The sequence below is a fragment of the Thamnophis sirtalis genome, unplaced genomic scaffold, assembly GCF_051295495.1.
Source record: "Thamnophis sirtalis isolate CommonGarterSnake01/CBP01778 unplaced genomic scaffold, rThaSir2_p1.2 scaffold_1, whole genome shotgun sequence".
In the NCBI taxonomy this organism is placed as follows: Eukaryota; Metazoa; Chordata; class Lepidosauria; order Squamata; family Natricidae; genus Thamnophis; species Thamnophis sirtalis.
Window position 1 is genome coordinate 53,992,800 of NW_028261381.1, and position 288,358 is coordinate 54,281,157.

Sequence of the window (288,358 nt, forward strand, 5' to 3'; positions counted from 1 at the left end):
TAATAATAATAATAATAATAATAATAATAATAATAATAATAATAATAATAATAATAATAATAATAGTATGACAAAAACAGTCCGAATATTTAGCAACGATATTTCAATGCAGTTTGGCATTGAAAAATCCACCACTGTATCCATAAAAAGGGACAAAATCACTACATGTGAGGGAATTGAAATGCCCAATGGCCAACTAATTAAAAGCAATGAAAATGAAGCCTACAAATACTTAGGCATTCTGCAGTTGGATAACATCAAACATGGAGAAGTAAAAACTATTGTCAAGAGAGAGTACACCAAAAGAGTTAGGAAAATTTTGAAATCTAAATTGAATGGTGGAAATACAATCAAGGCCATTAATACCTGGGCAATACCAGTTATAAGATACACAGCTAGTATAGTTAACTGGACACAAGCTGATTTTGACATTTTGGACCGAAAAACCAGGAAACTAATGACAATGCACTACAGTTTACATCCACGTGGTGACACTGATAGACTGTACCTGCCCCAAAAATCAGGTGGCAGAGGATTATTACAAGTGAAGCAAACAGTTGAAGAAGAAAAACATGCACTGGCTGATTATTTAAAAGAAAGTCAAGAACATCTATTAATCGAAGTAAAGAACAAAAATCTATTGAAGGTCCAACAGACGAAACAAGAATACAGAAAAGATGTGATAAAATCAAGAATGGAGAGTTGGCAGAAAAAAGCATTGTATGGCCAATTTCTGGAAAAAAATAAAAGATAAAGTGGACAGTGAAAAAACTTGGTTATGGTTAACAGCAGGTACATTAAAGAAAGAAACAGAGTCACTAATCCTGGCTGCGCAAGAACAAGCTATCCGCACAAATGCCATTAAGGCCAAAATCGAAAAATCCTCTGATGATGCCAAATGCAGACTTTGCAAAGAAGCTGATGAAACTGTTGATCGCATACTTAGCTGCTCTAAAAAAATCACATGGACTAATTATAAATTGCGGCAGAATTCAGAAAATCAGATGGTCAAGATCTTGTGGGATTTCCGTATACAAATGGACAAAATACTGGCGCATAATACACCAGACATCACACTGGTTGAGAAAAACAAGGTTACAATCATAGATATTGCAATACCAGGTGATAGCAGGGTCGCCGAGAAGGAACATGAAAAAATCGCAAGATACCAGGACTTAAAAATCGAAATTCAACGATTATGGCACAAACCAGCAGTGGTAATTCCAGTGGTAATCGGCACACTGATTGCTATTCCAAAAGCTCTGGAATTACATTTAAAACAGTTAATAATTGACAAAATCCCCATCAGTCAAATGCAAAAAGCCGCACTGTTTGGATCTGCACGCATAAAATACGTTACAATTCGTTACGATGTGCTAGGCCCCTGGGTGGGGCCCGAATAGTAATCAATGCCAAATCCGGCGAAACAACTGGCCGCTGTGATACAATTCTGTTGTTGCGATAAAATAATAATAATAATAATAATAATGCTGTAAGCCACCCAGGGTCACTTAAAAGTGAGATGGGTGGCATATAAATTTAATAAATAAATTTAATAAACTTATAATAAGCATTTTAAGCTTTGATTAATTCTTTAAAGTATGAATTGCCCAGAGTGCTTACATCACCCAGGGTGTCAATAAAAAGAATAAACCACTGGGAAGGTCAGTTGCAAAAGACACAGTCTCGCAAAGAGGCTAGCCTTGATAGTGCTGTCTGCAATATCTGCAAAGACAAATGGGTTTTAAAATGCCAAGCTGTCAGAACAATTTCCAAACAGCCTCGGTTAATCCCATGGTTCATTTGCAAATTTGTACAGAGGAAATAAGTGTCCTTTCAATTCTTATAAGCAGAGATACTTTGGCACTTTGCTGAAGTTTCTCACCTCTACTGTGAAATTGCATTTATGATAGAAATAAATGCTCAGGTGTTGCAGCAAAAAGGAGGGTTGCATATTTTAGGGCTTGCCTGTTTGGCAATTTCATTTCCTAATGAATACTCTCTTAATTTCCCTCTCCCCCCACATCTTATAAAAGTTTTCCTTCTTAATTCAATGCAGTTGATATAGCTTTTTAGGTGTCATTCCTCCTGGCAAACTTCCTACAGAGGAGTGAAAAGACTGGCAGACAAGATGAACTAAGTAAAAACAATGGGATGTCTCTAATGCTTTACTTTAATCAGCGGAATGGATTTCTTTCCTTTTCAAAGACGTGAGATGTGTTCAAGGAATCAGAAAGGAAAGAATAGAAGTGTCTCACATTCTGCACCTGCGTAAATTACCAGTTGTGTGAATCAGTGCATTCTATGGTGGAATGGATGGAAAAGGCTGTCTTGGCAAGCTGTCATAGCTCTAAGGTAAAGGTAAAGGTTCCCCTCACACATATGTGCTAGTTGTTCCTGACTCTAGGGGGCAGCGCTCATCTCCATTTCAAAGCTGAAGAGCCAGTGCTGTCCAAAGACTCCTCTGTGGTCATATGCAGAGGTGGTATTCAGCAGGCTCTGACCAGTTCTGGAGAACTGGTAGCAGAAATTTTGAGTTTGGAGAACCGGTAAATACCACCTCTGACTGGCTCTGCCCCCGTCTATTCTCTGCCTCCTGAGTCTCAGCTGATAGGGAGGAAATGAGGATTTTGCAGTAACCTTCCCCTGGAGTGGGGAGTAAATGGAGATTTTCAGTATCCTTCCCCTACCACGCCTACCAAGCCATCCCCACAGAACCAGTAGTAAAAAAAATTGAATGCCACCACTGGTCATGTGACTGGCATGACTAAATGCCAAAGATGCACAGAGTGCTGTTACCTTACCACCAAAGGTGGTTCTTATTTACATGATTTCAAACTGCTAGGTTGGCAGAAGCTGAGACAAGTAATGGGAGCTCACTCCATTAGGGGGGGAGGCACTAGGGATTCAAACCAGCAAACTGCTGACCTTTCTGATTGACAAGCTCAGCAGTTTAGCCACTGAGCAACCGTGTCATAAGTCTAGTTCCCCCCAAAGAATATAGATCCATAATAGAAGTCTAACCAGGACATTTAAGGGGGAAGGACTCCAATATATATTGCATATCATATTGCATGGTAAATTTAGATGCTTGGAACATGGTATGAGACCAATGAGATAGAATAACTTAAACAGATGTTATCAATAGCACTGAATTACTTTATATATATTGCTCCATAATGCTTTACAGCTTTCTCTAAATGGTTTTACAGAGTAAGTACATTGCCCCCAACAATCTGGGTTCACATTTTTCCAACCTCAGAAGGATGGAAGGCTGAGTTAACCTTGAGCCAGTCAGGAGCAAGCTCCTTGTAGTGGGTAAAGTTAGCCTGCAATACTGCATTCTAACCACTGTGTCACCACAGCTCAATGTTAGCAATTACTCTCAGTGTTCAATATAAAGTATGAGTGTCTGGGCTAGAGATTGGGAAATAAATGGAAAGGAAGAAGAAAAGCATCACTGAAGAAGTATTTCTATAATACTCTGTAGTTGGGGGTGTATTTTTTTTTTGTATTTTTGCCTTTCTAAAATCTATTTAATTTTTTTAAAAGAAAAATATATATACTTTCTTTATACTTTATACTTCTGAATCAGGTAAAGGTAATCTGCTCATCTCCATTTCTTAGCTGAGGGAACCAGCATTGTCCGAAGACATTTCCGTGTTCATGTGGCCAGCATGACAATTCACTGTGGTGCCTGGAATGCTATTACCTTCCCACTGAAGTGGTACAGACTTATCTGTTATAGACACTACTTCCTCTATCGTATTGGGGCAGCGGTGGGATTCCAAATCCTACCAGTTCTATGAGAGTGTGCTTTGTGAATGCATGCGTGCTTTGTGCACATGTGTGCCTAACACACGCTTCATGTGCATGCAGGACTCAAAACCACCATTGGTGTCAGCGCTGGTGAGCTGAGCTGTTGTTTAGCTCAGCTGAGATGCAACAATCCTCTCTCCCACGTGAATCAGCTGAGCTAAAAAACAAAGGAATACAAGACAGGGAATGGCAGGGGTGGGAAGACAGGGCCAACTACTGGTGGTTTTTGCTGGTTCTCTGCTCAAAATTTCTGCTACCAGTTCACCATAACTGGCCCAAACAAGCTGAATACCACCCCTGTATTGGGGTAGTGGTGAATCATAGAAATCCATGTTTTTCTCTCATAAAAGCAACATGAATACATACAGAGAATAACACTAGCCAGCTTCTTTTAGAGACAGCATTTTCACAAACTAGTGGATATGGGATTTATTGGGACTTCTGATCTTTCTTGAGTTGCACTGCTACTGCAGGCATCCTAGGACAATCATCTCCCTCCCATTTTATCCCTCTCTAATTACTAAGGGACGTGATGAAACATGTGGCAAGAGAGCTTTTAAGGTTTGGTCAAGTAATATTGCTGGTAGTAGCTTCCTTGGATACATTTTTTCTAATATTTCCATATGTTTTGATATTAGGATTCCATGCCCCAAAAGCCATTTCAGATATGTGGTGCCCCTTTTGGTGGTTTATGATTTCTGCTTTATTCTAGTCCCAGTGCATTTTGTTCAGTTATTAGAAAGTGGTAGAGTAAATGTTTCAGCAGAATCAGAAGAGGGAGTCAATGTACCTGCTTATTCCATATAGGTCTTGCAGCTTGAAGTAGAAGATACAGGGCACATCAGTTTAGATAACTGTCTTGTCTTGAATCATTTGCTGGCCTCTCAGGGAGGTATATGCAAACTTGTGAACACTTTGTGTTGTCTCTGGGTGAATGAACAGAGCTGTGTAGTAACTGATATTGATATTATTCATCAAAAGTTCATCTCCTGCATACCCTGCGGTAATTAGTGAAGCAGAGAGCTTTCTTATTGTCTCCAGTCACTCTTGCCTCATTTCTCATGGTTCTCATTATTCCCTTGCTTTTGTTCACCTTCTATTAATCTGGATCATTTAATTATATTTTTATTTATTCATTTATTTAATTTGAAAAGATTTGTATGGCTGTCCATCTTGAACAGCTCTGGGCAGTAACTATAAAACATAGACATAAATCAGTAAACCCATCAAACAAAACCCAAAATCCTGCACCTTAATCGCTTTAATAATTAATTGCATTCTTATCAAAACTCTTTCCACAATGAAATACAGGGTCAGCCTCTTCTACTTAAAATTAAAATTGATACTCTTCTATGCGAAAATAGCAATTTCGTATTTCAGAAGGTAAGACTCTAGTATCTCCTTTCCTTTCAAATGAATTTTCAAGTGAATGAAATTTCAAATGAATGCCTCGCCTTCAGAAGTCGTGGTGCTCCAGTGCTGGAGGGTTTTAAGAAGAGCCTGGAGAGCTATTGTCTGAAATGGTGTAGGGCAGGGGTATCAAACTCAAGCCCTGTGGGCCAGATGCAGCCCATGGGGTGTTTAGATCTGGCCTGTGGGGCCACCCTGCAAACAGTGAAGGACCGGCCCATGGTGCCTCTGCCAGTGAAAATGAACTCTGCTTTCGCTGGTAGAGGGTTGCAGGAGGCTGTCACTGTCAAAAATGGAGCTTGTAAGCCCGTTTTCACTGGCAGAGTGCTCGGGCTACCACAGGCGCCCCTGACATGAGTGACATTGAGCTGGCCACACCTACCCTGGCCCCCTGAGGTCAAACACAACCCTGATGTGGCCCTCAATGAAATTGAGTTTGACATTTTTCTGCTTGAGCAGAGGTTGGATTATAAGATCTTCAAGGTCCCTTCCAACTCTTGTTATTCTACGTTCTATGTTCTAAATGAGTCCCTTATGTAACAACTATAGCCATGGCTCCTCTGAGCACAAGAGACTGGTGACGCTCTCTAATCTGCTATTTTAAGTGATTGTTGGATCCTCTCCAGTTGCTGCCAATTCTTGGATGGGTTTTCTACCACATTACTCAATTGCCCAATAAAAAAAGGCAATGAATATTTTAGACCTTCAGAACAGATAACTGCCTTCCTTAATCACAAGGAAGCTTTTAAAGTGGCATTTAATTCCCCCCCCCCTGCAATTCCTGGTTTGTTTTGTTTTGTTTTTAAATGTTGCAGACAAGTGAGCCATTATTCATCAAGAAATCCCAAAAGTTCGTTCCTTGCTGCTTCAGTTTTACAGTTCATTAACCATGAGATTATGAGGCATAATTCATTAAAATTTTCTTCTGCTGGCTGCATTTGTAAACACCTCCTGAGACGACTCTCAACCTTTCCACAGAATACAGCTTTTCTTCAGTGGATATATGTCTCTTCTGCTGGATGCTGATATAAGGGAATCTGGGGAGAAGTTATGGTTAAAGAATCTTATCTTTTCACTGCAATGGGAATATAAAGAATTGTATTGGCCGTGAAGCATAACAGATATAAATTAGGACTTGCCGTACAAAATCCTTAAAAATGGTGTATTTGTTACGGTCCATATTATATTAATTTGGTAGGCTGGGTTTTTCTTTAGCAGAAATACTATCCATCTTGTGATGAATATGCAAAGCAGAATTATGCAGCCGTCATTAGTCTTCATTTGGAAAATTAGAACATGCGTGGGCCTTCTTCAGAGACAATGAAGTCAATATATATGGGATTAAACCTGTGGAACTGTCCAAATTTTGGCACCTTTTTTTCATGGTGGAGTGCTCTTCTACTATGATTGGCTCCCAAAATAATTGGTGGCACAAAATAACACAACACAAAATATTAAATGAATGGGAAACCCCTTCAAAATCAGTTGGTGAATATATGGCTGATCCATCAAACTCAACGTGAAACAAAAATAATCATATATTTGCCTTTGATTACAAAGGGTAGCCCATGCTATTTTTCCTCTCTAATTTGATGTTTTTGGTGGCTGTGGAAGGAATTACCAAGTGACTCACATGGGTAGCATGGGTCATTACTTATAATTATATTTTGAAGCTTATAAAATTGCCATCAGGGGTCACTGTAGCAAGCCGTGATTTGTCAAAATTATTTTGTAATGTAATAGTGCAAACTTTTGGTGCACCCCTTATGGACTTGCAGGTGACATCACAACCCAAGTACAAAAACAGCAGATATTCTGCCTTGATGTATGTTTTGTCATTGACCTTCCCTTGCTTTCCATCCCAGACAGTCAGACCCATATGATTACCACATAATTAGTAACAAGCTATGATTTGCAGTTTCTTGTTTTTATTTACTGAACTCAGATGGAATTTGTCCTTCCATAGTTTTACTTCTATCTCAGTGGTGGGTTGCAGGCGGTACGCTCCGGTACAGGCGTATTGGAGCCAGCCATAAGCATTGGATACCATTCCAGTACGGTGCTCCAGAGGGCCCACCTGCCCGCCTGAGCTCCTTACTGGTCTTTTAAGGCTTCTGCACTTCCATGCATGTGCACTGCACCTACAGCACCTGCACGATGCTCTGCTGAGCATCTGGAGCATCGCGGAGGCTCGTGGAGGCACTAAGATGCATGCATGCACTGCACGTGTGGTATGCACTGCATGTGTGGTACTGCACATGTGGTACGCCGGGACCGTTCCATCCATACTGGGATCTGGAACCCACCACTGTTCTATCTGTTGATTGCAGAAGAACTTAAGCAAAATAGCACTATCACTAGCAATAGCATTAGACTTATATACCACTTTACAGTGCTTTACAGCCCTCTCTAAGTGGTTTACAGAGTCAGCACATTGCCCCCAACAATCTGGGACCTAATTTTACTGACTTCAGAAGAATCGAAGGCTGAGTCAACCTTGAGCCTGGTGAGATTCGAACTGCCAAATTGCAGGCAGCCGGCAGTCAGCAGAAGTAGCCTTCAGTATTGCACTCTAACCACTGTGCCAACGTGGCTCATGAGAAATGTTTTGATAATTTGATAATTCCATCATCTTCTGTGACCTTGCCTCCTTTGGTTGCCATTGTTGCACATTTGTCAATTCCAAACCGCATACCAATGTCTTCGCTAAATTCTTTTGTGCTTTCAATTAATAAATTTAGTTCAATTTTTGTTTTACCAAACAGCTTCAAATCATCCATGTACACCAAGTGCGAAATTTTCAGTCCTTTCTTTGCAAGTTCGTATCCATAGTTCATCTTCTTCAAAATGATTGTCAGTGGTAGAATTGAGAGTATAAAAAGTAGGGGTGAAAGGGAATCGCCCTGGAAAATGCCTCATTTAATTTGAACTTCCCCCAGTACTTCTTCATTAGCTATAAGCTTCGTTTTCTAGAGGTTCATTGAATTTTCCATGAATTTTTGTATGTTGCTGCTGATGTCAAAGATTTTCAGGTGTTTCTTGATCCAGGTATGGGGCACTGAATCAAATGCTTTCTTATAGTCTATCCAAGCCATGAACAGGTTGGTTCGTCTTTTCTTTGAATTCTTTAGGATTAGTTTGTTGGTCCTTTGTTCCTCTTGAATTTTTGCAGCATACTTTCTGTTCTACAGGAAGCAAGTTATTTCTTTCCAAATATTAATAACTTTGGTTTGCAATGATGCCAGTAAGGAGCTTGTATGTTGTTGGCAAACAGGTGATAGGCCTATAGTTTCCAGGATCCTTTCCTTTTTCTTTATCTTTTTGGATCAAAAATGTCCTTCCAGTTGTCATCCATTCATCATTTTTAGGTGTTTTTAAGATCTGGTTCATTTGGGCTGCCAATCTTTTGTGCACACTTGTAAGTGCATTTAACCAGAAGTCATGTAACTCATCTGGTCCAGGTGCACTCCAGTTCTTTACTTTTCTTGACTGTCTTTGCACCATTTCTTTTGTTATTTTCACATCTTCCATTTTATGCACTTTAATAGGATCTTCAATCTGTTTGATCCATTTTGCATTTCTGTTGTGGTTCTTGTTGTTTTCCCACAAATTCTTCCAGAATTTCATAGCTTTCTCTTTATCAGTCTTTTTATTTGTTGTTCCTCCATCTCCACTTTCTAAGCTCTTATAAAACTGGTGCTGATTTGCTCTGAACTGTGAGTTTTCCTTGAATTGAGTAACCCAGTTTTCATATCTTTTAATTTTTTCAGCAACGGTAACAACCCTCTGCTTCAGCTCTTAAATTACTATCGCAATCTCTTTATTCTCCAAATCGTATCTTGCTTCCAGGCTGATTTCGACCTGATTGTTCTTTAGCTGACCTTGCCTTAGGTTCTTCAAGTTGCTCAAGTCTCCATGAATTTTTTTTATCTTCAATTCCAACCGAATTTTCCACTTAGGCTTCCTCTTCTTGACTCTTTGGTTCTTTTGTATTTTCAAACCCAATTCTTTGGTGGTTATGAAGGTTTGTTTCAGCTAATGTAGTGGTTTGAATGGTTTGCACAGCCGCATTGACCTTTTTTAGTACCTTTCTCAATTCTTTCTGGTTCACTTGGTTCAGCTTTGGCAAAAGTGTTCTTTCGGCATCTTCCATTTGATGCTTTATTTTCTCAGCTAATTGAGCAATATCTGTTGGTGTTTGTTCTTTAGTGTTTCCTTGTTCTTTATCTTCATCCATTTCAGCATCCTCTTCCTCCCTTTCTTCCTCAGTTTGCTTTTGAGTTTGCAGATCATTCTTTATGTTACTCTTCTTTATTGGTATACTCAGACCATTAGTTGCTTTCTCTTCGAGTCCTATTAATTCTGCTGTAGTGAAAAATTCATGGCTTAGAATTACACGTCGTTGATCCATTAGCCTTTGTTCACACTCCGTGTGGTTCACCGTTCAAATCTGATACATTCATTTTTGAAATCCACGTTTTGCTGGCTCAGACTGATAGTAAGCTTTCATAATAGAGATGTTTTCTTCCCTAGTCCAGATTTTTCTCTTTCTCACTTTTTCTTCCAGTAGCTTGTCAGCTCCATGCCCTGGTTGCCTAGCAGAGGGAGCTGAGCCCTGTAGCTCATTTTGCACAGAATGCCCAGGTTTAGGTTTAGGTTTAGGTTTCATTTTATTTATATGCCGCCCTATTCCCAGCGGGACTCAGGGCGGCGCACAAACCCAAGGAGGGAAAGGGAAACACAAGAACTACAAATACAAGGCATTTAAAAATAACCAACAGCCACACGAATCGAGAGGGGGAGGGAACTCATCAACCCCAGGCCTGCCGACACAGCCAGGTTTTAACTGCTTTCCGGAAGGCCTGGAGAGAGGTGAGGGTCCGAATCTTTGTGGGGAGTTCATTCCAAAGGGCCGGAGCTGCCACAGAGAAGGCCCTCCCCCAGGTAGTAGCCAGATGACATTGGCTAGTAGATGGAACCCGGAGGAGGCCTTACCTGTGCGATCTAATGGGTCTTTGGGAGGTAATTGGCAGCAGGCGGTCTCTCAAGTACCCAGGTCCAATACCATGAAGGGCTTTATAAGTGACGACTAGCACCTTGAAGCGGATCCGGAGACTAATGGGTAGCCAGTGCAGCTCGTGGAGGATAGGTGTAATGTGCGTGTACCGAGGTGCACCCACGATTGCTCGCGCGGCTGCATTCTGGATGAGCTGAAGTCTCTGAATGCTCTTCAAGGGCTGCCCCATGTAGAGCGCATTGCAGTAGTTCAGTCTTGAGGTCACGAGGGCGTGAGTGACTGTTGCGAGTGCCTCCCGGTTCAGGTAGGGACGCAATTGGTGCACCAGGCGAACCTGGGCAAATGCCCCCCTGGTCACAGCCAACAAATGATGTTCCAAGGTCAGCTGTGGGTCCAGGAGGACTCCCAAATTGCGAACCCTGTCTGAGGGGCGTAAAATTTCACCTCCCAGCCTGAGTGATGGAATACTAACCAAATTTTTGGGAGGGAAACACAACAGCCACTCGGTCTTTTCTGGATTGAGCGCAAGCTTGTTAACCCCCATCCAGACCCTGAAAGCCTCCAGGCACTGGCACATCACGTCAACTGCTTCACTGAGTTGGCACAGGGCGGACAGATACAACTGGATATGATCCGTGTACTGATGGTATTTTATCCCGTGCCGCCGAATGATCTCACCCAACGGCTTCATGTAGATGTTAAACAGGAGGGGGGATAGGACCGAACCCTGTGGGATCCCATATTTCAGGGGCCTAGGGGTCGACCTCTGCCCCCCGACCAACACCGACTGCGACCTGTCCGAGAGGTAGGAGGAGAACCACCGAATAATGGTGCCTCCCACCCCCACCTCTCGCAACCGTCGCAGAAGGATACCATGGTCAATGGTATCGAAGGCAGCTGAGAGGTCAAGGAGCACAAGGATAGAGGGGTGACCCCTATCCCTGACTCGCCAGAGATCATCGATCAGCGCGACCAAAGCAGTTTCCGTGCTGTAACCAGGCCTGAAACCCGACTGAAAGGGATCCGAGGTGGCGCAGTGGTTAAATGCAGCACTGCAGGCTACTTCAGCTGACTGCAGTTCTGCAGTTCGGCTGTTCAAATCTCACTGGCTCAGGGTTGACTCAGCCTTCCATCCTTCCGAGGTGGGTAAAATGAGGACCCGGATTGTTGTTGGGGGCAATATGCTGATTCTGTAAACTGCTTAGAGAGGGCTGAAAGCTCTATGAAGCGGTATATAAGTCTAACTGCTATTGCTATTGCTATTGCTATCCAGATAATCGGTTTCATCCAAGGACCATCGGAGTTGAGAGGCCACCAGTTGTTAAACTGAATCACTGCAGTTGTTAAGATTTTGATTCGCATGTGCGAGGCAAATGGCCTCTAACTTCTTCTCTCCGGTCTGGGTGAGCGGAAAAACACCCAAAATATACCAACGACACGGCTTGAGACTATGCAGGAGGGAGCCCCAGCGGGAGAGCGACATTTGGGGTACTCGAACCATCGTCTATTTGGAGAGTTGTCGCGACTGGGCAGCCCCCGGGCCAGGAAATCACCCGCAGCATTTCCGACGACGTTCGGCGGCATAAACCAAGATCATGGCGGCGGCGCGCTGATGGCGCCGTCCTCGGTGGCTTCTTTTCGCAATTTTAGCCCCGTTTCCTCCGTCGACCATGAGGAGCCTTGGAAGGTGTTTGGCGGCTGTGATTCTAATTCTGGGGAGGCGGTAGGTGATCTGAAGCGGCGCTGGATGAAGCTGGGCAGTCGGTTTGCTTGCTGCGACCGCTGCCTCTTTAAGCGCCCCCCCCTGTTCCATCGGCTCTGCTGGCTTGCGAAACGCAGCGCCCTCGGCTACTTTTGACAATCTTTGTTTGCGCTCTTATGCTGTACGAACTTTAGACTATCCCAGAGAAGGGGCTGGCCTGGCAGAGCACTGGACGAGATTGGGTAGTTGTCTTTGCTGCCTCTGTGGCCCTTTTGGATGCCCCCCCCTCCGCCCCATTTGAACTGGCCTTCTCTTTGGTGTGGCCTGTCCTGTGTGATTTTTCCACGGCTACGGGGCCTCTCTGCCACCTGGCCCCCTTTATTTACAGTAGCTGGATGCCTGGACTTACAACCTGGCCACCTAGTGTGTCTATTATCATCTATGGAGGCCCAGAGATGTCATCTCAGCCCTTTCAAAGGAAACTCTTCCAGCCTAGGGCACAGTTTTTGGGACGTGGAGGAAGGGAGAGGGACGGAACACCCCTCTCTGGACTGCTCCCCCCATTGAACTCACTGAACTCTTGCCAGAACTCTCACCAGATTTGTAGAAGAGAAGACTAAAACAATTAAGACCTTATATAAGCCTCATATGCTCTTTGCACGCTGCGCAATTTTTAATTTTTAAATTTTAAATTTTTATTTTAAATTGGTATGATGAGTGTATGAGATTGCATGTGACTGAGTGAATGCTCCCACTTTTATTATCCTATATTGTTGTATCTGTGTGTTTTTAATTATCACGTGGGGACTGTCTGAGTGAACGAATGAGTGTGTCTGATTCGGAGGGCCTGTCCGGGAATGCGGGAGCTATAGGTGTGGTTGAGGGGACCACAGACACGGGAGTGGGCCGGAGCATTACGGTCGTAACGGGGAGGGGCAGATATGGTGGGGACTTTAGGGCTGGCCATTACCGGGGAAGGAGGGTTCGCTATGTCACAGCGATCCCTCCTTCCAGCCCTATGAGTCCCACTCCGAGGCCAGATGGCGCGAGGAATCAGGACCCTGGTCTCCGGCTGTTGTCACTAAATGCCAGGTCTGTTGTTCACAAGGCTCCCCTCGTCCGGGACTTAATTTTAGACGAGGGGGCAGACCTGGCATGTATTACTGAAACCTGGCTGGGCCCTGAGGGAGGAGTCCCCCTCGTAGAGATGTGCCCAGAAGGATTTCAGGTGCTTCATCAGCCGAGAGCTCAGGGAAGGGGTGGGGGTGTGGCTATTGTTATTCGGGAGTCTTTGGCACCTCGTAGGATCCCTGCTCCGGAGCTTGTTGGGTGTGAGTCCCTGCTGGTGAAGCTGGACCTCAAGGGTCAAGTGGGCCTGCTGCTAACGTACCTGCCTCCCAACAGCGTTGCAGCAGCCCTCCCCTCGCTCCTCGAGTCGGTAGCCGAGCTGGCAATTGAGTTCCCCAGGCTTATGGTCCTGGGGGATTTCAATTTGCCTACGCTCGGTGAACACTCTGATGGGGCGCAGGAGTTCATGGCTTCCATGACAGCCATGGGCTTGACCCAGATAATTTGGGGCCCAACTCACTCTGCGGGTCACACGCTCGACCTCGTATTCCTCTCGGAGCAGTGGACTTGTGATCTTGGTCTGAGGGGTAATGAGATCATACCCCTGTCGTGGTCAGACCACTGCCTACTGAGGCTTGACTTCCGAAGACCAAACCCCCACTGTAGGGAGGAGGAACCGACCAAGTGGTTCCGCCCCAGGCGACTTATGGAGCCTTTGAGGTTCCAGACGGAGCTTGGGGTAATTCCTGATACTCTCGCCCACAGTCCGGTAGAGACTCTGGTTGCTGCCTGGCATTCGGCAGCATCGGAGACCCTCGACCGGATTGTGCCCTACGGCCCCTCCGAGGCGGCGGATCCTGGAGGCCTCCTTGGTTTACCGAGGAGCTCCGGAAGAGGAAGCGCCGGAGGAGATGCCTAGAGCACCTGTGGAGGTCCGATAAATCCGAACCGAACCGAGCACTTTTAACAACCTGCACCAAGGATTACATCAGGGCACTCAGGGCAGCAAAGAGATCTTATATTGCCACCTTGGTTGCATCCGCCGAGTCTCGTCCAGCCGCCCTGTTTAGGATAACCCGTTCCCTCTTAAATAAGAGGGATACGGGGGACCCCTTGCAGGGTAGGGCTGAAGATTATGCCCAATTCTTGACGGACAAAGTTGCTCGGTTTCGGTCGGATTTGGACTCCACCTTTGCAGAGCCAGCCGAGGCACGAGAGGACGATTTGGTTGACCATCGCTGGGTTGAGTTTCAGGATGTTACCCCCGGGGACGTGGACAAGGCCATGAGGGCTGTGAGTGCCTCCACCTGTGTACTGGACCCGTGTCCCTCCTGGCTGGTTGCTAACAGCAGGGAGGTGACACGGGGCTGGATCCAAGCGGTTATTACCGCCTCGCTTCGGGAGGGGCACTTCCCCGCCGCACTTAAAACGGCGGTGGTGAGACCCCTCCTGAAGAAACCATCTTTGGATCCAGCCGTACTTAACAACTATCGTCCAGTCTCCAACCTCCCCTTTATTGGGAAGGTTGTTGAGAAGGTGGTGGCCTACCAGCTCCAGCAGTCCTTGGAGGAAGCCGATTACCTGGACCCCTTCCAGTCCGGCTTCAGACCTGGTTACAGCACAGAAACCGCTTTGGTCGCATTGACCGATGATCTCTGGAGAGCCAGGGATGGAGGCCATTCCTCCATCTTGGTTCTTCTCGACCTCTCGGCGGCTTTCGATACCATCGACCATGGTATCCTTCTGCGGGAGGTGGGGGTGGGAGGCACTGTTTTGCAGTGTTCTCCTCCTACCTCTCGGACAGGTCGCAGTCGGTGTTGGTCAGGGGACAGAGATCGACCACGAGGCCCCTAACATATGGGGTGCCGCAGGGGTCGGTCCTGTCCCCCGTACTATTTAACATCTACATGAAACCGCTGGGCGAGATCATTCGGAGGCACGGGATAAGATACCACCAATATGCGGATGATACGCAGCTGTATCTGTCCGCCCCGTGCCAACTCAATGAAGCGGTGGACGTGATGAACCAGGGTGTTGAGGCCGTTAGGGACTGGATGAGGGCTAACAAGCTTGTACTCAACCCAGAAAAGACCGAGTGGCTGTTGTGTTTCCCTCCCAAAAATTTGGTTAGTGTTCCAACGCTCAGGCTGGGGAGCCAAAATTTACACCCCTCAGACAGGATTCGCAACTTGGGAGTCCTCCTGGATCCACAGCTGACCTTTGATCACCATCTGTCGGCTGTGACCAGGGGGGCATTTGCCCAGGTTCGCCTGGTGCGCCAGTTGCGACCCTACCTGAATCGGGAGGCTCTCACAACAGTCACTCGGGCCCTCGTGACCTCTAGGCTGGAATACTGCAATGTGCTCTACATGGGGCTACCCTTGAAGAGCATCCGGCGGCTTCAGCTAGTCCAGAATGCGGCCGCGCGAGTGATTGTGGGTGCACCTCGGTTCACCCACATAACACCTATCCTCCGCGAGCTGCACTGGCTACCTGTTGATCTTCTTACTACCTACAAAGCCCTTCATGGTAGTGGATCTGCGTACTTGGGAGACCGCCTCCTGCCAGTCACCTCCTCTCGACCCATAAGATCCCACAGATTAGGCCTCCTCCGAGTGCCATCTGCCAGCCAGTGTCGGCTGGCAACTACGTGGAGGAGAGCCTTTTCTGTAGCTGCTCCGACCCTTTGGAACGATCTCCCCATGGGGATTCGTACCCTCACCACCCTTCAGACCTTCCGCACAGCCCTCAAGATCTGGCTATCCCGCAAGGCCTGGGGGTAAAGACTATAATTTGCCCCCACCCGAATGTTGAATGAATGTTGCTTGATCTTAATTATATATTGTGCTTTATGTTATTGTATGTCTTCCCTTCCCATGTAAGTTGTTAGCCGCCCTGAGTCCCCTCAGGGAAAAGGGCGGCCTATAAATAAACGCAACTATAACTATAACTAACTATAGTAGCATGGTTGTTAAATGAATCTGGCTTCCTCATTGATTTGGCTTGTCAGAAGGTTGCAAAGGTTGATCACATGATTCCAGGACATTGCAACCATCATAAATATGAATCAGTTGCCAAGTGTTGGAATTTTGATCACATGTTCATGGGGATGCTGCAACAGTCGTTTGTGGAAAAACAGCCAGAAGTCACTTTTTTCAGTGCTGTTGTAATTTCAAAGAGTCACTAAATGAATTGTTATAAGTCGAGGACTACTCATATAGAGCAGACTGTCCCTGTAGAGCAGGTGTATCAAACTCAAGGCCCGGGGGCTGAATCCAGCCTACAGGGTTCTTAGATCAGGCCCACCTGTTTGGTGACAAAAATTGTGTGAGGGAGAAGCATCTATACAAGCAGTATACATCCTTCTGGGAAAAGAAAATCTCCATAGCTGTCTAAATTTCAGTGCATCAGATCATTCTTCCCATAATTCTACAGTCCTGAGGTGTTTTTTTTTGAATTATGGAAGCTGAAATGCAATGTGTACCAAGTCAAAGAACTCATTACACTGAACTAGCTGGCATTTGATGGCAAAGAAGTGAGGTCCTGCCCATCTTTTTTTTTGTTCCTGCCAATATTTAAATTGCCCTGCAAATTAGGTACCTTTGTGATCTCTTAGCAACCTTCTTTATAATGTGGGATGGATGTTAGATTGACAGGAGCCAGCCAGAACAATCTTCTACTGTAAATTACCTCGGAAACAACCCATTCAAAAATATAATTGTGCTTATTAATGGTGTGAAGAATATCAGAAGCCATTTCTTTATATCTTTTTTCTTTCTATTTTATTTTTCTTTTATTTTTCTCTTATGTTTTCCCCCTTTTTTCTTTTTGTTTCTTACTTTCTATTACTTTGTTTAATTTTCTTTTTTAAAAGATTTGATAAAAGTCATATGCATAAAAAAAGGAAACAGCCTATTGAAACGACATGCATCAAAGATGCCTATCAGCCAAAGAGAGAGAAATGGACAAGGAAAACTGCAACCTTAAGCTGCTTTGCATCCCAGGTCTCCAATTAGAGATGGCCAAATGGATGCTGGGTACTTGAGAGACCGCCTACTGCCAATTACCTCCACTAGACCAATAAGATCCCACAGACTAGGCCTCCTCCGAATTCCATCAGCCAGCCAGTGTCGACTGGTGACTACCCGGAGGAGAGCCTTCTCTGTGGCTGCTCCGACCCTCTGGAACGAACTCCCCATGGAGATTCGTACCCTCACCACCCTCCAGGCCTTCTGCATAGCCCTTAAAACCTGGCTGTTCCGACAGGCCTGGGGCTAAAGACTTCAGCCCCACTTCGAATGGTATGATTGTTGTGCTTTTTAATTGTGTATGGTTTTTATGTTTTGTAACTTGTCTGTTTTTCCCCTCCCTTGAGTTGTGAGCCGCCCTGAGTCCCTTTCAGGGAAAAGGGCGGCATACAAATAAAGCAAAATGAAAAAAAAAATGAAAATGAAATGCTGTTCAGAAGCAATGGGGATGGAGAGAGAGAGAGAGAGAGAGAGAGAGAGGCTGCTGCTGCTGTTGTTGTTGTTTAATGTGCTGATAGCCATAACTATTGTTACCTCAATCGCCTAATGCAGATAGAAGAATGTACTTTCTTTGTTTGGCTAATAGGATATAACACCCAGCACATGGGGGGGGGGAATTGTACGATGATGGAGACTTCTGATCTTGTAATTTTCACAGTGCACAGAGCAGACTGAAAAAGAGCACAGAAAATGTTGGGGTGGGATGGGGAGAATATTGAGCCTGTAGGATGTACGTCAAAAATAAAATTTGCCTATTATGGTAATTAGGGGGAGAGGTGTTTAAAATGACACCCTTTTAGGCAGAACATAAAAGCAACACTTAAACAATTGAAAAGAATGCGTGATTCATGGGGAATGGAGATGTACATTTGTATTGAACTTGGTTCATATAATCCCATTTGCCACTTTCTGAAAAAAAAATTATGGTTGATTTTAAAGATCTTCTACCTAGATGGAAATATTGCATTAAAGATCTTATACAATGGAATATAATACAATACAACCCAAGAAATATACTACTTTAATTGTTTTCTTTTAAGTTCTTGATATTCTCATATGCAAGCATTCTTTAGATTTTTCCCCCAATTGTGAAACTTTCCTTTCCCTGGTTGTTTAAAGAGACTGTGTGAAGTCTAAAAGGGCCCCTCTGAAGTGTGATTGAGGCATCCTCGGAGGCTATTCTGTAGAGTACTGCTCCAATTCTAACAGCATTTCCCTTGGTTTGCTAAAAGTACTTTTAATACTTTTCATAAAGTCAGATAGATGGCTGCGGGCTGAGATGGATTGGCCTAATTTTGATACATACAACCAACAAGTCAATTTTGAATGCCCTGGTTTATTTATTTACTCATAGAATTTATACATTATAACTGCCCACATCTAACTTGGGACTCACGATACGTGAAACAGGAAAACGTAGGATAGCAGAATGACTTTACAATGAAGCTCATATTCCATTGAGGTCAAGCATGCCCACTTAAATTTGTAATTTAATTTTCTTTGTCTGATCTGCTGAATCTCCTCCTTGCAGTTTTCTTGAGTCAAGTGAAGGATTAGAGGTCTCATCCTGTTTCCTCCTTTTTCTCTCTCTTTTGTTTTTCCCTTTTTTCTTTTCAGCTGAAAATCAATTCTAGTTTCCCATATATCAACAGTATGCCACAGGAACATACAGTTACCAACCCAATTACTGCAAATCATAATTCCTTCTCTTGGCCACATAATAGCTGCCATATTGAGCTGGTTAAGGAATCACATATCCTACAATTTCTCAAAATGCTTTGACTGATGCTTACTATTGAGAAATGGGCTCTGAATTAGTCTAGAGGTGCAGCTATTGGCGCTGGAACTTAAATATCTTGATTGGCTGTCATAGACAGGCTCCTTTCCTCTGATTAGGAAACTGGACAAGTTTTAAGATTTTAATATAAGTAAGTAAAAGGAGTAAAAGGCAATTTGATCTGCTCCCAGCTTTTCTCTTCTTAAGGAAAGCTAGAATGAAACTTTTTTCCAAGGAAAATTGAAATATTGGAGGATCTATAGCCTTATAGGTCAAAGGTATTAGTTTAGTCATCCAATTACAAATAAATATGCACAACTATAAAAGTAATTTAGGTTGATGATAGATAGATGATAGATAGATGATAGATAGATGATAGATAGATAGATAGATAGATAGATAGATAGATAGATAGATAGATAGATAGATAGACAGACAGACAGACAGACAGACAGACTGACTGACTGACTGACTGACTGACTGACTGACTGACTGACTGACTGACTGACTGACTCACTCAATTTTAATTTTTGGACATTAAAAGATGTATATAGACAGACAGATACCACCCTAATGATATTTTTCTATACTTGGATATTGTATTAATAATTCAGAAACCTCATAAAAGTATCCTTAATTCTTGCAGTAAATCAGCCAGGAACCTCTTGAGTAGGCATTGGCAACCTGGATAAGGTTTGTATGTTGTACAAGTGGGTGACTTTGATTTTGATCAGCAAAGCAGAAAGTTGACCATGGTGGTAGTGCTGATCATAGTTTACTAATGTCAGTGAAGATGAGCAAGGAAATAGTGGACTTCCTGTCAGACTTGATCAAAGAAAGAAATTGAGAGATTATCTCAGAAAATTCAGAGGAGGTTTAAAAGTTGACAAATTTGGTCCAGTTGAACTTCATCACAGCAAGTTCACTGATATGAACACTACTTTATGTCCATGGGCATATCTTCCAATTTCACTCTACTGCAAGCTCTAGCTCATATTCCATAGAGGTCAACCATGCCCACTCAGATTAGTAATTTAATTTTCTTTGTCTGACATGCTGCATTTCTTCCTTGCAGTTTTCTTGGATCAAGTGAATGATTAGAGGTTTGGCCTATTGTCTTTGATTATTGGGTTACTGATGCTTCATCAAAGGATCTGCTGTTCTTATTGCATTTCCTGGGCAGAAGCACACCTTGTCTATGTCATTTAGCTAGACATCTCCCTTGACTGTTATTAATGAGTGATACAATTCTAAAACAAGTTGACAGTCCAGATTTTTTTTCCATTCTCTCAACTGGTTCATCTGTCAGAAGATCCCACAGGGATCTGCTCAGTAGTTCAAAAAAGGAAAGGGTGCTCTGAAATTAATTAGTTACACTTTAACCCCAGACAAGTTCAGTTTTTTTTAAATAAAAAGTTTGGATAACTATGTCTTCAATTGATAGTGTTCTCTGTTAGACGGTAAGCACCTGCAAAGTTAGAATTCATTGTGGTCACCAACTTCTTGATTTTGGTTTTTTTTTCTCAGCATGTTTTTTGGACATGTTGCTTATTCTGTTGCTGTGCTCTTTGACATTTTAAACTAAAAAACAACAGATAAAACATAAGAACTAATGGGCCCATATTCCTCTCTGCTGAAAATTATACAGACAGTTTGAAAGAGGCAAAATGGAGATGAATTAACTAAAATATTGGAAAGCTTTCCTAATGTACTTATTAACCAACTAGAGGTTTGCGGTTGTCATTTTCATATGCATCAATACTATTGTCAATAATTTTCTCATATATTTATAATTACAAAAAGTGTTTTGATTTTAATGTTTCATTGTTTACTCTTTGATCAATCCAACCAATAAATCATTTTTTTTTATTTTGACCTTGCTGTTCCTACTGGAAATATAATGAAAAGTAGTAAATAGCTACAAAAACCCCTGCACTCTTATTTGCACCTTTTTTTTTACCAGATGCTGCTTCCCATATGGAAGATGCTCATGGAAATGCCCACTATTCACCTACAGTTTGATATCTGTTGTTTAGCATCTTACAACCAACCTTCCCACAGGAAACTACAATATATTTAATGTGGCACAGCAGCAGCAGGCAGTGTTAACTTTACTGAAGGACATTCTGTGACAGGTCTGTGCTGATGAAAAATATTTAACCATCTTTCTGAATAATTGGGGCATCTTTTCTCATTAAAAAGGATGAAAGGAAAACACAGCAGTGTGTTAGTGTATATCAGTGGCAATATCTATTATTTAGAAAATGCTGTGGAGAATGAAAGCTTTGTCTTTTTGTTACTGATTTGCCTTTGTACTTATCGTTATCACTGGGAAGATCTGAATAATTTGCATTGGAGGTACACTCATCTTTGGTTTGACGTCAACCAGTAGACTGGAAGACTGGTCTTAAGGAGCTCGAAATTATGGAACTCTCAGATTTCTTATTATGACTGGGCAAAGTAGTAGCATCAAGTCATTTAGATGAAGGCTGGTCTACTCTGACTGGTTGCAGGATTCAGGATTTCCAGGACAAACATTCTTATCACCTGACACCTGTTCTTTTTTTTTGTTGGAGACATCAGGGGTTGAACCTGGGATTTGTACATGCAAGTCCAATGAATCCATTCTACCACTAAATCATAACATCATCTGCAATGTCCCAGGGAAAAAACAGGAGTACTATGAAACTTTGTGGAACGTATCTTTAGACTTAGGAGTTGAGGAAGCAACTCAACATTGAATTCATCATTCTTCATTTATTTTTCAAAAATATACAGTAAAAATGTCTTATTATTAATTAACCAACTGGGCTAAATAATTTTTATTTAACCACAAAGCTCTGGAGATAAAATGTAATTTCATGCTTGTTCTGCTTATTGGTTTACGACAGCAGTGTCAATGAAAGTATTTAAAAGAGAAACAGCCCCTAGGGGATATTAAAAAAAATCTTTAGATGTTTTCATCTAAATCAAATGGTAGCCCCATGAAACGAAAAGATAAAGTCACATTATTAAACAGGTTGTAATGAGAGTATTGATTCTTTTTGCCTGAGTGAAAAACAAAGAAGTATTAATTAATGATTAATATCATCTGGGATTAGGCAGAGCTGATATTAAATCTTGGTGTTTTGATTAATTCTGTGCACTCTGTAGATTGCCAATTAGAAATCTAAAGGTAGAACAAGAAATGTGTGCTGATGAGTAAGCGTTGGAGCTGAAAGAAAAGAAGAAAATGGAAACAGAATAATGAAAATTAAATTTATGCTTCCCTTTGGAATATTTGTTTTCCTGGACTGAGAATTCAGGCTGTGTTTTCCATTTCAAGTTGACTTTTCAAGGTTTCATTGATAATTTGATGAACAGCAATAGCAGGAATAACAATGAAGACAAAGTTGTTCTCAAATAACATCCAGTGACACTAGAGTATGAACCCTGGTTCATAAAGTCTTATGTTTACTTGAGCTTGAGTTCCACATGAATTGCCACGATCTCATTCATTATATAAAACTTCATTACTCTAAATTCTAAGCTTGTATGCTTGTGTGTGCACATTTGAGGACACAACTCATACATCAGGTGAAGGAGAGATGGGCAATCATGATTGTTTTTTGCAGACTGTTGCCATGGTATCATATAGGTTGACTATGAACTGTTGACTCTAATAGTCATAAGGTTAATACATTTTCCAATAGCCTGAAATTATTTGTAGCAATCTATCTGTTGTAAGAACCAGTATTATAGTAGGCATTGCTTGTTGTGTATATAGGAGAGACACAGAACATTAAAGATCAATCTTAACTGAAATCCTACTTAATATTGCCTGAAGTTTGAATTTTGCTTGCCTTTGTAATAAAGCTATATATTTTAAATCTTTGCTGATGTATGGATGCATGGATCTCTTTCTCTCGCACTCTGTCTCCCTGAATTATTGGACATTTAATACACTGTGACTCAAAAAATTAGGTTTAAATTTTAAAGGTACCCTAACCAGGGCTTCAGCTGGAGGATTAAGTTTCCATTTTGAAGATTTGAGCTTTAATCTGAGGAAATGGTATCCTTTTGTGGCCCTAGAAGAGGAGATGACCAGGCTGAGCCCGAGGGAGGGGTCAAACGCATCATAAGTCCCAAGTCCCTGAGTGGTTGCAGGAGATCTAAGTCCAACCCACCTTGAATGCCTCTCTTATCTTCTCCTCATTTCCCTTGATCATTAGTTGGTCAAATTCTTGTAGAGAGTTTAAGCTTACAATAAATCTTTATACTAATTTGAACTGATTTCCCCACCACTTGACACTAATAACACAATTCATTAAGTGCATAATCATACTCACAAATATGGAAGATAATGGTGGAACCTCAAAAGAGGATAATATTTATTTATTTGTATCCCACCTTTATTTTTTTTTTACAAATAACTCAAGACAGCAAACTTAATCAACACCTTCTTCCCCCTATTTTCCACCCACAACAACAACAACCCTGTGAAGTGGATTGGACTGAGAGAGAGTGTGACTGGCCCAAAGTCACCAGCTGGCTTTCATGGCTAAAGCAGGATTATTTGAACTCACAGTCTCCTGGTTTCTAGCTGGGCGCCTTAACTGCTAGACAAAACTGGTTTTCACTATATATCACTCCCCCTCCCTCTAAAATCCTTTGAAATGCCACCAGACTACAACCAAGAGACAACCAATGCAATGTCTGTTACATATAAAAGTGGGGGAAAGCTCTGTGGTTCTGATATTTTTGACATTTTCTGAAAAGTTCAGAGCAGATCAAAAGAGGCCATGCAGCTGATGAATGAAGGAACAAGAGGAGAAGATAACAAAGATTTTATCATTCTTTGTCAGAAAAGAATTCCAATACCTGAACTTTTATCCAGAAATTCAGATATAATAGGATGGAAAGGGTATGGTGCAGGGCAGGTACCTTGAGAGTACCATGAAGGAATAATCTTCATGGATATCTTTGCATTCATATTCAGGCTTATGATTGTCAAGCTACTTGGATACAATAGTTCTCCTGTGTTAGTATTTGAATATATGCTGCATTGGGATTTGTTTATGACAAATGCATCTTATTCTTCTCCTTTGGCATGTGAGACAATGTAATGAGGATATGAGGGAAAGATTATTCCATTATAGCCTCATGGGGTATTTGAATTTAAACTAAAATCCTCTATGGGAAAAGCTTAACAACAGGTGGAAAAGGGCTAGTGGTGAAGAAAGAAGATACTTTATTTAAAGCCATATTGAACAAAAAGAAAAAAAGGGAAGCAATGCTTTGCTTTCTTCTTCTTCTTCTTCTTCTTCTTCTTCTTCTTCTTCTTCTTCTTCTTCTTCTTCTTCTTCTTCTTCTTCTTCTTCTTCTTCTTCTCATGCTTTTTTGTCTCCTGTAGAAGAAAAATATTCCTCCCTATATGCCCCTGATACATACCAGAACAATAGGCCTGGATAATTACATTATTCATTGCAATTTTGGAATCTCTGATTGCTTTCTCAAATGTTGCCCCGTTGCACTGAAAGCACAATTGATTCAGCACTTCTGAAGGACATCTTGACCTGTCTAAGTTTTGAGGTTTCGGATGCCATTTCCAATAAAGTGGGGAAGCGACAGTACTTACTCACTATTTGCCTGCTGTTTCTCACTGCAGCTGAGAACGTCAATGGATTCCATAATAAAGAACAACACACCTGGAGGGAATGCAAGCAATTCACATATCTCAAGCCAATGAAAAGGAAGCATTATTTTGGAAATCTGAGAGCAGCTTATTTTACGGAAGTGAATGACAGTTGCACTTAAAAATGGGAATATTATTTATTATTCATTCAAATGAGCCAAGGGTTCTTCACAAAAGGGAGCTCTCCATTGGCAGAGCATATTTTTAAATGAAGGGACCAATGTGACCCGCATTATTCATAAGGTGACCAGATTTTCAGATTGGTAAAGAGGGACTCCTTTGACGGGGGGGGGGAGGGCTTGATTAAAAATTTTATACGGAGCAACAAAAATTTTCATACAACGCAAAAATAGTATTGTAAATTTTTTTTATTTCAACATAACTACAATTTACAAATATAAATTGTAACTGTTGCCAAACATCAAAATTTTGATCACGTGACCATGATCCTCATGGTCACACGATCAAAATTTTGATGTTTGGCAACAGATTCGTATTTATGATGGTTTCAGTGTCCTGGGGTCATATAATCATCTTTTGACAAAGTCAAATGGGGAAACCAGATTCACTTATGTTACTAACTTATCAGCTGCAGTTATTCACTTAAGAACTGTGGCAAGAGGCTTCCGGGGCAGGACCTTGCTGATGGCGGCAGCTTAACGAGCTGCCCCCAGGTTTCTGGTGGCGTTATCTGCCTAAATACCTGGTAGATACCTCATTCTTCAGGCAAAGAAGAGTGAGAGAGAGATCCAGCTGGTAAGAGCTTTTCTTTGAAGTTTGCAGCTTTTTTTTGCTGCGAATGGAAGGGGGGGGGGCAACCAAAGGCTGAATCACATCTCCGTGCCAGAAACCCCGGCTGTAATTATTACGGCGCAAAGTAAGGATCCCCCCACTTAGGACAACTTTTGATATATTTATTTGAGATTAATACAAGCAGAGTCCGTACCTGAGAACCTTATCTGCCTTTTTTTTAAAAAAAAATCCTAGCTTCATTTTTACAAGAGCTTCCTTCGTGCACGGGGTTTTTTTTCTTAAAAAATAAGCTCCTAAAATGGCGATTGTGCCACATTCCTAACTATCCGACGAAGAACAGTGATAAAAAAGATCAAAGGAACAGCCAGCCAGCACTCTCTTACTAATTAGCTTTATTTCTCTGAAGAGCTTACAAGACTTTTTTCTTATCAACTTTTAAAAGTTTTAAAAGACTCCTTGTTAATATAGAGACATTCCAAACAGAGATGAATATGCTGAACTGTTTCGTTACAATGCTAATCTTTTGAAACCTGCTTTGTTCCAATGCTCTTTTCTGAAACCTTTTGAAAAACCTCTAAGAACAAATAAAGGGGGGACTTAATACTTTTTTTCCTCGTAAGCTACACAGCGGGCCAGTAGAGTTTGAATAATTGTTGAATAATTGTTTGAAGAAAAGATATAATGGCATCAAAATTAAATCCGGGGAGACCTCTTCTAAGGAGTACATCTCACACACTTGGCACAAAGTCGCAGCTTCCACCCTCTATGCCCCCTACTGGAGATTTGCTAACAAAAGAACTTTTTTTTTGAAACTTTTAGAGAATTTAGAGAGCAGAATTCAAAAGCTTTCAGAGAATTCAGAGAGGAGATAAAGAAACTTAAAGCAGACTTATATGATAAGCTTGATACTAAGATTGCCAAAACAAATGATGATATGCTGGGACTTTTAACTGTATTGACAGAATATGTTTCTGGAATGGAAGATAAGCTAGAGGTTCTTGATGAAGCCAACACTAATTTGACTTCCAAAACTGAAGTGGTGCAACAAAGAGTTGAAACGCTGAAAAACAAATTGTTATGATGCAGTGCACACAGATGGAGCTTGCATTAAGAGTCAGGGGGCTGCGCGAAGACAAACAGGAGAACTTGAAGCAGATTTTTTCAGAGGCTTTTAACCGTCTGGTGGAAAGACCGGGGTCCAACTTTGACTGGCAGATCGAAAAAATTTATCGCGCTAACTCTTGGGTGGCAAAACAGAAGCAACTCCACCGAGATGTAATTATATACTTTGCTACAAGAGAGTTCAGAAACATGATACTACAAGAGTCTTATAATACCAGGCTTCAAATTGGCGGACAGGACTTGATTGTCTTGAAAGAAATACCACCCCAAATGCTAAGAGCCAGGAGAGATTATGCTTTTCTAGTGGAAGAACTCAGAAACCGTCAGATACAGTATAGATGGGATGTGCCATTTGGTATTATAATTACATTTGATAAGCAAAAATATCATCTCAACTCTGTATGGGAAGCCCGAGATTTCTATCACAAGATCCTGAAGGTGGGACACCCTGAATCATCTGGATCTGGAGAAAGACCACGAGAAGGACAAGATAAACAGCAAATCACACAACTACCAGACAAAAAGCACCATCTCCTCCTTCCGGAAGGGCAAGGGGTCAGGGAACAAAGATCTAGCCGTATGACTACCAGATGAATGGGAAAACAAGGTACATTGCAACAACCTCAATAATCACTGGCCATTGACCAAGGAGTTGTGGTCTGAACTTTTTACAGAAGAGAAAGAAAATATTTCACTATCTCAAACAGTTCAAGAACAATATAATTTGCCTGCAAGAAATTCATATCAAATCAACTGATCAAAAATATTTGTTCAACCCTGAACTTGGTCAATATTTTGTGACCTCTGCTACGGAAAAGAAAAATGGTATAGTTGTATACTTAAAAAAAGACATTAAGGCTGAACTAATTGAAGCAGATCCCTTTGGAAGATATATCGCATTAGACCTAATTCTAGAAGGGAAAAAGACTTGATGGACGACTTCGAATTGAGAAATGTTTGGCAAGAAAGAAACGCAGAGGCATATGACTTCACCCTTTTTTCTGATGGACATCAATCCCTTTCAAGGATTGATTTTATACAAATCACTAATAATTTATTTTCTAGGGTGAAGAAGACAAAGATTGCGGCGAGGGTCCTTTCGGATCATAACCCAGTCTGGACGGAATTGGGAAGGGTAGTGCAGGCAAGAAGGTCTTGGAGGTCGAATGAGAGTTTATTTAGATATGAAAAGTATATTAATGATTGTAAAAAATTGCTATCTGAATACTTTGTTCTGAATACGAATAAGGGTACATTCATGGAATTTGTAGGGGATGCAAGTAAAGCGTATATGAGAGGAGTACTGATGAATATAAACAAAATACATAGACATAAACAAGGGCAAAAACGAAAAGAATTGGAAGAGGAAATTAAAATAAAAATTTGAAATGTATCCAAATTGTGTTATAGAGGGAAGGAGGTGTTTCAACAGGAGGCGATTTAAAAGGCATTCCGGGATTTTTTTTTTTTTTTACAGAATTGTACAAAGGGGACAAAATTAAGGGTTTAGATATAGACAGATACTTAGATAAAGAGATAATACCCCTAGTTAGAGAAGAGTACAGGCAAAAGTTGAACCAACAAATAACCTCTGGGGAAACCCTGCAGGTAATCAAACAACTAAGATTAGGAATAATGTAAACTGCTTAAAGTTTGTGTAACGGCAAGAAGCTGAGTTCAACGCAGAGATTTTACTGACTTTTTTTCTTTTTTCTTTTTTTTAAAATTTCCTTGGTTTTAATATATTTTAGACTGTGTTTGATAAAAAGCTATACCGTGTACGGGCTCTGGGAAGTCGCGGGGGGAGGGAGGTGGGGTCCTAGGGGGGAGGGGGGAAATATAGTATGTGTTAGATTTTAAAGTAACATGATTGCACTAAGGAAAAAAAAAAGAACTGTGGCAAGAAAGGTGGTATAGTGACCAAAGTTACAATGGCATTGAAAAAAGTGACATGACCATTTTTCACATTCTTTGGTACTCAGCCTTCCTTCTGGTCCACACTTCACAGCCATCCATTGCAAATGGGAAAACCACAGCCTTGACTAGATGCACTTTTGTTGGCAGAGTGATGTCTCTGCTTTTTAGGATGCTGTCTAGATTTGCCATAGCTTTCCTCCCCAGGAGCAAGCGTCTTTTAATTCCTTTGAATTGGGTATGTCTAGTTTAATGAAAAGAAGGACCGAGGTATTGTATTGTGGTTGCTGCAATTAATATACTTAATAACTCCATTTTTATTCTTTATTTTTTAATAATAATTTTCATAACAGTTGCTCCTGTTTTTGTAATTACTGTTTTATATTATTATTTTAGTGGATTGTTGTACACCCCTGAGAGTCATTTCTATTGAGATGTACACATTTGAACAATGTATTTATTTTCATATTTAAGGAAAGGCATTATCTATAAACTAAGCAAAGGTGTAGCTTCCAAGATGTGCCCTTGGGATCTTGAAGTTGGTGGGAATCTACTCAGAGATTAATTGAGGAAAGCTTAATAACAGGGAGTTCTTAACTTAAATCCACGCTGAATAATACTATTTTTAAAAATCCTATGCAGAATAGGGCTTCGGAGGGAGGAGCTGCCGCCGTCGGGAGCTCAACAAAGCTCCTGCCAGGACTCTGGTTCGTATATCTTATAAGATCTATAGATATCTCCCCTTTCTGGCAGAAAGGGGCAGGGAGAAGGTCAGTCGTTAGGATCTCTTTGTAATTCATAGCTTTTCTTTTTGCTGTGAATGGAGAAGAGGTTCAACATTAGCTGAGCCTTTACTCCGGCCAGTTTTCCGCGCTGCCTTTTTTGCAGCCTAGGCAGATTGCCTCCCCCCCCAGGACAAAGCTAAGCTATTTAAAAGCCAATCCGGGCGGGGACCATTCCCGAGGAATTTCTTCTATTACTATTTAAAATACCAGCTTCAATTTCGCAAAAGGCTCCCTTTCTTTTTTAGCTGCGTCACAAGATGGCGATCTCGTAGCTTTTGTGTTTGATCTGACGTACCTAGCTGACCCTACCCTCCTGAAGGCTTCTCCGTACTAATTGCTAAAAGATTAATTGAGGGGAGCAGAGACTTTGATTTTTGGCTCGCTTGATTGCTTGTCTTTTATTTTTATTCTGGAATGGCTCCCAAACCTAAACAGAAGCGCTTCCTTAATAACATATCTCCAAAAACTGCTATGAAGCCGCTACCCTTGTCTCCTACACCCTCCACGGGAGATTTGCTAACACAAGAATTCCTTCTCAAAACGCTTAATGATTTCAGACAGGAGATTAATCAACTGATATCGGATTTATGTGATCAATTTGATGCTAAAATTGCTCAGGCAAAGCAGGATATGATCGGAGTAATGACAGTCATGACAGATTATATTGCTGAAACGGAGGACAAATTGGAACTTTTGGAAGAAACTAACCTTAACCTGATATCAAAAATTCAAACGTTACAACAGGAAATTGAAACCGCTCAAAGAGAACTTGTCATGATAAATTTTAATAAGACTGCCTTTGCTATCAGAGTTAGAGGACTGCGTGAAAACCAACAGGAGAATTTGAAACAGACCTTCTTTGAGGCTTTCAGCCGCTTGGTGGGAAGTCCGGGACTTAACTTTGATTGGCAGATTCAAAGAATTTATCGCCAGAATTCCTGGGTAGCAAAACAGCGACAGCTTCCGAGGGACATAATAATATACTTTACTACAAGGGAATCCAGAAATGAGATAATACAGAGGCTTTACGGAAAGAGGTTGAGAATTGATGGGGAGGACTTGATTGTTTTCAAAGAATTACCATTTCAAATATTAAGAACAAGGAGAGAGTACGCTTTCTTAACCGAAGAACTCAGAAATTCTCAGATTCCATACAAATGGGAAGTCCCAGCTGGTATTACAGTTACATTTGGTAACCAAAAACACCGCATTAATTCTGTCTGTGAAGCCCGAAAATTTTACTACGAGACCCTGAAGGCGGGACTTCCTGATTCATCCGGACCTGGGGAGAGACAAGGAGAAGGAGAAGACAAACAGCGGGACACGTGGCTACAAGGCGGAGGGTGTTGCTTTTCTCTTCCGGAAGGGCAGAAGACTAAAGAATAAAGACTAAGCGATGTTTTTAAAGCTTTATGATTTCCGTCTGGGATAAAATGGAAAAGTGGCATATCGATGATGAGACATGGAGACTGAAAGAAGCGTTGCTGATTGTGGACATATATTGTACATAAGTTTTGTCTGAACTCTAACTCAAATTGTGCATGAACTATTTTCTTAGGTGAGGAGAGCGGAAATTGTGATCTTTTTGAGTTGTGGTTTGGGACGAACGGAGTTGGGAGGTGCGTGGGAGAGGGAAGGGTAGCGAAAGCTTAATTAGATTACCTGGGGCTAGAACGCAAGCTGATGTTTGTTTGAGTTGCTATCTCAATATAAGGTTAAGAAAGATTGGTCGGAGAATCTTCAGGAAAGTGGAGTAAACATGGGAGGAGCAATGAATGTGGATAAAATATATATGTGGATATGGATAAAGGCAGGGTGGAAGGTTAAAAATTTATATGTGGAGGTGGGTAAGGATAGAAAGGGAGGTGTTGGAAATGAAAAATGAAAGAAGTATTTGAGTTTAATGGTGTTATAGAAAGGTTTGGATATTTGGATAAAAAAGAGATAAATTAAAGGTCTGAATAGATAGACAAAGCAAGGAGACTTTTAGTTGGGGAATTCTAATTGATCAACTTACCTGGCTCTAATACAGTTTGAAACCCTGCAAGTAGCAAAATAATCGAAATTTGGAATGAGTTACATTGTTTAAGATTTACAGATAATGGGAAGCTGTGTTAACGTAGTGGGTTTATTGACCCTTTTTGTTTCTTTCCTCTTTTTGTGTGTGAGTGTGTGTTTTTTTTTTTTTTTTTAATTTCTTATTTTCTACTATTTTTCCTTTTTCTTTTTGGCTTTACTTTTATCTTATTTTTTTAATTTTAAAGTTAGCTGGCCTTATTATACTCAAATGCTTGTTAAAGAATTATGCCGGGTATGGGACCTGCGAAGCCGTAAGGGGGTTAGGGAGGGGGGATTATAGGGGGGAGGGGGGAGGGTGGAATTACAGTTTCAATCCTTAGAACAATTAGAACTCACTTGTATACTGCGGCTCGTTTTTCTTTTTTTTCTTTTTTTCTTTTTCTACTTTTATTTTAAAAAACAAACTGAATTGTATGGATACACCAAAGTGAGGAGAAGAGGGAAAGAGAAGGGAGAAGTAAAGAGGGAGTGAGAGGGAATGTAAGGAGGGTGAAATGGAGGGAGGGGGAGATGTCTGAGGGGGTAGGGAAGTAGAAGAGGGGAATGCTGGAGGGGTGAAAGGAAAGTTGGAGGGGGAGAAGAGAGGGTGTATGGGGGAATGAAGTGTTATGTTGGGTTTTTTTTTTCCTTTTTTCTTTTTTTTATGCACAGTATATAAGTGATTGTATAAAATGAAAATGAAAATGAAATAAATAAAATGTATTGTATGAGGCCATGATTTTCCAATGAATTAGATTATCACCCACCACCATCAATTAATTAGCTTACAAATACAAATAAAGTGAACTGAACTGAAAAAAAAAATCCTATGCAGAATAAATAAAATATTATTTTAAAATACATTAAAAAAATAAAAGAAAAAAGCCAGGTCACTTACCAGCAGGCAGACATTCCAAGTCAACCCAGAATGATATAGATGTTAATACAAAGAACTGAGCAAATTAAAATGGTGAAATAGTCCCAGGGAAATATTTCTCAAAGAAAAATAGAAAACACCATTTTTCCCCACACGAGCAGCCCTCCAAACTCCGTGCCCCTCCCATCCGGGAAATCCAGGAAGGAACAGTTGCTACTACTCTAGGCAGCTCTGTTTCCTGCAGCTCTATGGTGCTTGGTCATTTTTTCTTAGAAAGTGAGTAAAAAGGGGCGTGGGGGGGTCCGTTTTTTTGCTTTAACGTTTTAATATCTTCAATGAAAGTACTGAGACAGAGAGAGGGATTAGACAGAGTGTCTTTTGTCTTGCCCCGGTTAGGATTTCTTAAGCAAATCCACTGGGCTTTCAATATGAAGCCAGAAAATTGGGACTTTTTAAAAACGCAGCGGGAAACGGGAAAAATTGTTATAAAGTGTGATTGTCACGCTGAAATCGGGATGCCCAATCCCGTAGGACTCCAGGCGGCTTACAGAAAAAGTTAATATCAGGAGATTAAAATAAGAAAACAATTTAAAAAGAAACAATTTAAAAACAAGGCACCATACACTCAGTCTAAGTGGGGCTGGACCTCATTCCTGGAGTCAACAGCCCCAGGCCTGCCAGAACAGCCAGGTTTTAGTGGCTTTTCGGAAGAATGAGAGAGTGGGGAGGGTCCGGATCTCTACGGGTAGGTTGTTCCACAGGGTCGGAACAGCTACAGAGAAGGCCCTCCTCCGAGGAGCCACCAGCCGGCATTGTCCGATCGATGGCACCCGGAGAAGGCCCAGTCTGTGAGTTCTTATTGGACGTTGGGAGGTATGTGGCAGGAGGCGGTCCCTCAGATATCCAGGTCCTACGCCATGTAGGGCTTTAAAGGTGATGACCAGCACCTTGAAGTGTGTGCGGAGACCAATCGGAAGCCAGTGCAGCTCGCGGAGGACAGGTGTAATATGGGTGTATCTAGGTACACCCATAATCGCTCGTGCGGCATCGTTCTGGACTAACTGTAGTCTCCGAACACTTTTCAAGGGCAGCCCCATGTAAAGTGCATTACAGTAATCGAGCTTAGAGGTGACGAAGGCATGAGTGACCATTCGAAGTGCCTCCCGGTCCAGGTAGGGCCGCAACTGGTGCACCAGGCAAACCTGGGCAAAAGCCCCCCTGGTCACAGCCGACAAATGATGTTCTAACGACAGCTGCGAATCCAGGAGGACACCCAAGTTGCAGACCCTCTCTGAGGGGTGTAGAATTTCACCCACCAGGCAAAGGGATGGAATATCTGGACCATCCTTGGGAGGCAACATCAATAGCCACTCGGTCTTGTCTGGATTGAGTGCAAGCTTGTTCACTCCCATCCAGACCCTTACAGCCTCCAGGCACTGGCACATCACTTCCACTGTTTCGCTGAGTTGGCATGGGGCGGACAGATACAATTGAGTATCGTCTGCATACTGATGGTATTTGATCACGTGCTGGCGTATGATCTCACCCAGCGGCTTCATGTAGATGTTAAATAGGAGGGGGGACAGGACCGAGCCCTGTGGCAGCCCATATTTAATGGGCCTCTGTCCTCCAACCAACACTGACTGCGACCTGTCCGAGAGGTAGGAGGAGAACCACCGCAAAACGGTGCCTCACATTCCCACCTCCCGCAACCGCCACAGAAGGATACCATGGTCGATGGTATCGAAGGCTGAGAGGTCAAGAAGCACCAGGATAGAGGAATGTCCTCTATCCCTGGCCTATCCCTGGCCATCGATCAGCGCGACCAAAGCAGTTTCGGTGTCGTAAACAGGCCTGAAACCCGACTGAAAAGGGTCTAGATAATCTGTTTCATCCAAGGACCATCGGAGTTGAAAGGCCACCACCTTCTCAACAACCTTCCCTACAAAAGGGAGGTTGGAGACTGGATGATATTTGTTAAGGATAGCTGGGTCCAGAGAAGGCTTCTTAAGGAGGGGGTCTCACCACCACATCCTTCAGTGGGTGCGGGAAAGATCCCTCCGGTAGAGAGGCATTAACAATCATCTGGAGCCAGCCTTGTGTTACCTCCCTGGTGGTCGAGACCAGCCAGGAGGGACACAGGTCCAGTAGGCAGGTGGAGGCACTCACTGCTCCCATGGCCTTGTCCACTTCCTCAGGAGTGACAAGCTGAAACTCGCTCCACAAAGTCTGATCAAGGCCCTCCCCAGGCATCTCCGCAGGAACTGTCCAAGTGGAGTCCAGGTCCATCTGAGTGACTTTGTCTGACAGAAACTAAACAAATTCCTCGGCTCTACCCTGTAGAGGCTCATCTGCATCCCTCCAGTTCAAGAGGGAGCAGGCTATCCTAAACAGGGCAGCCGGGCGCAATTCTGCGGATGCAATAAGAGTGGAAAAATGTGGACATTTTGCCGCCCGTATCACCACTAAATGAGTCCTAATGAAGGCTCTTAATTGTGTTTGGTCGGATTCAGAGTTACTAGCCCTCCAGCATCGCTCTAGGCATCTCTTTTGGCGCTTCATCTCCCGGAGTTCCTCGGTAAACCAAGGAGCCCTCCTGGATCCACTGCTGCGGAGAAGCCACAAAGGAGCAATCTAGTCCAGTGCCTCAGCTGCCGCTATATTCCAAGCTGTGACCAAGGACTCTGCCGGGTTGTGTGCAAGGGAGTCAGGTATCTCTCCAAGTGCCAAAGGGTCCATCAGGCGCCTGGGGCGGAATCACTTAATCAGTTCCCCCTCCCTGCAGTGGGGGAGTAGCTTCCGAAAGTCAAGCCTCAGTAGGAAGTGATCTGACCATGACAAGGGCGAGATCTCTATGCCCTTCAGTTCCAGATCACGTCTCCACTGCCCCGAGAGAAACACGAGGTCGAGCGTGTGCCCTGCTGTATGAGTTGGACCCTGAATTACCTGGGTCACGTCCATGGTTGTCATGGAAGCCATGAACTCCTGCGCTCCGTCTGAGCGTTCACCAACAGATGGCAGGTTGAAATCCCCCAGTACTATCAGTCTGGGGAACTCAACCACCAGTCCAGCTACTGACTCAAGGAGCGCAGGCAGGGCTGTTGTAACGCAGCTGGGAGGTAGGTACTTTAGAAGCAAGCCCACTTGACCCCCTAGGTCCAACTTCACCAGAAGGGACTCACACCCGACAGTCTCCGGAGCAGGGATCCCACGAGGAACTAATGACTCTTGGATGATGGCTGCCACCCCCCACCCCTTTTTTGATGTCGTGGTTGGTGGAGCACCTGAAACCCTTCTGGGCACATTTCTGAGAGGGGGAACTCCTCCCTCGTAGCCCAGCCAGGTTTCAGTAATACATGCCAGGTCTGCCCCCTCATCTAATATTAAGTCCCGGACAAGGGGAGCTTTATGAATCACAGACCCGGCAGACCTGAGACCAGGGCCCTGACATCTCTTGCCACCTGGTTCTAGAGTTGAGCTATCAGGGCCGGAAGAAGGGATTGCTGTGACGTAGCGAACCCTCCTTCCCCGGTAATAGCTACCCCTGTAACTCCCGTCATACCTGCCTCTCCCAAATGTAACCGGAATGCTCCGGCCCGTCCCCGCCACCGTAGACCCCTCATCCCATCCCATGGCCCCCGTTCTCCCCGGCAGGCCATTCATAGCATTCACTCTGGGACGAGAGGCGGATCCGGGCCCCCATCCACTTCTGCTTCTGCACTCAGTGGAGGGGGCTCCAGGCCGCACTCTCAATCCCCCCCATACATACCGGCCAGGCATTCTCCACATGCATACCCCACTTTTAGTACATCCAAGGGTTTTAATTGTAGTACACCTCTTTCTACGGTAAGAAGCTGTCTGTAAGTAGTTACATCCTGTTTTTATACTATGTTCATATTTTCTATTGCGTGTCTGGGAATAGCCCACATGGGTATCTTATCATTTAGTTTCTATTGATATTTTTTCCAAACCCGCAGTAGAGCATTCCTTAAAATATGACTTTTGAAATTCTTGCCCACCTTTTTGTTATATAGCAGATAAGCATGCCAACCATATACCAAATCGTGCCCTTCAATATTAAGTATTCTATCATCTGTTAAGTTAATCCAGTCACTAATTACAGATAAAACTACTGCTTCATAGTATAGTTTTAAATTGGGTAATTTCAAGCCTCCTCTTTCACGCACATCTTGCATTATTTTTAGTTTTACTCTCGGCTTCTTCCCTGCCCATACAAATTTATTAATACCCTTCTGCCATTCTAGCAGGCTCGCATCTTTTTTGAGTATTGGTAATGTTTGAAAAAGAAATAAAAATTTAGGTAGAATATTCATTTTCACTGCTGCTATTCTTCCCAGCAAAGATAACTGTAGTTTCTCCCATTTTTTCATCCCTGTCTGTATACTATGCCATAGTGATTCGTAATTGTATAACTTCCCATTTGAGGTTGAACTATAAACTCCTAAATATTTAATTTTTTTAAATTATTTCACATCCTGTCATTCCTTCTAGTTCATCCCTTTGTTTAGTGTTCATATTTGTAACTAATATCTTTCTTTTCCCTAAGTTTATTTTAAATCCTGACATTTGGCCATATTGATTAATCATATTCATTAAAACCTTGCTAGATTCCTGTGGTTGGATTAATGTTATAACCAAATCATCCGCAAATGCCCGTACTCGATATTCTTGCTGCCTAATCCTAATTTTTTGTAAGTCCTCTGAACCCCGTATTTTATTCAACAATAGTTCCAAATTTATGATAAACAATAATGGGGATAAGGGACAATCCTGCCTTGTACCTTTCTCAATTTTAAATGAACCTGTTAGACTCCCATTAACTATGATTTGAGCTGTTTGTTCCTGATATATTGCTTTAATTGATTGTAAAAAGTGCTCTCCTATTTGCATTTTTTGCAATATTTTCAGCAGGAATTGCCAATTCACTCGATCAAAGGCTTTCTCAGCATCTAAAAATATAAGTGTAGCAGGGATTTGGTTATTCTTTCCCAGGTATTCTAATGTATTGAGAATTAGTCTTACGTTACTTCTCATTTGTCTCCCTTGAATAAAACCTGTTTGATCATTATGAATCAATTGCTGAATAGCCAACATTAACCTATTCGGTAGTATTTTAGTGAAAATTTTATAATCTATATTGAGTAATGATATGGGTCTATAATTTTTTGGTTGAGTAAGATCTTGATCTTCTTTGGGTATCAAAGATACAAAGGCTGTCTTCCAAGATGGGGGTACCTTCCCTTCCACTTGGATCTTATTAAATAATTCCTTAAGCGGTTCTACCATTTCTAATTGTAAATTTTTGTAATAAGCCGCCGTCAAGCCATCTGTACCCGGTGCTTTCCCTGCTTTTAGCTCTTTAATTACCTGGAGAATTTCCCCCGAGGTTATTGGTTGATTCAGTCTTTCCATCGGCTCATCTTTAACTATGGGTATTTTTTCTTTATCCAGGTATCTATCTATATCTAAGCTTTGGATTTTATCATTCATGTACAATCCTATAAAGAATTCACGAAAGACCCTTTGAATCTCCTCCTGTTGGTAGACTTCCTTCCCTTTAAAATGTAATTTTGATATATTACAAGACTTCTGTTTTTTCCTAATCAAATATGCTAACCATCTACCAGATTTATTTGCATTACAGAAAGTGTTGTGTTTTGCATATAGCAAATTAGTAGCCACCTGGTCTGACATCAGCATGTTAAATTGCTCTTTTAATAATGTTATTGTTTCTTTAATCTTTTTGTCTCCTGGTTTTAAGATTAACTCCTACTCTCTCTTCCTAATTTCATTTTCAAGTTCAATTCTCTTTTCCCCCTGTTTGTGTCTATGTAATCTATTCAGATTTATCAAAACTCCTCTCATATACGCTTTACTTGCATCCCATACCATTTCCATAGATGTACCCTTATTCATGTTAAAAACAAAATATTCTTTTAACAACTTTTTACATTCATTAATGTTTTTCTCATATCTAAATAAATTTTCATTCAGTCTCCAAGACCTTCTTGCTCGGATCCCAACTCCCAACTCCATCCAAACCAGATTGTGATCTGATAAGGCTCTGGAACATATCTTTGTCTTCTTTACCCTAGAAAGCAAATCATTGGTTGTTAGTATAAAGTCAATCCTAGAAAAGGATTGATGTCTATCAGAAAAAAAGGTAAAGTCATATTCTTCTGCATTCCTTTCTCGCCAGATATCTCTCAATTCAAAATCCTCTATCATATCATTAGGTATTTTGGTGGAGAGCCTTCTTATCTTTCTTGGTATCCATAATGCCATTCCAATCACCCAATAATATGCAGGATCTATAGTCCCAATGTACTAACTTAGCGTGAAGCATTTTATAAAATTTGTCTTGTTGTTGATTGGGAGCATATATTCCCAATAGCAGTGTCTTTTTCCCTTCTAATACCAGATCTATTGCAATATATCTTCCATGGGAATCTGCTTCAATTAATTCAGCTTTCAAATCCTTCCTTAAATAAATGACTATACCATTTTTCTTGTCTGTGGCAGAAGCTATAAAGTGTTGTCCAATTCTTGTATTAATCAAGTATTTTTGATCAGTTGATCTAATATGAGTCTCTTGCAAGCAAATTATATCATTCTTGAATTGTTTAAGATAGTGGTTTATTTTCTTCCTTTTCTGTGGGGAATTTAAGCCATTGACGTTCCAAGTTAGGAACTTATTTGCCATCTTTAGTTCCCTGAAGCTTTTTAAGAGCCATCTGAACATCCTGGAATTTAACTTCAGCCTGGCTCCTCCCACTGCTTCTAGACTAACACCTGTAGGTTCTTGAACGGTGGCATGTGTTTGTTGCTTTTTTAATTCTTCTTCCATTCGCCTGGTAATCATGCGGGTTTGTCTTTGTTCCTTAGCTTCTTGTATTTCTGAGAGAGGAAGTTGATCCACCCTTGTTGATGCTTGAGTGATTTGCTGTCTATCCTGTCCTTCTTGTTCTCTTTCTCTGGGTCCAGGAAGGGGGGGGATGTCCAGCCTTCAATATGTTACTGTAGAAATCTTCGGCCTTCCATACTGAATCTGGCTCTTGTTGTACTTACTATATTCAGGTGTAGGCAGTTCAGCTGCTTTTTTTTCTGTCCCAGATGATAGGCATTGTTCCTTCAATACTTTATTTTCTTTGAAATGTACTTTTTCCCATTTAAAGGGCTGCAATTTTATTTTATCTTTCCAATTATGAATCTTATTAAATGGAAAAAGTTACAACAAGATGATACAAATAAAAATAAATTGGCCAACATCCAATTATGTTGCATTAAAAAAGCTTGAAAAGAAGCCATTGTTTGTTTTGCATTACTTCAAACTTATGTTGTTGCATGGCCAATGTTTATATTTTAAGGGACATCAACTAAGCTGGAGGAAAAACATTTAAGACAGGAAATTTTCTCTGATGTGTCCTGTTAGAAAGCCAGGAAAGAAGAAACTGAAATTAGGATCTGATATAAGACTGCCCTTTCTAGATCAGAGTTAGATTTTTCTTATTTCATATTCCTGCAAATCCCACCCACCCCCCTTTCCCAAACTTACAATTTATGATTAGGACTCGCAGTTTCTTAGCTAAATAAGACCAAAGATATTGGGGGGGGGGGAATAACGGACTAGTTGATTTAAAACCAACATACAGAAATAAAATATCAGAATTACCTGTAGCTTTCACTGAATGATGAAATGTATATAGCAATAATAATTTCTATAATTCTGGTACTTCCTTTCCCTCCTTTCAAAAAAAGAATTAGGATCCCAGAGACCTCCTTGGTTTACCGAGGAACTCCGGGAGAAGAAGCGCCGGAGGAGACGCCTAGAGCACCTGTGGAGGTCCGATAAGTCCGAGGCGAACCGAGCACTTCTGACCACCTGCACCAAAGACTACATCCGGGCATTAAGAGATGCCAAAAGAACGCATATCTCTGTCTTGGTTGCGTCCGCTGAGTCACGCCCAGCCGCCCTGTTTAGGATCACCCGTTCCCTCCTTAATAGGAGGGATCTGGGAGATCCCTTGCAGGGTAGGGCTGAGGACTATGCCCAGTTCTTGGCAGACAAAGTTGCTCGGTTTCGGTTGGACTTGGACTCCACCACAGTAGATCCAGCCGAGACACAGGGGGATTACTTGGCAAGCCATCTCTGGGTTGAGTTCCAGGATGTTGCCTCCGGGGATGTGGACAAGGCCATTCGAGCTGTAAGTGCCTCCACCTGTATTATGGACCCATGTCCCTCCTGGCTGGTTGCCAACAGCAGGGAGGTGACACATGGCTGGATCCAGGCGGTCGTGACCGCCTCCCTTCGGGAGGGGCACTTCCCCGCCGCACTTAAAGCGGCGGTGGTGAGACCCCTCCTGAAGAAACCATCTTTGGATCCAGCCATTTTAAACAACTATCGTCCTGTCTCCAACCTCCCCTTTATTGGGAAGGTTGTTGAGAAGGTGGTGGCCTTTCAGCTTCAACGGGCCTTGGAGGAAGCTAGTTATCTTGACCCCTTCCAGTCCGGCTTCAGACCTGGTTACAGCACAGAAACCGCTTTGGTCGCATTGACCGATGATCTCTGGAGGGCCAGAGATGGAGGCCACGCGTCCATCCTGGTTCTCCTTGACCTCTCAGCGGCTTTCGATACCATCAACCATGGTATCCTTCTGCGACGACTGCGGGAGGTGGGGGTGGGAGGCACTGTTTTGCAGTGGTTCTCCTCTTACCTCTCGGACAGGTCGCAGTCGGTGTTGGTCGGGGGGCAGAGATCATCCCTGAGGCCCCTAACATGTGGGGTGCCGCAGGGTTCGGTCTTATCCCCCCTACTTTTTAACATATACATGAAACCGCTGGGCGAGATCATTCGGAGGCACGGGATAAAATACCACCAATATGCGGACGATACACAATTGTATCTGTCCGCCCCGTGCCAACTCAATGAAGCGGTGGACGTGATGAGCCAGGGTCTTGAGGCCGTTAAGAACTGGATGAGCGCTAACAAACTGGTACTCAACCCGGACAAGACCGAGTGGCTGTTGTGCTTCCCTCCCAATAATTTGGCTGACATTCCAACACTCAGGCTGGGGGGGTCAAATTTTACACCCCTCAGACAGGGTCCGTAACTTAGGAGTCCTCCTGGATTCACAGCTGACTTTCGACCATCAGCTGTCGGCTGTGACCAGGGGGGCATTTGCCCAGGTTCGCCTGGTCCGCCAGTTACGGCCCTACCTGAACCGGGAGGCTCTCGCAACAGTCACTCGAGCCCTTGTGATCTCTAGGCTGGAATACTGCAATGGGCTCTACATGGGGTTGCCCTTGAAGAGCATCTGGCGACTGCAGTTAGTCCAGAATGCAGCCGCGCGAGTGATAGTGGGCGCACCGCGGTTCGCCCACATTACACCCATCCTCCGCGAGCTGCACTGGCTACCTGTCGGTCTCTGGGTGCGCTTCAGGGTATTGATGACCACCTTTAAAGCACTCCATGGTAGTGGATCTGGATATTTGAGAGACCGCCTTCTGCCGATCACCTCCCTCCGACCGATTAGATCACACAGGCTGGGCCTCCTCCGAATTCCATCCGCCAGTCAATGTCGACTGGCGACTACACGGAGGAGAGCCTTTTCTGTTGCAGCTCTGACCCTGTGGAATGAGCTCCCCATTGAGATTCGTACCCTCACCACCATCCAGACCTTCCGCACAGCCCTCAAGACCTGGCTCTCCCAGCAGGCCTGGGGATAGGTTTCCAATTTACCCGCCCGAGTGTTGACTGTTGAATGCATGTTGTGGTTTACCATTTTATTTTGTTCACTATTGTTTGTCTCTCGGCACTGCACCCCCTCCCCTTGTGATTGTAAGCCGCCCTGAGTCCCCTCAGGGAGAAGGGCGGCCTATAAATCTCAATAAAATGCTAAAAAAAAAATGCTAGGAGTATATGAAACAGTAGAGTAATCTGCCCAAAGATAGATTTCACCCTGTTGGTTTTCAGATGGAGACCAGATAAATCCATAGTATTATGGATTTCTAAACTGAGCAAATTGTCCATGGATGATCTATAAGGTTTCCTCCATTTTATATTTTTACAATCTATTATTTTAGAGAGCCACAAACATCATATCTACCATCTAGATTGGTAGATTTTGTGATATATCTTGCAATATAAATCACACAAAAAATTATAATGCCTTCTGAGACAAGGTTAGGGATTCTAGATCAATTCACCTTAATAACAAAAAGAGTTTTGTGGCTTCACAATTGTGGTTTTCCTTGCCTAAATGTAGAACTTTACTTTTTCACCCTAGAATTTCATTTTGTTACATAGGGCTCAATGTTCAAGTCTGTCAATATCCTTCTGTTTCTTAAGTCTGTCTTCTGGAGTGTTGGCTATTCCTGCCAGCTTCATACTATGCTTAAGACAGAGCCTTGGGGTACTCCACTGCATACTTCCCTCTATGTAGATGAAGTTCTAATAACGTAGAAATCCATCTGGTGGCGATGCTGACTAACCCACATTTTCTATCTTATCAAGTAGTAAGTTGTGGTTTACTTTATCAAATGCCTTACTGAAGTCCAAGTAAATTATATCTACTGTGTTTCTCTGGCCCACTAATTTTGTTACTTTCTCAAAGAATGCAATAAGATTTGTCTGGCATGATCTGCTTTTGACAAATCCATGTTGGCTTTTGGTTATGACTTTGATTGCCTCTAGGTAGTGGTAGATTTGTCACTTGATTATCTTTTTCAGAATCTTCCAAGGTATTAATGCCAGGCTGATAGCAGGGGTGGGTTTCAACCGGTACGGCCGTACCAGATGGTGAAATTTAGCATGCCTTCCCATATCCATTGGTCAGGAGCCCCCGTACTGGAATGCTCCCTCCCCTCCAGCCCACCCATCCACACCATGCTGCCAAAAAGTTCTCAGAAGAAGAACCAGAAAAAGAAAGAACTGGTGAGTGGCTGGGGTGGGGGAGAGGATGTTGGGGAAGAGGGAAGAGGCAGAGGGGCTGGAAGTGTGTGTGCTGTGCACAGGCTGTGAGTTTTTAAACCTTCAAGTGAATCAAGGGAGAGGGAAGAGGCAGAGGGGCTGGAAGAATGTGTGCTGTGCACAGGCTGTCAGTTTTAAAAACGTCTGAGTGAATCCAGGAAGAGAGAAGAGGCAGAGGGGCTGGAAGTGTGTGTGTAATGTTGAAGACCACTAAGGATAGCCATATTTCCTCTGTAAGTAGCTGTTTTATTGTTTTGTGTACTTATTTTATTTTTATTTAAGTAGTAAGTGCACAAAATAATAAATTTCCTTTTTTTATATCTTCTTTTTGTAGGTCATTCTTTGGGGCAAAGAATTCAGTGACATCGGCTTGGCCACTCCCACCCAGTCACATGACTGCCAAGCTACTCCCACCCGGTCACATGATCACCAAGCCATTCCCACTCAGTCACATGACCACCAAGCCACTCCGACAAAACAGGCCACACCTACAGAATAGGTTCTAAAAAAGTTTCAAGCCCATCACTGGTCTGTAGTTTCCTGAATCCATTTTTTCAAGATGGGAACTACATCAGCTCTTTTCCAGTCCTCTGGTAGTTTACTAGTGTTCTAGGATGTTTAAAAGATATGGTTTAGTGGTTCTGAGATCAGGTCTGCCATTTGTGATAATTATGTCTCACTGCACCAGTTAGAATGTCTCAAGAGTAAGTTCTACACTTTTTCTAGTTGAAATGTCATTTAATCCAATGTCATTTAATCCATCCATAATCCATCCAATGTGAGGACTCTCAGAGGTCCATAGGAAATAGAACTTTTAAGAGAACTCTAGAAATTGTCCATCTGATGTTAATGACAGCAGAAGCAAGGACAAATGATGAAAATCATTAGAACTATGCCTTCATTTTCATTCTTTATATGTTTGCCAGTTGATAATTAATCTTTTCTGCATCCATTTCTTTTTTTTAATGGATTGCTCATGTGGGCTTGTGGTACCTGATCTGCAGCTATTACTTGGCAAATATGAAGGCATGATAATGAAGAAGAAGAAGATGTAGTATTGGTTTGTTAGGCAGCTAAACATCACCTAGTCAAATGCAGAAGCACTAATGTATGTGTGTGTGTGTGTGTGTGTGTGTGTGTGTGTTAGTTAGGAGCTTCTTCTGTGCCAATCAAACAAGTTAGTAATTAAACTTTTTTTAAAAAAAATAGATATGATAAATAAGTCAACTGAATGAAGAACATTGGCCTCCCCTGCATGATTGTTTTGAAAGACTCTTTAGACAACAGATACTGTTCCAAATAGTAATTGAATATTAACTGATTGATACCCCAATTTATAAAATGACCAGTGGGAGAAATTCAATTCTGAAGGGAACAGGACTTTTACATCACTACTTTGGAACTAGATTAATCCAAGGACTCTACATTTCATGCATGAGCACTTCTCCAGAATTCTCCTTTGAAAGAAATGCCAAAAGCAAGTTTATTTTCATCGAACTGAATTGAAATTGACTGGGGGAAAAACAGATCGCACCAGTCCTCATAGTACATCCACTATAGTCAATTCAGCGCTTTTGGCTCTTCTAATTTGTAACATCTGGACCCCACACCTGTTGACAGATTGCTATGGACCATTTTTGTTCTCCTCTGCTCCTGGTGCTCCTCACATCAACCTTCTGTGGCACATTGGCTGTCCCTTTAGAGCAGATTTGAGGTTTCCTGAAGGGGATTACAGGGGTGGAGGGTAAGAAGAAAATTTATTTTGTAAAATGGACATTATCTATTGCAGTAAAGCCTATTCACTGCAAATCCTCTGCCCACTCAACCCCCAATATTCAAAGTCACCCAAATTCTGATATCATTTACATAATATCTGCAGAAATCTATGGAGAATAATATCCCAAACACTAAATAATTCAAGGAATCTCTTCCTTTCTTTCCTCACAATGCTTTTGCAGGTGCACAAATTAAATGTAATAAGGTGCTGGTACCACATTTTGAATGTGAAAGTGTTAACCATGTTTGAATTGCTGCTTCCATGGCAACCTCTGTGATAGTATAATTTGTTCCTAGAGACATATTTTTCTAAAGTATTGATTGTGTACCACATTTGGGAATTGCATTATTGTGATCAGAGGATTAAATTTAAAGGATTAAAAGAAAAACAGGGTGAGTGATAAGAGGAGGATTATTCCAGCAAAGTAAATGCATAATAGTCAGAATTCTTGAAAACTTATGATTATGATTCAAAACCAATGATTAGATGCTTAAAGAACAGAGACAAAAATAAGGATTTGATATTGTGTCTACACTCTATTTATCAAATTTCACCTAGGTTTTCTGTTTTCCCTAATTAGGTTCAACTGATTTTGCTTGACTGCTGGGTTACTGAAGATGCTGAGATGGTGAAATAACTGCCCCTAATTACAAGTATTACTTAAGCAGTTACTGGTTCCATAAAATCTGAAATGTTTCTATTACCAGCAAATTGTTACACTGATTTATAAGAATATATGATAGCTAAATATCAAGAGAATACACATGAGCCATGGTGGCACAGTGGTTAGAGTGCAGAACTGCAGGCTACTTCTGCTGACTGCCGGCTGACTTCAATTTGGCAGTTCAAATCTCACCAGGCTCAAGGTTGACTCAGTCTTCCATCCTTCTGAGGTGGGTAAAATGAGGACCCAAATTGTTGGGGACCATATGTTGACTCTGTAAATTGCTTAGAGGGGGCCGTAAAGCACTGTAAAGTGGTATATAAGTCTATGTGCACGCACACACACACAAAGGAATGCATGTACATATACATCTTCGTCTCCTCATCCATCATCATCATCATCATCATCATCATCATCATCATCATCATCATCATTATCATTTTAGGCATTGTCTGTCCACTGTAGGATGAAGGCCTCTTCCGCATGTTTCCAACCAATACAGTCCTGAGTTTCCTTTTGCCAATTGGGCATGCAATATTTGCTGGTGTCAATGATCCATCTTGTTTTAGGACTTTTTTTTAATCAAGTGGGATCCATTCTATGACTGCCTTGGTCCACCTGCCATCAGTTCTTCTTGCATGTGACCAGCCCATTTCCATTTCAGTTCTTTCACATGTGTGTACACACACACACACACACACACACACACACACACACACACACACAGACTTTCTGCAATTTCCCTGATCACTGAATATAACATTTTATAAAGTAATAGAAAAACTTATTTGAAGATGAGTAAGATTTTCTTTTGGTGAGTGCATTGCCAGATATTTTAGTGAGTGCACTGCTGAGACATTGGACGTTGTTTAGCAGTGGTTTTTTTCTAAATTCTTATGTTAGTGCAAAATGTCAGATGGTGATATTCTTTGTGGTGGAAACTGAAATTGATCATTCCACAGAATTACATCTTATTTTTCATACTGTTTATAGATTTTAAAAACTTTTTAGTAGCGACATCTGATGTTTTGGAATATGAAACCACCTATTCTATATGTTAAATAAACTCCAGTTTATTTATTCTATCTCATAATGGAAAAGATAGCAATTTTCTTGACTCTGATTTTAAAAACAGATTGGATGACAGTAAACTCATGGGTATTATACTTACATAAGAGAACACCCCAAGCAGTTAAAAATATAAACAAATAACAATATTGCTTTAATGAAATCTATTTAGTAATACCTACCAAAGTGAATCAATGTATGGGGTTAATAGAGGCTGGACAAAAATCCACCCAGTTAACCCTTGCCTGTTGTCACTAAATGAAACTTGAAGGTTGATAATACAATGCATGAAGATTGTTACTTGCTTGAAGTATTTTATTGCTAAACTGTTTATGATAAGTTCAGTTTAATTCTGCTTTAACCTTGGACTTATATTTGGGGAAATGTAATCAGTATTAAGAACCTTTCTTGTTTCTTGTAGGTTTTAAAATATATATATTGGTTATTAAAGCACAATTCTTTTTCACAAGCAAAATATAACTTGCTTTTTGCTACAACTGATATTTAGTCTGTTATAGAAAGAATTCTCATTATTTAATAAGCACCATAGATAAAAACAGACAGTAGAAGTATTAGGGAAGCATATTCCTGAAAAGAGAGAGAAAAAAACCCTGAGAATTGTTTAATGACTCAGCAGTACTCCAGGACTCAAAGCTATAATTTTATGTCCCTTATAACCTGCCAAATCGCAAAACTGAAAGTGCTAATTAAAACTTTATTAGATAGAAATAAATCTGTATCTACAAGAATGCCTCTTTTAATACCTAGGGAGAAGTTTATTTAAAATTCTAGTGCTTCTGTGAAACAGGACATTATCTTCTCTTTTGAATTTAAGAAAATAAGAAATTAAAAAACCCTTAAATCCAATCATTTCATTTTTTATTAACAATTAATAATAAGCAACTCTGAGCTTTTTGTAACAAAGGAAATTTCCTCTTTAGCACTTGACATTTTACAAGTAGCTAAGCTGTGCACAAAGGGCCACTGCATTCTTTAATTTAATTTGTTTGTATTGGTAACATAAATTCAAAGGATAATCACATGCCCGTTTTATATAAAGTACAAATGATAATTGCAGCCACAATTTAAAAGATAATAATAGAGAAAGATCTGATGTGATTATTTTATCTGTAAGTTCAGTTCCAATAGTGAATGGGCATGCCAGTTATTAGTAAAACAGTCATTTGTTTATTTCTTTCTCTTGTTTTATTTATTTGTGGTGGAAACTATTTAATTTTTTGCTAGTTATGTGCCCCACTCAGTCTTTGCTTATAAGTGAAATTGTTAATTTATGAAGCTAGCAAGCATTCCACATACTTGTTTCTTAAAACAATATCCAACTATACTCATATAATTACTAAACAATCTTTGTATAGATATCCCATTATCATTTTAATTATCCACTTTTCTTTTTATTTTCTTGAGTATTTTATTGCCCTTGTTGGGAAGCCAATAAAGCAGGCCCCTGGCTCTCTGTTTAAGACTGCCTTCCTTTGTCTGCATAGTCTTCAGTGCCCTTGGCCATCCATTGTCCCAGAAGTGCTTTTTCCAAAAGGCAACTGGACTTTCTTGGTTTTTTTCTTTGAAAACACTTCGCTTGTCAACTAAGAAGCATCTTTAGCACTGAATGAGAAAACATTTTCAAAGATGGATGAATGTGGGAGGTTTAGATGTTAAACAGATGTTGCAAGAAAATTGGAGATGGGGCTTATGTGTATGTGATCTGTTCTTCATTTTTATTTCTCATATGATTATGCTTTAGCTACTCCAAACAGCACTGATTCATGTGAACTCTGGATACTTGAAATAGGTTGATATTTATGTAAAGATGACACAGAGAGAAAAAGGGTAATATTGACCAGGAACAAGAATTTGTGTTACAGCTTTTATAATCTGCAGCTTTCATATTCTCTAGCTACTGCTTTTAAATTGTTTGGGGTACTGTCAATGTTTAAGCATTTGTTTTCACTTGCATTATTTTTAATTACTTTATGGAATGATTTGCTATCAGGCTTTGTTATTTTTTGTTTAAAATTTGTAGGTAGCTGCAAAATCACTTTTAAAAAGGTAAAGGTTCCCCTCGCACATATGTGCTAGTCATTCCCGACTCTAGGGAGTGGTGCTCATCTCCATTTCAAAGCCAAAGAGCCAGCGCTTGTCCAAAGACATCTCTGTGGTCATGTGGCCAGCATGACTAAAAACAGAAGGCACACGGAACACTGTTAAAATAACTTCTAGAGCACCCTAAAATATGCAAACCAACATTTGAGCTAAGGAATTCACCAAAGTACTCAAATACCTCTTAAAAGTGAATGAATATTCCATCAATTTACTACCACAGTGCCACAAGAAAATCAAAATCCAACCAATACTCAAAATAACACAGCAATAACCCAATAGACTTTGTCAGTTGGCCTGGGGACCAGATGGGGGAATTGCATACTGGAGGTGGCTGCTGGATTGATGGTAGAACTCCTCCTCCCCGTCTCACTCTCTGCTCTCCACCTGTCCATATGTTTATTATCATAATAATGCACTCTTGTATTCTTTTTCATTGTTTATTTTATTGTTCTATTATTTTACTTCTGTTCTGTTTATGCTCTTTTCCTTTCTTCATTTATTTACAACATTGTTGTAAATCCCACAGAGAAATAAGCAGCAAATAAATTTAACAAATAAATAGATGAAATAAATCTTCATTAAAAAGCATCGATTCATGCAACTAACCACAGGACAGACATAACCTATGAAAAGAGTAGCTCTTCCATACATTAAAAACATGTCAGAATCATCAACGGATTACCAGGGAACCCACAAACCAACAAAATCAATTCAAGATGTCCTAAGCAATTGCAAATACTCATTGGCTAAATAAGACAAGGAGGAGTCATTTACAACACACAATGTGTGAAAAATACTTATGTAGGACAAAAAGGTGAAATATTGTCAGAATGCAGCCACAAATATCACTTAGGAGTGTTTATGTCAGAAAACTCAATGAAAATGTATTACTTTCACAGCACACAGGCAAGTTAAACCACAGTTTCAACTATGATGCTATATAGACATTTTAGACTAAGCCAGTTCTAAGAATGATAGAGAATTCCTGGAGAAACTCAGAAAAACACCAAGAACCCAACAAAGCCTAATATTTTCGCTGAATTACTTTATGCCCAAATGTCCCTTGTTTTGTACACATTTTATTTGGGTAATGATTCCCTAGGTTCTTTCCTCACTGTTTAATTTAAATGTTCTTCATTCATCCTTGAGTCAACTGGAAACTCTACTGTCATAAAATTATTGATCCCTAACCCATCAGTATTGCCTGTGTTCCACTCATTGCCATTCATGCAACTTCTGTACAAGGTCAGATAGCCTAAGAGACTTTACATGCCTTGAGGCTATTCTTAGACACTATTGGAAGAAAGGAGAAAAACAATTCTGTAACACCAGTGCAGCTAAGAATGACTTAAACCATCTCACTCATGAACTGGAGGTAAGATTAAGGTCAAGGCATTAAAATAATGCTTTCAGGGTATGTTTGCTTTCTGATGAAATGAACGTGGAGAAATGCCCTAAGAGTAAATATTACCTCATTGTAAGCTTTTGGGACAGGACAAGGACTGCATATATTGAGGCCTCCATCCAGAAATGTTGAAATCATTCATATATTAGGATTACATTTTGATTTGATGGTATATCAGTTCATAAGGTTGGCCAATTTAAGTTGAGAGTATATTTGCAACATTTAAGAAAAACCACATCTGTACCTAATCAGAGGGTTAGGTTTTTTAATTACAATCTTTGACCAGGTCTTTCAAATAAAAGAGTACAGTGAAAGAAGAAATAGTTTAATACAGCAATTATTTATTAGGGAAAATAATAATAAGACAATAAAGCAACATAAATTCATAAATTGGAGCTTTTACTGTCAGGTGCAAGGAAACAGAACCATTTGTGAAGAGTCTCAAAAATAAGTTTTATTGTTAGTCATCTATATTGCAAGAATCTCACCAGGCTCACTGCATTCCTTTGGGAACAATCAGCTAAGGCTTCTGTGGGAGGTCAGGCCATTGCCACCTCCTGTAGTGCAAGGACTCTAAGCTTAGCCCCTTCTTAACACCTTTCTCCAGTCTAGCTGGACATTCCACCACAATTACTAAAACTTTCTCAGACCACAACATAGTGACTTTAACCTTTATAAGGAAAATTGGCTCTTTCAGCTGGGAATTGAATGATTTGTCTTTGTTAACGGAAACAGTTGTGGAGGATTGCAAAAAGAAAGTTAATATAATTTTTTTGAGAATACTCGTTATAAAAGCACAGAAATTGGGGATGCAAGTAAAGGTTTCATAGAGGGATATTTTATACAATGTAACAATGAATTTGAAAAGAAAATGCAAGTGATTTGGATGTTAAAAAAAAGTGTTTAAAAAGTCTCCTGGGTGGACAACTATTACCCATCAAATGAAGCTTCCACAGAGGCAATTATCTATGATAACAAGGAGTGAGATGGAAATAATAATGAATTATACAAAACAAAGAAAATTTGAATCTGCAAATAAACTGGGGAAATGGTTGCATATAACTTACAAGAAGAAAAGACCACAATAACAGATAATGCAAACCCACACTGATACAAAGGATTTTAAAAGTTTAATATTCAGTTGAAGCGAGAACTTTTCCTTTTAAGACTAATAGATGCATAGTTCATAAAGAGTCCTGGAAGATTATTTCAGTATATTATTACTGCAGTGAGATTATTCTATCTACAAAGATAGAAAGATCTGGCACGATGGAGGAATGAATGTGTCAGGCCTGCATCTAGTTCCTTCTGGGATCTTTGACCTGCTACATTTCTATTCTACTATGCTGTTTCATTAGTAGGGAATTGGGGGGAGGGGGAATAGTAAGGAGTAGAATGTGAAGTTGCCAAAATCAAATTCCTTTCTAGAATCCCAGGTCCTCCTTTGTCTTCGCACTTCTGCACCTGACCGGAACTGGACGGGTGGAACTGCCAGCATGGCAGTGGAAGATTGGACCATGTGATGGACTTGTGGATGTGAGGGCAAGATCTTGAACTTTCAACTGTGTGGGAAAAACCGAGAAACTTTCAGATTCGGGTTTTCCCAGATGTTCCAACATAACTCTCTTAATAAATTGGAACTTTGAGCAATACTTTGCGTTGGACTCTGATTTAATTTTGGATGTTATTTGGAACCCTGACAGAATGGTTGGTGAAACTTGCTGAGATGGCCAAACTCACTTCTTTGATAAGAGAAAGATCATTATTGATATTCATTAATGATTGGAGGTTGTTATGAACTTTTTGAATAAAAAAGAAAATGATTGTATGGTTTATGGTTTTGATGATTGGACAGAAATAGCTTACAGAAAGGAATTAGAATGCAATGGGAGAGAGAGGGGGGGGAGGATGAAAGGGAGGGAGGGAGAGAGAGAGTGAGTGAGTGAGTGAATGAGTGAGTGAGTGAGTGAGTGAGTATTGGTTAGAATTGCATGTATAACTACCAAGAGGAAGACTATATGTCTATTCATATTATCTGCTTTTTCTTGTTTGTTTCTCCTTTCCTTCTTGTTGCTTGTTTGTTTCTCCTTTCCTTCTTGTTGCTTTCACCTCTACTTTTCAATTTGGGCAACTTTGGAATGTACATATATAATAACTTTGGTTGGGTAGACAGTATAGAAACAATGATATCAATTACAAAGTTATGGAAAGCAATGTCTAATAAAAAAAGATTTGTTTCTTTTTCCCTTGCCAAATTTATTTTAAAAATTGGGAGAAAAATGGTGAAATGGAAAAATGAGATGGAAATGGGGATATTCACTTTGGATCAACTGGCAGATAATGAAGATGAATTTTTAACATATTCTGTGTTAAGGGATAAATATAATCTATTAGATATAACCCAAGGCCAATATTTACAGTTACATTTGCTAACAATATTGTTTGTACCAGCAGCATTTTCAGCTTCTGAGATGCTAGAATAACTAGTATCCTTTACTTTAGTTTAGTTATGAATCGTTTAAACGTTTAAAAACCCTACTATTATTTTTTTTGTATCTTTGTTAGCTATAAATCAATTTTTTAGATATTTTTTTAAAACTCATCTTTATTATTTTTAATAAATAACTCAATATGGCAAACATACTCAGTACTCCTTCCTCCTTCTATTTTCCACACCACAATCATATGAGTTCAGTTCAGAGGCTCCTGGTATTAAGAAGTGAATCCAATGAAGAATTAGGTAAAGGTAAAGGTTCCCCTCATGCATATGTGCCCTGACTCTATGGGGTTCAAACTCAAGCAGACTCAAACCCACACTGATGATGAAGCATGACCAAGGACCAGAAGCCAGACCGCAACTGTACCATTAGCCACTTTAAACCCCTCCAATCCTTACATGAAGCACAAACCCCTAACCAACACACCTCCACCCAATCAGAACACAGCCAAGCTCCCACCCAATCAGCTCAAACCCCCACTGGCAGTTAAAAGGAAGAAACAGCTGAGATCTCACATTGCTTCTGGAAGCACGAAGCCGAGCAAACAAGCCTGAAAATGACGAATGAGACTTCGTCGAAACGTCGCCAAGACACTTCCAATTTTATGAGGGAGAAAACCCGAATAACCAAAGACAGACAGACAGACAGACAGTCAGACAGACATATATATACACACACTGTGTATATATATGAGTAATATTTGCCTCAGACAAGTACTGTATATATAGAATTGTAGCTGTACTGTTATAATGTTTTTCTTCTTTGTTGTCTTTATTTTTTGTTAAAGCAATGTTATATAAATGTAGTTCTTGACTTACAACAGTTTGTTCAGTGACCGTTCAAAGTTACAATGGCACTGAAAAATGGGACTTATGTCCGTTTTTCATAGTTACGACGTTTGCAGCATCCCTATGATCACGTGATCAAAATTCAGATGTTTGGCAACTAGTTTATACTTATGACCATTGCTGTGTCCCAAGGTCATGTGATCACCGTTTACGATCTTCTCACAAGCAAAATCAATGGGAGGAGCCAAGTTCACTTAACAATCAGGTTACTAACTTATCAACTGCAGTGATTCACTTAACAGCTGTGGCAAGAAAGGTTGTAAAATGTGGCAAAACTCACCTAACAAATGTCTCACTTAACAACATAAATTTTGGGCTCAATTTTCTCTTCTCTTTGATAGTGTATGCATCTCCATCATTATCTCCTTAATGTTTTGTTCTTTCTCTCTCTTTTTGCTATCAATTAAAAAGCAATAAAAATAATGTAAAAAGTATGGTTTGCTACCCAAATTATGATCATAATGTTGGAAACATTCTTCAGAATGATCACATAAAATATTATGGATTTTCTGAATTCAGATAGACTGACCACTGGAATGCCATGCTATGAATATTATAGTAGCTGGGGGAAAAACATTTTGCTGATAGGAGTGGCAATACTAAATGAAACCAAAGTAGCTCAAAAGGAACAAGAAGAGATTGTAAAAAATGAGACTTAACAACTGAAATACAGAGATTATACAGTAGAATAAAATGGCAGAAGGTTTTCTCATAGGAGCATTAGGAATTATAACAACAGAATTATTTGAATTCACAAAAATCAGTTTTGCTTAGAACCACATATATATGATGATGATATTTGGACATTTCTTAGGTTTGTATAAAACTGTATAAAACTAGAAGTGACTCCGAAACTATATTTGCTGAATATTCTTCAGAAGATATATAAAAGAACTATCACAATATTAGACCAATTGCAGAATTTCCCAAGTCTTCAAGTTCTTAACCAACAATTTAATAATGCATGCAAATAAATTCTGCTTAACATATCATTAGGCAATGTGTGGTCACTGCATAGAAACTAAGACCTGTTGCTGTCCTGATTATTTTTCTTCCCTTCCAACCCTCCCAGTTCCTGAGTTGGCTTACTAATTTTTTTTATTTGAAAGGTATTTTTATATTTTTAAACTTAGCACTGATGTGGGGAAAATACTTTTGATACAGCCACCATTAGAACAGTACCTTTCAAGTCTCAGGCTGCAGGGATTGATGTGAGTTGTTTGCTGTTAGTCTATGGCAATGATGTTCCTTCAGAAATCCAGCACACTTGCTGTTGAGCAACATTTCTGTGAATTCAGCAGTAAACAGAGGGCTTATTCTCACATCTCAAAAATAAAAAATAGACCTGAAACGATGAGGGAATGGCTGTAAGCTAATAACAGTGCAGAAATATGACTTCTGCTATACACAGTTTTCTCCTTCTGTTCAACTATTCTTTTGTTTGTCTACCTTACTCTTAAATCCTGCTTTCAAATCCACACATACACAGTAGTGGGATTCAAATAATTTAACAACTAATTCCCTGCCCTAATGACCAGCTGGGAGGTGTGGCTGGGTGGTCATGTGACTGGGTAGGTATGGCCAACGTGATGTCATTCATGTCAAGGGGTCTTCACCTTGTCCAGCCTCTCGTGACTGTTGGGATGCCCCAATGGTTGTAAGTGTGAAAAACAGTCATAAGTCACTTTTTCAGTGCCATTGTAACTTTGAATGGTCACTAAATGAACTTTTGTAAGTCAAGGATTACCTGTACAAAAATACAAAAAGCTTCTTTGCTTGCAAAAAGCTGCCCTAAATGCCAATCATTAGATTAGAAATGTGGGAATACACATAGAAGATCTATGACAGTCACAGCCATCATGAAAATCTAAACCATTCTGTCTGAATATCTTCCTTTTCCTCAGCAATACCTGCAACCTGGAGTTACAAATCAGGCATGGTGCCAGAGCACTTTGAGGAATTAAAATAGTTAATACAATTATAACTATCAATGACCAACTCTTGCTCATAAAATGAAACCCTTTAGCAGAGAGGTCATTTAAGTTCTCCAGAAAGTGGTCGGTCTACAAAATGCAAGCTAAAAAGACAAATTAACGAAGTATACAGGGGATCTCTGCCCTCCCAAACTTGTCAGGATCACAATAAAATTAGCACATGCCACAGATATCTAAATAAGTCTGGTTGGTGCCATGTTACTAAGACTTATTATCATGAGAGAAAACTAAAACAAATTGAAGATCCACACTCCTACCTCTTTTTAAAAAAAATATATCTTACTATCAGTGAGCAATCATGTGCCTTAGCCACTCCAAAGCAATGTAAGAGACTCCTGTCCCAAAGGTGCTTTTTAAAGAGGCAACTGGACCAAAGGTGGGTTCCGGCTTCTTTCACTGCCAGTTCGCTCAGGGATGTGCTTTGGATGCACTTGCTTTTTGCATGCACACACATGCACAGTAGTAAAAATTAATACTACTATTTACTACTAATGCCTATGGCGCAGCCAATAGAACTGGTTCGGGTGCATGGGTGGCCGAGTTACTACTTACTCTCCAAACCAGTAGGAAACCACCTTTGAACTGGACTTTCTGGATACCAAGACAGTCCAGTTGCCTCTTGAAAAAAGCATGTTTGGGACCACCATGGGTCTCTGAAGAATCCCCTAGACAAGAGACTCCTGTGCTCAGTGAATTGATAAAGCACCCTTTCCCACCCAGGAGAAGCAATCCTTAGATCCATTTGCACCACTTAAAGATACCAGCTGATCTCACTCACCTCACAATATATCCTAAGAAAATCATTCAGATTTAAGGAAAAATCATAGGCCCCCAGAAAGGCAATAAAAAATCAGAGTGCCAAGCTTGCATCCTACCTCTTGTAAGTAACCCCAAAAGGACAGTGCCAGGGACCACTAAAGCAGTATAAAAAGCTTTAAAAAAGTCAATCCCCCAATAAAAGTACCAGCCAAGGAGGAAAAAAAAACTCCAGAAAAACAGCTCCGGCTAGTCTGGATGTACTGCCAAGAACCATTAACTGCTGTTACAATGTAGCAAGGCTTAACCCAGAGACAGTTTCTGAAAACACTTAAGCAGGGCAATAAAGATAAGGATTAGGTTAGAAACAATAGAGAGGCACACCAGAATGTTTCCTTCCTGCCTTCCTGACAGGAAGTGGGGAAAACAAAAGACTGTTGGAAGGAGATTTCTTCCAAAAGCCAGTTCGCCGAACTGCTCAGAAAGTTAACAAATGGTTCTCCTGAATCAGTGCTAATCAGCTGAATCCCACCATTGCATACACCCCTACATAGAACAATACATTTTTCTTTTCATCACTGCTTCAAAAATACATTTTGCTCTTCTTCATTAGTATTTGCAATCTTAGGGATATCTTTTAAAAATGGCAGCTTGATGCACCTAATTCATGCAAAAACTCCCTTCCTTCCTTCCTTCCTTCCTTCCTTCCTTCCTTCCTTCCTTCCCTCCTTTCCTCCCCCGCTCCTTCCTTCCCTCCCATAGTTCCATAGCTATGAAATATAAAAGCAGATCTTTTCCCTTGCCCAGCTCCAACCATAATTTTTGTATGCAGTTCTCAACGGAGCAATCTAAAACTTGTATCTCCTACAAAGATGGAACCATTCCCCAGTTGATAGAAGCTGTAAGGAAAACATTTTTATGCACACCCCCCCCACCAACTAGTGGTTTGAAAATGTGTGCAATCAATGACATTTCACACTTAAATGGAGCTGGAAAGAAAAAAACACTGCTTTTAATGCATTGAAAGGGATTTAAAAGTGTAAATGGATTACTGCATAGGAGGATATCAACCTAGCACATTTTATTTTGTTTTCTCAAAAAACTATCAGTATCGACTGGGATTGCTGCAAAACTTCCAAGAAATTTATCAAGTATTTATATAATTTACCTTTTAAATTTAAAAACAAACCAACAAATTTATAAGAAATTAATTATTTATATTTTCATTTAAGAAAATTTTTATGGTGTCCCAATTCACTCTCAGTCTCTGGATGGTGAATTAACTTCATTATTAATAATGAAATGCAACCTTCCTTCCAATAGCTGTAAAAGCAACAAGGAATAAAATATGTTCCAAACATCTATTTATCACCCTGAAGTTAGGAAGATTAAAAAGGATATTTAGGTTTAACAACCTGTGGCTGTTGCTCCTTGTCTACCTAACCTTTGTTAACTTTAACATAAAATTAATCGTGAAACATATTTCTAGGAAGTTAATGCGGCTTCTATACTCCAAGACTGTGGAGAACTTTGTGGGATGTTTCATTTCTGAAGCATAAGCCACATGAAAGTGCTTTGGGAAAAATCCCAGCCCTATCAAACTGCAAAACCACCACATTTTAAAACTATTGCTATCAATAAAGCTAAAAAGACTTGTATTTTTCTAAACCAGAGTTTCTCAACCTTAAGATGGGTGGACTAAAAGACCTCCAGGTTCCCTTCCAACTCTCTTACTCTTTTATTCAACTCCCGGATTTCCCCAGTTAGCATGGCCAATATTTTAAAATTGCTAACTCTGAGAAGCACTGCCCTAAACTAAAGAAGAGCTGTTTGTGAGGTTCAGGTTTCTAATACAAATTACTCAAAGGAATGATTTCACCAAGAGATTCCTACACATGTGAGAAATGGATAGGTCTCATTCAGGCAGTTGGCTGAGGTTTGGATATTGAGGAAAGGAATATGGCCAGCATGTCCATTCTTTACTCAGTTTCATATCATCTGCGATTTTAGTTGAAATAGTGATGTCACATGAGCTCAATCAAACCTGATATCAAATATTTCACTTCTCTTGTACAATTGAAGAGAAAGAAAAAGAGAGGAAACAATAACAACATCCACAAAAACCCCTAATAACAAATTCTCAGGTTTAATGTAGATACAATCCAACTGCATAGTTCCTATTTTACAAGAATATATGCCATTTTATGCATATGTTTCAATATTTTTTTCCACTTATGCATTTAACATTATGCAGAGTTGATTGTGTGCCAAAGAAACTGCTTAGTGAGACTCTACTCTCTTAAAACGAGAAAGACAGAAAAAGGAAAAACAAACTGCCATTTGTTACATATAATTTAATCTAGTACATAATTGAGGAATAGGGATGGATGTTGAGTCAGGATTATGATTACTTATGTTTATTCTATCTATCTATCTATCTATCTATCTATCTATCTATCTATCTATCTATCTATCTATCTATCTATCTATCTATCATATATCTTTCAAGAATAAGACCATGTTGTCTATGCAATATCAAACTTGCTAGCTTTAGGACAACCTGGAAGATGCAGTTTGATGCAAAAATATTACACTTGTTGAATTTAGGTTGAGTAAATTGTGTATAACCAAAAGGCTAATGACTAGGATTATTAAACACTTGGCTAAGTTCTTCAACCTTTGAGTCAGGTAAGCAATGCCCTGAGCATAATTGTCATCTTTAATGATCCATTTAATGGGAAAAAAAGAATCTGTTGATTAAAAATTAATAACAAGCATAATAAGGTATAATAAAATGGATTGTCCAATTTTTCCATTAAAGAATGGAAAAAGTAAATATTAGTAATAGAAAGACCTATTAGTGCTTTGGAACAGTAGACCATGATTTTTTTTGGAATAATGGATACTGTGTGATAGTATTTACTGATATAATGAATTAGAACTAACAGATTAAAGTAGTTTGGAAAAACAGGATGTTGAGACAAAAGGAATGACAAAAGAAATGAAATCTAAATTATTATGGTCAAGCATGAATGAAAAGCTAAATCAAACAATAAAATGGCTTCAAACACTTGGAGATGTCAAGTTTAGACAGATGTCCCCTATTTTAAAAGGCATTCTTCATTTCAAGCCTTTATATAGATATAATGTAAGGGATTGTACTTCTTCCAGGATTATATATTTAGCTACTTGGAAAACTAAAGCATTTCTCAGATTTATTTCCTTTCATGCAAGCAGAATAAAAATGATTATCATTTTATCAATCTATAAACTTCATGTGCAAAAGATAAACTGGAGAGATAAAATTTGTTTTTAGTTGGAGGATAACCTAATTTTATTATCTGGCTTTAAGTACAGAAGCTCAAACCATCATTTAGGCACAATGAGAAATTACTGCTTGTTATTATAAGAAGAAACCATATTGACTCTCAGGCTTTGCTTCAGTTTCTATATGAAGAAAAATAAGCCAGAAGCTCCTACTTCACATTTGCAAGAAACAATACTTCGCTTTTTCATGTGAATGTTATCCACTTTGGATTAAACAAGGATCTAGCCATAGCAGTAGAGGAAGATCACTTTGTATTTTTAAAGATAGGATCAAAGTAATATCATAATCTAAAGTGTGGCATGAAAATGGCTCTTCTTCTTGATAATTGTAGTAATCATGATTTTTCTTGTGTCAATAGAATATTATCCTTTGATGTCCCGGCATTCTGCTGTATGAGAAAGTATGAAACAATGACAGCAGATAGACAGCTTAAATCTTTTCAGATGAGACCAAATAGATGTTATTGGCATGCTATTTAAGAGCAGCAGTGGTGCAATGGTTAGAATGCAGTATTGCAGGATACTTCTGCTGACTGCCGGCTGCCTGCAATTTGGCAGATCGAATCTCACCAGGCTCAAGGTTGACTCAGCCTTCCATCCTTCCAAGGTTGGTAAAATGAGGACCCAGATTGTTGGGGGCAATATGCTGACTCAGTAAACTGCTTAGAGAGGGTTGTAAAAGCGCTGTGAAGTGATATATAAGTCTAAGTGCTACTGCTATTGCTATTAAGCCAGTGTTTCTCAACCTTAGCAACTTTAAGATTTGTGGATTTCAAGTCCCAAAATTCCTTACTCTGGTTGAGGAACAATGGAAGTTGAAGTCCACATGTTTTAAAATGGCCAAGGTTGAAAAACATTGCAATAAACAATCTAGTTCCAAGAATGTTTAATAGGACACCAGCAGAATACTCTCAGCACAATAACTTAAACTCTCTCAATCATTCTTAGTAACCAGGATGAAATGGATTTGATTCCCATGGCAGAATTTCTTTGGTAGAAGACAGAATTCTCACATAATGATTTTGTGGATGTGTGGAGTCCTTGGTGCTCTCTGAGCATGGTTGTTTGCTTGCAGATGTTAGTTTCCCTAACCAGGTAAAATCATTTGTCCTAGTGAGTATGGGGTTTGCTCTCTGTTTTTATAAGTAGCTTGCCCTGCCAGTGAGATGAGGCTTTGGTGTTCTTTTTTGCTGAAGTTTGTTATGGTGTTGGCCATGTGACATTGATATATAGAATGAAACATGATGTAGTAGAGAAGCATGGAGAGGGAAGCAAGGATACTTCAAGAATTTGCTATTCTAATACCCAACAAGGCAAATAGAACTATATATGACTTGAGAGACCGCCTGCTGCCAATTACCTCCCAAAGACACATTAGATCACACAGGGTTGGCCTCCTCCGGGTTCCGTCTACCAGCCAATGCCACCTGGCTACTACCCGGGGGAGGGCCTTCTCTGTGGCAGCTCTGGCCCTCTGGAACGAACTCCCCACAGGGATTCGGACCCTCACCTCTCTCCAGGCCTTCCGAAAAGCCGTCAAAACCTGGCTTTGCCAGCAGGCCTGGGGTTGATGAGTTCCCCTCCCCTCTCGACTTGTATGGTTGTGTGATTCTTGGTTATTTTAATGACTTGTATTCTGTTTTATGTTCCCCTTTTCCCCTTTTGAGTTGTTCGCTGCCCTGAGTCCCTCCCGGAGAAGGGCGGCATACAAATAATAAAATTCAATTCAATTCAATGACCCTACAAAAAAAGGGCCAGACTTTGAAGTACCATATTTGCAATGGACAATCCTGAATAGGAATTGCATCTCGCTTGGCATCTGTCAAGACTCTTTATATACAGTAAGTGGGGAAGTGTATTCTTCTCTCAGTATGACTTCAAGGTCCTACATCACTGGTAAAATCAGTGATGGTGATAGGAGATGGAGGGAATAAATCTGAATGTCAGGCCTGCAGCCGGTTCCTTTTGGGATCTTTGGCCTGCCACACTAATATTCTCTTCTACTATGCTGTTTCATTAGTGGGGAATTGGGAGGGGGAATAGTAAGGAATACAATTTGATGTTGTCAAAATAAAATTCTGTTCTAGAATCCAAGGTCATATTTTGTCTCTGCACCTGACCGGAACTGGATGGGTGGAACTGCCAGCATGGCAGTGGAAGATTGGACTATGTAATGGACTTGTGGGTATGGGGGCAAGATCATGAACTCTCAACTGGGTGGGGAAAACCCAGGAAGCCTTCAGATTCAGGTTGTCCCAGATGTGCCAACATGACTCTCTTAATAAATTGGAACTTTGAGCAATACTCTGATTTAATTCTGGATGTTATCTGGAACCCTGACATTGAATCTAGTTCTACCCAGTGACGTGCGGTCAGCTTTAGCCCCGGTGAGGCTGTTTTTAGACTTGTGGACTTCAACTCCCAGAATTCCACAGAATTCCACAGAATTCCGCATGCTCAGTTCCGATTTAAAGCGACAGCATTTTTCCCCCTTGCAAAATAAGTTTTCCCGTTCTTTTTCTTCTCCCTCCCCCTCCTTCCTCCCTCTCTCAAACAGACAGACGCAGACAGAGAACTTCGATCCTTCTCTCATTCACTCACTCTCAAACACAAACACAGAAGTTGGATTGGATATATTTTCCAAAGGCTTGAAAGCAGCTCCTCTGCCATACCCCCCCTTTCCCTGTTGCCTTCCGATCAAACTTTTTGAATTCCTCCCCACACACGCACCCTTTCCAGCTGTTTCAGAGATGATTTCAACTCTGCTTTTCCCTGCCCCGCCCTTTCCTCTTGAAAAGCCAGAGCTCTGAAGTCAGACTGAGCTAGTTGCTCCCAGAGAAGTCTAAAAAGCCTCTAAAAATGCCCTCTACATGAGGCGAGAGAATACGTGCCTCATTTGCATAAGAAATTCTTCGCTTGTTAACCCTTGCTTAACTCTTAAAAGGTGAAAAAATCCTTATGCAAAAGAGGCCCTTAGTTCTCTGGCCTCCTCCTAGTTAATACTGAGAGCAGACACCAAGCCACTGTGACTTGAAATCTGGTAGCAACTACCCTGGCTTTAATTATTTTAAGAAAATTATTTAAAATCCTTTCCTTTCCCTGAGGAGACTGGTGAGGCCCCGCCTCCCTTGCCTCTAGTGACTGCACGTCCCTGGTTCTACCTATATACATGATAATGTATTAAATTATAAGATTAGTATTAATGATAATTCATATGTTTTACAAACTCATATTACCAAAGTGCTGAAAAGATTGTAGCAAAATAACATAAACAATAAACACATAACAAGCATAAAAGGAAACAGTAACATTAAGCAAAGTCTTTTAAATGTAAAACTACTTTGGTTTTAAAAGTGAAATAGACCTGTAATGCTTAACTCAAAATTAACTATGCAAAATTTTTGAGGACATGACAAATTACATTCCTACTGTTACCTTCTAAACATACCATTTGGCCACAATTTTAGGAATGCTCCTAAAGGAAGAGCCATTAGACTCCAGATGTCGATAAATTCAGTTAGTGCCAAAGTCTTTGGCAATGAAAGTGTTTGGCAATGAAAATTTATTAAATAAACTTATATCTATAGGGCAAACAAATATCTATTTATCTTGACAGACCATGAACATTGCTACAATCTTGTCCCATGGTTTACCTTGGAATAATTTAATATTTGCTTCTGTGTAATCCCAACTCTTTTTTCTTGCTCTTATTTATTGTGATATATTTTTATTACATTTTCAATAAGTTTCCACATTTTTGTCTTTCATTCATATTATTTGAAAATTAACTCTGTTAGAAGTCTTGGTTGTCATCCTCCTCCTTCTGCTCCACATAAAAATAATTATGAATTCCTGATACATACAAGAATGTTTTCTCTGTTTCTGTTTTCCTATATTTCTTGGCTTCTAGATAGTGTAGGTGAATCTTCCCTTATAGGGAGAGGAACTGATATATTGGGACAGGATTGACTGTTCTCGAGTACATTTACAATTCTTTGATTTTCTGGTGAGATCTGCAAACAGATAATTTATTTAGGTTGACAAATGGTTCCTACAGGAAAAAAAATAGTCGAAAAAAGCATTTACAACCTTACTGTCACATTTTTCATTTTGGTAAAATATATGTCATTTCTGGAGTTTAATATCTAATTTCCTCAATTCATATTTTGCTATGCAGATGGCCTAGATACATTTGCTATGTATGTCTCTATGTACCTTGAGAAACTGAGAACAATTCCTCATATTTCAGGTTAAGATGAAAGGATGATAAATGCAATATAAATAATAGGACTGACTTCAAAGGTAAATAGGCAGTTGCTTTCTCTTTGTTCAGCTGAAACATTCTAGCAAAATAAGGGGAGTATGAGATATAAGCAAGGAATTTGCTTTTACTTGCAGTTATTTATTCTGACAAATACTGTATAATGGAACATGTTTTAATGAAATCTAATGAAAAAGCTAGAGAATTGTAGAAGATTGAAAATTTAAACCTTTTACACATTGAATCACCTACCGCAGTTACAATCTATATGCAAAGTGCAATTTGTGCATGTTAGCAAAAGGAAAAATGCTTAGAGATTACGATTTCAACTCTTAAGTTTCATAAAATAGCTTATTGCAGTCAGAGGCAGTGCAAACTTCTAATGAAATTTATTTTGAACTCTAACCTTCCTGCTTAATTGGCTATCTTAATGGAAGAGCAGAAGCCACCGATAGTGCCAAAATAAAATAATGGGTTTAGTGTAGGCACAAATTAAAATTAATCAAAGCAAAATTCTGAATTTGTCATTTGCAAGTGGAAGAATAGGCACCTCTCCTCCCCTTGGGGATCAAATCCTTGAGGAAAATTGATCAAGGGCAAGCTCTGAAGCATTAAAATAAAGTTGGTAAGGTCCTGGAAGCAAAACATGCACAGAGAAGATGGTTTTGACAAGAGTGCCTTATTTGAGACATACTCAAAAAGAGAAATAAGATATCATTCTATTTACAGCAACAGAGTGGTCAATGCCTAGAATGGACTACCCTGACTCTGTGGTTTCATCCCCAAACCCCCATAACTTTAACCTTAAACTATCTACTGTCGACCTCACCCCATTCCTAAGTGGTCCATAAAGAAGCATGCATAAGCGCACCAACGTACCTACCATCCCTGTCCTACTGTCCCCACTTATTCGGACCCATTTCTTGTATTCATAATCATGTTTATAGTTATATCTGTTATCTTATACATGCTTGACAAAACAAACAAACAAACAAACATGTCTGTATATGGATTCTTTGATTCTTTCTTCTAAATGCAGACTGTTTGGTGCCAGACAGTCTACATATTTTTGTGCAATTTATTCCTTGATAAAAATTAGGCCAGTGTGAAGTGGATGGAGCCCACATCAAATCAATGCTTTGTGTCATGGAGGAAACAGGCTCCACCTCATTGCCTTCCCCAAAGGTGAAGGAAGTATTGGTTAGCCTCAACCTCCCAGCTTGCTTCTAGCATGTAGGTCTTTGTTACACAAGCCACCCATTCTCAAAGAAAGTGACACAACCCTTCTGTGATGTAGAAATACTGGGCTATATATGCCACTTGACTTCTCCCTGGTGAAGCACTTGAAGCGTTAGTTTGATAAAGCCTTCAGTGAAGCGAAACATTCATTTGAAGTACAAGTGCAGTCCTAACAAACAACATTTGTTCCTTCTATGTTTTTGGTTGACGCCATTAGTGTGGCTTTTAGCAGTAGAAAAATAACCACAATAGAGGGAACTGAAAATAATACATATATTAAAAGGAAATAGTGCACTTTATAAACCACTTAGAAAAGCAGAGGTGCATCTCTATGCTGATCTAGAAATCCTCTCAGTCAAAAGAATATCATTATACAATTGTATACAAGAATACAATTACCCATCACATTTTGGAGGTGTTGCGACTGCAGCTGAGAGATACGATCCTGTCTTGTCACTCATGCCAGTGATGACTTGACTACATAGGCTAGAACAGTGATGGCAAAACTTTTTGGCACTGAGTGCCAAAAAGGGAGTACTTCATGTACACGCACATGCTCATCTGGGCCACAACCAGGAAGAGGAGCTGGTTCCCATTGGGAATTCTGGATGCATCCTGGAGGCTCTTTCAAATATCTCTTTGAATGGAAAAGCAATTTTGCTAAAATTCTGAGTAACCTTTGAAACCATTCCAGAGGTACATTCAGATTTATATTTCCACTATCACTAACAATTTTCCTGCCTTGGTGTATTATAGAATAGGAGGCTAACACAGAAAAAAGGAATCGATGGAAAATCAGAAAAACTTAAAGCAGCTATTAACCTGGTCCAGATAACATAGTAAGCTGTGGTTTACTTAACCAAAGCTACTTGATTAAAGGACAATTTTTAAATCCCTTGAAATCCTAGGCCATGGAGGAGGGAGGGAAATTTTAGGCCCTGTTTGGGCAATTTAATAGCACTCTAAGGGCCATTAAATAAATAAATAAAATTAATTAATTAAAATAACTAAATAAATAAAGTGATGCTGTGGCTCAGTGGCTACGATGCTGAGCTTGTCAATTAGAAAGATTGGCAGTTTGGCGGTTCAAATCCCTAGCACCACATACTTGTCCTAGTTTCTGCCAACCTAGCAGTTCGAAAGCAAGTAGAAAAATAGGAACCACCTTTTGTGGGAAGATAACAGAGTTCTGTGCACTTTCGGTGTTTAGTCATGCCAATCACATGACCACAGAGATATCTTCGGACAGCACTGGCTCTTCGGCCAGATGAGCACTACCCCCTAGAGTCAAGAACAACTAGCATATATGTGTGACGGGAACCTTTACCTTTAAGGGCCATCTGTAGGTCACAGATTTCCTACTTTTGATATAAAACATGATTTACAGGTTGTCCTCACTTCGCAACCTCTTGTTCAGTAACAGTTTCAATCTTATAATGGCACTGATCCAATGGGACTTGCAGTCATCCTTGTAGTCATATGATTGGCACTTGGGAGCTTCACTTTTAGCTTCCAGTAAGTAAACTCAGTGGGGAAACCATAAGGGAAGTCACAAATTGTGATCATGTGACTAGTGGATACTGTTAAGTATTCATAAGTTCATGAATATGTATGAGCCATGCAAATGGCCTCACTGTTCTTGTATTTCAGCACCATTGTGCTGGCCAGCAACAGCCTCCTGCGTCTGGATTGGATAGGACGCGAGGGAGGCTGTTGCCGGCTGAATGTTTGTTTCTGATTGGTTGAAGCCCGTGTATATAAGGTTTTGGCGGGCTGGTTATGAGTTGAATCGCTGTTATACTTAGCTTGGAATAAAGCCTGTTCTGTTGTTCACCCTGTGGTCGCGTCCCTCATTCCGAACCTCAAAACTGGCGACGAGGGTGGGATCAGCGATTCCGCGACACTAGGTGAAAAGAGAGAGACAGACAGTTAGCTGCCGTTCCAGACCGGCAACGAACGCTGCCTGAAGAGGAAAAAATTTTTTTTTTTGTGGCCTCTTGATATCTCTCCCTCAGGATGACATCTGCTTTGCCTCCATTCGCCCCTTTTGGTTCCGCCGGGGAATCATGGGAGGGGTTTATGGAAAGGTTCGAATGTTACCTGATCGCTTCCAAAAATCAGGCTCAAACAGAAGAGGAAAAATGCAGTTTTTTCCTCTCATGCTGCGAGCCATCTATGTTCGCCTCAGCAAGAGCCTTGGCAGCCCCACGGCCAGCATACAAGCTTGGGTGGGACGAACTCATGGCCAGATTGAAGAACCACTATGCACCCACCCCGTCAATCATCGCCCGCCGTTTCGCCTTCCGCAGACGAGTCCAAAAACAGAATGAATCAATCAGCCAATTTTTGGAGGCTCTGCGGACGGTGGCTGCCCAGTGCGAGTTCTCCAACCTTGAAGAAAATTTGGTGGAACAATTTGTGTGCGGGGTCCGCGATATCAACCTGCGGAGCCGCATGTTCCGAAATCACCGAATTACACTACTGCAGGCCGTGGAGACTGCCCGAGCCGCTGAACTGTCGGAGCAGTCCACGGCCGACATTGAACGATTGCAGATTGCCACACCGGACGCATCTCCACAAGCCCACATGGTCGAGGACGACATAGGTTATGAGGATCAAGAAGAAGAAGTGGTGGCCCAAATGAGGACTGTGCCTAAGAGAAAGCCAAAGCCGCAACCTGCAGCCCAACCGGCGTCCGCAGCGCCCTGCCGGGGTTGCGGAGGCCGTCATAAGCGCCAGGCTTGCCCATTCTTAAATGCCATCTGTAACCGGTGCAAGGGCGAAGGCCATCTGGCCAAGGTCTGCAGGGCCCTATTGCCGGCACCTTCGTTTCTTCAATCGCCCAGCCGTCCCCAGGCGCAACCGCGCCGCCAGCAGCAGCGGCCACCGAAGAGAGCGGAAGATTGCTACCAGTCCACCAGCCAACCAGCTAATTTTGACAGTTCGGCGAGCCACGCCGTTGCAGGGGCCCGGAAGGTCTCGACCTCCGTCCAGCTGGAAGGTCAGCCGTGCCGGATGGAGGTGGACTCTGGCTCTTCCCGGTCCCTCCTGCCCTGGTCACTTTTTGCCAAGCTATGCCCTAAAGTGCCCCAGAAATGCCTAAAGCAATCTGAGGTCTCCCTAAGGGATTACCAGGGGAGGTTGATCCCTACGCTAGGATCCTTCCCTATCTCTGTATCTTATGGCCACTTCCAGGGGAAGCTACCCATCCTCATAGTCAGGGATGACCTGCCGGCCCTCCTGGGCCTGGACTGGTTCCCAGCCCTGGGATTATCCATTGGGGGGGTCCACCGGGTGGTTCCTAGCACACTCGAGGACACGTTAAGGGAATTTTCGGACGTTTTCGACGGCCAGCTGGGCTGTTATAAGGGGACCCCCATATCTTTAAGTTTAGACCCTCAGGTTGCTCCCATTAGGCTGAAAGCCCGCAGGGTGCCTTTTGCCTTAAGGGCCAAGGTTGACGCCGAACTTGACAAGTTGTTGGCGCAGGGAGTCATCGAGCCCGTTGACCACTCCCCTTGGGAGACCCCCATTGTTCTCCCAATCAAACCTGACGGGTCGGTGAGGATCTGCGCCGACTACAAGTCGACGATCAACTTGGCCCTTCAGGCAAACCCCTATCCAGTCCCTGTAGTGCAACACCTGCTCCATTCCCTGGGGCAGGGTTGCACATTTGCCAAACTGGATATGGCGCAGGCCTATCAACAGCTCCCGGTGGATGACGATGCGGCGGCTGCCCAGACCATCGTCACCCATCGTGGGGCTTTCCGTTGTCGCCGCCTGCAATTTGGCGTTTCCGTGGCCCCGGGGATCTTCCAAAGCCTGATGGAGCGGCTGCTCCACGGGCTGCCGGGCGTAGTTCCGTATTTCGATGACGTCCTGATCGCTGCTTCCAGCCGCTCAGAACTCATCGAAGTACTGCGGAAGGTCCTCAGTCGTTTCAGGGGCGCGGGCTTAAAACTGAAGCGCAGCAAATGTTCATTTGCTGTTCCGAGGGTGGAATTCTTGGGCTTCATGATTGACGCCCAAGGCATCCACCCCACACCTTCTAAAGTCGCTGCCATTAGGAACGCCCCTGCACCCACCTCCAAGGCGGAGCTGCAGGCGTTCCTAGGGCTCCTGAATTTTTACGCCCCTTTTATTCCGCACAAGGCGTCACTAGCCGAGCCTCTGCATCGGTTGCTCGACCGATCAGCGGCCTGGCGCTGGGGGAGCCGCGAAGCGCATGCGTTCGCGGCTGTCAAAGAAGCTCTGACGTCAGCGGCAGTCCTGGTCCAGTACAATGACAGGATGCCACTGACGTTAGCTTGTGACGCCTCCCCCTATGGAGTCGGGGCCGTTCTAAGCCATGTCCTCCCAAATGGCTTAGAGGCCCCTGTGGCCTATTACTCCCGGACACTCTCCTCGGCGGAGCGTAATTACAGCCAGATAGACAAGGAGGCTCTGGCTGCAGTGTCCGGGATTAAGAGGTTCCACGACTACCTCTATGGTCGGCCTTTCACCCTTGTCACTGACCACAAGCCTCTCCTTGGGCTTCTGGCAGGTGACAAGCCGACCCCCCCCATCCTCTCCCCCCGAATGACTAGATGGACGGAGTTCCTGGCTGCGTATTCTTATACGCTACAGTACCGTCCAGGCAAGCAGCTGGGGCATGCCGATGCCTTAAGCCGCTGCCCGTTACCGGAGACCGACACCGCCCTAGTGCCCTGTCTCTCAGTCCTGTCTATCGCGTCTTCCGGTTTCCCGATTTCGGCCGCGGATGTCGCGGCCTGCACCAAGGCCGATCCGATCCTCTCCCAGGTCGCTTCCTGGGTCTCGAGGGGATGGCCAATGGACAAAGTGGCAGAGGGCTTCAAGCCCTTTAAAACCCGGCAGGCGGAGCTCTCCCTCCACGGGGGGTGCCTTATTTGGGGGGATCGGGTGGTGATCCCCACCGCGCTGCGGCCACAAGTCCTGTCCCTGCTCCATAAGGATCATCCGGGCATAGCACGAATGAAGGCATTAGCCCGTAGCTATGTTTGGTGGCCCTTACTGGACTCAGAGATAGCGGCCCATGTGGGCCGCTGCCACCCCTGTCAGCAATCTAGGCCCAATCCCCCAGCCGGGCCGGCTCGTGAGTGGGAGGCTCCGAGAGGCCCATGGTCGCGCCTCCACCTAGATTTTGCCGGTCCCTTTCACGGCCAGAACTTCTTGGTCGTGGTGGACGCTTACTCCCGCTGGGTGGAGCTGGTCCTCATGGGCTCCACCACAGCTGAGAGTACGGTCCGGGCCTTGAGAAGGCTGTTCGCGACCCATGGGTTGCCGGACCTGATTGTTTCTGATAATGGGCCCCAATTTATGTCCACCACGTTCCAGGAGTTCCTGGCCATGCAAGGGATTCGACATGCGCCCATAGCCCCGTACCACCCGGCCAGCAATGGCCGGGCGGAGCGGGCGGTCCGCTCAGCAAAGGAGGCACTGGGCCGCATGGACCGGGGCGACTGGCAGGAGAAAGTGGCGGCTTACCTGCTAAGCCAACATTCCACTCCCTGCCCAACGACCAACCGAAGCCCCGCGGAGCTCTTGATGGGCAGGCGCCTGCGGACTCCCCTGGACCGGCTACATCCGTTGTATGCAGGGGATCAGCCGAGCAACCTGGGGGTTATCCCTTCCCGTTCATTTAAATTAGGGGACGCGGTATGGGCCCGGGCATTTTCGGGGCCTACGAGATGGGTGCCAGCCACTGTGACCGCCCTGACTGGCCCGTGTTCTTTTAGAGTCGGACTGGCTGACGGATCCCAATGGAGGCGTCACCTGGATCAATTGAGGAGACGCCTCCCACCGCCAGCCGGCAGCCCAGGCCCAACCGAAGCCGGCACCGACTGCCCGGAATCCCAGCGTGAGGCCTTCGCCGCTCCAGGCCTCTCCTGCCAACAACCGAGAGCTCAAGCCGGAGAGAACACACCACGGGCCTTCGCCACACCAGGCCCAACCTGCCCGAGCGCCCCGTGCCGGGAACGCCCACAATCAGCTCAAGCCGCCGCAGAACAATTCTCACCTAGGCCTCGGTTCCTCCCTCCCGACACGCCTCCTAAACACAACACTATCACAGTGGACACGCCACCTCGCCCCTACTCACCAGGACAGTTGAGCCCTCCTTCTGGGCCATCCCAAGAAGGCGTGCCTTGGAGCTACACCCCCTTCCGGGAGGAGCTACCACAAGGAGGTCCTCCTCCGCCGACGACTAGTGGAGAACTGCGTAGATCAGGGCGGGTCCGGCACCGCCCCGCCTACCTGCAAGACTACGCATGCTCCACCCGCGGAGCATGCGCAGAACTGGGGGGAAGGGGTGTTAAGTATTCATAAGTTCATGAATATGTATGAGCCATGCAAATGGCCTCACTGTTCTTGTATTTCAGCACCATTGTGCTGGCCAGCAACAGCCTCCTGCGTCTGGATTGGATAGGACGCGAGGGAGGCTGTTGCCGGCTGAATGTTTGTTTCTGATTGGTTGAAGCCCGTGTATATAAGGTTTTGGCGGGCTGGTTATGAGTTGAATCGCTGTTATACTTAGCTTGGAATAAAGCCTGTTCTGTTGTTCACCCTGTGGTCGCGTCCCTCATTCCGAACCTCAAAAGATACCAGCAGCTGAGTCCAAATTATGTCCCACCTGCTATGCTGCCCAGTCAAGCTAGTTTCTTTCTTTAACAATATCTATTTCCCACTTCCAGTCAGGTTGGTGTGCTGCATTGTGTCATTTTCCTTGTAGCAGCACAGCTGTAACTTTCCTCTCTCTTCCTGCTTTCTTGAATTAAGAACAACTCAGAGGCAAAGTACAATTGGAGCAATGCAACAGCCTGGGTTTCTAGGAGCCTTGGTAGTGCAGTGTAGCCTGAAGTTCAATTCTGATGGATTCAAGGTTGACTCAGCCATCCATCCTTCCGAAGTTGATAAAATGAGGATCCAGGGGCAATATGTTTATATTTTAAACCACTTGGAGAGTGCTGTGAAGTACTATGGAACAGTATATAAGTCTAAGTGCTATTGCTACTGATCCCACTCAACTCCTTAAGTCTTGCACTAGGCTTCCCAAAAGCCATGCCAGAACTTTCTAGATTGCCAGAGTGACAGAACAGCAGGCTTACTCCTCTTCTTTATCTTCTACTGCATCATTTCTGTTGCTGCTGCATCCCCAGTCTACTCAATATTATTAACTTGGAGATTTGCAGAGAATGCCTCCTGGCTCCTTGGCCCAGGACAGTCAATATTAGCTCCTTCCCCTTGTTCTTTCCCCTCTGCCTCCATCTCTCCAATTCTCTGCCAGCACCAGATGTGCTTTGGCCAGGGCTCAACATTTAAGCTGGGTTCTGCCCTCCCACAACATCTCCTCTTCTTCTTTCAACTGAGGTTTAACTCAGTGCACCATCTCAACAAGATAGTGTGATCAGTGGCAAAGAGGGATACAGTAGTAGGTGGTCCAGAGTCTTGGTGAAACAGAGATTAAAGTGCAGTATTGCAGGCAAACTCTGCACAAACACCAGGAGTACGATCCTGACCAGCTCAAAGTTGTCTCAGCCTTTCATCCTTCCAAGGTCAGTAAAATGAGGACCCATAATGTTGTGGGCAATATGCTGACATTTGCAAATTGCCCAGTGAGTGCTGTAAGTACTGTGGGTCTGTATATAAGTCTAAGTGCTATTGCTAAATCTTTACTATGGTCCTAAACTAGCATAAGATGGACCATTTCCTAAATATTTTTGGGGGGATCCTGGGGAGAGGATTGTGAACAAGTGAGTGGTAAGAGTCACACTTAACAATGGCATGTGATTCACTTAACGATGGCAATCAGAAATGCCACAATTGCCACTGCTAAGTAGCATGGTCATGTGATTTGCAGATTTTGACCAAATGTTATAGTAATGGAAATGCTGGTCCCAGTTACTGTCTTTAACTGAGAACTACTTATACAAATCTAAAGGACTGAGTTCCTTCAGAACACTAAGTCAAAAACACAGATACACATTACAGCTTTGTGTAGCGTATGAACCAAAGGTGAAACTTATTTAAAGAGATTAAATATTAAAACAGTTACTGTCAGTTTTGCCTACTGTGAAAAGAACGGCAGTTGAGTCATACTAAATGATAGTCTTTTAATCTGAATGAGCCACTTAAACCTAGTCTAACCTTGATTAATATGGTAACATCTACAACATCAATGATGAAAAAGATAGAGAGTCCTGTGATTTAAGCTGCAGCAGAAGCAATCTTTTCTCTTTTTGTAATAATTTGATATGTATCAGCTCTTTTGCCCTATTCATTAACCACAGTGATGTGTGTAGCCAGAGAAGGGGAAGAAGGCAGAATAACAAAATAACAGAGTTATGGGAAGGAAGACCATCGGGGTTTTCTAGTCCAACCCCCTGCTCAAGCAGGAGACCCTATACCAATTCAGACAGGTGGCTGTCCAGTCTCTTTTAAAAAAAAAAAAACTTCTAAGCATAAGCTATCTGGAGTTTCTTAGTCCCATATTTACTTTTTATGTAATCAATCCACTTTTTCCAGTCTCGTTTATATCTCTCGTTTGAATGTTCTTTGAGATATGCTGAGATTTTGGCCATTTCAGCTAAGTTCATAACTTTCAAAGTCCATTCTTGAATTGTAGGTAAATCTTTCTTCTTCCAATACTGCGCCACCAAGAGTCTTGCTGCCGTTATTAAATACAGAATCAAATTAGTCTCTGCTACTGTAAAATCAATACATATACCCAGTAAAAACAACTGGGGGGTAAATTTTATCCTTCTTTTAAAGATGTTTTGCAGGATCCACCATATTTTTATCCAAAATGCCTTAACATTACGACATGTCCACCATATATGAAAATATGTAGCATCACAAGAACCACATCTCCAACATTTAGGTTGAACATTTGGATACATAGAGGCAAGCTTTTTAGGATCTAGGTGCCATCTATAAAACATCTTATAAAAATTTTCTCTCAAGTTTTGTGCTTGTGTAAATTTCACATTTCTTACCCAGATTCTTTCCCATGTTTCAAGCATTATTGGTTCCTCGATATTCTGAGCCCATTTTATCATACAATCCTTAATCAGTTCCGTTTCAGAATCCATCTGTACTAATACATTATATATCCTCTTTATATGCATTGAGCTTTGATCTCTTATTTGTTTAAACAAATTATCCTCAACTTTTACAAAGCCAATTTTTTGATCTGTTTTCCACCTAGCCTGTAGTTGACCATACTGAAACCACGTTTGAACTACCTTCTCTTCTTTAAGTACCTCTAAAGATTTTAGTTCCATCACCCCTCTTTCTGAGATAAGTAGTTGTCTATAGGTGGTTCTATCGTGTTTTTGTTCTACATTCATATTTTCAATTGCATGTCTAGGAATTGCCCACATGGGCACTTTATCATTTAGTTTATGTTGATATTTTTTCCAAACCCGCAATAAAGCATTTCTTAAGATGTGATTTTTAAATTTCTTATCCGTTTTTTTGTTAAATAACAGGTAAGCATGCCAACCATATAACAAGTCATATCCCTCGATATTCAAAATTCTGTCATTAGTTAGATGAATCCAATCACTAATTGCAGATAATGCCACTGCATCATAGTATAATTTTAAGTTAGGTAATTTCAATCCTCCTCTTTCACGTGCATCTTGCATTATTTTCATCTTTACCCTCGGCTTCTTTCCTGCCCACACAAATTTGTTGATACCCTTCTGCCATTCTAAAAGATTCGCATCTCTTTTAAGTATTGGTAACATTTGAAAAAGAAATAAAAATTTTGGTAAAATGTTCATTTTTACTGCCGCTATTCTACCCAGCAAGGACAAATGCAGTTTTTCCCACCTTTTCAACTCCAACTGTGTACTATGCCAAAGTGATTCATAATTATACTTGTATAATTTCCCATTTGAGATTAAAATATTAACTCCAAGATATTTAACTTTTTTAACTACCTCACATCTTAGCATCGCCCCCAGTTCTTCCTTCTGTTTGGTAGTCATATTTATAGCTATTATTTTGGTTTTTCCTAGATTTATTTTAAATCCTGAGACTTGACCATATTGATTGATCGTATTCAATAATACCCTACTAGTTTCCTGCGGTTGTTCCAATATTATAACCAGATCATCCGCAAATGCACGGACTCTATATTCTTGCTGTCTAATTTTAATCCCTTTTAGACCGCCCAGGCCCCGTATCTTATTCAACAATATTTCCAAAGTTATAATAAACAATAATGGGGACAGAGGACAGCCCTGTCTTGTACCTTTTTCAATTTGAAAGGAGTCTGTCAGATTTCCATTGACAATGATCTGGGCTGTTTGCTGCTGATATATTGCACCAATTGACCGTAAAAAGCCATCTCCTATCTGCATTTTTTGCAATGTCTTCAGCAGGAATTGCCAATTAACTCGATCAAAGGCTTTCTCCGCATCCAAAAATATGAATGCGGCCGGGATTTGATTGTTCTTTCCCAGGTATTCTAAAGCGTTGATAATTAATCTAACGTTGTCCTTCATCTGTCTGCCCTGTATAAAACCAGTTTGATCGGTATGTATCAGTTGCTGAATTACCCCCATTAGCCTATTTGCTAATATTTTAGTAAAAATTTTATAATCTACATTGAGTAATGAAATAGGTCTGTGATTTTTTGGTTGGGTAAGGTCTTGATCTTCTTTGGGTATCAACGATATGAACGCAGTCTTCCACGAAGGAGGCACTTTCCCTCCCGATTGAATTTTATTGAATAGTTCTCTGAGGGGTTCTACCATTTCTAACTGTAGATTTTTATAATAAACAGCTGTTAAACCATCTGTGCCTGGTGCTTTCCCTAACTTTAATTGTTTAATTGCCTGCAAAATTTCCCCAGAGGTTATAGGTTGATTCAGCTTATGCCTATGTTCTTCTCTAACTAGGGGGATTTTCTCTTTATCTAGGAATTTGTCTATATCTCCGTCCTTAATTTTATCCCCTTTATACAACTCTGTAAAAAATTCCCGAAATACCTTTTGAATCTCTTCCTGTTGAAACACTTCCTTCCCTCTGTAACACAATTTGGATACATTTCGAGCTTTCCTTTTTTTTCTAATCTGATAAGCCAACCACCTACCGGGTTTATTTGCATTGCAGAAAGTATTATGTTTAGCATATAATAAACTAGTAGCTACCTGGTCAGAGATCAGCATATCAAACTGAGATTTTAATATAGCAATTGTTTCCCTAATCTTTGTATCTCCTGGATTCAATGTTAACTCTGACTCTTTCCCTTTAATTTCCTCTTACAATTCTTTTCGTTTTTGCCCTTGTTTGTGTCTATGTATTTTGTTTATATTCATTAATACTCCTCTCATATACGCTTTGCTTGCATCCCATACATATTCCAAAGATGTACCCTTGTTCATATTGAGAACAAAATATTCCGATAGCAATTTTTTACAATCATTAACATACTTTTTATATCTAAATAAGTTTTCATTCAACCTCCAGGACCTTCTTGGCTGGGCTACCCTTCCCAATTCCATCCAGACTGGATTATGGTCTGAAAGAACTCTCGCCATAATCTTTGTCTTCTTCACCCTACAAAGTAAATCATTTGTAATTAGTATAAAATCAATCCTTGAAAGAGATTGATGTCTATTGGAAAAAAAGGTAAAGTCATGTTCTTCTGCATGCCTCTCGCGCCAAGCGTCTCGCAATTCAAAGTCGTCCAGCATGTCAAAAAAGGCTTTGGGTAACTTAGCTCGAAATTTGGTGTTCGGGCGAGCTGTCTTCTTATCTCTTTTGGTGTCGATCACGCCATTCCAGTCACCCAATAATATACAAGACTCAAAGTCCCACTGTACTAATTTAGCGTGGAGATTTCTATAAAATCCATCTTGTTGTTGATTAGGAGCATAAATTCCCAAAAGTAACGTCTTTTTCCCTTCTAAGATTAAATCTAATGCAATATATCTTCCAAAGGGATCTGCTTCAATTAGCTCAGCTTTAATATCTTTTCTTAAATATACTACTATGCCATTTTTCTTTTCCATGGCTGAGGTCGCAAAATGTTGGCCCAGTTTGGGGTTAAACAAATATTTTTGATCGGTTGATTTGATATGAGTTTCTTGCAAGCAAATTATGTCATTCTTAAACTGTTTGAGATAATGAAATATTTTCTTTCTTTTCTGTGGAGAGTTCAGTCCGTTAACATTCCATGTCAAAATCTTAGTTGTCATTTTTGGTTGCCTGAAGCTTTTTTAGAGCCTCCCGCAAGGCCTGTCTCACCTTTGATTTAGCTCCTCCCACAGCTTCTGAGCTTGTTGCAGTAGCTCCTTGATCAGTGGCCAACGATTGTTGAGATTGTTGCATAGTAGCTTGTTTATCCGTTTGTCTGGTGGTCTTACGGTTGGATCTTTTTTCCTTGACTCCTTGCCCTTCCGGAAGAGGGAGATGATACATTTTATCTGATGGTTGTGTGGTTTGCTGTTTATCTTGTTCGTCTCGTGGTTTTTCACCATATCCCGAAGGTTCAGGGTATCCCATCTTCAGAATCTTATGATAGAAATCACGAGCTTTCCATACAGAGCTGAGACGATATCTTTGTTTGTCCATTGTAACTATAATACCGAATGGGGCATCCCATCTGTACTGTATCTGACGCTTTCTGAGCTCTTCCACCAGAAAAGCATAATCTCTTCTGGCTCTTAGCATCTGAGGTGGTATTTCTTTCAAAACAATCAGGTCCTGTCCACCAATTTGAAGCTTAGTATTGTAAGACTCTTGTAGTATCATATTTCTTAGTATCAGTAATAATTTAAATTGTTTAAAATTTGGGTAACAGTAAGAAGCTGAGTTCAATGTAGAGATATTTTAGACTGTGATTGTTCAAAAATTATACCACGTATGGTCTTTGGGAAGTCGGGGGGAGGGAAGGGAGGTGGGGATTTAGGGGGAGGGGGGAGGGGGGAAATACAATATGTGTTAAATTCCATGATTGTATTTGTATACTGTGGCTTTTCAATGTTAGTGCGAAAATAGAACAAACCGAATATACTGGAAGGTAATAGATACCGAAGGAAAGAGTCGAGTGAAAGAAGAAGGAGGGTGGAGAGGGTGAGAGAGAGGAGGAGGAGAAGGGAGGGAGGGAATGGAGAGGGAGTGATAGGGTTAAGGTTAGAAAGAAGGGGAGGGGAAGTAGGCGTAGAGGGGTGTGTGAGAAGGAAGAATGAAAGTTGGAGGGGGTTGAAAGAGGGTGTATGGCAGGCTAAGGTGGTATACTGGGTTTGTATTGTAGAGGGCATTTTCTATATAAGTGAGGGCCGTGTTTATTATTCAATGTTATATGCCCTGATTAAGCACAGTGAATATGTGATTGTATAGAATGAAAACATAATAAAATATATATTAAAAAAAAAAAACTTCCAGCAATGGGGCACCCACAAATTCTGGAGACAAGTCATCCCACTGATTTTTTGATCTAACTGTCAGGAAAATTCTCCTTAGTTCTACAGTAGGTTCTTCTCTAGGTTCTTGATTAGTTTCCATCCATTGATTCTTGTTCTACCTTCTGGTGCTTTGGAGAATAGGTTGACTCCCCTTTTGTGATAGTCCTTCAAATATTGGAACACTGCCATCTTGTCACACCTGGTCATACTTTTCACTAAACTAAAGGTAAAGAAGGTTTCCCTCGTACATATGTGCTACTCGTTCCTGACTCTAGGAGGCGGTGCTCATCTCCTTTTCAAAGCGAAAGAGCCAGCACTGTCTGAAGATGTCTCCATGGTTATGTGGCCATGCTGTCGAAGAGCCAGCATTGTCTGAAGATGTCTCCATGGTCATGACTCAATGCCAAAGGTGCATAGAACGCTGTCATAGATGGTTTCTATTTTTCTACTTGCATTTTTACATGCTTTCAAACTGCTAGGTTTGGCAGAAGCTGGGACAAGGTTTAAGGTTTAAGGTTTATTAAAATTTGTATGCCGCCCTCTCCCATCGGGACTCTGTGTGGCTCACAGCAAGACAGAAACAGTTTAAATTTAAAAATAGAAAAGTACAATATTAAAAAGTCACATCATCCATTACATCTAAGCAGGGGCTGGATATCCATCAACAGCCCCAGGCCTGCTGGAACAATCAGGTCTTAACGGCTTTATGGAAGGCCGGGAGAGTGGTAACGGTCCGGATTTCTGCGGGTAGATCGTTCCACAGGGCCGGCACAGCAACAGAGAAGGCCCTCTCCCGGGGAGCCACCAACTGGCATTGTCCGGTTGACAGCACCCAGAGGAGGCCCAGCCTGTGTGATTTTGTTGGTCGTTGGGAGGTGAGTAGCAGGAGGCGGTCTCTCAGGCAGCCAGGTCCTAAACCATGTAGGGCTTTAAAAGTAACGACTAGAACCTTGAAGCGCGTCTGGAGACCAATGGGGACCCAGTGCAGCTCCCGGAGGATCGGTGTAACATGGGTGTACCTAGATACACCCCATATCACTCGTGCGGCTGTGTTCTGCACCAACTGTAGTCTTCAAACACTCTTCAGGGGCAGCCCCATGTAGAGCGCATTACAGTAATCCAGTCTTGAGGTGACGAGGGCATGAGTGACTATTTGAAGTGCCTCCCGGTCCAGGTAGGGCCGCAACTGGTGCACCAGGCGAACCTGGGCGAAAGCCCCCCTGGTCACAGCCGACAGGTGGTGCTCTAACATCAGCTGTGGGTCCAGGAGGACACCCAAATTGCGGGCCCTCTCTGAGGGGTGTATAATTTCACCCCCAGGTTAAGAGGTGGAATATCTGGACTAACCTTGGGAGGCAACATCAATAGCCACTCGGTCTTGTCTGGGTTGAGTGCAAGCTTCTTCGCTCCCATGCAGACCCTGACAGTCTCCAGGCACTGGCACATCACTTCCACTGATTCGCTGAGCTGGCACGGGGTGGACAGATACAATTGGGTATCGTCCGCATATTGATGATATTTGATCCCATGCCAGCATATGATCTCACCCAGCGACTTCATGTAGATGTTAAATAGGAGGGGGGACAGGACCGAACCCTGCGGCACCCCATAGTTGAGGGGCCTAGGGGTTGACCTCTGTCCTCCAACCAACACCGACTGCGACCTGTCCGAGAGGTAGGAGGAGAACCACCTTAAGACGGTGTCTCCCACTCCCATCTCCTGTAACCGTCGCAGAAGGATACCATGGTCGATGGTATCGAAGGCTGCTGAGAGGTCAAGGAGCACCAGGATAGAGGAATGACCTCTACCCTTGGCCCACCAGAGATCATTGATCAGCACGACCAAAGCAGTTTCTGTGCCATGACCAGGCCTGAAACCCGACTGAAAGGGATCCAGATAATCTGCTTCATCCAAGGTCCGCCAGAGTTGAAAGGCCACCACCTTCTCAACAACCTTCCCTACGAATGGGAGGTTGGAGACTGGACAATAGTTGTTTAAAATGGCTGGGTCCAGGGATGATTTCTTAAGGAGGGGTCTCACCACCGCATCCTTTAGAGGGTGCGGGAAAAATCCCTCCAGAAGAGAGGTGTTAACAATCCTCTGGAGCCAGCCACGTGTCACCTCCCTGCTAGTCAAGACCAGCCAGGAGGGACACGGGTCCAGTAAACAGGTGGAGGCACTCACCGCTCCCATGGCCTTGTTCACTTCCTCAGGAGCGACAAGTTGAAACTCGCTCCATAAAATCCGATCAGCACCTCCCAGCACCTCGGCTGGTACCGTCCAAGTGGAGTCCAGGTCCGTCCAGATCCAAGCGATTTTATCCGTCAGAAACTGAACAAATTCCTCAGCTCTACCCTGCAAGGGTTCGTCCACATCCCTTCCATTCAAGAGGGAGCGGGCTATCCTAAACAGGGTGGCTGGGTGAGATTCTGCGGATGCAATAAGAGTGGAAAAATGCGCACATTTTGCCACCCATATCGCCACAATGTAAGTCCTAATAAAGGCTCTTAATTGTGTTCGGTCGGATTCGGAGTTACTAGCCCTCCAGCGTCACTCTAGGCGTCTCTTTTGGCGCTTCATCTCCCGGAGTTCCTCGGTAAACCAAGGAGCCCTCATGGATCCACTGCTACGAAGAGGCCATAAAGGTGCAATCCGGTTCAGAGCCTCTGCCACCGCTATATTCCAAGCAGTGACCAAGGACTCTGCCGGACTGTGGGCCAGAGAGTCAGGTATCTCCCCAAGTGCCATCTGAAATCCGATAGGGTCCATCAGGCCCCTAGGGCGGAACCACCTAATCGGTTCCCCATTCCTACAGTGGGGGATTGGTTTCCAAAATTCGAGCCTCAATAGGGAGTGATCTGACCATGACAAGGGCAAGATCCTAATGCCCTTCAAATCTAGATCACGCCTCCACTGCTCCGAGAGAAACACGAGGTCGAGCGTGTGCCCCGCTGAGTGAGTCAGACCCTGAATTACCTGGGTCAAGTCCATGGCTGTCCTGGAAGCCATGAACTCCTGTGCTCCATCAGAGCGTTCACCGAGCGACGGCAGGTTGAAATCCCCCAGCACTATAAGCCTGGGGAACTCAACTGCCAGTTCGGCTACTGACTAGAGGAGCACAGGCAAGGCTGTTGCAACACTGTTGGGAGGTAGGTATGTTAGCAACAAACCAATTGGACCCCCAAGATCCAACTTCAGCAGAAAGGACTCACACCCGACAATCTCCAGAGCAGGGATCCTATGAGGAACTAGGGACTCTTGGATGATGACTGCCACTCCCCCACCCCTTTTACTGGTGTCGCGGCTGATGTAGCACCTGAAACCCTTCTGGGCACATTTCAGTGAAGGGGACTCCTCCCTCCAGGCCCAGCCAGGTTTCAGTAATACATGCCAGGTCTGCCCTCTTGTCTAATATTAGGTCCCGGACGAGGGGAGCTTTGTGAACCTGGCGTTTAGCAACAACAGCCTGAGCCCAGGACCCTGACAACCATCGCCATCTGGCCTTGGAGTGGAACTAGTAGGGCCGGAAGGGGGGATCTCTGTGACGTAGCAAACCCTCCTTCCCCGGTAATGGCTAGCCCTGTAGCTCCCGTCAAACCTGCCTCTCCCAATGATGACTGGAATGCACCAGCCCATCCCCACAGCTGTAGACCCCATTTCCCCTCCCGTAGCCTCCGTTCTCCCCGGCAGGCCATTCATATCAATCATTCTAGGACGAGAGGTAGGCCTGGGCCCCCTACCACTTCTGCTCCAGCACTCAGCAGAGGAGGCACCAGGCTGCACTCTCAGTCCTCTCATGCATACCACACTCACCCACTCAAACAATCCCCACTATAGACAGTTAAAAATGCAAAAATACAGTAGATAATTAAAATTAAATGGGCACAAGCATCCACAATCATACCATACACACCTCATCCATGGAATTGCGCAGAACTTAAGCCCAATCAGTGGGTTTGTGCAAATATGGGGGTGAGGGTCCAGGGTCAAAGATGGATGGGATAGCTGCAGATGGGGGGGGCATAAGTGCCAGATTAAGATAAGAGGCAGTCCAAAGCCTCGCCCCCCCGTTTCTCGCTGTTAGTCCAAAGGGGCACAGTCCCAAGAGGGAGTAGACGAAACAGAGCAGCGTTAAGAACAATGGTAAGGGGGGTGGGGGGAAAGGGCCCAAAAGTCCAAAGTTCGAAAGTGACTGGAGTGGTGGCTGACCCAGCCTGGGGTGCGGTCGTAAAAAGTCATCTTGTGGGGCAGCAGATAGTGGATAATGAGTAGCAAGAGAGGGGGAGGGGAGGGGGGAGGTCTAGGAAGGCTGGGAAGGCTGTTGCAGCAGCAGCAGCACAGGCCAACCGCCCAATCCTAGTAGACATGGTCCAATAGTTAAGCCACTCACCGCTCCTCCTCAAGGCCCCAATACAGCACATTAACTCCAAAGTTTGACAAACCAAGTCTGGGAGTCCAGTGTCAAGGTCGGGATTCGCACGCCGCCCTAGCCGCACACCGCCCTAGCGCCGTTGCCACCGCCGCCACCGATCTCACAACAATACCACCATCATCATCATCATCACAAGCCAGCATGGAAATGGTAAAAGTTTCCGGAGTGTTCGTCACCCGGGGCCGCCTAAGCGACCGCTACCGCCCAAATGCTCCCCAGTCTGCTTGATGGATGGTCTTACGTAGAGGATTCCTCCCTTCAGAGTCTAGGAACTAGGAGTCTAGGAGCTTGCTGTCCCAGTGCCGTCGCTGCCGCCACCGCCAAATTCAAAATGCCGATCTCAGAGTGCCGCCGTCTTTGCCGCAAGCCAGCATGGAGATGGGAGAGTTTCCGGAGCATTCAAAGCTTCTAGGGGCCGCCACCGCCAAATTCAAAACGCCGATCTCAGAGCGCCGCCGTCTTTGCCGCAAGCCAGCATGGAGATGGGAAAGTTTCCAGAGCGTTCAAAGCGTCTAGGGACCGCTGCCGCCAAATTCAAAACACCGATCTCAGAGTACCGCCATCTTTGCCGCAAGCCAGCATGGAGATGGGAGAGTTTCCAGAGCATTCAAAGCATCTAGGGGCCGCTTGAGCGACTCCCCTTTCAACCAAATGCTCCCCCGGCCTGCCCGATGGATAGCCTCAATGGGGGACTTCTCCCTCCGAAGGTCTAGGAACTCCGTCCTTCACAATTCTGTTCTTCTCTCTTCGCGAGGCTCAAGTGTTTCACTCGAGCAGCCATCTTCCATTCCTTGCACATGCGCATGTTCAAGCAACTCTGTTACATGGCACTAGGGATTTGAACCGCCAAACTGCCGACATTTCCAATCGACAAGCTCAGCATCTTAGCCACTGAGCCACCGTGTCCCTTTCACTAAACTAGAAATACGCAATTCCTGCAACCACTCTTCATATGTTTTAGCCTCCAAGTCCCCAAATCATCTTCGAGGTCAAACGACTGATCTGAAGCATGAAGCACATTTATTTTGTCTTTATTGATGCTACATGAGGAATTTCATTGCTGTGACTGAAAATTAATATGCAGAGCTCAACTTTTTCTTTCAGCCATCTTGCTTATTGAACTTGTTTGGTTCCCCTGCTAAAGTCCTCCTTCGTGTCAAACTGATTTTAGTCTACTTTGTTCTTTTGGGGAATTGACAGCAGGTCGGTAAATGCTTTCATTTTAATGGAGACAGAATAACTGTAGGATTTGATGCCTAAAATGAGGTAAGTGGGCAAAGTGGTTATTAGCACGCTAAGTTGCAATTCAAACACCTCTTGATCTGGTGGAAGCTCTGAGACACACACCAATCTGATTTCTTGGTTGAATGACCGTGCATCAACTCAGCAAGCTTTTCACAAGTTAAAGTGCTGAAGAATAACAATTCCTCACCGAGAGAATGTTATTTTTTTCCCTACCTCCTTCAAAACCTTCCTCCCCTATTTTTATTTTGTCCAAATGTAAAATTATGCCATCTCGGCTGAAAACTAGAAAACTACTTAAATTGCTTCTTTTTAAGTCTGAGATTCAGAGGTTGATGGAGCCTCAGTCATATTCTCCCTCTGGTAAGACATTTTGTTCAAGGGAAGTATGAATAAAACAGAATAAAAACCTTGTGAAGGAATCCAGGATATGACTCTCAGTCATAACAATTATCAGTGCCACAGGCTCCTACCTCCTACAAAAATGGCCCCTAAAAGCCTTAGAATAGAAGGACACAGAGACGAGCAATTGATCCAAATGGAATGTATTTAAAAGAGAGAATGCCTTACTTGTCACAAATCTCTTCTTTTAATATGCTGGACAAAGTAAACATTATAGAATTTCTATGCCATTGGAATGCTGGGAGGAAAATGTATTTCACTTAACAACATAATTTTAGTTTTTAACCTATCTTATGAAAATGGATGGCCCAAGTCACATAGTAAGCATGTATACAATCTAAGGCCTAAGGCCTAATTCAGAAGATAAAATTAAAGGACTATCTAGCCCCAGGCCTAGCAGGCAAGTGATGATCTAGGCCCAATGGAGGGTCACTTAGTTGGGAAACTCAGGTTTTTTACGAGTATAGGTCATCGTCCACTTACAACCACAATTGAGCCCAAAATTTCCATTGGTAAGCAAGACAGTGGTTAAGTGAATTTTGCCAAATTTTACCATCTTTCTTGCCATGGTTGACTCACTGCAGTTAAGTTAGTTACATGGTTGTTAAGTGAATCTGGCTTCCCCATTGATTTTGCTCTTCAGACGATCGTAAAAGGTATCAATGATCCCAGGACACTGCAACCGTCATAAATACATGCCAAGCAACTGAATTTCAATCACATCACTAAGGAGCTGTTGCAGTGGTCGTAAGTGTGAAAAATTGCCATAAGTCACCTTTTTCACTGCCATTGTAATTATGGTCTCAGGTTGGAATTAAGAAAGTTTGTTAAAGAAATTGTTGAGGCAGAAAATTATGGCTGTGATGAGTGTAAGTACTGCCTAGCAACAAAAAAGTTACAAGGAAGTTACAAGTTAGAAGGGCATGTTAGAAGGGCACTAGCTAAGGCATGTAGATAAGAGTTGCCAATTTTTTTACTATTCATTTGGGTGTGTTCCCGTGCGCAAGCAACGCTTCTGTGTACGCGCAGAAGCATCTGGGCGGATGCCACTACTACTGGTTTGGCCGATCTGGGCTGAACTGGCAGCAACCCACCTCTGATGTAGATATATAAATTTGGTAACTTCTAGCTTATTATAATAGTAAAAGACACAACTCTTGATAAAAGAGCATATTAACATAAACATGTGATATATGAAGAAGGAGGGTAAAGTAGAAGGATCCAATGAAAAGAAGCATATATCAAGGAACCAAAGATTGATTCTTAAGGTATTAACTTCTTTAATCATAACTGTATAAAATTTTGTTTGTGTATTGTTCAGGGTCTTGACTTCCTTAGGTGCTGAGACTCTTTTGCTGGAATACTTTAATAAAGTAAGCTGTAAATGCCATTCCTTGTATCTGGTGTCCTTTATTGGCTTTGGCGCCAGGCTAGGACCTATTTTGGAAACAACGAATAGTTGTAAATTGAGGATTACCTGTAAAGGACTATATGAGAGCAGGGACATATTCATGAGATTGAATTTTCTATAGTGGGCCAGGACTATAAGCAAGTTAATCCATTTATAGCTAAAGTTTCCCCTCGAACATATGTGCTAGTTGTGCCCGACTCTAGGGGATGGTGCTCGTCTCCGTTTCAAAGCCAAAGAGCCAGCGCTGTCTGAAGACATCTCCGTGGTCATGTGGCCAGCATGATTCAATGCCGAAGGTGCATAGAATGCTATTACCTTCCCACCAAAGATGGTTCCTATTTTTCTACTTGCACTTTTAAATGCTTTTGAACTGCTAGGTTGGAAGCACTCACGGTGCTAGAGATTCGAATTGCTGACCTGCCGATCTTTCTGATAACAAGCTCAGTGTCTTACCCACTGAGCCACCACATCCCACACTTATAATCCACTTATACACAATTTATTTATTTTTATTTATTTATTTCTTAAATTTCTAGGCCGCCCAATCCTGGAGGACTCTGGGCGGCTTACAAAGAAAGAAAAAAAGAAAAGCAAAATAAAAGAATAATTTAAAAATTCCAAACACACATACATTTCTAATTGGGGCTGGACCTTTACAATAAGGTCAACAGCCCCAGGCCTGCCGGAACAGCCAGGTTTTAACAGCTTTTCTGAAGGCCATGAGAGTGGGTAAGGTCCGGACCTTTGGGGGTAGCTGGTTCCACAGGGTCGGAGCAGCCACAGAGAAGGCTTTCCTCCGGGGGCCCGCCAAAGTGATTTTATCCGACAGAAACTGAACAAACTCCTTAGCTCTTCCCTGCAGGGGTTCCCCCACCCCTTCACTTTTCAGGAGGGAGTCGGTCACCCTGAACAGGGCGGCTGGGTGGGATAAGAGCAGAAAAATCCCTGCATTTTGCCGCCTGTATTGCCACTAGATAAGTCCTAATGAAGGCTCTTAGTAGTGTTTGATCAGATTCAGAGTTACTAGTCCTCCAACATTGCTTTAGACGTCTCTTTTGGCGCTTCATCTCCCGGAGTTCTTCGGTGAACCAAGGTGCCCTCCTGGATCCACTGCCGCAGAGAGGCCTCAAAGGCGCAATCCGATCCAGTGCCTCAGTTGCCGCAGCATTCCAGGCCGCGACTAAGGATTCGATCGGATTGCGGACAAGGGAGTCAGGTATCTCTCCAAGCTCCCTCTGAAATCCCGTCGGGTCCATCAGGCGCCTGGGGCAGAAGCACTTAATCAGTTCCACCTCCCTGCAGTGGGGGATTAATGTCCTGAAGTCAAACCTCAGCAAGGAGTGATCTGACCATGACAAGGGTGAAGTCTCTATTCCCCTTAGAGACCCGAGAGAAATACGAGGTCAAGTGTGTGTCCCGCTCTATGACGAGGGGAGCCTTATTCACAACAGACCTGGCATTTAGCAGCAGCAAACTGAGACCAGGGCCCTGATCTCCTCTGCCACCATGTTCTTGAGGTGAGCCTGAAGGGCCGGAACAAGGAATCGCTGTAATGTAGCGAGTCCTTCTTCCCCAGTAATGGCTAGCCCTACAGCTCCCATCATATCTGTCCCACCCAGTCGTAACCGAGATGCTCCGACCCTCTCCCCACCATAGACACCCCCTCTCCCATGGCCCCCATTCTTCCCAGCAGGCCACACATACCATTCACTCTGGGGCAAGGGGCAGATCCGGGCCCCCATCCACTTCTGCTTCTGCACTCAGTGGAGGGGGCTTCAGGTCACACCCCCAGACCTATCATGTTCACTCAACAAATATTCTACACTGACACACCCCACAGTCGTTAAAAATACAATACAGAAAAAAATAGTTAAATTAATTAAATTAAAAGTGGGCGCATTCACTCTCACAATCGTACAATCATACCCTCAGCACACAAGTTAAAACGTCGTTCTTAAGACTGCAAAACACAGGCGGTCAGCGCAGTCTGAGGCGGCTTGGGCCGGAATAATTTTTTTGGGGGGGATTTCTTGTTCTTTCCCCTGCGTAGTCTGAAAACATGTAAAAGTTTAAGTGGGCTGAGGAAGTTGGTGCTAGTTGGAAAAAGCAGGTTCCCCATTCTCTTCATCCTTGTCCTCCCTCTCTGTGGGGCCATATGTCGCTGAGCAGTGTGCAGAGCAGCCGGCGCGATAGCAGTTCCTCCTGGCCTGGCATGCTTCAGATCATAAGGTGCAAAGAGCCGAGGACGCAGTAGCCAGGGCGATGACAGAAAAGGGCCACACCGATCAAGACGCCCGGCGGCAACGATGTCCAAGCCGCGGTGAGAGAAGAGGAAGAGGGAGGGAGGGGGGAACCGCAATCAGGATGGCAATGGCGGCGGCAAGAAGGCCAGCCGCCCAGTCCCAAATCATACTGACACAGACTCACCAGCTCCACGGCTCCATGGGCAACAGGGCAGGCAACAGCGACACAACAGGTTGCCCCCCCAAGTGGTGGGGCTGAGCTGCGGCGGCCAGTGCAGATGGAATGGTGGCCGCGGCAGCCGGGGTGGGTTGGACAGTGGCAAGGTCAACGTCCCCCCCCCCCGAACAGCAGGGCCAGGTCAGCAGCCCAAGCAGATGAAACAGCAGTCGACGGCTGGAACAGATGAAGCAGCAGTTGCGGCAATTGCGGCAGCTGACTGGAACAAGTGAGACGGCAGCAGGGGTGATGGCCCCCCCAAGCAACAGGGCCAAGCCACGGCGGCCCAAGCAGATGGGACAGCGGCCACGGCATCCGGAGCAGGCGGGACGGCGGCGGGTCTGTGCCCCCCCGAAACAGCAGGGTCAAGCTGCAGCGGCCAAAGCAGAAGTAGACAGGAATGGCAGGGCCAGGCCGGCACCCACAGCAGGCAGAACGGCAGCCACAGCGGCCGGAGTGAGTAGGATGGCGGCCGAAGCTGGTGGGATGGCAGCTGGGTCAGCGGCGTTTTCCAAGAGCAGCTCTTTCAGAAGCTATATTTTCTTCCTCTACCTGCTTCTCCGGAACCCCCTTATGTTGTTCTTGCTTTATTATTGCCCCAATTCAGTTTTCGAGACCTTGGCTCCATATCTTTTTGCCGTTTTCCCTCAAAAAAACCTGAGCGGTAAAGCTCAGACAGCCATCTTCCTTGCGCATGCGTTCTTATTATGTAGCTTTGTGATTAAATATAGTAAGGAGGTAGAGTCCCAGGAGGGAGGGGTTGCATTCCAGAAGAATAAGAGACTACTCAATCTGGATGTCATGTGTGAGAAAAAAGGTACAGACAGTTCCTTCCAGCAGTTCAGAGAGTATATGGCAGTTCCAAATAGTGGAATCCTCAGTCTGTCACAACTTTGTTGCATTGTGTGATTTTCTGTATATTAGATGTTATACGTTGGGCCAATTGGTTAGCATCCCCAGCAGTGTTTGCATTATCCGCCATGGTTTATTATAACCCAACTAGTCATATAGTTCAGGGACCACTAAGCAACAACACCTCCAAGCTCGTAGATTTGGCCTCTCGGCATGTCCCGGGTGTGGAGTGGACGGAGACGGGGCCAGGTGTCTGGGTTCCGGACTTGGATCGTCCGAGCGCTCAGCTGATCTGCCGGAGACGGCCACTCCCCTCAACCCTTAAAACTTGCCATTTTTAACCCCTTAGCTCAAGTTTGATCTTAACCAGTCTAGATTTGTGCTCTTGACAATGGTACTGTCAGGCTCAAAGTGTGGCTCTGCTATTGCAACTACTATCACTTCTCAGATTGCCAATGAACTAGGGGGGATGGAAGGGTGAGATGCAATGTAGCCTGTAAACATCAGAAAAACCAATTGTGAGAATCAAGGACATTTCAACAGGTAGCTAAGAAACTAATAATTATTATTATTATTATTATTATTATTATGATTATGATTATGATTATGATTATTATTATTATTATTATTTTCAATGCAGTTTGGCATGGAAAAATGTGCCACTGTATCCATAAAAACGGGAAAAATCACTGCATGTGAGGGAATTGAAATGCCCAATGGCCAATTAATTAAATGCAAAGAAAATGAAGCCTACAAATACTTAGGCATTCTGCAGTTGGATAACATCAAGCATGGAGAAGTAAAAACTATTGTCAGGCGAGAGTACACCAACAGAGTTAGGAAAATTTTGAAATCTAAATTGAATGGTGGAAATACAATCAAGGCCATAAATACCTGGGCAATACCAGTTATAAGATACACAGCTGGTATAGTTAACTGGACACAAGCTGATTTGGACCTTTTGGACCAAAAAACCAGGAAACTAATGACAATGCACTACAGTTTACATCCACGTGGTGATACTGATAGACTCTACCTGCCCCGAAAATCAGGTGGCAGAGGATTATTACAAGTGAAGCAAACAGTTGAAGAAGAAAAACATGCACTGGCTGATTATTTAAAAGAAAGTCAAGAAAATCTATTAATTGAAGTAAAGAACAAAAAACTACTGAAGGCCCAACAGACGAAACAAGAATACAGAAAAGATGTGATAAAATCAAGAATGGAGAGTTGGCAGAACAAAGCACTGCATGGCCAATTTCTGGAAAAAATAAAAGATAAAGTGGACAGTGAACAAACTTGGTTATGGTTAACAACAGGTACATTAAAGAAAGAAACAGAGTCACTAATCCTGGCTGCGCAAGAACAAGCTATCCGCACAAATGCCATTAAGGCCAAAATAGAAAAATCCTCTGATGATGCCAAATGCAGACTTTGCAAAGAAGCTGATGAAACTGTTGATCACATACTCAGCTGCTGTAAAAAAATTGCGCAGACTGATTATAAATTGCGGCACAATTCAGTAGCACAAATGATCCATTGGAATTTGTGCAAAAATTATAATATTAAAACAGCAACAAACTGGTGGGAACATCAGCCTGAAAAAGTCACCGAAAATCAGATGGTCAAGATCTTGTGGGATTTCCGTATACAAACGGACAAAATACTGGCGCATAATACACCACACATCACACTGCTTGAGAAAAATAAGGTCACAATCATAGACATCGCAATACCAGGTGATAGCAGGGTCACCGAGAAGGAACATGAAAAAATCGCAAGATACCAGGACTTAAAAATCGAAATTCAACGACTATGGCACAAACCAGCAGTGATAATTCCAGTGGTAATTGGCACACTGGGTGCTATTCCAAAAGCACTGGAATTACATTTAAAACAGTTAAAAATTGACAAAATCACCATCAGTCAAATGCAAAAAGCCGCATTGCTTGGATCTGCACGCATATTACGAAAATACGTTACGACGTCCTAGGCCCCTGGGTGGGGCCCGACTAGTAACCAATGCCAAATCCGGCAAAACAACTGGCCGCTGTGATACTATTGTATAACAACAACAACAACAACAACAACAACAACAACAACAACAACAATAATAATAATAATAATAATAATAATAATAATAATAATAATAATACATTCAATTGGACAATGTGACCTACACAAACAGGGAAGGGAGAATTTCATACTTTAGCTATATGGGATTAGGTGGGAATTAGCCAGAGCTGGTTTTGCCTTAATCTGTGCCAAAATGATATATTCAATACATTTTTGTATTAAGAGATTGGATCCTCTCCCTCGTGCTTGCTTGATAGATCTGAGGTGGCGCAGTGGTTAGAGTGCTGTACTGCAGCCACTTCAGCTGACTGTTATCTGCAGTTCAGCGGTTCAAATCTCACCGGCTCAGGGTTGACTCAGCCTTTCATCCTTCCAAGGTGGGTAAAATGAGGACCCAGACTGTGGGGGAGATATGCTGACTCTGTAAACCGCTTAGAGAGGGCTGAAAGCCCTATGAAGCAGTATATAAGTCTAACTGCTATTGCTACTTCATTGTCTCCAAATTTTTCCATCATTTCTGACTTCTCACACTAAATCCTAAGAAAATACAACATGACGTAGCACTTCCAGTGATATCTTTCTAATCACAATGCTTTTGTTGCTGCTAAAAGGAGATGGGGGAAACTCACTTTTCAGAAATGATGTAAGGATTTCTCCAAATATTAGTGATAATTGTTCCCCTAGTTTCAGTAGCAAGAATGTTGGTATAGAATTGGTGTGAGATAGAATATCAAGGTTGACTCGCAAGGTGCTTCTTTCCACTTGAAACTTGGGGAGGGAGAATAGGTATGATTGGAATGGATGGGAAGCTGGGAGGGAGAAAAAGAATTAACTTAAGCTGTAACCCCAAGGTCAGATGCTGAATAATTTTGAAAGGTGCAGATTGTTCCCCCTCCCCCCAAAAAATGTTTAACCTCGATTGGTGGACAGTGGATACTGGGTGGTCCAGGGAAGGAGAAAGGGTTTTTTACTATCCTGTGTTTCATGCAAAAACTTTAGAACTGGCTTTGCTTCTTCTGTGTCTATATGGATCTGTCAGTAAAGTTTTATTGTTGTGCCAGGAGTTTATTTTGCTGTACATGCTAATGGAATGGTTGACACAGTACTTCACCAGACCATGACATTATTCATAACCGTTAAATAATCCAGAAGGTAGAAATGCAAATTGTAATTTCTTAGCATTTAGCTTGCAATGATCACGACTTCTTTTACCTCATCCTAAGTCCATATAAACCCAACTCATTGTTACAATGACTCTAGTTGGGTATTGGCGAGGATTGGCTTCAGGGTTCTGGAAATTAGTAAAAACAAAAAGGCTCGATTTATTTCTCTGAAGCCAATCCTTGCTAATACCCAACCAGTTGTCATAACAATGAGATGGGTACATAAAAATGAATATAAGCAAATAAACAAACAAACAAGCAAACAAATGTCTAAAACAACATTAAGCTCCTGGGGCTTAAAGTTAGGGTTCCCTCTACATTTTCCCTGCTCCCCTAAATATCTCTAATAATATGCTTGCTTCACTGGCGGTAACCCCTGTAGCTCTTAGAGGCAAAAAAAAAAAAATCAGCTCATGGAAGAATTTTTTTTTATCCCTCTTGGATGTAGCACAAGTGGGAATGTTGCAACCTAGGGGCATCCCAAATCATAAAAAGTATACTCTTTGGAGCTAGCTATAAGAAGCCCAACCCACTTTCCTCCAGATTAATATCTTTCCTTGGTCTGGAGTAGTGGTCTGGTTCGGCCGAACTGGTAGTAGGTTGGCGGCCTGAGTTGCTGGAACAGGCAGTGATCCAGGCCTGCCATGCCCCTGAACTGGTTTTCCCGGTGATGCCACAGGCGCCACCATCTTGTTTTTTGCTTCTGTGCATGTGCAGAGCAATTTTAGTTGTACTGCACATGGTACACCCCTGAGTGAACTGGCAGTAACCTCTGCCAGAACCCACCACTGGTCTGGGGGAAGTGAGTTTGGTAATGTTCTGTTGCTATTAATGGCAGATCATCAACTGATCCTATCAGCCATCTGATTACCTGATTTGCAGGGGGCACATTGCTGGCTACACCTTAGCAGCCACATCCTATGGTCTCTTGTGGATGAATGAGAAGAAGGAGGAACAAGAAAGAGTAAATTGAAGTGTCTGAGAATGGGTATATAAAGGGAAGGCTATATACATAAACCTGTTTATAGAAATTTTGTCTAGTCATACATAAAGATCTGGCACACAAAAGGTTACTGTCCCCTCCAAGCACTAGGATAGGGTGAGCTTTATGGGATGCAGTTGTTATGGACCACGTGGGAAAGTTTAGCTATGGAAACAGGTCTCTGTTGACAGGCTTTAATATTTTTTTATTGTACATAGATGTGGTCAGTGATGAAATCAAAATTTTTCCCCACTGGGTCTGTGGATGTGGCTTGGTGGAGGGGGAGGTCATGTGACTGGGTGGGTGTGGCCAACTTTTTTTTTCACTTTTTAAAGCATTTTCCCCTACTGGTGTGAAAGCTTCTGAGGATTACGCGGCTCAGCTGTGAGCTGCACGATCGTCAGAAGCTCCCCTCCCCATTTTTTAAAGCATTAAAATGCTTTAAAAAAGCTTCTGACGGTCGCACAGCTCACAGCTGAGCCGCACAATACTCAGGAGCTTTTTTTTTTTTTTTACTACCGGTTCATAGAACCAAGGACAATCATTCCTACTGGTTTGGCCAAACTGGGCCGAATCGGGAGGATTTCACCCCTGATTTCATCTTTTGATTGTGAGCTGCCTAGAATTTAGGACAAGATGAGTGACCATATATAAAATAAAATCGGTTCTGTGATTATTCAGATATTTAATTCCAAGTGACTATGATCAAATTTCTGAATCAAGTTGATTTTTCAAATGGAACAGATGATCGTCTCACCACAAAGCTGAATTGTCAATTGGGAAGGGATAACACCAATGGTGGGATTCAAATTTTTTTACTACCAGTTCTGTGGGAGTAGCTTGGTGGGTGTGACAGAGGAAGAAAACTGTAAAATCCCCATTCCCTCCCCACTCCAGGGGAAGGTTACTGCAAAATCTCCATTCCCTCCTGTTCAGCTGGGACTTGGGAGGCAGAGAATAGATGGGGATGGGGCCAGTCAGAGGTGGTATTTACCGGTTCTCCAAACTACTGTACTTTTTGGAGTATAAGACACACCTTTTTCCTTCAAAAAAGAGGCTGAAAATCTAGATGCGTCTTATACACTGAATACAGCATTTTTTGCCTCCCGAAACCCCGCTCCCTTCACCAAAATGGCTATGCAGAGCCTTTAGGAGGCTTATAGAGTGCTTCTGGGAACTGGGGAGGGCAGAAATGAGCAAAAAGCAAACTGTTTTTTGCTCAATTTGTCCCCCCCCCCAGGAGCACTCTATAAGCCTCTTAAAGGCTATGAATGCCCTTTAAAAAAATGGGCCTGTTTTTACAAAAAATGGGCATTTTTTTGCTCATTTTGGGGGAGGGCACCCCCAGGAGCACTCTACAAGCCTCCTAAAGGCTATTCATGCCCACTTTTTTGAAAAAAAAATAGGCCTGTTTTCACAAAAAAAATGGGCCATTTTTGGGAGGTCTGCAGAGTGCAAAAACTTTTTTTAAAAAAAATTGCCTCTTCAAAATCTTGGTGCGTCTTATACTCTGGTGCATCTTAGACTCTGAAAAATACGGTACTCAAAATTTCCACTACCAGTTCTCCAGAACTGTTCAGAACCTGCTGAATACCATCTCTGGATAACACAACTCTAAATGATTGATAAATCAAATGGATCTGACTTAATTTCAAATCACAATGTTACATAGAACCAACTTGCTTTACCTAGACAACTCAAATGGAAGAAATATACACATAATAACTCTAACCGGAAACTATGACCAGACCAGTTATAACTTCTCTTTTTTTGGAAGGTTTCAGCTTTACCTCAAATATGAATTATTAGCGGGGTAAAATCACTTGCTGGTTTCTTTCTTATATATATAGACCACAAATATAATGTGCAGAACAAAGGAGTAATTTCAGCAATAATTTGCCTCCAGTTCATGCCTCATGAGTAAGTGTAAATCAGCACCTCTCTCCCCAAACAAATAAGGCAGTGTGTTTTTATTCAATTCCACTTGGTTCTTTGAAGCATATTATTTGGCCAAAAGGAAACACATTCAGGTGGAAACATCCTATCTATGAGCTTGACATTTATATTGTAGTAGAAATGGATTCAGAGGAGCCTTTCAAAGTGGAATTAGCTACAATCAATTAAAAGGGTTAAATATAAAAGCCAAGAAATGAAATAACGAAAATCAGTATTCTTTAAAGGCCTAGAAAAGAGCAGGTGGGAAGTAAACAATTTACTGACAAATCATTAACTTAAAGTGTGGGAATAATTACAGAGAAATGCTCCCACAGGATGTCCCATAGTGTACAGAAACAATGAAAGCGCATGGGAATGTGGAAAACGGGATGAATGAATCCTAAAAATAACTGGCCATAGGCAATTCTGGCCGCCTATGTGATAACATTGTATGCTAATGAGTGTAATAAGAATAAAAGGGAGTTTTTGGACTCTGTTCTGAGCTCTCATGCCGAGACATCTTGCCTGAGTGTCTTATTCCTCATGAGAGACCACCACACATGGTGACCCCGACGTGATCCTGTGCCGACAGATACGTCCCTGCTAACCCTCTGCTTACCGCCTGGAATAGGCTTGGTGCACCTGACGACGTTGCTGGCAACTGACTCTAATTCGTAAGTATGGGGGGGGTGGAATGTCTGCAGCTCAGAAAGTGCATGTTGAAGAGCTTAGGCAATTAGGCAGGAAAAAATATTAAAGCAATTTTAGGAATCTTATTTCTAGTGCTCTTCAGCTCCATGGAATCTGGATTCCATCAGAAGTGTTTTAACAGCAGAGCATTTGAACTCTGCTGACTTCCACTTGCTTGCTTATTTCTTTTTCTCCCTCTCTTTAAAGCAAGAGGCTATTTTTGTGCTGTGCTGTGTGTGTGTGTGTGTGTGTGTGTGTGTGTGTGTGTGCACGCGCATGTGTTTCATGGATGTCTCTGTATATCCTAAATAAATGGTACTGCATTTCTTGGAGGTAGTTTGCAGATTGATTGACCTTTGTTCTCAGTTCCCTTGATGGTATCACACACATACAAACTCTGAAAGTGGCAACTTACTGGATATGCACAATGGGTTTGCTGGTCTAGAGAGACTTTTGAGAGCTCATGTGTTAGAATCTGACTTTCCAATCCATTAATTCCTTCTGTTCTCTGCCTGTTGGGAGCTGTATTGTCTCTTGTAAGAATAACAGATCACTGCCAAAGCTTTTAAGCTCTATTACTGGGGGGGGGGGGGGACTGGCTCAGCAAGTCAGATTGTCTGTGCTTAAAGATATGCTTTCAGCTGACAAGTTTTAAAAGATCAAGTTAATAAGAGTATATTATTTTTTCAGACAGGTTCTTCACGCATCAGTGAAATCTGTCAGATAAAGTTCCATATTCACAAAACTGGAGATAGTTTTCTTGCTGCACTAGACAATCCAGTGATCATCTGGAAAAGGTTGTGCTCTTTTGAAAACTGGAGCTTTGCAAAGCCAGGTGGGAGGTTTCAGCAAACCTATTTTCATAACAACTGAGAGGAATGTGGATATTCTTTTTGAAGGATTGTCCCTTGTTATGCCACATGATAGGAGTAGGTGTTTATTTTGTTGGTATATCACAGTTGAAAGAGGCAGTTTGCTTTCAGCTTAACTGGATTCCACCTCAAATAGGCATGAAAGCAGTGTTTAGAAGACAGAGATAGGTCTGTTAGGTCTGTGTTGTGAAGAGCACATTTCTTCCTTGTAGAGATCTATCCCAAAGTCACAGACATTTTTTTTACATTGGTCTATCTGTCCTGGCCATTATATTTCCAATTCCACTCCCCCATGCCATTATTCTGATAAACAACTAATTTCCACAACACTAAACTATCTAAAAAGGCAGTATTACCACCGTTATTCTCATCTTCCCTATTACCTATCTCCTTTTCTTCTTATGACTATAACGTTGTTGCTTATCACTATTGTATGCACACCTTACACACCAGAAACAAATTCCTTGTGTGTCTAATCACACTTGGCCAATAAAGAATTCTAATGTCAATTTTGTGATATCCAAAGCACAAGCACAGTAAGGATTTATCTAAAGGAAGCTCTCACTGAACTTAGTTGGTTTTATTTAGACAGATAGAATTGCTTTGGTTTCTGAATAATAACAACAACAACAGAATATAAGAGTTGAAGGTCTTCTAGTGCAACCCCCTATACAAGCAGGAGACCCTGTACCATTTCAGAGAAATGAGTGTCCAATCCCCTCATAGAAATTCCAGTGATGGAGCAACCACAACTTCTGAAGGCAAGCCGTTCTACTGATTCACACTGGCAGGTAAATTCTGGTTTTTTTCAAAGAATGGGGGGGGAAAAGTATTGGCAGTACCTGCAATTTTCTATTATATACTTTTGAAAATTGACTTGAGATAGCTTTAAAATTTTGGCCAAAATGCATGCCTTTAAAAAGAAAAAGAAAAAAAAAGAAAAGGTAACTGGTGTATTTTTTATAGTGCACCTTTTCATATCTTTTTTGTGTGTTGTATTGCTAGCATATCCTCCAGACATAGATGAGAATCAGCAGGACTCCAAGAAGCCACAACACAGCTGGACCAATGAGGAAAAGCCAATGAAGAACAATCTATTGAAAGGAGCCAGACCTCATAAAGGCCTGTGATCAGATGGAGTTTTAGGTTTAATAACATTGCTGGGAACAATGCTGGTCTTGCCCCACCCCACCCTTAAAATTCCTAGCTGGAAAAAAGTTCCTTGGAATTTGACTCAGTTGTTCTTTGAATATTCACTCACTTCTCTGCTGCATTGTGTTCCCTTTGTGTTTTCACTGTGTCTGTGTGTGAAAAGAATCTGGACTGAATTTAGAAACTTCAGGCTATGTTGGATAGATCTTAAACCAGAGAGGTGCTGCTGTTTTTAGACCAAAACAATAGGTGATGAAGCTGGTCTCCAAATGTAAACACTCTTGTACCTAATTAGTATTTAAATGGAATGTTCAGAAATCCCAGGATAGTAAAGTTAAAACTGAGGCAATTGCAAATTAATTCTGTACTGTTGCCAAGAAAATTACAGGGATGTACCCAAGTAGTCCCCAGGTATTCAGCTCAACTTGGGGAAATATTTATCTTTTCATAAAATTCCCAAATAATGTGTCATGTTCTTTTTCAGATTCATAATGTACATGTGCATAATACACTTTTTGGTGTATGCTTGTGTCATTAACGAATGACGAGTATCAGCGGATATTGTTCAGAATGGTCTTTCCTGCCATTCTGAAGTCTTATTTCACAGAAAGTACCAATTGTATCCATAGTAGCCAATGGCAGATTTCTATATCAATTCAGAGAGTTATCTAAAGATACATCCTACATAACAGAATCCATAATACATGACAGGGACATAAGCACAAAGACTATGAAAATATTTGGAAAATGGTAGCATTTCATACACTTTTCTAGCAGTTCCAACCAGCATGACCTAGAGAAGCTGTAGATCAGCAACATTTGGGTGAAAGTTAGATGAGTATAGGACAACTTGCCGCAGCCAACTTGTCATGGTCCAACTCTCCATGGAGCAACTCACCGCAGGACAAGAGTTACATTAATATTAAAGAAATGGTAGAATAGAACCATTAAAGAAAGGATGCCAAAGGAGGAACAAAATGAAATGTGAATGGCAAAAATTAGAATTATTTTAAAAACTATTTTAAATAATTAAACTGAATACTTGAATTGTCCCATAGCAACTTGTTCTGCAACAAATTGGCAGTGGCAAGTTGTCCTGTGGTGAGTTGGCCATGGCAAGTTGGCCATGGTGGGTTGGCTGCAATGAGTTGTCCCATTTCAATGACAGAGTTCTTCATTCCTGCACAATAACATATTTAGAGGATTATAATTATGATGAGTACTGACTGGTATAAATAAAATAAAGTCTCAGATTAATGGGCCATAGTTGTATGGAATTTGGCTACAATAGACAAATATTTGTTTCAGAATTTCATCCTTTAGTGATTGCCAAACTGAGGTTTTACTCCAAATGATCCCATTTATGTCCATTATGTAATTAAACAAGTGATATCAATGGACACAGATGATATAAATAGTCAAAACTGATGTTCATGTTAATGGGCATTCCCTTCCCACAAAGGAACTATTGCATTGAGGTTTTACAGTATATGAAATAAAAGCAGTTCTATGTCTCCTGTAATGTGATTTGTATAGATAAAGAACCCCCCCCCCATTCTTCTTTTTTCTCATATTGTTTTCCCCCCTCTCATCTCCTAACTGTTATATTTTTAATTATGCAAGCTTTTATGGTCCCTTAGTACTTGTCTAATTTCAACTATTCTATTAAATTAAGACTCTTGAAATCCCCTTTGTAGGAACTATTCATGCTTTTGTGCAAGTTTTCTTTGTGGTAATCTGCCATCTGTTCACCCCAAAGACAAGAACCAAAAAGAACTGCACCAGCTAGGCCATTTTATCTACTGAGCCCCTGGTGGCGCAGTGGTTAGAATGCAATATTGCTTCTGCCTATCTATCTTCACCTTCTCTGTCTTTCTGCTCTTTCCCTGTCTTCCCCTTTCCTCCCTCCCTCCCTCCTTTCCTTTCTAGTTCCATCTTTTCTTCTTTCCTCTCTCCCTCCCTTTTTCTTCCTTCCTTCCTTCCTCCTTCCTCTTGCCTATCAACTTCATCCTCTTTGTCTTTCTGCTCTTTCCCTCTCTTCCCTCTCTACCCCTTTTCTTCCTACCTCCTTCCCTCTTTCCTCCCTCCCTTCTTCTTTTTCTTCCTTTCTTCTTCCATCTTCCTCCTTCTCCTTCCATTCTTTCTCCCTCCCTCCATCTTTTCTCCTTCCACCTTCTCCCCCCTCCCTTCTTCTTTTCCTTCCCCCCTCCCTCCTTCCTTCCTCTCCTTCCCTTTCTCGCACACAGGAAGGGGAGGGGGGTGGCTTTCTAGTCGCTTTCACAGCATAATTTCTTTATCTAACTTTTAAAAAACAGTGTGCAAATCAAACTTGAGATTTTCGTAACCTGCGAAGCACCAAGTTATTATCTTCTGTTGTTGTTACAAATTTGCAGCTACTCCATTCTTTCCGATAGGGAACTGCATTTCCAAAAATGCCTCAGGTCCTCAAAGCGCTGAATGTGGTTTTACAATTGACCCCAGCGAGGCCCAGTAGCCACCGGCGGGGGTGGCTGTCAGGGCGCTGATGGCGGAGCGGACGTGCCCAGTTTGTTACTGCTTCCAGGGATCGAGACGGACGAGGGAAGCAGCGGTGGCGGACGTCGGACGTCGGCAGCGACTGTAACGACCGCTCGGGCGAGGTGCGGAGGAAGAACGGAAGGTCCCTCCCCCCCGCGAGGACGGCTCCAGCCATGGATGAGCAGGCTGGCCCCAACAACAACAATGCGCTGCTCTTGCCGCCACCTCCAGGTGGGAAGCAACCACGCCTGTGCGGCGCCTGTGCTGCGGTGGGAAGCGAGTCCGCGAGGCGTGGTTGCTTCCCACCCAGAGGTGGTGGCAAGAGCAGCACGTTGTTGTTGTTGGGGCCAGCCTGCTCGTCCATGGCTGGAGCCGTCGTCGTGGGCGGGAGGGACCTTCCGTTCTTCCTCCGCACCTCGCCTGAGCAGTTGTTACAGTCGCTGCCGACGTCCGACGTCCACCACTGCCGCTTCCCTCATCCGTCTCGATCCCTGGAAGCAATAACAAACTGGGCGCGTCCGCTCCGCCGTCAGCGCCCTGACAGCCACCCCGGGCTCTGGAATAGGCGGAGGTAAAGAAGGCGGCGGCGGCGGAGGAGGGGACCCGCAGCTTGCTTCCCACCACAACACAGGCGCCGCCAGTGGGCTTACTTTGCTGAACACGGGGGTGACTGACACTAGTTTGAGCGGCCGCGGCCGGCACAAACTACCATCAGTCGTTCCGTGCTCATCAAAACAAGTCCCATTCCTATTCTAAAAAAGCATCAAGGAGCGAGACCACATGGAGGTACTGCTCAGCACATGCTCAGCCCCACTAGCTAGTCCCAGCGAGTAACATTAGGCAAAGGGGCAGAATAGCCCGACTTTAACTTGCTTCTTTGACAACTCTTCTGTCCCGAAGAACAGGAGAAAAGAGTCTGGAATTTAGCCCGGCCACCATCCTTCTGCATTACAGACATACGAATCCGCAGGAAAGCGATAATAACGCACTGAGCATTAATCTCGTGGAGCCTCCAGAGAACACCAGGGCTACGGAAGGAGGTAAAAGACGCTCCGAAGCAAATCACCTTTCTCCTCTCGGCACTCACCATTGCTGCGTTCAATATTAATCGATAAGCCAGGCCGAAGGCACTTGTAAATGTTGGAATCCATACTAAACTGCCAGAGAAATCTCAAGACACCTGCAAACTAGCCCGCTACCGCACAAGAGCACTCAACCAACTGCCGCCGTTTTGAATGGGGCACACTGGGCCAGGCGGCAGAACCGGGAGGGGGCGGCAGGGGTTGCCGGCATCGCAGCATGAGCTGCCGAGTCACTCGGCGCGCCCTGCTGCGACTGGTGGGGATGGCAATGAAAGCTCGGGCTCCGCTCCTCCGTCTGGGGCTGCAGCTAATGGGTGCACTTCCCACGACCTCCCGTCCCTCCCCGCAACTCCCCAGATTTTGGAAGCAGGGTGTGTGTGGAAAGCGGGGGTGCGGGGGGAGGAAGGAAAATGCAGAGACCGGCAGCGGAGAAACAACATTGCTCTAGCAAACAAAGCTGGCAACTGGGTTTTCACTAGAGCAATGTTTCTCTGCATTTTCCTTCCTCCCCCCGCACCCCCGTCTTCCACACACACCCAGCTTCCAAAATTTGGGGAGTTGCAGGGAGGGACGATCTTCTTCCCCTCTCTCAGGTTGCCCCCCCCCAAGTTCCTCTCATGAGTAGCTCGCAAGGGAAGGCCTTCCCTTCCCTTGCTAAAGGCCGTCACCGCCCACCCAAAGTGGCGAAGCCTCCCGATTCCCACCGGCACCGCTGGAGTTACTCACCAGGGCAGTGCAGCAAAAGCAAACGGCGAAGGCAAAATGAAATGGAGACTTGTGAGAGTCGTGACTCGCGTGGCGTGCTTAAGCGGACTCCAGCCAATCAGTGAGCTGGCTGGGATGGAAAATTTTAAGTACGCCACGTGCGTGCTTAAAGTTTTCCATCCCAGCCAGCTCACTGATTGGCTGGAGTCCAGGCCAATCAGTGAGCGGCAGGCTGGGCTGGCTTAGATTTTTAGTGTAGATAGAATAGATGGGGGAATGGAACGAGCGATCTAGCGGCAGCTGATGGGCGGGGGAGCCAGCGAGTGCCAAAATAAAGCGGGGTTTTTTGAGAACGGCCTGGGATGCGGGAAAAATTATGAAAAGGCGTGCCTGTCCCGCCAGATGCGGGATGTCTGGTCACCCTAGAAATACACCAAGTGAATGGAAGTGTGGGAAGCAGAGGAGAGAAGAAAGATAGGAAGAGAAGGATAGGAGAGAGGGCAAGGGGGGGAAGATGAGGAGAATAAGGAGGAGTGGAAAGGGGAGAGAGGAGAAGGAGAAAGGAAGGGGAAGTAGAGTAGAAAAGGATGATGGAGGGAAGAAAGGAGGTAGGGAGGGGGAGGAGAGAGGCAGAAGAAAATGTTGGGTAAGGCATAAATATGGTGTATGGAGAGCAGAAGAGCCAATAATTGGTTTTTCTTTTTCTTTTTTTCCAGGAGTTGATGGCAAGATGAACTGATGTAATTATTAAATAACACAACATGATATTGGCTATGTAATAGTATACATGTGATTATATGTTATGAAAATGGAAAGACTCATTTCCAACAGGTGAGATCAATGTGTGATAGCAAGATCTATTTGCCTTGGAAATGGCATTGTTTATATTCCTTCAGAGATGTTCAAAGGAGTATCTGGGAGTGGACAGGTGGGATGCATGACAAGGGTGACAGTACTAGCAGATGTGAAAAAGCATAAGAGAAAAGTCAGCATCTATAAAGCTATCCTTATAACCTGAGCAAGGGATTTCTTTCAGAGTAAGCAGCAGTTGTTAACTGCTAACCTGCAGCCTCAACCAGCTGTTATCATACTGCAATAATCCAGAAAGCCACAGAAGAATATTGGCATATGTAAGCTTAGCAGGAAGTTGCTTTCTTCCCAAATGAACTGAATGCAGATGTGAGTAGAACTGGTGCAGAGAGGATGAAAGCAATCCAGTAGACTATAAGGGTAGCGAACCTTTTAATTTTTAGGGATAGACTTAAATCATTAAATGCTTTCTCTTTCATTGATATCTCAAAGGTGGTTTATCCTTCTTCTTTCACTGAGGAGAAATTAAAAAATGAGAGGGAATTAGTTGTTACGGCTGCAGTCACGATGCATAAGAATAGACTGGTTAATAAGAATCATGGATTTGGTGGTGGCTGCTCTGGCTCCATCCCAAACATCTATTATTCCTGAGATCCTGATGAGAGCTACCAGTCAGGGGATACAACACTAATTTGGGTGAGTTCATGGCTGATTCATTTTAAAACATTTTCAAGTGTACCAATAAAGGAGACTGTTTGTAGCTCAGGGTTGAAATGAGGTGTCCTTGGTGCTCTCTGAACTTATGTCAGGCCTGTAGCCATCTTTTCTTTTGGATCTTTGGCCTGCCACACTTTCTATTATTCTACTATGCATTTTCTATTATGGGAAAATGGGAGGCGGGGATTGTAAGGCATTACATACTATGTAGTCATAACAAAATTCTTTCTAGAAAGCCAAGGTCATCCTTTGTCTCTGCACCTTTGCACCTGACCAGAAGTAGATGGGTGGAACTGCCCGCATGGCAGTGTTGGGGTAAGATCTCGAACTTTCAACTGGGTGGGGAAAACCAGAAGCTTTCAGATTCGGGGTTTCCCAGGTGTGCCAACATGGCTCTCTTAATAAATTGGAACTTTGAGCAATACTTTGCCTTGAACTCTGATTTACTTTTGGATGCTAGTTGGAACACTGACAACTTGCTTGTTTTCTTGCACCTCATTTTCAAATATATCTGCTGGTGGAGATAGTTGCTGCCATAGCACACTGCCTTTTGTTCAGGTGTTGTATCGATGCTTCAGACTACAATTCAAGGCACTGAGTTTAACTGAGGAGGCCCTACCTGGCTTGGATCCAGATTAAGACTGTCTCCTCCAAACACAATCAGTCCATCCAGTTTGATCAAACTGGAAGGGATGCTCCAGGTCAGGGTGGGATGAAAATTATGGACCTTGGCTTTCTTACAGCCCCTGTTCTTAATGTTTCAGAAAGTGATATAAATGTGGCATGTCTGTTGAACATTGGGATCTGAGATAACATCTGCTGGGGGGCTGTTTTATTCTGTTTTAAAATTATGATGTCTGTTAACATGGGGCTATAAATCATCACTATGTGAACTAAAAAGGCTTCAGTGATGTAAATTAAAATGCAACTTGCCTGATTTGTTTCAGTGGGTCTAATTCCAAGAATAGTTATGTGTAACTCAAAGTCCTGCCCAACTTTTCAGAAGAGGAGTAAAGAAGGAAAATTGAGTTTTCTCAGCAGAGGTGTTTGTATTTGCCCATATCACCCACAAGAGTTGCGTGTAAATAGTACATATTGTTCCTGAGAACTATCATACTCTTAGAAAAGTATTGTGCATCAGATGAATATATAGACTAATAGGATAAAGAAATCTGAACAATGGCAGATGTCTTCAAAAGGGATAAAAGTGGGGTATGGATTCTGGAGACAGAAAATGAGGGGAACTGAAACACTTGTAACTACAAAATGAGTTTGAATGATAAATGTTGCTTGTTTATGTTTATAACCTTAAGAGTCGACTAGCTTGACATGGGTGCAGTTCAGATAACGGTGCTCTATATGGTACTTTTCTATTACCATTAATTATATCATCAAGATTCCCTTTTTGAACCTTAAATCTGTTCTGTCTTTTATGTATTACAGTCTAAATTTATATTGTTCAGCTTTCTTTCAGATGGTGCTTACTCCATAATTTGGCCTCTAAGTTAATATATGAGAACCCATATAAATAATGAGAGAAAGCTGGCAAATACAAAGATGTTCATTTCTTACAACTCTATATAAAATGGATAAATTTAGCTGCCTTTTTATTTTTAATACTAATTTAAAATGGTAAGGTTTATTTCCATTGCCTGAAACTGCTGATAGTGCTATCTTTATGTCTGTCTGTCTGTCTGTCTGTCTATCTATCATGTCACCTCTTGTCCTTCTTTTCATTAAACTAGATATGCCCAGTTCCTGCAACTGTTCTTCATATATTTTATATATGAAAATCATCTGTTTTGCTCTTCTCTGCACTCTTTCTAGAGTCTCAGCATCTTTTTTACATCATGGTACCCAAAATTGGATGTGATATATTCCAAACGTTGTCTTACCAAGGCATTAAAATTGTATTAATACTTTACATGATCTTGATTCTATCCCTTTATTAATGCACCCCAGCACTGCTTTGGATTTTTTGACAGCTGCAGCACATTGCTGGTTCACATTTAAGTGATTGTCCATTAGGACTCCAAGATTCCTCTTGCAGTTATTGCTCTTGAACCAGGTACTACCTATTCACAGTTGATCCTTAGCTTGATTTTTCTGTGAAAATAATCTGGAGAAACAGGAGCAAGAGCAACAGTATAGACAATAGTCCGATAAAGGAATTCTGAGTCCAAAACAGAAAGTTATTCAGACTTGGAAAATAAGGGGGAGACCTCCTCTCAGAGATGTGCCCATCTGGGTTTTAGGTGTGGAAGTAAAGTGGTTTTAACATTGTTGTAGGTATTGTTGACAGCAGATGTTTAGGTGTATATATTATGGATTTATGTACTGTTGCTTGTGTTTATTTTTTGGGGGGGAAATGTTTTTATATGTTCACCTAGAGGCATTTTGGTGAGATGGATAGCCATTCAAATCAATCAAACAAGCCATGGCACAATAAAATAAAATAAAATAAAAAATGACATCAAGATCATCATGGAGGAAATGCATCTCTGTCTCCATAAATAATGCTATATAATCCAAGGTATTGGCCGATATATGAAAAGAATAGGGGCGGGTGGAGGGAGTGGATATTGCTGATGCTGCAAACATCCTCATTAACAGTTTACTATTGGCTAAAATGAAAATAAGGCATACTTCAAATATTACTGTTGTAAAGCTGGATTTGATTATATTTCAATGGTGAAGCAAATGAAAATGACAGAACGAAAGTAAATGGGAGTCTTTCAGGGAAATGCAGGAAGAGTGAACATGCTTGGTGGATTATCAGCATAAACAGTGTAAAAGGGAATTAAATTAATGGCTTCTGACAAGCCAACATCTGTCTTTGTTTGCAACTGCTCATAAAATGTGAAGCTCTAGTTTTACACTCAGGCACAGGCCTGATGAGAATGCAAAGACCTCTGATGAAGTGGGACAAGAACCAACAAATACAACATTTAATATGAATTCTGAGCGAATCATCTGTTACTATCAACACTGTATAAAATTGCTGTTCGTGTCTCCTATCGCTCACCCCACAAAAGGCAAGCACACCAAGTTGCCCTGTTCAGGGACACAGTGATGTGATTGATTAAAGTGAACAACCACAACCTGCCAAGGGCATTTGAATAATGTTGTGTTCAAGTAAGCTAACCAAAACTAACAGTGTGACTACTTCACTTTTCATCCAGGAAAAATAGATTTTGTACTTACTATTCTAAGTTATATAATTTTCTACGTCTTGTTGGACAACAGGTGAAAGTACATCAGTTACAGAACTGCATCTCTGTCTCTGTCTATCTGTCTATCTGTCTGTCTGTCTGTCTGCATCTCTCTCTCTCTCTCTCTCACGCACACACACATCAAGAGAATTAAGTGCCTTTCTTATGAGTGATGTATAATTTGTAGCTTCCCCTATGGCAAACATAAGGCCAAATACTTAATTCCAAGAGTGTTACCTAGTCAGTTTGGTCTCATTTGTGTGAACTGTTCATTATGTTTTTCCAGAATGAAGAGTGGCATGTTACTTTAAGAAATAACATGCTAGTATTGCTTTTTAAATGCCGCCATGTGAATCCAGGAAAAGATATGAGTTCTTTAAGGAACAGCTGACAGGTAGCAAGGATGCCTGCACTGCATCCAAAGCATTCTTGCCTTCAAACTGTTTCCCACTCAGCAAATTTACACTCAGCTCCTCTTACCTGGTACTTTCAGGAGCATTCCTAGCCAGATAAAAAGGGATTCTAGATGATGATGATGATAAAGTTTGATGGCAGCAATAAGAATGATAAGCAGGCTTCCCATTCCTTTTGCTTAATTTTTTCAATTGTCCCAATATGTCCCTCCCTACCAATGTATCATTAAAGCAGACATATCTGTTTAAACAGTTGAGAGAGAGAGAGAGAGAGAGAGAGAGAGAGAGAGAGAGAGAGAGAGAGAGAGAGAGAGAGAGAGAGAGAGAGAGAGAGAGAGAGAGGCTTTGTTTCACTCCTGTGCATTTTGAAGCCTCTTATTTATTTTAGGTTAAGTATTGATTTTTTTTATCCTGTCTTTACTGTTTATAAATAACTGAAGTAAAAGGAAACCAGGCTATCAAATAACACTGGGTACCTTCAAAGCTGACACCAAAAACTCAAAGAAATAATACAAGATTGGAAGATGTGCAGTGTTTTGGTCCATAGAATTGCTAAGAACTGGACACAACTGAATGGATGTGCAGCAAGTTGTCCTGTGGCAAGATGGCCGTGGGGAGTTTTTTTCTGCAGCAAGTTGGTCATGGCGAGTTGGTTGCGGGGAATTGTCATAGACCCAGCATAATGATCTGTCCTTTCCAATGTGCTGAATTCTGAAGCTGCATATCAGAGCTGGACTCTGTAAAGGGATTTGAAGAAGACACCATGCTGTTAGAGAAAAGAGGACTAGCACATTATATTATCCTGGATTCAGTTGGAAAGAATTAAGTTCAAGTCAGTCCTCAACTGTGGAAAGTGCTTGGGTGATAATGGGCTAGTTATAGTCTTAGCCGAGGCATCTTATTTAACATACTGAGAATTTCTGGATCAAAGGTGAACTGAACAACCCAATAAAATCACCCTGAACTATTCCATTCTGCTGCAGGTTCAAGGACTGTGCTGTATCAGAGCTGTACTAAATGTAGGAGCTTTATGGCAAGATGTCAAAAAATGTAGACAAGGCAATTGACAATGTTGGAATCCTATCTGCCCAGAAACCCAGCATTCTCCATTGGATCACAGAGCATTTTTCCTAAGAAAGGGGTTGAATTCAGCACAATAAAATTAGTTTGTAAATCACTCCAATAAAAACTCGTGGCAGATATCTCATCATTAAGGCTGGGCAGAATTATATACATGGAGTCTATGGTCATCAGGCAGTTATATTTAGTGGCTTAATAATTAGTATAAGATTTACATAAAATCTCAAAGCCTGGTAATCACCATAACACAAGCAGATGAAGCGCAAGCTATTCTTGCTCTCATGCGTCCCAGCTTTTTATTTCTCCTTGTTTCAATGTGCTCACTTGTAGTTATCAATTATGAGATCCTAAAAAAAGGAAGATAATATTCCGAAGGCACTTTATTAGCTGTGGTAGCCTCTCTTCATTCTTGCCTGAGTGTTCCAGACACACTCAGTTGTGAGAAGTCTCTTGCTGCTTTCTAAAGTAACCTCCAGGCTACTCAATTACTAATTGCAAACTTGGCATAAGGAATACCATTATTCAATACTGCATATTCTTGTTTTAAACACTGTAATTATTCAAATGCTTAATTCAACAATCTCTTGCCCATTAAATAATTCAGCGGGAAATTTTTGATTCAATTTCAGTATTTAAAAACAGATTTTTTTTTATTTGTAAGGCTTAATACAATTACTATTTAAAATTTTATTAGTGAATATACAGTATATTTGAAAAGCACAAATGGATGTTATCCAATTGAGTCTAGCTATTCCATGCTTGTTAGAGATGAGTCCTATGCAAGATTTGTACGGACACTTCACTTTGAGGGTATTTTGTGTGTACAAAGCACGATTCTTCAGATCTAAACCAGAGATGGCTGGATTGTTTCAGTTTATGTGCCCTGATCTGCCTGTCTTTTTCTCTTTGCAAGTCTGTTTCTTCTTCTTAGAAGCAAATCGTCTCAATATATCATGCTTTATCACCTCATTCAAGAATAAACAAGTGTCTTCTCATCCTATTTTGTGATTTGATTGCCATGCAAATTATGTAACATAAAAGTACTTCCTCTGAGCTTAAGGGAAATTGGCCAAAATGCACGTAGTAGATTAAAAATGCAAATTAATGCATTGCTTGCAATAATGATCAATTTAAAAAGTAGAGTTCAGGATGAATATATTGAAGCATCACTCTGAAAACCTTTTGAAGCTGAGGAAGACTGATCAGTAGTTCTTTTGCTAATAATCATAATTTAGATGGTAATTATAGTGGGTGTGCCCACATCTTTGCTAGTTTCTCTCTTTTTCAAAAGCTTATCTGTGCAATTAAATACATTAAATGTTTGATTTTTTTCATTTTATTCCATTCTTTCCCCTCTTTTAGTTCTTTTCAGATGATTGAAATCATCAGACATAGTATTAGTTGAAACGTCTGTTCTCGTAATCAAGCATGAGTAAAGATGAATTGTAATTTAATTCTCTTCTATCTTTTTTTGGTTACTCATAATTGCAAGGTGTGTAGAATATAGTCTTTTCACTTCCAGAAAAGGATGTAGGTTCTAGATTAGAACCGTATTAAATTATTTTAGATCAGGTTACAATGCTGTGAGGAATGTTTAATCATAGTCTGGAAGATTGTCTTCAGGGAATAAGTTCAGGGACATGCTTTGAAAATATTCCACATCTTTCTGTTCTTTAAACACTTTGATTCTTGAGGAAAGGAGAACAATGGTGATTGTACAAATGTTTTGCCTGCTTCCCCAATGGCTGTCATTCATTGCCTCCAATCCAGTTCAATTTACCAGCCCAGACAATCAGGAAATTAGGAAAGTAGTGAGAACATTGGTGTCCAGATGCTTTCCAGATGAAAACAAGGATGGTGACTCTCCAGTTTGCTTGAAGTGCATCTTGGAGAACATCTCAAGGAGAACATGACTAGCAGTATCCATCCAATTACTGTGAAATACAAAAGCCCTGAACACAATGAACTACTATTCTCCATCACTTTTAGAAGATTACATTTAAACAAATCAACAATTTGTTTAAATCTGAATTCTTAGGCAAATTCAGGAAGGCTCACTTCCTTCTAATTTTAGTGATAATGATTTGTGGTGAAGATGTCTTTTGTATCTTTAAAAAATCCATGCTGATGAAAATTAAATGTAAACATTTCTGGAGAGGACATAACATTGATAAAGAGGGGAAAATAGATGTAAGGTGTTCCTTAAGGAAAAAAAATGCAATATTTTCCAGATGAAAGGTTATAGGCACTATAATCTGCTATAAATAGGAATTATATTTTAGTATTCTGGAAGATAATAAGTAGCATTTTACATAATGCCATATCATAAACTTAAAATATAGATCAAATGTTTTGTTTATTATTTATTTTTATAAATCAAATTTATAGATCGCCAATCTCACTGACAGATTGGATAGTGTGTATTGTAACTTAAGAATGAAGACAGAGGCTCTGGTTCGGTAACGCTGTAACCAATTTAATATAACAGTAACTATTAACAAAGTATCTAAGGAAGACCTGCTGTGAGCACGGTAGAAACAATTGTAACAAAGATTAGACCGGTAGTCTGTGGAGAAGAAGCAGCGAAGCAGTTCCAGGTAGACTGGTATGTTCGGCTGCCAGTTGAAGAATCAGTTGACAGCTGCCTTTTATATACCAGCAGCTCGGCAACTGACAGGCGCGTCTGATTGGCTAAGACGCGCCTAGCTGCTACCGAGCTGTCATTCGTAACTGTGAGGACTTTCTTTCAGTATACAACACTTCTTCCCCCCCAGCTGTGCGCATGCTTGATGTTTGCGCACGCGTATTCTTCTAAATAGGCAGGAGAATGGCGGACATGCCCCGAACGCTGCAATTGGATTGCAGGCAGATCCTCAAGAAGACGTCCCTGTCTGAGCTCCTCCCTTCAGGGAGTGAAGCTCCAGGTGACGTCTGATGGTCCTGAATCCCTGAGTGGAAAATTGCAACTGTATGGTAAGCTGGGCGAAGGGGGCGCGGCCGAGGATGGTGTCGGATTGTAGGCGGCCTCTGAGTGGGTTGGACTAGTGCTATATTGACCTAAGGGGTTTGCGAGAACGGATTGAGAAGGAATAACTAACTCATCAGGGTTTTCTCCCCTCGATGATAACAATGTGCTAGGCTGGCCTGAATTGGAGAAGGCTGGAGTGTTTTGATTATTAAATTGCGATTGCGGTTTCAGGGCTGGCCGAGCTGCGTCTACGCCAGACCCTTGCGTGTCGGCTTGAGGAGTAGATCCGGATGCCTTTCGTTGCCTTAACTGATCCAGGTGCCTCCTCCAGGTGGATCCATCTGGTATTCGAGCCCTGTAGGAAACGGGTCCTGTTACTTCAGTGATAACTGCAGGAACCCATCTAGTTTCCCCTCCGTAATTCCTAGCCCAAACTAGGTCCCCTGGCTTGAAAGTGCGGGAGGGAGTTGGATGCCCCAGGTTGCCAGACTGAATTCCTGAATAGATGGGATGCAATCTATCCAGGGTGGTCCGCAGGTGCCTGCCCATCAGCATCTCTGCAGGGCTTTTCTGTGTCAGGGGGCAGGGAGTGGAATGCTGTGCCAGTAAGTACGCATCCACCCTTGCCTGCCAGTCCCCTCGGTTTAGCCGGCCCAAAGCCTCCTTGGCCGATCTAACCGCCCTTTCCGCTCGGCCATTGCTGGCCGGATGGTAAGGGGCAACCAGCGCGTGGCGGACCCCTTGCTCAGCCAGGAAGGTTTGAAACATTGTGGACGTGAATTGCGGGCCGTTGTCGGACACTACTGTGTCCGGCAACCCATGGGTTGCGAACAAACGTCGCAAAGCTCGCACAGTACTGTCAGATGTGGTGGAGTGCATGAGCAATACTTCCACCCATCGAGAGTATGCATCCACAACTATGAGAAAGACCTGTCCGTGGAAGGGGCCAGCAAAGTCTAAATGTATTCTTGACCATGGTCCACGAGGGATCTCCCATTCCCGGGAGGGAGAGGAAGGAGGGGATGGTGGGGACTGCTGGCATGTTTCGGATTTGGCGACCCAGGCTTCGATATCAGTATCTAATCCTGGCCACCAAACGAAACTGCGAGCAAGAGCTTTCATTCTGCTGACTCCAGGATGATTTTCATGAAGGCGTTGCAAGATCTGTTGTCGGAGGACCGTTGGGATGACCACACGGTCACCCCACAACAGACAGCCTGAATGAATGGAAAGCTCTAACTGTCTGTTTTTGAAATGTTTGAACTGCGGAGGTAAGGCACCCGCAGGCCAGCCTCTCAGGACCCAATTCAATAGTTGTGACAATGTAGGGTCAGACCGAGAGTGAGCAGCCACGTCTGTAGCTGTCAAAGGCAACTCCAGCTGTGCAATTGCCAGGACTGAAAGGCAAGGAACCGCTTTAACTTCCTTGTCCGGAAGTGGGCAGCGACTAAGGGCATCTGCATGCCCTATTTGCTTGCCCGGACGGTAGCGTAAGGTGTAGGAGTACGCTGCTAAGAACTCCGTCCAGCGGGTCATCCTTGGGGACAGGATAGGAGGGGTCGGCCTATCACCAGCCAGAAGCCCAAGGAGTGGCTTATGATCCGTGAATAGGGTGAAATGCCACCCATATAAGTAATCATGGAACTTTTTAATTCCTGACACTGCAGCCAGAGCCTCCTTGTCAATCTGGCTGTAGTTCCTCTCTGCTGAGGACAGTGTCCGGGAGTAAAAAGCTATGGGAGCTTCTGAGCCATTGGGCAGGACGTGGCTCAGAACAGCCCCCAAACCCACGGGGGAGGCATCACAGGCTAGAGTCAGGGGCATCTTGTCGCTATATTGCACTAAGACTGCCTCTGACGTCAGCAGGGATTTGACAGCCGCGAACGCATGCGCTTCGTGGCTGCCCCATTGCCAAGGCGCGGATCGGTCGAGCAACTGATGTAGCGGCTCGGCTAGTGATGCCTTGTGGGGAATGAAAGGTGCGTAGAAATTTAAAAGCCCCAGGAACGATTGTAGCTGCGCCTTCGATGTAGGAGCAGGAGTGTTCCTGATGGCTGCCAATTTAGAAGGGGTAGGGTGGATTCCCTGGGCATCAATTGTGAAACCCAGGAAGTCCACTTGGGGCACAGCAAAGAAACATTTGCTGCGTTTTAATTTGAGTCCTGCGCCCCTGAAATGGTCGAGGACTTTCCTTAATACTTTGATGAGGTCTGAGCGGCTGTTTGCAGCGATCAGGACGTCATCAAAGTACAGTACCACGCCAGGGAGCCCATGGAGCAGCCGCTCCATGAGGCTCTGGAAAATCCCCGGGGCAACGGATACGCCGAATTGGAGGTGGCGACAACGGAAATCCCCCCGGTGGGTGACGATGGTTTGGGCAGCCGCCGCATCGTCATCCACAGGAAGCTGCTGGTAGGCCTGCGCCATATCCAGTTTGGCAAAAATACAGCCCTGCCCCAAGGAATGGAGCAGGTGCTGCACCACAGGGACTGGATAGGGGTTTGCCTGAAGGCCAAGGTTGATGGTCGACTTATAGTTGGCGCAGATCCTAATGGAGCCGTCGGCCTTCACAGGAATGACAATGGGGGTTTCCCATCGTGAATGGTCGACGGGCTCCAGTATGCCCTGCACCACAAGCTTGTCGAGCTCGGCTTCAACCTTAGGCCTTAAGGCAAAAGGCACCCTGCGGGCCTTCAGTCTGATTGGGGCAACCTGGGGATCCAAGTTGAGGGAAATAGGGCTGCCCTTGTATTGGCCCAGCTGCCCATCGAATATGTCAGCGTAGTCTGACAAGACTGCTGCCACATCAGAAGGCGTGTCCGCAGTGAAATGAATTCCCTGTAGGGAAAGACCCAATGGGGTAAACCATTCTAACCCTAAAATTGAGGGTAAGGGTTTCAGGACAATTAATGCAGGTAAAATGGCGCAATGCCTGCCATATGAAACCCTTAAGTCATAGGAGCCGAGAATGGCAATGTTGGATCCCTGATAATCCCTTAGGATGGCATCAGGGGGTGACAGATGGCAGCATTTTACATGGGGGCACAACAGGGAAAATTTGTCCCAAGACAGTAGCGATTTGGAGGATCCGGAGTCCACTTCCATTTTGCATGGTTGACCTTCAATCTGTGGGGTGATAAAGATTTTGTCCGTACCCTCTGAGGATGAGTTGATTGAGATGTCAGGAAGAGGCGAGGAATCTTGAGTGACGTTAAAACAGTCTTCTTGTTGCTGTGTAGGCTTGCGGGGCTGAGAACTTCTTGGAGGAGGTGGAGGACCATAAGGTGGCGGTGGTTCAATAGCTGCAGCAGGAACAGGCAGGGAGGCTCTGCAGACTTGGGCTAGGTGTCCCTTCTTCCCGCAGCGGCGGCAAACCGCTGCCTTAAAGGGACAGGTCGCTCGGGCATGCGCTCCGCCGCAGCCAAGGCAGGTAGAAGAGCTTGCAAGAGGCCGGCTGATGGCTTGAGTTGAACGAGGTTGCTGATGGCGGGGCTGTGCCCCAAGTCTGTCCACTTGGAATTGGCGTAAGTGATCTGGCAGAGGAGCGAGTTCATCAATGAGATTTGTGATGTAAGATGGTTGTTGCAGAGGAGGCGGTGCCAAAGCGGTTGAGGCTTGCGCGGCGGGTAAACCGCCAGTAACTGTCAATTGCGCGAGGTAGCGTTCGATTTCAGTTGATGAGGAATCTGCTAACTCTGCGGCGCGAGCCTCATCTATAGCGTATATCAATGTGACTTTAGGCTTACCTAAAAGTCTGCGCCTAAGGAAAATGTCTTTCAGGCCACAGACAAACTGTTCTGCTAGGTTTGCCTCCAAATCAGGAAACTCGCATTGCGCTGCGGCGACTCGCAGAGCCTGCAGAAATTGATTAACTGTTTCTGAAGGCTTTTGAACACGCCTGCGGTACGCAAAACGTCTTGCAATTTGCGAGGGAGTAGGAGCATAATACGCCTGGAGACCGTCCGTTAGCTCCTGCCAGGATAGGTCATAAACTGCTCTTGGAGCGGCAAAAGACCTTGCGGTGGCAAACATCTCTGGACCACAAGCAGTTAGGAAAAAACCACATTTTCTTGCTTGCGAGTAGCCCTGATGGTTATTCGCAATCAGGAAGCATTCAAATCTTTCAAGGAATGCTTCCCACGTCTCACTTCCCACCCCAAAAGGGGCAAAAGTTGGCATGCCAGCCATTACAAGGGAAAAAAAATAAATAAATAAAGAATTACTTGGTTTGAAGAGAAGTGTCTGTTGAATTTTCTTCTGGTTACAGGTCCCCAGTCCTCGTCGCCAGTATTGTAACTTAAGAATGAAGACAGAGGCTCTGGTTCGGTAACGCTGTAACCAATTTAATATAACAGTAACTATTAACAAAGTATCTAAGGAAGACCTGCTGTGAGCACGGTAGAAACAATTGTAACAAAGATTAGACCAGTAGTCTGTGGAGAAGAAGCAGCGAAGCAGTTCCAGGTAGACTGGTATGTTCGGCTGCCAGTTGAAGAATCAGTTGACAGCTGCCTTTTATATACCAGCAGCTCGGCAACTGACAGGCGCGTCTGATTGGCTAAGACGCGCCTAGCTGCTACCGAGCTGTCATTCGTAACTGTGAGGACTTTCTTTCAGTATACAACAGTGTGGAATTTAATTAATTTTAATTGATACTACAACCAAATGATATCTTGCCTTCATTTTAATTCTGACATTTTGTTAAACCTTCACCATTCACAGATGTTTGGCTTTAATTGTCTTTTATATTTTAAGAATAACTTGATGAGGTTGATGAGTTGGCTGTCAGATGTCCTAATGAAAAATAACTGTACAACAACATAGTATGAATGACTTGCGGGGCCGGTGCAATGTGCAATAAGTGCACATGGTACAATAAGACTGGGTTTTTATTAGTAAGATTCAGTGAGCTAGGGATCTTTTGTCTTTCACTGTGAGTTGTATTGTGATGGGGGGAGGTGCACGAAAGGGGGCTCAGCCAATCTCATTGTACACATGCTGTACTCTGACAATAAAGGTTTGAATCATGGGTTATCTAGATCCATACTTATTTCAATATTACATGCTGAAATTGGCATTATATCCTATCTAATCCAATTCATTAGGTAAACCAATAATTTACTATTAAAATGTTAAGTTAACAGGATCAAAACATTTCTCTGCCAAAAACAAGATGAGCTAAATTCAGAATTATGGAGTAAATAAGGATTAAGTAAAAAAGATATTTAGAAAATTATACATCAAATTCAGTATTATATCTTCTCCATTGACTTTGGTTTCTTTCTTGAGCCCTTTTTCTGTGAAACAAATCTTTAGAGTCTGACTCTCAGTAGTACTTCTATCTAATCTGATTTAGCTGTCACTATAAATAAAAAGCTTGCTCCTTGGTTTACTGTGATTGAATATGCACCTCAAGGTGTAAATACTACTGTATTTGAAGCTTCTTCTCAATCCTTCTCTTAGAACTTCTTCAATTTGCCTAAGGAAGCAAGTCACCCCCACAGCATGTTTAAAAGGTCATTTGAAAAAAAAATACTGTATCAGTCTAGACTTTGTCTCTATAGTAAGGTTTGATCATAAATGATATGCTTCATTTATTGCTCTTGATTGAACAAATGGTCCACTGTTGGAGCATCCACAATTTCTGGGGGCAAGTCATTCCACTGATTAATTGTTTCTCTGATCTGATCATGTCAAAGCATTAAATCAAAGGATAAATCATGAGTGACTGAATAAATTGTACAAATACTTTTTTATGAAAAAAGTGCCTTCTTGGATCTATTTCTTGAAGCAACACAACTTAAAATAGATGACTTGGAGGAAACCAGTTATCTAGATCCCTTCCAGTCGGGTTTCAGGCCTGGATACAGCACGGAAACCGCTTTGGTCGCGTTGATCGATGATCTCTGGAGAGCCAGGGATGGAGGTCATGCCTCCATCCTGGTACTCCTTGACCTCTCTGCGGCTTTCGATACCATCGACCATGGTATCCTTCTGCGACGACTGCGGGAGGTGGGGGTGGGAGGCACTGTCTTACGGTGGTTCTCCTCTTACCTCTCGGACAAGTCGCAGTCGGTGTTAGTTGGAGGGCAGAGATCGACCCCTAGGCCCCTAACGTATGGGGTGCCGCAGGGTTCGGTCCTGTCCCCCCTCCTCTTTAATATCTACATGAAACCGCTGGGTGAGATCATTCGACGGCACGGGATAAAATACCACCAGTATGCGGACGATACACAGCTGTATCTGTCCGCCCCGTGCCAACTCAATGAAGCGATGGATGTGATGAGCCAGGGCCTCGAGGCTGTTAGGGACTGGATGGCGGTTAACAAGCTTGTACTCAATCCAGATAAGACCGAGTGGCTGTTGTGCTTCCCTCCTACTAATTGGCCAAGTGTTCCATATCTCAGGCTGGGGGGTCAAATAGTACACCCCTCAGATAGGGTCCGCAACTTGGGAGTCCTCCTGGACCCACAGCTGACTTTTGGACACCATTTGTCAGCTGTGACCAGGGGGGCATTTGTCCAGGTTTGCCTGGTGCACCAGTTGCGTCCCTACCTTAACCGGGAGGCTCTCACAACAGTCACTCGTGCCCTTGTGACCTCTAGGCTGGAGTACTGCAACGTGCTCTACATGGGGCTGCCCTTGAAGAGTATTCGGCGACTTCAGCTTGTCCAGAATGCAGCCGCGCGAGCGATCGTGGGTGCGCCCCGATTCACCCACGTAACACCTATCCTCCGCGAGCTGCACTGGCTGCCTGTTGGTCTCCGGATTCGCTTCAAGGTGCTAGTTGTCACCTACAAAGCCCTTCATGGTATTGGATCTGGGTACTTGAGAGACCGCCTACTGCCAATTACCTCCACTAGACCAATAAGATCCCACAGACTAGGCCTCCTCTGAATTCCATCAGCCGCCCAGTGTCGACTGGCGACTACCTAGAGGAGGGCCTTCTCTGTGGCTGCTCCGACCCTGTGGAACGAACTCCCCGTGGAGATTCGTACCCTCACCACCCTCCAGGCCTTCCGCATAGCCCTTAAAACCTGGCTGTTCCGACAGGCCTGGGGCTAAAGACTTGCAGCCCCAGTTCGAATGGTATGATTGTTGTGTTTTTTAGCTGTGTATGGTCTTTATGTTTTGTAACTTTGTTTGTTTTTTCCCCCTCCCTTGAATTGTGAGCCGCCCTGAGTCCCCTCAGGGAAAAGGTCGGCATACAAATAAAGTAAATTCAAATTCAAATGACTTCATAAACTCCTTTTTGCACATGTCACATTCAAAAGAGACATCCTGTAGAGTAGGAATTTCTGTCCCTCCTATCAAAATTACCCTCAAGATATGCTCTAGAAATTCTCTGGATAACCTCAAAGCAGTCATGCCAAGATTTTGAGTATTAAACTATTCCGTTTCAAGTATTGGATATGTTCAATCACAAGCAAAGCACTTCACTGAATGATTATCAAAGGTCTATAAAATGTTGTCCAAGATAGAAAAAACAGTAGTGGCAGAGTCATTAAATTTTCACTGAGTCTTTATCAGCTGCAGGAACTCTTCAGGAAGAGGAAGATATGTAAAATGTAATTATAATAAAAGAACGTTCATATTCAGCAAGAAAGAAAGGTCATGCTATGTGGAAAATGGATAATTTATTTCCTTTTTTTATGGCAACCAAAGCTAAAGCAACTTCTTATATGTGTGAGAGGTCAAGAACTGATCTCTGTTGAAATTTCCCCAAGTCTCAAACAATATTTTCATTTAAAGGAATTTTATTGCAAATTGTATCCTTTTCATGAAAATGTCTCTTTAAAAAGGCTTTCATGATGCTTCCTTAAAAGTAAGTAACAAATCTTTTGATTACAAGAGAGCTAAATCAATTCTCATTCATTCTCATTAAGTCTTCTCTTCTGCCCATTTCATCTGGGCTTCAGTCCATCTTAGAAGAGCTGAGAGAGATAATTGAGGACCCCACACTGAAGACAGTTGCTACAGTCTCATTAATTTTCCAGGGGGTGGCAGTTTTCTCATTTATGTTTTAATAGACATCCATTTCTAACGGCTGTTTAATGCTTTTCTGGTTACCTAGGCAAGTAAGTGGTTTTCAGCTATCTAGAGAACACCCCACCTCCCCCTGTGTGCATGTTGGGCCCTTCCTCTCTGTCCTACTTAGTTTTATTTTAATTCGGTTTTTAAATTTAAGATTTTTATTTCTTGTTTTAATGTTTTATTTTGCATTTTATCCAATGTTTGCATGCTTTGTAGAGTTGCATACAAGTTTGATAAAACAAGCAAACAAACAAACAAATATCTGCCAAGAATTCAAATTATTTTAAGGTTGAGTTCACTTCTGCAAATACTTCTCAATAGATTAACCTGTTGAATTAAATTAGTTTTACAAGAAACTCACTCCTATAGCTTTAGGACAATAAAATTCCTGATGATACAAAGTTTAATTAAGTAATTAATCTGTAGGTAAAATTTCTAACGAGTTAAACTCTTTGTGACTATATAGAGGAATTTGTGTAATATGGAAGTGATTCACCATTTACCGTATTTATTCAGGGTTGGTTTTTTAGATTCCAGTTCAATCCATATCTCTAGTATTTCTTGATGGTCTTTCATCCAGTTACTAACCAATCTAAACCTTGCTTAGCTTTTTGTGATTGACTAAGGTAATCTTGTTGTTGTCACCTAGCTGTTGGTTTTATCTTACATACCAGCAAATTAGCAGTTAACTTTGAATTCATTTAGAAACATAACATATGTTTCTCTAACTCTGATCCACATAATTGGTAGGGAAATATACTATAATTCTGGAAGAAAGGAAATAGTTGATGAACATTAAGAAACAAGAAGTCTAAATAACTATTTTTAGCAGATCAGCAAGTTAAATATAGACCTGTCCATGGTGCTGATTTCCCCCCTTTATTTTATGGTAAGATTTTAATAGCAGATTTTTCTAAGCTGAACATAAGGATCTATACAGTTTCTGGAATTTTGAAATAACATGCGTATTGTTGCAAATTCTTAGAATTGAACTCCAGTTTTTTAGAACTCACGTCCTGTAATTTGTTAGTCTGCTTTACAACCACTCATTTGATGAAATGAATGCAGAATCTGGTGCTGTCAGAGTTTTACTGAAATGAAATCAACTTCAGAACCGATAGGAAAAAGAATGAGAATTCTTGGTTTCCATGGTTTTAATTTATATACACCCCCCCATCTCACCCACACACATACATAAAGTATTCAAGTCATTAAAAGTGATGGTGAGAATTATTTAGAATGTTTTTGCTTTAGTGCTAATAATTGCCTATTTCATCTACTTCCTTCCCAACTTCAATTTGTAAGTATTATTAAAGAGATTTCTTACCATTTTAAAATTACACGAGAAGTTACACATGTTACAAATACTATAGTAGATTTAGATCAAGATAAACAAAATACATAATGGGGTGATATCCCTTTTGGAGCACATATTTTACATATACTGTGCCTCATATTAAATCTCCAGCATTTTAAACTAAATATTCTCAGGAAAAATAATGGTAAAAATTGCACAGCTGCTAAAGTACAATTTAAAATATAAAACAGTTAATATATATATTTTTTTCTTATTCCCACAAGTCTTTTTTATTTCCATTTCATTCTATACAATCACATGTTTACTGTGCAACCGAGGCATATAACATTGGGTAATAAACACAGCCCTCACTTTTATAGAAAATGCCCCCTACAATACAAACCCAATATACCGCCTTAGCCCACCATACACCCTCTTTCATCCCCCTCCAACTTTCATTCTTCCTTCTCTCATACCCCTATACCCCTACTTCCCCTCCCCCTCTATCTAACCCTAACCCTATCACTCCCTCTCATAATCCATTCCCTCCCTTCCTTCTCCTCCTCCTCTCTCTCACCCTCTCTACTCTCCTTCTTCTTTCACTCATCTCCTCCCTTCGGTATACTTCTATTACCTTCCAATATATTGAGTTTGTTCTGTTTTGACACTAACATTAAAAAACCACAGTATACAAGTGCAATCATGCTTTAAAATTTAACACATATTATATTTCCCCCCTCCCCCTCCCCCTAGATCCCCACCTCCCTTCCCTCCCCCCGACTTCCCAGAGCCCATACATGGTATAACTTTTTGACAATCACAGTCTAAAATATCTCTACATTGAACTCAGCTTCTTGCTGTTACCCAAATTTTTAACAATTTAAGTTATTACTGATTTTAAGCATAAGCTATCTGGAGTTTCTTAGTCCCGTATTTGTTTTGTATATAATCAATCCATTTTTTCCAGTCTCGTTTATACCTCTCATTTGAATGTTCTTTAAGATATGCTGAAATTTTTGCCATTTCGGCTAAGTTTGTAACCTTCAAAGTCCATTCTTGAATTGTAGGCAGGTCTTTCTTCTTCAAGTATTGCGCCACCAAGAGTCTTGCTGCCGTTATTAAGTACAGAACCAAATTAATCTCTACTGCTACAAAGTCAATACATATACCTAGTAAAAACAGCTGGGGAGTGAATTTTATCCTTTTTTTGAAGATATTTTGCAGGATCCACCAAATTTTTATCCAAAATGCCTTAACATTACGACATGTCCACCATATATGAAAATACGTAGCATCAAAAGAACCACATCTCCAACATTTAGGCTGAACATTTGAATGCATAGAAGCAAGCTTTTTGGGATCTAAGTGCCATCTATAAAACATCTTATAAAAAATTTCTCTCAAATTTTGTAGTTGTGTAAATTTTACATTTCTTACCCATATTTTTTCCCATGTGTCCAGCATTATAGGTTCTTCAATATTCTGAGCCCATTTTATCATACAGTCTTTAACCATTTCGGTTTCTGAATCCATCTGTATTAATACATTATATATCCTCTTTATGTGCATTAAACTTTGATCTCTTATTTGTTTAAACAAGTTATCCTCAGCTATTACAAAGCCTATTTTTGGGTCTATTTTCCACCTGGCCTGTAATTGGCCATACTGAAACCACGTTTGAACTACCTTCTCTTTTTTAAGTACCTCTAAGGATTTTAATTGCAACACCCCTCTTTCTATAATAAGGAGTTGTCTATAAGTGGTTCTATCGTGTTTTTGTTCTATATTCATATTTTCAATTGCATGTCTAGGAATTGCCCACATGGGCAATTTGTCATTTAGTTTATGTTGATATTTTTTCCAAACCCGCAACAAGGCATTTCTTAAAATATGATTTTTGAAATTCTTATCCAGTTTTTTGTTAAATAACAAGTAAGCATGCCAACCATATACCAAATCATGTCCCTCAATATTCAATATTCTGTCATTGGTTAAATGGATCCAATCACTAATTGCAGATAATGCCACTGCATCATAATATAATTTTAAATTTGGTAATTTCAATCCTCCTCTTTCACGTACATCTTGCATTATTTTCATCTTTACCCTCGGCTTCTTTCCTGCCCATACAAATTTGTTGATACCCTTCTGCCATTCTAAAAGATTCACATCTCTTTTGAGTATTGGTAACATTTGAAACAAAAATAAAAATTTTGGTAAAATATTCATTTTCACTGCCGCTATCCTTCCCAGCAAAGATAAATGCAGTTTCTCCCACCTTTTCATCTCCGTTTGTATACTATGCCAGAGTGGTTCATAATTATGCTTGTATAATTTCCCATTTGAAGTTAAAATATTAACTCCAAGATATTTGACTTATTTAACAACCTCACATCCTAACATCACTCCCAATTCTTCCTTCTGTTTGATATTCATATTCATTGCTAATATTTTGGTTTTTCCTAAATTGATTTTAAATCCAGAGACTTGACCATATTGATTAATCGTATTCATTAAAACCTTACTGGATTCCTGCGGTTGTTTCAATATTATAACCAAGTCGTCCGCAAAGGCGTGGACTCTGTATTCTTGCTGTCTGATCTTGATCCCTTTTAAAGCATCCAAGCCCCGTATCTTATTCAACAATACTTCCAAAGTTATAATAAACAATAGTGGGGACAAAGGACAACCCTGTCTTGTACCTTTTTCTATTTGAAAGGAATCTGTTAAACTTCCATTGACTATAATTTGGGCTTTTTGCTGTTGATATATTGCACCAATTGACCTTAAAAAGCCATCTCCTATCTGCATTTTTTGCAGTATCTTCAACAAGAATTGCCAATTGACTCGATCAAAGGCTTTCTCAGCATCCAAAAATATGAATGCGGCAGGGATTTGATTATTCTTTCCCAAGTATTCTAAAGCATTAATAATTAACCTGACATTGCTCTTCATCTGTCTGCCCTGTATAAAACCTGTTTGGTCAGTATGTATCAGTTGTTGGATAACCACCATTAACCTCTTTGCTAATATTTTAGTAAAAATTTTATAATCTACATTAAGTAATGAAATAGGTCTACAATTTTTCGGCTGAGTAAGATCTTGGTCTTCTTTGGGTATCAACGATATGAATGCTGTCTTCCATGAAGGGGGCACTTTACCTTCCAATTGAATTTTATTAAATAATTCTCTAAGAGGTTCTACCATTTCTAACTGTAAGTTTTTATAGTAAACAGCTGTTAAGCCATCTGTACCTGGTGCTTTCCCTAGCTTTAATTGTTTGATTACCTGCAGGATTTCCCCAGAGATTATTGGTTGGTTCAACCTATACCTATGTTCTTCGCTAACTAGGGGGATTTTCTCTTTATCTAAGTATTTATTTATGTCTAAGTCCCTAATTTTGTCCCCTTTATACAACTCTGTAAAAAATTCTCGAAATCCCTTTTGGATCTCTTCCTGTTGAAACACTTCCTTCCCTCTGTAACACAATTTGGATACATTTCGAATTTTCCTTTTTTTCCTAATCTGATAAGCCAACCACCTACCGGGTTTATTTGCATTGCAGAAAGTATTATGTTTGGCATATAATAAACTGGTGGCTACCTGGTCAGAGATCAGCATATCAAATTGAGATTACAACTTAAAGTCCCACTGTACTAATTTAGCCTGGAGATTTCTATAAAATCCATCTTGTTGTTGATTAGGAGCATAGATTCCCAAAAGCAATGTCTTTTTCCCTTCTAAGATTAAATCTAATGCGATATATCTTCCAAAGGGATCTGCTTCGATTAGCTCAGCTTTAATGTCTTTCCTTAAGTATACTACTATACTATTTTTTTTTCCGTAGCAGAGGTCACAAAATGTTGACCAAGTTTGGGATTGAACAGATATTTTTGATCAGTTATTTTGATATGAGTTTCCTGCAAACAAATTATGTCATTCTTAGATTGTTTAAGATAATGAAATATTTTCTTTCTCTTCTGTGGAGAGTTCAGTCCATTAACATTCCATGTCAAAATCTTAGTTGTCATTTTTGGTTGCCTGAAGCTTTTTTAGAGCCTCCCGCATGGCCTGTCTCACCTTGGGTCTAGCTCCTCCCACAGCTTCTGAGCTTGTTGCTGTAGCTCCTTGGTCAATGGCCGATGATTGTAGAGATTGTTGCGTTGTGGCTTGTTTTTCTGTTTGTCTGGTGGTCATATGGTTAGATCTTTGTTCCTTAACCCCTTGCCCTTCCGGGAGGGGGAGATGATACGTTTTGTCTGGTGATTGTGTAGTTTGCTGTTTCTCTTGTCCTGCTCGTGGTTTTTCTCCATATCCCGATGGTTCAGGGTGCCCCACTTTCAAAATCTTATGATAGAAATCTCGAGCTTTCCATACAGAGTTGAGATGATATCTTTGCTTATCAAATGTAACTATAATGTCAAACGGGGCATCCCATCTGTACTGTATCTGGCGCTTTCTGAGCTCTTCCACCAAAAAAGCATAATCTCTTCTGGTTCTTAGCATTTGAGGTGGTATCTCTTTCAAAACCATCAAATCCTGTCCGCCAATTTGAAGCTTGGTATTGTAGGACTCTTGTAATATCTTATTTCTGGATTCTCTTGTAACAAAATATATTACCACGTCTCGGGGGAGTTGCTTTTGTTTTGCCGCCCAGGAATTGATGCAAATTTTTTTATCAATCTGCCAATCAAAATTGGATCCCGGTCTTCCCACCAGACAGTCAAAGGCCTCAGAAAACATCTGCTTTAAGTTCTCCTGTCTCTCTTCACGCAGCCCCCTAACTCTTAATGCAAGTTCCATCTGGTTATACTGTATCATAATCATTTGTTTTTCAGCATTTTCAACTTTTCGTTCCACCTCTTCGGTTTTAGATGTCAAATTAGTTTTAGCTTCATTGAGAATTTCTAAGTTCTCTTCCATTCCAGAAATATATTCTGTCAGTACGTTTACAATTCCCATCATATCATCATTCATTTTGGTAATCTTAGTATCAAATTTATCATATGAGACTTTTATCTCATTGCTTATCTCTTTCCTTATTTCATCTCTGAACTCTCTAAGAGCTTCCAAATTCTGTTCCCTTGATTCTCTAAACATTTCCAACAAAAATTCTTTTGTTAATACATCTCCACTAGGGGGCATAGAAGGTGGGGGCTGCGACTTTGTGCCAGGTATGGGAGAGGCAGATTTAGGAAGTAATTTCGCAGGATTCGATTTGGAAGCCATAATATCTTTGCTTTAAGCACTTAATCAAACCACTATGCCGAGAAGAGAAAAGAAAAGAAAAATTCTCCCTTTTTTGCCAAGAATTTTACGGAGGATTTCAAAGGGCTGGCATTACGCCAAAACAGTTCAGCAAAACAAAACAAAAAACAGAGAAAAGCCCTGTTTGGAATGTCTCTATGTCAACAAAGAGCCTTTGAGAACTTTTAATTAGATAAGGGAGAGTCTTCAAAGGGAATGAGGCTAATTAGATCGTGAAAGGCTGCCAAAATATACCATCATTGCAAATACAAAGGCTGGAGAATCGCCATCTTGAAAACTTTTTAACACTGAAGCTTGAGTTTTCCTAAGAAAACAGACGTAAAGTTCTCAAAAATGAGCTCTGCTTGTATTAATTTCATAAAAAAATAATAATAATTTCAATAATTTGTCCTAAGAGGGGGTTCTTCGCCTTGTGCTGTTAATACAGCAGAGAAATCTGGCCGGAGATGACTCAGCTTAAAAAAAAAACAAAAAACCCTCGTTTGCAGCAGAAAAAAAAAGCTTCAAACTGCAAGGAAAAGTTCTTACCGGCTAAGCCGCTCACTGCAATCTTCTTATCTGAAGTTTGAGTTATCTAAAGAATGTTTAATTAGATAACGAGCCAGAAATCTGGGAGCGGCTCAATTAAGCCGCTGCCGACGGCAAAGTCCCTCCCCGGAAGTTAAAATATAATTTTGACTTTACTGATTTATATTCTGACTCATTATATGGCATCACTCTGTCTATATCTGGTGATCAGGCAGGGAGCCATACATACAATAGCAGAGTTGGAAGGGACCTTGGAGGTCTTCTAGTCCAACCCCCTGCCTAGACAGGAAACCCTATACCATTTCAGACAAATGGCTATCCAACATCTTCTTAAAGACCTCCAGTTGGGGCATTCACAACTTCTGGAGGCAAGCTGTTCCACTGATTAATTGGTCTAACTGTCAAGAAATGTCCTGCTCAGTTCTAAGTTGCTTCTCTCCCTGATTAGTTTCCACCCCTTGCTTCTTGTTCTACCCTCAGGTGCCTTGGAAAATAGTTTGACTCCCTCTTCTTTGTGGCAACCCCTGAGATATTGGAACACTGCTATCATGTCTCCCCTAGTCCTTCTTTTCATTAAACTAGACATTCCCAGTTCCTGCAACCGTTCTTTATATGTTTCAGCCTCCAGTCCCCTAATCATCTTTGTTGCTCTTCTCTGCACTCTTTCTAGAGTCTCCACATCTTTTCTACATCGTGGCAACCAAAACTGAATGCAGTATTCCAAGTGTGTCCTTATCAAGGCATTATAAAGTGGTATTAACACTTCACGTGATCTTGATTCTATCCTTCTGTTTATGTAGCCTAGAACTGTGTTGGCTTTTTAATATTTTGGAGTCCTAATGTTTCAGTACGTTAAGTACTACAACAGCACTACAGTACCTATCTCATATTTCATAGCCTTAAACAAAGATTTCCCAAAAGTATGAGGCAGAGGTGTGAAGGATGCATATAAAGCAAGTTTCTAAACAACCCAAAGTTTCTCAAAACAGACCATCCCCAGTGGAGCCCATTACCAAAATCAATGTTGCTGGCTGGCCCATTTCAAACTTTGCCCCTTATTGTATGAAAGGAAAAGTAATATCTCAAAATGCTTATGATTTGTACTCCTATAGCAAAATAGTTACTTTCAGTGACTAGTTTTTGTCTTGTCCAGCCTTATGAAGTGCAATTCTTATGACTTAATGGTGAAGTAAATCCATTCAATTTATCTCAAAACATCTGATTCACATTTCACACATGCATAAGCAAATGCTCTGAGGAAAACCGTTATCAATAAGAGGAAGAAGATAAAAGACATGCCATACTGATTTTTAGAGAAAGGATCTTGGCAACTGGGAGTCCTGAGGGAGGAATCCATGGAGATCTTCATGGTTTTAACCCTTTGCTGGGCTTAGAAGCACTGGGTTTGCCTCTGTTAATGCTTTCTCTTGTTCTTTCTTTCCTGGGATGGATTCATGAGAGCAGGTCAAAGTCATCCAGGAAAATCCAGCTTTCTCTCAGTGTAACCAAACATTCTTATAACTCTTTCTTTTCTTATGCTGTTTCTATAGGCATCAATGTTTTTGAAGATTGGATGGGAGAAGCTTTTGGTCTTGTCAGATTGTTAAATCTAAAATAGGAATTATAAGCCAGGTGCTGAGTAAATTCTGGTGGCACAGAGTTTACTTCATAAAGAGAAACTTTGGAAAGGTGAACATGTGGACATAGACAACTTGAACCAGTGAAATGAGGGTCAAGCCAGAAGGAGGATTATCTTCTTAAGAATTACATGGCAGTAGAACGTGCTGTCCAGAAACCATCTTTTTTTCAGGTAATAAGGCAACTTAACAAAAATATGTATATAATTTTTTATTGGTTATGTGGAAGACTGATAAGTAGACCAGAATGCAGCAACAGTGATGAGAGAATTTTACAATTTTTATTTCAGCCAGAACCATGAGTTCTTTTTTATTTCCTCTTTTTCTCTTAAATCTTTGCCTTTGCTTTGCATTAAGAATTAGCACAAAAATACATTAAATGGAGGTTAATAGAAAAAACATGCTGAATTGGACTGTGTGAATAACTGATTTGGGTATTTGATGCAATTTACATTTCTGAAGTGATTAATAAAGCAAATCAAAGTGATATAGACAAACAGTGAATTACAGCAAATCTTGTTTTAAAGAGAGAGAGACGGGATATTTATGTAAAAGCAGCTAAAACACTGATCAATAAAGTATAAACCTGAGGCCTATTCAAAATTAATATTTTCTTCAATATTTTCAGTGTTAAAATATATTATTAACACATTAGCACTTGCAAATTTCTCTTCTAATTTGATCTAACCATCTTATTTTTATTTATTTCAAAAGGTCTATAGATTGTCTGGTATATAGTATAACTCCAGACATTGAATAGGATTAAAAATAACATTACAAATTAACTTGTAATTGCTATAAATTATTGGGGTGCAAAATGAAAGGTGAGCCAGCTGTTAGTAATATCTCTCAATGTCATTTATATACAGTAGAATATATCTTTATCACTAGTGTCTAAATGTGAATGATATTAATGATGTTAAGGGATCTGTAATTAAGAGATATGTAATTATTTATTTCCAATATTTATGATTTTGTTATGAACAGATCATAATAATTTGTCTGCAAGCAAGAACTATTGGGATCACAAAATATACAAAGTAATAGAAAGTGAAGAAGCTAAAATTCTCTGGGTCTTTAGAATTCAAATAGACAAGCCACATAACACCATAGACTTAACAGCTTGACTTCTAAAATAATACAACCCTTCTAATTATGTCAGGTATCTAATTAATCATCACATGAGATTTTGGTTTCTGTCAAACTTCTAGTTATCATATCTCTTTAGCACTTATAAACCTCCATTTAAAAATGAGTAAACCTTTGAAAAGGTTGCATCCAGGTTTGTTTGTTTTTGTTTCTTTGTTTGTTCCCGATGATCCCGGGTTGGAACTAAGTGCATTCTGGTTTTGCTGGAAGAAACAAGTGAGCAATTCTCACTGTGTTTTCTTTAATTTGCAGTGTCTAAAACCACCTCTTCCTTTCTTTTTGAGGATGCCATTATGTTCCTGGGGGTAGGTTTGGGAGAAACCATGCAGAACTGGAGCGAGAGGGAGGAAGTTCAATCAAGTTCAAATATTTTCTTCTTCAGCAAGTGGAAAAATTCTGGATCCAAGGCCACCCAATTTGTCAGGATGAGAACTTTGCGTAACCCAGCCTAGAAAAACATAACCATTTGGGAATAATAGGAATATTTGAATTTTGAAAATGTGATTGCTGAGAAGATTGACAGTGCATCTGATATCAGTCAGTCAACTTCAACTCTTGACTGTAGTAGTATCAGTTGCAAGTGGTGTTTGCAGGATTTTAAGAAGGACTGTTTGAATGGTTTTTTGCCTCTGTTTCTTCTTGGCACAGTAGCCCTTGGGCTTCAAAGGTCACCATTTCCGTACTAAACTACTTGGCAGAATTGCTAAAAGGATCAAATGAAGGAGACAGCCATGCATTCTTCTGTAAGCGCCTATAGGGAAAATGGGATAAATGAAATAAATCTTCCAGTAGAAATTAAGAATTAATTCCTTCACATTTAGACTTTTCAGGATAATGCCTTAATTTGCCAGTAGTGAAAACGTAGCTGAGTATAAAATTTGGATTGGTGATTTATTTTTAATCATCTTTGGAGATGGTTTCAGTAGATTAAATATCTATATGTGTATTTATATTTATTTATTCATCCATCCATCATTTAGAATGTGTGTGTGTGTGTGTGTGTGTGTGTGTGGGTGTGTGTGTAGGTAGGTCTTGGCATATTTGGGTCTTTTAAGATTGAGAGTATCTTGGCGATGTTTTGACGAGGTCCTATTCACTATCTTCAGTCTGGTGCCTTCGGCTTTGTGCTTGTGTGAGCAAAGCATGATCAGAGCTGCCGTCTTTCTATAAATATTGCTGTGTGTGTTTGCGGTCTGGCCATCTGTTCATGGAATGTGCCAGTTTGCTTTGTGTGGGGGTCAGAGGGGGGGTGCAGCAGTTGGTGATGCTGCCGTGGTTTGGCTTCTGGATGGTGGTTGCACTTGGTCTATGGGATGGGTTTGGGTTTGAATCTGGTGAGGGTGATTGGTGGTTGCATCCTGTGTTGTTCTGGGTCCAGTGTCAGTTTTCGTGCATGGGACTCATTTGTTGACTAGGGCTAGTTTCCAGATGTCTGGTAGGCAGGAGGTATCATCACGTTTATTCATATTGTGGGGGTGTTTCTCTATTTTGATGGCTTCCATAATTATTCCTTTGTTGAAGTGTTCAGTTTTGGAGATTAATTTGGTTCTTTCAAAATCAATTTCATATCCTGTTGCTTTAAGGTGCTAGAAGAGGGAGGAAACTTCCAAAACTGAACACTTCAACAGGAGAACCTCTGCCACACAAAATGTTACAAAACAGCTGACTAATCTGCAAACATCAACTCCATCAACTAATCAAGATATTACAACACAGCCAACCAATCCGATTACAGCAACAAAGCCAGCACTCCACACACCCACACTAATATTTATAGAAAGATGGCAGCTTCGATCACGCTTTGCTCGCACAAGCACAAAGCTAAAGGCACCAGCCTGAAGATGGTGAGTGGTACCTCATCGAAACATCGCTAAGATACTCTCAATCTTACACAGGAAAAGACCCGAATATGCCAAGACCTGCATACCCATACCTGTGAAAATCTATGAATATATATACATACATACTTACATACATACATACATACATACATACATACACACACACACACAAACATTTAATAAATAATAATTATTAATAATGTAATTAATATATATTATTTAATTTATTAATAACTTAGGTTATTGGTATGATTATATTATTTTGTTATTTGTAAGTACACTATATCTTATGCACTGGAGACAAATTCCATATGTGTCCAATCACACTTTGCCAATAAAGTTATTCTATTCTATTCTATTCCATTCCATTCCATTCTTCTTCAAGTAAATAACAAGTCACAACTGTCATTTAATAACTACTCAAATCTACTTTTCAAGGTCCTAGGGGAATTGGTAAAAAAGTTTTAAAAAATCAGCTAATACTTAAAAATATTGCAATGGCTCTTGGCTTAATCTCACATTATTGATAACAATTTATTTATAAACCCTTTTTATTGTTACTGAGGAATCTAAAATCTTCTTAGAATTACAAGGAGACCTTTAATATGAACTTAGTATTCCTAGAAGAAAAGTGGAGTCAATTTTGACCCAGCAGTATTGCTTTAATTAACTATTGCTATGATATGGAAACGCCAATCATTTTTGGATCTTGGCTCTGGAACTCAGAAGCAATGATCTGAAAAATTCCATCTGGTTGATTGGCATCTCATATAGATATTCTGCTTGGGTGGTTTTAAGTGATTGTCAGGATGTGATTGCTGTTTATTCAAGAAACACCTTGTTCATAAAAGTACCAAACTCTCCATTTCTTTACAAAATCCAAATGCTAGGGTTTAAATCAAAGTCTTAACTTGCTAACTGCTAAGGAATACAAATGATATTGGATGCCTCATGGTGTACAAATGGTTTTGTGAAAATATAAATCATAATCAACCTAGATTATGTCCTAGACAACAATAGAATTTTTTTCTGGACTTTTCAATTCTATCTAGTGCTATGAAGGAAAACAAAGCATGATCCTAGTTACTCATAACTCGAAGTATGAGTTGGTAGAGTTTAATCTGGTAGGGTTTATTTGAACTGGTAGGGTTTGATCCATTAATTGTGTTTTTTGTTAAACTAAACGAAGTGAATGCAGCTGGACTGGCTCTCATCAAATGTTCTTCGATCAAGCCACATAATTTTTTATTTTTCTAGCAACATTCAAATTCTGGTAAACAATTGAACATTCAAATTCTGGTAAACAATTGAACTGAAAATAATAACAAGAAAAGCAGTAAAGAATTATGTTATTATTTAAAAGTTTAGAGTAATAGTCAATGAGAGTTCTCTAAATATTTGACAACTAATTGGATTCTTCATCACTGTTTTAACTTCCATAATTTCTTCAGGTTGCTGAATATTTCAAAGGATATTTAAGGTGACCAGATTTTCAGATTGGTAAAGAGGGACACCTTTGACCAGGGGGGGGGGCTTCATTAAAAATTTTATACGGAGCAACAAAAATTTTAATACAATGCAAAAATAGTATTGTAATATTTTTTTTTATTTCAACATAACTACAATTTACAAATATAAATTGTAACTGTTGCCAAACATCAAAATTTTGATCACGTGACCATGAGGATGCTGCAACGGTCGCTAATTGTGAAAATGGTCGCTAAGTGTGAAAAATGGTCATCAGTCACTTTTTTCAATGCCATTGTAACTTTGGTCACTATACCACCTTTCTTGCCACAGTTCTTAAGTGAATCTTAAGTGAAGATGTTATATCTTAAGTGAATCTTAAGTCTTAAGTGAAGATGTTATACAGTAGAACCTCTGGTCATGAACGCTTCTGACCAAAATATTCACATTCTCTCCCCCCCACCCTGCTGATTTCCCCTTCTGCACCATTTTTTTTGTAAGCGTCAAATTTCCAAAATTAGGTTTGATTCATGACCAAATCAGTTTGCGACCAAAGTTATGGAACGAATTATGGTTGTGACCAGCAATGTTCCCTCTAATTTTTTTTCAGTGTGAGCGGAAAAGTATAGTGTTTGAGCTGCACAGTTTCATGCCTGAGCACCTAAGAGAGCAACAGTTTGAACTGCTATCACGTCTGCTGGACATTTGCGCAACATTCCAAGCGTCAAGCGCCAATTGCGAGCGAGGTTTCACCCTGATGAATGCCAGGCATGAAAATGTGCTACTCAAGCACTATACTTTTCCGCTCACACTGGAAAAAAAAGGCTCGCTGCTCAGCTTTTACATTGTTAGACTGGCTAGAGAGAGACATGGCACCAACAACTGGGGTCCTGGCATTTTGCAGGCAACCTGTCCTCTCACATTCCTTTGGAATGCAACCCATCACATTTGAATTAGATTTTGCCAATTATCCTATTAAAAGATAATCCTATTATTCTAAAATATGACTAACTCAATATTAAAATCTGTAAATATTTAATGCTGATAAATAATAGCAGTAATTGTTATTTAGTATGATTAAAATCAGTATTGATATATCAATATAATATCTATCAAAATTGACAATAAACACTAAAATAACAATACAAATATATAATTTGGAATATAAATATAATAAATATAATATATAAATGCAACATAAATGTAATAAAATAATTTATCATGAAACTCTCCCCCTTTAAAGTAGTAAGATCAATTAAATAGTCTAGCAAGTTTGGACTATATGCTATGTTATGTTACTTAAGAATATATATACCTCAGAATCAGATACAACATCCACATCATTTCCAACTGAGTCAATAAAATCATATGCCATGCCAAAACTATTTTAAATAAAGATATGAAATTAATCAAGTATTGCATTTATTTTTCAAAATGAATGTACATTTTTTTTATTTAAGTTTTGTACCCCATCTTTTCATCTTCAAGGTATTCAAAGCAGCTAGCAGATTTTTTTAAAATTGAAATCTACTTAAAAACTGGTGTTAATCTAATTCAAAAAGCCTGGCGCAAACTGATTTGGTCATGAATCAAACCTAATTTTGGAAATTTGGTGCTTACAAAAAAAATGGTGCAGAAGGGGAAATCAGCAGGGGGGCGAGAGAAAGCGGAGGCTTTCCCATGGCTTGTCCGGAAGTGGGGCTGGAAAGATGAGCTCGCTCCCCCGCCCATCTGCCCACTCACTCGCTACGCTACCCCGCCCATCTGAGCGGCAGCGGATGGGCGGGGGAGCAAGTCGAAGAAGGTGCCAAAATTAAGCGGGATCTTTTGGGAATGGCCCGGGATGCGGGAAAAATTATGAGAAGGTGTGCCTGTCCCACCAAATGTGGGACGTCTGGTCACCTTAAGCATATTATATGGCAGAAGACAAATACATTATTTCAATTTAGAATCTCACTCAAGGTAATCCATGTGAAACAAGAGAAGTTTTCTAGGATTTTGAATCATTTTACTAAATATTCTAAGCATATGTGGTTCAGAAAATTTATTTGCACTTTTGTGCCACTTGTCTTCTCACTTCATGATCATGTTATCAAGAATCTTGCATTTGAAAAGGGTGGTATGAAATGAACACAAACTTTCCAATACGTCTACGGTAACAATTATTTTCCATTTCAGTTTCTTGGATGTGCAATTGTGATACACCCGTGAGTGAGTCCTCATGCTATCTACAGAATTTATATTTGAAAAATGTCTATTTGTAGTGCTAGGTGGCTTACGATATTTCCACAGCTGTTTGGACAGTATGGATATTTACACATTGCTACACTTTAAAAAGTGTATTCATGGTGAACATTCATTATTTATGCACATTATGGACACGCAGCTGTTCAAAATACACTCTGGACAACTCAAACCAAATGCTATTCTCTCCTGCCTCTTTAAATTTGCAAATATGTTCTTTTTTGTCATGTTGGTGTTCTCCTTATATCAAGTCTAAATATGATGTCCTTCTCAAACCATCTCTTGCTTTCAATGCTTGTGAAGCATTGTATTTGTAATCTAATTAGTTGTGTTTTAAATCTCAGCTAATTTTAATTGCAAATAATTGTTCTTCCACTTACAATACTGAATGATAGCAATTGTATTGAACCGTAGTGCTTTACTGTGGGGTTTCTATAGTTGGAATAAATATGATTTTCCTTTAACTCTTTTAGAACAACATCAACAGAAGCAGAACAAATATAGTTAAAAACTCATTTTGCCTTGGGTTGAACAGTGGAAAATGTCCAGACTATTTTGGGATTAGGATTATCATCTTTAGTGCAACAGATACAGTATACAAATTTTTGACTGGAGATTATATCTATTGGTGACGTTTACTGGTATGGAATGCAAAAGCAACATCTGCTGCAATTACAACATCTTCAAAATAATTACAAAATAATTTTAGAAGTTTGTTTATCCTAAAGGTTCTTTCTTGTAGTTTTCTAAATTGACCTGAGACTATAAATCAATAGTGCCCTTATTTGCTTTGGAGACAGTTGTATTAGTTCTAGTTACTAAGCACACAACTTGCTATTTCTCTAAGCATGATTTCCTATGCAGAAATAATGGAAATGTTTATTTGTGGTGAAATTTTAACTTTCATTTTGGAAGACATCAGTTGTTCCCTCAGATAAAGATTAGTTTTTTTAATACAATGCTTTTTTAAAATTTTTGTGAAGCTGCCTGGAGTCATTCTGGATTTGGACATCCTAGATATCAATCAATAAAATGTCCCAGTAATGAGTAAGGGCTAGCTCACATGTTATCTAGCAGCTCTAAAAACTATCCAGACCATGCTAGTATCTTTCTAGCATCTCATGGACAGCAGTATCTCTATTTATATGCTTCCAGTACCAGCCAGGAGGCAGCAGAGCAATTCCTCCAAAGGCCATAGTTATGAAGCACTCAGTCATTCATCTTGACTGTCACATCTGATATATGCTAGTGCTGAACTCAAAATTTGGTCCTTTCAGAAAGGATTATTGGATTCAGTGAGTGACAAATCTGTCCCCAACTCAGAATGACATCAGTTGCCTTAATTACAGTCTTTTGGATGGGTAATAAGATGGAGCAAGGCCTCTCAAGCATCAAATAGGCAATGCAGCTGTTCTTAAAAGGTGGCTGTGCTCAGAATAAATTACTGAGAATTTTGGGATTGTTCCTAAAAGACAAACTGAAATGAAGTGATAGGTCTTCATTGGCTAAGAGTTTCAGTTCAGCTTGAGAGACATTAGTATTACTGTCACCAGAAGAGGTATCCAGTAGGGAGTCTGTATGGGACTTTAGGAAAATAATATCATAATTGTCTCTTTAGACAAATTGACCACCCCCTCTTTCTTTTGAGCAGGGCCTATATCATGTGATGGAGGTAGCTTCCATGCCCACTAATTCTGTTTTTAAGTTTTCCAGGAATTAGTCACTTAGCTAAAAGGTATTTTATAAAAGTTAAAATGGATTATTTGGGTAGGATCGAGTTATTCTAATGTTTAAATGAATAAACAGAAAAGACTGCTGTTTTTATTAAACCTATTTTTAATTTTAACTAATGGTACCCCTTCGTTCATGCCTCTTTATTTCCTTGTTCATGTTGCCTGAAGAATGAAGTTCTGCATAATGGGCAAACACAGACGTAAATGATTATTTAAGTCACATTTTAAATCTTTAGCAATAGGTTTAAAACATTGATTTCTGCAAGATGCATACTTTTAAAAGATAAGTGGGGAACTGGAGTTATAAAATTGGCAAGATCATTCCAACATCCCACTCATCTACTGTTGCTGCAGAGTTGCTGAGCATTCAGTTTTTATCTCACAGCACTCCCGGGTAAGCTGACATTTAAAAGCTATTTCATTCAAAACAGTTTGCTCAAATTTATCCAACTGCCAATAAAATAATAAACAAAGAGAGTCTACAAAAAATGTACAAAGATGCTTTATTCAAATATGAAATGGAAACAGGGAGGCCAGGAGGCTGGACTATATGTGAGACTTTGATATATTCTTTCATTTTACACACACAAACACACACTATAAGATGTACTTCACCTCCCCAAAAAGTGGGTGGAAATGTCTGTGCATCTTATAGAGGAAGTATTGCGGGGGGAGTTGATATGGCACTCATCAGCTGTTCTAGGCAGCAGGATTGCCACAACTGCCGCTGCCTACCATCGCCTATTGTGGCGATTGGTAGTGAACGGGCTGCGGAGAACAGGCTGTGGCAAATGGGTTGCAGCGAACGGGCAGTGGTGGTGGCAAATGGGCTGCAGTAAACAGGCTGCGTTGATCCCCACTGCCTAGAACAGCTGATCGGCTGTATTCTGGGAGGCAAATCTAATCCCCAATCAGCTGTTCAGCAGAGAAGGCTCCAGTGTTCTCTGGCAGTGGTAGCTCCTGCGTTGGCTTTGTCAGTGAAAACAGAGCTCAGAAGGCTCGCAGAGGGGCAGCTGAAAACAGGGCTTGCAAGGGCTCCGTGCGGCCCTCCTGAGTTCCATTTTTGCTGGCAGAGGGTTGCAGACGGCTGTCACAGTTGAAAAAGGGGTTTAGGAGCCCATTTTTGCTGGCAGAGTGCTTGGACCACCACAGGCACCCCACATGAGTGACATCAAGCTTTCCCCCCACCATGGCCATGCCCTCCCAGCCCCCCTAAAGTCAAACACAACCCTGATGCAGGCCTCAATGAAATCAAGTTTGACACCCCTGATATATATGATTTATTTATATTTATGTTAAATTGTTTTTAATAGTTATTTAAGAGTTCTTTTTAAATTGTTTTGTTTTATTGTATGCCATCCATATTTACATTCACAAGGTGGATAGATGTATACCTTTAGTAGATAAAATTAGAACTAATGGGGTAAAATCTATCTGTTGCTTTTAAGTGGGAGTCAGAAGTTGGACATCCTTAGGATTGCATTGTTAATCAGAGGTGTTTGTTTTTCTCTGGACTATTTACTTCTGGGAAAGTACAAACTACCCCCTGAGAAGGCCAGTCAAGTACTTTCTTATGAGAAAAATAGACTTTTCAGAGAAGATCAAAATATTACATTTTCAAACTCAGCGTTCTGCAAATCACAAAATGTGAGCTGATTTCGATGAGATTTACTCGCATATAAATCCACAATTGAAAAGTAGCCATGGGCATCCACAGGAAGGCAGGGAACACATAGTGAATTGTGCATGACTACATACATCATCAAGCAAATGTCATGACTTATGTACTTGCATTACACATGAGGACCAAGGGCATAACAACAACCTTTGATTGGAGATATGATTGGTGTGTGTTATTCTGGCAGCATTGTGTGTTGTTGTGGGTTTTGCTGTCTAGATCTACTGTGACACATCCACAAAGACTTGATTATAGCTTCCTCAGTATATATACTCTCTTCACACTTTCCCTAAATAGTTCTTGCCAATCTGCATAATGCCTATGACAGGTATAAACAATGCCTATATATACAATGCAGTGGTGAAAAAAAAAAAATTTTTTTGCTACCAGTTCTGTGGGCGTAGCTTGGTGGGTGTGGTGCGGCTTGGTGGATGTAGCTTGGTGGGCGTGGCAGGGGAAGGATGTGCAAAACCTGCATTCTCACCCTATGCTGGGGCTAGCCAGAGGTGGCATTTGCTGGTCCTCTGAACTATTCAAACGTTCCACTACCAGCTCTCCAGAACCTGTCAGAACCTGCTGGATTTCATCCCTGATACAATGCATAGGGAAAGTATATAGCATGTTAAAATAACACAGACATTTCATACTTTGCCTAAAAATGCCCCACATTCTGTAATTTCCTAGGCATTCTATACAATGTCAGCTTCATTATTTTTATATAATCAATTTCTTTTTAATTTTTGATAATGTCTCATAATGAAGAGAAGTATATTTGTCTTTGACTGACCTTTCCCACCCCCACTCTCCTTCTCCAGGTTTCAACAGCAACAAAAAAAAATGCATGTTGTCCCTTGGCTTGAAATAATGACCTTCCACAACCTTCTAAGATAAAAACTTTCAATGAGCAGGTAAAGTATATCCCGAGTTTCTCTTTTAGTCCACTTGCTTTTGCCATAATTGTGTACAGGATTAAACAAAAATGATATCATATTAAGCAAGCCAGCTTCTATCTGTTTCTGCCATTATATGTACCCCATCTCACTTAATATCCATGAGCAATTGGTAGTGCCTCAGTGCTGAGAAGCTGGAAAAGAACTGGAACAGAAAATTAATTTTGCAGGTTGACAGTTTTTCCTTCATTGGTGTGATGACTTCCTGGAGCTTACAAAAGTTTGTGTCAGGCTGTGATAGCAGATTCTATCAAGATAGCAACCTTGTTATTTTAACTGTTTCCTCCTCCTCTGACTATTAACAAACAGAGTGAGAAGGGACAGACATAAGAACTGAGTGTGTTAAGACATACAGAAATTCAGCCAACTGTTTTCAGGGTCAGTCTGGAAAACATCCACTTGGAAATTCAAAATTTCAACCAAATGTATATTTAATGGGAGCCTCATAATTGCACTTCTCGTTGATATTTGGACATCAAAGAAGCTGAATTGCTAGGACATCATTCCATCAAGGTGAACTACGGTGATCAGGACTCTTCTTCCTGTTTTATGTGATTTCTTTACATTCTGTTTGTGTACATGTTCATCTTCTTAATTGAGAATTTAGCTTGTGTTAATATCTGGTATTATGGTTGCTGTCATAAATACATGCTGATGTTTTAAGATCTGGATTGAGTTTGATGTGGATTTGAGAGATGACTTTCTTAGTGTCTGTTTTCCAATTATTTGTCAATGGAGATCTGTTTAATCTCTTTAATGATTACTTTTCACCAGCAAAGACATTATTTAATTCAGAGAACCCTTTGAGCTCATTGTTCAACTTGTTATACTCTAGTTTGTTCAACTCGCAGTTCCTTAATTGTTTGAACTGATGTTTTATATGCCTTTTTAATACTTTCATTTTATGTATTTTACTCTGTAAGCAGAAACTTTCAAAAGCAAATATATAGTGGCAGAGGCCAGGATTTAGTAGGTTATCTAGTTTGAAAATTATTTCTGAGTTGCCTGCTTAATGTTTTCCCTGTTAGATGTGAATGATCTTGATAAGCACAAGGTCTTCAAAACATTAGCACTGATTTTCAAGAGCTGTGAGATGCATTCCCAGATCTCTGCAATCACATGATCAGACTCTGAAAATTCCTGGAAACTGAATAAGGCACAAAAAGAAGTCAACAAAGCAATAGCACAGTATTTGCTGACTAGTGAAAACCAGACCATGCAGTAGCATTGCATATCATTCAAAGCTATCTTCTGGGTTGTTGGAGTGCACTTTATTAATGGAGGTCAAGACCCTAGGAATGCATTCTTCTGTTGATTTCAGCAAAAGTTTTGCAGTGAATGGGGCTATGACATAACCCACTTCTTGTAGCACTTTGGGTTTTGCATCAGGGCCATACTGAGATAGGACAAGAGAAGAAGATCTCTGACCCTGGAACCAAAGAGCCAAGATCTGGACTGCTTCATAGCTTAAACTATTAGCATTTTCTACCAGTTGATGGTGATTAATGGTGGTCAATCTGTTCATATGGAGGACTGTTCATTTATAATGGTTCTTGCCAAATGTCTGAATTTTACAGAAAACAGCAATGCATGGAATTTGAATCCAGACTTGATGGAACAAGAACCCCCAAGTTTTCTATAATCAATAAAGTTATGGCCAATATATGAATCTATTTTTCTGAAAAATGTCTTGTGCTTTACTGATACCCACTTGATCTTCTAATGAAGTATTTGAAAAGCCAGTTTGGTGTAATGGTTAAGGCACTAGGCTAGAAATCAGGAGTTTTAGTCTGGCCTTAGATACAAAGCTATTCTGTCTCCCCCTTCTTCGCTCGTTAACAGACGACAGGCAGACAAACTTAAAAGGAAAGAACTTTATCAGTCCTCGGCTCAGACTGGCTGCGAGCCCAAAAATAAACATAAATAAGGTCTCTGATAAGAAGATACAGAATACAAAACAAAACTCTTACAAAGCAACACTTCTCCAAGTGTCTCCTTGAATCAGGGTTACAGAAAGCAAATCAATTCTCCAAGTGTCTCTCACAAATCACGACCGATGATCAAGGAACGAATGAATGAACGCTGACTCCTGCAACCAGGGCGTGGCACCATCCATCCTTTTATCACCAAAAGACACCACTAACGAGCCCCAGCTGCATTGTTAATCTTGCATCCCGACTCAACTCACAGCAAACTACTGCTGAGTCACAACACAAAGCCACCTAGATGACTTTGGGCCAGTTACTCTCTCTTAGCCCTAAGAAGGAGACAGTGGTAAACTATTTGGAAAATCTTGCCAAGAAAACTGCAGGGACTTGTCCATGCAGTCACCAAAATTTGTCACTGATTTTATGAGGATGTGCAGTGGAATCCCATGTAAAGCTAATGGGGAAGATCAAGCTAGGGTATTTATTTACTTTCAGACTCAGAAAGTGACTCCAAGTGTCTCCAAGGCAACTAACAATTTAAAATAATGTACAAACAATTTAATATATTGCATTTCATTTGCAATCTCACTGAAATACAGAGGCAGAGTGAATGGATTATCCTCAGTCCTAGATCTCAAATAAGCTTGTGAAAAGTTTGAAGACAAGGTAAATCCATCACATGGAGCAGTGTTAGGTGAACATTGCAATAAATTCTAATCACAACACCTAACAAAGCACTACAATAACTAGAATGTCTTACATTATGAGCAGCAATTAACAACCTAAGCTGAAAGCAAATTTTTAAAGAACAATTTTATATCAGGACAATAGAAATATGATTCAAGTATTGCATACCTAATAGAGTATTAAATTGTATTATTTTATCCATGTGCATTTAACAACTTTCCTATGCAAAGTGCTTTTTCTTTTTCATTCTTTTACTGTATCTAGCTGCTATACTATTGAGAATAAAGACTGAAGAAATTCCATCAGCATCATAATATAGCTGCTTGTTACTTGACCCCTCTTGACCGATACCAGCTTACTGGAGAAAACAGTAAATCTGAATTACAGAAACTGTAAATACTACAATGAGTACACTGAGATTTTCTAGCTCATTTGAAAGAGATCCTTGTCAGGTGATTCCCAAACAAGTCTTTGTACCCAGCTGAGATGTGAACAACATATACTTTCGGCGTTTGTTAGTTAATTGCCAAGGATAGCTGTGGTTCACTTTCAGACGTTCCTGAATATTATGGATAAACTGAATCTAATCCAGTCTAATTTCCATCTGGGTTTCCCTCCCAAAATGATTTGACCATTAAAACACTGAACCTATGCTAAAATAGAAAGGGAAAGTACGGCTCCACCAGTTTTCTTAAAACCAAATCAATTTTAAATAGCCTTGATCATAGTGGTTTCTTTAATCATATGCAAAAAAAGGAGTAATTTCAATTGGAAAATCTCATATGTATCATTTTTTGTTCTTATTGGAGATGTCCCTGCTTAACAGTTTCTTTTCCAGATCTCTTGGTTCCTGTGGTGTGCTGAAGTCCAACACAACTAAAGGTACTTGGGGTTTTCTTCTCTCAGTTAATGTGATGACCTTCTATCTGAAAATATAATATAATGCCAGATTCAAAAGCATCAAATTATTATTGTGGATTTTCAAGAGAATTTATTTTCAGAATTATCATTGGAACTATTCCTGAATATCTGAGATCAATCTTAGAGAAATTGAAGATGGAATCATTAAGAATATCTGGCATATACAAGGTCTTCTGAATTCATCACTTTATCATTACAGCTTTCCTTAAACCTTTGTAATTAGAGACACAATACACAACTGGAGAGTTTGGCATTGCGACTTAGAGTATCTCCACTACCTAGGATGGAATGTCACAACTTGCCGTAGTAAACTGGCCATGGTCAACTTGCCATGAGACAATTTGCTGCAGGACAATACAATTGTGGTTAGAATGCAGGCTAATTCTGCTGAATGCCAGCTGTCAGCAGTTCAAGTCTCACGGGCTCAAGGTTGACTGATTTGACCATTCTTCCGAGGTGGGTAAAATGAGGATCCAGATTGTTGGGGTCAATATGCTGACTCTGTAAACTGCTTAGAGAGGGCTGTAAAGCTCTATGAAGTGGTATATAAGTCTAAATGCTATTTCTATTATTTTAATTTTTGTTACTCATTTAATTTTATCCCTCTTTTTGCATCCTTTCATTAATGATTCTATTCCATTATTTCTTCGATATTAATGTAACTCTTGTCCCATGGTGAATTGTCCCACAGCGAGTTGTCCCACAGTAAGTTGACCACAGTGAGTTTGTCACAGTGAGGTGGCTGTGGTGAGCTGGCATGGCAAGTTGTCACAGACCCACCTAGAAAATGAGGATGCGGATCAATTGAATTACTGTATAGGAAATAAAACTATTCAAGCCCTTTAACCTTGCAACAATAATTGAAGTGTACTCCCATTCTTCATCAGCAGCCTTTTCTCCCTAACCCATTCAGTTAGAATGCATGTATTTTGCCCAATTTATACTGATGTTGATAATTTATATGAATCAGTATTTCATTGAATAAGTGATATACATGATGTGGATATAAAGTTGGCTTGAAAACTGTGCCCAAGGGGAAACTTATCAATTATTTCTCATCAAACCGTAATACATCAGGGATTCATATTGGGTCACTTCAATATTTTAATTAATAACAGTTGAAGAGATGGAGAGAAGGCCTCTTAATTTTGCAGAAGACACAAAAATTGGATGGGATAAATAATATTCTAAAAGGGTAGAAAATTATTTTGCTATCTTAGAGGGATCTTGGGATCTTTTGGAAAAAGAAGAGGATGTACACTATCATTTAGCTATGCTCACATTTGTCGCTCTACAGTCAGAGCTCCAAAGCATTTAATATAGCACAGTAGCTCATGTTATCCTCATTAGAAATTAGATGGTATATCTATTGGGGAACCCACAGTATTCTCGAAAATGGTACAGTTCACCATCAAAATGAACTGTCTAGTGGGATGGTATAGAATTTAATCCTAGGCTGAATATTTTCATTAATGATTTGGATGAAAAAATGTAGGACAAATACAAATGGGACAAATTACCCAATTTTCTAGAATGAGGAAAAGGTTTTAAAATAAATTTGATAGGTTAAAATCAAGGTTGATAGGTTAAAAAAGCAGGTTGAAAATAACAGAATGAAATTTAACAGAGACAAGTACAAAATTATGTAGATATACATAGGATGTGAGAATCCCTGCTCTCTCTCTCTCTCTCCCTCCCTCCCTCTCCCTTCTTTCTTTCTTTCTTTCTTTCTTTCTTTCTTTCTTTCTTTCTTTCTTTCTTTCTTCCTTCCTTCCTTCCTTCCTTCCTCCCTCCCTCCCCCCTCTCTTTCTTTTGACTTATAAGGCTGCCTGACTAGGCTATCCATAAAAAAACATGGTTTAAAAGCATTCAGGAATGATAGCAAATACCCTTATAGCTCAATGGGGGAAAGAACAAGGTCTTCTCAGCTCTCTGGAGGACTAAAAGTGTATGGATCCCTGTGATCTCATGGTGTGGAATGTTCCAAAAGGAAATAATAGTTCATAACGAAGTGAATGAGTTACCAGTGAGATGTGGCTGTAAATTATGGAAAATTCAAATTTGGGGTTTTTTAGTTTTTTTTAAAAAAAAGTCCATTACATTATGTCCATTTCTCAGAGCCTGCCTGGACAAGTTCCTGAAGTTTTCTTGGTAAGTTTTGCAAAAACGGTTTTCCATTACCCATTCCTAGGGTTGAGAGAAAGTGACTGGCCCAACTTCACCCAGTTGGCTTTGTGCTTAAGATGGGACTAGAACTCATGGTCTCCTGCAGTGGTGAAATTCAAATTTCTTACTACCGGTTCTGTGGGTGTGGCTTGGTGAGTGTGGCAGGGGAAGGATACCGCAAAATCTATATTCCCACCCCACCCTGGGGCCAGCCAGAGGTGGTACTTGCCAGTTCTCCGAACAACTCAAAATTTCTGCTACCGGTTCTCCAGAACCTGTCAGAACCTGCTGAATTTCACCACTGGTCTCCTGGTTTTCTAGCCTTATGTCTTAACTACTACATTTTTAAACCTTACCAGGGAATAGCTCATTTCTTCCGCATTGATTAATGCAGCACACACCTTCCCTAAGCACACTATCATCCACTTAAATGATTAAAATCAAGAAAAGGGCAAAAAAGAAAAAAAATAGGATAATTGGAGAACTAAAAGTGAAGTGAAGGAAAAAAATGAGAGATTTTTGGGAAACCTGAGGGAGATAATGTTAGCACTCTTCAAATAACTAAAGAGATGTCACACATAACTGGTTCAGACAACTTTATCATCCCAGAGTGCCAAATAATGGATTTAATTGACAAGACATTCTGGTTGAACTGTTAGGGAAAACTGCTTTATAATAAGAGTAGTTTGACAATGGAATTCTGAGAGTAAATGAGTGCCCTTCACTGGATATGTTCAGGTTAGCGCTGGGCAATCCTTTTTTTTTTAAGGTGGTTTCTTGCACTAAATGGTACTTTGATCTTCACAGCCTCAATAGCCCTTTTGTCAGCGTTCCAAATACTATGTAGAATCAAATCAGAATCGAAGGCAAAACTATGCTTAAAGTTCCAATTTAATAAAGCAGGCATGTTGGCACATAGCTGTGGGAAATCCAACTCTGGAAGTTACATCAGAATCCCACCCAGTTAAAAGTTCATGATCTTGTCCCCACACCCACAGTCCATCACATGGTCCAATCGTCTCCTTCCACGCTGGCGTCCATGCCCAGATCCTTCCGGTCAGGTGTGAAAGTGCGGAGACAAAGGATGAGCTTGACTTCTAGCAAAGAATGAAAAACAATACATTCCAAAATCTTACTCCTTCTAATCCCCCCTCCCATTGACTATACTTAAAGAAACAGCATAATGAAATAAGAGAAAGTGTGGCAGGGCAAAATTCTAAAAGGAATATAAATGCAGAACCTTTCCAGTTCTGTGATTTCATGATCTTTAAATATTTGAAAGGCTGACACGAAAATGATAATTCAATTTGCTTTGTTGTTGCTTAAGAGAATGACAATATTTCTGCTAAAAAATAGGAAGAATATCCTGATGAAATAAATCACTTGAAAATGAAATAGGAAGCCTGAGAAGGCAGTGATCTGTTTTAGGGGTGAAGTTCAGATTGGTTTGCTCGAACCAGTAGTAAAAAAAAATGCTTAACATAGTAAAAAAAAGTTTGGGGTCCGTTTTTGCTCCCAGGAGGCTTTCTTGAGGCCTGCAAGGCCAAAAACAGGGAAAGGGGGATGGTGCAAAAGAAAGAAAGAGAAAGAAAGAAAGAAAGAAAGAAAGAAAGAAAGAAAGAAAGAAAGAAAGAGAAAGAAAAGAAAGAAAGAAGAAAGAAAGAGGGATGGGAGAAAAAAGGAGGAAAGGGAGAAAGAAAGAAAAAAAGAAAAAGAAAGAAAGAAAGAGAAAAAGGAGAGGGAGGAAGGACCACAAATGTGGTACTAGACACAGGTTCAGAGGTTACCTTGAAAGAGCACAGCAATCCAGGGCTGGAAGAGACCTGGAGGTCATGTAGTCCAACCCTCTGTTCCAGCAGGACATTGTTAAAGTGAGTTTATGTCTTTTGACCCCCCCAGTCACATGACTACATAGCCACACCCAACCAGTCACATGACCACCAAGTCATGCCCACAGAACCAATAGGAAAAAAAATGGATTTCACCACTGGTCTGTTTACATCATTACCAAATTTAAGGAAAAGACCAAACACTACCGCAGCTGATAATATGAACTCTGAATGAAGTATAATGCTTTATTGAGCCGAGGTGGCGCAGTGGTTAAATGCAGCACTGCAGGCTACTTCAGCTGACTGCAGTTCTGCAGTTCGGCTGTTCAAATCTCACCGGCTCAGGGTTGACTCAGCCTTCCATCCTTCCGAGGTGGGTAAAATGAGGACCCGGATTGTTGGGGGCAATATGCTGACTCTGTAAACCGCTTAGAGAGGGCTGAAAGCCCTATGAAGCGGTATATAAGTCTAACTGCTATTGCTATTGCTATTTGTGATAATTCCCTGATACTATTTTAACTTATGTTTCTTTAATTATATCTGTCACAGTTATAGCACTCTGGCTGGTGTTTAATCCTAACTGGAGAGGATGAAAGAGGCATAGATGAAGCTTTTCAGAATATGATTGAGGATGACTGTGCCTCTCCTTTAATAAAAAAAAAATAGGGCAGTGTTAGATTTCTCACTGGCACAGTAATAAATTTCTCTCAAATCCACATTCAGTAACCAGCTAATAGCAGAAGCTTTACAGTCTTGATATGAATAGATAAGCTGCTTTATTGCAAACAAGAAATAACTCATATTTATACAGAACACAGGAATCAATGTGTCTGTCTGTCTGTGTGTGTGTGTGTGTGTGTGTGTGTGTGCAGAATATATACTTTATAAAATGTCTCACTCCACGGATTCTGAGTGGTGTACAAAATCCTTTCTTTTATCTATACAACACACGTTCATACACACATGCAAACACGTCTTTGGGTGTCAGCATCAGTCAGAGGGTGGAAATTGTAGGATACAGATAGTCCTTGATTTACAACACTCCATTTAGTGACTGTTAAAAATTACAGCAGCACTGAAAAAAGTGACTTATGACCATTTTTCTTAGTTTCAACTTTTCCAGCATGTCCATGAATCTGAATCATAATCCAAAATTCAGATGCTTGGCAACTGGTTCATATTTATGATGATTGCTGTGTCCCAAGATCATGGGATCACATTTTGTGACCTTCTGACAAGCAAAGTTAATGGGGAAGCCAGATTCACTGAATAACTGGGTTACTAACTTATCAACTGCAGTGATTCACTTAACAACTGAGGGAAGAATGGTCATAAAATGGGGCAAAATTCACTTAACAAATGTCTCACTTAACAACCAAATGTTGGGCTCAATTGTGTTCATATGTTGAGGACTACGCTATTTTGTTCCATCTTTTTAAGGCAATGGGCTTCAGGGCATTAAATGGACTTTGGGGCATAAAATTTAAGTAGAATTGGGTTTTAAGAGGCTTTGATAAGCAAGATAAGCAAGATCAGAAAATAGAAGTCGCTAGGAATCTTGGAATTCAATGAGGTTAGTGTATTATAATAAAATTTTGAAAGCTTGTCAAACCCTCACAATTCCAACTTACACCTAATACAATCAAAGCAGAATTGTCATGAATTTCTTTCTTACCCTTTCTACTTTCTCAAGACTCAGATATCTGTTCCTTAAAGACTGAGAGACCTCTTTCTCTCAATCAACTCTACATTCCTTCACAGTATTTTTTTTTAATTAACAATGCCACCTGATTCTACTGAATGACTAAATAGATCAATGGTAGAGCTGAAGTGTCTCAGGAAGTGAATGAGAAGATTGTATTTAAAAAATGGCTTGGTTTAGTTTTGGCAAGCTTTTGCAAAAGCAATTAAGTTTCACTCATTTGAACTGAAAGCATTTTTTGTTCATTAGCACAATTTTAGAGTGCGCATTGGAAGACTGATTTTAATTTGCAAAAGAGAGCTCTTTTGATCTGCCCTGGAGTGCATTATACTATAATAATTGTGCATCCTGCTTCCCTAGACTTATAATGGCCATAAGAACCAACCTTAAACTATTGCATGCAAATATATGGCCATGCTATCACTTACCACTACCCAGTTCAAAGAATAGGTCAAGAAACTGTGGATTACAGTAATGCTGCTCTTGAAAAGCATTCAGAAGCTGCAGCTTGTGCAAAATGTGGTAGCATGGGTGGATACATGCATTCCTCAAGCAATACACATTATACCTCTGCTTCTTGAACTCTATTTGCTACCAGTGATCTTCAAAGTACAATACTAGATGTAATAAGACCAAGATGTTAAAGAACCATCCCTCTCTCTGTCTCTTTTCCTTTCCAATTCCAATTACAGCTACCATGTTTCCCTGAAAATAAGACCCGACTGGAAAATAAGCCCTAGCATAATTTTTCAGGATGCTTATAATATAAGCCCTACCCCACCCCCTCAAATAAGCCCCAGTTAAGATCGTCAGCCAGACGGACACATTTTAGTACCATATTTTTCCAGAAAAAAAGACTTAACTCTAGTGTTTTTTGAAGCAAAAATTAATATAAGACCTGGTCTTATTTTTGGGAAAACACAGTATCTGTCTGATCATTTCCAGCAAGAGAGACATGCTATGGGTCCTGTCTCTGAAGACACTGAACTCTGAAGATATTGTTCAGCACCTGTGCCTGGCGGTGGCGTTTTCAACAGCAATGCTAAAAAGGCATGTATTGCTGTAGTCATCTCTGTCAGCAATTATGCTTATGTTGAAGTATGTTTTAATAGTCATTTTAATTTGGTCATCTGTTTGTTGTATTTTATTGTTTTTTTAATTGCTTTGAGCCACCCAAAGTCACCTATGTGAAATGAGTGGCTATTGTGACAAAATCCATTTTCAGATAAGTGGAACATTTTAGGACAAAAAGAATGTACCAATGCAATATCTAACCCACAGTGTCTCGTTGTAAGTTTTTATCGAAACATTCCCATTGCAACCCTTGAATCTCAAGATGCAAATGCTTGTTCTAATGAAGACCATTGTTCTCTGCAGATAACAGAAGGACAGGAAGTAACCTGAGACCTATTTTGTTATTTCTTATGAATTATTCCCTCCTCCTTCCTGAAGGGTATAAGTAGGAATGCATCTCTTTGTCTGCCATTATTCTTTTGGAGGTCACCAATACCTACTGTCTAATAAACACTGCAGTGATCCTTGATTATTTGCTTTGGGTCCTGCACTAGATAAGTTGAATTAGTGAATGAATACATAAATAAAGTACATAGAAAAATACCAAAATATAATCTAAAAGAAGTCTAAAGACTAAAATAGAAAAATAGAACAGCCTCTTAGTTTATGGAAAGGAGGAAAGGGTTTAATCTTGCTTAACTTCCCTCCATTTTGCAATGTCCTCTTTTATCCCATCAAACCCAGCTTTTCTTATCCAGGGGGGAAAAATGAAACCATTCGCAGTGCAAAAACGTACCTGCCTTTTGTCTAAATAGGCCAATGCTGTGCTGTTTGATTTTTTTTTTAGCTCACTAAAGAGATAACACTGATGGTATCCGAAGCTTTGCATGTATTACTGTAAGCTGCATTACATTTCTCTCCATTTTTTTCTTTCTTTTTTAAATGTGTGTTTTATAATAGCTCCAGGAGTGTGATTAACACTCTGAAAGCCTCCATGTATTCTGCTCACACCTTTGTTCTTCTTGCTGTCCACAGGTATCCAGGCTGATACTGTTCTTGCTAGATGTCCTTTAATAGCTCCTTTCTGAGACTCTCTGTCTTTGTACATGAGGAGGGAGGTATCGTTGGATGTTCCTTTGCTTGTGTCGTGCTTTTCACCATCAGGTTCTTTTCTTCATTTTTAACAAACTGAGATGCCTCTTAACTCCATGCTTTTTTTGGGGGGGGGGGTCCCACAACACAGTCAGGTGTTAATATAAAATGAAACTTGCCTGCAGCCTACACCAATGAAGTATGGTATTTTTAAATGGTTTGTAATTATTTCTCCAGTTTTGCAAGAGCTCTTTCAGGCTTGCCTTTTTATTTCCAGAAAGTTCATGTGGTGGTCGAACAAATGCACTGAATTGGAAGCAGAGATGATGGATTCTGGGTGGAGAAAAAGTAGAGAACTATATATATTGCCCTGGATGGCCTCATGTATAGAGGTAAGATTGCACTCTACATGGAGTTGCCCTTGAAAAGCATTTGGAAGCATCAACTGGTGCAGAATGTGGCATCATGGGTCAATAGCACCGGCTACTTGACACATGTAACACCACTACTTTGTGATGCATTAGCTGCTGGTGTGCTTCCCGGTGCAATTCAAGGTACTATTTATCACTTTTGAAGCCCTTTATGGCTTGGAACAGAATTACCTGAGGAACTGTGTTTTCCTAGTTTTTCTACCAGTCCTATCCAATCAAGGGTGAGTATGCTCTAGGTCCCGTTGCCCAAAGAATACTTATTGCTGGTGGCCTGGAGCAGAGGTGGTATGCAGCCAGTTCTGACAGGTTCTGGAGAACCGGTAGTGGAAATTTTGAGTATTTCGGAGAACTGGCAAATAGTCTGGTCCCGCCCCCTCTGCCTCCCAGCCAATCTGCTTTTGCTGCCCTGAACAGGAGAACAGGGCTGGAAAGCAGGTTAGTGGGGTGTGGAGGGAATGGGAATTTTGCAGTATCCTTCCCTGCCATGGTCACAAAGCCACACCATGCTCATAAAGCCATGCCCACAGAACCAATAGTAAAAATTTTTGAATCCCACCACTGGCTTGGAGGCCTGCATTTTGTTCTGTAGTGCCAGTTTTGGCTAAGTTAAGGTGACCAGACGTGACCAGATTTCAGCGTGACAATCATGCTTTATAACAATTTTTCCATTTCCCACTGCGTTTTAAAAAAAGTCCGGATTTTCTGGCTTCATGTTGAAAGCCAGTGGATTTGCTTAAGAAATCCTAACCAGGGCAAGACAAAAGACACCCTGACTAATCCCTCTCTCTGTCTCAGTACTTTCATTGAAGATATTAAAACGTTAAAGCAACAAAATGGACCTCCTCCCCATGCACCTTTTTTACCTCATTTTATAAGAAAAAAATGATCTAGTACCATAGAGCTGTAGGAAATGGCTAGAGAGGTTACTTCCTGGATTTTCTGGAGGGGAGGGGCACGGAGGTTGGAGGACTGCTCCGAAAAATGGTGGCATTTTTCCCTGACTAATTTCACCATTTCAATTTGCTCAGTTCTTTGTATTAACATCTACATCATTCTAGGTTTACTTGGAGTGCAAGCCTGCTGGTAAGTGGGTTTTTTCTTTTATTTTTTAATGTATTTTAAAATAATATTTTATTTATTGTGCATAGGATTTATTAAAATAGTTTTATTCTGTGTGGATTTAAGTTAAGAACTCCCTGTTATTAAGCTTTCCTCAATTAATCTCTGAGTAGATTCCCACCAACTTCAAGATCCCAAGGGCACATCTTGGAAGCTACACCTTTGCTTAGTTTATAGATGATGCCTTTCCTTAAATATGAAAATAAATACATTTATTGTTCAAATGTGTACTTCCCAATTGAAATGACTCTCAGGGGTGACAACAATCCACTAAAATAATAATATAAAACAGTAATTACAAAAACAGGAGCAACTGTTATGAAAATTATTATTAAAAAATAAAGAATAAAAATGGAGTTATTAAGTATATTAATTGCAACAACCACAATACAATAGCTCGGTCCTTCTTTTCATTAAACTAGACATACCCAATTCCAAGAAATTAAAAGACACTTGCTCCTGGGGAGGAAAGCTATGGCAAATCTAGATAGCATCCTAAAAAGCAAGGTGACCAGATTTTCAGTAAAGAGGGACACCTTTGACTGGGGGTGGGGGCTTGATTAAAAATTTTATACGGAGCAGCAAAAATGTTCATACAACGCAAAAATAGTATTGTAATATTTTTTTTAATTTCAACATAACTACAATTTACAAATATAAATTGTAACTGTTGCCAAACATCAAAATTTTGATCACGTGACCATGAGGATGCTGCAACGGTCGCTAATTGTGAAAATGGTCGCTAAGTGTGAAAAATGGTCATCAGTCACTTTTTTCAATGCCATTGTAACTTTGGTCACTAAGCCCATTATACCACCTTTCTTGCCACAGTTCTTAAGTGAATAACTGCAGCTGATAAATTAGTAACATAAGTGAATCTGGTTTCCCCATTTGACTTTGTCAAAAGGTGATTATATGACCCCAGGACACTGAAATCTTCATAAATATGAATCTGTTGCCAAACATCAAAATTTTGATCGCGTGACCAAGATGCTGCTGCAACGGTCGCTAAGTGTGAAAATGGTAGCTAAGTGTGAAAAATGGTCATCAGTCACTTTTTTCAATGCCATTGTAACTTTGGTCACTAAGCCCATTATATCACCTTTCTTGCCACAGTTCTTAAGTGAATAACTGCAGCTGGTATTTTGTATTGTAATATTTTTTTTTATTTCAACATAACTACAATTTACAAATATAAATTGTAACTGTTGCCAAACATCAAAATTTTGATCACGTGACCATGAATCTTTTTTTAAATTGTCTTAGACTATTTTATCCAAAATACAAAATACCAGCTGCAGTTATTCACTTAAGAACTGTGGCAAGAAAGGTGGTATAGTGACCAAAGTTACAATGGCATTGAAGAAAGTGACTGATTACCATTTTTCACACTTAGCGACCATTTTCACAATTAGCGACCGTTGCAGCATCCTCATGGTCACGTGATCAAAATTTTGATGTTTGGCAACAGTTACAATTTATATTTGTAAATTGTAGTTATGTTGAAATAAAAAAAAATATTACAATACTATTTTTGCGTTGTATGAAAATTTTTGTTGCTTCGTATAAATTTTTAACCAAGCCCCCCCCCCCCCCCGGTCAAAGGTGTCCCTCTTTACCAATCTGAAAATCTGGTCACCTTAGGCTAAGTCTCCCTTTAGAAATTAGGATGTCTCTCACCCACCTGGCCTTTTGTAAGGCCCTAAAGATATGGGGCCTGGAATGTGTGAAGGAGCCGATCTCCTGGCTGTGTTTTAGCAGCTATCGATTTGATACCTTCTGTAGCCATTATGTATTTGAATTTTTGTATTTTTGTCTGTAGTTGTTTTGTTTGGGGTCAGTTTTATGTGTTGCATGAACCCAGGTTTGTTTTTTAAAAGCCATTTTAGGCACTGCAGATAATAACCTTAAAAAAAAGTTTGTATTGGTCAAAGAGATCAGATGGAATTGTTGCTTTAGACTGTGGCTGAACTGGCAGTTGAGTTCTCCACATTTATGGTGCTGAAAGACTTCAATCTACTTCCTTTGGCCCAGAATTGGAGATAGCTTGGGGGTTCCTGGCCACTATGGATCTGATCTAGATAACTGAGGGCTTAATATATGATGAAGGTCAAGTGCTCTTAACTCAGGCCAATCGCTATGTGATCTATAGTTGGGGGGGAAGAGTGCCTATTCCCCTAGGGATTGGTTATTATTATGGGGTATAGCTGTCCAATAGTTTTATGTTTTTATTGAGCCTTGATGCAGCTTTAGTTGGTTTTAGTTTTAATGATTTTTTTTTGTTTTTATTTTCTCACTGCATCCAGATTTTCCTGGATAGATGGGTGGCCATATAAATTGGATTAATAAGTAAGTAAACAAATAAATAATTTTCTTCGAGCTAATCTCCATACTCTTCCAGACCATTTACAAAAGAGAATATCATGAACTGTCGCACAGTGTTGTCAGGAGAATTACTGTAGTGACATGCATTATTCATCCCACTTTTAAATATTTATGTATTTATTTATTGCATTTATATCCCCCTGCAATCAATTTGACTCTCACTGGCTTGCATGGTATAAAAAAAAATCTGAAAATCCACGATAAATCTAAAACCATAAAATCAGTCTTGATCTCACACACACACATACATAAAAAAACATTTACAACAGCACTAATAACCTAAAGGGTTACATTTAGCAGTACAAGAAATATAGATTTATATCTAGTCATTTTAATGTTTTAATACTTCATGCTGAATGTTTTTAATGTTCTGATCATTTTGCATTGTGTTTTATATTGTTGTAAGCTGCTCAGAGGCATTTGACAGAAAAATAAATAAATAAATAAATAAATAAATAAATAAATAAATAAATAAATAAATAAATAAATAAATAAATAAATAAATAAATAAATAAATAAATAAGGTTTGCAAAAATTCAAATGGAGGTACAGACCCCATTATGTTGAATTAGGGCTTATTCACATTACCTGATTGATCCGTCATTAGAGCAGGCAAGCAATTGTTTTTGGAAGGAAGCAATGGATGGTGTAATTCTATATTAATCCTCAATTGATACAAAGAGCAATCCCAGAGAACTTGCCTCTGCTCTGCTTCCAAATTGTACTTTTCTCTGCTGTATCTGCCCATGTGTTCCTTTCTTAACTAAAGCAGTTACGTTATTGCAGGCTAACTTGAGCAGTTTATTGACTACTTTACAGAGGAACGACCAGCCTTCACATCTGTCATTAGTTGTAGTACCTTTTAGATCATGGCTGCCTATTGCAATAGCATACTCTTGCTGCATAAGTTACACATTCCTGGCTCAGCAGATGGTTTTCTTTAATTATCTGAGAAACTATCTCACCTCAATGGGATCAGCCTGTCCCACTTATTTCAGTGAAAGCCAAGGTGGTACAGCGGTAAGAATGCAGTATTGCAGGCTAATTCTGCCCACAGCTAGGAGTTTGATCTTGACCAATTCAAGATTGACTCAGCCTTCCATCTTTCTGAGGTTGGTAAAATGAGGACTCAGATTGTTGGGGGCAATTACGCTGACATTGTGAACCTCTTAGAGAGGGCTGTAAAGCACTGTGAAGAGGTATGTAAGTCTAAATCCATGATGGCAAACCCATGGCACATGTTCCAGAGGTGGCACACAGAGCCCTCTTTGATGGTGCCATCGCCCTAGGTCAGATCTCTGTGGTTTCTTTCGTGAGCATGTTTCCCTGCAAACAAAGATTCAGAAGTTCACAAAAGAAAAAGATCTTGCTGCACTTCCGGTGTTGGGGTGCCCTGCCTCCCACCAGCCAGCTGGTCTTCAGGTGTCTGCTGCACATGTCTGTGCATGCACCAGGCATGAAATCCTCTTACCTTTGCTACAGAACTGGGAGCTCGCATGCGGCACTCCTGTGCATTTGAGGAACCTTCTGCGCATGTGCAGAGCATCCATGATGATGTCTGGGCAGATAGGTGGAGCCTCCTGCTGCCGTCACTACCGTTTCACCTGAACTGGGGCGAGCCAGCAGAATACCACATCTGGCACGCATGCATTCACTTGCGCACACACACCTTTCAGTTTGGGCATGAACGCACGCAGTTTGGGCACACGGTGTCTAAAAGGTTCATCATCCCTGTCTAAGTGCTATTGCTAAGAGGCCTATTTTAGATCTCGTTTGCCATAGAATTTCAGCTGGTTGGGTTCAGCAGAAGAGACTTTTCTGCTCTGGCCACTACATGAGATCAGCCCCCACACTTCTGGCCTTCTGGAAGAACATTACAATCTGGTTAATCTGAAGTCCCAACTGGGATGCTTTATGCTGGGGGTAGATGACTGGGTAGAGAGAAGATACTTACCCTTTTGTTACCTGTCCTCTTAGTTCTTAGTTTCTTAGTTTCTTATTTAAACTTAATTTTGATCAATTTTGTATTATTTTGTTTACTTTTTAAATCATTTTTAAGCCACCCAGTTGCCACAACAGTGGCATATACTGATAATAAAGAAATTTAATAAATAAATAATTATTTTTATTTTCTAATTTTCTCTGAACTTCTTTTAAAAAAATAAGTAAAATTTCATGATTCTGCTGGTTTTCTGGTCACTTTTGAGCTCAAAGACTTTCACCATCAGCTTCCAAGTAGCTCAAATTACAAGTGGACTAGTTATTATCTAGAGCAGGGGTCTGCAACCTTAAACTCTCAAAGAGACATTTGGACCCATTTCCCACAGAAAAAAAAACACCAGGAGCCACAAAACCTGGGTGGGTATGGCCAACTGGACATCACTCACTCCCACCCAGTCACATGACCCCCAGCCACGCCTACTCAGGTTTTGTGGCTCCCGGTGTTTCCTTTTCTGTGGGAAACAGCTCTCTCTGTCTCTGTCTCTGTCTCTCTCTCTCTCTGTCTCTCTGTCTCTCTGTCTCTCTCTCTCTCTCTCTCTCTGTGTGTATGTGTGTGTGTGTATGTGTGTCTGTCTCATCTCTCTTCCCATGTATCCAGCATTATTGGTTCTTCAATATTTTGAGCCCATTTAATCATACAGTCTTTAACTAGTGCTGTTTCTGAGTCAATTTCTATTAGTACATTATATGATCTCTTTATGTGCATTGGACTTTGATCTCTAATTTGTTTAAGAAAATTATCCTCAACTTGCATAAAGCCAGTTTTTTGATCTATTTTCCATCTAGCCTGTAACTGCCCATACTGAAACCATGTTTGAATTACCTTTTCCTTTTTTAGTATATCCAAGGGTTTCAGTTGTAGTACACCACTTTCTGCAGTAAGAAGCTGTCTGTAAGTAGTTACAGCCTGTTTTTGTACTATATTCATATTTTCTATTGCATGTCTGGGAATAGCCCACATAGGTATCTTATCATTTAATTTGTATTGATATTTTTTCCAAACCCGCAGTAGAGCATTCCTTAAAATATGACTTCTAAAATTCTTATCCACCTTTTTGTTGTATAACAAATAAGCATGCCAACCATATACCAAATCATACCCTTGAATATTAAGTATTCTATCATCTGTTAAGTTAATCCAGTCACTAATTATAGACAGAACTACTGCATCATAATATAGTTTTAAATTGGGTAATTTCAAGCCTCCTCTTTAACACACATCTTGCATTATTTTTAGTTTTACTCTCGGCTTCTTCCCTACCCATACAAATTTATTAATACCCTTCTGCCATTCTAGCAGGCTTGCATCTTTTTAAAGTATTGGTAATGTTTGAAAAAGAAATAAAAATTTAGGTAAAATGTTCATTTTCACTGCTGCTATTCTTCCCAGCAAAGATAACTAATTTTTCCCATTTTTTCATCTCTGTCTGTATACTATGCCATAGTCGTTCATAATTATACTTATATAACTTCCCGTTTGAGGTTGAGATATAAACTCCTAAATATTTGCCCTTTTTAACTATTTCACATCCTGTCATTCCTTCTAGTTCTTTCCTTTGTTTAGTATTCATATTTATAGCTAGTATTTTTGTTTTCCCTAAGTTTATTTTAAATCCTGACACTTGACCATATTGATTACTCATATTCATTAATACCTTACTAGATTCCTGTGGTTGGGTAACTGTTATAACCAAGTCATCCGCAAAAGCACGTACTCTATATTCTTGCTGTCTAATTCTGATTCCCTGTAGGTCCCCAGAACCCCGTATTTTATTCAAGAGTAGTTCCAAGGTTATGATAAACAATAGTGGGGATAAGGGACAACCCTGCCCTGTACCTCTCTCAATATTAAATGAATCGGTTAGACTCCCATTAATTATGATTTGGGCTGTTCGTTCCTGATATATTGCTTTAATTGATTTTAGAAAGTGCTCTCCTATTTGCATTTTTTGCAATATTTTCAGCAGGAATTGCCAATTCACTCAATCAAAGGCTTTTTCAGCATCTAAAAATATAAGCGCAGCAGGGATTTGGTTATTCTTCCCCAGGTATTCTAATGTGTTGAGAATTAATCTTACGTTAGTACTCATTTGTCTCCCTTGAATAAAACCTGTTTGATCATTATGAATCAATTGCTGAATAACCAACATTAACTTATTCGCTAGTATTTTAGTGAAAATTTTGTAATCTATATTAAGTAATGATATGGGTCTATAATTTTTTGGTTGAGTAAGATATTGATCTTCTTTGGGTATCAAAGATATAAAGGCTGTCTTCCAAGATGGGGGAACCTTCCCTTCCACTTGGATCTTATTAAATAATTCCTTAAGCGGTTCTACCATTTCTAATTGCAAATTTTTGTAGTAAGCCGCTGTCAAGCCATCTGTACCCGGTGCTTTCCCTGCTTTTAGATGTTTAATTACCTGAAGAATTTCCCCCAAGGTTATTGGTTGATTCAGTTCTTCCATCTGCTCATCTTTAACTATGGGTATTTTTTCTTTATCCAGGTATCTATCTATATCTAAGCTTTGGATTTTATCATTCGTGTACAATCCTATAAAGAATTCACAAAAGACCCTTTGAATCTCCTCCTGTTGGTACACTTCCTACCCTTTAAAATGTAACTTCGATATATTACGAGACTTCTGTTTTTTCCTAATCAGATATGCTAGCCATCTACCAGATTTATTTCCATTGCAAATAAATATGTTGCTGTAGAAATCTTGGGCCTTCCATACTGAATTGAGACAATATCTTTGTCCAAGATAACTGAATGCGATAACGGCTTTTTTAAGCTCTTCGACTAAAAAGGCATAGTCTTTCCTAGATCTCAACATTTTAGGTGGTATCTCCTTCAATACAGTCACCTCCTGACCCCCAATTTGAAGATTAGTTTTGTAAGACTTCTGTAATATCGTATTCCTCATATCTCTAGTAGCAAAATACACCACAATATCTCTTGGTAGTTGCTTTTGTCTTGCAAGCCAGGAGTTAACGCGATAAACCTTTTCGATTTGCCAGTCAAAATTCCCTCCTGGCCTTCCCATCATCAGGTCAAAAGCTTCAGAGAGAATCTGTTTCAGGTTTTCTTTCATTTTCTCCAGGAGGCCCCTTATCCTTAAGGCAAATTCCATTTGTCTATACTGTAACATTATGATTTCATTTTCTGCATCGCTGACCTTTTGCTGAACCACATCCATCTTCATTACCAAGTTCATATTAGAGTCACTAAGATCTTCTAGCCTTTCTTCAAGTCCAAATGCGTAGCCTGATAGGGAATTCAAAGCCATCAGGAAATCCTCTTTAATCGCTTGATTACATGTCATAAGGTCTTCGGACATTTGTTTGTTAGCAGCAGATATCTCTTCCTTAATTTTTTACTTTCATCGTATCAGCATGATTTTTTAAGGCATCAATTAATTCTTTCTGCAAGATTTCTCTTTTTCAGAGGCTCCCCTGCAGAAGTAGGAGGAAGTAATGACTGTAATTTAGTAGAGGGCGTTGGTGAGCTCCCGGCACTTTTAGACGTGGGGGGAGGAGGGGGAAATTTTTGCTTAGAAGCCATCTCAGGTTTAATCTTCTTTAGTCAATTAAAAAGTCCAGGCAAACCAATTATACAGCAGTTGCTATTTAGTTTGATAATAAATCACTTCTAGGCTTCGTAAAAATGCTATCAGAGTCTCGCCCCTCCTACCGGCACCATTTTGTAGATCTTTCAGCAAGTAATTATCAGAAGGAATTCTTTACAAATGGAGTTAAGGATTTATACATACAATTAGAAGTTCACAGGTATTGGTTCAGCTCGACTTGAAATCCACAGTAAATCATTCTTTGTGCTGAGGATGAGCCTTCGTTCTGCAGCAAAAGGCAGAATAAATTTTGGCGCGGAGGTGCCCCCCCTTCCTCCCAGATTTTTAGGCTGAGAGGATTAGTTAGAGGGCTTCCCAGGCATAGCTTCTCACCTCCCCCTTCTAAGCCTGAAGGAGAGGCAAACAAACTGCTAAACAGTTTGAGGGATTGCTGTTTAGACAGTTTAATGCCGCCAAGATTCGAGAGCTGTTAGAAACAACAACTTCCCTGCCAGGCTCTGCCCACCCATCTCTCTCTGTGTCATCTTTTTCTCTTTCTTTCTCATCTCTCTGTTTCTGTCTCTCACATCCCGCTTGAACCATTTCCAAAAACAGACGAGAGTTGGGTTTTTTTTTGCTGATGTTATTCTTTCTTCTTCTTTGGGTGCTTTTAACCATATGATTTCAATCAAGAATAATTTCAGGTTCCCAGATAAATGAAGCTCTTTCATCCCCCTGCTGTAGCTCCCTATCAGCTGAACTTACCATTGGCTGGCCATACCCCTCACCCTCCCCTCTCAGTCACTCCACGTCTGGCCTGAAAAGGTAAGGGCGATGGCAGGGGATGGAGACTTGCTTCATATTCCAGAGAGGGAGTGAAATACCCCTCAACACCTACTCTCGTGGGCACTTCTTCCAGCCCTTGTTGGTGTTGCATGTACCTTGGTAGCTTGGGGAGATGTGCGACTTGCTCTTCACCCCAAGATACTTGCCCAGGCCAGCTATGGCTGATGCCACTGCTGTTGCCACTCCATAGCCTGCCTGCTGCTTTTGCAGTGCCTTGCACAGCATATTAAATTTAGTGCGCTTCACAATGGGGGAGATGGCATTCCCTCTTCCTCCTTCTGGAGCCCATTACAATGCAGAACATTGGCTGCAGCTGGGCCGGATCAGTGTTTTGGGGGGGGGAGCAAGACGTGCATCTCCCTGAACGACCGAGGTGCGCACAGCACCAACAAGGGTGGAAGAAGCACCTGTGAGATATGGCAAGTACAGGGGCACTTTGTTCCCGCTCCATCCCCTGTCATCACCCTGACCTTCTCAGGCCAGACGAGGAGTGACTGGGCAGGAAAGGCAAGGGGCGGGGCCAGTCAGTGGTGGATTCAGCCGATAGGGAGCCACAGCAGGGGGACGAAAGAGCTGCATGCGGCTCTGGAGCCATGGGCTGCCAACACCCAATCTAGAATATCCCAGCCATGAGTCCATGTAGAGCCAAGGTGGCGCAGTGGTTAAAAGCAGCACTGCAGGCTACTGCTAGATCAGCAGGTCAGCGGTTCAAATCTCACCGGCTCAGGGTTGACTCAGCCTTCCATCCTTCCGAGGTGGGTAAAATGAGGACCCAGATTGTTGGGGGCAATATGCTGACTCTCTGTAAACCGCTTAGAGAGACCTGAAAGGCCTATGAAGCGGTATATAAGTCTACTGCTATTGCTATTGCTATTGCTATCTACATTCTTCTGCAGTGGCAGAAGGTTGCAGCTGTCATATTGCCATGGTCTATGCCCTCAGGCTGAATGCAATATAAGACTCATAATATCTTTCAGAAAGAAGCACAGGGAGAACCATCCTTAAAATAGTGAGAATAATCATAGATCACGACTCATGGTTGGGGTTATTGTAGGAGCTGCTGCTTCAGACCGCTGCAGAAACCATTGAAGGAGTAACCTGGTTCTGAGAACTTGCAGCTGAATCAATGCCCAAACATTATTTTGCTGTGCTTGGACAAGCTTACAGATTTTGAGTCCTACCTATATGAAATTAGAAACTGGTCAAAGCACAACCTGACAGTTTTGTTCTATAGAATGAATCATACAAATTAATTTGGGTGGGCAATATACCATGAAATTTGAGAACCTCTGTACTAATCATAATGTGGTGTGTCTGATTCTTTTATATACAATTATATGAATTCATCTGTTGCAGCTGATGGCTTAATACAGTGTATGAACCCAGCTATTAACACTAGCAAATTAATAACACTGAGGCTTTTAATGATATGTGAACCTTTAGGTTTTTGGAGCAGAGAAATTGCTAAATATTATTAAAATTATATTCCAGTTATGGGACCCCATTATTCACAATGTAGACTAAACCTTGCTGTATTCTGTTTCCATAACCTAGCTATTAAAGTTTAGTTGGACTTGATAAATCATCCCATGCATTTATTTAACAATAAATAATTAAATCAAATCAACTTAGCCTGTATGCGAATACAGCTATACCCCACAAGCTTGTCTCTAAAACTAAGAAGGCAGCCTTCCACACAGCTGACCTATAACATAATGTCACAGATCTGATGCATACTTACACAGAAGTAAACTAAAGTCTGCATCTTGACTGAGGTCCTGTGCAGCATTTTCCTGCGTTTGTCAGTTAATTAAATTGAGTTGATGTATCATTTGAAGGCTTAAATTGAGTTGATGTATTGAGTTGATGTATCATTTGAAGGCTCTTCCAACTGCAGGGCTTTTTTGAGTCAAGCTGGGCATTGGGAATGAGGAAAATGTAAATGATTTATTACCAGACCCTTACCAATCGTGTGCCCCAAGATTGACTTCAGACATAGTAAATGCTCAAGGAAGAAGGTGATTGTTGAAGAGGATGTGTTTACTGTCAGAAGTGATTCATCCAGTTTCATTTGATATTTTTACTTTAATTTAGGCACAGCATCTCATTTCCCAGGAAAGCACAGAATCTTTTAAAATTCAGTGTAGACAACTCCCTCCCTCATTTCATGAATGTGTTTGATACCTTTTGGAGAAATAATAAAACACCCTAAATTCTTTTAGTTCAGTTTGATTACCTTAGGGAAAATACAGATTTCATAAGAATTTGCATAGATTTTGGATGTGAGAGGGAAAAAAAATACTTTGTTGAAAATTGTAGCCTGTTGGGTTATTTGGGAGAACGTCAACATTCCATCCCAGCTGTGGAACCAGCTACCCCCAGAGGTCCGGACCTTACCCACTCTCATGGTCTTCAGAAAAGCTGTTAAAACCTGGCTGTTCCGACAGGCCTGGGGCTGTTGACCTTATTGTAAAGGTCCAGCCCCAATTAGAAATGTATGCTTGTTGGGAATTTTTAAATTATTCTTTTATTTTGCTTTTCTTTTTTTCTTTCTTTGTAAGCCGCCCGGAGTCCTCAGGGATTGGGCGGCCTAGAAATTTAACAAATAAATAAATAAATAAACATTCAACTATATTTTATCTTGATAAGTAAGAATATATTTCATAGGCACCTGAAATCCTGGTGTTCCTAGAGATGCAGTAGGATGGATCATTGTACAGAATGTACAAACATGGCTTATTCATAATTGCATTCCATGCTTTTTCTTTTCAATGTTTGTGCTGTCATGATATATGAAGCTTTAGTCTTGCTCTACTCGATCATAACAAAAGTATAGTTATCTGGATATATTGTATATTCTAAATGACATTAATTCTCTGAATGACTGCTTGATTATTAGAAGAAATCCTCATTTGGTTTCATTTTCTAGGTCCATTTGTCAGGCATGTGAGAGATCATCTTCCATGGTGCTTCTAAAGTATGGAAGACACTGCTTCTAGAGTTAAGCTATTTTACTTGGTGAGGATGAGTGAAGTAGACAGGATTAACAGAATCACAGAGCTGGAAGGGACCTTGGAGATCTTCAAGTCCAACCCTTTGCTCAGGCAGAAAACCCTATACCATGTCTGACAAGTAGCTGTCCAAGCTGTTCTTGAAAACCTTCAGCACCCACAACTTTTGAAGGCAAGTTGTTCCACGGCTTAATTGTAATTCATTCTTAATTGTATTTTTTTTCCATCCAGCTCATGGTTTGTGACAACTCTGAGCAGCTAGATCCACAGATGGAGCACAAAGTTGGTTTATTGGGATAGGATGCACAAGAACCATCATGATTCTGAAATTCTTTCTTTGGAAAGTGCCTGGATGTAGCACATCAAGGATAAATTAAAGGTCCTCATATCTTCCAAACTTACCATGCTCCTACATGCAGTATTAGAAAGGTTGCCCTTGAAGAAAACTTGGAAGCTTCAGTTGGTGTAAGGACCAAGGAGGAAGAGAAAGTATACAATGAATGATTAGGTTAAAGAGATTTCTGGAATGCTTTTGAAAGAACTATAAGTTATAAGATAACCCATGACCCATTGGATCATTATTTTGGAGATATGTCCTTATCTAAAGGGAGAGAGAGACTCATCAGAATCAGTGGGAGAGGGAGTGACTCCCAACTTTCTGTTAGCTTCCCCATTGAGTTTCCTTGTGGGAATCTGGCAGAGGGTGTGGAAATCTTCCCTTCCCTTCCCTTCCCTTCCCTTCAATACTGCATAATGAACATTATTTATATAGCCACTAGGAATTGAACCCTACCTTATGGCATCTAATCCACTCACCCACTTCACCTTCACAAAAATAGTTAATTATCTTTGGCTTTAACCAAACTGTTTTGGTTGTATTCTGAATTCATTTAGCTGTATTATTGCTTAATACTATTTCCTTTTTTTGTTGTTGTTTCTGACTGGATAGGTGGGATATAAACTGAAATAACCATTACATAAATGTGTGTTTCACAATAACTCATTAATAGTTTATTACACAGTTTTCTAAATATTTATAAAACAACTATCCTTCAGCATCAATTAAAGTTGCACGTACAAAAATATATTCATCCGTTCATTCATTTGCTCATTCACACACTTTGGGAGAGAAGGTGTGTTGGACACTTCAATGCAAGACAGGAAGCTCAGCTTGTGCAAAAATACTGAATCTTTAGTGAATGTGGCTATTGCCACTTTTCTTTGTATGTGGAAGTTGAAAAGGGTCTGGTTGAGTTGTGCAGCTCTTTCTCTAGTCCAGGGGTGTCAAACTTGCATTGTCACAGCAGTGTTACGTGACGTATTCGGACTTCCCCCTTCACTAAACTGGGTGAGGGCGTGGTCAGCACATGATGCATCCGGCCCATGGACTGCGAGTTTGACAGCCCTGTTCTAGTCCCACAACTTGTGCTGTTCAGATTATCACTCAGATGTTAATAATGATAATTATCAGCATTATAATTTGTTAGGAATATAATCTAATGGTTGGGTTGGCAATATATAAACCATTTAACAATGTTATACCTGTTTCTTTAAAGCATACTGTAAAATGTGATTGGTTGCTGTTTTCCTCAATCGGCCATAAGAGGTAAGAGGGAGCCAGAACGACTGTTAATTCTCTCTCTGTTTCGTTAGATGCTGGGCTGATCTGATTTAAATGTTTTGGACGCTGGCTCTTAGAAAGTACCGTGATCTATTGTAAGTTTTGCAACTGCTAGCAAACTTTGAGTACCGGACTGTTTGTATGATTATGGACTATGTTATTTGGATTATCCCTTAACTGAAAGACATTGATGACTGACTGTCTTATCTGTGTATGACTTGGACTGTTTGATGGACTCTGATACCTCTATTTCCATGAAAGTAAAAGCCTATTTAAACTGCAGTATCTCTGTATGCTGGTTTGTGTGTTCCCCAACACAACTCTCACAACGCTTCACTGAACATACTCACTCTCCCAACGGGGAGCTTACCTAACATAATTGCAACACTATTCTGCTCAGTCACTCAGGATTTAGTCACCTCCCAAATGGAATACTGCAACATAGAGCTGCTCTTGAACACTATATGGAAGCTTCAGCTGGTCCAAAATGCAGAGGTGCTGACAGTTATGTGTGCTCCTTGATCAATGTATTTCACATTTCTTCTCCCAAAAACTGTATTGGTTAACAGTATGTTTCTGGGTGCAATTCGATGGTGGTTTAGTGGTTTAGTGGTTTATTCGACGTGTATGCCGCCCTATTCCCAAAGGGACTCAGGGCGGCTGACAAACCACGAGGGAAGGGGAACAAATACAAAAGAGTAAAACAGAAACAAAACAACAATACAAAACAATTTGAAAAGTCACAACAAACACAACCAATTCGAGTAGGGGTGGAACTCAACAGCCCCAGGCCTGCTGGAACAGCCAGGTCTTAACGGCTTTACGGAAAGCCTGAAGGGTGGCGAGGGTCCGAATCTCCACAGGGATATCGTTCCAGAGGGCCGGAGCAGCCACAGAGAAGGCCCTCCTCCGGGTGGTCAACAGCCGGCATTGGCCGGCAGATGGAATTCGGAGGAGGCCTAATCTGTGGGATCTAATGGGTCTATGGGAGGTGATTGGCAGAAGGCGGTCTCTCAAGTACCCAGGTCCAATACCATGTAGGGCTTTATAAGTGACGACTAGCACATTGAAGCATATCCGGAGACCAATAGGCAGCCAGTGCAGCTCGCGGAGGATAGGTGTAACGTGGGTGTACCGAGGCGCACCCACAATCGCTCGTGCGGCTGCATTCTGGACAAGCTGAAGTCTCCGAACACTCTTCAAGGGCTGCCCCATGTAGAGCGCATTGCAGTAGTCCAGTCTTGAGGTCACAAGGGCGTGAGTGACTGTTGTGAGAGCCTCCCGGTTCAGGTAGGGATGCAATTGGTGCACCAGGCGGACCTGGGCAAATGCCCCCCTGGTCACAGCCGACAAATGATGATCTAAAGTCAGCTGTGGATCCAGGAAGACTCCCAAATTGCGAACCCTGTCTGAGGGGCGTATAATTTCACCCCCCAGCCTGAGAGATGGAATACATGGCCAATTTTTGGGAGAGAAAAACACAAGCCACTCGGTCTTGTCAGGATTGAGAGCCAGCTTGTTCACCCCCATCCAGACCCTAACATCCTCCAGGCACTGACACATCATGTCAACCGCTTCACTGAGCTGGCACGGGGCGGACAGATACAACTGAGTATCGTCCGCATACTGGTGGTATTTTATCCCGTGCCGTCGGATGATCTCTCCCAGAGGCTTCATGTAGATGTTAAACAGGAGGGGGGCAGGACCGACCCCTGAGGCACCCCATAATTAAGGGGCCTAGGGGTCGACCTCTGCCCTCCAACCAACACCGACTGTGACCTGTCCGAGAGGTATGAGGAGAACCACCGAAGAATGGTGCCTCTCACTCCCACCTCCCGCAACCGCCACAAAAGGATACCATGGTCAATGCTATCGAAGGCTGCTGAGAGGTTGAGGGGCACCAGAACGGGGGCATGGCCCCCGTCTCTGGCTCTCCAGAGATCATCGGTCAGTGCGACCAAAGGAGTTTCCGTGCTGTAGCCAGGCCTGAAACCAGATTGAAAGGCATCTAGATAATCGGTTTCCTCCAAGGACCGGAGCCGGAGCTGAGAGGCCACCAATTTCTCAACAACCTTCCCAACAAAGGAGAGGTTGGAGACTGGACGGTAGTTATTTAAAACGGCTGGATCCAAGAACGGCTTCTTCAGTAGGGGTCTCACCACCGCCACCTTTAGATGGGGGGAAAGGACCCTTCCTGGAGAGAGGTGGTCACTATCGCCTGGATCCAGCCACGTGTCACCTCCCTGCTGTTTGCAACCAGCCAGGAGGGACACGGGTCCAGTACACATGTGGAGGCACTCACTGCTCCGATGGACTCGTCCACTTCCTCAGGAGTAACAGACTGAAAATCAATCCAAAGATGTCATTCAAGACCCTCCCCCAGTACCTTGGCTGGCTCTGCGCAATTGGAGTCCAGGTTTGCCCGAAGCCGAGCAACTTTATCCGCGAGAAATTGGACAAACTCCTCAGCCCTACCTTGTAAAGGATTGCCTGCATCCCTCCCCTTCAGGAGGGAGCGGGCTATCCTGAACAAGGCAGCTGGGCGCGACTCAGTGGATGCAATCAGAGCCGCAATGTATGTATGTTTTGAAGTCTGAATTGCCCGAAGGTAAGCTCTGATGCAGGATTTTAACAGTGCTCGGTCTGACTCGGACTTACTGGATCTCCAGCGGTGCTCTAGGCATCTCTTTTGGTTCTTCATCTCCCGGAGTTCCTCAGTAAACCAAGGAGCCCTCCTGGATCCACTGCCTCGGATAGGCCGTAAAGGCACAATCCGGTTAAGAGCCTCTGCCGCCGCCGAGTTCCAAGCAGTGACCAAGGCCCCAACTGGACTGCAGGTGAGAGTATCAGGTATAACACCAAGTGCCATCTGAAAGCCCAAAGGGTCCATAAGGCACCTGGAGTGGAACCACCTAATCGGTTCCTCCTCCCTACAGTGGGGGATTGGCCTCCGAAAGTCAAGCCTCAGTAGGCAGTGGTCCGACCATGACAGGGGCAAGATCTCAATACCCCTCAAACCAAGATCACAACTCCACTGCTCCGAGAGAAATACGAGGTCAAGCGTGTGACCCGCTGAGTAGGTCAGATCCTGAATTACTTGGGTCAAGCCCATGGCTGTTATGGAGGCCATGAACTCCTGCGCTCCATCAGAGTGCTTGCCGAGCGAAGGCAGGTTAAAATCCCCCAGAACCATAAGCCTGGGGATCTCAACCGCCAGCTTGGCTACTGACTCGAGGAACGAGGGGAGAACTGCTGCAATGCTGTTGGAAGGCAGGTACATTAACAGCAAGCCTACTTGACCCCCAGGGTCCAACTTCACCAGCAAGGACTCACACCCGACAAGCTCCGGAGCAGGGGTCCTATGAGGAACTAGAGACCTTCGGATAACAATGGCCACTCCCCCACCCCTTCACTGGGGTGGCGGCTGATGAAAACCCTCTGGGCACATCTCGGTGAGGGGAACTCCTCCCTCCGGGCCCAGCCAGGTTGCAGTAATACATGCCAGGTCTGCCCCCTCATCTAAAATTAAGTCCCGGACGAGGGGAGCCTTGTGAACCACAGACCTGGCATTTAGCAACAGCAGCCTGAGACCAGGGCCCTGACTACTCGCGCCATCTGGCCTTAGAGTGGGACTAATAGGGCCGGAAGGAGGGATCTCTGTAACATAGCGAACCCTCCTTCCCTGGTAATGGCTCGCCCTAAAGTCTCCGCCATATCTGCCCCTCCCAGTTAGGACCGTAATGCTCCGGCCCACTCCTGTGTCCATAGGCCCCCCATCCTCCTCCCCATAAGCTGCCGAAGTCTCCAGCAGGCCCTTCGTATCATACATTCTAAGGATGGGGTTAAACCTAGGCCCCCCTAACACTTCTGCAGAGCACTCAGTGTAGGAGGTACCCAGTTATAGTCCCAGCCTTCTCAGATGTATACAATCATACAATCAGGCAATCCCCACAACAATTTAAAAACACAAATACAGCAATATGAAGATAAAAGTGGGTACATTCATTCAACACAATCATACCACAAACACTCACCATACATTAAAATTCACAGAGCACTGCGGTAGTGCGCTATCAAACAATGGTGTAAAGATGAAGAGAGAGCTGCTCCGCTCTTCTCCCTTCCTCTATGTCCCAGAAAGACGTCCACGGCCACAAGACCAAAAGTCAATAGTGTACAGGACAATCGTATGTGGAGGAGGGTAAGGCAAAGACGTCTGATGTTCACAGATAGCAACTGTTCAGTCTTAAACCCTCTAAGGTCCAAAAGAAGATCAATGGACCACGTGCAGGTGAGTGGCTCTTCTCTCTCTCCTGAGATTATACAAGGTCCATAATCTGGGTGGCCAGAGTCTGAGACTGGCCCGAGCTGCTCAAGAAGGAGGGGGAGAGAGCGCAAATTTTCCCGATACCAAGTCCTCGCCCCTACGGCCGCCATCATCTATCGCTCCTGGCCCCGACCTGACCCCGACCCTACTCCTAACCCTAACCCTTAAATCTAATCTAATACTAACCCACACCCTAACCCTCACCCAATCTTAGCCCTACACCAATCCTAATCTTAATTCTAAATCCTAAGGATAGCCAGCCCTAATCCCAACCCCAACTCTATCTCAAGCCCTGACCCTAGCCCTAAGTCTAACCTCTATCAGTCCTTCCCACAGTCCGGGTGCAACCATCCGATGGAACGTTGCCCTAGTAACTATATCTATCTACAACCTATTCAACTATACTATATCTACTTATACCTATGTCTACCTATACCTATATCTACCTATATCTATCTATCTATATCTATCTCTACCTATTTCTATCTAACTATCTAGGGCAATAGCAGGAGGCAGACGGGTGGGGGAGAACAGGTGTTACGGACAGAGCAATTGGACACAGGCCAAGGTGGAGGAGAGTCAATGGTGGGTAGGGAGATGGTAAAAGGCTCCCCAATAGCCAGGGAGGGGAGGCGAAGGAGCAATGTCAGAAGAAGGCTATGATGGTAAGGAGGCCAGAAGATGGAAAGGGAGGGGCATCCAGGCCTCTCTTCTCCTCAGAATCAGAAGTGTAGAACGATGATTACGCTGCTATCAGGGCACCATCTTCCTCTCCACTCCGAGCACCACAACGAGGCAGACGAACGGCCAGATCTTTTCCTTTTTTTTTCTCCCAAAGGACCGCAGAACAACAAGGCAACAAGGCGAGCAGAGTGGAAAAGGGGGGGGGGGGGCGTCCAGGGGTAGCTACGGCGGCGGCAAACACAGCCAGCCGCCCGATCCGCCGCTCCCAAGGTCTCCAACAAAGTCTCCGACGACCCCCGCCTTCTTGGATTACAATAATACTGAATCCCCAAGCTCACCGCACCACTGGGATCAGTCAAAGCAGGCAGAGAGGAGGGAACGGCGGAAATTTGCAAATCGCTGCATTCAGCAGCGCGGCGCCGCCATCTTCTCCTCCACACCGCAAATCGCCGTTCCAGGCCGCCGCAGTTCTGCTGCTAGGGGAAACGACCAAGGCAACTTCCAGATGAATGCCGGTCCTCACACGGTTCCCGGGACCGAGCCCCTCCAGGGGGCTTTGTTGAAGTTGTAAATGGACTCCGGAGGCTCTCAAGATCTTCTATTTTGTCACTAGCTTCTGTGGAACAAGAAGCCAGGCAGCCATCCGAGTCCCGCACATGCACAGGAGGGTTTGGTGGTTACCTATAAAGTCCACTGTGATGACCTAGGGCATGGCACAGAGATAACACACACAGCTGTCAGTTCAAACTGCCCCTTTATTGCCCCAAATTACCCCAAACGCTCCCACATTTCTGGCAAGTCCTAGAGCAGAGTGAAAACAACCCCCGACCTACCCACCCACAAACCTCAAGCAGCCTCTGGCTGCAATTAGTCCAGCCCAGCACTGTCTGCACCAAGGCTCCATGGTAATAAATCCCAAATGTATTTGGCAAAACGAGCAAATCAAGGAGTTCAGGGAGCAAAAGATTCAGGTAATTAGTCCAACGCCAAAAGGAAAGCAAGAACTTTTGGCAAGTTCAAACGTTGGCATGCAACACTTCAGGAACTCAACATTTGTTCCTGACAAATGCCCCTCTCCACAGTGTCTCCTTAAGTCTCATTCCCCAGGTGTGCCTGGTGAAGATGGGTGGGGCACTGCCCTCTCAAGTAGCCTGCTCCATCTCTTGCTCCTCGCCTGAGCTCTGTCTCCTTGTTTACCCTGCCTCTGTTTCCCCCCACCTGCAGGCTTTACTAATTCCAAAAAGCATGGACTGACTCTGCCCTTTCTCAGTTTCCTCCAAGAGCTGCTGTCTCAATCCCTGTCAGTTCTTGTTCCAGCACCCTACAGACTCTGACTCCGACAGGGGCATGACACCCATCATAGCTTTGGGATGTGTTTCCCCAGTGAAGTCTACCCATCCTGTTAGATATGGCAGGAAAGACGTGCTGGGTCCTGTTTACAATATAGTGTTATCTATGGGGACCTAGGAGAAGACCCCTTTCATCATCATTAGCCCTGACACTGCTGGCTTTTTGGAAGGCATTGCAAGAAATTGGGTTAGTCTTTGAATCTGGGACCCTGATAGTGTGGATGAGTCCATACCACAACTTAGTTGAGTGACTGAGTCTTCTTGGCTGCTATTTTTATGTAATATTTGTTGCCTTAATTCTGATTTCTTATATTGTTTTTCCCCTTTCTAATTCCAGAGGCATATATCTGAGATGGGCAGTTTATAAATTTACTAAATGAATAAAGATATAAATAAACACACCAGGCTGCTAAAAGTTGGCCTATGCTTACAGCATTGAATGGCTGTATAAGGTATAGTCTGAAGGGATATTTTGCTATTACTTCATGCATTTTTTCTTCACAAGCAACCAGAATCTTTACTCTCACGTTAAGTATTTATTTGTTTATTACTATATATTTTGGATGAAACATTTATGATTAACTTTAAATCAATTTAAGATATTTTATTTTTAAAATAACAGAAGTACTATTAGATTAGATATCTCTATATCCGTGGCAAAGTGAGGAAGATGCTCATTAGGTTTTTTAGATTACGGCTTCAATAGATTTTGGGGGGCTAATTTTTCTGAATTTTTCCCCCAAAACTGAAATGTTAGGATGGTATACACAAATATGACTTTCAGTCATTGCAAGAAACTTATTTCCAAAACAAAACAAAGTTGACTTAATGTACAGATAAGCAAATAGGAACCTCCCATGTCCCAAACGTACTTTATTATCAAAATAAATGTGATGTCAGCCTCTGCTTTGCTACTGCTTCGGCTGCCATTGAAACGGGGCATGGTATTTGGGAGGGGAATCATTGATGTGCTGGAGGAAGTTTCTAGATGCTGAACTGACCACCTTACTGCGCATGTGGAGGAGGGGTGTTTCCCGCCAAGGCCAAAAGTCCAGCATTCCATCCTGGTGATGCCTTTGGAAGTTATCTCACACCTGACATTTGGGGGAAATATGATTGGACTGTGCATGCGGATGCCAAGGGGAGGGGAATGAATTATACATTATATTATTAGCTTTCGCGCCTAATTGACCAGACTCAGCTTAGCTTTGCAACTGTTCATTTATAATTAGTAAAAGTACACTTGATTTCAATACAAATGGAGTCCAGTGGTTTTCTTTCCTGATTACTGAATGAAGTGATGCTGACAATAAGCTGAGTCTCATTTTTCACCCATCCCGGAGCTAAAACCTACCGAGGGGGGTGCCCTCACAAGAAGAAAAGAAATGTCTTTGCATGTAAGTGACCAGGAGGAAGAGGAGGGGGCAATGGCGGGACCATCTTTAACTGAAAGACTGGCCGGACCAAGAGTGGAAGAGCCTGCCGTTCGTCCCAGATGGACTTCGGGTGTGGGACAAAAAGAGGAGCCAGAGGAATTGGATGCTGGAGTCACAAGGAGACCAAAGAAAAAACCAGCCGATTGGGGTGACTCTGGGGAAGAGGACTACAAGCTTTCCCACACCATGAGACTCCTCGAAGAAGCTTGGACTGAACGCAGAAGCCGTGAGAGAGCAGTGGAAAGGGAGCCGGCTGAAGAACTTGAGCAAAGGTACTTGATGCATACTTTAAGGGAGGGTGAAGAAGCCGAGGGGGGTTGGGTGCAAGAAAACCCAGAACCAACCTCCCCCCTCCAGCTAGAGTCACTCAAAGAGCAGGGGGGGCCCCCAGGCGACACCGAATGGCAAAAGTCCCTCTCTTAACCGTAAAATATGATGGAGACCCTAAAAGTCTTGGACTTTTTATAATTCAGATCTGGAATTATATGGAAATCTATGGACATGATTTAGAGACAGATGAAATGAAAATGAGGATGATGTTGATGTCCTTAGAGAAGAAGGCAGCTGAATGGATGGTCGGCCTATACAAATGCAATTCCCCTCTCCTGAGGAATTTTAATGATTTTACTGCAGCCATGAGAAGGAGGTTTGTGACCCATTGACCGAGAGACACGGGCACCTGAAATTTATGGCTCTGAAGCAGGGAAACAAATCTGTGCCAGATTATGTCCAGGAATTTCAAGAGTAGTCAGCTTATATGAGGGGGTGGTCGGAAGAGACTTTGCTGGATCAGTTTGCTGAGGGATTGAATGAAAAAATATACCAACAGTGCATAAACAGACGCCTTCCCCACCGTGTAATTGCTTGGTATGAACACGCGGCAGACGTTGAGTTGGATTTAGCCAGGCTTCAATGCATGAAGGAGGGAGATGTGGAAAAATCCCCCCCAGCAGCCCCAACCCCCCCCCTCCGCCCCAGGAGTGAGGGGAAATGAGGTTTCGCAGGCAAAGCCAAGCCTTTCACATGTTTCCGCTGTGGGAAGGAAGGCCATCGCGCCGTAAATTGCTGTGTAAAATTGGCTCAGACCACACACACACACACACACACCGGAGAGAGGGAAAAGCAATGAAGGCCCCGGGCAAGAAGTGGGAAGCTGCCACTGAAAATGTTCCCCAGGATTTCCAGCCGGAGGAGGAGGGAGGTGTGAGCCCCAGCTTGTCTGACGAATCGGATGAGGAGGAGTCTCATCGCTGGGTAAGTTCCAGAAAGGGCCCCATGCTTATCCTAATTGAAATGAGGGTGCCATCTTCTGGCATGACTGAGAAACTTTTAGCTCTCCTTGATTCTGGCTGTTCTCGCTGTATGATAAGTCCTGAAATGGTGGAGAAACTTGGCTTAAAATTGAGGACTTTGAAAACCCCTATTGTTTTTTGCCAAATTGATGGTTCTATTGCAGGAGGTGGCCCTGCTCATTTTTCTACTGAGCCCATAGAGATGAAAATGGGGACCCATCAGGAGTTAATAACTTTTATTGTGGCACCTGGCATGGACTTATTTTGGGATTTATTTCCCTTATTTTGGAACTCCCCTGGCTTCGTAAACGGAACCCTCGCATTAACTGGAGAAAGGGTTGGTTACGTATTCGCACAAACATACCCCCTGAATGGGAGGTTGAGACTACAGATTCTGCTGCTACTTGCCCTACATTGGCAGCCAGGGGACAGGAGAGAATCGAAGGGGAGGAGAGAATACCAAAAGAGTACTGGGATCTTAGAGGAGTTTTTAGTGAAAAATCTTCTGATAAACTACCCCCCCCCCCACACAGGCCCACTGATTGCACCATTGATATTTTACCTGGGGTGAAGCTTCCAAAGCCCCAAATATATTCAATGTCCCCTAGGGAAATGGAGGAAATGAGAAAATTCATTGATAAGAATTTGGAGAGGGGGTTCATTGAACCAGCAAGACCCAAGGTAGCGGCTCCTGTGTTGTTCAGAGAGAAGAAAAATGGCTCCCTTAGATTGTGTGTTAATTTTAAAAACTTGAACGCGATATCATCTCAAAACCTCTACCCGTTGCCACTGATGAAGGACATGCTGGCCCAATTGGGGAAGGGTCGCATCTTCACTAAGTTGGACTTAAGGGAAGCATATTATAGAGTCCGTATTAAAGAGGGAGACGAATGGAAAATGGCTTTCAACTGTCCCCTTGGCTGTTTCCAATTTCGTGTGATGCTGTTTGGCCTACAGGGGGTGCCTGCGGTCTTCATGCAGCTAATTAATGAGGTTTTACATGACCATCTTTACAAGGGCATTATCATATATTTAGATGATATCCTTATTTACACGGAAACATATGAGGAGCACGTAAAACTGGTTCGTACCGTGCTGAAGAAACTTCGGGCAGCTGAGCTTTACGCCAAATTGTCCAAGTGTGAATTCCATCAGGAGAAGGTTGACTACCTGGGCTATCGTATCTCCCATGAGGGTGTTGAGGTGGACCCCGCTAAAGTGAAAGCAGTCACCGAGTTGGAGGCCCCTCGTACACGCAGGTAATAGCAAAAATTTTGGGGTTTTGCTAATTTCTATTGCCAATTCATCCCCTCTTTTGCTAAGTTAGCTCTTCCCATAACTAACCTTCTGAAGTCCAAAGGTGGGGCGAAACCCAAGCCTAGCAAGCTGCTGGATTGGACCATGGAATGTCAAGCTGCCTTCGAGAAGTTAAAGCGGCTTTTTGCAGAGGAACCAGTCCTCAAACACCCAGACGTGGATGTGCCTTTTGTGGTTCAAGCTGACGCCAGCGACGTGGCTGTGGGGGCCGTATTGCTTCAAGCCAATAGTCAAGGTAATTTACAACCCTGTGCATACACCTCTCGCAAACTAACTGACACAGAGAGACGTTGGGCCATTTGGGAGAAAGAAGTGTTTGCTGTTCATTGGGCTTTGGCCACGTGGTGCCATTTTCTGGAAGGCACCAAACAGTCGAGGTGTGGACTGACCATAAGAATTGGGAAGCTTTGAGGACTCCCAGAAAACTTTCTCCTAAACAGATGAACTGGGCTCAGCATTTCAATTGGTTTAATTTCACCCTGAAATACATTCCAGGGGGGGAAATTTTTATGGCTGATCCAGGCTTCCTCAATACAACTGCTCTAAACTCAGTGTGGTCCAGCCTGTCATTCCCGCGACAAGCCTCGCTGCTCCGGTTGTTACTAGGAATCAAGCACGTTCTAAGGTAGAGATGTCTCAGGACTTTCTTTTCAACCTGAAGAAAGCCCTCCCTGATGATGATTGGTTCTGGCAACACGTGAATGAATGCACTATGAGAGATGAGTTGCCCTGGATTGGGGCAAAACTTTATGTTCCTGCGTCTCTTTGACTCATTGTTCTTCAGCTGGCTCATGATTCCCGAATGGCAGGGCATTTTGGTTTCATTAAAACACTCCATCTCATCAAGAGACAGTTTTGGTGGCCTTCTTTGAAAAAGGACATTGAACGATATGTTGCCAGTTGTCCCATTTGTGCTGCTGCTAAACGCCCACTGGGAAAACTGCAGGGATTGCTCCAAGCTGTAGCTCGCCCTGTCTTCCCTTGGAAGGAGATCTCTATGGATTTCATCGTTGAACTTCCTGAGAGTCAGGGACACACTATTATCTGGGTTGTTACTGACTTATTCTCCAAGCAGGTCCATTTCATCCCTTGCTCCAGGATTCCTTCTGCTAAGGCTCTTGCTAAGATGTTCATCTCCCACATTTACCGCTTACATGGGGTGCCCGACCGCATCATTTCGGACAGAGGTGTGCAATTCACCTCCGTTTTCTGGAAGGAATTTCTGAAGCGGATTGGCTCCGCCCAGGGATTAAGCTCCGCCCACCACCCTCAGACTAATGGGGCTTGTGATAGGACTAATTCTGTACTAGAACAATATTTACATTGTTTCATCAACTACCAGCAATATGATTGGGTGGATTTGTTGCTGCATGCGAAGGTGGCTTATAATAATTCTGTGCATAGCAGCACTGGGTTCACCACTTTCCGTGTAGTGTTTGGCCAGGATTTTGTGCCCATTCCTGAGGTTCCTCGTGAGCAGCCCCAAGTGTCCTCACTGTCCAAGTGGAGTTGCCACCTTCGACACGTTTGGCCTTTAGCTCTCCAAACTTTGGATGCTGCGCATTGCGCTCATAAGAAACAGGCTGATAAGAAGCGGACTAAGCCGTGTGATTACAAAGTTGGTGATCAAGTCTATTTGTCCACCAGATTTCTTCAAACTCCCCAAAAGTCGAAGAAGTTGAGGCCTAAGTATGTTGGCCCATTTCCCATTGTCAAGGTCATCAACCCTGTTTCTGTCCAGCTACAGCTGCCTAAACACCTCAACCGGGTTTACCCTGTTTTTCATGTTAACCTCCTGAAACCGGTCTGCACTTTGTTGTTGCATCTGCCTGTCCCACCTCCACCTGCTCCGGTTTTGATTGAGGGTGAGCAACATTTTGAAGTTTGCGAGATTTTGGACTCTCGTAAACACGGGAACCATGTCCAGTACCTGGTGGCTTGGAAGCATTTCCCCCCCTCTCACACTGAATGGGTTGATGGGTCCCATGTTTGGGCCCCTCGTCTACTCCGCAAGTTCTATTCTATTTATCCTGACAAGCCCTGATTTAGCCATTCTCCTAAAGTTTTTCTCTCTCTTCTCTCTCTCTTCCTCTCTCCTTTTCCCCTTTCATGTCTTGTTGTTTGTCTGTTTGTTTGTGTTTTCTTGTTTCTGCAGGTCTGACCACCCTTTTCTGGAGGAGGGCCGGATGTCAGCCTCTGCTTTGCTACTGCTTCAGCTGCCATTGAAATGGGGAGGGGGGCATGGTATTTGGGAGAGGAATCATTTATGTGCTGGAGGAAGTTTCTAGACGCTGAACTGACCACTTTACTGCGCATGTGGAGGAGGGGTGTTTCCTGCCAAGGCCAACGGTCCAGCATTCCATCCTGGTGATGCCTTTGGAAGTTATCTCACACCTGACATTTGGGGGAAATATGATTGGACTGTGCACGGGGATGCCAAGGGGAGGGGAATGAATTATACATTATATTATTAGCTTTCGTGCCTAATTGACCAGACTCAGCTTAGCTTTGCAACTGTTCATTTATAATTAGTAAAAGTACACTTGATTTCAATACAAATGGAGTCCAGTGGTTTTCTTTCCTGATTACTGAATGAAGTGATGCTGACATGTGGATTTTGCTACTATTATCAAAAGAATGTCCCGTAGTTTGAAATCTTTGTGCCTCTTGACAACCATCTTCTCCTGCTGAAGGGAAGACTTTCTTCAGGTGAGCCCACTAACATTTGAAGCCTTCCTGCTGATTCTCCACTCCCTCCATTTCCCCTACTAAGCCTAGGAATCTGCTTTCACCAACACTTCCTAAAAGCAGCAGCAATGATTTTAGAGATGAAATGAGGACAAGAACTTGATGAACAATCCCATAGGAGGCTTCATATAATTGGGCAAAGATGACGCCCCAACTTACTGACATTCATATTTAGGGGGCAAGACTCCTGACCACACTCAGACTCATGAGAATGGTTCTGTCTAGGGCTGTCATTACCTGCTCACTTCTTCAAACTCTCAAAAACAGTTGAGTGATGTCCCCAGCCACCTTACTTAACCTTGTCATGACTATCCATCAAAATCCAGTACTGTCTTTCAAATATCATCAAAAATGTGCTTTACAAGTCACCTTTCCTCTCTGTCCCCTGTAGCATAATATAATTTCAGTGAGGGGCTGGAGGCAACTTCATTGATTGGATTGCAGTCCATCCCGAGGCTATCACCATGCTGTGAGCACATGTTGCTTTTATTCTATCAACATATGGTTAGCTCATTTTCTTGATGGTACCTCCTGCCTTTCTTTCTCCAGTTAATTAACTGTAATCCTGGGAGATAAAAATGCAACTTGGTATGCAGGCCATCCAGCCACATTAGATAATGAAATGTTCACTGGGCATCTTGCTGTTAAGCATAATGTCCATGCTGAATTTGGACCACATATCATTCTTTGATTATATCAAAAATCTCATTCTTTGTGACTCATTCCTTTAACAGTCACCATTTCTCTACTGCCAAAGATGAACCCCTTTCTGAGAATTAAGCTGAAATTTCAAAAGGAGTCTAACGCCATCCATTCCATTGTTGTGGTTGGTTTTGTAGTGAACAATTTCTCAGAGATATGAGTTGCTGCAGTAGCAAAGAAGGTAACTAGGGATGCCTTTCAAGTGTAATCATAACTGCACACAATTGTCACATTTAATTATATTGTATCTTTTAAAGTGTTGTATATAATAAAAGATATTAACAATAATGAGAAGGCAGACAGGAAATGGCTGAGATTTTGCATAAATGATAAAAGTTCTATAAAACCTGGATGGATGTCTAAAATATATATTACTCAAATATTAGTAATGGAGTTTAGGATGGAAGTGGAGGTGATAATGTGGTTTATTAAGATTTTGGCTTAATGTACTGTGTAAGCTGACCCAACTGGATTAACCCAACCAATTGGGTTAAGCAAAGTATGGTTTATTTATTCAATTTATATAGTCCCACATCTCACTTATTCTGGATGGATATTTGATATGACCTTTGATCCTAGTCATCGTGTCTAGCTTCACAAGACTTGGGTCCTACTGAAACTGATGATGATGAAGAAATCATAGAAGAAGAGGGGGAGGAGGAGGAGGAGGAAGACGAAGAAGGAGAAGGAGAAGAAGAAATCAATGAAATAATTTATGTCCTCCTTTTAGTATATATTCTGAGTTCTCAGAATAGACCAATTCATATTGTATAGTTCAAGTCAAATAATAGAAAACTAATTGATACATTCCAAATGATGAATCAGTTATAAACTTATCATTGATCAAACACTGTGGAGTTGGTGATATATATATATATATATATATATATATATATATATATATATATATATATATATATATATATGTTTTCTGAGGTTTTCGCGGGTGTTAGTATGTAGGTCTCTAGTTGTTCGGGTTTTCTCCCGCGTAGAATTGGATATGTCTTTGCGACGTTTCGACGAAGTCACATTCGTCATCTTCAGGCTGCTGCTGACTACTTCAGGTTTGGTGTTTCCAGGAGTATATATATATATGCAAAAAATGTAATACACTACACTACACACACAGAGACACACATGTATATGTATGTATGTATGTGCATATACACTATATTGCCAAACGGATTCGTTCACCCATCCAAATAATCAGAATCTGGTGTTCCAATCACTTCCATGGCCACAGGTGTGTAAAATCAAGTACCTAGGCATGCAGACTGTTTTTACAAACATTTGTGACAGAATGGGTCACTCTCAGGAGCTCAGTGAATTCCAGCATGGAACTGTGATAGGATGCCACCTGTGCAACAAATCCAGTCATGAAATTTCCTTGCTCCTAAATATTCCACAGACAACTGTCATCTGTATTATAAGAACATGCAAGTGTATGGGAACGACAGCAACTCAGCCATGAAGTGGTAGGCCACGTAAACTGACGGAGCAGGGTAGCGGATGCTGAGGCGCATAGTGCGAAGAGGTCGTCAACTTTCTGCAGAGTCAATCACTACAGACCTCCAAATGTCACATGGCCTTCAGATTAGCTCAAGAACAGTGCGCAGAGAGCTTCATGGAATGGGTTTCCATGGCTGAGCAGCTGCATTCAAGCCATACATCACCAAGTGCAATGCAAAGCGTCAGATGCAGTGGTGTAAAGCACACCACCACTGGACTCTAGAGCAGTGGAGACACGTTCTCTGGAGTGTTGAATCACACTTCTCCATCTGGCAATCTGATGGATGAGTCTGGATTTGGCGGTTGCCAGGAGAACGGTACTTGTCTGACTGCATTGTGCCAAGTGTAATGTTTGGTGGAGGGGGGAATATGGTGTGGAGTTGTTTTTCAGGAGCTGGGCTTGGTCCCTTAGTTCCAGTGAAAGGAACTCTGAATGCTTTTGCATACCAAGACATTTTGGACAATTCCATACTCCTAACTTTGTGGGAACAGTTTGGAGCTGGCCCCTTCCTCTTCCAACATGACTATGCACCAGTGCACAAAGCAAGGTCCATAAAGACATGGATGACAGAGTCTGGTCTGGATGAACTTGACTGGCCTGCACAGAGTCCTGACCTCAACCCAATAGAACACCTTTGGGATGAATTAGAGCAGAGACTGAGAGCCAGGCCTTCTCGTCCAACTTCAGTATGTGACCTCACAAGTGCTCACAAATGGAAGAACTGTCACAAATTCCCATAAACACACTCCTAAACCTTGTGGACAGCCTTCCAAGAAGAGTTGAAGCTGTTATAGCCTATGGATTAGGAATGGTTTGTGTGTATGTGTGTGTGTGTGTGTGTGTGTGTGTATGTATGTGTGTGTATATATGTATATATATATATATATATATATATATATATATATATATGTGTGTGTGTGTGTGTGTGTGTGTGTGTGTGTGTGTGTGTGTGTGTGTGTGTGTATATATATACCTATACAGATATATATATGTATGTATGTATGTATGTACGTACGCACGCACGTACGTACATACATACATATACACACACACACATACACACACACTATATATATATAGTGTGTGTGTGTGTATACATATATATAAGTTATATAACTTAAGTTATATATAACTTAAGGTTAGCAAATAATACATTAAATAGTCCCTGTCAGATACCATAATAAAAATAGAAGAGATGAAAATGGGGGAAAAACACTAAAGAAAGGATATCACAGACAAGTTCTGTAAAATAGGCATGGGATGGTGGCCAGGTTTATTAATTTGAAGTGCTGGATGACTGTACTATGGAGATCTATAAATAAGTAAAAAAAAATAACAAAAGACAGATGAGGAGCAAGAAGTTGCTAAATGGCATAACATGATAGGCATATCATGTTTTTAAGAATACCACTGACTACAAAACAGAAGACATTCTATTGATTTCCAACAACATAATGCGAAATTCTTCCAGAATTTTAAAAATTTAAAATTCTTATTTGCCACCAACTATTAGGTACACTATTCTTCACCCAGATCCAAAGGAATGGTTAGTTATGCCTTAGAACTCAAGGCTGGAAGCAAGACAAGATGAAAAAAATGTAATGAAAAAACAAAAATAAACCCTGGCCTGGGATTTTGGAGAAAATTATGCCTATACAGATTTGCACAAGGGAACAGCATTGGCAAAAGATACAGTTTGTGCAACGTATTAATTCTGATGGCCAGGCCTTTGATAGATTGATAAACAAATCTTAATGATTAAAATATTTCAGCCTATCAATAAAACACTAGAGTTTTTCTTTGAGGATCCCCCCCCCCTTGTATAATTCATGTTCTACCTCTCTCCTGCTGCTTTACATACCCCGGCAAATCAAATCAAGCACAATAGAAGTGACTACTGTAGCTTCTGGATTCTTTCTAATGACTCTCTTGGGGGCAGACTAAATACTGACAACATATTGATCTCTTCTTGTCTGATGTCTGCTGAGATTGACTCTTGCTCTGAAATATGATAGAAGAGACCTCCGATATTCCCCCCATGGAGCCGTGTCAGACACAGAAGCATATTCACTCACCAGTGTCTCAGAATACATCACGTCTTATTCCTCAGCAAGAGGAACTGGCAATTATGTGATCAGCTTTTCATTTTTCCAAACTTTTCCAGATAGTTATTGGTTAAGGTGGCCAGACATCCCGCTTTTGGCGGGATAGTCCCGATTATTAATAATTTGTCTCACCTCCCGCGGCATTTCAAAAAAGTTCCGCTTTTCACCCGCTCTCCTCTTTTCAAAGCACACATAAAGTAATTAGCAAAGGGCACAGGACGTTTTTCCCTGTTGCACAGTGGAACGATCCTTCCCCTCACTGGAGAGCCAGATGGATGCTTTTAAAGGGCGGATGCCATGTTTCTGGAGTGAGGGTGGTGGCAGCTCCAGCGGCAAATTTAGTTAGATCAAATGGTATCTGATGATTTACGGGTTCTATGGCAAAAGGAGCCGGGGCGTCTCGTTTCGTACTGTCCGACACCAATTTTTGCAGCAGAGAAGAGCTGCTGCCCTTCGCATGAACTCTCGCAACCCAACACAGTGGCGGCGCCTTTAAATACTCCACCCCCTCCTGCAGCCCAAGCTCCGTTGGACCCGCCCGCACATTCAGCCAGCTAAACCCCACCTTTGTAGCCCGGAACTTGGAAGGGCAGCTGCTGTGCTTAAATTCAGAGGCGATGTGCTGGGCGTAGGGAGCGGTTCCAGGAAGCAGAATTGTGGCCTTGCAGAAGCCGGCGGTAAGTAGATTCCAGTGAATGGCCCTTCTACACAATCCGATTAAGGCTTAGTTTCATTCGGGGCTCTGGAGGGGAGGCGCAGTTACAGATTCCAGCGCTTTCTCTGCCCCACTCTTTCTTTCTTTCTTTGCTGCAAGGCCTTGAGATACTGGTTGTGCCAAGTGCCCTTCTCTAATTGAGCAGCAAAAGCTTCTGCTTTTCTCCAGGACTGGCCACAGGACAATCTTGGTAGCCCCCCCCTATTGGGAGAGCTGGCCAGGGTTGGTCGTTCTGCTGATTGTCACCCTATTACTGTCTCATAGCTGGGTGACCGAGATTGCGGACACGCCTTCCGCCCTAAATTAAGACTCTGGATCTGTACAGTGAAGTGAGTAATGCAGTTCCAATCAGACCTTTCATGAAAGGTGCGCTCGCAGTGTTTTATGTAGTAGGAAGATTCTCGCCATGGCTTCCACCCGGCGGTGGGCATGAACAGCGACCACAGCCCTGCAGGAAGGGAGCCTTCCGCCGGCGCCAGTGCCCCTCGGCTTCCAACCTCCCTCAGGAGGCGCCACCAGGCTGGCTGCAGGTGCTCCGCTCCCCCCATCCCCACCCCCGGTTCCCCTCCAGCCGTGGGTGGGTGGGCGCTGCTTCCCGGCCAGAAGCACGGCGGTTGCAGCCCAGCTTGCGGAGCCCCTCAGGAGCCACCTGCGAGGGTCTCTGCAGGGCTGCCCGGGTCTGAATGCCCGCAAGCTGGGCTGTCCCCGCGTGCACAATGGCCTCAGAGGCCCCCAGGATCTGCTGCTTTCACTGCGCCGCCTGGGCGACCCTGCGCCGCTCTCCCTGCACCCCGATCAGAAGGCAGGAATCCTCCCTGGTGGCCTTTGTGAACCGCCTTCCCTGCGGGCTTTGCGGAGGGATTTCTCCACATTTTGCGGGAATCCGGTTCTGTCACTCAGTTTTATGCAGCTCCGCCACTTTCCAGGGCTGCGGACTGCAAGTCCTAGGATCCTGGATGCGTCGCCTGCTGGCTGGGAATTCCTGGAGTTGAAGTCTGAGATTGCTAAACTCTGAGGTGGCTTCCTTCTCACGAGCCCCGGACCCCCAATATCCCCGGCCTCCCCTCCCCGGCGCTTCCCCCTTGACCAGTGCACGAGGGTCCGAGAGGATTAAAAGGTTTGAGAGTTTTGGCTCTCCAGTTTGTCACCTCTTTGGTGGAGTTTCACATTCCTTCCTTTCCTCGGATCCCTCCGACTGCTCCGGTCCCTGTCATCGGTCCCATCATCCTCCCTCCCGGTGTTTTAAGGCATGGCTTCTCAAAAGCACGGCGAAGGAGGAGGTGGCGGCGGCAGGGGGAACGAGGTGCCCAGCTCAGGTGCTCCAAGTGGAGGGGGAGGCAGCACCGCTGCTGCCATGGGCGGGGTGCCAGCGGGAGCTTTGCCGGCTTCACCTCAGCCACAGCACCAGGCAGCAAAAATTTTAATCAAGAACACCCCCCCCCGCCCTCCCCCCCTGCCCCCCCGCCAATGGTGTCCCGTTTTACAAATTTTAAAATCTGGTCACTTTATTATTGGTAGTGGTCCACCCACCACCCCCGCTGCCCCCCCAAAAAAACTCCACCTGCAACCCCATATACATTTGTGTGTGAATTTTCTAAAATCAAAACATATGCATCTTCTTTAATTTAATTGGTTTGAAGTATAAGTTTTACAAATATTTGTTTCCCTGATTATTTTGTGTTTGTGGGTTAACTCATCATGAGTGTATATTAATATATTTGCTAATCTCTGAACAGGATACTATTATTTTAAAGGGCGAAGAAATGTCCAAAGCACTCTCTTTTCTAGGACGTTCATTTCCACATCTTTCACCTTAACTATTATAAGACTTAAAAGGAAAATCCACTTATGCCATTTACTCAATCATGCCATTTAAAGATTTAGCACTATCACTATGCTCAAAGTATTTGTAAGGCATGCCCTCATGGAATCCACTGGCTAGCCACCACATTGTGGCTGGATGTATCTGATGACATCAAAGCCCAAGAAATTAACTTTATATGATTTTTTTACTTGACAATTTAGATGGTAAGGAAGAACAGCTCCCTCTTCTGACCACTTATAGCATTGCTTTTTAAAAAATGGATAGGTTTAAGGCTGGAAATGAATATGCACACATATTCATGATCTATGGATTTTTTTCTCTCTCTCTTCTATTTCAACATAGTCATTTTAAAATGAGAAATCTTTTGCCAGAATTTGCATTTGTATTTTGAACACAGTCCATATGTTCCTTCAAGGTAGAAGCAAAAATAGCTATGATTTGCCATTGCTGTGATTGGAACCTAATGTACCATAACAGTAATACTGTTAAATGCCACCGTATGTCACTTAGCAAATATACAGAAAGGTATCCGCTCCATTATCATATCTCAGAATGGCACCACCATTTGTCCTCTGGTGCAGAAACTAACATTCAGTGAACTTGGCTAACAATTAAAACCCAACAGCTGCTACTGATTTCATGACTCTAAAAGACTAGCTGTTTACAGAGCATCACAATGCAGAATTCCCTAGTAAAATGTTATTAGTCCAGCTGGTGCTCAGATTGTTAAAAGGAACTAGACAAAATGAAAATGGATCACTCATACTATTCTTTTTTTTGTTTTGTTAATTCCCAGTTTTACCAGGTGCTTCTTTTTGCTGATTGAGTTTAAAATAATTGTAGAAGGAAAGCCTTGCTGAGCTCTTCTTTCCCTTGATGTCTCCTTTGGACTTTTAAGAAGACTGAAGAGCATTGGGCTACACCTGCTTTCCAGTTGGGGCGGGGGATAAAGGGAAATTTTGGCTCTGTCCGTAGGTGGGATTGTTTCAGAAGAAAATTTGTGTCTGGTGGGAGAGCAGAGAGAACAAATGTGTAGTAGAGCAGCCATCAGCTCTGCGGGCAACTGATGGTAAAAGAGGAGCAGACCTGGACTTCAGTAAGTCAACAGCAATCAAGCTGAAATGGGAAGCAGAGCCCAGCAACCTCATTAGGCTGGCAGAAACATTGAGAGCCTCTAGTCAGCCAGCAGCTGGTAAAGCACCTTCCTTTTCCTCATCCAGAACAGACTGAAAACCTGCAATGCCAATGCTTCAGCAGCAGTTTGGAACAAAGGCTGACAGCAAGAGAAAACACACTAATTTGAAGGTGGCTAAAGGCTGTTTTAAGCTCAGGCAGCATAGAAATGTCCATAGGATTGTTTAAGGAAAAGATGCCCCATAGGCTTAGATATGAGTATAAAAAGCTTCCTTGGCAGCACAAGGAAGATAACAACAGCCTCATTGTTGGTGGTCTATATCAGGGGTGTCAACTTGCATCATCACGTCATCATGTGACGTAGCATGACTTTCCCCCCCTTCGCTAAACTGGGGATGGATGTGGCCAGCACGTGACACATCTGGTTCTCGCGCTGCGAGTTTGACACCCCTAGTCTATATCATTTCCAGAAAAGAACTCTTTTGCAATAATGAAACAGGGATACTGAATTGTTGCGATCTCTTGTATGAATGTGACTTCTTTGACCAATTGTGGTGTCAAAGTTCTATTTTACAGTGAAAACCTTTGGCGCATTCTACAAAATTATATAAAAACTGGAAGTATTTTATATCTAGTAAACTGAGAACTCCCCCCCCCCTGCAAATAATCCTGATGGTAACTTGATGGGACTGGATCCTTGATGAAAGCAAAGGACTGGGCAGGATCCTGAAGTATTGGTAGACTTTGGACATACCTGCTGAAAAGAGGGGATGTCTTTCAAAATTAGCTTGAAGATTAAGATTAAGATGCTGCTTGCCTAGTGGATGTTAACCCCTTTAGCATCAAAATAAGAGATAGTGACACATATAAGTAAGAGAGAAAAGCACATATAAGAAAGAGAGAAAAGCCCCATTCCTGGCAAATTCTGGTACTTAAGCAGGATTCAGACTGCCACTTTATGACAGCAGGAAAGTGGCACTATTCTGTGATACAGCTATCTGTGAAATGACCTGCATACTAAGCTTATATCTACAAAATAGTAGAAAAAGATTTAAAGGTAAAGGTTCCCCTCGCACATATGTGTTAGTTGTTCCTGACTCTAGTGGGCGGTGTTCATCTCTGTTTCAAAGCCGAAGAGCCAGCACTGTCCGAAGACGTCTCCATGGTCATGTGGCTGGCATGACTAAATGCCGAAGGTGCATGGAACGCTGTTACTTTCCCACCAAGGTGATCCCTATTTTTCTACTTGCATTTTTACATGCTTTTGAACTGCTAGGTTGGCAGAAGCTGGGACACATAACGGGAGCTTACTCTGTTATGCGGTGCTAGGGATTTGAACCACTGAACTGCTGACCTTTCTGATCCGCAAGCTCAGCATCTTGGCCACTGAGCAACTGCTTCCCTATTAGAATTTTTTTTTAGCACTTTCTTATTAGAAGAAGCTGCTTTATTGTGTAGCATAGACCTTTTCTCTCCCCCGCTTTTAAGTTTCTGGTTTAGTGTTCCAAGACCCTGAAAGACATGGTATATAATTAAAATAATAATATATCACATCAACTTTATGCCAAATATGTCTCCCCCCCCTTTATGGTAGCCCACATTTTAAAGACACATAAAAATGATCTTATTGCTTTTTCTGCTGATCACCAATATTGGTGAGCACCACTATTGCTTCCAACCCTGGCCACTAATAGATATGTGCCAAATATATATATATTTACCTTGTAATGAGAATTCCATCCAATGTTAATAATAAGGCAGTAACAACCTTCCTCCTGTCTTTAGATGATTTTGTTATTATATATTCTTCCAATTGCTACAAGATTGGGCACGTTGGCCACATATAGCCTGAAATTGTTCTCGAGTCTCAGCAATAAGTGGATTAAAAAGAAATGCTACTACTTTCTCTTCATCTTTATGCACTGACATTTAAGATAAATAGTCAGCAGCTATATTTTGTGTTCCTGGTTTTTACTCCATTTCACATGTAAAGGAAAGTAATTTGTGGACCATCTAACAAGAAGATTGCCTACTTGTCCCCATTTATTTTGTGTCCAGTAATGCCATCAAGGGTTTATTATCTGTATGTAACTTAAACATATGACCCTACTGAGCAGTTCTTCATTTTCAACAGTCCAGATGATCGTTTTTATTAACTAACAAAAGTATTTCTTTTCAGCCTCAGTAAGTGTCCTTGATAGACATGCAACTGTTTTCTCTATATTCCGGTCATGAAATGGAATAAGAACAGCTCTCAGTCCATAATCTAAAGCATCTGTTGCTGCCATTATGGGTAACAATGTCAACATGAGGCTATTAACAATCAACCTGTCCATATTCTCAACACTTTTCTGTGGAGCCACTGTTCAGTTCTGATTTATAATTCCCCTTAATAACTCACAAATTGGCTCTACTACAGCTATGTAATTTTGGAAGCATTTTTCATGCTAAGAAGTAAGACACACACACACACTTCCCAGTTGAAGGTTGGCTAAATATACTGGCTAAATATCTGGATATCCCTAAGAGGAATTGCATAAAAAATTATAGTAACAGGATCAGGTTAGGCTTCAATCGCCAATTGAGCAGGTATGATCCAAAAAGGAAAGTTCTAGATAAAGAAGAATCTGAATATTACTTAGTATGGGACTTATTGGCTAGAGGAACGAGAGAGAAAAGTGGGAAAGCAAAAAATAAAAGAAGAAAGATCAACAAATCAAAAAATAATTACAAAACCAGAAAATGAATAAAAGAAATATAAAATAGACTGTAGCAAATTAACAATAAGAAATGGATATCAGATGATTTAAATGTATATAATAGTTGTTATATATAGAATGGGGAGAAAAGAAATATGAAATTCTATCTATCTATCTCTATCTCTATCTCTATCTCTATCTCTCTATCTCTCTATCTCTCTCTCTCTCTCTCTATCTATCTATCTATCTATCTATCTATCTATCTATCTATCTATCTGTTGTGTTCTGAGCTTGCGCTGACTAAAGGTTTGAGCGGGAAAGCGCTCGACAGCTGATTGGCTGATCGTTTGACAGCTCCTGTATAAATAGGGAGCTGTCCAAACGAGCAGCGAGCGTTCCTATCTAAGCCGGTTCTGAAGTGTTAGCTTGTACTTTAAGGGAATAAACTTGTTAGCCTTTTATTCCTGTCTCTGCCTCAGTTCTTCTGGCTACCCACAGGTCCTTGGTACTCACCACTGGTGACGAGGATGGGATCGCCAAACTGAGGTACGAGAAGCTGAAGTCACTCGCTGAGTCACTAGAACCGTGCTTAATCATACCGCGACGAGACGTCGTTGGTTCTGACAGGAATGGCCACGTTAAATTTCGCGCCATTCAACTATGGAGCTGAGACATGGGAGTCGTACACGGCTCGATTTGAATGCTTCCTGGTCGCACACGACCTTACTGAGCTGACAGATGAGAGGAAATGCGCGTTTTTCTTGTCCGTGTGTGGCTCAGATGTTTTCCACACAGCCAGAGCTCTGACAGCTCCTGAACCTATAAAGGCTGTTCCGTGGCCTGAGCTAATGGCAAAACTGAAGAGCCATTATGCTCCATCCCCGTCCAAGATAGCCAGCCGGCACGCCTTTCATCAGCGCAGCCAAGCTGAGGGGGAGTCCATGAGTGCCTACGTTGCTGCCCTACGATCCGCCGCCCTGCACTGCGAGTTCCGGGACTTGGATGAAGCTCTTCTCGACCGCCTAGTGTGTGGCCTCCGCGACCTCAAGCTACAGAAGAGGCTTCTAACGAAATCAGACTTGTCGTTCCAGAAAGCCTTCGACGAAGTGCGGGCCTCCGAAATAGCTGCTGCTTCTCTAGCCACCATCGCGAAGACCCAGGCCGCCAACGCCGCGCAGCCTGCCAATGCCTTTAACACAGTGACCAGTCAGCCAGACTCGGAAAGCGAAGATTCCGATGCTGAAGCATATAATGAGGACATCAACCGCCTTGATGAGGCGAGCAGAAAGAGCTGGCAACGGCAGAAGGGCAGACCTAAATCTGCATGTAGTGGTTGCGGAGGTAACCACGAAAGAGCTGAGTGCAGATTCAGGCAAGCCCTCTGCCAGCGCTGTGGCAGAAAAGGGCACATCGCCCGAGTATGCCGAGCAGCGCAGCCCATGTCCCTTTCTGAGTCACAGACCGAGCGGTCGCGGCCACATCGTCCCAGGACAGAGGGCCCCAAGAAAGCGAGAGTGGACTGCCATTCCATTCTCCGTAACTCGCACCATGGCCTCTCGTGCAACCAACTTCAAAAGAAAATTCAACTGACGGTCATGGTTGAAGGAAAGCCCTGCGAGATGGAGCTCGACACCAGTTCTGCAACATCTATAGTGTCGTGGAGCACCATCAAACGCATCGTGCCGCAGCTTTCTAAACGCCAGCTGAACGATTGCCATCTCACACTGAGAGACTATCAGGGCAACCTGATTCCAATAATTGGCACCCGCAAGGTCAGAGTGCAGTTCAAGGGGTTTGACGGCCGCCTACCCCTCATCGTAGTCGACGGACGGCTGCCCAGCCTTCTCGGCCTCGACTGGTTCCAGTCCCTGGGTCTACAGATCAGCGGAATTCACCACCTCAGCTCAAACGCACTCGACTGCCTGGTCAACGAGTTCCCCGAAGTCTTTGATGGCAAATTAGGGAAGTACACGGGCACGCCGGTTTCCTTTAACCTCGACCCATCCGTACAGCCGGTGCGGATGAAGCCTCGCCGGGTGCCCATCGCCCTCAAACCAAAAGTAGACGCTGAATTGGACAAACTAGTGGCTCAGGGCATTTTGGAGCCAGTGGACCATGCCAGATGGGAAACACCCATTGTGCTACCCATCAAGCCAGATGGCAGCGTGAGGATTTGCGCTGACTACTGCTGCTCAATCAACCGTGCTTTGCCTTCCCACGCATACCCAGTACCGGTGGTTCAACATCTGCTACACACCTTGGGCGAGGGGACTGTGTTCGCGAAGCTCGACCTCGCCCAGGCCTATCAACAGCTGGTCGTGGACGATGAAGCAGCTGAAGCACAGACAATTGTCACGCACCGGGGTGCGTTCCGTTGCCGCAGACTGCAGTTTGGAGTCAGCATTGCCCCGGGACTGTTCCAGAGCTTAATGGAGCGGCTGCTCCAAGGACTCCAAGGCGTCGTCCCCTATTTTGACGACGTCCTTGTGTCAGCCACTTCCCTGGATGAACTCATGGCCCGTTTGTGCATGGTTCTCCAAAGATTCCAAAAAGTGGGCCTGAAGGTTAAGAGAGACAAATGCCAAGTTGCGGTATCCCAGATAGAATTCTTAGGGTTCCTTATCGATGGCAGTGGCATCCACCCCACGGCTGCCAAAACCAAAGCCATCATTGAGGCCCCTGCTCCAAAGAATAGAGCTGAATTACAGGCCTTTTTAGGCCTACTTAATTTTTACGCTGTCTTCCTTCCCCACAAGGCGACAGTCGCTGAGCCACTGCATCGCCTCCTTGACTCGGGTGCCCCTTGGGTATGGGGCCACCGGGAGGCCTCCGCGTTCTTAGCGGTCAAGCACCTGCTTGTTTCCAACTATGTGTTAGTACAGTACAGCGAACACTTGCCCCTTGTGCTCGCTTGTGACGCTTCACCCTATGGGGTGGGCGCCGTCCTTTGCCATCAGTTACCCAGCGGAGCAGAGGTGCCAGTTGCCTATTTTTCACGCACGCTCTCTGCCGCTGAACGTAACTATGCCCAAATTGATAAAGAGGCTCTTGCCATTGTGGCTGGGGTGCGCCGGTTCCACCATTACTTGTACGGCCGCCCATTCCAAATTGTCACGGATCACAAGCCCCTGCTCGGGTTGCTAGCCGGAGATCGCCCTGCCCCTCAGGTTCTCTCCCCACACATGACCCGCTGGTTTGTTTTCCTGGCATCCTACGAATATCAGCTGAAACACAGACCGGGGAAGCAGATCGCCCACGCCGATGCCCTCAGCCGTTGCCCCCTGCCAGAAGCCTTGGAGGACCCTGCTGCTGCCGCACCTGTTTTCCTAATAGACGACCTCAACCTTCCACTCTCTGCTGCCGACATCGCCCGGGAGTCCGCAAGGGATCAGGTAATTTCCCGGGTGCTGGACTGGGTTAAGCGTGGGTGGCCTAAAGACCCCGTAGACACCATTTACCTTCCCTTTAAATCACGCCTGGCGGAGCTCTCTGTTCAGCGCGGCTGTTTGCTGTGGGGCCATAGGGTTGTCGTACCTGCCTCACTGAGGACTACTGTCCTGCGGCAGCTACATCACGCTCACCCGGGAATTGTCCGGATGAAAGCCTTAGGTAGGAGCTATGTATGGTGGCCTAAGCTAGACCAAGGCATCGCCGACCATGTCGCCGACTGCCCGCAATGCCAAGGTGCCCAGGCGATACCTCCAAAAGCTGAGCCGCGAACGTGGGAGCCCCCTTCAGCCCCATGGTCCCGCATTCACGTTGATTTTGCGGGCCCTATTCACGGCCACATGCTCCTTGTCGCTGTGGACGCCTTCTCGAAATGGGTCGAGGTCGTCCACATGTCCTCTACTACTGCAGACGCGCTAATAGCGGCCCTGCGCCACTTATTTGCCACCCACGGCCTGCCCGATGTGTTGGTGTCCGACAATGGACCGCAACTGACAGCCACCAAGTTTGAAGCTTTCCTTGCTTCCCAAGGCATCCGACATGCCCTCACCTCCCCGTTCCATCCCGCTAGCAATGGCTTGGCGGAGCGCGCTGTTCGCTCCGTCAAAGAGGCTCTGTCCAAGCTAGACCACCTTCCCTGGCAGGAAAGGATTGACGTCTTCGTGCTCGCCCAACATACTACTCCCTCGCCAGAGACAAACACGAGCCCAGCCGAGCTCCTCATGGGCCGACGGTTGCGGACAACCTTAGACCGTTTGCACCCCACTTATTCCGTTGCCACCCCATTAGATTCCCGGGGAGGGCCCCGTTCCTTCATCCAGGGGGAGGCAGTGTATGCCCGGAATTATGTAGGACATCCCTTGTGGCTACCGGGCATAATAACCGATCAGACCGGGCCCTGCTCCTACAGGGTCAGGCTTCTCGATGGCAGAGTCTGGAAACGCCATTGCGACCAGTTGCGGAGCAGGCACCGACCTCCAACAAGCCAGCAGCAGGCAACCGACCTGCCAACCCCGACGGGCACGACGACCGACGCAGAGCAAGGAAACAAGGAGGTCAACCGAGATCCAGCAGTCTCAGTCCCAAACCGAAGCGGCGACTTACCTGGTGGGCCAGCACCATCCTGCGTTCTCCGGCGGCCCAGGCGATCGCCGTCCTCCGATGCAGAGTCCTCGGTCGAACAGCCAGAGCCTTCAAGCGAAGCAGAAGGGCCTAGGGCATCAGGCCGCATCAGGCGGCGTCCAGCTTACTTATAGGACTACGCCTGCGCGAACTTAAGGGGGGAGGAGTGTTGTGTTCTGAGCTTGCGCTGACTAAAGGTTTGAGCGGGAAAGCGCTCGACAGCTGATTGGCTGATCGTTTGACAGCTCCTGTATAATTAGGGAGCTGTCCAAATGAGCAGCGAGCGTTCCTATCTAAGCCGGTTCTGAAGTGTTAGCTTGTACTTTAAGGGAATAAACTTGTTAGCCTTTTATTCCTGTCTCTGCCTCAGCTCTTCTGGCTACCCACAGGTCCTTGGTACTCACCACTATCTATCTATCTATCTATCTATCTATCTATCTATCTATCTATCTATCTATCTATCTATCTATCTATCTATCTATCTATCTATCTATCTATCTATCTATCTATCTATGTGGAATTATATATATTTAAAGTCATAACCCCTGGTATGCCCCAATTATGGGAGGAAGCTAACTGCTTCCATTCTCTGTCCATCGGCTCGTCACAAGAGACCATCCAGACAGAAAGCCCAATATTTTACTGTTGCCTTTGTTACATTTGTGTAGTATTTGTGCTGATAATTAAATAAAGGGAGACTAGTATAGATCTATTTTCAAGCTATTCGAATCCCAGTAAGGGTATGGCTAGCTGATGAGAGCTAAATAGCTTGATGTTTTAGCACAATCCAAACCGGACATCAAATTATTTCAAGTTCTTGTATTGCTTTCCAAACATTATTATATAATGTGAATAGCACTGCATCCCTTTTTGTTGTAAGGATAATACACATTAAACAGTGCAAGGTAGGACATAGGGCACATTTTAAAAATGAAAAGCACACCATGTGTAATAAAGGCTATAAAATCTCCATGACAGTCATATAGCACAAGCTGATGGTATGCACTTTAAGGGTTGCAAACACCCTTACTCCATTTATTCTGCAAATACTTCTTAGAGCACTTAATACTCATGAGAAAATAGATAACAATAAATCAGACTGGCCTTATTTGGTTCTCACCCAAATTGTCATCTTTCCTCTTTTTCACTATTTCACTTTTTTACTATTATGAATATAACTTACTTCTAATGATTCCTTGGCCAGACTTTTTGCCACTTATTCAGTAAGTTCCTCCAACATTGCTTTCCTAAACATAAATGATAATCACTGCAGATGTGGTGGAATGTAGCCTGGATTCCCAGGAGGGAGGGGCTGCATTCCAGAGGAGCAAGAGACAGCAAAGTTTCAATTCTTTGGTTGGGAGGAGGAGAGTCAAGATCATTCCTCCCTAGAAGTTGCCAGATTTATTTTTATTTATTTTATTTTTAATGATGCGAGTAGTTGATTTAGCTTGGCAAGATTTCTGTCTAAAGGTGAGGAACAATAAATGAAATTTCTCAGAAGTAACTCTCTGCATGTCCTTCTTGGCTTTTATTATACAGATATCAAATTCGGCTTTATTTTAAGCTCATGGATAAACTCCTGCTCCCTTATAGTTTCAATTGCCATTTATACTATAATAGTTTTTGACTGGGGAAGAACTATTCATCCATCCAGCAATCATGAAATTTAACACAGCAGTTATAATATGTGTCTCCCAAGGGTTGGGATATCTCTTGGTACAGTGTAAAATTCTGTTCCTATACCGCATAATTCAAAGATTCCTTCCATATTCGGATAATATAGACACTGCTGATCCAGCATTACTTCTAGCTCTTTTAATGTAGTCTCAGCGGTAGCATTTGTACTGCACATAATTTTCTCTGCAAGGAAAATAAAAGCCAGTATTCTCCACACCACGCTCCAAGTACTCACAACTGATACTGTGACTGTAGGTTTTCAGAAATCCATCAAGCAGTGGTGTCCAAAATGCCTGTTTGCCTTCCGCAGAGTTTATTTGGCTTTTCTACAGTTTCAATCAGCAGAATAGAGCGCAGAAAGCAACAGTATTGCTTTTGGTTTACTCCATCCTTTCCCCCTTGTGAATCCAGAAAGCTATCCAGGCCAAGGTTGTATCTAACTCTCCGATACTGCCTGTCTCTGCTCAGTGAGATAATGGGCTAAAAGATAAACGGCTACTTGAGATCATGGCCATTTAATAAGCATGTCTGTATGTAACCTCTCCTCTCATCCCACATCTGGTTTTGCTAATTAGGTGAGCTTGTAGGTATTCAAGGTAGCCAGCTACTGAGATCACAGTAGCTTACTACGCATGTCTTTACAAAGCCTTACCTCTATTCGTTCATGTGACAACATGTGCCTGATGGTTAAATTGATTAATATGACATACTTTAGAAAAGAGACCAATTCTTTTTAACATTATTTGAATTGGGTCAATTCCAGCAGCGCATCCTTTATAATTAGCCAAAAGTTGAAATGACCTACATAAAAAAAAACCAAAATCTCTTCCCACTTTGTTGAACCAATTCCCTTTTTCATTGCTACCATGTGATTTCAGCATAAAACTCTGTCCATTGTTTGTATTTCAGTTTCTTTATCCAGCTTTATAATCTTGGCTATTAGCCTAGATATTTCAATTTGTGTTGCAATTAGTATAGCCCTTTTAGAAAATAAATAAGAAGTATTTCTCAATGCAAGGCATACATGCGTTTTCCATTGAGTGATTTCTAATAATTTCATTCACTATTATTCCAAAATTACATGGTCCCATCAAATATCTCAAGGCAGTAACATAATGTAGTATAGAATCTTCTCTTTTGTTACCTCTGGCACAATTTATAATGATTAGCTACTACATTCACCCTTCGGCACAAAATATGTCTGCTAATACAGACTCATATTTATTATTTGTGAGAGGCAAGGAATAAAGCATACACTGTCCTTCCTTCTCTAAACAATGAAGGAATATTGCTCCCTTTCTTGCTTCTGAAGTCTCTGTCATTAACTGCCTGTAAATAATTTTTGAACATCCAGATCCAAACAGAAAAGATAACTGAGGCTCACCTGAAGAATAGCAGATTCATTGAAGGACAAGCCATCCTACCTTGTTGCCAATATTTTTAAATCAACCAAACAGTAATAAGATTTGTAAACTCTTTGTTAGGAGCAGATTCCTTGTCAAATTCTAATCCCACACTCTTACCCCTACCTTACTCTTACAAAAGATTAGATGAACCATGGTGGTGCAGTGATTAGAGGGCAGTACTGCAGGCTACTTCTGCTGCCTGCCAGCTGCCTGCGATTTTGCAGTTCAAATCTCACCAGGCTCAAGGTTGACTCAGCCTTCCATCCTTCCGAGATGGGTAAAATGAGGACCCAAATTGTTGGGGGCAATTGCTGACTCTGTAAACCACTTAGAGAGGGCTGTAAAGCAATGTAAAGTAGTATATAAGTCTAAATGCTATTGCTATAGAATTAAAATAATAAAAAACTATCTCTGTGATATGCCAGATGTGTCTTTCCTCCTCTCAATAGTAGCCTCATGTTTAAATGATTATGAACAACATTATATCATATATTCTTGCTGATGGGTGTCCTCTTTCCTTTCCTTTCTACCTTTCCAAGCATTAAAAACTTCGCCAGAGAACTGAGTTTTTGCAAAATATGTGAAAAGTAAGATAATATGAGCAGTGGTATGATTCAAATAATTTAACAACTGGTTATCTGCCCTAATGATTTCTTCCAACACTCAGTTCACCAAACTGCTCAGAAACCTAGCAACTGGTTCTCCCGAAGTAGTGCAAACTGGCTGAATCCCGCCACTGAATATGAGTCTTATCATTTGTGCTTTGGATGAGCACTCTGGGTTGATTTGTTCAATTGGTTGCTTTTATTTAGCAACCTTTTTCTTATATTTGTAGTATGAAATAAATGTAATATTGAGTTTTTACACATCTCTTCGCATTTATAAATAGGAAATGGTATGGAAACATTTTAACAATAAATGTATGATTTAAACAAGCACTCAGCCCATTTCTGAATTACTTTGATATAAATTGATAAAACTAAGAAGCAATTTTTTAAAAATAAAGAAAGTGGGACAAGGCTAAACAGTAAAATAATGAAAAATGTAACGTATAAGAAACTGGGAATTTGAGCTAAGCTGTGCTTCGAATTCAGTTCTCAAAAGTTCTTTTGGGGCAAGAAAGATTGCATGGAAAACTAATGGGAGAATTTTTAGAAATAAACCACCAAGATAGAGAAAAGCGATTTCTTAGCAGCACTTATAACAAGTGGCATAAACTGCAGCTCAGTCCAGACTGCAAAAAATCCAGGAACAAAAGATTCAAAATGTTCGAAGGGAGAATTCACTAATAAAAGAAAGCTGGAGATTTCTATTACAGTTTCCAAGAATCTGTACTTCATCCATAGCTCTTATGTTTTTAATTCCTCAGTGAGATTGGTGCAATTGTTGCCCCTAGATTTGTGTTCTACAGCATGCTTTTTGACAAAGGTCAATGAATGCAATTCATTGCATTCCTTGCAATTCCTTAAAACATCTGTTTTTTTTATTTTTGAGACCACACAGCTGTTCTCTGAATCAGAGGCAAAAAATTTATTGCATGAAAAAGTGACAGATAGATGCAACATTTTCACATGTGTGCATAAAAAATATTGATTCAAAGCATTGTACTGAGGGATGGCAAAATTATTTCCCAAATCCATTGGAAATAGGCGCAGTGAGAGACCAACCTAATATTCAGGGGTTAAAACTTTTAAACCAGTGAACCAATCTGCTATTAATCAAAAGGACAGTATTATTAAATAGCAGAAACGTATCATTGCATTGGCTTTAGCAAGGTCTGCCCCCTTAAAGTGGTTTTATAATGAGGAGAGGTAAAAATGAACTGAAATATCCCTCGATTACAATTTTCATTGGTACATATTTTATTAAAAGTAGACTGTAATGTACCCAACTGTTCAAAAATAAAGCAATATACCAGAATTAAATTCAGGAAGTGTGATTCAGTGTGGTGGCTTCTCCTCACCTCCCCTTAGTGCCTTGAAGAGTTCCTTAATATGAGCAAAACATCCCTGCCACAAAGGATAGCATGCAGATATATCCTAAGTGCAATTATTCAGGGCTGAGCTAGCAAAGGTTTTACAAATATCAGAGTAAGATTTGGATTCTGACACATTTGCAATTCATAACTGTGTATTAGATATAAAAAGCTGTTTATTCAGCATCGGCATAGAAAATAGGAGGATTTATTTTCTACAAGAGCAATCTCCAAAGCAAACCAAGGGGAAAAAAAACCTAGTAACATTTTTCATTTGAAATTGACAAATCATCTGTACAATATTAAAGTTTTCAAGAGGAGCATCAATTTAATTTAAAATTACTCTAGCATAAAGATGACCAAAACCCCAGTGCATTTTGCATAGATCTTGAGTCAGGCATTCCTTTTCAAAGATGCTATGCAGAAAGCCACCCCACAACTACTTCATCACACTTTTAAACATTTATATAAAAATATTCAGATATGTCAGCAACATGAGATCCTTTCTCTAACTTGCAAAGGTTCAGAGAATTGTGGGAAGAGTGCATAGGGAAAAAGCCCTTACATACATAATATGGCTGTGTAAACCTTCAGTTTAGAGACTGTCTGAATTGTCAAGAAGAATCAGATACCTCTGAATAAATTTGATGACTTATCAATGGTGACATGCTCTCGTTGGAATCAGTTTGTTTTCTGAGCTGAATCAACCGGATTCAATTCAACTCAGAGCATGCAACTAAATCAACTCACTTTTCTGAATTCAATCACTGATTATTTGAATAGGCTTGGAACTGGCCCGTAACATATCTTGTAAAATCTCGAGACCCTCCATCAGCTTCTTTAATCAACTTATCTTTGGTTAGTGGTGCTTTTGTCAAAGTTTCTCTCCTTAAGTCCATGAATTCTTCTTTTTCTTCTTCTTCTATATCTTGAGATCTGGAGTAGAGCGCCTTTCCATCTATGTTCCCTTTCCATGTTCCACTCTTTCCATCTCCAACCACACCCAGTTCAACTCTAACCTCTACTTTTTCCATTTGCTGCATATCTTCCATTTTTCCATCAGGTTTTACCACATTACAATTTATATTTTCAATATTTTCCAATCTCTTCTCAACTCTCTGTGTTGTTTCTAATAATTTTTGAATTTCAAACATAATCTATTGTAATGTTATGGTTTCATTTTGGTATCGTGCCATCCTTCCAGTTAGTAAACACTGCCACTCTAATTTAAAAACAAGGTTTTGTTTTCACTTCTTTTCAGCTACCAAAGAGCATCCAAAGAGCACCTGTATAAACAACCCATGCTCTTCTCCTTATCTCTTTTATAAACAAGCTGAAGCCTTTGAAGTGCAAGGTCAAAATGATACAAGAGAAGAAAGGAAAAGCAATGTTTCCAGGACTCAACCTCCAAGTGGCAGTGTGATTTTTTCCCCCTCTGAGGTTACTACCCTTTTTATATTCCTTTTATATCTTCTTTATGTTTCAGGCTTAGAAGAAACAAAATTCTTAAATGAAACAAAATAAAAAGAAAGAATCCATCCCAACCAGTATTGTAGAAGTAAAGAAAAATATTTAATCCATCGGTAAAAAAATAAATAAAAGAAGAAAAACCGATACTTTCACTTTAAAAAGTAGAAAATGTTTACAAAACTTCCATCCATAGGAAAAAATAAATAAAAAAGGATAACACACTGTCCAATAATACTTAATTTCACCGCTTTTTTCCCCCCTCTTTACCAGTTTAGTTTAGCTTCAATCTTTTTGGGGCAGTCATTTATAAAAATAAAATTTCCTCACCAGATAAACACACTTTCTCTTTCCACTTTCCTCCTGTTGCGGAACTGTCCCGACATCAGCCGGTTGGGGCTGTGCTTATGTTGCTGGCAAGAAGAGATTCTCTTGGATCAATCAGGGACTTTGTATTGTCCCTGAGACCAGCAAGTTGTACTCTTCCCTGTCACTGTCTCTTCGGGACATTTAGGTCCAAATGGACTGCCCACCGAGATAGCACGTCATGTCATCACGACACCAGCACATTAGTCCAAGTTGCAAAGAGAAGCCCAGACACAAATTTGAGTAAGGAAATAACCAGAAGACTAATTCCACAAATGGCAAAAGAAATAGGACTACACTATTACTGGAAAGACACTGATTGAGATATGAAAACTAATAACAAAACACTAGTTAAAGTTAGTTAAAATTAGAGAATTATGTTAAAAATGAAGTGATAATGGATAAAGTTAGACAAATAATTGATAATGATAACAATGTATACATATGTATTGATTTGATAAGAGGAAATTTGGTATAAATTTTAAATGGTGACAAAAGGGGGAAAAATAAGATAAACAGTCAAATTATTGTTAAATAAATGACTGATTATGATAATAATGTAATATTTGTATTGACATGAAAAAAGGTAAATTGGATATAAATTGTAAACAGTGATTAAGAAAAGAGGTGCAAAAATTTTGTTATCAAACATAATTAATTTTTATTTTGAATGTGTTATAAAGATATAATATTGGATGATATTGAAAATAGATAATGGAATGCCATTTTGTGGTCTTGTTTTAAACTTTGGAATATTTGCTATAAAGGGACATTAAAACAACTATAGTCATATGAAGGTTGAGGTATGATGATGGTAATATATATAAATATATCTGATGTAAAATATATAACTTGATATGAATCATAGGTGATGCTGGTGGAAGGGATGCACGAAAGTTGTTTGTAACCAATTGACACACTTTTTACAATTTGTAATGGAAGATGTTTTATAGTGTTTGTTGTGATGTGTCTTGTGTCAAAAATAAAAGATCTCTCTCTCTCTCTCTCTCTCTCTCTCTCTCTCTCTCTCTCTCTCTCTCTCTCTCTCTCTCTCTCTCTCTCTCTCTCTCTCTCTCTCTCTCTCTCTCTCTCTCTCTCTCTCTCAATCTATCAATCTATCAATCTATCAATCTGGCCCATAACCAATAATCTGCATTTACTGTATGTTCTCAATATAAAGGCAGATTCTCCCAGAATTTTTTTGAAGAGAATCCCTTTAATCTCTGATAGAATATATTCTTGTCAAGTCTTCTACCAAAACATGGTCCATTCTTCCCTAGTTCCCTTCATAACAAAAAAGAACAACCCATCTCCAGTTGTGAACTTCATACAGCTTTCATGTCCATTAATAAAGAAGATAACATGGATAAATTAGGAACTTTAAGCAACACTAAGCAATTGACCTCAATGGGAATGGTTCAGAGTTAGCAAATCTTTTCTTACAAAGTGGACTGAAAATTTTCCTTAACAGATCTGTCTTTTTAACCCCAATATATCCTCTACTAAACCAATTCTACTCCCTCCCTTGGCAACATTCATATTGAATTGTCTTGTATAGAATCTTACATAGCAGTACTTCTATTACATTTTTCTGAGTTCCCTCCTTTGTGGTTAGATTTCCAAATTGCTTCTCTTAGCTTTTTGTTTTCTTAGTCTGACAATTTTCCATTCAGCCTCAGAAAATCCACCCAACATTTCCCTTTCAAGTAAAACCTCTCAGGTTCCACACTGGCTGAACTACCAATGAAAGTTTCACGCTTCTTTGTCCAAAATCTCCTCTATCTTTTCTTCCTTATCTCTTGCTTCCCTAATAGGCTTTCTGACAAGAGGCTTGGAACACCTTATTGGTTCTAAACATCCATTTTTTCTTCCTTGTCATATCCAAAGTTGGTTTTACTATCTCCTTCCATTAAATGACCTTTAAGGGTTAGGGCAAGTTAACCAATAATTTAGAGCCAGCAGATTTAGAGAAAGCTAGAGATCTCTTCCCTAAATCTAGCCTTCTATCTGGTTAGTATTTCTGAGGATCCAATTTCCTGCATCTTACCATTGATCTAACAACTTTAATCTTTTCTGCCTTCCATTAATTTCCCTGCAATCACTGGATGGAACATACACGTGTGCAGACACATACATAACAGTGTTTGGTTTCAATTTATTTTATTACTGGTTCATTTGTGCACACTCATGCAACGCTTCTGCACATGCGCAGAAGCATCCAGGTGGGTGGGCGGAGCCTCCCGCTGCTGCCACTACTGATTTGCCCAATCCCAAGTGAACTGGCAGAAACCCACCTCTGGTACATGCACTCTTTCTGTCAAACACTGTGAAGTGCAGGGCCATTGGAGACTGCTTTTCTGCTCATTTGTTTTGCAAACATTAGACACATTTGTGGAGTGCTTGTAATAAAGGATCCAATTCAGCACAAATAGCCAACACAAAGCCATAATGTGAATGGCTCTAATTCCCTCATATCACCAAGATGGAAGGGGGCTCTTTAGGCCATCAAGTTCAACCACCTGTCAATGGAGGAGTCCAATTTCAAGCATCCCTCTACTTGTGTTATTTGTGGAAGAAAGCAAAAGGGCTGAAAGCAAAGGGACTAACTGCCTCTCTTGGTAATTGGTTTTATTGTCAAAATCCTTCTGCTATTAGGAAAGTTTTCAGGCTAATATTCAACCAGAATCAGTTGACTTGCAATTTAATACCATTATTCTGTATTTATGTTCTGATGTGACAAAGAACAGGTTTTTACTTATTTATTTGTGGCATTTCTATAAACTGGATTCTAGTTTTTTTTGTTTTTTGTTTTGCTAAAAGCTTTTCTGGTAGTTTGCAAAAAAACCAAAAACCAACAACCAAAAAAACACAGCCCCCACTGAACTTAAAATCAATAAGAAACCATAAAAATGCACCCAACTTCCCTCAGACTTTGCATCCAACAAGCAACTTCCATAGTCGCCTATTCATTAAAATTGAAATTATTTACTGACAATATTGTACTTACAGTTATGTATCCAAATGACTTTTGGGAATGCATAAAGGAGTATATACAGTGTAAGGTTAAAGTTCAGAATCAGGATATTGATTTAATAAGAACAGAATGACATTATATGAAGAAGAAAAATAATAATTGTAACAAACATTAATATTTAATATTAGTGTTAAAAGATTAGATACATGGGAATTTATTACACCCCTCCACACACACCAATAAAAAATTATTTGAAATAACTATTCACTAATTTGGAAAGATATAATAGTCGGTGCCCTAAGATGGAAGAAGCTAAAATTGTCCTCACTAGGAAGAATGGCAGATGCAAAAACAAATAGACAACCAAGGCTTAACTTTATTTTCGAAATTGTTTCAGTAAAAACTTTTATAATATTATATAGTATTATATATATTATGCAAGCTATACTAAGTGAATTTTATAATTTAGATGACAAATTACATTACCTCACCTTATGGCTGGGTTATCTCTGTTAAGGGAAAAGGATCCCCAGATGGCTTATATTTAATGTTAAGGTTATCAATATTTATAAATTTTATATATTTTATAAATATTAATAGATATAAATATTAACTTTAATATTAACGTTAAACATATATTGAGCCTGTCCGAAGAGCAAATTTGTTAGCTAAGGCACCAAGCTAGAAAGTGGGCGACTGTAAGTTCTAGTTCCATCTTGGGCATGAAAGCTGGCTAGGTGACTTTGGGCCAGTCCCTCTCTCTCAACCCACCTCATAGAGTTATTGTGAGGAAAGTAGGAGAAAGATGTTATGTTAGATATGTTTGCCATCTTGGGTTATTTGTAAAAATAGTAAAGATGGAATATAAATAAATAAATAAATAAATAAATGGTAAGCAATCATTCAATAATAAGCAACATATTAAAATTAATATTTAATTGTTAACTAGACAAAGATGTACCATATTTTTTGGAGAATTAGTCGCACCAAGGTTTTGAAGAGGCAAAATTAAAAAAAAAATTAAAAAAAGTTTTTGCACTCTGCAAACCTCCCCAAAACAGGCCAGGTTTTTTTTTTTTCAAAAAAGGGGCATGAATAGCTCTTAGGGGGTTTGTAGAGTGTTCCTGAAGGGGTGCCCCCCCCAAATGAGCAAAAAACAGCCCGTTTTTCACAAAAATGGGCCCACTTTTTGTCAAAAAAAGAGCATTGGGAAGCTTATAGAGTGTTCCTAGGGACTAGGGGGCAAAATTGAGCAAAAAAAGGCCCATTTGTTGCTAATTTCTGCCCTCCCCAGCCCCCAGGAGCTCTCTGAAAGCCTCCTATAAACTCTGCATGGCCATTTTGGTGAAGGGGAGGGGTTTCAGGAGGCCAAAAATGCTGTATTCAGTGTATAAGACTCACCCAGATTTTCAGCCTATTTTTTGAGGGGAAAAAGGTGTGTCTTATACTCTGAAAAATACGGTAATTGTCAGGGTTCCGGATGATACCCTAATTAAATCATGAGCCTCGAGCCAAGCTTCAAAGGAAATCCAGTTATTTAATAGGAGCTTCATGTCAGCATGGACCAAGTGAAGCTAACCCTGATCTCCCTTAATTCGTGCCTTGGCCCTGATCATGTCCCCCCCCCCCAGGTGTGTCATCAGTCACATTCCTCAACCAAGCAATTTTGCAGGTTGTGGAGTCCCTACCTCCAGCCACTGTGGGTATTTGTGGAGATGGCCTTGGCATAGAGATGGCTGGAAGCTGCTTTTGTTTTAACCGAAGTGCAATTCCATCGCTGCAGCTGTGAGGCTTGGTTCCCCATCTCTCCTGCCTATGGCCACTCAAGAGCAGGTCAAGAATGCTTCACAAGTTGACAGTAATATTTTGAGACACTGTGGTTTGGAATGGTCTAAACTGCCTGACTAGTTCCCATCACTTCACATGGGCAGTGTTGCTCTTTAGAAATACTATAACCAGAAGCTTGACTTAATCCTTTAGACATTACTGATAAATAGGGCACAAAAACTAAATAAGTTAAAATTTGTGTGATTAAATTTGTGGATGCAGAAGTTCAACAGAACGTTTGATATGGAACAATGGAAATCTCAACTAGCTTATCAACTGCAGTGATTCACTTAACAGCTGTGGCAAGAAAGATCATAAAATGGGGCAAAACTCACTTAACAAATGTCTCACTTAGCAACATAAATTTTGGGCTCAATTGTGTCATAGGTTGTGGGCTATCTGTACTTGTTAATAGCTTCTAGGATACTCTACAGTTCTCATTGGAAAAACATACAATTTCTTCAGTAGAAGAACAACAAATTAAGTTGTGGGTGTATATCTTGATGTCTAATTTAACCTCATATTTGAAAAATAAACCTGATATAGAATTTAAAGCAATGCAAAATAATTTTTGGACTATGGTTCTACTAAATAGACTATATCAAACTAATTTTTCACTTTAACTTATGTTTCATACTGTGTGCTGATTACTCTGGCTGATACTCATAAATTATATTGATTTAAATAATGATTGGTAGTTTTACAATGACATATGGTTTCCAAATATAGAGAATTAAATTAATGTTTGTCTGAGACTTTGTACTTAATTGATTTAATCTTATGATCCTGTAAATATCTCCTCTGTTTTTCTTATTTTTTTGAGAAAAAATAAAACATCTGCTCTCAGATACGAATCAGCACACTGGCACGCTTATAAAATCTATAACATCTTCTTAATTGTCAGTTATTTCATGTTTGCTTCCTTGGTAACCATCGAAGATTATTTAGTTGTGCCTGTAGTGGAATGCAACCGGTTTAACAACCGGTTCGGAGAGCGTACGCACATGCACTTTGCATGCGTGTGCACTTAACATGCATTTTGCACACCCACACACTTAATGTGCGCTTTGCATGTGTGTGAATTTAATGTGTGCTTTGGCATGCACACAGCATTCAAAAACCATGCATTTGAAGCTTAAAAACTTACCTTGTATGTCAGCACTGGTGAATAAAACAGCTGAAACATGGCAGTCTGCTGTGCTGCATTAATCAGCTGAGCTAAAAAAACAGGAAAATATAGGACAGGAAAGGGTAGGGGTGGAGTGGGCAGGGCCAACTGCTCAGCAGAACTACCAGTTTGCCTGAACCATTCTGAACTGGCTGAATCCCACCCATGAGTTGTGGTTATGAAAATATGTGCCTGTTGATAAATAAAAGTATTGTTCTGTATTTTATTTTAACTTTGTTGTGCTTTACAATACTATTAGTCTTTTATCAGTCAAGTGGAGGGCTCTGTCCTTTGGGATCCCCAACTCCCTTTACTTCTTTGTTTCTTCTATCTTGCAATGATAGTTTTACATATTGACATATTTCTAGAGATAACTCAAGAAGAGCTGTGGTGGCGCATTGGTTAGAAGGCAGTATTGCAGGCTAATTCTGCCGATGGTCAGGAGTTCGATTCTCACCGGCTCAAGCTTGACTCAGCCTTCCATCCTTCCGAGGTCGGTAAACTGAGGACCCAGATTGTTGGGAGCAATAGGCTGACTCTGTAAACTGCTTAGAGGCGGCTGTAAAGCAATGTGAAATTTAAGTGCTATTGCTAACTTGCTGTCTTTTTCCAAGTCAGCTTTCTCCCACCTCATTCTGTCCACCTTCCACCATTTAACTTTTAGGGTCTACTTAAATGTACCCCTAGATGCCAGAAACCAGTGAAGTGGTTTAGATTAACACTTTAACCTTTTCCTTGTACAGCTGTGCATTTCTAGCTGTCTGCAACCAGCTGGGCTTCAATGATAAATACATATTTTACGGCTCCTTAGGCACCCACCCAAAGACCCAATGATTGTATCTTAGTGTTTAGTGTCAACCTGAACATGCATAATAGTTATTTCTTTAATTTTTAATAGGCACAATTTTATTTCTCTCTGTTTGAAGAAATTACCCAATTAAACAAAGAGACAATTACCAGAAAAAGAAGGCTCAAAACCAACAGTGGCATACAGGCAATTGTGTGTGTGTGTGTGTGTGTGTGTGTGTGTGTGTGTGTGTGTGTGTGTATATATATATATATATATATATATATATATATATATATATATATATATATATATATATATATATATATATATATATATATATATATATATATATATATATATATATATATATATATATATATATATATATATATATATATATATATATATATATATATATATGATTAATTTGACCCTGGGAGCTATATTCAAGCTGAGAACTGGAATGGAAGTTGGGTTCACTGGGCATTTGGGGGCAGCTAATGCTAAATCATAAAGAATAACTTTAGCATTGGGGCTGTTAGTGTAGCTGCTGATTTTGTTTGTTTCTAACAAGCCCCGCTGTTCGTGTTTGGTGCCATGCTAATAAAAGGTATCTTGAAGTGATGATATATAATGGCTTCTATCAGCTGTGCAAGCTGTGAGATGAAAATTTGATAGCCGTAATAAAATAGTTAGAAAGATATAATCAGGTTAACGACTTTCTTATGCAATTTGTTTTCTAACTAACGGATGCCTCTCATTTCATTATTCCTTCTAGCAAACAACTGCCTTTCTTCTGAATTTTAGAATTATCTCGGATTTTTTGAACTTTCGGTTGTTATTGCATTATTCTGTGCTGTGAATCACTGTAGTGGTTAAGTTAGTAACATGGTTGTTAAGTGAATCTGGATTCCCCATTGACTTTGCAAAAGGGGATCACATAACCCCGGGACACTGCAATGGTCATAAATCTGAACCAGTTGCCAAGCATCCAAATTTTGATTACACGGTCATGGGCATATTGCAATGGTCATAAGTGTGAAAAATGGTCATTACTCACTTTTTCAGTGCCATAGTAACTTTGAATGGTCACTAAATGAATGATTGCAAGGGGAGGACTACCTGTATTATTTTTGTATAAATTATAGTGCTAAATGCATACTATTCCACACATCCTTAAAGTTGCTGAGGTTGAGAAACACTGGTATATATTGGTGTATTTCCTTGCAAAAAAAGATGGCATCATTTGTAGGGATGACTAGTGCTTTATTCGAAGCTACTGAGGAACGAGAGGAGGCTTGTGTAACAATTAAGGCTTTATTAACAGAACTAGTTAACCACACAACAAGAACAAACGCTCCCTGTCTGACAGCTATTTATACTGTTAGCTGTCAGACAGGCAGCCAATCAGGTGCTTGTTATTTTCCTGCCAGCTGGCAGGCACGCCTCAGCCAATAGGGATCTTCTTAGCTTGCCAGCAACTATGCCAGGACGTAACACTCCTTCCCCCCAGATTGCGCAAACATAGTCCTTTAAATAGGTGCGTCAACTTTGGCTTCACCCTGAGCGTCTCAGTTTCTGGGCAGGAGCCAGAAAATCAGGTTGTCGATTGGATTCCTCCATTTCTGGACGATGGATGTCATCAGCGACCGGAGACTCCACCCTTGGTGGAGTGCTGGAACTAACAGTTAAGCCACCCGATGAGAACACATTGGAACATGGCCAGGGTTGAAGAACTGGTCTTGCTGGTAGGTGACAACCAAGGTTTGTTTGGGTTGTTGTTGAACGCTATTTGGAAGTAACGCATCTGCAGATTGGTGTTGCAGGACCTGGCGCCACAATTGATCTATGTAGCGGCACCACTGGCATCCATCATCTAGTCGGACCCTTTAAGAACAGGGCCTGGTTACATGCGTGATAACTCCAGGCACCCATCTGGGATCCCCCTGACAGTTACTGGCATAAACTCTATCTCCAGGAATGAAACTTCTAGTGTGACCTATTTCAACATGTGGGGCATCCGTTTCATATGTGGGGTGCAATCAATCTAGCAATGTCCGTAATCTCCATCCCATTAATAATTCAGCAGGACTTTTGTCAGACACTGAACAGGGAGTAGAATGTGGGTTGCTAGGTAGTTAGTTATTTTCTCTGACAATTTACCAGGGACCATTCTCGACAGCGACTTCTTGGCTGACCGAACTGCCTGCTCGGCCCTGCCATTGCTGGCCGGATGGTAAGGGGTCACCAGGATATGCCTAATACCCAATCTTGCCAAGAAGGCTTGGAAAATTGCTGACATTAGTTGGGGCCCGTTGTTGGACACCAACGTGTCTGGCGATCCATGAGTAGTGAACAGGCACTGCAGGGCCCTTCCTATGTTCTCTGAAGTAGTTGATTTCATAGGCACCAATTCTATCCAACGGGAAAATGCATCCACTACAACTAAGATGGTTTGCCCTTGGATTGGGCCTGCGAAGTCCACATGGATGTGGGACCACGGTCCACAAGGCAATTCCCATTCCCTTGGCGATGCAATTGGAGGAGCCAGTTGGGATAGCTGACATGGCTGACAGCTGCCGACCCACCCAGCAATTTCCTTACCAAGATTGGGCTACTTCAGGTTATGGATTTCATCTGCACTATGCCTGGATGGCCCTCGTGAGGGTAGTCTAACACCGTATTGCGGTGTAAAGGCGGAACGACCACTCTGCTGCCCCATAACAAGCAATATTTTAGTTCCAAAAGTTCCAGATGCTGTCTAAAATACGGAAGGAACTCATCGGACACCTTGTCCCTAGGCCACCCCCTGCGTGTTCAATCCAGCACCTTGGAAAGAACTGGGTCTTGCTTAGAGTGAATGGCTATATCAGTGGCTATTAGAGGCAACTGTAAATCCTCTATTAAGAGGACTGCCACGGCTGGAGCTGGATCGGGGTCTAAGGATGGCAAGGGACAGTGGCTGAGGGCATCCACATGCCCCATGTTGTTACCAGGATGTTATTCAAGTTGGTAAGAATAAGCCGCAGAAAAAAACAGTCCACCACAACATGCATGGGGAAAGGATGGCCGGAGTAGGGCAGTCACCAGCTAGAATCCCTAACAAGGGTTTGTGGTCAGTAAGGAGCAAAAAGTGGTGGTTGTAGAGGTAGTTATGGAATCACTTGATTCCAGATACGGCTGCCAAAGCCTCTTTATCTAAGTGACTATAATTTCTCTCAGCCTTGGACAAGGTTCAAGAGAAATAAGCAATTGGTCCCTCTGTCCCATTAAGACATTGGTGGTGCAAAACAGACCTGATACCATAAGGGGACGCATTGCAAGCCAGAATGAGGGGCAATTTATCGCTGTACTGCATAAAGACAGCGGATGACATAAGCAGCGATTTGACAGCCGTGAATGCATGCGCTTTGCGGCTGTCCCATTTCCAGGCAGCTGAAAAGTCAAGCAGCCTGTGTAATGGCTCTGCAACTGTAGCCTTATGCAGCAGAAACATTGCATAATAATTTAAGAGCCCTAAAAAGGCTTGCAGTTCAGCCTTATTCATAGGGGCAGGGGCATTTTTTATGGCCTCAATTTTGGATGGAGTTGGGTGAATTCCTTGGGCATCTATCAGAAACCCTAGGAATTCAACGGATTCTACCCCAATGAAACATTTGGTTTTTGTTTTTTTTTCAATTTTAGGCCAGTGCTGCGAAAACGCTGAAGGACACTCCGTAATTTAGATAATAATTCCTGACGATTATCTGCCGCAATTAAAACATCATCAAAATAAGGTGTTACCCCCGGCAGACCTTGGAGCACTTGCTCCATTATACTCTGAAAAATGCCCGGAGCCACGCACACTCGAAACTGGAGGCGTCTGCAGCGGAAAGCCCCATGGTGAATTACTATAGTTTGGGCATCAGCCGTCGCATCATCAAAAGTCAGTTGTTGATATGCCTGGGCCAGGTCAAGTTTGGCAAACAGCTTACCCTGTCCCAAGGAGTGCAGCAAATGCTGCACTACTGGAACAGGGTAGGGGTTAGCCTGAAGGACTATTTATGGTCGTCTTATAGTCGGCGCAGATCCTAATGGATCCATCTGACTTAAGAGGAATCACAATGCGGGTTTCCCAACAGGCATAATCTACAGGCTCTAATATCCCTTGGGCTAACAATTTATTGATTTCATGGTCCACCTTAGCTTTCAAGGTAAAAGGAACGTGATGAGCTTTTAATCAGATCGGGGCCATAGTAGGGTGTAAGTTAAAGGAGATTGGTAACCCGGTATAACCCTGGTCAGGGTGGTGTAGTCATCCTCAGAATTCGTGGCATGGACCCCTGCAATAGAAAGACCTAAAGAATCAAACCAGTCAAGCCCCAATAAGGTAGCCAGGGGGTCAGCCACTACAATAAGCTGCAGGCGCCCTTTAAAAGATCCATATTCAATTTTTAAAAAAACCCACAACCCAATATTTAAATGTAATTGCCCTGATAGTCTCTTAATTTGCAGGGACAAGTGTTCAAATTCTGACTGCTAACAGAAGGCATTAACTGCTTGAGGTTACCCCATGATATAATGGACTGAGCAGACCCGGTGTCAATTTCCATTTTACATGGGGTGCCTTCAAGCAGTACTGTGAGGTACATTTTTTAAAGTCTCGATTGCTTCTTGGAGTCAGCAGCATGGTTGATAACATGACACTTCACACTGGGATTGCTGGGTCATCTGCCATTCTGTTGATTGCCAGATCGCAGTGATGCCATCTCAGGGGAGGGTAGTGGCACCGCACACTTATGATAGGTGACCCGTCTTCCCACAGCGTCTGCAGGTGGCCGTCTTGAACTTGCAATTGGAACACAAGTGATTACCGCCCCAGCTTAGGCAGCCAGACAGGGAACCTCTCGGCTTCGCCTTCCACTTATCCCCTTGGATTGCTCTGAGGCAACTGATATCATCGTTGTCTTCAATCGCGCTTCTGTCCCCATCACACTGGTGATTGACTGCTGCCAAAGAAAATGCTTGGTTGCAGGCAGCCTGGTACCTCTGAATTTCAGTAGCAGATCTGTCAGACTAGCCTCATCCATAGCGATTTGTAAAGTAAGCTCAGAATGGGCTAATAAAAGTCTTTGGAGATGCAAGTCCTTTACTCCACATACTAATTGCTCTAATAGAGCCTTATCAAGATTCTGGAATTCGCAATGTATGGCTGAATTCCACAAAGTAGCCAAGAACTGACTCACAGTCTCACCTTCACTCTGGAAATACTTTTGGAAAGAATGTCTTCGGGCTATGCGAGACGGGGCTGGAGCATAATGGGCTCTTAACTTCTTAATCAAGACTTCCCATGGTAGCAAGTGCATGGGAACAGACGCTGCAAGAGCCCTAGCTGTGGAGAACATCTCCGGGCCACACAAACTTAAAAAATAGCCTTGTTTCCTGTCGGAGGAAATGTCAGTAAAATCGTTTGTTTTGAGAAAGCATTCAAATCTCTCAAGAAATGCTTCCCAAGATTCCTTGTCCAGCATAAAAGCGGCAAAAGGGGGAATCGCTGACATGACAGCGTTGTGAGGAATTTTTTTTCTTTTTTTCTTTTCCTTTTCCTTGTTAATCTCCTCAGTATATCTAAGCTTTCTGTGTGTGGGTGTTTTAGAAACCCGATCCCACCCTCATTGCCAGTGTTTTATTCGAAGCTACTGAGGAATGAGAGGAGGCTTGTGTAACGGTCAAGGCTTTATTAACAGAACTAGTTAACCACACAACAAGAACAAACGTTCCCTGTCTGACAGCTATTTATACTGTTAACTGTCAAATAGGCAGCCAATCAGCTGGCAGGCGCGCCTCAGCCAATAGGGATCTTCTTAGCTTGCCAGCAACTACGCCAGGACGTAACAACTAATTAGATGGTTTGTTGGCAATTGAGTTAGAAGAACTTTATTGTTACTAGGAATGGTCAAGAGGCAACATTGGAGGCACAGCTGTCTTGGTCAATGTTCCTCTAATATGAAAATCTCAATTTGACCTGTTGTGAAGTAGGAAAAATAGCAATGCTATTGGAAAGGAAGAAGGCAGGATAAATTATCTTAAAGGTGTTTTTTCAAGAGACAATTGGACTTTCTGGTTTTTCTTTGAAGATGTTTTGCTTCTCATCCCAAAACCTTCAGGATAAATTAGAATTTTAAGAAAGAAATGCAAATTAGTAGGATTTTCCTAGGAATAAGCAATGTAGTTAAAACTAGTTGCCAATGTTCTAGGAGGAAAAATAGAAATCTAGATAGAGATCAGGAAAAAAAGGTAAATGTTGTGAATCTGCTCCCAGACTGCTCTCCAGACTGCCCTCCAGTTTGGAGGAGGAGGAGTTTGAGTAGGCAGAGGAAAGTGTGGAGTCGAGTGATGGCCCGGATCAGGGCTTGGAGAGTGCTAGCCAGATGGAGAAGAGCAGAGAGGAGATGGGCACAATGCCAATCAGCTAGACTACTTGCGAGGAGACAATCTTGCCTCTCATGAAGGGCTGCACCAGTGTCACCTACTTAATCCTGCCCTGAGGACTTCAACATTGCTGGAGCAATGTACCTGTTCCATGCCTTGTGTGCTCTTGCCATGTATTCTGACCTGTTTGACTTGTGGCCTGATTTCCGGACTTTGTGTGTTCTCCTTACCCAGTGACTCTTGCCATACTGAGTTCGGAATCCGAGCCTGTACAACAGGGGTGCTTTCTGAGGACCTGTTTGGAGGGTTTGAATAAACACCCGTAGAACTCTTGCTGTGTGTGTGTGTGTGTGTGTATAAGGGGAGAGGAGCAGCACAGTAAGTGGCTTATATACAGTGCATTGTGTAGTGGGCTTTAGTAGGCAAGAACCAGACCATCATAGCTATAACAGTATTTATTGACTCAAAACTGGAACTGAGGAACTGGGCCCGCAGAGTCTCAATCTAGCATAATGCTTGAAAAACCCGCCCAAATATGAATGTTCAAAGTTTCCCTCCAAAACAGTTGCAGCTAACAGTGAGGATCATCTAAGGTTAGTTTCACTTAGCGGGGCTTCACACAATTATATATATTCAATACATAACACAGTGGGATCAAAATGGAGGAGTTCTTTTTTCCCAAAGAGTTAGAAGTTGGGATAGATATAAAAGTTAGTGAGCTATGAGTGTGAAAAAGGGAGAAATGCAGGTGGGAAGAATTGTGAAGTAAGACACTGCAGGGAGAAAAGAAAAGACAGTGAGGAAGCCTGAAGAAGTAAGAAACCAATTTGGAAAGTCTTTTGTCTCTCTGAAGCAGAAGGAAAAGAAAGGTGACTTCCACTGTGAAAAGCCAAATGACAGAAGAGAGAAAGAATAAAGATGGCTCCTTTTTCCTGCCAGTTCAATAGGGGTTCTCCTCTCTGTAGCTTAACTGGGCAGAAATAACCTGGGTGCAAAGCTTTGATTAGAAAAATCAGGGGAAGAAGCAGATGTCCCGTTGGTGGAGGAAGAATAGGGCCAAATTGATAGGGGCCAGAGAAAAGTACAAAATAGGCCCAAACCATGGTGAGTGACTCCAGGAACTGAAGAAAAACATAAAGAAGAATTGGAAGGTGAGCTGGTTTAAACTGGACTTTTTTTTGTCTTTTAACGATCTCATAATCCCTTGCATTGGGGTGGAGTCAAGAACTGAATGGAGTTGAGTATTTACTGGCCGGATGCCCTTCCTGTCGCCAATTCGGAGTTCGCAGCAGATATGTTCTCATTGTGCCCAGAGAGAGAAATATTGGCGAACTCACAGCCTCCTGATTGTGAGGCAACTGCTCAGCTTGCTCCAAACATTTCAAGGCACCTTTGGAGGACACAATGGAGAAACTTTCCAGTGCAACCTTCCCTGTGGGGCAAAAGAGGGCATCTCATTGACTGCAAAAGAGGAGGGCTATTTAAACTTATTCACATATCTCAGTATTGCAGTACATTTTTTGTTTCTTACTGATGTAGGAAAACTGTTGTCATTCATCACCAAACAATATATTTTGATTGGCTTTCTGGGGTAGAGGGAGGAAAAATAATTGATTACAACTAATCTTTGATTTATGAACATAATAGATCCCGGAATTTCTGTTGTATGTCAAGGCACCCACACGAATGACCCTACTTTATGGTGGTCATTAAAGAGAACACTCCAGTCTTTAAGGAAATCTATGATCTGCAATGCCTTTTTTTTTTTTGCCAGAAATAAAAAATATATGCCAGTTTCCAGCAAGATACATAAATTGGAATCATAAAACTGCAGACACTGCAAACAGCCATAAGTATTTGCTAAGTATCCAAAATGAAACCACATTTCATGGGGAAGGGGACCAGCTATTGGAACTTTGAATATGGGTCATAAGTACTGTTTGAGGGATCTATCATAATTTTGGATGTTGCTAAGTGATCGGTCGAACGTCAAGGATGATCTTTAATGCCCCCCACCCACCCAAATTCCCTGCCAGACTTTATTTAAAAAAACTTGGGGAAAACCACTTAAGGCTTCAGGCATACCAATTTTTTGGTTTAAAGTAGTGTCTGTTATAAATGCAAGAATAATGTAACCAATTAGCTTACATGTCACCAAGAGCTAGCAGCCAGACAGGGACCATTCATTTGTATAGCGATAGGGAAAATTGCTACATATATAAAGCATGGACCATCCTTTCCAATTACTTGTGATTATAAGCACACCATTCCCATCTAAAATATCATCCAACTTCCTTGTTTTAAAAGTGATTCACTCTCCTCTGTAACACAGAGCGGAGTAGTATTTTTTACTTTTAAAAATCCACTGGCAATCTTTCACCTCATTAATGCAATAATTTACTTAAAATGAAGAGGGACTTCTGGGGATTAAGGGGCTGCTTTCTTACAGGCAATGCTCTGATCTGAATTGGGTTAACATATGCTTATGTTACAATAAGCTACTGAAAAGACAGCTACACTATATGATACCTATTTCATATACTATATTGCAATTTCCCTTTGAATACTTCCCCATTTCCAGTGTAACATTTCAATTATTTCTGGCAAGGATATGTTTTTTACATCCTAATCCCCCTCCATCTGTTGCCTAGAAACTCAGGCACCCCGAGTTTTGGCGGGGAGCTGATAAGATATTCATCCCTGGATTTGAGAGAGACACATTTATCTTTGCAAAGGTGCTTCTTGGCTCACCTGAAAATACAAACAACTCAGGAGTTCAGGCACAACCAAAAAGCTTTTATTAAGTATGTACAGTATATGTGGTGTGGATGTGGAGGTGGGTTGTCAAATCCTTTTATAGTATACAGAAACAAATGATGCATACACTCAGTATATTGGGTACTTCAAAGAGCAAGTGATCAAACAATAAAAGGCATTGATTACATGTGGCACTTGAACTATTGAAAACATTGATTCTACATAACATTACACAAGAGGCGAATTTATGGGTTATGTTCCTCCCCTTTCTCAGCTGGGTTTGTATCTTGCAAGTGTATTCAAGCACTTTTAAAATAGACTTCCTTTTGTGTACAGATAATCCTCATCTTACAACAGTTCATTTAGTGACTGTTCAAAATTACAATGGAACTGAAAAAAAGTGATTTATGACTCATTTTTCATACTTGTGACCTTTGCAACATTCCCGTGGTCACATGATAAAAATTCATACGCTTGGCAACTGACTCATATTCATGATGATTGCAGTGTTCCAGGGTCATGTGATCACCTTTTGCGGCCTTCTGAACAAGCATAGCCAATGGGAAAGCCAGATTCACTTAACAACTATGTTACTAACTTAACAACCCCAGTGATTCACTTAACAACTCTGGCAAAATGGTTGTAAAATGGGGCAAAACTCACTTAACACATGTCTCGCTTAGCAACATAAATTTTGGGATCAATTGTGGGCGTAAGTCGAGAGCTACCTTCAGTGTTTGAAAAGACAAGTCTGCTTTCATTCCACAAGAAATGGCCTTCATGGTGAACAAAAACATGTTTTCCTAAAGTTAGAAAGAGGCCTAGATTGCCCTATTAAAATGCTAATATCAACTTTTAAAATGCTAATAATGAAGCCTAACGTTCTAGGTAATACATCCCCTTGAGCAATCCAAAATGATGGTGGAAAAAAATATTGTGATATGGCATATGGTGTCTGAGCAGTTAAGCTGTTGGGTTTGTTGCTCAAAAGGTTGGCAGTCTTTCCATATCGGAAATATGCTACACTATATTTTATTACAGACTGTTTCTGTCAGCTCCTCTCCATTAGTTAATTAGGAAAGAATGACCATGAGACTCCATGCGTAGAAATCAAATGTACTTTTACTAATTAAAAATGGTTAAAGGTAATGCATAGCGAAATCTGGTTAATTAGGCGCAAAAACAGTTGATATATAGAATAGCCCATTCCCCACCCCTTGGCATCATAGACCCAGTCCAATCATAAGTCTTCCAAATGTCAGGTGCAAGATAACTTCAAAAGGCATCACGAAGATGGAATGTCGGTGCCGTTAAAGCTGGCGGGAAACACCCACGCATGTGTAGTCCAATCAATTGGTAAACTCCATAAACTTCCACCAGCACAATGAGTAACCCCTCCCAAATACCATGCCCTCCCTCCCCATTTCATGGCAGCTGAAGCGATAGCAAAGCAGAAGCTGACAGTTTCTCTTATGGGTGTAGAATTCACATTTCCCACTAAAAGAAATCCAGTAATTGATTTGAATTAATTATTAATGGGAGAAAACCTAGGAGAATTTTTATAACACGAGTGTTCTACTGTGATATTTATGCTTTCCTTTTAAAAGAGCATGGTAATGATAATTTGATACCTTTAAAAAAAAATTCCTTAATTTTGAACATACCAAACCATTGCATGATGAGGCTACACATGTTCTGAAGTATGAACCTGCATTGGAAAGAGTACCTTTACCATCTGGTGGTCTTTCCTAACAACTTTCCTGAAGTTTTACTATGGTCATTGGTCAGCCTTAACTGTTGCAATAGATGCAATGTTGTAATTTTTAAAACATATAATAATATGTTTAAAATTTGTTTTAAATTGTATTTTTGCTTGAATTGTATTTCCAACAATTCCACTGAGCTACTAAAAGAGTGAGTAGCACATACATATTCTAAATTAATTAATTAATTAACTATTAATTAGCATATCATGCGACTATGACAGAAGAGAAGTTAACATATATACACAACTCATGTAATTATATACAAACCTTTCGCAGGAGTATGGCAGTCGCCTCATAACTGGATACAAGACTTGGGAAAAATATTCAGAACTCTGATGTTATATATGTTGATGGCAGCAAGATTATTTATGCATAAAAATGGGAGGTCACCTTGATCCCCATAAGGGATGAATAGCTGCAAAAACTGGTGGAGTTAGCCAAGATGGATAAATTGACAGAATAGAATAGAGTAGAGTAGAGTAGAGTAGAGTAGAGTAGAGTAGAGTAGAGTAGAGTAGAGTAGAGTAGAGTAGAGTAGAGAAGAGAAGAGAAGAGAAGAGTGGAGTAGCATAGCATAGCATAGCATAGCATAGCATAGCATAGCATAGCATAGAATAGAATAGAATAGAATAGAATAGAATAGAATAACAGAGTTAGAAGGGACCTTGGAGGTCTTTTAGACTTTGAAAGTTGAGAAGATGCTCCAGTCTTGGAAGAGGGAATCTAACAGTGGTTTTCGGGGTCCTGTTTTGCTGTTTTGCAAAGTCTTTACCTTAGAAAGCTTGCAAAAGGGAAGTGATGAGGTTCAGTGAGTGGCATCAGAGCATTCTTTGCTTTTGACCTGGTCTGTGTGTATATGTGTGTGGGAATAGACAATCAATTTGGCTTTAAAACCATTTCTTTCTCTAGATTAGGAACATTTTTTAAAGCAAGAAATAGATGGGAAGATAAAGCTGTCTCTCACTCTTAGCTTCTTTCCTGCTGGGTTACAAACATCAGGTTCTTTGATAATGTCAGAGTGGTCTGATCTACATTTAGATTGCTCTATGACTTTTTTGGGGGGGGGGGTGACATACATTTAAAGTTTCACTGCAGCTGTGTAAAAAACGTGTTATATTCTCTACTGCTTAAATGATTAAAACTAGTACATTGATTTAATAGCATTCTAAAATTACTTAATAATTGCCTGCTATTCGCTTTTTTTAACAAAGGGAGTAACTTTTTTTTCTTAATTGATTCCTACTTTATTGTTCTCAGAAGTGTATTGATTTTAATAATCATACACTATTTCATGAACAATTTCTAATTCTAATATTAGCACAATATCCCTAGGAATTAACACATATAAGTCATTACTTGCATGAGTTACATAAGTTTTATCTTGTAACTTTGTTCCTCAGGAAAACGTAGAAAAGTTTTCCTCTTCAGCATTTCTATGTGTCCTCTGGTATAATCAACCCCTTGACTCAATTTTTTTTTTTGTGTTTGTTAGTAGTCCTGAACAAGGGTGTTCTCTGCCTGGTTGCTGGGTGGGCATGGCCATGGTGGGCATCCTGCACTACAGCAGGGTGGTGGTGGCGTTTTTGCCCTCCCAGGGCTGTGAAGGCTTTTCTTGAACTTCCTGGAGGGTGAAAACGGCCTCCCCAGGTTCCGGAGGCCCTTGGAGGCCGAAAATGGGCCCATTTCTGGCCTTCCCAAACTTCTGGTAGGCCCATTTTTTGTCCTTCCCAAGCCTCCGCATACACCCTGCACGTACCTGCATCCAAAATGGACTGCGTGGGCACTCCTGGGAGGGGCAGGGGGGGCAGCTAGGAGTGGGATTTGGGGGCTCTCCGAACTGCACAGAATCTTAGCTAGAGGGTCTCACGAACCCCTGCAAACCCCCAGAAGCCCACCCCTGGTCCTGAAGCTGCAGGGTATGATTTCTGAATTTAAAGATCAAACATACAGTATAAATAGTTGCTTTATTATGGAAGGGATTGACCCTAATCCTATGGGAATTGTATCTAATATGCCTTACTGGGAAAGACTGACTCCACCTAGCACTTCTCTCTGGAAAGAGAAGATCTGTTATTGGCTGAAAGTGAAGTACCCTAAAGTTTAGAAACTAAGATCTATATAATATGCAGGTATTATATGCCATGTGTGAAAGGAGAGATAATGGATGTATCTGAAATATAGCAACAATTGTATTGAACTTTTGAATTCAATCATGCCTCAGTTTGAGCTTGAATTGTGGTAACTTCATGTGCAAATCTATGTTGTTTTCCTAACAAAAATTCAGAAATATTTTGTCATGGAGTTTTCTAACATCTTTTTAAAATTTCCTAGATTATCTGATACCGAGAGGTTTCTTACTAGTTTCTCTTCAAAACAGCAAACTGATTTTGCCTAGCACTTTCATGATCAGCCAAGTCATGATCTTGACCATATCCTCTTGTAACTCACTAGATCCCTTGTATAAATATATAATATCATACAGCTGTTTATATTTTATATTTGTATAAAAATGGAAAGTACTTAAATTCCCAATTTGAAAAAACATTATAAAGGCAAAACCCGTTGTTTGCATTTCTCCAGTTTTAAACTAAGCTATGTAATAGCAAAACTACAAAATTGGGACCCTTGAAATAATTTTTGGTACAATACTTTTACTGCTTCTTCTATTTAAAGGCATTTTTAAAAACTAAATTAAGCTGAAATTAATAGGGATTTCGGCCTAATAAGCATATAAAGTATCAGAGCAAATTCTTCAATATTACAATAATTTTTCTCTAATAAAGTTGCATTCTCTTAATCATGAAAAATGAAACTTCATAAAAATAGTACCCAGAGCTTTTGGACCAGATTAGCATATTCAGGAGTAATCTCAGCTGTTCAGTCTTTAGATTCAAGATGCTAAAGGCAAGTGATAAATTCTGTGGATCTTAGGAGCACTGTCCAAACACTTTTTCTTTGAAATAACTGCATTTTCCATAATTCATATATGTTAATTTAGAAACACAGAAAGTTCACATCCACTGCTTTAAATTAAGAAAAGCTTTGCCTAGATAGATATTTGATGAATTGTGAGTTCCATAAACCATTTTAAATTACTTGCTTGCCCTTCAAAAAATCAGAATGAAATGAGGTTACTATCAGATATTTCATATCTGGTATTACTGTCAGCCTCCTGCAGATTATAGGAAATATTAGATCAAAAACAACAAGCTGCAATTCAGTAAAAATTTCTGATCAGGATTGCAGGAAGATGGAAGTGTTCCAGGATCATCTATTCTATTGCTACTTCTACCTGCTTTCTTAGTCGTCAGTCATACTCTTTGGTCCTTGACCATGCTCTTTGACCATTCTCATTGACCATTTAAAGCATCCATTTGTACTTTTCTGAAACCTTTGTTACTTTCTTTCAAAAGCACATTTCCTTTCTTTCAGCAGGCAGCTCCTTCACTCTTCCCATTTAATGACCTACATGGTTGCTTTGTGACTGCATCTGGGAAGGCCAGGACAGTGGTCAATGAGTGGGTGCCTCACTTAATAATTGCAAAGAGTTGCGAAAAAAATTCTAGGCCCATAATGGTGAACCTATGGCACACATGCCACAGGTGGCATGCAGAGCCCTCTCTGCAGGAATGTGAGCTGTCGCTCCAGCTCAGCTCCACCATGCATTCATGAGCGCCTCCTGCCAGCCAGCTGGTTTTTGGATGTCTGCTGTGCATGCACGGGAGGGCCGGGCACATACGGAAAATACACATGCATGTGCAGGGGGTGTGGGGGTGTGGTACACCCCCCATGGCCTGTTTTTGCTCCCAGCCACAGGGAGGCATACTAGGTCCAAAATGGGGTGCAGGGGAGGCACCCCACTCACGGTCCATTTTTGCTCCCAGGAGTCTGCAGGGAGGCCTACTATGCCCAAAACGGGGCATAGGGGATCACATGTGCGGGAGGGGTCATGTGCATGTGTGGGGGTGGAGGAGTTGGGGGTTGAACATGCATCCGGAGGGGGCTTGGTGTGTAGGGGGGGGGCTATATGCGCATTGCATTATAGACATGCACTTTCGGCACACAACAACAAAAAGGTTAGCCATCACTGTTCTAGGCTCAATTGTGGTCATAAATTCAGGGCTAACTGTACATGTCTGTCTTTGGGGATTTTAATAGATTAATACACAATTAAGACCAGAATCCTTCCTCTTGGGAATGTTGAATAAATAGTTGGAAAAAAGTCATGGAACTCTGATATATGATGACACAGCTAGATTATTATGCATAAAGATGGAAAGACTTGGTGATACTTGCAGTGGAGGAATGGTTGGTGAAGATGACAAAAGAGGATAGCCTATATTTAGGTCACATTAAAGAAGGTTGGATAAATTTAAAGAGGACTTGTCTATCTATGGCAGAAGAAAGTTATCTTTTGTATTAGGGGCAGTGTACTTCCAAAATACAGATATAAAGAAACAATGCTTGTGGGTACCCCAGGATCATCAGGCTGACCTCTGTAAGGAATAAAATGCTAAAGCTAGATAAGCCTTGGCTTCTGATCTACCAGGACTATTTTTTATGTTACATGGCTTTCTGACAATTTAGAAATGATTGCAAAATAAATATTTTAACGGGATAGAGTTTTAAGAAATACACCAAAGTGCATTTACTTTGATCTTTCTTTCAATCTGATTGATCACTGGTGATCAATCACTGGTCAAATAACCAAAAATTCCCAACTGTCTGTGTAAACATTATTTAGCAAATTCAGACAAAAAAGAGACAACTAGATAGAGGCAGAAAACAAGGTGAAGTGGCAATTAAGATTCTCAGTCATCCAGGTAGAGTTGTCTGGAAGTTGAGTCCTGGTGCAACTGGATTTCTTTTCAGAACAGAAGCCCAGTTGCCATGACTAAACTTCCAGACAACATGAAGTGGATTTCCCTTTTTATTTTGTTGAAGAATACTGATATATATCGAAACAGGTGTGTGAATGTGTGAGCGTGTCTAATGGAAAAGATCCCGAGGTTTCTCCTTTGATAGATACACATCATCTAACTGTAGATTCTACAGTTTAATAGCTGTTGTGAAGAAGATACAGGGCTTATTATCAAAACAGGAAAGATAATTCTCAAAGAGTGAAGCGTGCAAATCAATTATCTGTGAAGCCTGGTGACTGCTGTGCATTTTTTTGAACAAGCACTGCGTGCGGCAGCGAACACAATCTTTCTGTGGAGAAAGAGATGGCAGAAATAGTGTTTATCCCACCCTAGCAACATAAAAGAAAATGACTCCTTAATATTAAACAGGAATTTGCTGAGGTGAATGGGTGGCAAATAGTCTGGACTCTTTCTGGCAACAAAGCTTTCTTTGGACAGCACAATCCCTGGATGGACATACATTTAATGTTTAAGCGCCTTTCTTTTCTTCACCATTGTGGTATCTTGGAGCTAGTTATTGTTCAGAGAACTCTAACAACAGCTTGTCTCTTCACTGTCATTTTCCAGCTGTGTTTAATCAGGCATACGTGCACCCTCCCTTTTAGAGAAATATAGGCAACTTTACTTTAATTGCAGAAAAGGGAAACTTAATAGCATTTGAAGGTGTTATAAAGATGTGAGGGTGGCATGCATCTGAGTTAGCTTGTCATCTGAGAAAAGAATAGACATTTTTGTGCCTCTGTGTGAAACAGTCTCATAAAGAAAGAGGTGGATACACCCATTTTTATGCCATTTTAGAATCATTCAGTTCATTTTCTAGTTTGATCTGTGGAGGTTTGTATGGAACATTCAAAGAATCACAATACAGAGGGTTCTCACTTAATGACCATTTGTTCAGTGACTGAAGCTATGACAGTGCTAAACAAATGACTGGTCCTTGAGGTTCTGGCTGTACCAGCCTTCCCATATTTATATAATCACATTCTGGCAACCAGCTTGGATTCATGATAGTTGCAGCATCCAGGGGTCATGTGATCACATTTGTAATTTTTTTCCCCATTCTAGCTTCCCACAAAGTCAATGGGGAATCTGGTAGGGAAAATTACCCCCTTAAGTCACTCATACTCTCCCCAGTCTGCAGCAGCCATCCCTGGTTCTGCTGCACTTGTGCCATACCTTGTGGGCCACCTGCAAAGCTGTCCGTGCCTGGCAGTAGCCGCTTACCTGCCTGCCAGCTTGCTCGCAAGCTACCTGGGACTTGCTTAATGGACTGCAATTCTTGCTTAATGACAGCAATGAGGAGTGCCAGGACTGCCATTAATAAATGATGCAATCATGTGACATTGCATGTTACCACATTGCTCACCTATGCAAATTCCTGACCCAATTAGCACTGTTAACTGTGGATTCCTAGTAACACCGAATGTTAACTCTGCAAGCAACCATTTACTCCATAAAAATCTACAAACATTCTGATACTCATTGTAAGAATCTAAATTAAAATATCTGAGAATCAGCAGAGAGAATCTACCACTATTTTAATTTTCAAAAATTTTATTTCTCTCTCCCTCTCCCTCCAACCCCATTTCAATATATGTACCCCACTGAGAACTGTGACTCACATTTAGAGAAACTTAGAAGTGATGGAAATCTATTTTTCCTCCTTTACCTTAATTTAAGAAGAATGAACCAGATCATTTTTTTTGGGCAGGGAGTTCCACAGATGTAATTATTCAAGCAGCATCCCCTATGCAAAGATAAGTCATAGTGAACTTCATATAACCCTTGAATTAATTAGCATTTGGCATGAAAACTAAAGGACATTTAATAGGAGATCTCTGCTCCTAGTAGAACTGTGAGAATGGTATTTCTTCCAGTAGAGTATTAGTACTTAAAGATCAACAGACTCTGTGGAATGTTTGCATAAATCTCTCTTTCCGTGGCACTGTTATCAATGAAATGAAAACAAAACAAAACTTGGGAAAGATGACTTACTCCGAGCTGAGTTATTTATGTTCTCTTTGAGTACTTTGAATTCTTCAGAAAATAAAATTGATTTTGTATTAAATATTAAAAAACTTCCTGACCTGGAATTATAGCATGGAGGTGTAAATGATGTATGAAATATGAGGAACAGACTATCTCAGCAAAAATATGCATAGATAAATGAAGAGAATGAGCATATTGCAATTACTATTATTATGGACCATTTGCTGCAATATTTAGATGCCAGGCAAATATTTCCTACTGAATGATGATAAAAATAAATTCTTTGCTAACAGTAAACTTTATAGTAAAGGGAAATCACTATTTAAACATCTAAAACACTGTATTGAATTTCTTTTAAAACAGACTTGCCTTTAATTTTATTGCAACTAGTTTGCAGTTCTGTTGTGTAACTCTTTATATTAAACCAGTTATTGTAAATAAGAAAGGCTGGTTTTCATAGAAAGGGGAAAAAGAAAAATGGGTAAAAAATAAGCAATGGACATTGTCCATGTAGGATATCTGCTGTTGTTTTGGAAACATTTTAACATTTATATTCTGTTTGTCCTCTGAAGAGAATAATAATTTAGCAATTGAAATATATCTTTAAATAAAAGTCATAAGGAAATAGAAGTAAATGATATTCAGACTATGCCCATCCTGTATTCTTAATGAATGTTTACTGAGAACTATGTTTCTTCTTGTAAAAGTTTGTGTTAATTGAGGCTTCCTGTTAGTTGTTCACATAGCCACACAGGTGCCTTGTGCTAGGTAGCTGATAAGAGAAGCTGACATTAGGAGTTTGTTTAGTTTATCATCAAAATGTGTTCTCATAAGAGGAGAAGCAGCCCTTAGGCTGATTTCAGAAGTGGAGATTGAAAACAGCAACAGCAGGGAATAGCACTTTGGGAAGAAATAGAAGAAGATCTTTGATAAAGGGGCAAAAATGGCTGGCACTCATTTAGAGGGATCCAGACAATTCTGTCTGTGGAAGATTTGTTGCTCTGGGAAAGAGAACTGATGGCTCATAAACCTAATTTGGACTGGGCAGTATTATCCTACTGAGGGCTTAGTTGTTCCAGGGCAATCTGGAGAAGACTGCCAAAGGATGAGATTTGGGAAAGGCTCGCTAATGACCTGAGGAAGAGATTTCACCGTAAGACCTTTTCTACTCAGTGTGGAGATGATCCCCAAAAACCAAAGATAATAGAAGACATTCTACTAACCAGAGTTGAAGGAGCAAACCTGTGCCAGTATGTTCAGTCCTTTTCAATCTCTAAAGTAGCAGACAGAAATAGATATGAGCCTATGCTGCTGTGAGCAGGGATGATCATGCTTATGTCTAACATTAAATCAACCATGCTAATTTTTTCTTAAAGAAGGTGCTTACTTTGAAATGTTTTGTAATGAATGGTAGAAAAGAATCCAAAAGTGGTGCTATTGCACAATGTTATTCATCATATGCTGAGATGCCCTTTGATACACTTTTACTCTCATAATTTTTTTCTTCCCTTCAACATGGTATGTTCCTTTTTATGATTCTGTGTTCCCAAGGGAAGTTTAATATATGGGATATAAATCATAAAGAATACATCTCATCACTAAATGAATTGGCATAATTAATTCATTTTTAACTTCTTCCTATTGCATGTTCCAACAAATCAGAATCAACATAACATGAAATCCAGAAGACCTAGCTAGTTTCTCATTAAATTATGTATAGCATCTAGACTATGTTCCAGAATACTTATGCTTTTCATGTAGATACTCTGGGGTTGCTCATTATTTATAGGAAAAGTATTACCAGCAATCAGAACATTTGAAAAGTAACAATTCTAGAAAGAACAGACTAACTGATTAATGCATTGTGCACGCACCCCTGGAAGCCTGGAAGGCTTCCTGCACCAATCTGGAAGCCAAAACAGGGCACACACTCCCCCACATCCCGTTTTAGGCCTGGAAGTCCTCCTGCACCAACCTGGAAGCCAAAATGGGGCACGAGGGTGCTGCGTGAGGCCCCAAAATTATGGTGCATGCACATGCATGGTCGGGCTGGGCTGGAGCAATGGCTGGAGGGCTCTGTATGTCACCTGTGGCACATGTGCCATAGGTTCGCCATCACCACCCTAGCACAATTTTAACAGCATGAAAAAATCCACAATGATATAAACATACTCACAAATAGGAAGCCCTTAGATATCTTCCTACAGAGGACTAGCTAATTACACAAATTGGAGACAATATAGTGAAAGTATATTGTAGCATTTTAAAAATCCAGTAACTTTCTTAAAAGAGAAAATTATTAAAGAAATGAGGGAGGGTGGGAGGAAGGAAGGCCATTTCTCTGCACCTTCAATGAACTTGTTTAAAAAAAAACCCAAGGAGTTTATCAATCCAGTCACTCATGGTAAAATGGACTAGTAGCAGGAGGAAAGGTGGTATTCTTACTATTTCACACATGTTCAATTGAAATGGAAGCATTTTCATACAGATTAGATCTTGCTCACTGATGTTAACTGGGACCAGAAAATCTGTTGCTAAGCAATATAGTTGTAAGACATAATGTCAATTGCCATGTCAATGTTTGACAGCAGTTCCAGCAGTCCCAGTTGCCATTGTTAGGTGAATCATGTGTGGTTGTTGCATCCTGCAGTCATAGGATTGCCTGCCACGATTGCTGGCTTCTCTATTGACTTTGCTTGTCAGAAGCTGGTAGTAAAGTTGCAAATGATAGTCATGTGACCATGATGGTAGGAACAGCGATAGCACTTAGACTTTTATACCACTTCATAGTGCTTTACAATCCTTTCTGAGTTTTTTACAATGTCAGCATATTGCCCCCAACAATCTACACCTGCATTTTACTGACCTTGGAAAGATGGAAGGCTGAGTCAACCTTGAGCTGCTCAGAATCAAACTTCTTGAGTGAGCAGTGAGTTAGCCCTGCAGTACTGCATTCTAACCACTGTGATACCATTATGATGCGACTGTTGTAATACAAGCCAGTTGCCAAGTACCCAAATTGAAGCCATGTGACTGCAGGAGGACTGGGTGCGAGTACTCTTTGTTCAATCCTGTTACAATTTCAAATGATCCAGTGATAAATGGATGTTAAACAAGGACTACTTATAGAAGGAAACAAGATGCAGTTATGTTGACTGCCCAGTGCAGTACTTTTATTACACTACACAAAGTAATGCAGTCATTATCACATAAATAACCCAGGTGCCAATATATTCTTATGCAAAAGATGCCCAATCTATAAAACATAAGATATTTTGAAATATTGATCTCTTCTGTACTAGCAACAGGATATTAGTGTAGCATGGGATTTCATTTCTAACATTGGGATTAAATGCAAGGAAGTGGAAAATTGGAATAGACCAGAATTCATGTGAAGTAGCGAGAGCAGCTGGCAGTGTTATTACAGCAGGGGAATAGAAAAATAAGGAGAAGAATTTCTTTGTATTAACCAAACCTCTGCAAGATGGTTAAAATGCTCACTGGACTATCTTTAGACAAATTAATATTCTTGATCTGATTGCTTCCAGTTTAGCTGGTGGTTATTACAAATGCAATGAAGCACCAAATTAAGGTTAGATTCCTTGACATGGAAGAAAGAAGTCTGATCCTTTTGTTAATATAGGAAAGAGTAATCTGTGTTGTAAAAGAAAGCGCAGGTTCTTTGATTTTATTTCGGAAAGCAGAAAATTCATTAATAATTTTTGGGAGCATTACGGATAACATGTGCTTTCGGTATTAATTCATGGTAGTTTCATTAACTCCGAATAGTTAGGTTTAGTTGTTCAAGGAGCAAACATAGAACTTTCTCCAATTCTCTCTCCTCTCATTATTTCTTCAACCATTTATTTATCCATGCATGTACACATCTGTGTACCCATTAGTGGAGATTTCACATCCATGACTGCAAGATCAAATCCTGTTTTTTATGTCTGAAATAACCTTTGCAGTCACAGTCTAACATGTAAATCCTTCAAGCTATTGAAGTCATCGTCATCACAAAGCAATAAACCAGCATTCTAAGCTCTAAGTCAGTTGAAACTCTTCCAATCACTGTGTAATCAGTGAGGTCAAATGTGCTGGATGATTCAGCACAGATAAAAAGAAGTATTTCACAGAGCATTTAAACTATGGAATTTCTTACCACAAGATGTCATAATGGCTTCAAAGGTAGATTAGATAAATGCTATTAATACCAAGCTACCGTGTTTCCCCGAAAATACGATGGGATGGTGGTGGCAGCAGAGGTTTCCTGGCTCCATAATTAGAGCTGGGCCATGCCTTGTGAGGCTGGGAGGTGGGTGAGCAAGAGTGGAATAGCTGCTTGTGCAACCCCCCTCTCCAGCCGTGCAGAGCGCCATTCACTGGCATTTAGAAGGCGCTAAGTCGCGGGAGCCGGGCGGTGGTGGACAGGCTCTCACACGGCTTGGCGATACCCATAGGTCAGTGAATGGCACTGTGCCCGGCTGCAAATGGAGTTTGCCGGGTGGCTGCTGGTGAGTGTGGTCACTTCATGGCTGTGACAGCGCAACACAGCTATTCGCCCATGAGGCTGTGCCTGGCTCTTTGGGAGCCCGCTTGCAAGAGAGCAGCTGCCCGGCAACCCCAAAACAATAAACCCTCCCCCCATAATAAAGCCCAAGCCATATTTTGTAGGTAAAAAGAAAATAAGACCCTGTCGTATTTTGGGGGAAACACGGTATTAATGGCTGCAAGACATAGTTTGTTTATTTAGAAGATTTATATCCCCTTCCATTTTATATGCCATAATCTTGGCCAACTCACAACAGTAGCAAAAGCATCTCAAAGTTATAACAAAGCCGCCAGTGCCTCTAAAGTGGTCTTCCATACACCAGCATTCAATGTTGCTGGTATCTAGCTGTATCCTAACCCTGTTTGTGGAAAAGAATCGCTCTTGAAGACCCTTCTAGAAGGCTTGTAAATAGGGCCTGCTGGAGGTCTCAGAGTGTAGGGTGTTCCATAAGGCAAGAACTGCTGTGGAGAAGGGATGCTTTCTGGGTCCCACCATACGACAGCATTAAAAAGAGGATACCTGGAGCAGGCCACCCTATGTAACATGATGGAATGGGCATATACTCTCAAGGAGAGGTGGTCTTTAAGGCTTTAATAGTTATAAGTGGCACCTAGACTTGAACCCATCCCAAAATACCTGGAACCCAGAGCAACTCAAGCAGTAAAAGTATAACCACAGAGCATCCAAACCTGTGTACTGATCTAATCTAGTTCAGTTGTAACTTCTGGATGCTCTTCAAGAGCAGCTTCATATAAAGTGCATTGAAGTAATACAACTGGGAAGTGAACAGAGTATAAACGATTGTGAACAAGGTTTTCTGGTCCAGGAATGGGCACACAATTTGAAACTTTATGACATAAAAATGTCTTAGTCTATAAGGTGCCACATTTTTTAATTGTTGTACACTAGTCCTTGACTTAGAACCACAACTGAGCCCAAAATTTCTAGTGCTAAGTGAAACATTTGTTAAGTGAGTTTTTCTCCATTCTACAACCTTTCTTGCCACACTTTGTTAAGTGAATCATTGCAGTTGTTAAGTTAGTAACTCAATTCTTCAGTGAATCTGGCTTCCCTGTTGACTTTGCTTGTCAGAAGGTCGCAAAAGGGGATCCCATGACTCTGGGAATCTGCAACAGTCATAAATATGAACCAGTTGCCAAGCATCCAAATGTTGATCACGTCACCAAAGGGATGCTGCAATGGTCATAAGTTGTTCGAAGACGGTCTCCATGGTCATGTGGCTGGCATGACTAAACACTGAAGGTGCATGGAACACTGTTACCTCCCCACCAAAGGTGGTTCCTTTTTTTCTACTTGCATTTTTACATGCTTTCGAACTGCTAGGTTGGCAGAAGCGGGGACAAGTAATGGGTGCTCCCTCCGTTACACAGCGCTAGGGATTCAAACCACCAAACTCCTGCTTTTTCAATCGACAAGCTCAGTGTCTTAGCCACTGAGCCACCATATCTAGGGTGACCAGATGACCCGATTTCAGCGGGACAGTCACGATTTATAACAATTTTTCCCGCGTCCCTCCACCTTTTAAAAAAGTCCCGATTTTTTTCTGGCTTCATGTTGAAAGCCCAGTGAATTTGCTTAAGAAATCCTAACCGGGGCAAGACAAAAGACACCCTGTCTAATCCCTCTCTCTCTCTGTCTCAGTACTTTCATTGAAGATATTAAAACGTTAAAGCAACAAAACGGACCTCCCCCCCCCCACCGCGCCGCTTTTTTACCTTATTTTATAAGAAAAAAAATGAACTAGTACCATAGAGCTGCAGGAAATGGCTAGAGAGGTCGCCAGTGTTACTTCCTGGATTTTCCGGAGGGGAGGGGCATGGAGGTTGGAGGACTCCAAGATGGTGGGAAAGTTTCTTTGAAAAATATTGAGTTTCTGTCTGCTGGTAAGTGTGCTGGGTTTTTTTCTTTTATTTTTTAATGCATTTTAAAATAATGTAGGTTTTTAAAAATGTACAGCTGCTGTTCTTTTATTCAAAACAATATGTGATGTGCCATGGAAAAATCATTAAAAAAAAACCTGAAAGAACAAAAGGGTTTTTTAAGGGTATTTTCCTGATCAAAACTATAATTGTTTCTGCATGACACCCTTAATCACAAATAGCCAACTACACTTCATTCTAAATAGTTTTATTTCCTTTATTGTATGTGATTACTCAAGTCCAAAAACTGAGTTAATTGGATAAACTCAGCTCCACAATTTACTAAATATACAGTTACAGGAATTTCATGTATAGTATGCTGTCTCTTAGGGTTTATTGAACATAGGAGAATAATATGAGAGGGATTTGGTGTAAAATAAGCTCTTTTAATGAATTCAAAATCAACGCAGCAGACAAGACATGGGAGTGAAAATAATACACACTTTAACAATATTTTTTTTTCTTTTAGCCATCAAATACTGCAGCAAGTGTGTCAGTAATAATAGCAAGACAGGCATAGGATTTTCCAGCCAGGTTAATTTTACTTTTTTATGGTTTTGATGTTGTATTTAATTTTATCTGTATTAGAAACTTATGAAGGCTGTGCAACATTTTGAGGTGATATAGAGTATGTAAAGGCATGAATACAGTAGAACCTCTGGTCACAATCATAATTCATTCCTTAACATTGGTCGCAAACTGATTTGGTCATGAATCAAACCTAATTTTGGAAATTTGGCGCTTACAAAAAAAATGATGCAGAAGGGGAAATCAGCAGCGGGGAGAATGTGAATATTTTGGTCAGAAGCGTTCGTGACCAGAGGTTCTACTGTATAACATCTTCACTTAAGACTTAAGATTCACTTAAGATATAACATCTTCACTTAAGATTCACTTAAGAACTGTGGCAAGAAAGGTGGTATAGTGACCAAAGTTACAATGGCATTGAAAAAAGTGACTGATGACCATTTTTCACACTTAGTGACCATTTTCACACTTAGCGACCATTGCAGCATTCTCATGGTCACGCGATCAAAATTTTGATGTTTGGCAACAGATTCGTATTTATGATGGTTTCAGTGTCCCGGGGTCATATAATCATCTTTTGACAAAGTCAAATGGGGAAACCAGATTCACTTATGTTACTAACTTATCAGCTGCATTTATTCACTTAAGAACTGTGGCAAGAAAGGTGATATAGTGACCAAAGTTACAATGGCATTGAAAAAAGTGACTGATGACCATTTTTCACACTTAGCGACCATTTTCACACTTAGCAACCGTTGCAGCATCCTCATGGTCACGTGATCAAAATTTTGATGTTTGGCAACAGTTACAATTCATATTTGTAAATTGTAGTTATGTTGAAATAAAAAAAATATTACAATACTATGTTTGCGTTGTATGAAAATTTTTGTTGCTCTGTATAAAATTTTTAATCAACACCCACCCACCCACCCCCCGGTCAAAGGTGTCCCTCTTTACCAATCTGAAAATCTGGTCACCTTAACCATATCCCTTCATTTTGTCATAATAATGAACATTATAACCCAATTTTACAGCTTCCCATAAGACTGGCTGTCAGATTTATTGTTCTGCATATGGAGTAAGCTCTTGAACTGTACCAAAGGGACACACCTCTTGCTGGAAGTCACTCGATAATGATTACTTCTTTATTTGGTTCCTTTGGAATAATTACTGAAAATGATTGCAACTGCTGTCATATACTTGAAATATTTGAGATGATGGCCAGTTCACTTCTGAAACGTTCTTGGTGTACCAAAAGATAAAACAGTGGTAAAACACTAAGCATGTACCGATCTACCTAGGCCTCTGAACTCTTGAGAAAGACACAACTGTGAATTCATTAGCATATCTGGCAACCTGGAGAGATTTATGTAAAAATAACCCACCAAAACTTATTGTTATTGTATTAGCTAATGAGTCCTCCAGTGTTTTATAATGTAGAAAGAGTTTTGCATCCCCCCCCCTAATTTGAAAAAAGTACCAGAGATACAGGAAGAGGGTCGAATAAGGGATTTGGTATCTCTGCACAATGAAGAGATACTTTACATGTGAACAATTCACCACACAAAGGCAAGGCTGAATCCAATACTAATTAGTGTTTAATTGACTTTGCTAGAACATTCTGCTGTTTTCAACTCCTATAATTATGGAACATTCATTACGAAGCTACATCTTCTTTCAAATTGACCATCCTCCAAAGTACAGTCTTGGTGGTAAAACTTCAAGGCCTCCTGTGAGAATGAAACATGCTAGGCCTGTTTACAAATTAATTAAATAATTAAATGCTTAATTGGCACGGGCATCTGTCTGTCACAGGATAATTAATAAACAATAAATCCTTTTGTTTCTGGAATGGGAAGAAGGGGCGCTAATAAAACGAATGAGCCTTTAATTATATGATCTGTGCTCTAACAGAAAAATGGTGCACTAAAAAAAGGATGCCTGTTTTCTAAGCACTGTCTTTCCCTAGTCACCCATAGATGGTTGGTATTGACAGCCAAATTGCAGAAGCGAGTTAACAGGCTCATGTTTCATCCCATTACAGATGTAGGATTGATGGAGGAAAGTCAACTGAATCCTATCCTATCTTCCTTTCCTCCATGACCATGTTGTATCAAATTACATGATAATGTGCACAATGAGAAGCTGCACAGGGCCTTGAAAACAAGCCACACTGAGTATCGTTGGAGAATGTTAGTGGCTAAATATGCTAGACAGACTTGTCATGCTAACTGATGGATTTGATGGAAGATATCTAATTTTGGCCTCAGGATGAAGAGCATAGTACATTAAGCCTATTTCCTGATACTCAAATCCACATGGTGAGATGTGAAGTCATGGAACCCTGCTTAGATCCAATCAAAGAACTATAAATAGCTACAGCATGGCCTTTTCAAATGACCAAATTCAAAAAGAAAAGAAAAAAAATTTCAGAATATCAGAATAATAGAGTTGGAAGGGACCTTGAAGCTTTTTTTAGTCCAACCCATAATCAAACAGGAGACCCTATACCATTTAGACAAATGGTTGTCCAGTCCCTTCTTAAAAGCCTTCAATGTCGGTGCACTCACAACTTCTGAAGGCAAGTTGTTCCACTTGTTGATTGTTCTTATTGTCAGGAAATTCCTCCTTGGTTCTAAGTTGCATCTCTTTTTGTTCTGTTTCTATCCATTGCTTCCTGTCTTGCTTTGGGAAACAGTTTACTGCCTCTTTTTTGTGGCAGCCCCTCCAACATTGGAAGAGTGCTATCATGTCACCTCTTGGTTTTTATTTTCACTAGACTAGACAAACTCAATTCCTGCAATAGTCCTTGATATGCTTAACCTTCCCCCGCCAAATCTTCTTTGTCACTCTTCCCTGCATTCTTTTCAGAATCTCAACATCCTTTTTATATGGTGGTGACCAAAATTGGATACAGTATTCCAAGTGTGGTCTTATCAAGGTATTATCAAGCAGTAATATTATTTCTCATGACCTTGATTCTATCCCTCTCTTAATGCAGCCTAGGATTGTATTGGCTTTTTTGGCAGCTGTAGCACATTGCTGGTTTAAATTTAAATGATTTTCCACTTTCAGAACTATCTAATAAGCCTTCAGAAATACCTTCTTCTGCTGCTGATGAGATGGGACTAAACTGTAGGCAATTCTTTAGAACTGTATGTGCTTGACTATGCCAAAGGACCAAAGCTTTATAATTACCCCACCTATATTTTTCTATTGCCCAGTTAAAGAGATGAGAAAGACAAAAGCTAATGCATTTATGAGTTGAGGCTTCAGAAAAGACTACAAAGGACAACTTTTTGATTTGCCAGTGTATGTCACACAACCTACTAAGTATGACCAGTTGAGGAATTCTGGGAGTTAAGTCCATAAGTCTTAAAGTTGCCAAGTTTGGAGACCCTTGCATTAGAGTATGGGGAGCAGATGGCTTCGTACATGGATTATTTTGCTTCACATATGACTATCCATGAGTATAACAGAGAGAGGCTTTAGCAATTAAGCCTATCCCTCTAATCACCAAACTAATACATTTTCTGATGACATATCAAATAGAATGCAAAAGATCTACAACATTAGCTTCAAGAGACAGCTATGTAACTTAGAAATCAAAAGATTCAGGTTCCTTTTCTATTACAATGAGAGAGAAGAACACTACCAAAAACACCATTTTCAGTACTCACCAATGCCATTTTTGTATCCATTCTGTTAAGACAGGAACAACCTTGACTTATGTGGTTTTAAATTTTTGAGAGCAGGATATAAAATTAAAGAACTAATGTCATACCACATCATTTTAAAACTACATTAGTCCTGTCCTCCAAATGAAGCCGGCTGATTTTTATCAAGACTTGCGAACTCTTCTTACAAGAATTATGTGAAGCTTTGAAAGAGTGCTTTCACTTCAATAAAGTTTTGAACAATATCTCCTATGAAGCCATTTTGCAGAAATGGTAGAGGTTGTTTTTATGACTGAAGTGAAGATATGCAATATGTTCTGGAGCTCCTCTCAGCTTTTTAGAATCGTATAGAATTGTATTGGAGTGGGTACATATATATTCTTCGAAGAAAAAGTAAAATTGTTTTGCAGAGCTCACACTATGAAAGAATTCTGAGAGAGAAACCGTTTTTGGTGCACTCTGTAGAACAAGGTTGAGAGAATCCTTCTTCTGTGACAAGGAGAAGAGATGGTCTCTTGCAAAGAAAGCAAGTTTTGTCTTTCATGCCAGCTAACCAAACCAAAGCAGTGGCGTTTGCATTTTAATGCAGGCCAAAAGCACGCAGAAGTTTCAATAGTAAGAAACAACACATCAGTTCAGCTCCATCTCTTAAAAACTTATGCAATAGAACTATAGCTTACATTCCATGAAGGCAGTCAGCTTATCTGTTAAGAAGTCACTTGGTCTTCCTTCCTTTCTTCTTTTCTATCTGAACTGTGTACCTAGAGCAGATAGTCATTTTGTCCATTCCTGTAGTTGACCTCAGAGGTTGCACATGCTTGCCAATTTAGGTCATTGACTCAACCCCAACAACATCATCCAACAGCTAGAAATAGGGATGGCTATTCAAAAGTTTTTCATAAATGCCTTTTCATTTGCAACTACACATATTTTGAATATCCAGCTTTCTGATATGCTCATTCTCAATTCAGAGCAGCAACAGTTGACTTAGGCATTCTAAGGGGGACCACAACCACGGGTGAGGGTCGGAGCATTGCGGTCATGACAGGGAGAGGCAGATATGGCGGGGACTTTAGGGCAGGCCATCATCGGGGAAGGAGGGCTCGCTGTGTCATAGAGATCCCTCCTTCCGGCCCTAGGAGTCCCACTCCAAGGTCAGATGGCGCGGGTGTTCAGGACCCTGGTCTCAGGCTGCTGTCGCTAAATGCCAGGTCTGTTGTTCATAAGGCCCCCCTCATCCGGGACTTGATAACTGATGAGGGCGCAGACCTGGCATGTATTACTGAAACATGGCTGGGCCCTGAGGGAGGAGTCCCCCTCGTCGAGATGTGCCCAGCCGGATTTCAGGTGCTACACCAGCCGAGAGCCCAGGGAAGGGGTGGCGGTGTGGCTATTGTAGTCCGGGAGTCTTTAGTACCTCGTAGGATCCCTGCTCCGGAGCTTGTCGGGTGTGAGTCCCTGCTAGTGAAGTTGGACCTCAAGGGTCAAGTGGGTTTGCTGCTTACGTACCTGCCTCCCAACTACGTTGCAGCAGCCCTCCCCTCGCTCCTCGAGTCAGTAGCCGAGCTAGCGGTTGAGTTCCCTAGACTTATAGTTCTGGGGGACTTTAACTTGCCTTCGCTCGGTGAACACTCTGATGGAGCGCAGGAGTTCATGGCTTCCATGACAGCCATGGGCTTGACTCAAGTAATTCGAGGCCCAACTCACTCAGCGGGTCACACGCTTGACCTCGTATTCCTCTCGGAGCAGTGGAGTTACGATCTTGGTCTGAGGGGTAATGAGATCATACCCCTGTCGTGGTCAGACCACTACCTACTGAGGCTAGACTTCCGGAGGCCAAACCCCCACCGTAGGGAGGAGGAACCGACCAGCTGGTTCCGCCCCAAGCGACTGATGGATCCTGTTAGGTTCCAGACGGAGCTTGGGGTTATTCCTGATACCCTCGCCCACAGTTCGGCGGAGACCCTCGTCGCTGCCTGGCACTCGGCAGCTTCGGAGTCTCTAGACCGGATTGCGCCGCTACGACCCCTCCGGGTCAGCGGCCCCCGGAGGCCTCCTTGGTTTACTGAGGAGCTCCGGGAGGTAAAGCGCCGGAGGAGACGCCTAGAGCACTCGTGGAGGTCCGATAGGTCCGAGTCGAAACGGGCACTTTTGACAGCATGCACCAAGGAGTATATTCGGACCTTAAGAACAACAAAAAGAACATACATTGCCTCCTTGGTAGCGTCCGCCGAGTCCCGCCCAGCCGCCCTGTTTAGGATAACCCGCTCCCTCCTAAATAGGAGGGAGACGGGGGACTCCTTACAGGGTAAGGCTGAGGAGTATGTCCAGTTCTTGGCGGACAAAGTTGCCCGGTTTCGAGCGGACCTGGACTCCACCCCAGTAGATCCAGCCAAGACACAAGGAGAAAACTTGGCAAACCATCTCTGGGTTGAGTTTCAGGAAGTTGCCTCTGGGGATGTGGACAAGGCTATGCGAGCTGTGAGTACCTCCACCTGTATACTGGACCCGTGTCCCTCCTGGCTGGTTGCCAACAGCAGTGAGGTGACACGAGGCTGGATCCAGGCGGTTGTTACCGCTTCTCTTCGGGAGGGGTACTTTCCCACCGCGCTTAAGACAGCGGTGGTAAGACCCCTCCTGAAGAAGCCGTCTCTGGATCCAGCTGTTCTTAATAACTATCGTCCAGTCTCCAACCTCCCCTTTGTAGGGAAGGTTGTTGAGAAGGTGGTGGCTCTCCAGCTTCAGCGTACCTTGGAGGAAGCTAACTATCTTGACCCCTTCCAGTCTGGCTTCAGACCCGGTTACAGCACAGAAACCGCTTTGGTCGCATTGACTGATGATCTCTGGAGAGCTAGGGATGGAGGCCATGCTTCCATCCTAGTTCTCCTGGACCTCTCAGCGGCTTTCGATACCATCGACCATGGTATCCTTCTGCGACGACTGCGGGAGATAGGGGTGGGCGGCACTGTCTTGCAGTGGTTCTCCTCCTATCTCTCGGACAGGTCGCAGTCGGTGTTAGTGGGGGGGCAGAGATCGTCCCTGAGGCCCCTAACTTATGGGGTGCCGCAGGGGTCGGTCCTATCCCCCCTACTATTTAACATTTACATGAAACCGCTGGGCGAGATCATCCGAAGGCACGGGATAAAATATCACCAATATGCGGACGATACACAGTTGTATCTGTCCGCCCCGTGCCAACTCAATGAAGCGGTGGACGTGATGAACCGGGGACTGGAAGCCGTTAAAGACTGGATGAGAGCAAACAAGCTGATATTCAACCCAGACAAGACCGAGTGGCTGTTGTGTTTCCCTCCCAAAAATTTGACCACCATACCATCACTCAGGCTGGGGGGACAAAATTTAAACCCCTCAGAAAGGGCCCGCAACTTGGGAGTCCTCCTGGATTCACAGCTAACTTTTGACCACCATCTCTCAGCTGTGACCAGGGGGGCATTTGCCCAGGTTCGCCTGGTGCGCCAGTTGCGGCCCTACCTGAATCGGGAGGCCCTCACAACAGTCACTCGAGCCCTTGTGATCTCTAGGCTGGAATACTGTAATGTGCTCTACATGGGGCTGCCCTTGAAGAGCATCCGAAGACTACAGCTAGTCCAGAATGCGGCCGCGCGAGTGATCGTAGGCGCACCACGGTTCGCCCACATAACACCGATCCTCCGTGAGCTGCACTGGCTACCTGTTGGTCTCCGGGTGCACTTCAAGGTCCTACTCACCACCTATAAAGCGCTCCATGGTGGTGGATCTGGCTATTTGAGAGACCGCCTTCTGCCAATTACCTCCCTGCGTCCCATCAGATCGCATAGAGTTGGCCTCCTCCGTATTCCATCCGCCAGTCAGTGCCGACTGGCGACTACTCGGAGGAGAGCCTTCTCTGTTGCGGCTCCGACACTATGGAACAATCTCCCCGTGGAGATTCGTACCCTCACCACCGTCCAGGCCTTCCGCACAGCCCTCAAGAACTGGCTAACCCGTCAGGCCTGGGGATAATCTTATTTCGCCCCTCCCGAATGCTGAGTGAATGTTGAGTTTTATTGTCTAATTTACTTTGTGCACATTTCTTTTTTCGTATTGTCCTACACTCCCCTTCCTTTGATTGTAAGCCGCCCTGAGTCCCCTCAGGGAAAAGGGCGGCCTATAAATAAAATAAAAATAAAAAAAATAAAATAAAATAAGCAGTAACAAACTGCTTTGTAGATAGTGCTTTGTAAGTTAAATTTTGAGAATTATCTCATTATGCCACTTTTTTAGGTTTGGTTAAAATCAAAGAAGCAAAAAAATCAAACTAACAGAAATCAACTACCCAGACAGCATGTCTCTCAAATGCTTACCATATTTTTATAATTCTCGATCTTTGTTAGTACCTTCCTTTCATTGCTGACCTTAGGGTTGATGGCCGCTGATATGTTGATATGTTCGCTTTGAATGGGTTGATACTGGTTGATACTCACAAAAGTCAACATTAAATTTCTTCATTCACAACATTCATCATTCTTGAAAATCCTGAAATATATTCCAAGACTGACCTATCGCAACAGCATTACCATGAATGGAACTGCATTGATTTTTGGCATCTTGTAAATTATTAAAAGAGGTCTGGAGAAATCCTACAGTTTTACATGGATCAGTTAGTAAAGACTGCACAGTTTGTGAAAATCCATTAAATGGGCTCCAATTTTGGGAGGAATTTGGAATACAATAAAAAAACCAGAGTATTTTCTGCAACTAAGTTTTCAGAGTTCTAGTTTTTGTTATCTCCTCCTTTTCTCCCAGGTGAAAGATCTTAGTCAGAACCATCAGGATCAGTTAATATTGTGTGCAAAATAATTAAAAAAAAAACATTATATAACTCCCAGGAAGTTTCTCACTTCTGGAAAAGCTGATATGGCATAATTCAGGACTAAATTAAATTAGCGGGTAGCACAATGGATCTTCAGCTCTTGATTGCTGTGCTTTAATCCTAGCTTGGATATCAATATACCACCCACTTATATTTGCATCAATAAAATAGTCTTGGCCTGGCAAGTATGACATACCCAGTCTATTACTTTCAATGGTGCTTAAAATTCTATGAATCAAACCAGTCAGTAATTAAATTTTGACTTCCAAAAGTCCTCAAAAAGGCTCTGTGTTTTTGTGCTCAAGCATCCACTTATAACAGTAGATATACAGCAAATGACGTGGATGACCTGATCTTTTTTATAATTATCTAGGGTTGTATTTCTAATCACAAAGAAAAAAAAAGAGCTTTCCTTTTTATTTTTTTAAATAATTACATCCCTGCTAAAGTTCAAAAGAGAGCAATTTATTCACTCTGTGGCACTCAAATAATGCATTGTACCATCCTTCACCCTCATAATTGGTCCAGCTTGGAATCCTATTTTGCAAAAAAAGCCCTTAATAACTGAGAGAATTGCAATGCCAGCTCTCTAAAGCAACATCTCCACAGTCCCCCATAGCTCTGCCCTCTCTTTATTCAAATGGTCCTTAAAAATGTGGTTTCCCTCCATGCCTCAGGCTAGGATGAGTGGTGGGCCTCTTATGGAATAATAAATTGCCCTGAATTAGAGGTTTTTTTTTTGTGAGGACAGCCATGAGTTCCTACCACTCATTTGTTCCTGCAGATTTACAGTGCCTGTTTTATTAATTGAACTCAGAATAGCGACCAGGACCTTGAAGGAGGTTCAAATGCAAGCACTTCCTTTGCAATGTTCAATAAAACACGATGTCAGATTTTTGGTTTAGTACTAGATCTGTGCAAAAATATTAGAGTCCATTTTCATAAAACGATTCAAGCTGTTGGACTGATCTGACTTAATGAAATAATCAGGGACATGGCCTGCTGGTACCAGACCTTAAACAAAATTCTGATACTCACTGGCTAAAGCTCCCAGCCACCTCATCTTCCTCTACGCATTCTGGTCAGTTAGAGGAGGTCAAGAGCCACTTAATCCTAATCCTGATGTCCAAACCAGCTCTAGAAATCCTACAGAAGCCTTTAAGGTGATTTCTTAGGCACATACAAAAAGATTCCCCTTGTTCTATGGTGGAGGCAGCTGAGCCTGATAAAGCCTTTGGCCAATGTTATCTTTAAGCAAGCTTGGTATTTCATTGGGGATCATTAAGGAGTGGCACACTAGTACCATTACTGTCCTGCACTTGGACATCTCCATATGCTCATCATGATTTTTTTTGCAACTTTTTTTATTTTTATTAAACAAACAACACACACACACAAATAATCATCTTACATTGCATCTTGTAGAAAGTGTGTCAATGGGTTACAATTAGCTTTCGTGCATCTCTTCCACAGTCATTACTTACATTCATATCAAATGTCAAAGTTCTTAATGAGTTTTACTTTCAGCATATCATAGTTCTCATTTGACTGAAATTGTTTTAGTGTCCTTTTGCCTAGAATAATCCATAGTTAAAAACACAACCACCTAATGGCATTTCATTAATTATTAGAAAATCATCCAATAGCCTTAAACCTTTATAACATATGCTAAACAAAAGTTAGTAGACAAGGTTTCTAAGCCCTTCCCCCCCCCCAAGTCACTGTTTACAATTTGTGTCCAGGTTCCTTTTGTTATGGTAGTACACACACACAGACACACACAATTAACTGTATCCCTTATCCTTATCATTCCATTATTAGTTGTTATAATTAATACTGGTTAACAAAAAATCCTTTACTGTTATATCTATTTTCATCTCATCAGACCAACATATATTGCCCTTATCAATTATTTAACATAACAATCTATACGTTACTAAATTTCTACTTACTAATTATAAAAGTTAGTTACATTTTTGTTATCTACTTTCATATATCCAATAACATTACACCTTTATAACATATTCAAAGTAAGAAATAATTAATTAATTTTCTAAACCTTTTTTTCCCAAATCATTTTTTTCAATTTATATCCAAATTCCTTATGTTAAAATAGTACATACATACATACATACATACATACATACATACATACATACATACATATCATTAACTACATCTCTTATCATTAATTAACAACATTTCTAAGCCTTTTTTTCCAAGTCACTCTTTACAAATTATATCCAAATTCCTTATATTAAACCAGTACATATATATGTCGTTAACTATATCTCTTATCATTTCATTATTATTTGTTATTATTAATATTTGTTATCATTAATATTTGTTAACGAAATCATTTATTACTTATATCCAGCTTCCTCACCTCCAGCCAACATAGAAATATACCTTATTACCATTATCAACTATTTATTTAAGCAAGCAATCTAAAAATTACTAAGTTCCTACTTACTAATCATCAAACTTAGCTATTTTTAGTTTAAAAATTTATAATGTTGAATTATATCAGGTGGAAACTTGGTCATTATCTTTCTAAATAGTCTACTGTCTGTGTTCTTTTTACCCCATTCTGCTAAATAAAATAAAATAAATACATTGGAGACATTTTAATGCTTTTTCATGAAATCCCATGGATTTGTTTTTAAATCAATATTTAAAATAACTCACTTAAAATTATTTTGCTTTTTGAAATGGTCAGATCTAGCTATTCTGTTAGAAAGCCTTGAAGCTCTACTTTGAATTGAGTCAGGCCATTGTTAAATAGATGTAAGAAATTCTAATTAATGTTTTTATTTAGGATTTACAGTATTATAGGGAGAATGGTAAGCATACTATATGTAGGCTGCAAAACTTAGATGACCATTATAGTAGATAGTAGCAAAGATGTTAGTTTCTCTGTCTCTTTGTTGCCATCTAATGGTTGATAGAGGTTTTGCAGTCTAGAAAGTATAACCCTAGAACAGGCCTATCAAACTGCACGTGCAGGCCACGCCCACTCAGGCTCCACAAAGGCAAAAAAAATGTCACGATACATCATGATACATCATATGATGAGATCGAGTTTGACACCTATGCTCTAGAGAATTTAGTGTAATTTCAGAGATTGTGATTATGTTCATAATTCAAATAAAACATGAGATATGCAGAACTTCTTCTAAATTGTCCCTCCAAATCTTTGGCAAATATCTTACGAATTTAAGTGTATTTCTATGTGATCCACAAAGAAATAGGTTGAAAATGAATCTATCTTCTCACTTTAACCTGTGTGGAACTTACACTGTTATAATAGCTGCAGTAGAAATTGCTGTAATTAAAGCTTTTTGTTAGAGGGCTGTCAAATTCTTTTCTGTATCTTTTTTTGGTGAAATTAAATCAACCATCTGTTAGCCTTCATTAGGCCTTTCATGAGCAGTGCTATTAAATACAAGTGAGCTCACTAAAAGAACTGTTGACATCTGGGTTTCTTTGGAAACATTGATCAATATTAATAACAAAACTACTTCACCTGAATTTATTATTAATAGAAACTTAAATGGAACGTAGAGATTGATGTTTTGGTGCAGTTCTAAAGCAACTAATCTAAATGATGGAGCAAAAGCTTTTTTAGTGGTAGCTGTGAATAATAATAATAATAATAATAATAATAATAATAATAATAATAACAACAACAACAACAACAACAACAACAACAACAGTTAAAACAGTTAAAAATTGACAAAATCACCATCAGTCAAATGCAAAAAGCCGCACAGCTTGGATCTGCACGCATATGACGAAAATACGTTACGACGTCCTAGGCCCCTGGGTGGGGCCCGACTAGTAACAAATGCCAAATCCGGCAAAACAACTGGCCGCTGTGATACAATTGTATAACAACAACAACAACAACAACAATAATAATCCTCTGATGATGCAAAATGCAGATTTTGCAAAGAAGCTGATGAAACTCTTGATCACATACTCAGCTGCTGTAAAAAAATTGCGCAGACTGATTATAAATTGCGGCACAATTCAGTAGCACAAATGATCCATTGGAATTTGTGCAAAAATTATAATATTAAAACAGCAACAAACTGGTGGGAACATCAGCCTGAAAAAGTCACCGAAAATCAAATGGTCAAGATCTTGTGGAATTTCCATATACAAACCGACAAAATACTGGCGCATAATACACCAGACATCACACTGGTTGAGAAAAATAAGGTCACAATCATAGACATCGCAATACCAGGTGATAGCAGGGTCGCCGAGAAGGAACATGAAAAAATCGCAAAATACCAGGACTTCAAAATTGAAATTCAACGACTATGGCACAAACCATCAGTGGTAATTCCAGTGGTAATTAGCACACTAGGTGCTATTCCAAAAGCACTGGAATTACATTTAAAACAGTTAAAAATTGACAAAATCACCATCAGTCAAATGCAAAAAGCCGCACTGCTTGGATCTGCACGCATATTACGAAAATACGTTACGACGTCCTAGGCCCCTGGGTGGGGCCCGACTAGTAACCAATGCCAAATCCGGCGAAACAACTGGCTGCTGTGATACAATTGTATAATAATAATAATAATAATAATAATAATAATAATAATAATAATAATAATAATAATAATAACAACAACAACAACAACAACAACAACAACAACAACAACAACTCCACCATTGCCGGTCCCAAGCCCGGATGAGAAAGGAGGAGGGTTGGGGTCAGGTTGGCAACTGGCCCCATAACCCACCCCCCCGCCAACCCATACAATATGGTGAAAGAAACGAATAAAAATTTTATACCACATCGGTCATCGCGCGGGTTAACAAGGGCCGCGGCGGATGTTGGGGTCCCTGGACATCCGTCGACAAGTGGGCTACAAGTGGACCAGCCAACAAAACGACAAAAATATAGTGCAGATGAAAACCGTGCCATAATGGCCTGTTACTACAACTCAGAGCCAGAAAAAAGAGGTTATTTAAAGCGAATGTATGAATTATGGAAAGAACAATATCCAGATTCAAATGTTAGTGAACAACGACTAGCAGATCAAAGGCGATTTATTATACGGAATAAAGTGTTTAGTGAAGTTGAACTTGAGGAAATTCAGGCAAATTGCAAAACCAAAAAAACAATATCACAAGCAGAAATAACTGATATTCAAGACACAACTAAAGACATTATAGTAGAACTCCCAGAAGAAGCTCTCGGGGAGGAAATAACACCACCACCACTAGAACCAGTTATCACTGAACCAACTGATGAACTAACTCAAAAACAAAAAGAATTGAAGGATAAGATCATGGAGCATTTTCTGCTTAATGAGGAAAGGCAACGTTTACCATCACTAAAAACTGTGTCTAAGAAAATTTTGGCCCCTATCATGAAAATGGTTAATGCAGTGTTTTCAACAATTGAATCGGGATCCATCTTGGAAACGAACCAGTTAATGTACAGCGCAGCTGTAATAGTCACTAATGAACTAGGCATTAAAATCAAAGTACCTAGTCACACAACAGAAAAAGCATCAAAGCCAAAGTGGAAAATCCGATTAGAACAAAAAGTCAAAAAATTAAGGGCAGATGCTAGTAACTTAAAGAACATGCATGAGCAACGGCTTAAAAACAACAAAATCTACATATTTTCATATATGGTGGACTGCCCAAAGGTTAAGGCATTTTGGATAAAAATATGGTGGATTATGCAAAATATTTTTAAAAGAAGGATAAAGTTTACTCCTCAGCTATTGTTACTAGGTATAGGTACTGACTTTACAGTGGTAGAGACTAACTTGATTCTGCATCTAATAACGGCAGCAAGACTGTTGGTTGCGCAATACTGGAAGAAGGAAGACTTGCCTACAACTCAAGAATGGACATTGAAAGTTACAAACTTAGCCGAGATGGCTAAAATATCGGCATATCTTAAAGATCACTCAAATGAGAGATATAAACGAGACTGAAAAAAATGGATTGACTATATACAAAATAAATATGGGACCAAGAAATTCCAGTTAGCCTATGCTTAAGATCAGAAATGATTTAAATTGTTTAAAGTTGGTTCAGCAAGAAGAAGCTAAGGTCAATGTAGAATGTTATTAATTTTTTTTATTTCTTTTTTTTCTCAATAGATTTTAGACTGTGTTTGTTAGAAATCCATACCGTGTACGGGTTCTGGGAAGTTGGGGGGGGAGGTGGAGGGGGGTTGGGGGAGAGGGTGGGGGGAGGGAGGGGTATATATTAGGCTAGACAAGAATTTGGTGGTAAACTAGAATTATTTTGATATACAAGAAATTGTACTTTGATGTCTTACTGATTGAGGAATGATGAAATGTTTGCCTTAAAAGAAATAAAACTTTTGAAATGATAAAAAAAAATCATAGATCGGCTAATCAGAAGATATAGATTGGATACAAGAAACATCAATGAAGCTGTAGAGATTGTAAAACAGCAGATAACAGCAACAGCTAGAAAAATTGAAAGATATGAGGCACGAATCATCCAATATAAACAAAATCAGCAATTTCGATCAGACCAACGGCGTTTTTATCAAAGTCTTAATGTGAATGGTGACACCGAAAGTGAAAAACCAGAAAAGCAGGCCACAGTTGAATTCTGGAAAGAATTGTGGGAAAATGCAAAGGACTACAACAAGGAAGCAAAGTGGATACATGACTTTGAGAAAAGCATTGGCAACAAACAAATGCAAGTATTAGAAATAACAACTGAGATGGTCAAAAATCGAGTTAAAAAGGTAAAGAATTGGACATCACCTGGAAAGGACCAATTACATGGTTTCTGGCTCAAATATCTGACCAGTTTACATGCAATATTGACCAGGCAACTGAATGAAATTTTACAAAAGGGCCAAATTGATGAATGGTTGACAACTGGAAAAGCATACTTGATTCAGAAAGATGCAACTAAAGGAACAACACCTGAAAACTACAGACCAATAACATGCTTGCCAACAACCTTCAAATTACTCACAGGCATTATTGCAGATAACATGATGGATTATTTGGAAACAAACAACATCTTGCCAGTAGAGCAAAAAGGCAACAAAAGAAGGAGCAGGGGCACAAAAGATCAGCTTCTAATTGATAAAATGATATTAGAAAATTGTAAGAACAGAAAAACGAACTTGAATATGGTCTGGATTGATTACAAAAAGGCATTTGACTCACTGCCACATAGTTGGATCATAAAATGCTTAGAAACAACTGGCATTAGCAAAAATATTACATCCTTTACTGAAAAGGCGATGAAACAATGGAGAACTGAGTTGGCAGTAGGGAATGAGATCTACGGAATGGTTAATATCAAGCGAGGAATTTTCTAGGGTGATTCACTTTCACCTCTTCTCTTCATCATCGCAATGATCCCACTATCGGTAATCTTAAAAAAAATGAAATTAGGCTACCAAACAGCCAAAGAAGCTGAAAAAATTTCGCATTTACTATATATGGATGATTTGAAACTCTATGGAAAGTCAGAAATAGAAATCCAATCATTGACAAACACAGTCCGAGTATTCAGCACCGATATTTCAATGCAGTTTGGCATGGAAAAATGCGCCACTGTATCCATAAAAAGGGGCAAAATCACTGCATGTGAGGGAATTGAAATGCCCAATGGCCAATTAATTAAATGCAAAGAAAATGAAGCCTACAAATACTTAGGCATTCTGCAGATGGATAACATCAAGCATGGAGAAGTAAAAACTATTGTCAGGCGAGAGTACACCAACAGAGTTAGGAAAATTTTGAAATCTAAATTGAATGGTGGAAATACAATCAAGGCCATAAATACCTGGGCAATACCCGTTATAAGATACACAGCTGGTATAGTTAACTGGACACAAGCTGATTTGGATCTTTTGGACCGAAAAACCAGGAAACTAATGACAATGCACTACAGTTTACATCCACGTGGTGATACTGATAGATTATATCTGCCCCGAAAATCAGGTGGCAGAGGATTATTACAAGTGAAGCAAACAGTTGAAGAAGAAAAACATGCACTGGCTGATTATTTAAAAGAAAGTCAAGAACATCTATTAATCGAAGTAAAGAACAAAAATCTACTGAAGGCCCAACAGACGAAACAAGAATACAGAAAAGATGTGATAAAATCAAGAATGGAGAGTTGGCAGAACAAAGCACTGCATGGCCAATTTCTGGAAAAAATAAAAGATAAAGTGGACAGTGAACAAACTTGGTTATGGTTAACAACAGGTACATTAAAGAAAGAAACAGAGTCACTAATCCTGGCTGCGCAAGAACAAGCTATCCGCACAAATGCCATTAAGGCCAAAATCGAAAAATCCTCTGATGATGCCAAATGCAGACTTTGCAAAGAAGCTGATGAAACTGTTGATCACATACTCAGCTGCTGTAAAAAAATCACGCAGACTGATTATAACTTGCGGCACAATTCAGTAGCACAAATGATCCATTGGAATTTGTGCAAAAATTATAATATTAAAACAGCAACAAACTGGTGGGAACATCAGCCTGAAAAAGTCACCGAAAATCAGACTGTCAAGATCTTGTGGGATTTCCGTATACAAACCGACAAAATACTGGTGCATAATACACCAGACATCACACTGGTTGAGAAAAATAAGGTCACAATCATAGACATCACAATACCAGGTGATAGCAGGGTCGCCGAGAAGGAACATGAAAAAATCGCAAGATACCAGGACTTAAAAATCGAAATTCAACGACTATGGCACAAACCAGCAGTGATAATTCCAGTGGTAATTGGCACACTGGGTGCTATTCCAAAAGCACTGGAATTACATTTAAAACAGTTAAAAATTGACAAAATCACCATCAGTCAAATGCAAAAAGCCGCACTGCTTGGATCTGCACGCATATTAAGAAAATACGTTACGACGTCCTAGGCCCCTGGGTGGGGCCCGACTAGTAACCAATGCCAAATCCGGCGAAACAACTGGCCGCTGTGATACAATTGTATAATAATAATCATCATCATCATCATCATCATCATCATCATCATCATCATCATCATCATCATCATGACATAATGTGGTGTAGTGCAGTCTGGATTCCAGAAGTGAGGGGCTGCATTTCAGAGGACCAAACATAACAAGGTTTAGATAGTTTGGTTGGAAGAAAGAGAATAAGACAGCTCCTCCCTAGCAGTTCTCAGTCAGAGTATATCTATAGTGATGTAAATGGTTGGTTCAGGTAATCAACACTTCTGTCTGTAGGTGAGAAACAATAAGGAAAACTGGTTCTGGGGGCCTGACAAGCTTAAAGAAATGTATGCTTTCAAGTCCTAGCAACTGCTTAAACAAGTCCCTGCAGTTTTCTTGGCAAGATTTTTTTGCAGTGTTTGCCATTACTTTTTCCTAGGGTTAGAGAGAATAACTGGCCCAAAGTTTCTTAGCTGACTTCAGGCCTAAGGCAGAATGAGAACTCACTGTCTTCTGATTTCTAGCCTGAGGAACTACTGGCTCCCAATGTGCAACTTACAGAATATCTATAATCATCATTTTTAGATAATATATGATTAACCTTGACTGTAACAGAAATGATAAGAAGTCAGTTCAGCATGAAATCTCTAAAGGTGGCAAAAGATTTTATTTTAGGAAAAAATTTTTTCAAGATAATTGTATATCACTGCATCATTAGGCTCTCTACTGTTTATGATTTTAATATGTTGTAAAACTGGTTCATGCATTAATGTGAACCGAAATTCCTTTTAAGTTAGCATGTCCTTTGCAATACCTAATATTGTTGGATTAACTTGTAAAAGGATTTCCATATCCCATATGTTTATTGAATGATCAAATGCAATTGGAAGTACTGTACAGTCAAGTGAGAAGATTTTCTTTCAAGTTTGAGTATTCAAAAGAAACTATATTCTATTACAGAGAAAGATGCTGTTTCAAATATCAGTATCTAAATTTCATTTCTACCATTACTTCATTGATCTTCTGGTTATAATAGAATAGCTATTCTGATCTTCAAATCACTACCTCTCAAATTCTTCTGAGTCAAGCTTCTGGGGAAGACTAATGGAAAAAGAAGTGAAAAATGGATGGGATCGAGGGTGAGAAAGAAAGAAAAATGGAAAGGATTTTATAAATGAGAAGGAAGCAAGGGAAAATTGTTGGAGTGAAATCAACAGTAACGAAAAATAGTAGAATTTGGATCTTAGACACATGTTAAAAATTGAAGGGACTTTGATGGCTTTATATTCAATTCCCTGCCTCAATGCAGGATTTATATTATAGAGAGCAATTGCAGTATCCCTAAATGGATAATTATCTACATCTGCTTAAATAACTCTAATAAAACAGAGATCAGAGTCTTTTAAGGAAGCTCATAGTGTTCATCCATAATCAGCTCTCCAAATCTAGCCATTTGTTCCAGTACCCTCCTCTAGAGCAACAGCAAATGTCTATACAACAGACAATGCCTTACACTTATAGCATTTTTCTTTCTTGTTTTCTTCAGTGCTTTATTGTTTTATCCCTTGCAACTGCTTCATCCTCTCCTAAAAAATGGCATACACATTTATTAAAGAAACATAATCTTTTCCACATTCTGTGCTGTCATAATAGTAATAGTATGGTAGGTTTGCTTTTTTTTATTTCAATTTTCACTACATTTTCTTTATACTTCCCAGCCATGAATAGAGAAAGCAGCCAAATCTTCAAAGTGGACAGAACTGGAAATAGTTAAAGAAATATCTGTGAGTCATTAAAAAATAGTCATGTCCAAGAGTCTGGTAAGAAATAAATTCATACATTCGCAGCTGAAGCTTGGTACTAAGTTATAGAAGTAATTTTATACCCTAATCAAAAAACTACACACACCACAACACTAGCATAGCAAACTATTGTATATAAATAGGAAGCACTTATCCGCACCAATGATGTGATCATGAAAGGTTTATTAGGTTGCATAGGGTGACAACTAAATAGCCAAATCAAAGTCAGGGAACAATTACAAACAGCAAATGTTTGTGCATTTGAATAAAATACAGGTAGAACTCAATCTTAAAAATTGTTTCAAAATAGGGAATCACTTACCTGCTGAAAATGTATTATAAAGACAGAATCACAAGTAATAGCAATAGCAATAGTACTTAGACTTATATACTGCTTCACAGTGCTTTACAGCCCTCTCTAAGTGGTTTATAGAGTCAGCATATTGACACCAATAATATGGGACCTCATTTTACTGACCTCAGAAGGGTTTAAAACTGAGTCAACCTTGAGCCTGGTGAGTTTCAAATTGCCAAATTGCAGGCAGCCAGCAGGCAGCAGAAGTTCAATTCCCATTCCATTTTCTAAAGCAACCAATGACAAAAAAGCTTCGCCTCTCGCTTTGCATATCAAAAGTCCAAAGATTCCATCTACAAACATCTTAGGAAAGATCAAAAGATAGCCTGATATGCTGAAGAAGGAGTTGAAAGTGGCTAATTTCTACATAGTGATAATGTCTAGTTCTATTAAGGAGCCATAGAGGCACAGTGGTTAAAGTGCAGTATTGCAACTATGCCCACCATCTGGAATTCAGTCCTTGCCAGCTCAAGGTTGACTCAGACATCCATCCTTCTGAGGCGGGTAAAATGAGGACCCAGATTGTTGGGGACAATATACTACTCAGAGGGGGTGGTAAAGCACTATGAAGCGGTGTATAAGTCTAAGTGCTATTGCTAACCTAAATGAACCAATCTTAAAGATTGGAAAATCTTAGTTTAGCACCTTGGGTCTGTTCTTAAGCTAAAAAGAAAAGAGAAGGAATATCTATTTCCCTTAAGAACTGTAACAATGCAGCAGGGCTGCTTTTGTTGCCTGAATTACAATGATCTCTAAAACATTCTGCTTATCACATTTCCACATGGCATCTCCTTTTTAAGTAGAACCAATTGCATTAAAGCAGTCATGAAACTTCAGGCTTCCACACTTGAGAGAAAATGTAATGAGAAAAAATTAAAATGCATATATTCCAATTCTTTCCCACCTGCACTTTCAACAACGGGAGGCAAATGTGTCACCAAGATTCACCAAGGGCATAATTAATAATTATCAAGGTTTCATCTGTGGAATTACTAATGGCAAAATTACATACACAACCAACATGTTCTTATAAACTCTGCATCTGATTTGTCTGTTTATAAAACTGTGTATATATGTGTGTGTTTATCACTACTGTCATTTGTTTTCCTTCTTACTAGAGATGAAATCTTTCTAGCCAAAATGAGTCATGTGGATCTAAGTGAAAGACAGAGATATTTGTTATTTATTTAGGAGGGGTTTAAGTGCCCCTTGATACCAGAAGTTCTGCCAGGGGAACAAATTCTGATTAGCCATACAGATTTTACTGAAGATTTCTAGGGTTATAAATATATTATAAATAAATAGTTTTGTCTGAATTTCATCCAAGATCATCTGAGACTTTAACCGTTGAATTCTCAAATTATGGCTGAACAAATTTTACTAGCAAAGCTGAGGTTTTCAGTTGTGGGAATCATCCACCTACCCCCAAGAATGAAATATTTTGGGGAATATTAAAAAGGCAGAATAGAATATTTCCTCTAAAGGAGAAATGGGAAAAAAACCTTAAGGGGGGCAGAAACCAGCTCCAGTTTCCCTGCCCCAAGCAGAAACTGAAGAGGCCAGCTTACAGAAATGCAGATTTAGTAACCCATTCAGAAAGTCTGGTTCAGGCAGAAACTTCAGATAAGCAACACAATAAGCATCACAATAAAGCCAAAGATTGACAAAATTAGCTCAAACACCTAGGATTTGCATTTTCCCTTTTGCCTATAGAGCCCGACATGACCCCTATATAACCCCATAGGAATCCAGAAAGTGTAAAACCCACCCACTCTCAAATCCATTTTGTCAGTTTTCCCAGAATCACATGCAATTGGTGGTTCTACTTCATCAACAAAGGGAACCTTTGATTAATTGATTTGATTGATTGATTTATTCAGTTTGTATGCTGCCCTATTCCCAAGAGACTCAGGGCAGCTAACAATCAAAAAGGGAGGGGGATACAGAATAAAAATAAAAAGACAAACACATTTAAAAAACCACAACAGTCATAACCTCGGATGGGGCTGGAAAATTCAACAGCCCCAGGCCTGCCGGAACAGCCAGGTCTTAAGTGCTTTGCGGAAAGCCAGAAGGGTGGTGAGGGTCCGGATATCAACGGGGAGATCGTTCCAGAGGGCCGGAGCAGCCACAGAGAAGGCCCTCCCCCAGGGAGTTGCCAGTTGACACTGGCCGGCAGATGGAATTCGGAGGAGGCTTAGTCTGTGGGATCTGATGGGTCTTTGGGAGGTAATTGGCAGGAGGCGGTCTCTCAATCTCTGCCCTCCGACCAACACCGACTGCGACCTGTCCGAGAGGTAGGAGGAGAATCACCGAAGGACGGTGCCTCCCACTCCCACCTCCCACAACCGTCACAGAAGGCTACCATGGTCAATGGTATCGAAGGCCGCTGAGAAGTCAAGGAGCACTAGGATAGAGGCATGGCCCCTATCCCTGGCTCTCCAGAGATCATCGATCAGCACGACCAAAGCAGTTTCCGTGCTGTAGCCAGGCCTGAATCCAGACTGAAAGGAATCCAGATAATCAGTTTCATCCAAGGACCGCTGGAGTTGAAAGGCCACCACTTTCTCAACAACCTTCCCTACAAAGGGGAGGTTGGAGACTGGATGATAGTTACTCTGGCTGGATCCAGAGACGGTTTCTTCAGGAGGGGTCTCACCACCGCTTCCTTTAGGAGGAGCGGGAAGGACCCCTCCCAGAGAGAGGTGTTAACTATCGTCTGGATCCAGCCACGTGTCACCTCCCTGCTGGTCGAGGCCAGCCAGGAGGGGCACGGGTCCAGTATACAAGTGGAGGCACTCACCGCTCCCATGGCCTTGTCCACTTCCTCAGGAGCGACAAGTTGAAACTCAGTCCATAAATTCCACTCAAGACCTTCCCCCGGTACCTCGGCTGGCACCGAGCAATTGGAGTCCAGGTCCGTCCGAATCCGAGTGACTTTATCCACTAAAAACTGAACAAATTCCTCAGCTCTACCCTGTAAAGCATCATCCACTTCCCTCCCTTTCAAGAGGGAGCAGGTTATTCTAAACAAGGAGGCTGGGCGCGATTCAGCAGACGCAATAAGAGCGGCAAAATGCGCACATTTCGCCACCCGTATTGCCACGAGATAGGCTCTGACATAAGCTCTCATCAGTGCTCGGTCTGACTCAGAGTTACTGGCCCTCCAGAGGCGCTCTAGACATCTCTTTTGGCCCTTCATCTCCCAGAGTTCCTCGGTAAACCAAGGAGCCCTCCTGGATCCGCTGCCTCGGAGAGGCCGTAAAGGCACAATCTGGTTTAGAGCACCCACCGCCACTGAATTCCAAGCAGCGACTAAGGATTCTGCCGGACTGTGGACGAGAGCGTCAGGTATTTCTCCAAGTGCCGTCTGAAATCCCATAGGGTCCATCAGGTGCCTGGGGCAGAACCACCTAATCAGTTCCTCCTCCCTACAGTGGGGGATTGGTCTCCAAAAGTCAAGCCTCAGTAGGAAGTGATCAGACAAGGGCAAGATCTTAATACCCCTCAAATCTAGATCACATCTCCACTGCTCCGAGAGGAATACGAGGTCAAGTGTGTGACCTGCTGAGTGGGTCAGACCCCGAATTTCTTGGGTCAAGTCCATGGCTGTCATGGAAGCCATGAACTCCTGCGCCCCATCAGAGTGATCACCGAGTGAAGGCAGGTTGAAATCCCCCAGTACCATAAGCCTGAGGAACTCGACCGCCAGCTCGGCTACTGACTTGAGGAGTGAGGGGAGGGCTCTTGCAACGCTGTTGGGAGGAAGGTACGTTAACAACAAGCCCACTTGACCCTTAAGGTCCAACTTCACCAGCAAGGACTCACACCCGGCAAGCTCCGGAGCAGGGATCCTATGAGGAACTAAAGACCTTCGGATGATGATAGCCACTCCCCCACCCCTTTTCTGGGGTTGCGGCTGATGCAGCACCTGAAATCCTTCTGGGCACATTTCAGTGAGGGGGACTCCTCCCTCCGGGCCCAGCCAGGTTTCAGTAATACATGGCAGGTCTGCCCCCTCGTCTAATATTAGGTCCCGGATGAGGGGAGCCTTGTGAACCACAGACCTGGCATTTAGCAACAACAGCCTGAGACCAGGGCTCTGACAACTCTCGCCATCTGGGCTTGGAGTGGAACTAATAGGGCCGGAAGGAAGGATCGCTGTGACGTAGCGGACCCGCCTTCCCCGGTAATGGCTAGCCCTAAAGTTTCTTTCTTTCCAATTAGCCTCCATTTTATTCCCAGCTTGGAACTGGACCTGGATGTTTCTTCCATCACTTGTTGCTCAGGAGAGAGGAAAGGCGTTCATTTATAAATATAAATGTAATATAATAATAGTTTCATAAAAGCACAAAGAGGTCCCATATTTAAAAGATTAAAGTTACATAAAAAATGAAAGATTAATACCACACCAATTTGAATCGGTGCGTTGTTGATGTAATTTTTGTTCTATGCCTATTACCTGTATGCTTGTACTTCTAAACAACCCTTCACTTTTTGCACCCAGACCTTGATAACTGTCAAGGTGCTGTTAAGGGCAAATAAATTCCTAACCTTTTCATTTGTTTACCTGAAAAAGGGCAGCAAGCAAACTTGAAAGAAAAAAAAGTGTCCATATAATTGGAATTGTGCTCAAGTGACAATAGATTTTCATATTCTCATTGTACCAGTCAACTAATTAGGTCTGGGTCCCTATGGAGGGTGACAAAGGAGCAGTTTTATCCATGTTTATTAGCAATTCACTATTCACTATAAAAATATGGGGCCACAAGATATTGCCTGAGGGGCTAACATTTCTTGTTGGCTGAATAAATTGGGATTCCAGCCACTATACTCCCTGGTCTTTAATAAAATATGTATTTATGAATTGCCCAAAGCTCTATTATTCCTTAATGATTTTGTCAGCATTTCCATGTTTTAATGGTAAGCCCAAGTGGTGCTTTGAACAAAATAAAGAAACAGGAGGCTGCTGTTTGTTCAACTTTCCTTCTAAACGAAGAAATGGATTTGTAATCTTTCATATACTGTCCTGCTGCTACTTTCTGCCATGACCACCAATCTTTACATATGGCTCTTGTGTTGCCTAATAATAGATCCAGTAGCTTTATTCCATTCTTTAGAGTGGAGAGAACAGTGTAGATCTGGAAAGGGCAGCAGATATATGCCACAATACCCAATGCCATGCTGAGGTGGCAAAGATAGTATCAAATATGCGCTACTGATTTTGATGCTCTTGTTTGTGACAGACAAGAATCTCGTGGATGATGATGAGGAGGAGCCAATGTCGCGATGATATGGATGTGCGGTGTCAATGCTCTGAGACCACAGCCAATACTTTTGCTGCTGGGTGGTCTAATCGGACCTAAACCATTCTGAAGAGATGGTGAACAGGAAGAATACGTCTTGCTGACCTCAGAGATATTGAAAAATCCCTGAAAGAAGCAAGAGAAGTTCTTCAAGCTGGCGACAAAAAATCCAGCCAAGGGTGACGAAGTCAGGGCAGCTCCAAAATGGAAGGATACGGAAAGAGAAAGTGTTTCCAGCTGCTGAGGAACTTTTACTGTTTTAAAAAGAGACTGCCTATAAAAACTCAAAATTAATCTAAATTGGAGAATAGAAGAATCAAGCGGCGGAATTAAATTTGGAATGGTTTTGAACATCTTACTTTTTAAACGCTATCTTCATGGATAGAATTTATGCAAGCCTTTTGAAATGGATGGATTAAGCTTTCTTCTTCTATTTTTTCTTTTATTATTCTCTATAACCTATAGAATAAAGTTTTCCTCTTTCATTGCTGTGGGTATTTTTCTAATTCATTTAAAGATTGGACTCTTTTCTAACTTGAAATACAAAAAAGATACAAAAGGAAATTAGATTTTCAACAGTATTACCGTTGCTCGGAGGCTGGGAGGATTTGTTGATTAGAGTTTGTGTATTGAAAATGGAACACTTTTTTTCTCCACTGATTGTTTTGACTTGGCATTACAAGGTTTCACTGCTTGGCTATAGAGAGTGATAAGAAGGGAAGCACACAGATGTCCCTTTGAAGTATATTTCTAATCAGAGAAAAGTGAAAACAACGTTCTTTGTGAATCTATGCTTTAATTTTATTAACCTTCCAAGCTAGAGCAGCTGTGTTTGTTAGAATTGCACAATTTCAAAAGAAAATAGAAGTCTCAAGTTTGCAAAAAATACTTTCAGAAATACAGAAATTATCAAATACATATGAAAGAATAGAGAAAAAACTAGAATATTTAGAGTATATAACAATAAAATATAATGAAGAAATTGAAGATGTCTATCAAATGCAAAACGGGGTGATTGAAAAATCAAAAAATCAAAGTGGAAAATGAATATAAAGAGATTACACCTGCTGATATTTATGGTGATTGGTTTGTCTCTGAAAATGGAAAGAATTGAATACTGAAAGAGGAATTAAATGAAGAGGAAATCTATTCCAGAGGGCAAGATACAGAAGAAGAAAAAACTAAAAATCTATGGATTTAAAGAGAGAAATTCTATTAGCAAAAGCATTGATAACACTGCTGACAATCAAAGATAAGCTGAATAAGGAAACAGAAAGAGGGCATCAAAATTATATGAGAGATCTTATAAGCAAGGAGTTGCTAAGAGAAGTTTATACAAAGCTTACCAAGAAGATAATTAGAGGACTGGTACCACAAATGGCAGAAGATATGAGACTGTTTTGCTATTGGAACAATACAGGTTGATAGATGGAAGACTATAATTTAAAACTAGTTAAACTTAGTGAAATTTATTGACAATAGATATAGCTTAAATAAATAACTGATAATGTTACTAATGTATACAACGTGTAGTGTTATGATGAGTATAATTGGATATTAATATTGAATGGTACCCATGTAAGGAAGATTAGCAATCCCTTTGGATTATACATAAAGGTTAATAATAATAATAAAAAGAAAAAAAAGAACTGTTAGATATAATTAAAGTTTTGATTATTAGGGGGAAAATGTTATGGTACAGGATATAGTCAAATAAAGGAGGGATAAGAATAACAACGTATATATAGATATGGGTATAACATAAGAAAACTGGATGTAAACTTTAAACAGTGATTTGGAAAGGAGGATTAGAAAACTTTGTTATTAAATATTATGGATGTTTAGCTAGAATAGGACATAAGGATTTAGTGTTAGTAGAGGATTTTAGAAATAGTAATTGAAAGGCCAGTATGTGGTTATGTATTAAATTTTGGTATATTTTATGATGAAGGACGCTTAAACAATTATAGTCAAATGAAAATGGAGATATGATGATGGTGACATGTGTAAATATTTGAGTTAAAATACTTAAGTTAATATGAATTATGTTTGTTGACTGTGGAAGAGATGCACGAAAGTGTATAGCATGTAAAGAAGGATGTTGTATTTGTTTTAAATTAAAAAATATATTTAAAAAAAGAATCACGTGGATGACATCTTGAAAACTGATGTGATACCCCAAGAAGTTATTTATAAAACCAATAATAAACACAAGTCAATCAGAACAAGGGTTTGATTCCAGCTTGGTTACATAATCAATATTTATGAACTCGTGCATGAATTATATTAACAAAAGCTTTGTGCATGTTTCATTGCAACTTTGTGCTGTTTATCTGGACTTCTTTGATAAATGTCTCTTCTCAAGTTTACATATTTAATCTTGTATAAATAATTCATGCTGTTCAGTTGCAGTAAACGAGTTTTGAAGCATCAGTTAGAGTCTTCAAATGGATAACTAGTTGATTAATCAAGGCATTTAAATATTTTTGCATACAAGTGAAACTTCAAAGTCCTTTTGATCAATGAAATAAATTATAATCTAAACTACAGCTACCACATTGTGAAAGGAAACAACTACTGATGTTTACCAAAAATGCAATTTATTTTTAATTCAAGTATAACTTCCTTCTGACAAATTACTGAATTTTGTCTATGAAGCCAAGTTTTAGACAAAGAGTATTGCACAAAGCCAGTGACTAAAGAAGATGAAGTACTGCTATAATATTACATATTTCAGGAAATCAAATCTTTCCAGACTGAAGATTTATTTTTTCTTCTCAAAAATGCACTTTTCCAGCTAGCCTAAATACTGTATCCAATTTTATATATAAAAGAAATATTTATTCTGCTGAACTGCGCAATTAACCTATCAATTGATTAGCTTAATTAAGACTGCAAACATACACACTGAAGTAAATACTCCTGAACTTTTTGCTAAGATGTTTGTAAGAAAAAATCCAAAAACAAGTTTTGACTGTCTTAAAGATATTCCAGAACAGCTTAGCTAGTCTGTTTTGGGTAGAAGATCAAAAATGTAAGTAACTACAAAACAGCACAAGTAATAACAAAAACAAGCTTTTTGTTTTGCTTTAAGGTTAATTTTTGAGAAGCATATATCTCTAACACTTTTCTAAATTCCATTCTCAAGGCTCCAGAGCAGTCCAGTAGATTCTGAACAATGTTCTTTATCATAACAAAGTAAATAAATAAATATCAATCCTTAATATATGTTTTCTCAGGGTGACTAACATATGTAGTTAGATTAAAAAATATCACTGTTTAAGCAGTTAAATCCATTAAGAGAGCAATCTTCTGTCTGTTTATTTAAAAGGAAACTTCATTGATTCACTGGAAAGGAATATCACGAATACAAGCTACAGACTAAAACTTTTATTCCATTGTTTTTATCATTTTGTCTACACAAATTGCTGATTGCTTCAGTTCTTCACTATACCATTTTACACTGGCATACTTTCAAAAACATTGTGGGGATAGGATCTTTTTTAAGCGCATTACATGCCATAAAGCAAACTAGATGGCGGTGCCTAGCTCTCGAAGCTGCTCTGATCGTGCCACTGTTCTTGCCGCCTCCAGTGCCATGCACAGTACACTTAAATTTAGTGTGCCTAAATTTAGCACACTTCTCAATGGCAGAGATGGCATCCCCTCCTCCTCCTGGAGCCCATTACGACACAGATCATTGGCCACAGCCAGACCAGGCCAGTGTCATGGGGCAGAGATCAAGTCACGCATCTCCCCAAGAAACCAAGGTGCATGCAACACCAAGAAGCACTGGAAGAAGCTCTTGCAAGATGAGAGGCAAGTACAGGGATGCTTCCCTCCTGCTCTGGAATATGGAGCGCGTCTCCATCTCTGCTGTCACCTTACCTTCTTAGACCATGTGAGGAGTGACTGGGAGGGGAGGGGAGGGCAAGGGGCAGAGCCAGCCAGCCAGCCAGCCAGCCAGCCAGCAGGGAGCCACAGCAGGGGGACAAAAGAGCTGCTTTTGTCATTGCTAATACCCACACTCACATAATAATTAATCCCTCCTCCCCTAATCCTTAACTGCAGGAACCCCTTCTTAGAAGCTGCAAGAGCTGAGCTGAATAAGAAAGAATATGAATGGTGATTCCCTCCAGAAATCAGAATCTTGTAGGGAATGTGATATAATGTTAATTGTCACCCAAAATCAACTCACTGCATGACCAGGATGCGGGCCAAAAATGACTTGTCAAGTTTCATCAATGGCACATTGATTATTTTATCAAGAAAACTTTGTTCACACTGCAACTAGATTATGATGGATGGAATATGAAAAGGCTTGTGATGGATGGATGAGAGCAAATTTACCTAAATGCAATATGGATTTGTAAGAAGATGCTTTTCAGTGCCCTGTGCACTTCTCAAATAGGTCTTGTTCGGATAACTTTCACTGATATTATTATTAATCTTGTAGCACTTTTTTCTTTATAAAATAGTTACCTTTGAAGTCTCATTTTCATCATCAGAGTTGAAATTGCCTTTGAACTTGGATCCCTCACATTACTTCTGAACTCCATTAACTTTTCACAAATGTAAAGAGTTTCATCTTAGGATGGGGCTGAAATTAAAAATGATAAAGATACTTTATGGGCTACAATTACTTGGTGGCCTCCCATCCAATAATTGATCAGGTCTGGTCCTATTTAGTTTTCCCAAGGTCAGCTTGACATTGCTATTTGCTGTGCTAAGTGCCAAATTAAACATGATCTTGTTCTTTGGGGAAATTGAAGATAAGCAGGATCATATATCTATGGCCAACAGTGAGAGCTACCCCGAGACACAGCTTCATCATTGTGTTTCAATTTTTAAAAAATCCAGTTAATTCCTGAATAGAAATTTCTAGAATCTGGAATCTCTGAGACTTGAGCAAGAAGCCTGAATATTGTATGATGTTTTAAAAACTCTATTTCTGTTTAAATATTTCTGTTAAAAGCGTATGCCTGTGAAATAGTTTTCAAACCAAATTTTTTGGTTCCAACCAAAGAATTGCATGCTTATGTTGTGTAAGATATTTGCACAGAAGCATCAATGGAGAAATATTTCACCAGATTTATCTATACTAACAGTGTCAAAATAAAATGAAACTACTCCATGCTCCCATTATAAATCATTCTTGCTCTGCTATTTGAAAGAATAAAATACAACATCTTTATCAGCTGTAGGATTGAAGTCAAGGAAATTCAAAGGCTTCAGAACCTATTCACTTGTTCAGTCTCAACATTCCCATTCAGGTATTTAAACAGGTACAAGATATATAGGACCACATTATATTGCAAGTTCGCGTCTCAGACCTTTGCTTGCTAGAATTGATATGAATGTCTGAATGGTAGAACGTTCCCATTTTCTTCCTGAACTTGTCTATATGAAATGGATGGATAGCAAGTTTGTTATCCCCATCTCTGCTCAAACCTCATATTTATCTTACCTGAAATCAATGCAAAATATTTAAAATAGAATATGTATTCATATTGTAGATGTAATGTAATGCAGATTAGTGTAAAACAACTAATCACTGTTAGATAGCAAATAGGTTTATGCAGTGGCAAAAAGGTTTGAAGTAAATAGTAATACTTTTGTTTAAAAACAAAACAAAACAAAAACAAAACAAAACAAAAACAAAAGTATTCTTGAGGCTGGTGTATGCTGAAAACAAAATTCAAAACCAATACTTTCTTTCTCTGAAACCTTCTAGATTGATAACTTCGGTTTTGATGTAGAGGTTTAGTAATTCTTGCTATTTTCTTGCTTTCTCAGGAGATGCTTTTACTTGTTGTCTTGCCTACGATCCCCAATGAATGAGAGAAATACAGGTCTGAAAGACGGTGAGCCATACTGGCAAGTGAAAGAAAAATGAAAGTAAAAATAAATAAATTATGGTGCCACCTCTAGACCTTAGCCTTGAGGCATGTGGCTGGGAAAATCAGCCCCTTCTGCCTGTTCTCACAAGAGATAAATAAAATTAAACTTTATTTTTAAAGGAAGAAAGAAAGAGAATATTTACATTCTGGTTTCACTTTACCCCCATCAGTATTTAGTATTTAATAAATTTATAGGCCGCCCAACCCCAAAGGACTCCGGGCGGCTTACAGAAAATACATTTTTTTAAAAATAGAGAATTAAAAAAGACAGAGAAAAACACATTAAAAACCACATCATGCACTCAATCTAGGTGTAACATGGGTGTATCTTGGTACACCAAGTATCGCTCGCGTGGCTGCATTCTGGACCAGTTGTAGTCTCCGAACACTTTTCAGGGGCAGCCCCATGTAGAACACGTTACAGTAGTCAAGTCTTGAGGTGACGAGGGCGTGAGTGACCGTTTGAAATGCCTCCCGATCCAAATAGGGCCGCAACTGGTGCACCAGCCGAACCTGGGCAAAGGTCACAGCCGACAAGTGATGTTCTAATGTCAGCTGTGGATCCAGAAGGACCCCCCAAGTTGCGGACCCTCTCTGAGGGGTGTAAATTTTCACCCCAAGGCTTAGGGATGAACTATCTGGGCTGTCCTTGGGGGGAAACATCCACAGCCACTCGGTCTTGTCAGGATTGAGTGCAAGTTTGTTCACTCCCATCCAGACCCTGACAGCTTCCAGGCACTGGCACATCACTTCCACCGCTACGCTGAGCTGGCACGGGGCGGAGAGATACAGCTGTGTATCATCCGCATATTGGTGGTATTTAATCCCGTGCCAACGGATGATCTCACCCAGTGGCTTCATGTAGATATTGAATAGGAGGGGGGACAAGACCGAGCCCTGTGGCACCCCATATTTAAGGAGCCTAGGGGTCGACCTTTGCCCTCCAACCAACACCAACTGCGACCTGCCGGAGAGGTAAGAGGTAAAACGGTGCCTCGCACTCCCACCTCTTCCAGCCGTCGCAGAAGGATACCATGGTCGATGGTATCAAAGGCCGCTGAGAGGTCAAGGAGCACCAGGATAGAGGAATGTCCTCTATCCCTGGCCCGCCAGAGATCATTGGTCAGTGTGACCAAGGCTGTTTCAGTGCAGTATCCAGGCCTGAAACCAGACTGAAAGGAGTCTAGATAATCTGCTTCATCCAAGGTCTGTCGGAGTTGAAGGGCCACCACCTTCTCAACAACCTTCCCCCAAAAAGGGAGGTTGGAGACCGGACAATAGTTTTTGAGAATAGCTGGGTCCAGAGAAGGCTTCATGAGGAGGGGTCTTACCACCACTTCCTTCAGAGGTTGCGGGAAAGATTCCTCCTGCAAAGACATGTTCGTGATCATCTGGAGCCAGCCTCGTGTTACTTCCCTGCTGGTTGAGACCAACCAGGAGTCCAGTAAACAGGTGGAGGCACTCATCGCTCCCATGGCCTTGTCCACTTCCTCAGGGGTGACAAGCTGGAACACATTCCAGGAAATCTGATCAAGACCCTCCTTCGGCATCTCCGCTGGTACTGTCCAAGTGGAGTCAAGGTCTGTCCGAATCTGAGTGATTTTGTCTGACAGAAACTGAGCAAATTCCTCAGCCCTTCCCTGTAAGGGTTCCCCCGCGTCCTCCCCCTTCAGGAGGAAGAGGGTTATCCTAAACAGGGCGGCTGGGTGGGATTCTGCAGACGCAATAAGAGCAGAAAAATGTGCACATTTTGCCGCCCGTATCTCCACTAAATAAGTCCTAATGAAGGCTATTAATAGTGTTCAGTCAGATTCGGAGTTGCTAGCCCTCTAACGTCGCTCTAGGTGTCTCTTTTGGCACTTCATCTCCCGGAGTTCCTCGGTAAACCAAGGTGCCCTCCTGGATCCACTGCTGCGGAGAGGCCGCAAAGGCGCAATCCGATCCAGTGCCTCCGTCGCCGCTGTATTCCAGGCGGTGACCAAGGACTCTGTCGGATTGTGGGCAAGGGAGTCAGGTATTTCTCCAAGCTCCTTCTGAAATCCCAGCGGGTCCATCAGGAGCCTGGGGCAGAACCATTTAATCGGTTCCACCTCCCTGCAGTGGGGGAGTAGCTTCCAAAAGTCAAGCCTCAGCAGGGAGTGATCTGCCCATGACAAGGGCAAGATCTCTATTCCCCTTAGTTCAAGATCACGCCTCCACTGCCCCGAGACAAATACAAGGTCGAGCATGTGTCCCACTCTATGAGTCGGACCCTGAATTACCTGGGTCAAGTCCATGATTGTCATGGAAGCCATGAACTCCTGAGCCCCATCAGAGCGTTCGCTTAGAGATGGCAGGTTGAAGTCCCCCAGTACTATCAGTCTGGGGAATTCAACCGCCAATCCGGCTACTAACTCTAGGAGTGCAGGCAGGGCTGTTGTGACACAGCTGGGAGGTATGTCAAAAACAAGTCCACTTGAACCCCTATGTCCAACTTCAAGAGAAGAGACTCACACCCAACAGTCTCTGGAGCAGGGATCCTGCGAGGAGCTAATTACCCTCGGATAATAGCTGCCACTCCCCCACCCCTTCTCTGGTGTCATGGTTGAAACCCTTCTGGGCACATTTCTGAGAGGGGGACTCCTCCCTCATGGCCCAGCCAGGTTTCAGTAATACATGCCAGGTCTGCCCCCTCGTCTAATATTAAGTCCCGGACGAGGGGAGCTTTATGGATCACAGACCTGGCATTTAGCAGCAGCAACCTGAGACCAGGGCCCTGACTTCTCTTGTCACCAGGTCCTTGAGTTGAGCTTACATGGCCTGAACAAGAGATCGTTGTGATTTAGCGAACCCTCCTTCCCCGGTAAAGGCTAGCCCTGTAGCTCCCGTCATACCTGCCTCTCTCGGTCATAACCGAGATGCTCCGGCCCGCCCCCATCCCCGTAGACCCCTCCTCCATCCACTTCTGTTTCTGCACTAAGGCCCCCATCCACTTCTGTTTCTGCACTCAGTGAAGGGGTCTCCAGGTCTCACTCTCGGTCCTCTCATGTATACTGCACAGGCATTCTCCTCATACAAACCCCACTGTAATTGTTAAAAAATACAATAGTACAATAATACAATAATATAAAATTAAATTAATTTAAAACGTGGGATCATTCATCTTCATACATACAAACACACATTCCACAAACAGGATTAACGCAGGTGTTAATTTTGTGCAAGCAGTTCGTGCAGTTCAAATAGCAGGAACTAGTACTGGTGCAGGGGGGAGAGTGTCTCATTTTTCTCTTCCCTCCTGTGGGCCTGGAATGGTGCAGAAAGAGGGTCCAAAGTCTTGGGTGGCTGAAGCAGATTGAAGGGGGGGTAGGTGTCGGTTGAAAGGGTGCCAAATCCCCACCCGCATTTTCACCATCTTCCGTCGTCCCCCTCCGCTGAAGGCATGTAATACAAAACAAGCCGCAGACGCTGCCGATGTGCCAAGAGATTTTCATACTCACTGCAGCGGTGGTATTGTTCGAAAAATAAAGCTGAGGGGGAAACGGAGGAAAAGAGGTGAGAGAGGCTCCAGCCGGGGCCAGAAATGGCAGCTGCTGGGGAAGGTATTCGGTCAGTCTCCAGGTGCCACACCTAGATTTAGATTTAGATTTAGATAAGTTTATTTATATGCCTATCCAAATTGGCAGCGCCGAAAATGAGATGGTCTAAAGAATGGCGCTGTCTGAGGCAGCACTCCTGGGGCAGCAGTGGATGGCGATAGCCGCAGTAGACGGAGCCGAGATCAAAGACCCAGGAGCCGAGATTAAAATGGGCCAAGTGTCAAGCAACAAGATATTTCGGATATTTTCGGATATTTTATTAATATTTATAGGCCGCCCTTTTCCCCGCGGGGACTCAGGGCGGCTTACATAAAATAGGGAGGGGGGGTATAAACAATAAACATAAAACAATACATAAGAGTAAAATAGTACACAACATTCATTCTTCATTCGGGTGGGGACAGATTGTGATCTTATCCCCAGGCCTGACAGGATAGCCAGGTCTTGAGGGCTGTGCGGAAGGTCTGGACGGTGGTGAGGGTACGAATCTCCACGGGGAGATCGTTCCAAAGGGTCGGAGCTGCTACTGAAAAGGCCCTCCTCCGTGTAGTTGCCAGATGCCCCGCAGCGGTGACGGCAGGGCGGAGGAAAGGCCGTGCTGAGAAGAAAGGTCGAGCCGAGTAGAAAGGGGGGGGAACGCCCAGGAGAAAGCAGCTCCGTGTCGCAGCCCTTCACCACAGCTGGAACCAATGTCCTTTCCAGAGGGTTCAACTTTGCAGTCGCCCCTAAACGCATCCCCACTGAAGATATCATATGGGGAGTTGAAGCTACACTCACCAAAATCAACCATGTAAAACAATCTATGCTAGAAGAAAAATCACAGAAGGCATTTTAGAAGACTCTCCAATTTAAAATTATGCAGGAAAATATAAGTTTCTAAGGATATCATAAAATATAATTGATATGTTACTAGTACAGAAGCAACTCCAGTGTAAAAAGGTGCCAATTTGCAAAAAGTGCAAAAAGCTTGAACTTGTACATGGAAAATAAATGACAGAACCAATAAAATAAACTTGAATTCAGAGAAACAAGAAAAGAATCTTAGCACAGTTTTCCCTATTTCTCTAGACAATAAAGAAACCTTGAAATATATGTTCTTTTGTGCCAGTTTGTTACCTGGAGAATCTTTTTTAAGCAAATTTCAATTTTGATCAAAGGTTGGAAAAGAAGAACCTTCTCCCCCACTTCCTGGAGATATATCAACATGTAGCTTCTTCATCCTTTTCTCAAAAGTTTTGGGGTTTTCAAAAGAACCAAAACTCTAGCTGTCTAGAAGTAAGAGAGTGTGGTTTGGGTAATCCCACTTTGTATGTGACACAATTTGCAACTGCCCCTAGTGTAGTTGTAGAAGCTATGTTTGGAACAAGTAAATATAGATTGAATCTCAGACACATCTTGGTACCAGTGAGCATTTTCTTCCAACTATTAAACACTTCTAAAATAACACACACAAAAGGTACAAACCCTTATAACTAGCACACCAGGATTTTGTTTCCTTGGCATCTTGATTATTTTTCTATAATGCATGTTAGAACTTTAATAAAAGAGTGAGATGGAGAAAGGAATTCTTGAATGTCTTAAAACAATTTATTAGAATGACTGGGATAAATTAATGTAGGAGGAAAGTAAAAATAATCACACTTAGGAGAAATTTAATTAATGAGAGAATGATACCTAATGCTGTGAATATTTAGATAAATTTCTTAAAGTGTTTGATACAGTTTCTCACCACTTCATTTAGAGTTCAGAAAGAAACCTTCACGTTTAAGCTTCATTTCAACCTATTATTCCTGTGGTACCACAGTAAATGGAATGTATTTATAGTGCAACCTTATCCTTGTCTTCCTTGAAGTTAGTCCAGTTGTCTTGATAAAACATAAAGGTAAAGGTTCTCCTCGCACATATCTGCTAGTCGCTCCTGACTCTAGGGGGCAGTGCTCATCTCCGTTTCAAAGCTGAAGAGCCAGTGCTGTCTGAAGATGTCTCCGTCGTCTTGTGGACAGCATGACTGAACACCAAAGGTACACAGAACGCTGTTACCTTCCCACTAATGGTGGTTCCTATTTTTCTACTTGCATTTTTACATGCTTTCAAACTGCTAGGTTGGAAGAATCTGGGACAAGTAATGGGAGCTTACTCCGTTATGTGTCACTAGGGATTCGAACCACTGAATGGCCGACTTTTCTCATCGACAAGCTCAGTGTCTTAGCCACCACGACCCTTGATAAAATATATTCCCAGGTAAATATATACCATATTTTTCAGAATATAAGACATACCTTCCCCCACACCACTAAAAGAACATGGAAATGTTGGTGCATCTTATAGACCAAATACAGGCATTTTTGGCCTCCCGAAGCCCTGCCCACACATCTCATTTTTGTGAAAAACAGGCAAAAATGGGGGCATATTTGCCTTCCCCCACCCTCCAAAAGCACTCTGCAGGCTTCAGCAGGCTTGGGGGAAGGGAAAATGCCCCCATTTTGGTGAAAAACGGAGGCATTTTTGCCTTACCCCAGCCTTGCTGAAGCCTGCAGAGTGCTCCAGGGGGCTGGGAAGAAAAACACTTTTTTTTCTTACTTACCTCTTCAAAATCTTGCCACGTCTTATACACCAGTGCGTCTTATAGTCTGAAAAATACAGTATATATACGACTGCACTCGTTACCATGTCTTGTATGTGTCCGTTACATTTGCAAGGATTCCAAGGTGAATGGGAATCTGACTTTGTTTGTTTACATTTTTGTTGTTGTTCAATTGCTAAGCTGTGCCTTTCTCTTTGCAACCCAATGAACCATAGTGCCCCACTATGTCCTCCACTGTTTCCCAGAGTTTGTCCAAATCATTGTGCACAAGACATTTATATGCCCAATATGTTTTAAGTGTGCATCTAAAAATGTATTTGTCAATAATGTCTCTGTGATAAAATGTTTTGAAATGGAACAAAATAATGCATTTCCTACAAGGGATAATAAGCATTTGAACAAACATGTGCAGAAGCACCTTGCCACATTTCTCTCTCTCTCTCTCTCTCTCTCTCTCTCTCTCTCCCTCCCTCCCTCCCTCCCTCCCTCCCTCCCTCCCTCCCTCTCTCTCTCTCTCTCTCTCTCTCTCTCTGATTGTTAGAGCGGCTCTCAGATTTCACTGCAGGTTTTCTGCCTCCGGCCAGGCTGAGAGGGTTACTCTTTCTCCCCCTTCAGGAGGAGGCTAGACATAATAAGGGAAATATTGATCAGGAAAGTATCGATCAGGGTAACTTTAGACCATACACCACTAAATATCTTGCCCATGTTCTCTAGCTTGAATGACTGAAATTAAGACCAAGAACCAAAGTTAGACAATGGACTTATCCAAGAAAAGAACTGCTGAACTACTGGAGTCTTCAAAACACTTGCCAAGGACATCAGAGCAAGCCTGTAATATAATTTTGTTAACCAAATTAAATAGATTCTGCAAAAGACAAAACAAATATATTGTTTCAAGTTGCACTTGTAGTATAGAAGTATTTCCTCCTCGGTAGCTGTTGCTACCACAGAATAGATTTTATAAAAGATTCTTAACTTTGTTCAGTTGCTTTTTACTTTTTTCTCGCTGCTGCAAGCTCCCTGGACAACCACCCACAAAGTTTGAGAAGGGATGATTATGCATCATGTGAAAAAAATGTAATTAAAATTTATACGTTGAAGTATATAAGATGGCTGTTTCATTCTATCAATCTCAAGAGCAATGTTCCAGAATTTTGGCAATTTTAAGATTTGTGGACTTTAGCTCCCAGAATTCCCCAGTTAGCATGTTTCAACAATTTCAAGACACTAAATGGCACAAAACCCAAACTCTGATAAAATGGGGGAAGATCAAGTAGGTTTTTTTTAAATTTGGGACCTCCATCCTGTTCCCAATAGGACAACCTTCACTGAGCTCCTAGTTCAATATGTAATTCAATAGCTAGCATGCCAGATGAAAAAAAACAGCCCCATGTGCCCAAAGGTGTGTGAGTGTGCACGCACGCACGCATATACTGATATTAACTTGTTATACTGTACATTGATGCTTTCATATGATAACATCTTGGGGAGGAGAAGAAGAGGCCTGACTGCCAATCTGCAATCTATTCTCAAAGTGGAATTATCTTGGCAATATGTTATGCAGAGAAAACTTTAAAGCAAATCCTCAGGTTTACGTTTGCTCTTTTAATTTTATCTTGCCTCTCATCTTAGAAGACATTTTGTGGCTTATCTTCCTTACTTGACTTAAGAACTATATTCATTTAATAGGAAAGAGAAGTGTATTAATCTCTTTTCACTACTTTTCCACCTGAACACTCAGCTTCCATCCATTAACAAAGGGCATAATTATTCCTTGTCACTATCTTTTTCTTTTCCATCATTCCCCCACTCTTTCCATCAAAAACCCTCACAGCATCAGAACTTAAAGGAGTACATTTTGAAATCCACTGCACTGATTTCTTTTAAAACTAACTGGCTTCCTTCCTTGCTAATAACCTACGTACATACCCTATGCTAAAAAAAATAATACTTGGGTATCGTTTAAAAATATATATTTTAAAGTCATGTCACCAAAAAGCCCTGCTGATTTAAAAAAAATAAATTTAGCATATTTCCAACCATTCATACTGTTTAAAGTTTTGCAAATTCCAGATCATTCTGATAAAAGGAGGATGGAGCATCTATGAGAATAGCAATAGCAGTTAGATTTATGTACCACTTCATAGTGCTTTACAGCTCTCTCTAAGTAATTTATAGAGTAAGCAAATTGCCCAAATAAAATCTGGGTCCTCATTTTACCAACCTCAGAAGGATAGAAGGTTGAATCAACCTTGACCCAGTCAGGATCAAACTGTTGCCAGTCAGGAGAGATGGCCTGCAATGCTGCATTCTAACCACTGTGTCACCACAACTCTTAAATTGGGAAAGATTTGTGACAAACAATACCTCATACCAATAAAAATGGCTGCTTCCTGGTCCCAAATAAGCCAGATGCCCTTTCCTAGTTATATTATGGATGACTATTCTAAGAGAACAGCATGCTGGCAGAGAGGAATGGCCATGGCAATTCTTAATCTTAAAAAGAAATGATATGATCATGGCAAGAAATCTATCAGATATAAGCCACTATCTATTTCTTCTTTAGTAAAAATTAGTCACAAGGATGACTTGCCACATTCACCTAATAAATTACACATTGTGGCAGGCCTATGACTACAACAGAGGTTGCTGTAAAGATGATCATGGACACTTATCTTCCTAATTTTAGGTGAATTGTCTGCTAGCTGTGAAGTGTTTAGTACATCAGTTTAACAAACTCATTTGAGTTTGAACAATCATTTGTCTGAAATGGCAGAGGATGTCTTGTCTGAAATGGCCCAGGGGTTTGGACTAGACAACCTCCAAGATTTCTTCCAACTCTGTTATTCTGTTATACAAATACTGTTCACATTGTTGATAGTTTTCTACATTCCTTCTGCTGCCAATGGGAATGTGTACTTTCTCTATTTCAAGCTACTGCATCAAGCTTTTCTTTATTTTGCAAATATTATGCACCACTACATCTAGATATGAAGAAATCTATTTAATTCAAATCTAGCTAGCATCATGGAGATCATAGACACAGAATCAAAACTCTAGCAAAGGTTTACTAGGCTTGGAATTGGGGAAGGGGACACTTAACCAGGCAATTCCCTGGATGACTTTGGTCCAGTCACTCCCTGGGCTTTTTTTCCATCTTTCCTGTTGCAGCCCAAATTGGTCAGTTGCAGGGGGTTGCCTATAATGAAATAAAACACAGTGGGCAAACCTAACAGCCCAGCATGAATTGACAAAGCTCAAAAAATATTACTTTTGGTGCATCCCGGCCGGTGCATCCCGGTCATAGTTGGGAGAGGCAGGTTTGATGGGAGTTATAGGGCTAGCCATTACCGGGGAAGGAGGGTTCGCTACATCACAGCAATCCCCCCTTCCGGCCCTGTTAGCTCCACTCCAGGACCAGATGGCGAGAGTTGTCAGGGCCCTAGTCTCAGGCTGCAGCTGCTGCTAAATGCCAGGTCTGTGGTTCACAAAGCTCCCCTCGTCCGGGACCTAATATTAGACGAGGGGGCAGACCTGCCATGTATTACTGAAACCTGGCTGGGCCATGAGGGAGGAGTCCCCCTCACTGAAATGTGCCCAGAAGGGTTTCAGGTGCTCCACCAGTCGCGACACCAGTAAAAGGGGTGGGGGGAGTGGCAGTCATCATCCGAGAGTCTCTAGTTCCTCATAGGATCCCTGCTCTGGAGATTGTCGGGTGTGAGTCCCTCCTGGTGAAGTTGGACCTTGGGGGTCCAATGGGTTTGTTTCTAACGTACCTACCTCCCAACTGCGTTACAACAGCCCTTCCTGTGCTCCTCAAGTCAGTAGCCGAGCTAGCGGTTGAGTTCCCTAGACTTATAGTGCTGGGGGATTTCAACCTGCCGTCACTCGGTGAACGCTCTGATGGAGCACAGGAGTTCATGGCTTCCATGACCCAGGTGATTCAGGATCCAACTCATACAGCGGGTCACATGCTCGACCTCATGTTTCTCTCGGAGCAGTGGAGACGTGATCTTGATTTGAAGGGCATCAAGATCTTGCCCTTGTCATGGTCAGATCACTTCCTATTGAGGCTCGACTTTCGGAAACCAATCCCCCACTGTAGGGAGGTGGAACCGATTAGGTGGTTCCGGCCCAGGCACCTGATGGACCCTATGGGATTTCAGACGGCACTTGGTGAGATACCTGACTCTCTGGCCCACAGTCCAGTGGAGTCCTTGGTCGCTGTTTGGAATACAGCGGCGGCGGAGGCTCTAAACTGGATTGTGCCTTTACGGCCTCTCCGCGGCAGTGGATCCAGGAGGGCTCCTTGGTTCACCGAGTAACTCTGGGAGATGAAGCGCCAAAAGAGACGCCTAGAGCGACGCTGGAGGGCTAGTAACTCTGAATCCGACCGAACACAATTAAGAGCCTTCATTAGGACTCATTTAGTGGTGATACGGGCAGCAAAATGTGTGCATTTTCCCACTCTTATTGCATCTGCAGAATTGCGCCCGGCCACCCTGTTTAGGATAGCCCGCTCCCTCTTGAAAGGGAGGGATGCAGACGAGCCTCTACAGGGTATAGCTGAGGAATTTGTTCAGTTTCTGTCGGATAAAATTGCTCGGATTCGGACAGACCTGGCCTCCACTTGGACGGTACCAGCCAAGACGCCGGGGGAGGGTCTTGATCGGTTTTTATGGAGCGAGTTTCAACTTGTCACTCCTGAGGAAGTGGACAAGGCCATGGAGCGGTGAGTGCCTCCACCTGTTTACTGGACCCGTGTCCCTCCTGGCTGGTCTCAGCCTGCAGGGAGGTGACATGTGGCTGGCTCCAGAGGATTGTTAACACCTCTCTTTGGGAGGGATCCTTCCCGCACCCTATAAAGGATGCGGTGGTGAGACCCCTCCTTAAGAATCCTTCCCTGGATCCAGCCATCTTGAACAACTATCGCCCAGTCTCCAGCCTCCAATTCATAGGGAAGGTTGTTGAGAAGGTGGTAGCCTTTCAACTCCGACGGACCTTGGATGAAACAGATTATCTGGATCCCTTTCAGTCGGGTTTCAGGCCTGGTTACGGCACCGAAACTGCTTTGGTCGCGCTGATCGATGATCTCTGGCGGGCCAAGGATAGAGGACATTCCTCTATCCCGTGGCATGACAAAACCGCGCTTGTCAAAATAGTGGTGATTAAACCGCGTCGCTAAAGCCGCGACGTCATCACCGCCGCAACAACAGTGCGGCGACAGAAGGGCGCTTTAAAGCCGATTTAAATTAAGGTAAGTGTTACGATTAGGGCGGCCAGGCTGACAGCGGCAGTGGGCACGGGGCAAAGTGGGCTGCCCAGCAGCAGCAGCCCGCAGAAAGGGTCCAGCTCAGCCACTGGGGGCAGCAGGAAGCCTGCGGGGGGCCCGAGCGGGACCGGCAGTAGCAGGTGGGGCGCGGGCTCCGCCGACGCCACCTGCCCTGCCTCTTCCTCCGGGGGAGGTGCCGGCGGCGGAGGAGGATGCGGCAGCTGCGGTGGCTGAGGCTCTCCCGGGGCCGGTGAAGCGGGCTTGCCCAGCGGCGGCGGCCGCCCGTCAGAGGAGATGTTGTTGAGGAAGAAGAGGGCGGCCTGCCTCCGCCGTGCATCGCCGCCCCGCTTGCAAGCCCCTAGGTTTAGGGTTAGGTTTAGGGTTAGGTTTAAGACGTGCAGTCACTAGAGGCAAGGGAGGCGGAGCCTCCCCAGTCTCCTGAGAGAAAGGAAAGAGTTTTAAATATTTTTTATTAATGAATTAAAGCCAGGATAGTTGCTACCAGATTTCAAATCACAGCGGCTTGGTGTCTGCTCTCAGTGTTAACTAGGAGGAGGCGAGGGAATTCGGAGCCTCTTTTGCTTAAGGAATTTTTCACCTTTTAAAAGTTAAGGCGGAGTTAAAAAGCAAAAGATTTAATATGCAAAAGAGGCACTGATTTTCCCGCCTCCTGATCTGGGAGCAGCGAATCATATCTTGCACTTGAGCGACTGCGCAAGTGCAAGGGTGATTCTGGAAAGGTTTTTCTTTGACCACTAGCCGCCATTTCTTCAGCAGCCAGCCCAGCACCGAGCGGGGAGGACGAGGAGGAGGAGAAGAGTGGTGAGCCCTTGTCGGGTGGGGGTGGGTGGCTGGCTGGCTGGGAGAAGAGCGGTGAGTCCCTCCCCAGCCAGCCAGCACTCACCCCCACCCGACCTGCTAACTGCCTGGCCAGCCAGCCGGCACAAAGACAAACCGCTCTTCTCCTCCCAGCCAGCCAGCCACCCGACCTGCTCCCAAGAATGTCAGCGGGGACGGAGGAGGCGGGGGGTGAGGCGGCAGAGTGCGGCAGCGGCGAGAAGCAACGTCCCTGCCGCTGTCTCGCCTGTCGAGAGAGAACTTTTATAAGATGTTTTATAGATGGCATTTAGGTCCTAAAAAACTGGCCTGTATGTATCCGAATTTACAACCTAAATGCTGGAGATATGATTGTGTCGATGCTACATATTACTATATATGGTGGACTTGTAAAAAGGTTAAAGCGTTTTGGATAAAAATATGGTGGATTATGCAAAATGTTTTTTTATAAAGGATAAAGTTTACCCCTCAGTTATTCTTGTTCGGTATAACTGATGATTGTACTGTTATAGAGACTAACTTGATTTTGTATTTACTAACAGCAGCAAGACTGTTGGTGGCGCAATACTGGAAGAAGGAAGATTTGCCCACTATTCAAGAATGGACATTAAAAGTAACAAACTTAGCAGAGATGGCTAAAATATCAGCATATCTCAAGGACCACTCAAATGAGAAATATAAACTGGAGTGGGGAAGATGGATTGACTATATTCAAAGTAAATATGGGACTAAGAAATTCCAGATTGTTTATGACTGAAGAAACAAGGAATGATAGAATCATTCAGCCTCTGCTTTGCTGCTGCTTTTCGGCTGCCATTGAAACGGGGAGGGGGGCATGGTATTTGGGAAGGGAATCATTCTGTACTGGAGGACTGTTTATTAGGGAATTATTCTCACCATCTCTTTGCGCATGTGGAAGGAAGGGAGTTTCCCGCTGAGGCCAACTGTCCAACATTCCATCCTGATGATGATTTTTGAAGATGTCTCCCACCTGACAGTTGGGTGAATTATAATTGGACTATGGACTGGGGTACCAAGGGGAGGGGAATGAATCATGTATTGATATCTATTGCTTTCACAACTTTTTATTCAGATTCAGCTTTGCTTTGCTTCTAATCGTTTGTAGCCAGTAAAAGTACACTTAATTCTGAAATATGGAGTTGAGTGGTTTCTTTCTTGGTTATTAAATGAAGGGGCAGTGACAGTTAGCCTAACAAAAGAGGAGTTAAAGCTCAAATGAAAGATGATACTAACTTTCTTTAAGTTTATTTTAGAACATCTTTGTTAAAGATTTATACTCTGTATTTGTTTTGGGAAGTCGGGGGGGAAGTTTGGGGGTATGGGGGAGGGAAGGTAAATATTTGTAAAAGTTTTTTTTTTCAAAAATTTTCAATAAAAAAAAGAACCTTGAATTGCACCCAGAACCACCCTGGGAGGAAACACATTAATGGTTTCCATCACCACATTCTGTCCAACTGAAGCTTCTGAAATGCTGTTCTTGTAGAGCACATTGCAATAGGCCAGTCTGAAGGTCATCACTGGAGGTCCTTAGGAAAGGCAACATATAAATGCAATTAATAATAAATGGGACAAGAAGAGATATGTTTGAGTAGAGAGGAGACATTTATAAAGGAGCAGGAAGCAAACTGCCATCAATTCCCATTCAAAATTTATTTTTACATTTAAACAGCACTTCAGCACAATGGCTATTTCTTTAAATTTAGACTAGGTGACACGGAGCCCAGTAAGTTTTGCACATTAAATATGTTAAGGAATAAGGAATATTAAGTAATAATCTTCAGGTTCTCTGATGACTAGGAATACATCTCTTTTTTTAAAAAATGGAATTAATTTTCAGTGCTTATTACATGCTAAACCAACTTTCAGCACTATAACATAATTATACTGGAACAAGAAATTCCTTATTGATACTAAGATCTCATTTAAGTGTTTTCATGTTTCCCATTTAGACTGTACCTTGTATTTGATCTGGGTTTTGTTGTGGTTACTGATAGTTATCCTATCTCACTAATGTGTTTACTGAAATCTCATTACTGGAAGTGCATTTGTAAGAAAGAGAGGGGGGAAATGTAAGACCCTTTATCTGTAAGCAGCAAGCAGGGCAAATAACTTCAGATGAACAGTGCAGATAGATAAAAAAGACAAGTTTCAGAATGTTTTGTACTAGAAGGCTTGCATGCCAGATGAAGTATATCTTAAAATGAATCACCCTGAGGAGACAATGGAATTGTTGAGGTTGGGATTACACTTAGTAAATTGCATTTCTGAAACTACCCAGAAGCAATATGTTATTTTATCTTCTATTTAATGTATGATCACATCAACATTTGATTATATCTGGCTTGCAAATAGAACGTAGCTAAAAACTTACAATGGTCTTTCAAAGCCAAATCATTTGCCCTCCTATAATCTTCTAGTAATTTAAATTGGGAATTTTGAATGCCCAGTACCATACAGAGTTTCTAATTTAAAATTTTGAATGAAGTAAAACTATGACTGAACTATCCACTAATGTCCCAAGGAGAGACTTATTAAAACTCCAATTTCTATGTATTCCTTTCCCCCCTCAAATAAATAAATAAATAAATAAATAATGATCCAAACCAGAAATGCAATTTCTTCTTTGCTTTAATATTCATTAGCATTAGTATTCCTGTGGTGACTATTTTTTTTAGATCTATCCCAAAAGTGTAATAGTGGATAGTATCAAAAATGTAAAAATCACATCTCAAACATGGGAATTTGAAGGGGAAATCTAATTAAATTAAAAATTAGCTTTTGTCAGGTTCTCCTTCTACTTGAAGAAGGGAGGAAAGCTAAACGATGCACTAATAGGTTCAGGGGGATTAAGAAATGAACCTTTTGTTAGGGCATGTAATGATTTTGACATTCAAACTAAAATATGAATAATAGGTTTAATTAAATTTTGGCTTTTTGATTAATGTTTTCCTGCTTTGTTTCCAGAAATAGGTTCAAAGTATGGTTCACCTTCCCCACATCTGATGTGTCCTGTCCTTTTTCAGAAAATCCCAGAGTGTCTGTCAGTTTTGATTTCTATGACAGTCAAGGCATGGAATAGGAATAGGAAAAGGAAAAATAATCAATCATTATTTTATGTTCATATATTCACAGGATGTGGGCTTCAAAAATTGCAACTACCTCACTACTTGGTGAGCCTGGCTTTGTTGGCCTCCTGTACCACAGTGGGAAGGCATTTTTTGCACTATCCAAAACTGCTTTCCCCAGGCTCTGGAGGCCCTCCAGAGGTGAAACAGGGCCATTTCCAGACTTCCGGGACTTCCGGTAGACCTGTTTTTGCCTTCCCCAGACTCCGGAGGCTTTCCTCAAGCCTCTGGGAGGGTGTAAACTGCTTCCCCCCATTTCCGGAGGTCCTCCAGAGGCCAGAAACAGGCCCATTTCTGGACTTCCCAAACTTCTGATAGACTCGTTTTCTCCCCTCACCGAGCCTCTGTATGGACCCTGCACTTACCTGGCATGATGAACGGGCCATGTGGAGACTCCTGGGAGGGACAGGGCAGGGTGAGAGAGGAGGGGAGATGGGTGTGGCCAGCCAGGGGTGGCATTTGGGTGTTCGCCAAACTGGGCAGAATCCTAGCTAGAGAGGATTGCCTGAACCTGTGCGAACCCCCAGCAGCCCACTCCTGTATATTCATGGTATCTTATTAAGACAAGGTAGAAACTTAAGCTTCATTTCTGTTTTTGTACCTTGTGTACCAAATGATGTGCCACTGGAGGTAGAAAAGAAATCAGATTCTCTGATTTCTTTAATGCATGATTACATTTCTATAGAAGTCAAGAGCCCATTGAAGTAATGGCAAGAAGTATCTGTTTGTGAAGAGAAAAAAGAAATTTATAACAAGGAACAAAGGTATGCTCTTTATTTTAAGAATCTATGCTTTATTTAGCTTACCACCAAAACAAAGCCATCAGTAATAAACACTTTATGGAAAGACAATATAATAAAAACAGTTTAAACAAGAAATCTAAAAAATGAGGCTAACAAACAATAAAAATAACAAAAATCCAGTAGCAAATAAAATACCAACAACAGGTAAAGCAATTACATTTTAAATCAGTTTTAGCTAATGGCCATGGTTACTCATACTTCTGGGAATTATAGCCAACCACCCACTCTGTCATCATTTCAGAGATATTGCGTTACAAATTATATAAATAGAAAGACCAGGGCAAAAATGCAGTGACTTCTATCTCTGACTTCTGATAGTTTGATAACTATCTGACCATCTTCTGGTACCCAATGATGGGACTGATCTAGACGGAATTGGTCTATGAACCTTTGTGTGGCAGTATGGCAGCATGACACATAAATCCCACAGGAGTCATTTGTTCAGACTTTGGGACATATTCTATAAGCCCATTTGTGGTAGCTTGGTTCAAAAAATGGCTGCTCAGTGATGCACTGTTTTATCCAGTTAAAGGTTACAGATCGAAGCTTTAGGTTTTAGTAAAATATAGATTATCTGAAGGTATAGGTTTCTGTAAGTTACATATTGAGAGAGAGAGAGGGTGGGGCGGGGGGAGACTGAGAGACTGATTCTTCATCTGGCTCCTTTGATTAGCCCTGTCCAGTATTGTTGAACCTCTGGCATAGCTCTCATTTTCCTCAAAACATGCCAACCCCAAAGAACATTAGTCTCAATCTTCATTTTACAAACGTATTTCTGTAACCCATGTAAACTTTGTGGCATTCTTAGAAAGTAAATGTATAGTGTATTTTCTTGGAACACATCCCTCTGCCTAAAACAATTTAAGAATGATAGACATCAACTGTGGCACCTGAAAGATGGCATTCTCAACAATTGTTCTCTCTTCATCCCACCTCCAGTCATAAAACTGACAGTTTGTAGTACTGTGCAATCTTTTAGAATAAATCCACCATGCTTTAATGAATACAAGAGGGTAAATGCACCATTTGTCTGCAACACTTTACAACTAAATCATTTCATAGAGTCACCTGGCAGCTATACATACATGCTCCAATGGGTTGGGAATCATATTTTCCAGATTATTTCCAAAGTTCCACAGAGCACACTGTTTATGCCTATCATGAGACAATTGTGTGAACAGGCAATGATCTCAAGACAGCAATCTTGTAAGAACAACCACAGACATTTCTAAATCAACCAAACATTCCCATCAGCCTGAAAGATTCTTTAATATTTATAAAGCAGGTTGTGACACTTTAATAAATACTTAAATACTTGCAAGAGTTTGTAAAATTTGCAAGTCATTTTTTAAAAAAGAATTTTAAAATTCTGGTTTATTTTTAAGCTGCTTAGAAACATATATGCCTCTAGAAATTGCCCTGTAAATATTTATTACTTACAAAGCAAATTTGAGCACCGAAACATCTTTAAAAAATTTCCTCCACCTTTATGTTTCCTAGGACAAATAATTTCTTTTTCATTTGCTGCATTGTCATATATTTTCTTAGTATCTAAGAAAAGGTCCATGAATCCATTGGAGCCTCCACTATGTGTACCAAGCCATGTCTGGTTAGCTATGAAGGTCACCACACTGCAAATAGATTTGATGACACCTGTTTCGTGCTTGATATCCCCAAACCTGCAAATGTCACAAGGACAATTACTGATAGGATGAACCATGCTTGTTTGGTTTTTCTTTCAGTTCAGACAAATCAAACCTCAAGGACATTTTCTTTGAAAAGACCTCCAGAAGTTACTGACTAATTTGGGGGAACTGAGTTTTCCATCTAAAAATTGGTGGGCTTGCTTCCTCAACTGCAGTGCTGTCCTTTCCTAACCAACTAAAATGAACCTTTGTATTAGTTGTGGAAAAAATGAGGCTGTAATTTAAAGCAGGGATCCCCCATCCTTTTTGGTTTCCGTAGATCCGTGGCGGTAATGGCAGCTTCAACAGTTTCAGCAGGAGGAGGGGGGAATGGTTTCATGAGCACGACCTAAATCCCAAACATGCATAAATGAAGTTTTGGGGGCTCACCCGCTGTTTCGAAAGCCCAGTTCCCAATGGAACATGGCCCAGTAGTGGTCTGCAACCTGGGAGTTGGGGACCCCTGATTTAAAGGAATGAGTTCATAACAGGATAAGGAGAAGATGACTTCTTATTTTGTCTAGCGAAAAGGAGGGCATTTTTATGACTTCTTCCCTCAAAGGTTTATATAAGAGATTAGTGGGTGGCTTTTTATTCTTTCAAACCCAATAAATCCCTAGGAAGGAATTACTGTATTTTTCAGAGTATAAGATGCACATTTCCCTCCCCTAAAAGAGGGTGAAAATTTGGGTGTATCTTATACATCGAATGTAGCCCCACCCACCCATCCTTTGGCCACCATGTGTCACATTTTAGACCTGTTCCAGGCTGCAGGGATTTCCACAGACCCTTGCCTCCTCTGTGGCTTGCATTTTCAGCCTCTAAATGCTCTGTCTGAGATCAGTTCAAGGCTGTGAGGATTGCCAGAACACATTGACGCATCCACGCATCATGTTTTCAGCCTCTGCGCATCGCGTTTTAGGTCTCTGCATGCCCCATTTTTGGCCTCTGTGTGTGGCATTTTCAGGTGGTGATCCCCACAGCCTTGGGTGATCCCCACAGCCTTGAACGGATCTCAAACAGAGAATTCAGAGGCTGAAAACATGAGGCACAGAGGCCAAAATGGCAACCTGGAACAGTTGCTGCCTTGTCTGACTGGTTCTACGCTTCACCTGCTGTACTCACTGGCGTGCCCTTTGACAATCAGCTGTGTTTTGAAGCTGCATATCAGCCCCAATGAGAGCTCACACATGCACTCACAACCAGTGACTCTGTTGCTAAAGTTCACCTCTGGGAACAGCTGATTGGGGGTATTCCGGGAGGCTGATCCACCCGCCAATCAGTTGCTCGTACTGAATCAGGCTAATGTACTGACGCTGACCAGGCTGTTGGCTAAGGACACTAGCCAGATGAATACCAATGGATGCTGGATGCAGAGGCAGAATATTTTTTTCTTATTTTTCTCCCCAAAAACTAAGGTGCGTCTTATACTCTGGAGCATCTTATAGTCCAAAAAATACAGTATGTAAAGAGGTATCTTTCTATTGCTCCATCAGCTGGTACCTTGCAACAGAATGGGGCCAAATTCAACACAATGAGGGAAGCAGGCAAAATAAAGTCAAGTTCAAAAACGGCCCAATTTGCGAAGAAAAAGCTTCCCAAAAATATTTTGCAATGAGCAGTGAGGAAAATGACATGATTTTGTGCATGGCTTTACTTTCCCAATATGTTGAATTGGAGAAAGTGACTCCCTTGAAATATCCCAAACAGAATCTCTGCAGCAAGTTTGCAATTTATTTCAAATGTGTCTGCTGTCATGTTTTTGCAACAAGCAAGGATTGTTTTAAAGGGAATGTTTCTTCCTTCCTTCCGGTCATCCAAAAAGAAAAATATCAAACCTCTAATTGTGAACAAATAAGAGCTTTACTGTTTCATCAGAAAAATAATCATCCAGCTATATAAATTGTACAATACAAACATGAATAACTGAACAACAGTAAACTACTGAACTCAATAAGAGACTAGTAGAGATATCTTGCTGAGATACTAATACTCCTTCCTCTCTTGTACACATATATAAGGCAGGATTCTTACAGCAGACTTCTTAAAGGCAGTGAACATTTCAAAAGCAAATACTTACTTCTTCTTCTTCCTCTTCTTTTCAAGCTTCTAGCTTTTTCCAGTCAATCCACCAGACTATTTATACTCTGGTGAAGCTGCTAACCATTGACTCTCTGTTAGCTGAACATTCATCATTTTAGCCACTGTCTATCCATCCACTGTAGGATGAAGGCCTCTGCATGTTTCCAACCAATATGGTCCTGAGTTTTCTTTTGCCAATTGGGCCCACAATACTTGTAGATGTTGTAGATCCATCTTATTTAAGGTTTTTTTCATGGATGCTTTTTAACAAGCAAGATACATTTTATGACTGCCTTGGTCCAGGATCCATTTTATGACTGCCATCAATTCTTGCTCTATGACCACAACTGATATTACTTGTTCCTTTGCACCTTCTGATTTGCTCTTCTTCTCTCTCAGGGGCAAAGGATGAAATCCTATCTAAACAGAGCTGTATGGAGAGAAAAATATCCTTTCCCCCTTCTTCCTCTTGTTTACAGGTGGTCCTCAAGTTACAACCATTTGCTTAACAACTGTTTGAATTTACAATGGCACTAAGAAAAATGACTTATGGCTATTTTTCATGACCATTGCAGCATCCCCATGATGATGCACTGAAAATTCAGATGCTTGGCAGCTGACTCCTATTTATGACAGTTTAAGTATCTCAAGGTCATCTGCTTTTGTGGCCTTCTGCAAGCAAAGTCAACAGGGAAGCCTGATTCATTTAACAACCATGCTACTAACTTAACGACTTCAGTGATTCACCTAGCAACTATGGCAAGAAAGGTCATAAAACAGGGCAAAACTCACTTAACAATTGTCTTGCTTAGCAATGGAAATGTGCTTAATTGTGGCTATAAGTTGAAGGCTACTTTGTCTCTTGAGGCTCCCCTTTTCACTATCATCTTTATTTCCATCACTTTCAATTGCTCAAGTGAGTGGTGCAGCGGGCCTAGAGGTGAGCTCTCACCGCACTATCAGAAGGCTGTGAGTTTGATCCTAGGTAGCAGCAGATTTTTCTCTCTCTGGGCACAATGAGTAATTATCTGCTGCAAACCCTGCATTGGCGACAGAAAGGGCATCCAGCCAATAAACACGCGGTTCCATTCACTTTCCCCGAATCCTCCCCAATGTAAGGGATTACGGGGTCATTAAAAGACAAAAAAAAAACCTACCACCAATTGCTCTAAACATCCCCTCCTGTCTTCCTCTGACATGTCACTCTCACTTGTATCTTTTCCCCTGATTTTTGTCTTCTGTCTCTTCCTTCCCTAGGACAATCTCCTTTTTTTGTCCGAAGTTTGTTAATTCTGATTTCCTTCAGTGATTCCAAGTAATCCAACAGCAGCCACTTTATTTCTCCTCCCCAATTATTTGCTTTTTCCAGAGATTATGCCCACCAGGTTCTAATTCTTATCACAAACTTAGATCCAAATTTTAGCCCCCTTACTTTTTGCTGATTCCTGTCAGTTTATATCATACAGTACTTCAATACCTATAATCATTTCTCAGCTCTACTGCAACCTTTGGGGTTACAAGTAATTTACAGAGTGCTCTAATCTGAAATAAACATACAATTAGGTCAAAAATGCATACTTTGATAGATGAGTGGGAATACACGGAGGAAAGTTTTTACTGACCTCAAACAATGAAAATTTATTTTCTTCCCTACCTCCTCCTTTAGATATTTTCATGCATGTATTTTCCCCTCAAAATGTTTGAGATATTTAAGAGAGGAAAATGTACCTGAAAGTTCAGGAGAAGGAGGCAGATGAACATTGGAGATATAAAAAAATTGGGTAGAAGTAAAGACCTCCATCATCTCCATAACTGTTGCAGTAAGTAGGATAGCTGATCATTGTCTTTATTTGCTTCCTCTTACTTTAATTTTTATTTAATATTTCCTTTGGTTGGCAGAATAGAATAGTCAATAAGAATAATTATACATAATATATTGAATAATTATTTTTATTTTATCATATATTGAGTCTTTTTAAAACACACACAGAAATAGATAGGAGAGAGAGGGGAGAGAGAGAGAAAGAGAGAAAGAGACTATTAAGTGACTCACCTTTAAGAAAAAGGTAATGGGAAACCATTTAAATGCTATTAGCAAGAAATTGCATTATTATGAGCTTGAGATAAATAAGAAGCTAAATTTGCTTGAGAGGCTCTACTTTGTTTTGGTCTTTTAAAGTCTACTTAAAATTGTCTCATGTATGTGAGTGTGCAATCTATGAAAACAGATTCTGTACAAAACAGCCATTTACCATCTGCATTCTTTCCACTGATCTGAGCTTTAATCCACAAATTTATCTACTGCATATTGCTGAATATGGATGTTTATTTCTATCTTAACTATACAAACATAGATTAGAAACATATGGGAATGATATGACCAGCACTCATGACATGTGCATGCCGACAACAGATACAAATAAAATCAAACTGAGTACAAAATTATAGAAACATTTCCAAGGATACCATGAAACATTGCTGTTTCCATGATTCTCCAAATAATTGACTTCAAACCCAGAGATGAGCATTATCAGATCATATCTAGATCATTTTGCAACCTTTATGAAAAAGGCTGACAAGCATGGCCCTGCCCCCCTTCCCCCTCCCCCCCCATTTTAAGCTGTCTTGAAATTGCAGTGCAGTACTGTAAACAAGCTACACCTATTTTCTATCCAACCAGATAGCCAAATAAGTAACTACACCACATTCTTTTGGGTTGTATTTACCATGAAATACAAATGCAGTGAATTTGTGGAGGTAGTGATGGAAAATTTAGCTAAGGAACAGTTTGGTATAACGTATTATGTTCAAACCAAGTTGCCCAACCACTGAATAGAATGCAATAGTGCAGGCTAATTCCGCTGACTGCCGGCTGCCAGCAGTTTGGCAGTTCGAGTCTCACCAGCTAAGAGTTGACTCAGCTTTACATTCTTCTGAGCAGTGGTGGGTTTCCAAATTTTTTACCACCGGTTCGCTCACATGATGCTTCTGCGCATGCGTGGAAGCTTCTGCGCATGTGCAGAAGCATCCAGGCGGTTGGGTGGAGCCTCCCGCCACTGCTACTACTGGTTTGGCCGATCCAGACCAAACCGAGAGCAGCCCACCTCTGCTTCTGAGATCATTAAAATGAGAACCGTGCTTGTTGTGGGCAATATGCTGACTCTGTAAACGATTTAGAACTCTGTAAATGACTAAAGCTCTGAGAAGTGATATATAAATTTAAGTGCTATTGCTATTGCTTTACTCTTTGCATCCTGATGTACATTATAAATGTCTGGAATGGGGAATGCTTTACACATGCAGCTATATGCGCGAAGGTTAGAATTAAAATCTTACGAAAATAAAACTATGGGTAAGATTTTTCCTGCTATAGTTGTTCACATTTTATCTACAAAGGCTGAGGATACAGTTAGTGAACTCACATGTCATATTAACATGAGGTGGTGTTAGCTAAATCATAGATTAGTGAGATTTCATTGTTTGATTTTTCATTGTAATGTTCATTTGATAGTTAAGCTCCTAACCTCACAGCATGTTTTATGAAGAGATTTTATTTATTGTGTGTGGAAAAGAAGAAATGCATCAAATTTCTTTTTCCCACAAAATGGCAAAGAGAGTAACTGAGCCTACATGGCATATATAACTGGAAATTTCTCTTACAGTAGGAGATTAAAGTGTCGAAAGGCACTGATTTATGAATGTAGCGTCATTTTGACTGCAGAATCAAATCTAGGAATCAAAGACAGATTCTAGTACAAAAGAAATCAATGAAAGATTAGGGCTTTCTTTGCTTAACAGGAATATCCACAGAATTGCAAATATGTTTACTGTTAAGTAAGCCTGTGCAATATTGCTTTACAGAAATCAAAATTACTCATGCAGATCCATGTTGAGAAAAATATGGGAACATATTTTTGATTGCACTCCAAACTACTTACCTGCTATCCCAACTAGCTAAATGTCGTCCTTCATATGTCCATGCAATCAAAGTTGCAGGAGCTCACATGAACTCTTTGCAAACAGCTCTGGATACATGGGAAAACCTCTCCAGTTTCCACTAGCAGGTTTCCTCTGAGGAAACCGGAATCATGATTTCATACTGGAAGCTTCACCCTTTTATATTTGCAGTGCAACATTGCATGCAAGAATACAGTAGACAAAGTTTGTAATGTAACATTAAGATGCACATTTCATTACTTGTTCCTTTCCCCTTTCCCTGTAGAAGCCTATAGCCCCTTTGCGAATCTAGAACATAGAATAATAGAGTTGGAAATAAGGTCTTCTAGTCCATCCCCAAGCAGGAGACCCTATACCATTTCAGACAAATGAAGTCTCTTTTTGAAAGTGTCCAGTAATGGAGCAACTACAACTTCTGCAGACAAGCTATTCCTTTGGTTGATTTTTCTAACCATTAGGAATTTTCTCCTTAGTTCTAGGTTGCTTCTCTCCTTGGTTAGTTTCCAAACTAACCCATATCTGTATGAGGAAAGATACAACATGTAACTTTTTGTATTTTGTATCTTTCCTAACTCCTGTGAGGTCATCCTTTGCTTCTTTACTCTTTGGGACATAGAACTTCCCTTGGCAGAGGACTCAAATTCTGATTTCCTACTTGACTCTAAGCTTCTTGTTATTTATTTAATCCCTCCCTTTATTAACTTGAGCATCTTTGCAAATTCTGTTTCCATTGCTTCTAACTCCTTCCCGTTGCAAACCTGTGCAATCAAATCCTTAGCAATCGGGTACCTTCCTTATATTAGCAAGTCACACTCTAACCCGTAGAGTTGCATGTTTTTAATAAATGTATATATCATTTGGCTAGGTCCAGCTTGGTTAAAGTCAGCTTTCAATATCTTAGATTGCAGCTTATGCTTAAAAATAAAAATG

The 288,358-nt window shown here is 41.4% G+C and overlaps 1 long non-coding RNA gene across 2 annotated transcripts; it reads left to right on the forward strand.

Annotated features, from left to right (window-relative positions):
* Positions 1 to 95,844: 95,844 nt before the first annotated feature.
* Positions 95,845 to 100,167, forward strand: LOC148049411 (uncharacterized). 2 transcript variants are annotated; one of them, XR_015696348.1, is made up of 3 exons: positions 95,845 to 96,017; positions 96,724 to 97,696; positions 97,911 to 100,167. It is a non-coding gene; the product is annotated as an uncharacterized LOC148049411 (long non-coding RNA). The 2 variants fall into 2 exon arrangements; XR_015696341.1 differs by having other exon boundaries at positions 97,632 to 97,696.
* Positions 100,168 to 288,358: the final 188,191 nt, after the last annotated feature.